Below are 248,145 nucleotides of genomic sequence, written 5' to 3' on the forward strand. Positions count from 1 at the left end.
TTGTCTGTGTTATTACCTCCTCACCTCGGTTGGTCAGTATTCCAAAGGCACAGCAATGCAACACTCTTCCAGTGTACTGATTCATTGTTCCACAAGCAGAGCTCCCAGGGGACATTCATGGTTACTCTATGCAGTAACTTTTATTTAGGACCTAGGATTACTTTTATATGTCCAATGACTAAAGGCCTTTGACTTACTGATTACACAGGTGAGTAAGCAAGTGAAGTATGAAAGCAGTTTTTTTAATTATTTATGGCATCAGGTACAACACTTTCATGCACTGTATCTGTCTTATTTGTATCAATGGCAGCTTGCTTCATCCTCATTTCTTTTCCTCTATGGCTTTGGCACATTTTCGTGAGGGGCCTTTAGCTCTGGAGACCTTTGCCTCCGAAAATGTCACTATTCGAAGATGTCCTACCTTTTCTCTGATTTCAGAATGAGAAAAACAGTCCAGTTCACTTCTGAACTGCAAACCTGTATATAGAGAGAGAACATATGTATAGAAACAACAACAGGAGAAACTGCAGTTGATTTCCTCTAAAGTATGAAGTGTAGTAGTTGCTACAGATAGCTAAAAAATTGAGGATATAATATATGCGTGTAAGTAAAGGGCATCAAATGTCCTTTTTATTCTATCTTTGTACTGTATGAAAACAAATGACAGACAGAGTTATTTAACTATTTTATTTTTCAAAACATTAAATATATGAGAGTATTGAAGATCCTTATGGTCAGACATTTCTCAGACGTGATTATTGCCTGTTTCGAAGACTCCTAAGAGTGAAGAAGAGGGAAAGTGCCAGAGACCTATTATATTACAACAAGAGACTGAAGAAAGGGTTCATGTGAAAGAAAGTTGTATTAAAGTCCAGCAGTGCCTGATGGTTATAAGATGCAGCCAAAAGTAATGGTGCAGTACCCCAAACTGGCATTTGGAACACAGTGGACCTGTGTGTGTCTGATCAGTGGTGCCATAAATACACATACTGTACAGTATACTGCATTCAGAGCACCAATTTATAATGGGCTAACTCTGATTTTGTACTATTAGAAGACACCATAGCCTCCCTGCAGCTCCTAAGACCACTGTGCATAAGGCATTGCCCCCTCTACCCTCTGTCCGCTGTTCCTCACCATCAACAGGTGAAAATCCATTAAACAAAATATTGCCACAAAAGTTGCAACGTATTGTGGGTTGTTCAAAAATACATACACGGTATCTCAGACTGGCGGTTCATCTATCAGAACATAAAGGGAATGTGACCACGCTGAGGAATTTTTTTTTTCACTGACTTGACTGTGCTTGTGGCATTGCAATTCTATTTGCTCAATACAAAAAAAACAGGTACAGATTTTACTCTGATTATTGGCTGACATGAAGCTGCTTTGGTACAGTACTGCTTACTGCAGATGTAATTGACAGCTAGCAGTCCTCATGCCGGCTTCAAGACAATATCTGCAGCGTTACAGAGGAAAACCATCTTGTGTAAAAAAAGCTTGATCGCTGCCTCGTTAGGTTCTCTGCTGAAGCTTTGCGCTGTGGGGAGGCCCTCGGGCTGCTGTCCATGGCTGAAGGTGGCCTCTTACACATCTTCCTCAGGCACTTCTGCGTACAGTGCGGAGACAGTCCCATCCTTCCACGTGATAACCACATCCCCTGACTTCGGGGGCTCAGAGCCGTTGCTGCTCTGGGGGTGTTTCTGGCTGAGCTGGCTTTCCTGTGAAGCAGGGCTGAGGGGCTGTTTCAGCTCTGTCATTCTCTGTAGCTCCTCTGTTTTCCCTGTCTTGGTTGCTGCTTCGTACATAGCTGTCACCTTCCTGTTCCTGTAGGCAGAAAAAGAGAAAGGGGAACCTGAAGCCTTCCAGACCTGCTGCTCTGTGGGAGCTGTGCACCTGTTCACCGTTCCACAGATACAGTTCTCTTGCTTTTCACTTAACGCACGTGTGAGCTGCTTCATGCCATTTGGAAACACTACCTTGGGACATATTTAGTAAGATCTTTGCAAAGAATACCAAACAAACGTTAAAAAGAAACAAAAACAAAAATTAGGAAAGTCCTGGTCAGGTCTTACCGAGACTACTGCAGATGGAAAGGATGTGTTTTCAAAATGGTAACTTATTTCATAGCTCATCTTCAGCCAACATTATGAATTATAAATCTGTTTTGTTTGCTGTAATGTGATTGGCACATAATGTCTTCAGGTAGTCTCTGGCACACACAGACTGGCAGAGATCTTCAGTGATACTGACCTGTTGGCCATTAAGCCCACCACTAACAGCAGAACCCCCAGGAACAAAGCAGTGAAAGATAATGCCAGCATGGAATACTTCCAAGGAGATGCTTTAAGAAAGAAATGGGTTAATTACTGCAGATCCTTGCACATTGTGACCTTTGATTAATAGTGTTGGCAAGAATTTGGAGCAATAAAAAACTTACTGAATCACTAGGATAAGAAATGATTGCTTCATTCTATCTAGGCCAAGACATGGTTTACATTCAGTGGATGAAATGCATTGTGTAACAATTCCATGAAAAATCAGCTGATTTACATAAAATGTCCTTGTGGTCAAGTGTGTTTTACGTAAGGTAAAAGTATGAAAGCTGTTTTTTAATAAGAAATAGTTTTAAAAAGGATTATGTGTACCCAGTATTAGTTTTCATATACTGTGCCTGTTCAGTTACATATATTTATGTTCATTTCACTGTCACATTAAATGTTTGCTTGAAGTGTTTGAAGATGATGAAAGAGTCAGTGTTTCAATGGCTTAAACAAATTAAATTCTACAGACCTATAAATCTGGAATAACTCTAGTTACATTAGACACAAAACCTTTTATGGTATGGTTTGGCTTTCATGCAGAGACTGGAACAACAGACGCACGTTGAAGGAGAGCTGTTAATGAGACGGAATTCATTCTATTGTTACTAATAAGTTTATGATTATTTGAAAGCTGAGGGTGAAAAGCTGCTCTGCTTTGAGGATAATTGTGGGACTATTATTAATCTATTGACTCACTGAAGTAAGGCATTAAACTGTTCAAGGTCATGGGCAATAGAGAAGTAAAAATCAACATAGATTTTAGGTGCTGATAAATCTTAATAAAGAAATAAAATGCACTGAAATAAATTGCTGTCTCCTGAAAAGTGCATGAAATCGGAACTTCTCTTCTGTTAGAATTGTACACACAGCAATTGCGAGTGATATGAAGAAGCAGTCTCGGTACAGATTAAGAAAGAGGGAGCTCTGTATCGAGATATAATAATATATTCCATGAACAGAGCTGATTTTAATGCAAGAGCAGACCAAGTAAATAAGAACTACTTGGCAGGCAAATGAGTTCACACTTTCATCTACTGCACCTGATAGGCTTTGAAATGTCCGAAAACCACGAGAGAAAAGTTTTTAGTCACTTATAATGTTAATTATTTGACCCGAGTCGGAATGTATCTGGAGGTTTAATGCAGTAGGCCCTGGCAGCGTAGCAGCCGGAATACTTACGATCCTCTGTACGGTACAGCCACAGCAGGTATTCTCTCTCGGCCTCTGCCTCTGCCATCGCGTCTGCCTCTGCTTTTTCTGACGGAGGACTGGCAAGGGCCTCTGCCTTCCCAGACCCTGTGGGTTTACTGGAAGCTCTCTTGGACCCTGTCAGACAAAGTCAGAGAGGAAACCCTTCTTTACCTCCCACAGCTCTACAGTTCTGAAGACGCACAGCCACTGCTCTGGAGGGATGAAGGCCAGACTCTGACCCTGACTAGCTAATGGCTTTATGCCAAAAGACAACAAGCTCCTGACCTTCTCGTGAATGAGAACCTTGTCAAATTCTATATATGAAGGACTCCTTTTCAAGACCACTCAGAATAAATGACCACAACACAGAGCTTGCCAGTTAGGAACAGACATTACTTAGTAATGGCTAACATGTATCAGGAGCATGTTTTTGGTTGTAAATTGAAAAAGACAGTAGATAGACCAGATAAGAGGCTGAAAGAAAAGGGGGACAAGGAGCTATGGTAGCCGAGAGAAGAATTCGGACATTTTTAAAGACGACTCTCCTGAATACAGTCCTGCCACACCTACTTAGAATTTCCTTGCAGATGTTGTTTCTCTCAATTGATCTCCACTTGGCAGACTGGGTCTTGTTGTTGGACAGAAATAGCCTGTTCTCATCAGATGCTAGGTCCAGGAAGGTAGCCTGGGCCGTCAGTCTGTGGTTGTGGCACTGCCAATGGAGGGTATAGCTGCTGTCACAGGCAACAGTCTGCACGTGGTCAGCGTGATGGGCGGACAGGCACCTCTTTGTGCCCCTGTTGACCAGAAATCGCCCCTCTCTCCAGAACCACTGCTGCAGGTCAGATGTCAGGTCACACTGCCCCAAGCGCAGGTTGTTGTCTTCCAAGGAGGCTTGTAAACACAGGTTAGACTGCACATTCTGGACAGTAAAACAGTAAGTACCTGCAATGACAGACATATTGCGTTGTGTGATGCTGAACCCACTGTTGCCTTCATTAGGCATTTTAACTGTGGGTTACATACATACATTTGCATAAATACTCTGGTTTCAATGGTAAATCTGAGATTTGCCAAGAAGGTTGGGGGTGTTCTAAAGCTACTGATATTCAAAAGCAAGTAATCAGAGTATTTTTTATGTTTATGTTAATAATTTACTCATCTTAAAGGTTTAGCATACATAGTTGATGTGCAATAAAATCAACTCGGTTACAAACGTGTCTTTGAATTTAAAAGTTATGAGTTCCACACTTTCAACTCTTTCAACTAAATAATGAACTAAAATCATACACAAATCTATGTTAGATCTATGTCAGATATCAAATCTACGTCTGTGTTAGTCCCTGCTATTTTGTTATTGTTTTTAATGATCTCACAGGCTGACCCAATTAATCTTGTTACCTTGTACTAGTAGACATAAGGTTATCCAGGTCTGGGCCATTCTTATCAATTGAAGAAATACTGATTCAGAAGAAAACTGTAGGAATAAACATGAGTATTAGATTTTTTTGTATATAGTCTTATTTTGTATTTGAGCAGGGATTTTTATGTAGTTGTTCTTTAAAAACACATTCAGTGTAATATTTATTACATTAAAACTTTGCAATTAAATTCCAAAATGTTGCCACTGATATTAAATAAATAATAAACAAAAAAGTTTAAGAAAAGTTTTCCCGTTCTCTTGAATAAAGATGTATAAGTGAAAATGGCCTGACATTATTATGATCATTATTATTATTATATTTTCAATTCATTGTTGTTATAATTTTATTGTATTTAAATTATTTGAATATATATATTCTATTCATCAGTGCATCTCCAACAGTTTGGGTCTGCTTAAAAGAAAATGTTTATCTTAAAGAGCTGTTGAGGTGTTGATCTGAAAGGAAAATCGGCCAGCAAACCAGATCCTGCATGTTCACAAGGAATCCAATACGATATGATTGGCCTGGCAAGTTTTTTAATATGGTCTCCACATCTCCCCCGAATTCATATTTTGTCCATTATTTCATCTACTAAACAAATTCCCTAGGTCTGCAATAAATCAAGTGAATTTTGTATTAATGTAGACAAATTCTGCCAATCTGTCTTCAGTCCAAAGCAGTACCTTACTGATGTGACTACAAGTCTAAGAAACAATACAATTAATGTATTTTGCTCAGCGTTGATTCCCCCTCGTTCAAATATGAATTAATTTAATCATTCATAAATCAAAATACTTTACTCTGAACTTTGTTATTTTGTATGAGCTAAGGGACTCTTGTGTAATCTGTTAGTCCCGTTGCAAAAGTTTCTATGCTTTAGTGCCTCTTGAATGTCTCAGATTATAGTTACATTAATACATTTTAGTCTACACATCTGCAATCCAGAAAGATAATATTTTATCTTATTTTAATAAATCTTATTTTTAATAAATATAGCAAATCACATCGGAATAAATGAATATTTAATTAAATAAACATTCACATGCACACTGTAAAAAGACAAAATATTTTTTGTGATTATACATCTTTTTTGATTGTCTTTGAAAATCTGACCCAAAAGCACTGCTTTTATATTTCTTTAAATAATGTTATTTGAGAATTATTGTAGAAATTGATATATGCATTTATACATTTATAATCTACAGTGACATTTTATTACTTACATGGTATATCTGTATCAAAGTTTTATCTTTTTGGAACCCTTTTGAGTACTAAAGTAGTATAACTATTTTTAAAAAATTAATTTATTACTAAGGCATTGCTGCTCCACCAACAAGCCTTAAGTCAGTTTCATGGATAAAAAAAACAACTTGGCATAGGAGACATTCATAGATATTTCATGACATATGTCTTATTGTGAGTGTTAAGTTGTGAGAACAAGAAAAGTTTTGTTATGCCTACCGTAGATTTTGCCATAAATCTCTGCTGTTTCAAAGAAGAAGCAACCTGAATCCTTATCTGAAGAAATTCTGTCAGCTGTCTGTGCAGAGTTACTGTAGAGAAAATGAGGTCTTATTTATGGGCATGATTGTACCTGTAAGCAACATACACTTATAAAGAGGGGACTTTCCAAAGTTCATAGGGGAGGAGATTAAACCATTCAAGGCTTGTCTTTAACTCTGTACTGTAAAATATGACGGGAAAACCCTCCCATTGCAAGCTACAGTATGTATTAGTCATTGTGAAATCAGAAGTACATTTTACTAAATGACTACGCTCATTACTGTTTGTAATTTTAACCTTTACAAGTAGTGGTACCTATTAGCACTCACCTGTTACGGGTTTCCTTTATACTGTATATCTGTGCTATTTCAGTTGCATGTGGATGCTACTGGAACATCCATATTATAAGTAAATTGTATCAAGATCAGAAACTATGAGAACCTCTCTGTTTTCCAAAAGTCCCAGCTTGCTTTTTCACTAAGCACATCTGTTTTATACAGTCTCATTTAAGCTTGAAGTATTCAGAACATTTTCATTACAAGAGTCTGGATCTCGCAAGGTTAGCGTGGGGAACTGCACCAGGGCACAAGCTGCAGAATTGCTACTTGATGTCCATTACATGCTGAAAAGTCAAATGAAAGAAATATTTCAACATTCTAGTTGGGGAGTCTTCTCCAATATGAAGCAAAGGGGTGGGTAAGGGGAACAACAGACGTGAATGTGGGAATGGGTTAGGGGGTGAAAATGGGACAAAAGATATGGAAATCTGGGAGATGAATTCCAGGAAAGGTTTTGTAAGCAGAAATCTGTTAATGGATAGAGAGATTTTGGAAAGGAGATAATGAATTGCAGGTAAAATACTTTTTGATTTAATCATCACTTATAAAAAATGTTTTTTCTAATGAGATCTGTTCTTTTTTCTGTGCCTGTGTCATTTCCACAAGAAAAGTGTGTGCATTTAATAACGTATGCTCCCTACCGTTATATACACTTTCAGTGCTGTTGATTTGCCAAACTTGAAGAGTCAGATCTCCTTGAGCAATCTGCTTTGTACAGTGCACTGTTCAGTTCCTGGAAACTCTTTGACCAGAGCTGGTTACTGTTTAGTCAGACCGATTGTGTTGTCTTCAAATTACTGCCATTCCAAAATTCAGAAGTTGGAAGGCAAACCAAGGACAGCACAATATGTGACACAGCGGTCAAACACCCGACACACAGTATCTGTTGAAATGTTTTTCCAGCGAAACAGCGTTGATTGTGTGTGTGGTGAGTAAGAAGAAGAGGTCAATGACCTGACAGACAAATCTACTTACATATGTAGTAAGGGAGCAGTGATCCATAGGTTGTGACTCTGTTTTATAGGCACTTTCATAATATGCTTGCAATACCAATGGTTTGAACATTTACAGACACATCAGAATGTCACACATAGCATAAAAAGGCAGATATGTACTGTAAATGGACTTCCAGTACTAGGAAGTACTGGAAAGTACTTATAATGTATATCTTGGCTACCCAGGAATATTTAATTTAGTCTGTAGCATTCTTTTAAGAACAAAATTATCCACACTCGACACATGCCTCCAAAGTAATTAATCGTTATTACTTTTTCTCTTAAAAAAATCTATTTAAACTCTAGTTTTTATTTAATGTCTTAGTAAACTTTTAAACAGTTGCAGGGTTGCTATTTCTTTAACATATTTTGCAATTGTCTCAGCTGTCTAATAGGGTGTGCTTTTGACTTCGATTCATTTAGTTTGAGCACCATCTTTCTTCCAATCAAAATACTGAGCTATGACTGGGAATATTTTGACTGTACCGTGTTTGCTGCAATCAGTTGCAATGCCGCATTAAGATATATCTTCAGGCACTTTTAGAGCTGTTTCAACAGAGTGCGGTGCAATCACAGCATTAATGATGGCTTCTGTCTTGGTGCGACCACATGACAATTTTCGGGCCGTGTCGGAATCTGGGAATAGCTTCTGTATCAAGGCAGGTGTACAATCTATTGTTCTGTAACTATTGTGATGCTTAACCGTGTGAAATGCGGTCTCACAAAATAGTCTGTCACTTTTGCTGACGAGCTCTCTTCCTTAACAGCAGTTTTGTGCTTTGTACAGTGAACAAGTCGCTAGCGCCTTTATTTGCTGCTGACACTTACGTGTATCTACAGATAATAATAAATTCGGCTTCCTACTCGTCACGCCACGAAAACACGAGTATTTATTTTTGAACTCGTCTGTAAATTTACACGTTCGCTTGGGCATCTTTTGTACTTATGATCTGGTGTTCAATCGTAGCGCGGCTCTGCCCGTCCTCCTAGCTGTCAGGGGGCTCAAACTGCAATAGGTGCCTTTCTTCAAACAAACCCCTCCGCGTTTCCTAGCAACGTCTGCTACGCAGTACGCACAGTACTACGCTGCGTGTAAATTCAAAACATCTACCGGTAAAGCATTGAACAAACGAAAATATGTCGGCTTATGTTTGTCTACACAGTCCATATAACGAGCAAAACAAAATCCCGGACAATTTTTAGAATTTTATAAATCCCGGTCGGACCGATATTTTATGTCTCAAAAAAGGGGACATCTGGTCACCCTATACAACATATACTTATATAATGAGTTTTAATACATAGCTGCTGAAATTTGCGAAATTGGATGTTCGAGTTCAGTTGTCATTTTCGCGACTGGGCGAACTGTGAAGAAGTGGAGGTGGGAACGCAATACTGAAGGGTTTTGCCCTCCCCTTGCGAGGGGATTTGTACGCATTGGACAGGAAGTAAAAGCGACGAAGTGAGAAAGATGGCGACGCCCTGTGGGAAACGTTAGTTTCTTCCAAAATGTGTCAAATCTACAGTTTAGAAAAGACAGATGAAATTACTTCCCAAGAAAATAATTGTGTTTACGATTTTAGTAGACATTAGCCTTAAAGTGAGACAGAAGAAGTAAACGTTACACGTTTGACATGAATGACCTGTATTACAGCAACTGGCACAAGTACCGACTCCAGATATCTACATATATCTTGTCAGTGTTTACAAAAACGCTATTTAAATGTATGTATAGGTTTATGTATACGTAAATTTCTGTCTCTTCAGAAAGGGTGAGGAGTGAGTATCGTTCTGAAAAATGTTGAACTGCTTCAGATATGTTGGGTCGAACGGGATTGTTTTATCTGTCGGCTATACAAAGCTCTTAGGGGGTAACGGGTGTAGACTGAAGAGCTACTCGAAGGTGCTGGGGGACCTGAGGACTTTTTCCGATTGCTCTGAGAGCTCTCGCTGCGGCTCGTCTGCCCAAGACCTTAGTCAGAGCAAGGCGCGGGCGAGACCGCCCTGGAGGATTGTGTTCTTTGGGACAGATGACTTCGCACTGGAATCTTTGAAAATTCTCACAGAGTCTAGGTACAATATCCGACTTTATTTGGACTTTATTGCCTTGCACACGAAAAAAATGTTGTTTTATAATAACATCACTTTATTAACCCTTTACAATTTCTTGCATTAGGGATTATCTTTTCATATACCCCAGCTTGCTCTCCATGAGACACACAGATAGGGAGAGAGCCAGGGTCTGCCATTGTACAGCACCCCTGAAACAGTTGGGGTTAAGGGCCTTGCTCAGGAGCCCTCTGCCAGCTGTGGGTTTTGAACCAGCAACTTTCTAGCCACAGGTGCAGATCCTTAACCACAGAGCCACCGCTCTGCTCGTTTTGTTGTATTTGATCTACCCTTTTTCTGCGATTCTGATCATGTGTATCTAAAAGCTGCTAGCACATAGAAGTAGCAAGAAACAGGCACTGCTTTCAAAATTCGGATATTTTCAAGGGTTACAAAACTAAAACCCTAACTGGCTCTATGTAGATCATTTAGAACTTTTGTTGAAGACATATTTAATGTTTAATAAATACTTTGTTCTGGCTAATGTTTACCTTTGTGTAACAGACAGAAGCACAGTGAGAGACTTATAGACACCCTTGAAGTGGTTACTTTGCCTAAGGAGCTGCCCGTGAGAAGATTTGCCAGCCAGAATGATCTTCCCATCCATGACTGGCCAGACATGAACCTCCGCGAACAGTTTGACGTGGGTGTGGTAGTGTCTTTTGGCTGCCTTCTCCGAAAGAATCTCATCGAACAGTTTCCATAGTGAGTGATTACCAAATATTCGGATTTGAGCTAAGAAGATGGTTACAAAGGAGGGGAAGCAGTTTGGTCCTTCTAGCCCATTTTGTAGTTAGTACTTCATTAATCCAAAGATCTCATCCAGCCATTATTTGAGAGGCCAGAATTTTGACTTCAACCATGTGGCTGGGCAGATCGTTCCGTACTCCAACAACTCTTTGGGAATAGAATTGCCTCTGTTTATTGGTCTTAAAAAGCACTTGTACCTGGTTGGTATTGAATATGTTCTGTGTATGCAATAATATAATAAACCAAGATCCTTTGTGCAATCAACTTTTACATAATCGTGTATTAAACCTATAGTAGCACAGACCAGTATCACAGTTCTAAAGTGTACTTAAGCTGTTGACAAATTTGTTCTATAGCTATTTACGAAACCTAAAGCAAATGTAACTTCCTTTTATTTAGAGTGTAAGTGTGTGAGATGTGTTCATTTAAAGCAATGAGAAACCTGCTCTCCACTCCATCATGTGTAGTGTTCAGTAACGCAACACTATCTTCTGTTTCAGTGGCATTCTTAATGTCCACCCCAGCCTGCTGCCCCGATGGCGCGGGCCTGCTCCAGTCTTTCACACCATCCTCAATGGGGATACAGTCACTGGGGTCACCATCATGCAGATCAGACCCAAGAGGTGGGAGCGCCTTTTGATCACTGTGCACTGTGCTAAACCATGAGTTAAATGCATAGACTTTAATTACTTAAGGTCTTAAGGTTTGCTCTATGTAAAGTCTTCACTCTATATTGGTTCTTGCTTTGATCCTGTGTCAGGTTTGATGTGGGCCCGGTCTTGAGTCAGGAGTTGTATCCAGTTCCACCAAACTGTACGGCCGAGCAGCTAGGAGCCTCTCTGGCCACCCTGGGAGCTCAGATGGTAAAAAGCTGATAACTGCATGAGCCAGGATAAGACTCTTATTGTTGAGGCAGAAGTCCTGTCTCGGTTCAAAGGGTTTTAGATTAAGTTTACATAAATTTGTAATTGCCTGTGATAGTTGAGGTTTAATATTGTAATAGAAAAAAATCTAAAGACATATCAGTCAGCTTTCCTGCACACTGTTTTCCTTCTTCTGCAGCTAAGCCCTGCTCATTGCCTTTTGCCTTAAATATCCCCAGAATTATTTTCATCTGTTCTGCTACAGGAAGGGCTCACTTTCCTTATTTATGCAGGTTTTGTTAATCCATGTAGCTCAGCTGTCTTCAATACTGAAGAAGCTCTCGTGAGAAATTGATGTAGAAAAAATGCAGGTTATAACTATTGCATACAGTGATTTACAGTACTGTACCCAAAGATGAAGCAAAGAAATGACATTGAGAAAGGATGTGATTTTACAGTGTACATTTTAAATTTGATTTTTTTTTTCAGTTAATCTGCACTCTGAAGAACCTACCAGAAAGAATAGCAAACAGACGAGAACAGTCCAAGGATGGAGCCACTTTAGGTAAGGTGCATGTCATATGGGCACAACAGTCAGACCTCGGGTCCTTAACAGTTAAAACTACAGTCCTGTTGATAGTTGAAATTACACCCACACTGCAGTTCTGCTCAGTTAAACCTAAAGGTGCTATAATAATTACAAGAGTAAAAGAAAAACAAAAAATTATATTAATACTCATTTTCTCTTATTTAGAGTGAATTAATTGTCCACTGTAACTTAGCAAATCTACATCCAGGCTGGCAACACCTGTAGCATAAGAAGAACTGTATTATCTGTAAAGCAAGCAATAATTACTGGTTAAGACTGAAACATACAGTATTCCTTTACTTTTATTTTTTTAGATACGTGTTAATAATAGGAATCCAAACTATAGCACCCCCTTTATTTATTAAATCATATGGGCACAACATTCTCTTCTTGATTTTCCTTTTGATTTTCCAGTGGGATCGCTAGTATGCTTCTTTTTGTTTTCAGCTCCCAAAATCAGCACTGCAATGAGCTGGATTAACTGGGAGGAGCAGACTTGTGATCAGATTAACTGTCTGTTTCGAGCCATCTCATTTCGGGTAAGAGCTTCCTTTATTTAACCACAGGAGTCCATTAATTACAAGAGTGAGCAAGGAATATGAGGAGAACTGTTATTTTTACTGTAAGAGGTCTTAGGATGTTTTTAATCTAAATGCTTTATTTTATCAGCAATACTTGAATCCTACATTCCCAGAGCTCATCATCATTCCTCTGCTTTTCCACTTTGTGCCTGTAAAAAACAGCTCTGTTCAAGTTTGCTATTGTATTTGATTTTGCACTAGATTCCCCTTCGAACTCTGTGGATGGGAGAAACAATAAAGCTGCTGGATTTTGTTGGAAAATTCAAAACTCCAGTTTCTGGTAAATGCGTTTACTCAGACTTGTCATCTTGAATAGTTCAAGTTGTGAGAAAAAAAGTTCAAGTTGTGAGTATCTTTGAGCTTCAAGGATGTTTAATAATGTGGAACCATCTGTGTAAAAGTACAGGTTTGTGCTTGTTTTGTCGTTCACCATTCCCTGAATCTGCAGATATGTTTATTGTCCACAACAGAAAACTTGTAAATTCTACACAATGTAAAGATGTTTTAGACCGTGTGTACCCGTACAGTGCAGAGGTCTCCACTGCACAACAGTAATAAAAGTAATGCCTTTCCACTTGACAGAAATGGAAGGAGCCCAAGCCCCAGCCCCAGGCTCCATACAGTTCAAGAAGGAGACAAATACTCTGCTTGTGCGCTGCAAGGTATGAAAAGTGCAGTTTAGTAACAGGTACATGACCAAACAGGAGAATGGATGAGCTGTTATTTTCTTGGAAGCTGCGATACCTCGCATTTTCCCACTGCTTTTTTGTTGCCTTCTAAATATGGGACCAACAACTTTGGATTTTGTCTTTTTCAGGAGAATAAATCCTGCAGAATCATGTTATTGTGATTTAATAATTGATCACGAGGTCTGGTGGAAAAAAAATGTTTACAAACTATGTCAAATCTCTGTATTTTAGGACGGCTGGGTGGGGTTCAAAGCCGTTAAGTTGAAGAAAAGACTGTCGGCAGCAGATTTCTACAATGGCTATCTTCACCAGTATTTTCTAAAGAAGTCCTCCACGCCACATATTGAGTGCCTGTTTCAGAACCCAAGACCACAACCCAGAGATTCTCATTCAGGAAAAGAAGTTCAATCAGAAATGGTGAAACAAAATGTTATTTAGGTAACCGTGAGAGTAATCATGCACACTACTCTTCAGCTTGATCAATCTGGTGATATTTGTTTTATAATTGTCTACTTTTTGTCTGTTTTAAGACAATATGCTGTTATACCAAGTTGTAAAAAATGATAAGTCTGGTTTAAGAGTCATTTTTCAAATAAAAATATATTTAAAAATAAATAGCAATGTTATTGTCATACACCCAGGACTGAAAAGAAACAGAAATGTCTTCAGGAAATCTGGAAGAGTCTGAGTCACCTTATGATCAACAGCTGAGCAGTAATTTAGTAAGGTGTGGGCCCTTGATCAGAACCCTTGCACAACCCTGCACAAAAAGCTGAAAATTCTGACTATTGCTGATGAGTGATTTTGGCGTCTTTTCCTGTGATTCATGACCTCCTTCCATGGTGCAGATAAAAGAGGAGACTGTTCAGATCATGGCTTATTTCCAGAACCAGTACATACTAAGACTCCTGTTAATCTCTTCGTCTCTTCTGTTAACAGGAAGGCTTGACTAGAGGCAGATACCACTGAAAAAGAAGCAAATATACAGATGAAAAGCAAGGTTTTATCAAATGAAAATAAATGTGATGAAATGCTGGAAGAAAACACCTTTTCCTCATCTAAGTCATGTTAAAATTACATTTAGAGTGCATAGAAGAATACAAGGGTTTCAGTTTATCCTGGATATGTCTGCTATTCAATGCTTACCTCTTCTGTCATCCCAGCAGTTTTTCTTCCTTCAATGTTAAAAGGTGGCTTGAGGTACCCTTGGAAGTGCTGTTTAACCAGCTCATGGAATGTCGACAGGCAGTCCTAGACAAGAGAATATATTGCTTGCCTTAAAGCAGCAGATCCTGGTGCTCATGAACCTGATGATCATGATTAACTATGCAGAGACAAAATGCTAACACGATGAACAGCTCCGATGGACACACTGTAGTAGATCTGGAAGCGATCTCTCTGGCAGGGCTTTTGTTTGAGGCCTACCCGTCTTTCCTTGGTGCAGATGTAGGTGAACCAGCGCAGGCCCGCGGCCACGTGGGTAATTTCATCAGCGTAGATCACCTCCAGTGCCTTCACAGAGCTCTGGTCACCCTGAGCTGCGAAGCGGGATAGAGTCTGAGGGTGCACATCCAGCCCCCTGCGGAGATAAAACCACTGGGACAGATAACTTCACAGTACAGGACACACACGCAATACCTTAACGTTGAGCTGACAGAGCAAATAACCTCTATTTTCGTCTTTCATTTGGTGTGTGACTCACAATCTAGGATGGAAATATTCCATTTTTATTATCTTTGGAACCATCAGTTATGCTGACAGCCTAAACAGGGTAAGTAGAGAGGGTCATATTCAGAGATGTTTTTAAATGTTCACTTACTGTAGTTTTCCACTTTTGTTTGCAAGAATAGATTTAAAAGAGAATACTAAGAAAGTTAGCACCCGATTGCAGGGGGCCAGAAGGGAATCCACCATACCTGGCTTCGTGTACCATGTGCACAATTGCCAGCCTGGCCAACAGATCATGGGCCGTCTCCGAAGCAGACTGCCACAATCCTGAGAACACAGGCACGGCCGAAACATAGATATCATTTCACAGCATGCCACTGCCCACAAGAGAACAGGAACATGAGAATACAGGAGAGGAGGCCATTCGGTCCAATTGCAGTTAGCGGTTCATTGATCCAAGGATCCCATCCAGCCATTTCTTGAAAGAAGCCAACGTATTGGCTTCAAAAACATACCTGCGTACCGTACTCAAGACTTCTACTATCTTACGTAAAGAAAATTTAGAAAATGAATATCTCCCTTTTTGTGCATCAAAGAGAGGACCAACAACCATGCAGTAAGTAATGCTGCACTGCAGCATCTTTTTTTGATGAAATGCAAACAGGATTTACGTAGTTCAAAATGAGACACAACAAGGCACAATGCATTTTGTTAAATGTTCTTACCATTGTGTACGGGCAGAGCACCAAAAAAGCTGCCAAGTTCTGTTATCCTCTGCTCTAAAAGATCATAATGCTGAAAAGCAAAGATGAGGCTCAATAAAGACAAGTCACATAAGACTTCAGAATCTGTACTCTTCAAAAAGTGCTGGGAAATTCCTGAGAAACATATTAGAATTGTAGCACTATTTTAACATACAGAGCACAGTAAGGTTGCACAGATAAACCTGTGGACTGGCAATATTAAAACAGGTCTGTGTGATTGTTGTGTGCCTTCATCAAATCTACTGAAAAATAGTGAAGACTTAAGAGCATCTTCTAAATACGTTAGTGATTAAACCAAGATTGTAATGATCCTAATACAAGAAATTGTATATGGCCAATAAAGTGATCTTATCTCTTATGGTATAAGCCACATGCTAGAAGACACTGACCTTGGCCTCGTCCCCAGCCACCTTGACAAAGTCGCTGAAGAATTGGAGGGGCAGCGGCTCTCCACTGCCCAGCCTGACAGTGGAGAACCTGGCGATGATATCCCAGGACAGGTCTATGGCCCACTGCTCGATGTTGGCCAGGGAATGCAGCAGAGCGATCCTACTGGCCTTTTTAACAAAAACAGTCAAAAACCAGTACATTAATTCTGCGATATACAAGTTAAAGAGACTTGTGCCAAAAAATATGACAGATGTCCCTCTCCCTGTTCCTCCTTCAGTATCTGATGATATAAGATTATTTGTACAGCCGGGCTTCTTGGTCTTGGTGATCACAATGTCAGCTGGTTTACCACTCAGCAGTGCTTTCAGCTACTTATTCAAGCTAACAATGTGATCAGACCTTTATAGTTTCCTAGCTTGCTACTTTGTGAAAGATGCTGGTTCCTAGCTGGGTAGATTTTAAAGTGAATAAAAAAAAATATCAAGTAGTAATGTCTTATCTAACTCTACAATTCAATTACATAATTAACAGCTCAGCTGGAACAAAAAAACAACATTCACGAGAGTCACGAGAATATGATCCGGGACGCCCCGTTCTAGAGACTGTGAATCCAATTAATCTCCTAGCAGTCTGTAAATGTGGCGGCTCAGTGTGCACCACGCCGCAGCAGTGGCGCCCTCCTGCCCTGGCAGTGTGTTCTCACCAGTGTGCCTCCTTTACCACGCTTGATCTTCCCCGGCTGCAGCACTGTCAGGCTCTCCTGCCGGCTCGGCTGCTCTGGTGGCACCGCCTGCCCCACTTCCGTTATCTTCCCAGAGTTCCACCTCCCCTGAACTTCCTGTGTCAGTGCGACCTTGGGCACAGAGGAACATTCAGCATAACCATACGACTGGGGAACCAAGTCTTTTTTTTTTCTTCCTTAAATGTCATTCCATAAGGGCTACAGCTTCAAACTCTTCTGAAGAGCCATGAATTGGTCTGGCTCTAAATAAACACCCCTGAATAAAATTAGAATAAGTAAAAATCTGAAATCTGGTCTGAATCTTTAACATATTATATCCTTTAACAAATAATGCCTAGAGCAACAAATAATTTGGCTTTTGCCCACAGATTGAAATTGAATTAAAACTAAACTAAAACTGCTGTTCTTTTCAATGCGATAGAAGCAAATCTGCACTTCCCTGGGTCATTTGAGGTCAGTAATTATGAAATTACTGTAAAATCAGTTTACTGAAATGTTTTGATTTTGTTAGTGGTAACGCAGCGTGTACATTTAATAACAGTAAACTGTCCTTATTTACTTTCCCCCAGTTTGTTGCATTGCAATGGGGAAAACAACCATGTAAAACCATACCTTTTCCTTGGGGTCAGCAGTACAGAGGATTTTAGCTGCCCAGAAACACAGGGTGTCTTCAGAAGGATCAGGGAGAATCTCTGGAGGCAATCTGCCTGGGAAACATTTACCAAGTTAGTGGCTGTGTCATCAAAGCATGTTCTGCAACCCAATATGATACACAATGTGAGATCATTTATAATCTACAGCTGTTTCATGCATGGAAATACACTGATTTTGTTGATATCACATTATTTAATATTTTTATAATAAAATATACAGCACAATGTAGTATTTACCAGAGGAAGCAGCAGTCTTCTCATGTATGGGACTTAGCGACAGCATGTTCTGCGTGTGGATGTAAATGTTTCCATTGAACACACGAACCTCATAGACTTGGTTCTGAAAAGACAACAGCCCACCGGGGCAGAAGGAACATAGTAGAAGCTTAATAGAAATTAACATCTGTTTGAAGGCGCATATACTCTGCTCAGATGATGGCTGAACTGTCTGTGCTCTGACACCTAGATAAAAGCCTAACCTTTCTAAAATGGCAAGGTCATTATCTCCTAGAATCAGCAATTTAGGGGGTTATACATTTCCAATTTAAGGTTACACAGATTGTTTTACAGCTTAGGAGTGGATAGTAGAAGGTATCTCTGATAATACTGTACAGTAGATTTTAATAGCAAAGTACTTCAGATTCCCTTCCCACTACAGATAGTCCTGTTGCACTGAGACCTTACCTGCAGTCCTGTGGAGGAGATTCCAGTTTCCAGACAGAAGTCAAAATGATGCCAGGGGCAGATCAATGCCAGCTTTCCATTGCCTAAATCTTCAATATCACCAAGATCAAGGGGGCCTCCTGCAGGCATGCAGATATGCATAGGTGTGTTAGATTTGTTTGTTGGTTTGGGGTAACATCATCAGTCATCACAAATAGCAGAGCCGCAGCATTTGCAGAACCGCAGCATTTTTTCTGAGAGTCGGTGCCCATAAAGTTAAATACAAGAAGTATATCAGGAAAGGTTTAGGCTAAAATGATCAGAAACATGAAAAGGTTTCACAATGCATATGGACCTACACAGAAACACGGTGATACAATGTATACCGATACCTTCATGAGGGCAGGCTGAATCCATGGCCCAGAACTGGTCATCTCCTATGTGCACGAGAACTATGTCTTCACCATCCTCAGAATATAGCCTCGAAAACAAAATAAGGCATATAAATAAGGAGCTATACAATTAAAGCACGATTTACTTTAGCAACCTGTATAACCTACAAAAAGATCCGATTAAAATCCAAATATTTTCAATTAAATGTACTACAAAGAACATTTTCATGTAAAGCTATAGTGATCAAACCTTCCTTGAGTAGGCTATGAAAAACGTATAGTTATGTAGTACTGCACATATGTAGCTCAACGACTTAATTCATTGCATATTTACTTTTATCGGAGCGGCTGAAACGTGTGCCAGTCGACCAATCTAAGTCCTTTAGCTGGAAGATGCATGCTAATATTTATAAACTTATTTCTAGAAATACAACAGAAACATGTGAGATACATTGATGCATAATTCATAATTACTTGGTGCACTTGGATTTAAAAAGATATTTTCCTCCCAAACACTGCCAGCTGCTACAGTTGACGACATCTTTCAAGGCGTTTACTAAATCCTCTTCGAAGTGATCCATTGCTGCGTTGACACGAAAGCGCCACTTTTATCATGGTAGATCTTAATGAAACATGGTGAGGATTTCAGCAACAGTACATCCTTAATCCGAAAAGTTGTTTCAATGTAGCGAGTATAGGCACTGTATTAGTACGCTCTCGCCAATCATTGGCCATCTGTCTCACTGGGGTGGAAATGACGCCATCAGATCACGCAGTCTCTTCCGCCTTTGGTGCACAGATAAACTGTACAAACTGTTCCCGGGGATTTAAATACTGCGCTGTAGCAACCACGACAACGAGGAGCACGGGAGCTCATGCGGATGTATAGCTAGATAACGAAATTAGACTTCATACCATTTGTTGCTGAGCTTAGGCAGGGGACTTGCTTAAGAAATTCATACTGTACTAGATAAGACGAAAACCTATTCAGTAATATTGGCATAAATGTTGAGCTGATGTTTATCTGATGTGTTTATACAGTGTATCTACCCATGATAGATGATATGACACTCTTATGATGTACCCTATGCAGTTATGCGTTGCAATTAACGGAGCCCATCTACATTATTCCTCGAATATTCACTCAAAAGCCACAATTCAGTTTTCCTTGGCATTACGTATTGAAAGAAATAGTGATATAATAGTGAAAGTTCGTGATCTGCAATAAAGGAAGGCAGAATTAATTATTGATATTATGCTGCAGCAGCATCACTGTGGATGCCGATCCGGTCACCTCCAAGGAAAACCAGACTACTGCTGTATGGGAGGTTTGGGAATCTGTAAGAGGCACATTTTCCTCTGGACGTTTCCAAGCCAATTATCCCGTATGGTGGCTGGGGCACTATGCTTTGAAATTAAGGTCAATATAAAATCCCATGGCAATATTCCTATATTTGTTGAAAGGGTGTTGACCCTAGTGTCCAGGCTTAATTCCTCCCCTGGTCATTACTAGCTCTCTTCATGCTCCATTTGTATACTGCCACATTAAATAATGAATGGCATTCTAATGAGTAGATCTGGGATTCTGATATCAATCACAATGCATTTGAAAATGTTGTAATTGCAGTGGAAAAAAGAATTTACAGGAACTATAATGCATTGTATTATTTCCTGAGACTCTGTACATTTGACTGATATGTAGCAAACTGATCAATTTTAAGTGCATTCTTTTGATGAGGGATTTTCATTGCATCAATGATGTTCCTATTCCTCAGCTGTATAACAAAGTTCTGAAATTTGTTCAGCCATATTTTAAGAAGAAATTATTAGTTAAAGTGACATCAACTGGAATATAATGAAAAAAACCTTCTCATGTCTTTACTGCAGGGGTGCTGTATTCTACTCAAATAAATTAACTCAAGACAGAAGAAACATTGTATTTATTTCTTATATACAATGTGACTAAGACAGAATTAGACATTTACAATAATATTTCCCTAAAACATTTCTAAATATATTCAATACCCTTGTTACTCTGTTGGGAAATAACACTTTCTTCTGATTGGATCTGCATAAACCCATATTCCAGTACTACTTTAAAGCATAAGTTTCAGGTCTGATGAATATTGTGCTGCCATCAGCAAAGCACATGAAATATAGAAAGAGCATATTTTGATGCTGCTATTACTCCAGACAAATGAACAATCTGAACACTTAACCTCAGATTCTGCAGTAAATCCTTTTCGCTACAGCCACTGTGTATATAACAGTATAAAGCTTATGCTGTGGTTGGACTGTTCATAGTCTTTACTGTATCCCCTAATAAGCAATATGTTGTTTAATCAAGACCAAGCTTTAAACAAAAGGGAAAGGTACAGTATAAAATTACAAATAAATAAATAGTGCCAGAAATGTGCAAAACGCTCATGATTAACATTGGAAAATTGTATATACATAAAGGATGTTCGCTTAAAATCTCCACATTTTACTAATGAATAACCAAGAATGTGAAAAACAGACGTAACCAGCTCAAAAATGCAGTTACGGAGCAAATAGAGTTTACAGAGCTTAAAAACCATCAAACCCATCTTTTTTTTTTTGTTTAAAAAGAGGAATTGTTTCAACAGGCATGCTTCTGTTAGTGTCAAAAAGCCTTGAAATAGTGTTACAGTATAGATAAATGTTTATATAAGGTAACTTGTTTTGCATGCAGAGTTTAGTTTTTGCTGGTTATGCTGCTGTATTCTTCACACCTTTACCTTCATTGAAATTTACAATTGAGTAAAATGACAGTGATCAATCATATTTACATACAACTTCATACATTTGCCCAAGCAGGTACAGGACTGCCTTGTAACTCATCTCCCAGTCAAATACAATTATGAGTGATGGTGGAGTTTAAGATTCCGGTCTTGTAGTTAGATTTTGATGCTTTTGAGAGTTCTCGCTGTAGATACAAAAAAACAAAACAAGAATAAGATCATACACAAAACATCCGCGCTTTGATAATCCAGAAATCACTATAAGATTTGCTAATAGAGTAATTCCTACCACCTAGAGTTACATATTGGTTTAACCAAAAGTAAAGAAAAATCAGACATTTTTCTTTAATCTATTAATGTCCTGCCTAAATTAAATGTCATGAGTTATATAATTTTAATTTGGTTTCATGTAACTGTTAACTTCCATAGCCACAAGACAGTATATCAAAATATTTTAATTCAGCACAAACTAAGGATAGAATCCCACTGCTGGCAGAGGAATCCTACTCCGTTGGGCCCCTAAGCAAGGCCCTTAACCCCAACTGCTCCAGGGGGGCTGTAAAAATGGCTGACCCTGTGCTCTGACCCCACGCGTCTCTCGGCTGTGTGTCTTATGGAGAGCAAGCTGGCGTATGCGAAAAGACAAATTCCTAATGCAAGAAACTGTATATGGCTAATAAAGTGATCTTATCTAATTCTGTTGGGACAAAACCACAGGGAAACTGCTCTGCTACAATCAAATCCTACTTAAACACCAATATAGTATCAGGCTTTAATCATTTTCCCTTATTCTTAACAGGAAAAGCTGAGAGAAAAGTACAAATTTTCCTTTTATATAACAGTCGCAACTTTAAATATATAAATCATAGCTTTGAGAAGACTGAACTGATGTTTCTAAAATTACAAAGCAAATTAAAGTGATAAAAACTATCACTTAAGTCATTCCTTTTAGGTTATTTCTGCATTTGAACCATCTACCAATCCCGACACTTAAGGCATTCTAGTTTGCTGATCAAGTTAGGTGCCAGTTTATATATGATGGGTTTTACCTATCTTGAATAAGTGAAGAGTAAATATAGGAATAAAGGTGGAAATCGGTTAGTAAAGCAAACTATTGCAGTGAACGTGTTTGCAATTGGGTAGTCTAATCACTTAAAGCATACTGATATAACAAAACCATTTTAAATAGTTGGTAAATAAAACTAAGACCTTAAAACTTATGTGGTATATTTTAGCACCATAATTTGTCTCCACACACAACCAGAAGGAAATCTATAAGATGTTAAATAGTAAAAGCAGAGCAGTAATATAGTGAGAACATAAGCAAGAGGGAGAGATATAAAGTGTGATCAACTATATTCAGCAAACGGGGAAAAAAATATAGAAAATTCACAGCAACACACAGCCTAGCTTCCTATATTGAAGAGAGAATCTGTCCCCCAATTTTGTTAAGTAATATACACTCAAAGGCATCAAACAGAAGAACTCTGTAGTTCAGAAAACAAGTTTGTCATAGTTACCGGAAGCTTCGTGAGCATTCTCTAGTGAAGTTAATGGGGGAACATGCAAAAAACAGGCTGGAAAATGATGAGGAATTTTGGTTCAAATTTTTGTTCATACAGACCTTAATAGAAGGGCGATGGAATCAATGTTGACAAATTCCTTCTACAAACAGAAGAAAGAATTAGGCATCTAGCTGAGAGAGCCAAGTAATCTACAGCCAATTAGAAAAGACAATTCTGGAAGATAGAAGGGTTTTATTGCATATCTTGCCATCACAGTAGAGTGATGAGAGGGCTTACTGTCAAGTCCTAAGCTTTACTCACGAAGGAGCAAGCACTTGATGCTGGACAGATCTGGAACAACGATCCCTCTTCATTGTCTCTCTTTAGCTTGACTGTGTGTTGCTTAAGAGATTGGTAGATGTTTTCATAAAATTGAAATTACCGCAAACTCGGAATAGGTGCTGGCAACAGAGTTAATGCTGAAGTTACGCTGTGGACTAGCTGCCGTCCTCAACGCACCACTCAGAGCTGTTCCATTCAGGTGACAGATATTCTCCTTATTGCGCTCCAGCAGGCCCGTGCGGGGAGGCTTGCCGTGTCCTGGAGTTCGAGCCAAGTGGCCCTGCTGTAAAGGAATTGAATGAAGTAAAAACACTTGGGATTGAACCTTAAAATCAACTACAGAGGAGCTGCAACATGTGCAAATGCAGGCACTGCCTGCCCACCCAGCTGCACTGCGCCATCATTACCAGCTGTGCACTGACCTTGCCTCCTGACAGAGGGGGGCGGGAGACTGGGGAGTAGCAGAGCGTCCCTCCGCAGGCAGACCGCATGGTACTGTTGGAGGTGCCACTAGAGATAGAGGTTGCATTGAACTGGGGAGAAAGCAGGGAACGTTAGTGGCAGGAGATTCTATGGCTAGGAAGTTAACACAGGCTTTGAACAGCAAAGATGGGAAGTGTTATATTTTATTTTGCTAAGAAAAAAAATGTCCAGTGACAGATATGCATGCTAGGAAGACATTCACTAACAAATACTGACAGTCTCCTTCCTTTTGGGGCTGATGAACATTTTATTGGCTTATTTACCTGTTTATATAGGTATATATTTATTTATTCAATATACTCAGAAGCATTTCTACAACAATACTTCTAATGGCCATATATCTAATGAAATACTTCAAGCAGGATATGAGGACCTCTACAATGTCCAGACCTATGATTAAGAATTCTTCTCACCTTTCGTGTTTTTCCAGGCGTATTTGTCCCAAGAAGCCTCCGTTTCGATGGTGTTCTAGGAATAGTACCGTAAAGCATATCTTCCTCTGTCTGCTTACTTTTTTTCAATTGCTGTGAAGAAAACAAGCAATAGAAAATCCTCTTAGGTACCTCACATCACATTTGGGGATGTGGTTTTAATGTACGGAAAATCTACTTAACAGAAAATACGGAACTTATTTTACCATGAATAAGTTCATTATTAGAACAAAACAACTATCAGTACTCAGAAAACTCTCCATGGTTACTCACTTTTCAATTTGATTACATCTGTAATGTGATTGACCCATGCCTTAGGCTTTCAGTGTGGATTCAATTAACAATTTCCATCGTGAACACTGAAGCTGGTGAAGTTGAAGTTGGTGGACTGGAGTGGTTTAACAGTAAGTGTAGCTCCCAGATGAGGACATGTTGCCTTTTCTTACCCGATCCTGTTTCTCCCTCTCCTTCTCCAGGCGGTAGAGCTCCCACTGCTCCTCCACGTACTGCAGGAACTTCTGGCCGTTGACCAGGAACTCTCTGCCCTGTTCCTGCTCCCAGACATCAATCTGCGTCTTCAGCTTCCTCTCCAGCTGGGCCACACAAACGCCATGCCATCAGCACAGTGCTACACCCATCGCCTCCACTGCCTCAACCTGACCAATCCGCTTTTACAACCAAACAAGCCCTGTATGACTTCAAGAACTGGCACAGCCTTTAAAGCATTTTGCCCCAGTTCTGTGTGGTAAATTCACACATCTTTATCAAAGGAAACTAAGATAAATCAATTATTTGTTTTATACTGGTGCACTCAAAGTCATTGTACCCTGTTTATATATTGTAGTTCTTCAAAAAAAAGACTCCAAAGGTGGCAACACCAGGAAGGACTAATCTTGCATAAAGATTTAACTCTACAAGAGGCATAATGTTTTCACTGAGGCTAGGTAAACTGTGACATTACACTCCAGTCTGTATTCACTAAATTCAGTGTGGTTTACTACCTTGGGCAGGCTTTTCTGCAGATCAGCTCTCTGTTTCTCTTCTTTTAGAAGGTTCCCTCCCCTGTTTGTAAACCGAGAGGGATCGGTTGCTTTTTTCTAACCAAAGTAGAAAACAAAAGGAACAAAAAAAAATCAGGAACAGTGCTCTGTTGTTAATGATGCCATGCGTTAATGGCTATGCGTGCAGCTTTTATTCAACGAGATCAAAACCGAGGAAAAGCAAAAGTTCATCTAATATGTTTTGTTCTTTTTATCTGTTTTTACCTCAAGCTCCAAGTAGAGACTCCATGTTTCTTGCCATTTGTCCACCCCCTCAAAGAGTTCTTTGTGATCCTCATAGTGTTGTTTGACACGCAGTATCTCAGCATCATGCAGGCTCAGCAGGTCCTCTGTGTAATCATCTGACAAAGAAACATAGGATTCATGTGATTTCCACTCCAGGAATTTCCCTAGAAAAGCACCTCTGTCCCCATTTTATGTAATGTGACATACAGTGATTGGAATACTAACTTACCATCAGAATATGGAGCAAAGGCTCCGCGCTGCTCGGTACTGAAAAAACATTTGTCCCAGTATGAGGCCAGCTCCACTCGGATAGCTTCTATAACATTTTTAATATTCTGTAGTTTTAGCTCTTGTAGGCGCTCTGCTTCTGTTTGTAACTGTTGGAATACAAAACAAGTTTTGAAAAGATTACACCAACATGGTGTGAAGTGCTCAAGCCTGTCTTCGCGAGCGTGATGTTTTCCAGATGTTGAACTACATCCAACAACAAGTTCAGGTGGGCAGCTGCGTCAGCATGCGTAGGCTGCAAAGGAACAAGTAATAGGTTTATTCCAGGCTGAAAACAGAAGAAAGGAAACATTTTGGCTGCGGAGCCTTCTTAGGGTGTAAGAAAGATAGTGCAGTCAGCAAAGATAATGTAGCATGGGAAAACACAAGCCAAACTGGCTGCGTTCTCAAAGTAGAGTTTCTTAACTCCTATAGCTGAAAGACATCAGAAACAAAAATGATCCTGAAACTTGGTTCACACCTTCCCCCTCCTCTCAACGACAGACTTGTTTTCTTCTAATTCTCTCTGTTCACTTGTAGGCTCTCCTTACCTCTCAATCTCGCACCTCTTGATTGGCCACTCTGCCTCCCCCCTACACCTGCCTCCTCCTCTCTCCTGGCTTGTGTTTTCCCACGCTATATTATCTTTGCTGACTGCCCTATCTTTCTCACACCTGAAGGCTCTACAGCCGAGACCTTGTGTTTTCTATCTTCTCTTTTCAGCATGGAATAAACCTATTATTGTTCCTTTACATCTGACAATTGTTGGCTCAGTCTGGATGAACAGCAGTATTTATAAACACTCCAAGAAAAAAAAAAACAACAAGCAATACTTCTGAAGTGCTTTGACACTTTTACAACTTTTATCAATTCCACTTTTAGAAAAAGGAACTGCAGATTATGGGTACGACAATTTTAAACATCATTTTGTTTCAGATACATACTGCTTCCATGTTTCTCTTCCTGGATGAAAGCATATGCTCAGAGAAAACATCTCTTTCCTCCTGTGGAACCTGCAGCCTGTCCCACAGCTCCTGGATCTGGCTGCGGTAGGCGGCACACACAGCTTCATTCTGAGCCTTGCGCTCTTGCAGCTGGAAAGCATAAAACAGGAATCAGTTTAGCCTGGGTGTCATGACACCTGCTACCAGAAGAAAAGCCATGATAACAATTACCCTGCGAGTCCTTACCTGCGTTAGGAGCAATTTAAGGCTGGCAATATTCTCGGTAGACAGACAAAAAGCCTCCTCATCCTCACACACCACATCCCTTTCAAAACTGGTGTCTGGCAAATGATCCAGCTCCTCCATGCACAAGATAATTTGCCTTTTGATGCCAACAAACTCGCTGCGTCTCCGCTCCTTAATATAAGGGACACAAAGATGTTTCACAATTAAGAGATTTGACAATATCTTCACTTCTGTAATAGAGGTGACATTACAATACAAGTGCATCCATGACAGTCTGCAAAGATCATTATCTCTATAACACATCAGTAGCATTTTTTGAGACACAACTGCTATACTATTATTACACAATGACAGGAAGTGTAGGAATGAATTAAGGGAGAGATTAAGACTAACAGACCTTTTCTGCCACGAGGTTGGCAATGTGATGGCGGAAGTGGTCTAGCTGCTCCAGGGTGGGCACGGCGTCGCTGTCGATGCAGTAGGAATCGCTGCACAGAATGTCACACAGGTCCTGGTCCTGCTCTTTCAGTGCCTTTAGCTCCTGCATTCTCTGATTCTTCTGTTTTAACATCACCTCCAGCCGCGTGCGAATATCCTTTTCCAGCTGCAGCACTGTGCTGCCTTCTTCTTCCTGTTAACAAGAGCTTCTTTAACGACTGGAAAGACAGGCATGCGAATAACAGGCCAGGACTCGGGCCAAAACTGCTGCAACTGTTAAGCTAATGCAAGTTCCCCCACTCCCTGGTTACCCAAAACAAAAATTTGAGCTTTTTTTGATTGTATAAGTGATTAAGTAACCTACACCACACAACAAACTTCTAAACTAAACTTCCAAAATGTATCTGACAGAAACAGGACGTATGGCACAAAACACTTCACTTTGGTTTCCTTCATCACTCGTACCAGTATCCGACGCTTGCAATAACTGGATTTTTTTGCAGTTACCTCAAACGATGTCAGGTGAAGCTCCCTGCACAGCACATCCAGCTCTTTGCGGCACATTTCAATACTCTTCAGCAGCCGTTCCTTGAGGTTCTCTTCTTCTGCAATCATCATGTCCAACAGCCCCTGTGGAAATGATCTCTTATTGGTTCTGCGACTACTATCTCACTTATCCACATGCGTGGCACTTAGGCAAGCAGATATAGTTTAAAGCCTCAAAGTACTCACTTTAATGTGCTTTTTTACCACATCCGTCCTCTGCAATCGCTGGTCCTCTGGGATCCCAATCTCCTCCCAGATGTCTTTCAGTCGGCAAAGGGCTTTATTCAGACATGCCACAGACTCTGCAGCCAGAACCTCACTGGCAAAGCAAGAATTCAACCGTCAGCTCCGTGATAATGGTCAAAGCTCACCCAAGAACAACCCTAGTATGAAACTTACAAAGCAGGGATCCCACTCTTGCATACCCCTTTGTGTTTAATATTTAATATCCCAATTATTAAGGTTATAGCAATCAAAAAAGGCATACTGGCTGCATTAAACCAGTTTAACTTCAGGGAAATCTGGTAGTCATGAAGTGCTTGTTCTGCATCTAGGACCTGTTGTTTTATTCCGAATACTTTGATATTGCAGTCTCAGAAAACAACATGAACATTATGCTTTAGACTTACAGTTTATTAGAAATAACTAGGTTTGAAAAAATGTGCCCTCATTTACTTGACTAGCCTGTAACAGAATTTTGTTTCAGAGCTACTGTGAGAGTATTCAGCATACTTGGTTTAGAGTTACTCCACCATATTGGAATGTTAATTATTTGTAACAGCTACTAAAGCTCTAATCTCCCCTGGGTAAGACACACCCAGTCTGTTGTGCCAGTCTCTTCAAAGATTTTAAATGTAAATAAGAAGATTCTGTTTAAAAACGAGTGGATTAAACCACCTTTGTTTGCTGCGACACCAGCTGAATGTGTAGTGGTTTATTTCAAAGCAACATTTGATCAAACAGATTGAATTTTAAAAACTAATGTCTTTGGAATTGATTACTGCTCAGCGACAGTTCTATTGCCTTGCAGAAACTTTTGAAGAGACTTTGCACTTAAAACAGAAAAAGAAAATTTAAGACTTTGGGCCCTTATTCCTTGTACTGTTTATGCAGAACATTATGAACCAATAAGATCTTTAACAGGACAAACACCTGCACATTCAACTTTCAACCTCACGATTATTGTAAGATTATTGTATTGTGCAGCGATAAGATGGATGTCGTAAATATTTAAATTAAAAAAACAATACCTCACAATATTGTATCTGGACTGCATAAGGAGGATTATGTATAAAGATTTGCTTTCTATAAATATACCAGCACTAGCACCATTATCGCTTTCTGAGGTTACACCCACAAAACAGGTGCAATTCCACCCTTAGTGACGCAGTAGGAAAATGTAAAAGATGATTAGGTTCTTCAGTTCATTTTTTGGCACTTGTAGCATTATCGGCTTCAATTAGCTACCATAGCTTTATACATTGGGGCTGTAGTTTGATTAGGGCCCTGGCTTCAAACTCCAGGCGAGACATTGCTGTTGTAACGCTGAGCAAGGCACTGCATCAAGCCTGTTCCAATTACACATACCCAGCTGTAGAAATGGCTGCAAGTATTAGTAGCTTTGAATACAAACTTCAAATAAATTAATAATTAGTAATAACATGGCGTGTTTTTGAGATCATAGCATTCAACGCGTATCTAGGTACACGAAATATTGAATGATGCATTTAATTCAGTATTACATTCTAGAAGAACTCCCGAAGCAGTCGCGGGATGGACATCAATGTTCGCTTCATGAGCATGAATTGGTGCCATTGAAACGAAATCACTGCTGGCCTCGAAGCGACGTGTATTTTTAAAGCGACTTTGTTTCGAGTATTGTAGACTGAGGACGCCTGCGGTCGTATGCGTACGAAGTGCGGTTAATTTTCCTTTTAGGGATCTCAACCAAATGTTTGTTTTGATTCGAGACGCTAATAAACAACTGCAATGCGGGGTTGGACCTTCAAAGCACAGAGGGATATAAAAAGACACGATCAAAACTCGGCTGCCTAGTATTTGACATTTTCTTTATGCCACCTGATTAATTTCGGAAGTTAACTTAACCAAAAAAAACATGTTTAATAAAAAAAAACATTTAATAACTTACCTTTTGCGCATGATGAGACTCCTCGTATTCCTCAAAGATCCCCTTGATTCTCCTATTTACTATGTTTTTGATATACTTTTTTTCACAGCAGTCTTTTGCATGCAGGCTTCGTCGGGAAATTTCTGACCGTTTCTCTTTCAATTCAAATGCTGCGACTGAACAGTCGTCTCTTTCCATTGGCTAGGACAGGCGGGACGTCATCAGGACCATAGCAACAGGAGCATTTCTGGCCGTGGTTGCGTATATCCGGCGTGTTTCCAGGTTGGGTGTTTAGGTAAGGAATGGTGTGGTGGCCTTAAAAAAGACACCGAAATTATATTTGTAGTTGGAAGTATACAGTACACGATTCAGTTGTTTTTGCGTTCATGTGCATTCTCTGCGTCTAATTGTGCTTTTGCTTCTTTTTTTAAACCACCTTTTCGATCTCTTACATTATGTTGCATAAATGTAATAATTGGTGTGTTGAGAAAATGTTTTGCATTTTAAGTTAAATCACATGTAATGAACGGAAACTCTGGACACGTGAAAAAAAATGAATTTTCTAGTTCAATAAAACTGAACAGAGCTCGAATCCGCACTACTTTTTTCGTTGTGTAAAACGTTACTAGATCGTAGAACGAAGCATTTCGTCTTGTATAATTTTACGGTAAAATTATGTTTAATCTATTCATTTGAATTTGTAATTCAATCACAATCCACATGGTAAAAATACCCTTAAATCTTTCATCCTAAAATACAAGTTCCATAGTAGTTGCAGTAGTTCCCTGATGACGTCACGTAAATGCACACTTTAAAAAGAACCAGGCGTGCCCTTACCTTTATAATTAGGAAAATATGATGATTGCGATCAAATTGAGAATTTCAAGTTCTTTGTATTTTGAATGTGTCCAGAGCCACTTTGTAAAGTTTGGCAAAAATGTTAAATAAATGATGCAATCAAAAATATTTACAACTGAAAACTTTATTCATCTTCAAATCTGGTCCTCAACACCCCATGTGTACATTCTCTTCCGCTTCTGTTAAAATCCAGCTTCACCATTTTCAGAAATCCAAGCACAGGGAGGATTCAAACCCAAAGAATATGATCAGAAGTTCGTTATACCAGTCTTTCAACAGGAGCTTGGTGACAAAGACATTCCTAAGCCAGGGCCTAGAACCAGTTTAGGTGATGGTAGCAATTTCTTTTCAACATGCCCTGTTAATGAGAGCGGACTTGTCTATTTCTGTCATACTGAAACAATGACAGAATTTCCCCTTGAAAAATTACAGTAGAAATGTCTTAATTTAGTACGACCACCGAGAATCATCTTTTTATGTAGTGATGAGATATGTTTCATATATTTGTGAAATTAACTCATCTGAAATATCTCAGTGCAACATAGTGTGACCACTTGTTCTTTCTGATGTGATCACATTCCTTGTGGGGGGTTACAGCTGTTGAGGGATATCTGGGCATTCAGTGCAGACATGTTTGCTCCTCCATTAGTAAGGTGCATGAAGAAGACAATCGTTCCTTATATGAGCAGCTCAGCATCTGATCCACTGCTGCATCATGCACAGGCTCCATCAATGGCCGTGCTGCCAAGCCAGGAGACGCAACACCTGCACACGTACAGAGAGATCACTTAATTGGCCATATACAATTTATTGTATATGGAAATTTGTCTTTTGCATACCCCAACTTGCTCTCCATGAGACACACAGAGAAGCTTGGGGTCAGAGCGCAGGGTCATCCATTTATACGGCGCCCCTGGAGCAGCTGGGGTTAAGGGCCTTGCTCAGGGGCCCAACGGAGTAGGATTCCCCCTGCTGGCCGTGGGATACGAACTGGCAACCTTCCAGCCACAGGCGCAGATCCTTGGTCACAGAGCCACCGCACCACACCCAGATGTGATTCTTACATGTTGGCTGCCATCCCTGCAGAATTTTCTAATGCTCTTATCCACGGACAAATGGAAGGTAGAGAATCAAACATATGCCATATTCACAGCACTGACTGTACAAAGTGCTTGTCGGGGAAAAAAAAAAATCTGTTGCTATGAATTTCACACTGAAGCTGCTAGATTTGTTTCCTTGCAGTCTTTTGAGAGAAGGGAAACAAATCCAGACAATTATAAGAAAGTAATACCATGCCAGTTAATGTAGTTTTCTTGTTTTTATACTGAAACTTGTGTGACCAGTGTCTTGTTTACTGGCTTATATCAATGTTGTTCAAATGTAGGACAGTTAAAAATGAAGTGTATTAAACCTGGTCTGCAGTTATTTTTCTGGAATTCACTTGATTTCATGTTGCCCTGAAATGGACTGGTTTGATCTGTCTTGTGCTCAGGCAGACTCAGGGCTGCCTCAGTCCTTAGCAGGAATAAAAGAGAGGTAGATGGATAGTCTGTCTTGTAGAATGGAAAATAAGATTTGCTTGCTCTTTGGTCCTAAAGACTCTAGCATTGCATCATAACTACAAATTTAACATCAGTATCTAATTACACAAGATAAAAATGGATGGCAAGGAGTATTAATCTTATCTTTTTAAGAGATTTAAGTTTTTCTTCTCTCCTCTGATATGAAAAATGCTTAAATATCATAGTTATATATTCTACCAATATATTAACAAGAGAATCAAAGAAGAAATTGTTTTTTTACAGAGAAATGCCTTGTGGAATCTTAATCTGCAGCCTGAGCTCCCAGTTTTCTCTCGTGGAAATCACTGTTCTGTTGTCGTAGCGCCCCTGGTGTCCGTTTATGGAAGTGCTGTAGATGAGTCATTCTCAACTATCCAACAACGCCTCCAGCAGTCGGGCACTGTTAGTGATGGCTGTTGTCACGATGATGAACCTGTATCCTAAAAAAAAATTAAAGGACAGTTTTTTTAAAAACTTTTTTGTTCTATAAAACTGAATTGAGTTTCTGGTTTAATTTAGGTTACATTTAGTCACAAGAAATCATACCAGAAAACGCGTGCTGTACTCAAAGACTTCAGTCTCATCCTAAGGCCCTTCCGGACCACTCTGTCTGAGAACCGTGCAAAAACCAACTCCTCATGTTTTTAATTGACCATCAGGATCAATAAAAGAGTTAAGGACCTGAACTATTATGGAGCTGTAGAAAGGGCCACATGCCAGGTGAGCTTTATGCCTGTACATTATCTCTGCTTAGGTATTTAATGAACGACTATGAAATCATGAAACAGTCATGAAATGCAGTTTGAAATGTAGCTATACCTTACAGGCAAATCCATTCCATATTTTTTTATTTATTCCTGTGCCTGATGTGCACTTGAATCTTCCCAATTGCACACCTCAGCGTGGAGGAGCAGATATTTAACACACGTACCTGCCCTAGCATGCTTGACAGTCACTTCCTGGAAAGGCTATGAAGCTACTGTATTCAAATAGCTTTTTTACAGATTCCCTCCCAGGTTTGCACCACCCAGTTAATGAAAGCAGATGATTGCAATATGGATATTAGAAGAGATGAGAATTGTAACGATTCCACTAAAACTAGAGATTAATGCTATGTCTAGTATGGAGGGCTGTTGCTTGATTTTTTATGAATACATTATATGATCTGGGTTATTTGCACCCCTGGTTATCCCCCATTAACTCTGAGCACCATCTGTGCAGTTAACCATTTCTTTTGTTGCATTTAATTCCACTACAAAGTGGAGTAAAAACAAAGCCATCCTTGTGAATATGAATCTGTATTCCCTACAAACAGAATTAAACAATCACTAACACTGTATTTGTGTTCTTATTAGAAGCCTTCAAGAACGACTTCCTCACCTCTCTCTTTCCCCAGGAAGCGCAGGGCTGAGATCTCTGAGTAGGTACAGCCACCCAGGAACATGACGAGGATGGTGTTCTGGGAGTCACTCCTCGGCTTCACCTCCTCGCTGCTGCCTGCTAGAACACACACAGGGGTGTCTGCTGGGGGCAGGTTTCTCTGGGGCTCCCACATCCAGTGAGAAAACCTAAACTCCGTTGGGCCCCTGAGCAAGGCCCTTAACCCCAGCTGCTCCAGGGGCGCTGTACAATGGCTGACCCTGTGCTCTGACCCCAAGCTTCTCTCCCTGTCTGTGTGTCTCATGGAGAGAAAGCTGGGGTATGTGAAAAGACAAATTCCTAAGGCAAGAAATTGTACATGGCTAATAAAGTGATCTTATCTTATCTGGGCAACATCTTCTTAATAGGAGTTAAAGTGGAACGGCAATGCTATTTTTATTTTGCGGGGTTAGAAAGAATCGTCATTAACGAGTGCATTTCAAACCAGACTAAAAGTGAAATGTACACAGTAACTTGTAAAACCTCCATGAACATCACAAGTTGAAGAAATTTCCAGGTAGGCACAGCACCATATTCTGTAATCAGAACGAGAGAACAAGACTCCGGTGACGTGTTGCGGTCTTAATACATTGTAAACAAGCAGGCTTTGAGGACAAATACTGTTAACTCTACGTGCACATCACATTGGAACATTTCTGCGGTGAAATGTCTGCTGCGCAACCTGTACTTATTTGCTCTTACATCATGTTACATTAGTCATTATAGTCACTAGTGAGCAAGAAGGGCCGCATCACGGCACAATTCGTGGGTTTGTGACAACACGGCGACTTACAGTACTTTCACAAAGTTCACGATTTTGTGCTTAATTCGAAATTGGTAATTTTTTTCTATAACGGCAGTTAATTTTTTATTTGGTTACCAGGATTCAATAACCGGTCTCAGAAATTTGGACTTTAAGATTAAATGAGAGAACAAAATGCCCATCTAGGTTGGCCTTATTTGTAACTGTTCTTATGTTCATGAATGACGCAGGTCAGCAGTGACTACAGATTTCCATGACACTGCAAGCCTCCTTGCTTGCACAAGTACCAGAGGACACAAACCAAAACATATTTCTGAAAACAACAGGCTCTTCTCTAAACACAGCGTCACGTAAGCCAGGAATTCAAGTACCCAGCTGTTTCATCGGAGTTGATATCATCGCTTCTTTCAAGAAGCGTCGAGATGAGGTCCTGGGTGGGACCCTCAGTTAAATTCCCTAGAAAAAGCCACACAAGCTAGATGGACGACTTCCTCTCGTTTGCAGGCTTCATCATGCTCCTTACCTGTTGCCACAAACTCATTCCCATTGAGCAGCCGCGTGACTTCTTCCAGCCCAGTCCAGCCGCCGCGTTCCAGAACCTGCGGATTCCAGACGGTCAGGACTCACGCTAAACAACACGCTAGAACATCTCGCTTCTGCTGCGAATCCCCCTAATGATCAATTCTGTAACTGTTCACACCCCCTCGCCTGGTTACACAGGAGAGGCTACATAGATCCATTAATGAGTTTGCTATTTTAGTTGCCAAGAGTTTGTGTTGGAAAGGGTCAAGAGAAAGCAGTGCAGTGAGATCTTTCCTTCGAACTACACGGCACAAGCGTAATGTGGTCACTGCTAGTATCCACACTTCAGCGTCAGTGTCCTCAGTCCTCATCTCTCTCTCCCCCCGGTGTTTCAGTTCTTTACAGTACAATTTCAAAGTGTACGCTACATTTGGTGCTGATTTTGTCTTGTAGGGAGTTACCATGTTTCTTTTTTCCATTTAGCAAAAATTGTGATTTATACATTTCATGAAAGGTAATTCTCTACATGTGATTATGTAGCTGCTAAGAAAGAGTCACTACTGACTCATGAAAAACCTAAGGTACATAAAGACTTGCTAAAGGGAACCTTTTATACAGGTAGGGAGGGGGTGTAATTGCAGATTCACTCACTCTGTCCTCTTAACACTGCTGTTGCAATCGAACAATGTCTCCTGAGGTGAATATCTCTGCAAATTGAATAGGAACCAAGCATGGCAAGACTCCAACTTTCCCTGGCTCTGCAAGCCCAGTTCCTATTACACACTGGCGCCAGAGCTGACAAAGATTCTCTCTTCCATTTTAGAATTACTAATCTATCCTGCAGTTCAGAATAATGTCTGGAGTTAGGATGGGCACTTGGCTAAATCAGGCTTTCAAAGTAACACAATAATCCCCAGAGCCTTCTAATACTTATTCTTGGCATTAATCTAAACTTTTGAAAGCAAAATACTGGAACATGTAAAATGGTATATACCGTATGTGTCAAGTACATGACAGTTGTTGGGGCTCACCTGCTCGATGAGTTTGCAGCTGAGGGGGATGTAGGCTCCGCTGAAGATGTAGGCCATGTCCCGTGGGGTACGCAGGTCATACTCTTCGCCTGACTTGGGCACCTGTAGACAGACAAGTGCAGTTGCAGCACAGCCAACCTGCCGTCGGTGCTCAGTTTTGATGAAGTGCAGCGCTACTCACCAGAGCCAGCTTCTTGCTCAGTGCTCGGAAATTGCTTTTCTTTGCCAGGGAGGAGAAGGCATCAGTCAGCTTTCCTGAAAACAATGCATCTGTGTTAAAGAACATCAGAATGAATCCTACCTTAAGCCCTGTCTGCAATGTGTGCAGTCTGTCTGAGCCTAGGATTTGTCCCATTCAGGTTACCTACCCAAGCAGTGACATAGCAAACATGCAAAATAAAAAAATGCAAAAGCCCAAAATGCTTCTTTTTAACGACTTTATTCTTACTTTTTAATACTTCCGGGATCTCTTTACTTTAGAGAGCACAAACCGCACTAGGTCTCTGATGACCTGCACCCTTTGCTGTGGCTGTTTGTCTGTGTGAATCCAGAAATGATCCTCCTAACAGTCCCTCTTTTCTCAGCTGCGTTAACATCACCCACAGTGAGTGCTATTACATCCGACTCCTATCTGCATTGCTCCTGATTTCCTCGTCTGCACGCCTGTCTTAGCGTCTCACCGGCGGTCCTGTCGTTGACCAGTTTGCCCACTTTGCTCTCCATGGCAGTGAGAGTCTCCCCAGGGTTCTGCTCCACCAGCAGGCCCAGCTGGCGCAGGTTGGCAAACGTCAGGAGATGCTCTGTGCCGTAACTCTTGGAGGCAGAGAGAAAGAGGGGCTTGAGCAGTTACTGGCACCAGGAAGAATCTCTGTGCACAATCACGTGACAAAACAAACTCTCAATAGCAGTAACAGAACACCAAATGCTCTATCACCATTCTGGTGACTTCGTAAGACATTCCATAGTCAAGGTCAGTGGAAAATGACAGTAAGCTGTTTTAAAACAAACATTTAGTCTTTTATCATAGTAGTTTTTAAATATATTTTAACTTACCTGCAGGTATTGAGCTTTCAAAGATCGATAGTCTTTGGGGAGTAGACCTGGAAACAAAGAACAGGCAGAATCATGGATAACCAGTTGGCTTTCATGAAGCCTAAAGGCTTCTCTCTCGCAAGTCACAGGAGTGCAAAGAGCTCCCAGGGGATGAGACTCACCATTCTCGGTGAGGGAGAGAAGGCACAAGAGTCGCAGGCTGTCGATCATGGAGACCTGAGGGCAGCAGCAGCAGCAAAGGGGTAACTCAGTCACTTACTTAATGAATAGCAAATCATGGGAATGGGATAGTGATTAGGTAGTTGTGAACACTGTTCCCCCATCAAATTAAATACCCAAACACACAGTTAGAACATCTACTGTACACCGGCCTCATGCAAGTAGCTTTCTGATGAGCCTTACTGTTTTAACAGATTACTTTCATGTTTGGTTATACAACTTGATGTCACCTCTGAGATTCTCACCTGCCTGTTGATGTGCTCCTCTATATAGGTGATGCACTCTCGGATTTCAAACCCCTCCAGCAGAGCTGTAGCAGGAAATCAAATCAAAAGAGGTCTTGTTTAACAACACAATGCCCTAGTAATTTAGAATATTGCGTAAAACTGTGGACATCACATTCTATAAAAAATACTGCTAGACTGAAGTAGAATAACTCAGTACATTCCTGAGCTAAAAGGAATCTCCCAAAGCACACATGCAGACATTTTGGGTAAGTAAATTAAAAACCAAGACCAGAAGGCACTTTCTATATAAAGAGCTGTTGCTTGCCAGCCATGTAATTGAAGCTGATACCCTATCTTCTTTCAAGAAATGGCTAGATGAGATTCTCTGATCAATTAGCAACTAGAAACCAAACAAGCTAGATGCACTAGCTTGCCTTCTCTTGATGTTAGCCTTGGTATACAGGAGTTCTTATGTAGTTAAGAATGGAAAAGTTCAGAGTGCATGACACAACTCTCATGTTACTGTGTACATTGCATGACAAAGCTGAATTTGCAAACAAGTGTCAGAATCAAGCAGAGGACAGAAGCTATTAATTTATTTTATATTAAATTGATAAAGCACAAAGATCAACCAATCCCAAATGATGGTGAAAAGGACATTCGGGAACTGCACGAAGAGAAACATGGACTCACAGTGCTCTGTCTTCAGGAGCTCCTGAAAGTCCTGTTTGGTTTTCTTCTTCATGATGGACTCACTGGCACCGATATCTAGGGGAGATAATATATTCTGCATCCACAATTAAATAATATTTGGGCTTCAGAAATAAGGCATTTACTTTAAAACAGCTGTATTTTTATGTTTGTAGCGGGACACTGTTGAAACGACGAGGCCAGGACAGTACAGGGAGCCTGAGAATTAAGCACGGAGTGCTGAGTGCCACAGTACTACACCCCAGTGCTCAAACAGGAGGGACTGGGAAGGCAGTGGGTCTGACTCGGAGGACTGGGAGGGCAAAGCTGACTCAGGACAGAAACTCACGCAAACTCAGAAGGCGGTGCTCCTGTTTTAACCCCTTCAGCTCCTGAGAGACAAAATTCTTCATCTGCTTAATATCCATCCCACACCGCTTCTGCAGAGAGAGGGTGGGTCAGTTATGAGAAAAGCCAGCAACTGAGGCACACAGAACAGAAAGATATTGACCGGGCAGGTTTCGGTCATAAGGGGAGAAGACTGGAAATCCATAGACCACTTTCAGCACTACATTGTCATTTCTACTGAGAATTTCTGAAACCACAGATTAAAGAAATAAGAAGAGTATTTTAAATATATTAGCGATTTCTGAGATAGTTTTTCTAACCAAATGTCGGTGTTTAAAGCAGGCAGACATTGAAAGGCGAGTACTCACATCATATGCAGTTTGCAGGTTCCGGGCTTTTTGACTCAGGAACCCAAAGACATTGGAAAAGTGCTCATTCCTGATTTCACTGAATACCTGCAACACAGCACGCAGGGGTTCAAACTCTATACGGCAGGTGGCAGCCACTCGCACAGCACTGTCTCTCTACACACCTTATCCTGAGAATTCAGCATCACCTTCACACTCTTGTCAGAGGAGCTGACCTCAGGACTGAACTCCACACTGCCTGCAGGCAAAAGAGCATGGACATAATTATTGCTCTGGAGCAATAACCATATGGAACACATGTCAAGAAACAAAGCACAAGGCTAGGTGACAAACCTACTGTATTTCTTGGATTCGCAAAGCTGTTTTGACATCCCTGTACTGTACTGCTTTGAAAACACTGTGCTCACAATTAAATGAAATTATCTCCACAGGAACTAGGAGTTATGAGTGTTTCCAGCAGTAAGATGACGCATGGCATATTTATGACGTTCAGCTGTACAATATCTCCTTTTGATGTATAGCAGAATTCCACATATTATTCAATAATATGTTTTAGGTCAGGCTTCAAAGAGAATACCAGTGATGGACAAAATCTGTATGCGTAAAGGAAGCCAAAGACAGCACTCACCACATTTGATCCTGAATGTATCATCCACTAGTCCTTCATAAACAACCTGGGAGCACAGTGGGGTCACAAAATCCACATCTACGGAACAGAGACAGTGGCTGAACAAGCATAAAACAATGTAAATACCATTGAGACCACTTTCACACCTACCAAAACATGGAGCACAGAAACTTTGGAGAGATACAAAGAACCTTCTTATATTGACATGTACGGTATATTATGGCAAATGCAAAGATGGAGGATTCCTGTGTTTACTGTAATTTTTTTTTTTAATTACTATTTTAATCATTTACTCATCCAGGTCACAGGAGTCCTGTTGTATGGAAAGCCAAGAAGATCATGGCCAACTAATCCCAGCTCAGGCCAAGGCTTTAACAAGCACAAACGGAGTTTATTTAGCTCTACAATTAATAAAGAGGATGTGATCACTTCAGAAGTACTAAATGAAACTTCATCTTGTTCACCCCTCCTTACAGCACTTCACCCTGATGTATTTCAGGGTTCCTTTCCCCTGTCTTTTTCTTCCGGAGTGGCTCCATACCTCGGTCAATAAGGAAGACATTCCCAATCTCAGGCTGCTGGGTCTTCTGCTCCCCGTCCTCCACCAGATCCCTCCACATATCATACGTCATCTAAAACCCAGAGGGACACAGGCCATTCTCAGGACACTGGTGGGACTGGCTGGCGTAGTCAGACTGTAACGGTGATGGCTGGGAGCCTACCTTGGCAGAACGACCAATCCCATACACCTTTAAGAAGGGGCCATAGAGAGAGTTCAGGAGGTGGAGGGATTTGCTTGCAGTTGTGATCCAACGCTGGTTCCCCTCCTGGAAGAAACAAGGGCAAAATGACATATGTCCTATACAACACTGACTTGATCTACAGCTGCAATTATGCAGTATATCACTGTATAAAGAAGGTATTGTTGTCTTAACACTGTTGATCGATGCAGTTGTATTAGTGTTTTCAACTGCACAATTAAGACTATAAAAAGTAACATAATCGTACTAAACTGTGGCTATACACCCTAGATAAGTCAAAACAGGAACAGCTCAGATTAGTCATTGAAGAGATTTCACGATAACACCCATAATCCACTGTCCACTCACGGTTTCTATAGTGACATGCCTTTTCATTATCACAGGTTTAAGTGTCCATACTTAATCATCTTTAACAGGCTAAGCCATCTCTGATTTATCTCTAACGAGGTGAAGAAATTCCTCAACAGCCAAAATTCCACAGCCTCCATAGATCGACGGGAGATTCTGTGGCAAAATGTATTCTGACGGTGAGAATATTTAAAGGCAAGAAATTTTGTCTGTTACACTGTGACAGTCTTGCCTGCTTACCAGGAAATTGTCTCTGAAGATCTCTGGAAGCTCCAGGCTGATGATGTCATCATCCAGCGGCAGGAGGTAGAAAGCCCACTCGTCAGTGCTGACATCTGCAGGAGTGAAAGGGTAGACAGGTACAGTAAGTGTCGTTCCTCCTTTCCCAAGACCTCCTCGCAGACTGGCTGATACCTCCACTGCTGCAGGAACAGCACAGGAACTTCTGGGTGAATTTACAACAGAATTGATTTAGAATGACTAGCATGCTCAATTGCTAATAATTACATAAAGGGAGAAACTATCAATATTGTGAATACTCAGTGACATTTCAAGAACTGTAAATGAAGACATACATTGCAATACATTAAGATGTTTTTTAAAAAAAACATACTCTGCAATTATTTATGTAAACATCAGACAACACACATATCATGATGTAACTCTCTGGGTTGCAGTATGTGTCAGGCGTCTCACTGTGAATGAAGACGTACTATACAGGTGTCCTGTATACCCACCTCCGTAAACTCCCTGTTCTTCCAAAACGATTTCACAGGCATAAAACTGAGCATAAAAATAAGAACATACAGTTAAAACCCAGCCAATCAAAAGCCCTTTTTAATACCTCATCTGTCTTGACCCCAGGTGAAGGAAAAACCTTGAGTTACTGAAGTACTGAATCTGGACAGTTTTTTCTTTGACTAGTCTGAACTCTTAAACACAAAAATCGTTTAAGGAAAAAATCAAAAGGAAATCAATGTTTATTCATTTGAATATATTTCATGCATCTGGACCAAATGTAAAAAAAACATAACTGTTTCTGATTTCTTTTTGAGGGTAATGCTGCCACTCTGTCTGCAGCCAATTAACTTCTCAGTCAGCACAGAAGAAAAGCACTTTGAATGTTTTTTTACCAAAATAGGTTGTTCTATTCTCTACCACATTTACAATATGTTCTAAATAAATAAGGAAGTGTTATGCTCATTTGAGTTGGCCAATCTGAAGTGCAATAATTAATTTCTGTGCTTCAAGCTCCTAAAAAGGAACCAGAAGGTACTCCCCAGATGAGGCCTGGAGAGCTCACCTTCTGTGGGCAGAAGATGATCTTGTATCCCCTGAGTCTTCCAGCTGCCTTGTCTGTGTTCACGATCTCTGGAAAAGAAGGAGGTGGAGATAAATGTTTCTATTCTGGTTTAAAAGCAAAGATGCTCACAAAAATATGTCAAATTTGTCATTTTCTATTCACAACGAATAGACTGCCTATGCCTGAAATTAGTTTTGCCTGAAGTAAATGCACTTTGCTTTATCTCATTGCTGCCTCTTCAAAGACATAGCAAGAGTTACAGAGATCTCTAACTTTCTCCTCCCATCCCCAATCTGTTTTTCGTCACTGAATCTCTCCCCCGATGGCCCTACTCACCAGCAATCCACTTCACTGTTTGTATCCTTGGCCGAATCAGGAAGCACAGCCTACAGGAAGCACAGCAACATTTTGTTTGTTACATTGTATGCTGCAATACATTCTGCAATCTTTGTTCCAGAAATGGCAAAAACATGATTTCACAAAAAGGGGTAAAAGCACAACCAAACATTATGATTAAACATCATGTAACTATCCTTTCCACGAGTTAGGAAACTTCAGTAAAATGTACAGCATACATAAAACAAAGCACACAAGCTGACATTTCAACATCCCTCTAGATTTTTGTGGCACATTGTGAGAGTCTCCCTGGATTTCTTTTCTGTGATTCAAAAAGGTAAAGATTTAAACCAAGTGAAATGTACAGGTCACCTATATTAGGTGCTTTATTGGAGAGTTCAGAAAATACTCACTGATTGCACGTGCTGACGATGGGTTTGTTCTCCAGTTTGTAAAGCTTGTCCACTTCATGTTGCTGGAAAACAGGCAAAATTGAGTGAGACTGCAGGTGAACCTGCCTCACTTCTACTAAACCCCTGATCAGAATCCCCATCAAAGCCAAAGAAACCCAAGCATGCAGACACTGCAGGGCGCTATGCAGGAAATATGTGATCCCTAAATAAGTGCAGAAGTGCTGGATTCTGGAGGTTAAAGGCAACAGAACACTGTGCAACACTGAAGAGGTCAGAGTTAAAAGAGACCTTGAGGGTGGAGACATTGGCAATGCGATCCAATGGGCTCATTAAGTCCGCTTCAATGAACAGGTCCTTCTTTCCCGGTAACTGATGATGAGAAGGGATAGGAGATCATTAATTACGTTTAATTACATTAAGGTTCATACTTGCATTCAGGAGCTTTTACATGCAGCACTGGTATTAATTTGCATGGAGAGGATGAATGAAACAGTAGAACTCAACATATCACAAAGATGATGAGATCATACTGTACAGAACCACAGTCCTGTAACAAACGCTCACAGCCGGACACAGCCATGTTGTACCTGCTCCAGCAGGTAGATGAGCTGGTCCCTGGCCAGCCTCTTGAGGAAGGAGAAGTCCGGTGGCTGGGGGGCATCTCTCCTGCTGCTGAGAGCCATGAGGGCAGAGGGTAGCCAGGGTGGTTCTCACAGCAGCTCGAAGCTGTCCCTGAAAAAGCAATCCATAGGCTCACACAGGCCGCTGAGTCCTGCAGTGCTGCCTTGTCCCACACTGCAGGGTTACTGAGAGTTGTTCCAAGTCTTGAGAGGTGATCACAGCAGGCACAGATCCTGGATTTAAATAAGAGCATTCTGGCATACACGTGCAGATACTGTAAGTCCTATGTTGATATAGGAATTAATCTATACTGTTGCTCCAATTAAAAAACAGAAAAACTGTCCAGTTTTCCAGGTTAAATTTCACACCTGTGATATGAACAGCCTACAGCGTGCGTTTGCAGCTACTGCACAGTGCTCAACAGCAAGATGACAAAGGCAGCTGGGTCTCTGTGTGCCCTGCTGTGTTCCTGGCAGTACACGTGGTGCTTGCTTGTGCCAGAATCCTCATTCTAAAGTTGTAGGTTTCGCTCAGATTCAGAACGATAGACCATTAGTTCAATGAGTTCAGTTCATTGAGTTATTAGTTCACAGTTTAGGTTCAGTCCGGTATTTCTCTGCTGAAGTCCTGAGTTTAGAGCAAAACAAGAACAGATGTGACAGCACAGATGCTCCTTGTAATTTTAACAAATTTAACAAATCACAGAAGCAGGGCAGCACAGTGACACAGGGGTTTAGATTGCTGCCTTGTAGCACTGGGGCACTGGTTTCAGTTTCTGGGTTGGTATCTGTGTGGAGTTTGTATGTTTCCCCATTTTGTGGGTTTTGCTCAGGGTGCTCTGGTTTCCTACCACAGCCCAAAGACATGCTGGCAGGTTAATTGGCCACTGGGAAAACTGGCCCTGGTGTGAGTGAATGTGTCTGTGTGTGTCCTGGGATGGACTGGTGTCCCGTCCAGTATATACCCTGCCTCGTGCCCGTTGCTTGCTGGGTTAGGCTTCGGTTCCCCAGCGACCCTGTACTAGATAAAGTGGTTAGAAAATGGATGGATAGATGGAAATCAAGAAAACTCACTGGTCAATTAGAAATTAACAAAATTGCTTTAAATTCATCTGGTTAATTTTAATTTTAAACAATAGTCCTACTATTATGAAGCAAAGGAACAAGTAATAGGTTTATTCCATGCTGAAAAAAAGAAGAAAGAGAACACAACGTTTCGGCCGTGGAGCCTTCTTCAGGTGTGTGCCTTCTTGACACACCTGAAGAAGGCTCCACGGCCGAAACGTTGTGTTCTCTTTCTTCTTTTTTTCAGCATGGAATAAACCTATTACTTGTTCCTTTGCAGCCTACGCATGCTGACGCAGCTACCCACCTGAACTACTACTATTATGAATGCATCTACTACTATTATATTGTGATGTACAGAAATTATAAACATTGCACCATGGAGATCATTCTATGCAGGACTCTGTGAGAGTTAGCTTACTGTGCTATTTTAATAGCTAATGTGTCCTCCAATACGCTGTAGTTTACAATGTGCCCATTGTCCTCCATGTAAAATTATCTGACGCGAACATGTACGCGGAACGTAATAAAGATCTTACCAACTGGTTTCTGAGACGATAAGATGTGAATAAATGGCCCAACAGATGACTTCCAATATGGTCTGGCTACCACTCAGTTTAAAAGTGCGCCAACACCCAGATATCAGTATATAATAAAATCGCAAATAATGAAACGCCACGTACAGACACAAAAAATACAAAGCGCTACGTACGTAGTGATAATCTATCATATCCCTACAGTCTTGCGTTAATTATTTGATACGTGTCGTCGTCATGTATTCATTTTACTTTGAAACGTATTTAAAATGCTCAGGACAATCTTATACATCTTATATTATTGCTACAGTTATATTTACGGAAATTCTCCTCTCTTCGTGTGGAAATGTACAGTAGATACCCTGAATTTACGTCGGGTTTCAATCGAGCCTTAAGCCAGCCACTATCATTAAATTAAATACACCACTCAAATACAATAACTAGATGACAACAGCAACACTTCGAATATATACTTTAAATGGCTGTAGTATTTACACATGCCCAATTAACAAGAAAGCAAATAATATTACCTGCTCCTCCTTTCCTCCTTGCGGAAGCAATTATTATTGTCGGTTGTTTCAGTCCGGATGACACAAAAGGGACACATCCTGGAAGAAGGGAAAGAAACTGTTTGATAGAACACGACGGGATTTATGTTCGTACTTAAAAATCACTATTATACAATATTTAATGGAGTAATTAAAATTGTATTTGATACTATTTAGAATTGTAACACGGTGATAAACTTAGATTTCACAATATTACTTTGGCAAATTAAAGTATATACTGTTACGTTTTCGTTTTGCGTTCATTAGTTGATCAAAAGCTCTATGTCGAAGGAGATAAAAGAGCAGCGTTTCAAGTTTTCTACCACAGGGAGGCGTCATTTTCAGAGGAGAGAAAAGTGAATCTTTTTTTTTTTAACCTGTATCGCGCTGAAGTTAGATCAAATATGAGTTCGGATTCAGCGTTGCTATTGGAAACCGTGAACTTCGCCGCAGAGAAACACAAGTACCAGCGGCGCAAAGACCCAGAAGGCACCCCTTACATCAACCACCCCATCGGTACGGCCCGCCGTGCGGAAGGATTGCACTGCATTTCTTTGTTGAAAATATTTGCATATTTGCAGTTGAATAGATATTTCTGATGTATAACAGTGGCACACATGACGTACAGTATCATTTGTGTGTTGATTATTAACCTTTTCCCTTTGCAAACTTTTCTCAGAAGAAAATAGTCGAAACAAGCAAGCTGTTCGTCACATGGTGATTTTCAATTGTTGATGTAAAAACGTTGCATATAATTTTGATCATTTTATAATTCTTATCAAGAGAATGTGTTAACAGTCGGGAGATGCTCTTTAAGAATGAATCACTTTTATAAAAGATTTGTAATACTAGTGTGATTGTTCTCTCCTGTTGCTTCCTTTAAAAAAAGGAATCCTATATCCTTGGACTTTAAGATTTTTTTTTTCCATTCTAGGGGTGGCTAGAATTTTAAGTCAGGAAGGTGGAGTTACGGACATTGCAGTTTTACAGGTAAAAGCAATTTGATTCTTGTGTGCACAACATACCCCCCCAGTAACAAACATGCAAGTACCTATGGAAGTATCCTTAGGTACATGTCGGGCTGCTCTCACTGCTGTAATCTGTACCAAATGAGTGACACATTTGGGTATGCATGTGTAGTTTACTTGCAATCTTATTAGAATAAACAATGTGAAAAGATATTTTCTTGTGTAACCCGAATAGTGTGCACTACATCAGTTGCAGTGTTCATTTTTGCATTAACAGATGTTCTAGGAATGGATTTGCTGTGTTTCTGCAGGTATGAAATGGTTAAGTAAATGAGAAGTATATTGATTTGTCTGTAACACTGCCTAATTTATTACCTTGAATCCGTTGATTAAATTTACATCTTGTTAGGATTGTATCACCTCCAGCACTGGAGGAGTTCAAATGTGTGGTCAGCTGTCAGTGAGCACGTTGTTGTGCCCCCCTGCAGGCTGCACTGCTCCATGACACAGTGGAGGACACTGACACCACCCTGCTGGAGCTGGAGGCCATGTTTGGGACGACAGTGGCGCGGATCGTCCAGGAGGTGACCGACGACAGGTCCCTTCCCAAACAGGAGAGGAAACGGCTGCAGGTGGAGCACGCCCCCCACTGCAGCCACCAGGCCAAGCTGGTCAAACTGGCTGACAAACTGTACAACCTGAGGGACTTGAACCGCTGCACTCCCACTGGTGAGTCACCTACAGGGCAGCCACAGAGAGGCTCAGGGAGCTCAGCAGGTGTGAGCCTGGTCAGTACCTGGATGGGAGACCTCCTGGGAAAACCTAAGGTTGCTGCTGGAAGAGGTGTTAGTGGGGCCAGCAGGGGGCGCTCACCCTGCGGTCCATGTGGGTCCTAATGCCCCAGTATAGCGACGGGGACACTATACTGTAAACAGGCGTCGTCCTTCGGATGAGACGTAAAACCGAGGTCCTGACTCTCTGTGGTCATTAAAAATCCCAGGGCGTTTCTCGAAAAGAGTAGGGGTGTAACCCCGGCGTCCTGGCCAAATTTCCCATCGGCCTTTATCAATCATGGCCTCCTAACAATCCCCCTCTATGAATTGGCTTCATTACTCTGCTCCCCACTGAGAGCTGGTGTGTGGTGAGCGTTCTGGCGCACTATGGCTGCCGTCGCATCATCCAGGTGGATGCTGCACACTGGTGGTGGTGGAGGGGAGTCCCCATTACCTGTAAAGCGCTTTGAGTGGAGTGTCCAGAAAAGCCCTATATAAGTGTGAGCAATTATTATTATTATTTGAAAATACGATCTCCTTCACAGCTGTACATATACATTTTTATAGATCACTTTTTTTGTGATGTGAGCCATTATGCAGTGTTTCAGATTTTGTCACAATAAGAAATGATAGCTTTGGGCCACAACAAAAATACGTTTTTGTTGTGTTGTAGCCTGACATTTGTGTGACTGCGACTGAACGTGTAAGATCGTTTGTAGGGTTTTAAAAAAAAACATTATGGCTCGAGTATATGTTTCGCAACAGGAACTCGGAGACATCCTGGTCTTGTAAATATTTGCATACCTTCTTTGTGCATGTTCCCCTTTTACTTTACCGCAAGATAGCTATTCCCTGTTATTGCCCTTTCAGTATAACTTGAACTTCCTTATGTGCGTGCATAGGGTAATTTAATACTTTCCACTACAATGTGGTCAACCCCTTTCAGAGTGAGCAGACTCGAACGTCCTGATGTGTGTGATCTGCTGGGCGTGGAGCCGATGACTCCGACCTTGCGTTGTTTCAGGCTGGACAGCAGAGCGGGTGCAGGAGTATTTCCTGTGGGCAGCCGAGGTGGTGAAGCGTCTGCGGGGCACTAACATAGCACTGGAGGACAAGCTGCAGCAGCTCTTCAGGGAGAGAGGCATCGAGTCCTGACTCCCATCGGCAGAGACACCCCGTCCACAATCTCTACACTACCTCTTCTCCGGTGCGGGGCTCCTTACTCACCTGACGGGAGCAGAACTGGCTCTGCCCTAGATAGCACTGGCCTCGGCACTTACAGCTCGCGTTGTCTTTTGGTTGTTTCTGTATTATTAAAGACGAATGATTGTATTCTGTCCCGGTCTTTTTATAATCGTTTTGTTTTAACAGACTATAGGTTATGCATGCAGTAATTCCACATGTACAAGGTGCACACTTATTCAGTTTGTCTAATAATATAGTTACAACATAATTATCGTAGAACCAATATTATGTATTCTCTGCTTCAGAATACACATAATAAAATGTTCATCTGCAACTTCTTTGTCAAAGACAGTGGTTGTAATACATCATTGTTATTAGAAGATCTGCAGCCATTTGTGGTCAGGTTAGAGACAGAGACAAGATCTCCAAACCTCAATATATAAACCACTCATGCTAAATTAACCATTCTGTTTCCTTATGAGAAAGCAACACAACAAATAGGAAGCAACTACAGTAAATACTGTGCTCATTTCATAGTTACAGAAAGCTTTTATTTACTGTTACTGTAGAACATTTGAAAGAACGTTTGCTTTCTGTAGAGCAATGCAAACTGAAAAGTGTATGTGTGAAACTACCCTGATTTATGTTCAAATGTTGAGCACTGTGAGAGAGACAGCTACAGTGTCATAAAGATAACCATTGTTTTGAACACCATAAGACCCCACACTACTTGAGGTTCACAATCTCATGAAACATTTAAAACTTTAAATAGGCTTAGTGGTATTATAGTAAGCCTATGCCACTGAGGGAACAAATAGAAACCAAATATTTGCCTCAGTCATGTCAGCTTCCTGTCTCTGCAGAATCATCCCACCCTGTAGGTGTTGGGGTGTGTTTTGTTTCTTAAAACGTGTTCACAACAGTTTCCAACTGAAACTACAAGTTTGCCAGCACAAACAGGAAGCTACAGATCTGCATACTGCAGGAACGGAGACAGAAACATGAAGGTTCTCATGCTGTATTGGCTTGCTGTGTTCACTGTTGGAGTCAAAGGTAAAACAGGGCAAGACTAGTAATATATTCCTGAGAAGTGAGTACAATGTGAAAACAATTATTAATTTTAATATAACTCCTAAAACACGATGGGGAAAAGCAGTCTGTGGTATGTAAAAATACCAGATTGGTGGATAGTCTCATCTGCAAAGGTTTGTTTTGCTTTTATTGTCTAATGGTAGCTATGAAACCATAAAAAGACAGGAGAAGTAATTTAAAGAAATATGAAACTATTGCTAATCATATCTTTTATTATCTAAAAGAAATGCAACTTAAACTAAGTTTTACTATTTTTTTTATTTTTAGGTTACCTTGAATATGACAATGAGTTTTACATTGAAATCTTGGGATTACGTAAGTAAGAAATTCTAACTCAACCTGGAACTTCTTAACCTGGAAATCTGTAGTGTGTGTAGTAGGGCTCTAGAGATCTTCCACTTTTACAAGCAAATGCTTAATGCAACAATGAATTAGTGACAAATCATTATTCTGTTATGGAAACTTATGGTTTGCCTCTGCATGGTTTATATAGCAATATCTAGTTTTCAGCAAACACATGTTGCACATCATCATTGCATGCAAATCTTTTAAGACTCTTGATGGGATTTATAGATGTGAAATGCAGTTTTCATATACTTTCCAATGTAATGATGACTGTGTTTATTGGTGTCTACTAATTCTTTCTGTGTGTACTGTATGTGTACCTAGCAATGAACAAGTGTCCTGTTCAGAGTGTAGTCCTGCCCTGCCCCCTATATTTCCTGGATAGTCAACTATGACACCAGAAAAAAGCAATATTCTGATGGTGGGTGATTGCTTAATGGTCTTGGTCTTGTTGCAGGATTTCCTGGACCTTGGTTCTGGTACACATTATATGGTGTCTCAGTTTTTGACGCGGTCTGTGTTCTCATCATCTCTTCCCTACATGTGAATTTCCAGTTGCGCATGAGACAAGTGAGAAAAAGCACTGCCCGAGAACAGAGGAGTCTCATTTCCTCTAATGACTTTGGCCTTGTTTCTGTCGCAAGTGGAAGAACGCAGCTGACCGACCTCTGTGAACTTCAGTGTTAACCCCATAGAAGACAGAATCTTCTTGCAACAATTTTCTACAATATACTATATGTTCACTTTTTCCTCCCAGTCTGAAAACACGAGAATGAAAAAAAAAACCCAGAAACAACTACTTTTATAATAAAATGGCAGTTACAGTGCTCTACTACTAATACTCCCAGATGTAATAGCATTCCTGTAATTTTGTTTTTCTAATGTAAATTAAGTTCTTGAATAAAATAAAGTAATGTGACAAAACAACGACTCTTTTACTGCATGATCCTATTTCTTCCGGAAGGTGGTTGTGTGTTGTGTGTGAGAGAAGAAGGCGAGGAATCTGAGGTGAATAATTCTCGAATAAGAATCGGCACAAAATGATAAAAATTGAAACTCCAAAACTAAACTCACGTTATTCTACTTTTGAAAATATCCTCCATTCATGTTCTCGTCTTTTTAGTTCAAATGTAAAGAAAGATGTTTTTGATGGGACACGGCATAGAGAAATCAATGTAGCGATACATTTTCTTAGCAGTGTTAACTTATATGCAATGTTGACGTACAGTACATTATTTTCTATAAAATATACTAAAACACAAACCAGCTTCAAACCGTAGATTTACACTAGGTTTTCGTGCTTTCAAATTTTATTCCAGTAAATATTTTAATAAAAATAATCATTGCTATTTTAAATAATATTTCTATAGATTATAACATGTTGTTTATAAAACCTACGGAATTAATTTGTTGTTGTTTTTTTTCATTCGCCCACTACGTTAATGAATGTTGGTCCAAAATAAAGATTAAGGAGGAAGCTCTGTAGTTTTTTGTTGCAGTTCGGAATCCAAGCACTGTAACAACATCCGGCGGCTTGGTGTCGTATTTCCTGTTTCTCTGCTACGGAGAGGAAGGAGATAGTTGTTGAGTGTGTTGTGAAGCTGATCTGAGATACATTTGTTTCTTTTGCATTTGTTTTTGTCATTTTTACCGTCCAGTCATGGCGGCACCGAATTCTCTCAACGTGAAGCAGCCGCCGATTCAATCCACGGCCGGAGCCGTGCCGGTGCGCAATGAGAAAGGTGAGTTGTTGGACTGAGGCTCCGCATAAAGCGAGGACTGGTGATCATCGGGCCCTTGTTTTCGGTTTGAAAGTTAGAATACCGAGAGGAATGTGTCCAAAATGATTGACTTTCCTACAGGTTGTCTGTGAAAGTGCACGAAAATATTAGTTGAAGTAAATGTTAAATAATTATACATTTAAGTTAATTTTATATTGTAAGACATGATGAAATACTGGATAAATACTTGTATCGGTATTAATAAATATATGATATAAAGTTAAAGTCAATAATTAATAACAAAGCGGGAGATTATTTGTTTACACTCGATACAAATACACATATAAGCTAATGAAAACGTAGACCCAATATTTTCGATACATATATGGTATTTGATAATACTACTGAATAGAGAAATGTTGGTATTTTTGTGTTGATTTGCGAAGTGTATGAATCCATTTAAGAAATTAAAATGCTACGTTTATGTGTGTTCTATAGATACAGATCATAATTGTTTTGGGTTATAATGAAACTCTTTAGCCCTAGTGTTGATTATTCAAACAGGTCTGATCGCAAGAAACGCAAAGGGTAATAAAAAACACCAGTCGTCATCGTTTCCAGATTTCTGTGACTATTAAGGGAGTTCCATGTAGCGCTTGTGTGTTATTGCAGTCTTCCAGAGGTGCGCTGTCTGGGGGAGCCAGAGAGAAGCAGGGAGTGAGGGACTCTCCCCAGCCCCTCTCTTGGGCAGCGCTGTGTGTGCATGTGTTCATGCGGAGGAGGGAGGTAATGGGGTTGCTGTGTCTTGCTGCAGGTGAGATCTCTATGGAGAAGGTGAAGGTGAAGCGCTATGTGTCGGGAAAGCGCCCGGACTATGCCCCCATGGAGTCCTCGGACGAAGAGGAGGAGGATTTCCAGTTCATGAAGAAGGGCAAGGAGGTGGAGCCGGAGGTGGAGCTGGAGGAGGAGGATGTGTCGGACCCCCGCCTGAGGCGGCTGCTGAACCGCGTCACTGAGGACGTGGAGGAGAGGTACCCTGGGGGGGGAGTGTTCATCCGCTGAGAACATCCCCAAGTGGCTTGACTTGGTGACATCCATCCATTTTCTAACCGCTCCCTCCAGTTCAGGGTCATGGGGGAGCAGGAGCCCATCCGGGCAAACAATGGCACGAGGCAGGGTACACCCTGGGCTTGACGCCAGTCCATGGCAGGGGCAGAGAGGCATAGACGCGTACACACTCGCACCAGGTCCAGTTAACCTACCGGTGTGCTTTTGAACTGAGGGAGGAACTCGGAGCACCCAGGGTTAACCCACATGAACACTGGGGGGACATACAAACTCCATCAGATAGCACACAATGCTAATCACTGCACCATTGTGACATTATCAGTTAAAAATGGAAATTGTGAACAAACAGAAGTTCATTTATTTTATTTTTCAGTAAATTTTGTATTGCAACTTCTTTGTGTTTTTAAGTGGATGTAACTGCATGCAGTATAGCTGTCATTTTTATATAGTTGATCTGTCATTCCAAATAACACTTTGATTGTCGTGATGGTCAAAATGGAAAGCGGCCTGGCAGTGGGACTAATAACATTATTTGTGGGTCATGTCGTTTTGATTCTTTTGCTGTGAGGTCTGATTGCCCTATCCCTGACACAGACCCTGCTTTTCCTCAGGTTGGCGCGACACAGGCAGATCGCAGAGCCGGAGCTGGTGGTGGAGAGTAGCGAGGAGTCGGATGAGGGGGGCTGGCATCCAGACCAAGAGGAGAGCAGTGAAGAGGAAGAGGAGGAGGAGGTTGACGATGAGGTAAACGCAGAGGAATTGGGTGTAATAACTGGATTCTAGTATGAAAGTGCAGATCGGTGTCTTTCCTGGGACAGTAGTTTGCTTATAAATTGACTGTCCTGGGATTATTCAAGAAGTGGTTTGTTGAAATTTTATCAGTTAGCTACTAACAAGCCAAGATGGGTCAGATGGTATTCCCTTGTGTGACTTCTCGTGTTGTAATGTTTTGATGTTTTCCTGACACGTGAGAAGATTATTTCCTGCTGTTCTCAAATCTTTTCATTGCTAGTGCTCTGTTAAGATGCTGTCTGATGGTAAAGAAGAGTCCCCTGTGAGCCCCTCTCCCCCCGGTGTTTGTGTGTAGGAAATCGAGAGGCGGCGTGCCATGATGCGTCAGCGGGCGCAGGAGCGAAAGAACGAGGAAATGGAGCTGATGGAGGTGGAAGAGGAGGGGAAGTCGGGAGAGGAGTCGGAGTCCGAGTCGGAGTATGAAGAGTATACTGACAGCGAGGACGAAACCGAACCACGCCTCAAACCCGTCTTCATTCGCAAGTGGGTAGTGCCATTTTGGGCGGAGGGTCCTAATACAAGATCGGAAGGTTTTGCTCTTTCAGTGACGCAGACCGTTATTGTTCTAATAATTTATCAAAAAGTTTAGTAAGCATCTGACTGCAGACAAGTAAAGAACTGGTACGTTTGGCAGGAACATTATTTCAGTTTCTTTTCGTTCTTTGCTGTAAGAACACGTGGAGTGTGTTAAACGTGTTTCAGAGTCTGAGAAGCTTTCTGATCCACATATTACTGTATTCCAATTCTAAAGTTCAGAATTGGAACAGAATAATGTGAAGTCTGTGCTGGGAAGAAATATGCTGTTACAGCAGTCTCCCCTCGAAGCTAAACGTTCGTTTTACTGAGGACCTGCAGGGCTGCTCAGCAGTGTCTTTACTGGGGCTTTGCCAGTGTAAGAAGCAGTGAGCAGGTCACTGTGAATGCGTACACTGCCAGAGTGGACTGCGGAAGCAGGCCCTCATGATGGAGCTCTGCTGGCTCTTGCAGGAAGGACCGCGTGACGGTGGCGGAGCGGGAGGCCGAGGAGCAGAAGCAGAAGGAGCTGGAGGCCGAGGCCAAGAAGCAGGCGGAGGAGCGTCGGCGCTACACGCTGAAGATTGTGGAGGAGGAAGCCAAGAAGGAGTTTGAGGAGAACCGGCGCACCCTGGCCGCACTGGAAGCCCTCGACACGGATGGGGAGAATGAGGAGGAGGAGTACGAGGCCTGGAAAGTCCGCGAGCTCAAACGCATCAAACGGGACCGTGAGGCCCGCGAAGCGTAAGTTTGGGGGGGCACCACCCAGGTCCGTACGCACTCTGGTATGAGAAGTACCGTACCTGATCGGCAAATTACAGACGTCTGCAGTTTGGGTTCCCTGAAGGGCAGCGTGAATTCAATCAGCAGTGGGCATATGTTTTAATCAAAAAAGAATAATGCTGACTGTGGATTCAGCTTGGCTAGTAATTCGTGATCTGTGAAGACCGGTTTGCCATGGTGGGGTGTGTCTCACTGGGTGTTGTGTTCCCAGGATGGAGAAGGAGAAGTCGGAGATTGAAAGGTTCCACAATCTCACCGAAGAGGAGCGCAGGGCAGAGCTTCGCTCCAACGGCAAACTCATCACCAACAAAGCATCTAAAGGCAAATATAAATTCCTGCAGAAGTACTACCACAGAGGAGCCTTCTTCATGGTGAGTCTTCTCTTTGTTTGGTGGCCATGATGAGTGATAGACTGGGGTTGTTGCAGTACATTCTTAAAGTGATAGGCAAAAACAACTGGGAGCTTGATATGGGAGAAATTATTCTATTGAATTGAAAATCAGAAACAAAACCATCAGATTGACTCAAAGTAGTTCCATTATATTTGTGGTGATTTTGCTCTTACCTCTGTGCAATTTTCTGTGGCACTGGAATTCCTAATTGTGAATCTGACTGTTTAGGATGAGGAGCAAGATGTATATAAGAGGGACTTCAGCGCCCCTACCCTGGAGGACCATTTCAACAAGACCATCTTGCCCAAAGTCATGCAGGTGAGCTGGCTGGAGTCTACTCGTATTGCTGAATTTATTCATTTCTGGGTTCAGCTGAAGATCAAATGCTAACTAACATTCTCTGGATTTTTGTGTTTACCACCATTTCTGTTTTGAAAATTATTGCATAGTTAGTACATCTTCATTATTATGCATGATTTGGAAATAGTCAAGTATTAGAATATTATCATTAATTGCGACATGGAGAAAGGGAGGGATATTAGGTATACCTGGAGAACAGGTACCAGTTTAAAATGAACATTTTGTACTGCTTCAATCAAGGTATATTTTACATATACGTTTGTTTTTCTGATAAGACATTCTGTAATAGAATTTATTAGGAGCTACAGATGAGGGTTTTTAAGCAGTTACATTAGAAATTTCAGGTACTAGGTATACAATGTTAAGTGTTTGTAAAATGTTGATTTTTTTTTCCTAAGAAAAAGTAATGAATATGCATAACAGCCCATCACCTTAATTCTTAAATATATGTTTCAATTCTTGATAGTGGGTCAGTGTCAAGAGTCCATTCCTACATTAATGTTAATACTTAACTGGAAATCTGCTGTTCCTGTTCTATTCAGGTCAAGAACTTCGGCCGTTCTGGGCGTACTAAATACACACACTTGGTGGATCAGGACACCACTTCCTTTGACTCGGCCTGGGCACAGGAGAGTGCACAAAACAGCAAGTTCTTCAAACAGAAGGCAGGGGGTGTAAGAGATGTCTTTGATCGGCCATCGGTAAAGAAGAGGAAGACTTAAGTCCTGCGGACTGAAATGGCAAGGCAGGAATAGGGAGGAGAGACTGAGTAACTAACATTTGTGAGTTCTGCATTCAGTGGGAAGATCCTGTCACAGCCCAAGGATCCTCTGCAGTTGCAAGTGGTGCGCTTGGAAAAGAGGACAAGATGTAATATAGTGTTCCTGTGGACATTCTAAACGGCCTGGAAATTTAACTGTTGTGACTGAGGTGTTAGTTTGAAATGAAAGGACCTTTTATCGTGTAGATTTCTTATATCATTTCCAGTAAGTTTAATTTGTTTTAATAAAATTTTCTAATTGTTAACTGCATTTAGTTTTGTCTGGAAGCAAATGCTGTAAAGTCAGGATATAGAACTGTAAAATATTTCAGTATGCACTGCTCTAAACAATGCAAATTCTCAAACTGTTTTACAGTTACAGTTTATCTCCACTATTGGATGCATTTCTTTCATGTATATAGTATATATAATCTATGCCTTGTTAAACCTTAAAAATAATGCAATTAAAAACGCCTTTTTTCAGTTACATATTTTTTAATATTTAGATTGAGTAGGAGAAGTGATTGTTTTAAATCTAAAGACAGGTAGGCTGAGGCCCATTTTTAAAACTGACTTATGGAAAAGGAGGGCTGACGTAGCGATTGTAATGCAAAAAAAAAAGATACAATTGAAATTTATTTTATTTCCTTTTATAACATTACAAATGAGAGATTTGTCCATATGCCAGGTATGAGGAATGAAATCCCAGTAGTATATAAATGCTGCGCTGGAAAGAAAAAGCAGTCCTTCCTTGGATCCGTGTGGATGTTATGATGCTGACAGGAACGCCAGAACCAGTGCTCTGAAGCATTGATGGCTGGTCTGTATTCACAGCAGTCAGTTTGTCAGAGCAATCAGTGCCTCTACCACATTACCCATGTGCTCCCTCAAGCTGCGCTCAGCCACACTCCTTGGAATCTCCATCTCGCCCATCTGTGGATAAGAGTTGGTTTACTATTAACACACGATCAGGGGTGGCCAACCTGGTCTCGACAGGCCACTGTCCAGCAGGACTCACCCTTATCATCATTTTTGAAAGAGATGGGGAACTTTATTCAAATTACTATATTAATGTGGGTCACATTCAGTAAGGCTGGCTAGCTTTGCTCACTGAAAGCTGCAGAGAGCTGGGTTTTTTCTTTAAGTTACTATAAAGCTTTAGTGAACAAGTCACCTGATGAAGTTATCAAAAACAAGACAACTGACTACCACTGCACAAGAATATTGTCTTTACAAGTAAAAAAAAACAGCTTGTGCCCCCAAGTGTATTACTTTAATCAAAACCAATTTTCTGTTTTAGTCACGTCTCTTTTACATGTTTCAATAACATATCATATCTGATTTTTGTAAGAGTTACAAAATGTTCTGCGATACATTTTTAACTTCACACGGTACTTACAATGAGTTCTACATCCTCCTTCTTGATGGTGACTTTGGCCAGTTCCTTCTCTCTGGAACAGAAATGAGAGCGTCATCGGGAAAAGCGAAATAATTTTCAAAGGATATCATTCTAATCTGTGACGCTTGAACAGTCGTGACAGTCGTGACGTTAGAACTACATTTTTCAGTTCGCAGCAGAATAAAAGAAAAGGAAGATATAATGACGATTCTCTGGTAACAGACCAGAGAAACACATTTAACATTAAACGCAACTTTACCTTTTTTAGATACTCGCCCATTAAACGAATTTTGAAAATATTCTTAAAAACCGCTCACCTCTCTTGCTTTGCTTTCTGCTCCCTTGATCTTCGGTCTCCAATCACTGACATGGCCTAGAAGCCAAAGATTCAAACAAAACGACAAGGTGTCTTTACTGCGCCGCCGTCTCGGGGTATACAAACATGTTTTCGTTATTAAACCACTAGGTTTAGGATTGAGAACACAAATCCGAGGGGACTAAGGTTAGTACGTCAAAATAAATGAACGTTCTACTTGGATATGAAAACATTATACAAAAAAGTTGTTGTATAGCGAACCGTACAGGTTTAAGGTGTGATTTTTTCATTCATTCGGAGCTAGTTAACATAACACAATTCATATAATCCATCTTTCGTCTGTAATTATTACGCGAAATATAAAACACCCCCCCCCATTTCGGTTTATTATATTAAAATGCCACAGAATCAGCACTGTTTAAAAGTGACTGTTTCTGTACTCCTACTAACTACTAGGCCTGCTTCCTCCGGCTCCACATGTGTCTCTGTCCCTAGCCTCACCGTTTCCAAATCGGAGCTGGAGATCTCCTTTTCCTCCGCATAGTCGGTAACCCTTTCCAAGTCGGCGGCTCCACTGTCATGTTTCCGAGGTTTTTCTGCTGGTTTACCCGTGCAGTTCTCTTCGGCTTCAAGATCCAAATCCACATCTCCTTCGGCCGCCATGTTCGCTTCTTCGATACCGGAACGAAAAGAAAAGGCTCGAGTCAGACTGGCAGGAAGATCGGAAGTAAATGCGCCGAGCACCTGGGTCACGTGATTTTTAACCGCCGACTTGCGTAGAGCCGAAGGCGACCTGTGGGAAAAGACACTGTGGAGTAACGATACGTGTTATGTTTTGCTTCGCAATTTTATTGTGATCCCTTCATCAGATTTGATTTGCAAAACAATCATTCGTTCCATTAGAATACATGCAGCTGAGAAGACGTGTATCTTCTTGCTGGCAGGCACAGTAGTCCTGCAACACTAAATAACACATTGCAAGCTTTTTCTAAACTAAAACCTATCAAGACTCCAGTGCTGCACAGAAAGGAAAATTCTGTGAAAGGACAATTTGGGCCCTTCACTGCACTGCGTCAGTTATCGGATAATGAAGATGTTGCAAGGCTTTATGTGCAGCCTGGATTAAAGAGCCCTCCCTGCCCTTCCTATTTCAGTCCTTTAAGAGGGTTACTGTGACTTAGTGGCTGGATTTGAAATATAATCAGGGCAATTTCCTTGTGGTGAGGGAAACAAAGTGTGTTTTACGCCCACCAGCCAACACAAACCAATCTTTTGTCTCTGCAGTAATTGACTTTGCAATGAAATAAAGCCTTTTCCTATATTTATGGTCCCGGTTGCCCCATCAAGACCCTTCCCCTCCCCCAAGCACATCTCATCCCTGTGGAGGCAGTAGCTGGGCAGTAGTACCCAGTAGTACCAGGCAGTAGTAGGAATGGTGATGTTGCTGGGTAAACACTACTGTCCCATAAACAAACCCCTTCATTCTGGTATATGCCTAACCCAAGGAAGTCTGAAGACACTGGAGTTTTGGACCCTATTACCTGGATCCCAGTCTGGGAAGTGATGTTGAGACACTGGGTACTGGCTCAGGTAAGGTGCAGCTCCAATAGAGTTAAACAGCTGTTAACTGCTCTGGAACTTCAAGCCACATCACAGACCTTAACCAAACTATAAACAGCAGAAAGTAAGAGGGTCTGTTGTTCTTTTTTGATGGCGGTTTTAAAATCAAAGCAGGAAGGAATTGCTCTGCATGATTGATGTAGAGAAAAGAGATTCCGCAGAGTGCAGAGGAATTTCATGGTACACTGTCTGAGAGTACTGCAGCTGTAAAAAGCTGTAAAAGTGTCCATTACACCTGTAAGTTTTATCAACAAGTTTTCTGCAATGATATATTATCATGAATTTGAACATAAGAGTATGTTAACCTGTGCACACAGAGTTTTGCAGAAACAATACTAATTGCATAAGACTGTTCCTAAAATAGAAGTTAAAAAATGTGTAGCCTAGTACAGGTAATTTATCATGGTTAGTGGAATGATAGGTGTCACAGGTATGGGTGACATTTACCATTATATTATGTTTTATTATCAAAGTTCTAACTGTAGAAACATGAATAAATAATGAGTTTGTGCTCCAGCCAAGTTCTTAATCACAGGCTAATTGATTTCAGTTTTCTATATGGGGCAAATTTATAAATTTGCATTCAGCTCTTAAAAGAGCAAATTCTATTAGTAATTGGTATCAACTCAGCACCAGTTTCTGAGTTTCAGAATTGTTCTCGTTCATCCTAACCTGAACCTGACAGCTTAGTTACCTGATACAGTGTCAGTCCCATCCGTGTCAGTTCAGCATCAATTGATCAGCCAGTAAGAGCTGTGTAGTCGGAAAAAATGGCAACAAGCTGATTTGAGGCTGTGTGTGAAGTTCTGTATTCTGATGTTGCTGGAAACAGTTCCTTAGATGGATGATATTTCTAATACTCAGGACTCACCAAAGAAACAAGTTAAATTAAAGTCTAAACTGGAATGAAAACCAATAAACACAATGTTCCTCCAGGACACGGAGTTTGAACCACTCTCTAACCTTGTAGAAGACTCGCACTGAGGTTGCATTGAATTGGACACTAACATAAAACGTTTGTACCATGATCACTGAGACTTTAATTTTCCTTTCAGAAATCCAAAGTAGTGGAAATGTAAGGACCATTGGCAAAGCATGGGGATTACAGACAATCGTTAGCTTGAAGGATGATAGTGAGAACAATGTCCTGATCCAATTGCTGAATTGAAACCAAGTGCAGGAGAGCAAAACCAAAAACAACAAAGCTCTAGAAGTGCTTGACAGACAACTTGGGAAGTTGAGATACAGTGCTGTGGGTTGGTTTTGCTCAATCGCACTTTGAAGTTGTTTATCACGGAGCACCAGACGTTATTATCATGGTTAGAGTTCTGGTTCGCCGTAATTGAAACATGAAGGCCATATCTATAAAATAAGTCTCTGCAGTAGTGAACAGTATTTTGACAGGGAAGTGAGTTAAGATTCTTGGTTGTCCCTCTTTAGATGTGCTAATCTTCAGGATGTTTTGGCCTGCCAGTAGTGAGGTTATCTGTAGGTCTGTAGAGAGTACATACAGAACAGCTAGCTGTGGGTTTCTGTATTCTGTTGCTGATGGTGCTATTAGACCATATTCTGATTTTGATAAATAATGGGTTTCTGGCATGCTTATTGCACCTCCATAATAATATTAAAAATATTAGTATTAGTTTGTAAGTTGTCTATACTAGTTGTCTGTAGTTTAGCTCTGTGGAGGTGGATTGTTGAATTCTTGCACTCATTAAAACATGGTCTGTTGATGGCTTACAAACTTACAAACTAGATAAGAGGTATGTCTGTGAAAGAGAAGCTTTTTCAGGCATTGTCCTATTATGCCTTCAACACCAACCAGTTATATAATCCCAAACATTTTCAGAGGAGGGGGAATGGAAGTGAAATCTCCTATGCACTGCTTTCTATGAATAATAATGGTTAAGGGTTATATAAATGGAACATGAAGCATTTTTTCTGTATCATACTACGAGGTCGCTCCTTCCTTTGTCCTGTTTCATTAGTTTGAGAAATATGTAATGAACTCAGTTAGGAACCTTAACCTTACTTTAGTGTCTTTACTGGCAAAAAAAAACGAAATAGTGCTCCCCACTTAACTATACTTAAAGATTGAAAATTGCAGCTGTTGTTACCAGACATTTTGTAGTATTCTTACAAATAGGGAAGATAAAAGGCTGGTCTTTTTTAACAGGATTTTTGTGTTGGTGTTTGTAGTAATTGTAGATGTGTTCTGACAGCTCAAATGGTGTGACACTGACATTGCAAGCAGCCCAGTGATTCCTGCATTAAAATATGACCTATACTGAGGCTAGCTCCTGTATTCAGATATTTTGTATTTACAAAGAGAAACTGCTTCTTATATATTTTCAGTGCAACAGCTGTGTTGGAATACTTAATAGGATAGACATTAATTCCATCCTCATAGTAATAAATTTGCTTTTTTAATATACCAGTTTGTAAAGTTTGACAGGTAAACATCAAAAGGCAATAATTTCTTCTGTGAAGATATTGTTCTTAATTTTGTGATGGAACAGTGAACAAAAAATTAAAAGGTGTTTGGATGATGTTGCACAAATTAATTGCACTTAATGCACTCTGATAATTGCTTTAAATATCTTTGTTTATGAAAGCCTGATGCTAGACGAGATACTATGACTGTTAGAAATGAAATATTCCTTTGGTTACTTCGAACATAGTTCTGATGGAACGTTTTTTTATTTTAATATCCCAACAAGATCCTAATGGGATCTGACTTGCAGTGTAGCAGTCCGAGACAAGACCTGCAGCCAGGACTGCCAGAACGTATTTGGGACTTTTGTGAAGATTAAATTTAAAAAATGGGTCTTTTTGGAATTATCCATTCTAATGTAATCTAAAAGCCACATTGAGAAGGATGATTTTTTAGTTTTAGGTTGTGTCAGATGTTTTCCTTTTTTTACCCACTTTTGATGGAGGCAAGGTGTTGTGGTGAAATATCAGGGATGGCACTGCGTATCAGTGTAGGAATCAGCTCATCGATTTAGTCTACAAATGTTTTTGTATTGTTTGTGAAACTGAAAAGCTAAGACATATTCACATGATTTCTAATTGTCACAGTTGGAGATTCTGCCAAACCTGTAAATCACCATATTACTTTTGAAATTTTATCATTTCCGATTGCTATAAATACATTGTGCATGATTATTTTTCTAATTACTAAATGTTTTTTCTTATGAGACTTGAGTTTCCTTTATTTGTTCTCCCTTATGTCTTTCCTGTTCCATTGCCAAAGAGACGCAGGCATTCTGTTCGGTGGGATAGCATCCTCCACAGTGTGAAAGAGCTTCCTGCCCTTAGTGGGGAGAGGGCTCTCTCTGCTCGACCACACACAGCAATAGTTCATTTACAGCCAGTCCTGTCTGTGAAGGCCAGAAGAGCTCCTAATTGGCTTTAAAAGGTTGTGGTTGTATGATTGAGGTCATGAGGAATTAAGGATCTAAATCAAACAGGCCCACCCTGAACTGGGTGTTCTGGGCAGGCTTCAATCTGTTATAGGATTGCATTTGAAATTGCAAGGCATCTGTGAATGTTATGAGCTGAGAGGGGTCTTAACAATTTGAGGGCAGGTTCGTATATTCGTATTTGGTGACTGAATAAAAAATGTTGGTCAGAACATGAAAAATCCTATTTTATTTCAGGAACAGCATCTAGATAGCCAAATAAATTTAAAGACATTTTCCAGGAGTGAACTGGACTTGACATCTTGTGCAAGTCCAGTTCGTCTTGAGTTAGGAAGTGTTCATATCAACCTGCAATTTCAAACTTTATTCATACTGAATTCTCCTCAGCTATGACTAATTTGGAGGGAAGCAGAGTATAATCATTTACTTGAAGGATAGAAGAAACGTAAAATAAACATTGCAACAAGACACACTGAGTCGATGCTTAGACTGAAGGAATTGCTGGTGTTGATTAACATCCCTCATCACTTTTGTCCTCCAGTGTTAATTCTCAAACATTATCAAAAAAATGTTGTTAAAAAATCACAGCAATTGTTTGCAGAAAAACTCACTCACCATGCAAGTGAGACTCATTCAAGGGTATTTCTCTAAATTATCAGTACTATAGATTTAATATCACATTTGTTTTTCAAAGCAAAATAAACAATTTAATGAAAGACCAGAACATTCAATCTTAGAAGGGAATCCAAGTTCATTGAAAAGTTATTCATCTTGTACTGGAGAATAGGTCTGATCCAATACTGTCAAATGATGTTTGTAGGTCCAGGTACCACTAGGAGGCCAGCTGGTTATACAGATGGTCTACCAAAGTGCTGCAACAGTTAACATGTTAATAGAACATGTGATGGTTCTGGTAGATCACATGTCAAAGCGAGTGTTGACATTCATGCATTTGTTTAGACAAGCAAAGCATTTGGACTATTGTTTTTAAAACGTAAAAACTTATCACTTAGACAGCAAACTTAAATACAGAGCATAGAATGTTGTGGTTACAGGGTATCCGGGTCTTCAAACCCATTGAGTTCTCTTCCTCAAATAACTTGATAATTCTTTCCAAAGGACAGAGTGGAGGCTAAACTAAACCTGTTACGGCCTGTTTTTAGGATGTTGTTTTGTTTTCACGAAGATATAGCAGCTGCAGAGATGAACATCATCATCATTTTTCTTCATCCCTAGTCCCTGCCAAGAGCAGAGAGGTGTGTCTGCCGCCGTACTGTAGTGATGATCAAAAAAGGTTTGAAATCTGAGTTCATCACAGCAGAGAAAGGAGAATCTGAGAGTTTGAATACTGCTGACAGGCTGACAGTCGGCCTGCAGTGAGGTGCAGTACAATTGAACAATAGGAGATGTCCTTCGCACTCCTAGTGTGAGCTTGAACTAACCGAATCTGAAGGGGAGAGCCATCTGCTTGCCTTTTGAGGTTGTAGGTGTCTTGGTTCAGAGGCCCTTGGGAAGTGAGCAGGGGTCACAAGGTGTAGAGCTGTCTGCCATGCTCACAAAAGAGTGACCTTTCGGCTCTCAGGGTCTGCTGACCTGATTGTGGTTGTATACAGCTTTGCAAAGCTGGCAAATTCCCGAGAAATGGCAATCAGACTCCCAGCCATGAACAATCCCCACAAGTGACATTGATGTCACGACTCCACAGCACCTCCGAAGTGTCTGGGTGCAATGAAAAAAAATCAATTTTCAATCTAAAGAAGATCCTGCATGTCCTCAATTTGCCCATTTAAAAGGTCGCTAGAAAACTGCCCAGTTCCTGGAGTATCCAGTAGGTTCTCTGTACTGCCTGGCTGTGTCTAGAAGGACCAGTACCATGGGTGAGATGTAACACAAGTTACTGTCTGTATCTCCTTAGCTGAATAAGCTCAATGTGAGAAGGAAAAGAAGGAAGTCTGTGCAGTATTGGGAACTCTGGAGAGGTAGTTTTGTAGTTTAATCTATTGACCTGTTGTGATCAATAAATCATAAGAAGATATATTACTTTGGTCACTTTCTTTGGAATTTATTGTTTGTAAAAATTAACAATTAAAAATTAAAAATATCATGGACCATGGAAAGCCTTAATATACCTATACCTAGCTGTATATTAAAAGTTACTGGTGCAAAAAAGTTCTGTTTTGTATTTTGTTTGTTGGATTGAAGCCCTTGTGATGATGTTGTGTAGGACACATCTCATTGTGCTGGGATATCTTGCTCTGAAGCCCCAGACATCATGAAGAGAAATGGGAAGAGATATGTGAGTGTTTTAATTTGACCTTTTCTATCTCAAACTGCTTGTGTGTGTATTAACCCTCAGAAAAAAAACAACACTTCCTTTTGTGTTCACCTGCTGGTCTGTTTGATTGCTTGGCATTCAAATGGCAGCTTCACACCAAAGGCTCCGTAGTCAAGCACCATTAACTGGACCTGCGGTTCTTCTCGTACTGAACAGGATTATCATTGCAACAACACATCCTCGGTAGGGTAATCTCACAATGGTTTAAACACAGCACAGATTCTCTATTAGTTGATGAACCATCCAACGGTTGAGAGTTAATCTGATTTACATGATAGAGGTTAGTTGTACTGTGAACCAAGATGTGATAGAAGCAGAATGTGTTTATTTTGTAAACCTGACTCCAAAACAGAGCAGCCAAACCAACATTGACAATTTTCTAAGCTCTCTGATTTTGCTGGTTTAAAAATCATTTCGGATTTCTTCCCTCTCCCAGGGCCCCACCTCCTCCACTGACACAGTTCCAGTATTGCATTATAGCATGATCATAGGATTAGGGATGTAGCCTGTATTGCTGGAAAATTAATGGGAGAGGTAGTAGATCATATTGAAAAATGAGGGTGGGGTAGGAGCAAGAGAGATGTCCTGAAATATTCTGATTGCGGACAGGCAAAATCACTGCATTGCAAGTAATTCCATTATTTTGGCTTAATCGCTTAAGACTCCGGACCAATCCTGTTGTGTTTCCAAGGCCTTGTGTTGCTGTAACTATTGCTGGTGTGTCAGTTGAGACAGATGGGCTGACACATGGTGCCGTTCACTGGCTGGCTAATCTCTCCGATTTGCAACAGGGAGAAGAGAGGTGTAGCCTCTCAGAGGTCCTGCAAACATTCCTGGGAACCCTCTGTTGTGACACAAGCAGCACAGGAGCCAGGAGGAGCCCATTCTGCATAGCTCCTAGGTGTTTATGGACCACCATTTCTTTAATTTGTACAAGTGTGTCTTTATTGCTTAAAAAGCTTTTTGCACAGAAGACAAGCTCTATTCCTGGATGAGGATATAAATAATCCAGCATGAATTAGAGAGGACAAGGCTGAAGGAAACGTGTGGGACAAGAGGCAGTGACAATATGCTTTTCAAGTTGGTTGTGGAATTGTGATAACCAACTTTGGTTGTGGAGTAGAAGCTGAATCAGGGAGCGCTTTACTTATTTTTTATTTTGGTCCTCCAAGATTCAAGATCAGACAGAGGAAGAACGTGTTGTTCTGGAAAAAGCCGTACACAAAACTGGCACATCCTCTACATGTGTTTTGATCTTGGTGTGGTGGAGCGTGATGCACATGCTCTTAGACAGAATGCAGAAGCCTTTCTGTGGACCCTAGAATCCCCTTTTACCATCGGCAAGGATCCAAGATGTCAGTTGGCCAGGCTCTCCGACATAGCAGGCTGTGCTGCTACTTCTTCAACACTGTAGCCTATCAGGTAAGAGAGAGCTCTTTCCAGACAAGCCAGAATGGGGGGAATTGTAGGCTGGGGTATTTGGAGATCATTCTGAGCAGTGAGTTAAAATACTTGGCCTTTGTGGTATAGCAGCTATGGAAAACAGTGCAGGAGGTTCAGTATGTGCTACATGTGTGAGAGATTATGCTTCCACTGGTCTTGGGTGCTGTGTGATTACAAACCTGCCATCAAATTTCCCCCTAAAAAAGTATCTCATTACACAAATGCTCTGCAAATACGACAAAGTGTTATTGAATATAATGAGGATCAAATTCCTAGTTCCTGATTCTTTGGGTTTAAAATCAAGGCCTGTTATTCCATTCATTGTTTCTGCTTTTGGCCATTGATAGTTAACTGGACTTGAAGCTGAACTATAGAAGATTTGTGTCAGTATAGCCTTACATGAACCTCTATCATAAATGTGCTGTTTTTGTAAATCATGACCTATTTACCCAGATGAAAAATGAATTAGAATATATCTCCTTATCCAGTACTGCTCTGTCTATTTTTGAGCTCTTGTGCAGAGAAATGGAATTGCTTTTTGAATTCCGCATCAAGAATGTAGTCTGATATTTTTAACTCATTCTTCATTTTTGTATTATATAAACAATTATTAAGATGAATGTGTTTAGTCCCTCTCTTACTTGATACAGGTTTATGAATATAGGCCATTGTTAAAATCCTGTATGTGCATTATATTAATTTAGCTTTAAGCCGGAAGTTTTCCAATTGATACGGTGGAGCTGAAGGCAGCATGTTTGTTAATCTGTGTATTTTCAGTAATTGGTAGGAGAGTGTTAGTGGGTTTAATGCCCACTGTGGGCTCTGCATTCAGTGTAGGTTAAGAGCTCCCAGCTGGCTCCCTGCCAGTTTGATTCCTTCTCTCACAGTCTTCCTTGTTACAGCAGTAAAGTTTGCAGATGCTGTGTGTTATCTGAAATAATCCGTTGCCCGGGGCACCTTCTGCATTCCAGCCGAAACTACAAGGTGTTTGCACACTCCTGGATATCTGGGGCACAAGCCCTTGCAGACTCTTAGAATGAACTGAGCCACTTGCCTCTAGTGCTTAGGTGCAATTTGCGAATGAAACATTGGCAGTTTGGGTGGCACAATGGCATGGCTGAATTGTAAATGTGGGTGCCTTATGTGTGGAGTTTGTAATTTCTCCTTGTGTCCATTTGTTTTTTTTCTAAATTGTCATAGTGTGCTTGTGAGTGTGTGCTGTGCGACTGATGTTACATTTAGAACATAGTCCTTCCTTGCATTGGATAGGATATGCTGGGCTCTGGATTTCCAAAGCTGTTACCAGGTGTAAGCAGTTTTCTGATAAAGGGTGGGTAGCTAGACATGCTATTGACTTCTTTGTAAATTGTTTAAAAACGAATCAGTGGGGCATCGAAAATCTACAGTTCTTCTCAGTGAAAGATCAATTTTTAGAAGTTCTGCTTGGCTTTATGGATGAGTGAGTGGAATAAACATGATGCTTAGAAGTTGGAACTCTGTTTTATAGAGCAGGGAAATAAGATGAACTGTTTAAGGAGGGGTCATCTGAGTGCAGTGTATGCTTAAACTTCACAGGAGTCCTCCTGCTGAAATGAAAAGAAACTGTCTGTTGGTAGTAGCTTGGACTTTGGTCCTTTTATGGGATTCTCTCTCTGTCCTGCAGGTATGTTGCTGCTGCGGCCCTGCCCCGTGCTCTCTGTGCTGTGCCTGCTGTCCGTCCGTCAAATCCTCCACGAGCACCAGGCTCATGTACGCGCTGTTCCACATCTTGGCCTGCGCAGTTTCTTGCCTCATGCTGTCTAGGACCATCTCTGAAGCAGTGCGAGAGAATGTGAGTGGCTTTCTGAAAGTGATTTTATGTTGTTCTTTCATTTAAAACCTTGATATGTTCTGTATGCTGAATTCATCTAGTGCTCACTCTGTAGGGGACAAATTAGATTATTACATTAATTTACTTACTTTCTATTGTCCCAAATGGGAAATTTCCTTTGTACTGTTTAAATTGACTGGTTCCACACAGGTGTATCCTATTAATTAAAGGTGATGTTTTACCTCCATGTTATGCTTTTATATCTAATTTTTTTGTCATTTACCTTTAAAGACTTAGCTAATAGCGATGTTTACTGTAAAAATATCTTGGTCTATGTAAGAATTAAGCCATTTTAACATTGAGCATCAAAGATCAAATATTATTTGTTTAAGCACTCAAAATCTTGAATCCACTAATATCAAAACTCCCTTTCCCAGGCCTATGTTTGTTGTTTCCAGTCCTGTTCAATAAAGATCCAATTAATCCATCCTTAGGGTAGACAGTAACAAGATTAACCAGTGAACTAGAAAGATGCATTACAAAAACAGGTCCTGGCAGCTGATGTTTTAGTAAAAAAAGTTATTTTTTTACATCTCATTCAAAATAGTGTCACTCTGTGTCAAAACTGGCTAAGCTATCCCACTAGACAGTTAAAAAAGTTAATTAGTAAAAGCTGTCAATCTTCCTGATGTAGAGTCAGGAACATTACCGCCTTGTTAACCTTCGACCTACTAAGTCTCTTCGACAAGACTCTGTGAAGTGAACCCAGAGCTGCTGTGATCACACAGCGGCAAAGGTTTCTGGAATCAGTCCAGAGAAGAGCAACCAGATAAATTCCTGGTCTTAAAGGAATGTCCTAGGCTGACATGCATAATAATCTGGACCTTTATAGCTCTAAGCAGTGAAGATTGTGAGGGGACCTCAAGTATTAAAAATATTGGAGTCAGAATCAACAGTGACGTACGAACCAGAGGGAACAAGTGCATACTGCATTCAGAACTTAGACCAAGCAGCACTTCTTTTGAGATCCTTTTATCAATTAGGTTACAGAAACCATACAGACTATCTGGGCTCCTCTAATTTGTGAACCCACTCATGTTTTTATGTTTGTCCGTAATGGGTGTTTTTGAACTAATGTTATACGAATAGAGAATGTGATCATCACAGTATGTTCGATAAAGTTCCTCTATCACTTTTATGGCCTAAGCTGTAACTTTCAGTTGAAGTGAGTGAAGTTTAAAACCGATGATTTTGTTGCTTGTAAAAGTGAAGGGGGTGAAGAATATTTAAAAATCTCACATACAGTATGTTAGTAATATTAAACATTGAACAAACCAGATACAAAAAAGAAAGAAAAATATTCCTGCTGAAAATGGTCATTTACTTATTATTCTCTATAGGTAATTCTGGTTAACCAAACCCCGGAGGTAGATTTTTGCATTGCATTGCATTGCATTGTACTGGGTGTTATTGTCCTGGGGCTGACTGTGCCAGGTTAAGAGCTTTTGTTTTTGTGTGCTTCTTAGGTGCCTTTTTACACCCTGATCTGTGAGCATGTCCAAGGAGGTGGCGACTGTGAGATACTGGTGGGCTACTCTGCAGTGTACCGCGTGTGTTTCGGCACTGCCTGCTTCTACCTGATGCTGGCCCTCTTCCTTATCAATGTCAAGTCCAGCCAGGACTTCCGTGCCCTCATCCATAACGGGTCAGTGCCACACACAGCAGGTACAGTAGGCAGACTCACATTATCCCAGCTCTACAGTGCATTTGTCTGCCTGCTTCAAGGGCACAACCCAGTGATGGGTTTGTGCCATTCATATTGCTTCAGGTGTTTTCCCAAAACTGGATCATTTTATTGCACTCTTAAGACCCTACTCAACACAACGGGTTCATTTTTTAGTTTAGCCAATTGTGTGATTGAGAGTTTAGTACAGCAGTTATTCTCTTACTGTGGCCCTGAGATCTATAGAGTCTGGCACCTAAAATCTGTACCTGTTTAAATATGGGAATGGATCAGACATAGATTACAGGGTTAAGAGCTGTTGCTGGGCCAAATACGTTTTTCTGCCTTAAGAGTCTTATCGAATCAAGAGAACAAGCGTGGGCAGGAAGTGCTGATTGGTGTCCCCTATTGTAAGTAGAGATGAAAGGTCTGATATTGGCCATCTTCTGCCCACAGCAAGTGTTTAATTGCCTTGCCAGTTCTGCAGTTCAGTCTGCCAGTTCTGCAGTGGAGTCATTGAACAATGTCACTTTCACGTCTCTTCTAAGGAAACTCATCACATGTCCTTGTCCTTCAGACAGTGCTTCACTCATTTTTGGACATTTATCACTGTCTCCCATTATCATTTACTCTCCCTCTACTTCTCTTCCAGGTTCTGGTTTCTGAAGTTAGTCACCCTGATTGGGATGTGTGCTGCTGCCTTCTTCATCCCCACTGAGTCCTTCCTGCACGGTGAGTGAACCAGGGACCCAGTACTATATTGATGGAATACCATTGAAGAGATTAGAGACATTTAATTCTATGTCTTCCAAAACATATATTCAGGAGTTAGATAAAATGATAGAAAATGATTTCAGGACCATATGCTTAAGCAGGCATAAAGAATTCTTACATACTTGATCAAAGACATTGGCAAAGGATTTGAATCACATTGTACCCTGTAGCATCTAGGCCCTAAGATAAAGACCTTCATGGATGTTAGCTTGAAAGAGATGAGTCTGAATTAATACCTCTTAATGTGAGAGCATGCTTAAAGCATGATGATGTTTACAGCATACACAATGACATTGAAGAGACAGAACTCACACAGCCCTCAGTACTTAATTAGGGAATTAAGTATTAATTCAGGGCAAACACTGCTAACAGCAGAGCTTATCAGATGAGCACTGAAAGTTATGTAAGCCTCACTACAGCGTGATTATAAACTTTCCCAGTTGATGGTTGACTAGAAAACTGGGTCTGACTGTGTGACTGAATAGTAAAACACTGACTCTTTCATGGTCTGCTATAACAAGATGGGAAATTAAATTAAATGTAAACGGATGACATGTGAACTAATTCACAGTACTTACAGAGCAAAGTGTATCAGTATGCCACCTCACAGAACTAAAATATACAGCATAAAAAGTCTACAAATTAGTTATGATATACAAATGATATACATGAATTAATACCAGGTGTGAAGAATACTTCTTCACACCTGAAGAAGGCTCCACGGCCGAAACGTTGTGTTCTCTTTCTTCTTTTTTTCAGCATGGAATAAACCTATTACTTGTTCCTTTGCAGCCTACGCATGCTGACGCAGCTACCCACCTGAACTACATGAATTAATATACTAGGCAGCTTAATTAAGGTGCACTTCTGACATTGACCACCAGATGACACTAGGCATCCGTAGCTCTTACTCTGATGCAGCTAAATGATCAATTATGTAAAAATCATTACTCTGTATCCATAAAACAATGGGTTCTTTTGGTTTTAATTGTGTGGGGATTAGTGGCCTTATGAAAAAACAAGTGAAACAACAGCATTGCTGGATCTGTGATTCCATCTGAGAGGAATCAATCCTGACCCTTCTACAGCTCCCGTTTGCACACTCCCTGATGAGCTGCAGTTTAGGGGCGTGAGCAGGTGGTGTGGAAGAGCCCAGTGTTAGAGAGCGACCTGAGGTTCAGTAGTGCTCTGTCAGTGAGCCCTGTCCCGAAAAACAGCTTGAGAGGCTGCTCTAGGGATGTGGTGGTCTTGGTGTGATCTTTATCTGACTTTAAGGTTTCTGTCTCTGCCCCTCTCTTGCTGCAGCCTGGCACTATGTGGGTGTGGTCGGGGGCTTTGCCTTCATCCTGATCCAGCTGGTCCTCATTACTGCCTTCGCTCACACCTGGAACAAGAACTGGTGAGTCCAGGGGGGTGAAGGATGGAGATGGTTTGGGTAACTGTGAAATGTGCCTGATTGCGATTGAATGGACTTTTGGATGAGGGTGGGAAGTGATCAGGAGGTTATGTAGATGGTACAGAATTTTTCACAAGCTGTTCAGCATTAAAAAGGATGAGTGGTTGAAAATATTTCTGAATCATCTAAAAGAGGGATTGAGGTGCTCAAAGCATTTCAACACAGGCTGGCAGCATCAAGACTCAGATGATCCCATCATTCATATTAGCATTAAACATCGGAAACACTGACACAGCCAAATGCTCTCAGTAAATACCAGGTTTTGAAATATATACCAGGAGAACAAGAACTTGGCATGTTGCATGCAGGTGCCTCAGGCCTGTAGGAGTGTTTCTGTGCTTTGTGACACATGTGGAGGCGGGTAGCACTCATCTGCACTCTTCAGAGGCCTGTCCATAACTACAGAAGAGCATAAATCTTTTATATTGTTTTCAACAAAACACTTCCATCATCTGCCTTCTGAAGCCTTCTCGGTTACTTCACTGATTTCCCCCTGTGAGTTTCTCCGTCTCTCTTTGTGCCCATCCCCAGACAGACACCTTGCTTCCAGATGTTGCCCGTAAAATGAAGTGTGGCGCACAGCCTTTCTGTGCTGTGCCAGAACGCTCGGAGATATCAATTAATAACTCACACTCCTTGACAAGTTGAAATGTTTGAGCTTAAGCGGGTTTTGCAGCAGTTTGGAGGCTCTCCAACTAAAACACGTGCTGTGCAAAATCCCTCTCTAGCACCAGCAGGTTCTCCGCCTCAGAGACAAGGGACCTGGCAGACTGCTGGACCGATTGAGCTCTAGGATTCTCGGGACCTGTGCAGCTCGTTCAACAACCCCGTGTATGAGAACACTTACTGCTTTGTCAGATGTAGCTTGAGCTTTGGTCTCTCTCTGTCTTTCTGCTTCTCCAGGTTGACAGGTGCTGCTGAAGACAAACGCTGGTACCTGGCAGTAGTGTGTGCCACCCTGGTCTTTTACACCATTGCCTCCTTGGCCTTCACTTTCATGTACAAATACTACACCCATCCTGCAGGATGCTTGCTCAATAAGGCCCTTCTATGGACCAACCTGGGGCTGTGTGTCCTGATGTCCAGTATCGCCATCACACCCTGCGTACAGCTGAGTGAGTGTACCACATGCGTCCCTTTCCAGACCTACTCGCCTGGCTTCACATGAGAACAGTGCGCCTTCCTGACAGGCACTGCTCAATCACAAGCCATAATTGTGGCACACTGTACGTTCAGCTCTATACTGAAGGCAGCGAATAGAAATCCAGACCGCAGGTCCTAAATGTGGATTTCTGTCTGGAGAGCTGTAAGAGTGGTAAGGCTACCCCGAGATCCTTCAAGAAGTGGCTTATTGAGACCCTGGGGAACACCCACCTGCTAACACTCAAGCAAGACAGATGGATCAAATGGCTCCTTCTTGTCCCTAACCTCTCTTGTTGTGTCCTTATTCCCAACAGTTCTGTCTAAAGTTGTCAGGGTAATATTAGCAACATCAATTAACAAGTTTTAAGCAGTATTTTTTACCATAGTTAAAGATGTTTTGAGTTATACCGTGAAGTCTTCAATATTGCTGGTTACATAGAAACCTCGTAGTGTGGGACAGGATTTGGTGAAGCGCATGTCTGAAACCTCTTTCCTGTGCTATGATTTCAGAGCAGCCGCGCTCAGGACTGCTGCAGGCCTCCATCATCAGCTGTTACGTGATGTACTTGACCTTCTCTGCTCTGTCCAGCCGGCCGCCAGAGAGAGGTACGTGAATGACTCACACCGGGAAACTGTGTCTGCTACTGACAGACCTGCTCCTTCTCCAAGTCTTGCTTGCATGGCCTATATCCCAGAGGGCCAGATCATATAAAAAAAGGGCAATTTAAATTTAAGACACTGATGAATACAAACCAAGCCAAAAAAAGACTGGCCTTTCCTGTCTTGGCGTATAACTGTTGTAGGAAATTCTTCAGCAGAAGAGCAGGAGACAGCCTTGTGCGGATTCAGCCGAGGTTTTCTAACCCTTTCTATGCAGTATAGTCCCATGTAGTACGTGACAGTTTGGTTTCTTTCATGCTTAGGTGGTTTACATCCTGTTCTTTGAAGTTGATCACTCTTTTTCTTGACAACATCATTAGGGGCTGATCAATTACCGTTGTTTTTGCAAGTCAGATCTTATTATACTTTAACAGACCTTGAGGCAGTTTGGTGACTGATAGAGGGCAGTATAGTTAAGTTAACATATTCTAGTAATTATTCCATACATATTAAGCACTAACACTGTAACCTTTAACATGTGCTGATATACAGTATGTGTCACACTTCAGTGACAATAGAAAGGTATTACTCCCAGGGTGGATACTAACTTGGAAAGGCAGAACAAGCCAGCTGGTTAATACAGCACTAGTCGTACAGGTTCCCAAATAAGTATTCCCTTCATACACTGGTGCAACAATCGTATAAATAAGATTGACTGAGGTTTGGCAATGGTTTCTAGCAACACCGCAGGGCTTTCAGAATAGACAACCCCAGCTTCATTTACCCACTGTTGCTTCACACCTAGCCCTCACAAACATATCTCTTTGCCTAGTGCAGCCTCAGAGTAACAAACCTACTCTCGTTTATCTTTGTATTCAGGATGTATGAGGAATTTCCTCAGAAATTCATCCAACCAGCAGAAAGCTACTCTTTCCTGTTTAAAATCACAGGAACCTGGAGCCTATCCTATCATACAGCTCAAGGCAAGGCAGGCCTATACCCTGAAAGGGAGATCAGTCCATTGCAGGAGGCACAGACACACAAAACTAAACACAGAGACAACTTAGAGACACCAAATAACCTAATCAAGTCTCAAGGAGGCGGAATCAAACTGGGACCAAAATCTGCACATCCCTGCACAAGGCTGCACAGTCTGAAATTGAGCCCAGGACTTCAGAGCAGTGAGAAAGCAGTGTAAGCTGCTATGCTATCATGCTGCCCTTCCTCATTCATGCCTTTCTCTGTTTTACTTTAGCAACTCTGCTAATAAAGTAAATCCTTGGAATTACCACACACCAATCACTCATGCCCTTATTCTGTCTCGTGCCTGCCTCCTTTGAAATGACTCCAGGCTTGCGTGTGTGAGGGATAGGCCCTCAGATACTGATGATCCACCTAGCCTGCTGAGGGAATCTGGAGAGAGTTAAGAGTTTAATCCCCACACAAGAGCCACCACTCACGAGCTTTCACAAAGGAAACAGTGTGTGTCATTCAGAACTTCACACACCTCCCTCAAGCGTGCTTTGTCAAGTAGCATTGTCCATTGTCTAGTACCGTTTGGATAATTATCCCTTGTTTTACTTAAGGTTAGTGAAAAATTTGAAAGGTGCAAATAAAACTGGAAACAGTGGAAGTGTAGGGATATTTTATTTTATCCTGTATAAACATACAGCGTGCTTGAGAAAAAAACTAGTGTGGAGTTTATTTGTTATGTCCTTATACTTCAAATGATGAATTATTCAAATAATTATCAGAGGAAAAAAGCATTTAATGTTACCCAGCCATTGGGTTTCCTCCGTAAGCCAGGCATCTGTAAGAAAAAAGGTTTCTATGGAAACGCCTGGCTGAGTGTTGATGGCACCATGATGGCAGGGCCTCCTATTCAAAGCGGGAGGAGGCTGTGGGGCCTAGCTAGGGTCAGTGGCCCCTGGATGGGCAGAGCCTTGACTGGACGCTGGCTGTGTGACAGAGTGTAAGAGAGCCCCTCCTCAGAGAGCTAGCTAGTGCTGTCCCGGGGCTGTGCGGCACCGTGCTCTGACTTGTTGAGCAGCTATGCACCACCAGCCTGCTATTTAAATATTTCTTTCTTTTTTTTTTAACAAGATACAATGTTTTAAAACCAATAAAGCTATTATTTTGCTTTTAATTGAAAAGCTCGTGTTTGTGGGGCACAAGACATAAAGAAACACATCGGAGGACTTGTGCAGTTGTGCAGGTCAGGCAGTAAGGACAGCGCTGATTTCTCAGAGGTGGGGAGAAAGGAACAGTGAAGGGAGGGGTGTCTCGTGGGCAACTTGAGCTGGACAATTAAAAATGTTGAACCGCAATAAAATCAATTTTCTCCTGCAGCGCCCGTGTCACAGAGGTGTGTGGAGGAGAATTCTTGGGTTGCGTGTTAAATTGTGCTGATAAAAACATGTAATTAGCTCGTGTTTATCCCAGCGCTCAGGAATGCTGGGTGTTTGCTGTGGTGTACAAGTTCAGCACAGAGAGCTCTCTGCCATGCAGACAGCAGGCTGTGAAAACACCTCGGGGTCTGGGTGCCGCAGAGAGGACATGTTCTGTCTGGGGCAGCGCAGACGAAACCAGCCCACTGCCATTCACCACACACTGCAGTCAGGGCTTTGGCAGAGAGATCTACTGTGTCAGTCAGCTCCAAAGGCTTTTGCCCCAGCACTGAGAGAGAATAACAATCCTCTATTGTCAGAAGTCATTTCCAAAGCAATTAGACTTGTCAGTTCTGTTTACAAAATAGAAAATTGTCCTGGATTGGAGCTTTATAAATCAAGCTCTAAGTGCTTCTAGCACAAACTGTACATGTTTAGCACACTACTACAATAACTGAGCTTCAATCACGGTGTTCATTCATCATTCTCTGGGTGTTGCAATATTTTGGTAATTTAACAGACTGCCAGTTCTACTGAAGAAGACTATGTCACAAACCCTCTTTCATTGTGCGTCTATGTTTATGTGAGTACATCGTTCAGTTTGGAGAGAAAACAGTTAAGGTTGAATGAAAAAAAAATCGTTGTTTCTTTAAAAAGCAGTCAGGAAAGCTAGGAAAGAGTATAATAGTGGCCTCTGATCCTACAGGACAGTGTTGAAAGAAAGATGGGGTCCGCTTTTAGCCACCTGTGAGTCTGGTTGGTGGATTTCAAAAGCTTTGTTTCGGATGTACAATCTTTAAAGAAATGTGAGGTGCACCTGCACAATTACTGAGGCATCAGCCAAAGTCACAGGGCCCTGACCGCCTCACGGCTGTGTCTGTGTCTTCGCTGCAGTGGAGTATCAGGGACGCAACATGAGCGTGTGCTTCCCCAGTGTGAGCCGGGACGGCCTGCAGACCGAGGACAACGCGGTGGCCATCATAGGAGCGACCATCATGTACGGATGCGTGCTCTTTGCATGGTAAGCATGGGCAGACGGGCAGCTGGGCCTCTCTGGGTCACACACTGATCCCCTCCACCCCTGCATGAAGGCCTCTGGTTCACTTTCCTCCGACAGCAACTTTTAAAGGATTTCAAAGAACTGTCAACTGTTTTTATAAAGAGCAGAACAACAAAATAAAACATGTGCTCAAAACTAAACACTAAGGATGAAAGAAATGTTTTGACACGCTGACCCTCAGCCAAGGTTCAGATTAGACAACAGTTTTTTTGCTTTAGACTCAGCAACTGGCATCCTTAATGCTCTTCAATGTGATCAATATGATTGACAGTTTAAAGATTTTGCTTTGTTTGAAATTTGCAGCATTGTACTCAATAAAAGTAGGGCTTCTCAGGTTTAAAATGTAATTTTAGTTCACTCATAAGAAGAGTGAACTAAATACACTTATCATGCATTGGCTGATATGTACAGTTACCTTGATAAAAATATATACAAAGCCATTTCCCTGTGGATATACAGTATTTGTCTTCCTTAGTAGTAGTATCATTATGGAAGATTGTTTCAGAATGTATCGACTTTCATGCCAAATTCAAATTGTTTTATCCTATGTCTCCTGCTAGCAATGAAGCCTCCTATCTGGCAGAGATGTTTGGCCCCTTCTGGATGATTAAAGTTTACAGATATGAGTTCCAGGTGAGCAGTTCTCCAAGTGCTGTCACAGCAGGTGTATTGGCCCTGTCAAAATCGCTTAGTAGCAGTGAAGACAGACAAAGTTATCAAACCACTTCTGGTTCACTGGAGCATTGTGGGGCAGCTCAGTCCAGTATATCAGCACTATCAATGCTTAAAGTCAGCTCTTGACTTTAGTCCTTCATAGTTTGCAAATAAGGCTTTCAGGTTATGTTTACTGGGGCAACTAGTCATGGTTGTAAACTCTCTTCTTCTCTGCCTTTTCAGAAAGCCAGCTGCTGTTTCTGCTGCCCTGAGGAAGATGAAGGTGAGTGCTAGGACTGCATTACTTTTTTCCTAACAAAATTTAAATACAAAATATTTTTGTGGAATATAATGATAAAGTATGGATAGCACAGTGGAAATGTGGGGTCCTGGGCTCAATTGCTGGGTTGCTTTGTACATGAAGTTTGTAATTTCTCCTTGTGTTCCTCTGGCTCCAGTTTCTGCTTACAGGACCATCATGACCCTGAGTTAGATAAACAGTTATTGAAAGTGATGTGATGACGTTCTGATTATAAAGTCAAATATATTCTTATCCAATACAAGTAGAGTAAAGCTATTTGTAAAATATTACTATCAGGTATATTTTACTTATTTTGTATCTTAGTGACTTTTAAGTGTTATACTGATAAGGTAGCAGCTGAACTAAAATGTATACCTTAATTTCTATAATAAACAGTTTGAATTAAGATATTTATGAACATAGATAATGATTAATAATTCATATATGTTCATAGATCTGCTATTTTATTCATGTCTTTTCCACAGCAATGCAGAGTTTTGTAACGCTGGGTCTGCTGGCCTGTGCCCTGCCTCCTGCAGTGAGTGATACTCTACCTCTCTCCTCTTTCCTCAGACCAGGTGTTTGAAGTTGATGATGACAGCAAGGCTGGTCAGAAGGTGATCCACAATGAGACCCAGCGTGTGGTCTACAGCTACTTCTTCTTTCACTTCGTCTTTTTCCTGGCCTCCTTGTACGTCATGATGACACTCACCAACTGGTTCAGGTAGGGAGGTGCCTCATTGACACATTAGTAGGGGTGTGTGATCTGCAAAGGCTTGGAGAGCTTGATAACTAATCATCTCTGTGAATGGCTTCCCAATTAGTGGGCCTTCCAGGTCACTGTAATGCCATTTCATATCATAATTGATGTTATTGTCATTCACTTAGTCACTGAAAGTGCTGGTTCTGTGCTGTCATCAAGTGGAATGGACAGAAAACTGCTCCATATTTGCATTTGCAAAAGGAAGTTAAAGTGAGGCACAATACTGTCACTGGTGCAAATTCTGTGATAAATACATACAGACTGGTACATGTGTTTTGATATGCCTGTCTTCTAAATAAGAAATGAAATCATTTAATTTCTAGGAATAGTAACCCTTTGAGTGCTCTCTTTTCATCAATCAGAACATTATCGTAGAGATTCACTCATATCACACAAAGCCTGAGGGTCTTCTGCTTAGCTACTAGCCAAGTGCCTGATAGTCAGAGGTGTATCTCGCTAACACCAGCTTCTCTTGACAATATATAAACACTGCGCTAAGCAGGGTGCATCGATCTCTTAGAATTAGTGTGTACCAGTGATGATAGACACAAGATGTTGTTTTACTCTCTTGCAGTCCTGCAATAACCTAATGCAGTGCTTCCCAAAGTATGTTGTGACACACTGGTGTACTATGGAAAGCTCTCAGGTGTACTGTAGAATCAGAAGAGATCATGTTTAACACATGTGAATTAGAAGGTCCCCCTAACTCTTTCCAGGATTTAACTTATTAAACAGTTACATGTACTAGAACAAGCTCTCATTTCACATTTAAATATTTGTCATAAATGTTCAATGAAATTCTTCTCATTAAAATTGTAAACTATGTTTAAGTTCTCTTTCAGTATCGATGTTGATAATTTCCAAATTAATTTCTGTGAAAAGTTTGACTAGTTAAAACCATGCCACAAGCTGAAAAAGTTTGAGAGGCACTGATCTAATGAAATCTAAAAAAGGATGAAATGGAGGTCTCTCTCAAAATGTCTGTGAGAAGGCAGCATCAAGGCTCAAGAGTTCTAACACCTCCATAGATTCAGATTTTGTACTTCTTTGCTTGGTTTCAATGTGAGGATTTGGGGTGAAATGCCTTATGTGGAAGTCCCTTTTATACTTGGAAAAGTTCCTTAATCTAAAAACACAAAAGATTTTAGGGCAGTTCTATTTTATGGCTAAGCATTCTAGGCCAAATGGGAAGGGAAGTAATAGATTAAGCCTTCGCCAGGTCTCCAGAGGAAAGCAGAGAGAGAAAAAGTGCAGTTACCAGAGACTAGGCTGGTAACGAGAAAACTAGGTGGAGAGACATTAGCAGAGTATTGATGGAATGGGAGCATACTCTCAGATTGTTCTCCCAAAAGGTGGTGGTCATGGTTGGCTGACAACCGTGGGGAAACATCAACAAACTAAGAGATGGCCTGAGAAGATACAGGAAGGTACACAGTCATGTGCTCTTCACTATTCTCACTTTCACCATTTTCTAAGTAGATTATCTCACTCCTCAGTATCTTTGTATATAATAGGAGACAGCAGAGCTGTCCCAGGAGCTGCAATTGAACCCATGCAAAAGAAAATGTCTCTCTTGTTCCTTTGTCCAGCTTCTTGGTCACTATCAAAATTGTGTATCCCCTCAGCCCATCTCTCCGCTTCCTCATAATCCCACTACTGCTACCATGTGTAAGAAGGTCTATGGTTCTTGAGCACTGAGTCCTCGATGTAGTTGTGCAGTCTCCCACTCTCCATCTGTCCACTGCAGCTATGAGTCGGCCATGCTGGAGACCACCTTCACCCATGGAAGCTGGTCCACCTTCTGGGTGAAGATGTCATCATGCTGGGCATGTGTGGCCCTCTACTTGGGGATCTTGTTGGCTCCACTGTGTCGCCCGCAGCCTAAGTCAAGGCCCAAACGCTCCCGCATCAAGAGGCGCTCAACCATACAGCAGGATGCCAGCGCGTGACCGTTTATCCAAAGACACAGGGGCAGGAGGACAGGAAGGACAGTACCAGCTAAAGAGCACCAGGACTCCAGACCCTGAACTACAGTTCACTGCTGTGCTTTGAGAACTTTGTTCAGAACGCAGTTTTGAATCAAGATTATCAATCTACTGTTAAAAACAAAAAATGACATGGAACTTGGAATTTCTGACTCTGTATTCACTTTACTGATCTAAACGTGTTCCACAGTTTCTAGGTGACTGTGTATAGGAGCAATATGGAGCTGTTGTCTTACTGCAACAAGTGATTTAAAAAAATTCTGGAACAGAGAATCTGCTAGATAAATGTACACTGCCAAAGCACAAGGCTGCAAAAACATGAACCCAATTCTTAAATCCCAAGGAGTCGTTTTCTATAGCTTTCAGAAATATAAAAAGTAAGTAATCTTATTTTTCTCTTCAGAAGGTGGTCTACAGACTCAGCCTCAGATGTATGCAATAATTATTACATTAATTTTATTTATGTTTTTCTATTTTTAACTTGTAAACTTTTCAAATTTTAGTTGATCTTTTACATTTCTCCAGAGCAGTACAATCTGTTAGCATGACGTCTGCAGGATTTGCACAACATAAGTGCCTCTGCTTTCAGTGATTTGTAGCCACTTTTTCATTTCCCTCTGAATCCCCTACCAGAGGCTCGGAATGCACAGCTTTCATCTTCAACAGAGAACTTACTGCACTTCCCCCATCCCATCGTGCCCATGGGAAGAATAAGCTACTGAATGTTGTGCAATACAGTGAGCTTTCTACACCTGAAGTAAGAGAATATAAATTATTAAAGACGACAAAAGTTCCAAGTACTAGTGAGAATGAAGTGTTTTTAAAATATTTAGTGTGTTGGTGTAGCTCTGTGTGGAAAACTTTCCAAGTACAGTATATTTTACTGTTATTTTTGCACACTTCACTGTTTAAAAACCTATAAACGGTGTAAAATAAGCAGGGTATCAATGCAAAATGTAAAAGTTCCATAAGAGAGCTTTGAAGAATTCCAGATACAGTATGAATCTTAGGTTTTAGAGTTTTCCTTAAAATTAATCATTACAGAAAAAAATGGTGTAGTGTTTCCTGGCAAAAGGAGAAGAGAGAATGATCTGCTAGTTTTATTTTCTTTAACTCCTAACAAAACACCAACACAGTTTAAAAAGGCCCTGGAGTGAGCAAGAAAAACAAAGTAAAATAGTTCTGGTCCATTGTTTTTCATCGAATAAATATTTGAATGCTTTCTAGATACAAATAGCGGTGTCTTGATCCTCTACACATCTTTTCAGTCCTGCTAAACTCTTACCTGCTTGAATGCGTTTAACCAGCTTCAAACGTGATAAAATCCTGGAAAACCTACAGAAACTTACTGGCCCTCCAAGACAAGGATTGGGTAGCTCTGTCCGGGATCCCACTCGCCCCCCCCGTCTGTATCTACAGATAGAGTTAGAAACATACAGGAAATCCCACCTGTAATTCACACAAGGATGGCCTCAGGATGAAATGTGATATTATATTCTCAAAGGATAATAACAACATCACCAGTAATAATTATAATAAAATACACTTTGTTGGGTTAAAAAAGTATTTTAAAAACAATGCACAAATATAAATGCATGTGACTCAAAACATTATAAACTTTATAAAGTGATTTCATTATATTCTGTGGTTTCATAAATATGGTCAGCACTATGCATTGCTCTGTACTTAAACCTATAGGGTTATGATAGGGAAGCAGAAAGCAACCCTGGTAAGACAGACAATATTTTTGCGCTAAAAACAACTGCATTGAAAACACACAAATTGATGTGCTGGTGTCTAGATCGGTACATGAAATACTGTGAGGATCTACAGCATGAGGTGTGTTGTAGGTTGTTTACGTTTCTACGTAGAAAATCACGGCTAGAAATGTAGGCTTTCTGTGCAATAGTACATTTCAGCACGTTCGCTTTTGGACTGTTGCCCAAAGTGAAATAATACTGTGTGCAGCTTGAACATCCCATCTTTGGTATCTGAAATTGTGAAATGGCTGTTGTTTCCAGAAAGAGTTCTCCTTGAAGGTGTTAGCAATGAACTTAGCAAACAGGGTGTCTCTTTCCTTCTGGAGACCATTCATTTCTGTTTGCTTGTCCTAGGGTCTTTGTGTTCTCTGAATTATATTGGCTTCACATGTTGCCAGCTGTGTTCTCTATTCCCATTTCTACATTGCACATGTCTATGTTCCAACATGCCCAACAAGCTTTCTGATGATCTTGGGGCCCCCTGTCCTCCGAGCCCTTTCAGTCTTGCCACTGTTTCTGCACGAACACGCCATATAGTCTCCCAAGTTTGTTGCAATCAGAATGTCGTGTGTACAGCACCCCTGGAGTGTGTGTGCAGACAGGATGTGGAGGCCGATCTGCCTGGACTGCATGTCTGCGGAGTCTAGCTCTTCAGCTCGGCGGGCAGTCTGGAGCGCCGGTTACTACACTGCTGCTCCAGGGGCCGCAGTAGCCTGTCCTCACGGGGATGGTAGACATGAGCGTAACTGTCGGGCTCCAGCAGGATGCGATTGAGCGTCCGCTCGAAGTTGACATGGCGCCGGGCCATCAGCACATACTGGCGGCCCTCCTCCAGCAGGGGGCAGTCACAGACATCAGGCACCCACAGGAACTCCCGATGTTCCAGGCGGAAACGGTTGCGGTAGGTGTGGATGATTTGCACGTCATAGCGTGTCTCCTGGCCTCGATACTGCTTCCCCATGACCTTCGCACGGAACACTGTCAGGACAGAGAGGCAGACAGGCGCACAATGACTGGAGAGGTGGTAGACTGCACGATAGGGCACTCAGGCTAATCTGTCAACCAGCTTTTCCTTGCTTACACACCCTCTCCCTGTATGGCACTCAGGCCTGAAGATCTAGAGGTAGGGCTGTCCCTCAAACCTATAAGCCCCATGAAGCTCCACTCAGCCAACACAGCTCATTGACAGGTCCAGTGCTGGAGACTCACCAAAGTCCTTCTGGCAGTACTGTCTTTGGCGTTCTCCTCTGCCCCGGACCCTCCTGCACTTGCCACAGTGCCCTGCAGCAAGTGGACAGCAAGGACAACAAGATTAAGAACGACAGGCTGAAGAAAGTGGTCAGGTAGCATTCAGATTTCGTAAGAAGTCACAAAAGAAGAGGAGGCCATTTGTTACAGTTCCAATAAATGATCTAAGAACCTTATCCAGTTCCTCTTTTGAAATGTGCCAGGTTGTCAGCTATAAAAATGGGGCTGAGTGACTTATCCATTTACCTGCAACCAATAATATAATATTTCACGTTCTCTCAGAGAATCACAGGATCCTTTAGGAGCTTGTAATTGTTTGGACATCAGCTGTCTGTGAAAGTATTTACATTCAGTCCTGTATGATCCATGGGGGCTGGGCGGGGGGGGGTGACTGATCAGAGTCCACTGTGTGTAAGGATGGCATTTTGTCACGGCTGTGTTACTGGCTTGTCAAAACGATTTCAAATCGGCTCTGTGAAACATGTTAAATAAATAAAACCAGGCAGCCCGAGAGCTGTAGCAGTTCTCACTGGCACGAGGAGGCCGGGGCAGCAGGTTGCTTTGGTTCTCATCTCTCTCCAGCCGGGCCTGGGGTTGATTTGATGGGTGTCCCACTGGCCTGGTTCCTAAGGGGACTGAGAAGGACAACCGGTCAGACCTGTCTGCTGTTCAGGCATCTAAGAATAACAGAAGTATTAATTGTTCCCAGAGCTTTATGCGTCCCTAATACTCCACCCCTCTTCCTTATCTCAGTCACGTAGGGAAGCAGAGCAGAGATCACTGCAGTGACATAAGTGATTTTTTTTTAGATCAAAGCTTTTAAAAAGGCCATCAGAGTAGCATGAGATGGAGAGTAGCATGAGATGCAGTCTTATAAATACTCTGATACACACCTAAGAAATTAGCATTTAATTCAGGTGTCTAACCATTGTTAGGCTGTTTAATCCTGAAAATGCCCAAGTTAAATTCCAGAAAGTAGTTTGATAGGCTGATGTTACTGGGAACAATGTGGTTGCATGCCCCTGGACTTTAGTCTTGGGAAACTTGTATTATAAGCTTGAAGAGGAAGCTCATCCCACAGAGATCATTTACCGAAGTGAGGAGGTCTGGTGGTGGTGGTGGTGGTGGTGGTTGTTGGGGTGGTGGTTGTTGTGATTGGTGGTTGCCAAGGCGTAAAGCTGGCAGCATGATGTGGCTGGCGCAGCTGACTCCTCCCTCCGTGATACAGAGCATACTGGTCAGGGGGCAGCCAGTACTCGTACTCTATCCCAGAATTCCTGTCAGTGAACAGAACCTACAGAAGAACAGAAGTATATAAAGTCATCCATATCAAATACAATATTATGTTAAAGGACAAAGTTGGAATTATGTCTTTGTTGTCCTAGGATCAGTTCTCAGTCAAGGAGCCAGGCGTGTAGCACTTGCATGTTTTGATCATGTTCACACAGGTGCACTGGTATCCTTCCACTTTGTAAAGACATGCTGACTTGCTTAACTGTGCATGATCATGCGCGTCCGCTGCAAAGTCCTGGCAGGGCACAGTCCTGCCCTGCTCTCCAATGCTTCTGGGTTTAGGCCACTGGTTGTACAAACTTTACCAGAATTAAGTGACTTCCTGATAACAGCTGGATACAAGTACTTTTGAAATTGATTACAATAATTTTGCTAAAAGAACACATTAGGAATATTCTCCCCAAGGTGGCTAATGCACGTTTCTGTATAAGTATGAGGTTTCTGAGCCCTGTCCAAATCCTGGAAAAGCTGCAAAGCAAAAAAAAACTGAAAGGGAGCTGCCCCCCCATCCCCCCACCCACCACAGGTACACACACGTGAATTAATCCCACTAATCACCAACTGACCATAATGTGCAGGTCCTCCTGTGTGGGCCCTGGGGCCTCGAAGCTCTCCCACAGGTCTGCAGAGCGCTTGTACACCAGCTTGGTCCCTGCCACGCTGTACTCCCCCGGTACATTGATCTTCCAGTTTCCGTTGATTATGAACTGGGAGCGGCCGTTCTGCAGAGCTGAGGGATGCGACAAGAAGCTACTGACCAGTCTGGCTCAGCCAGGAGCGGTGCTGTTTCTTCAGCACTGCTGCCAGGGAAATCATGCATTGCAAGTGCTGTGAGCACTGCCTGTCTGTGCACTAGAGGAATCACATTCATTGTGTATGGCGCTTTAATTACAAAACCTTCATGGGAAGGCATAAACATTTCAGGATCAATGTTTCTTAACTAGAAAAACAGATACTTGAATTTAGCACTAAAGTTCTATACCTATTCTTTTACTGGCCTAGCAGGCTGTGTCCACTAGAAGATGCCTGTGATCGCAGCCGGGCACTTACTGTGAAAGAGAACAGACTCTTAAGGTATCTTGTTCCCAGTGTTTGTAATGGCAGGCAGAGGCAGCCAATTATTGGCACATTTCTCTGCTCCAGGTTCCCCAGTGTACCCTGGCTAGGAATAGCAAACTAATTTATGATGATTGTGCTGATAAAATGCATGCCAGATGATACAAGGCTCTATTGAGGCCTACTCTTCAACACCACATTATTAAAATCTATTGATGTCTTTTTATAGCATAATGACCTGGTTCGAAGCTATTTTATCTAAAATAATGTTTCAGTCCCCCAACTTATTCCTCCACCCTTGTTATCGCTGGTTTAATTGTCTTTTCCATTTGAACTCACATTATTTTTGTCCCCAGCACAGAGTGGAAAATATGCAGGGCGGTGTGTTTATAGAGACAAACACCCATAACACAGCAGGACCATGGGGATTTAGCAGGAAGAGGCAACAGCTGGGGAATAGCGTTTTCCTAGTTCTGCTGGAGGGTCTCCTTCTCCAGCTATTTGTCCATTATGGGAGAGAATTTATTGTCCCAGCAAGATTGGTTGGATCAATTGACTGCTGAGCCCCATTGGAAACGATGTGAAGGGAGTCCAAAACCTGGTTCTTTTCCATACCTCGTTTGAAGAACAAGAAATGTGGAGAACATTTATCAGGTCTGCGAGAGCGTTGGTTCTTACCCAAGTAGTTCTTGCTGTTGTCAGTCACACGGATGTGTGTGGCTCCTGCAGGAATCATAGTAACTTCATTGTATCCAAAAGGACCTGAGAGGAGATGGAGAGGCTTGGGTCGATGGGCACACATACCAGTACACGCATTCACTTGATTATTGTATATAATGCAGAAATCTCTTTATATCGCTCTCAACTGTGGCATTGTGAAATGATCAGAGCTGTATAATATTCATCTATCCATCCATTTTCACTCCGCTTTTCCTGGTGAGGGTCATGGTATATAATATTCATTTATCCCATCATTTATATGGACCTACTCACTCTTAATAAGTAACTGAGAAAGGTTATATATACAGTATATCGATCTAGGCAGAATATACACTTGCCTTTGTTGACCTGCTTTTATTTGCTCTTTGCATGGCACTTACTCTTGAAAATGAAAGTATTATGAATTTTGCACAAAGCCAGGATAATTTTCAAAGTTTTCAGCTCCCAGGTTAAATTTACTCCTTGTTTTCTGGCTGGTGAGACTTCTGTGGTGTAAAATTGAACGGCAAACATCGGAGGTACGGAAGTGCTTCAAAAATCACTAAGAATCATCCATCCATTTTCTAAGCTCTTCATTCAGTTCAGGGTCAAAGAGGACCTGGGTTGCCTTGAAGCTTGTGCTGTGAAAAAAGGCTTTCTATATTCTCCAGCATCAGTCCTTGAGCCCATCTGCAGTCTTGGCTTTTTTGCAGCAGAGCTGCACAGTGTGGAGATGCAGAGGCCCTGCCCTGCTGGCTGTGGACCTAACTGCACAGCTTTGTACCAGCCACTTCAAATATGTTTTATTTTATTCGGTAAATGGGAGTGGGAGAACTGAAACACGTTTTAGACTCTATAAACAAAGCAAGCATTATCGCCTGTTTTCTGCTCACTTGAATTATGCCAAGTATTTTCACTCTGCCTACACAAGGACTGGCATAAAAGGACTGCTGTTTTACAAGAAAACATGTTGCCGAGTGAAGTGCTGGAGGTGTCCGGGCTGTATGTGTGACTCACTTTTTTATAAAGACTAGGGGTTAGGGATCAGCTGCACCTCAACTTTGATGCTGTCAGTAGGTGCCTTCTTACTTGATTCAGCTGAACACTGTCCCTCTTTTCCTTATGAGCATTTAAAATCCACTTTACTGAAATCTTTGGTGTAACTGGACTACTGTACCATTGGTTGTACTGTATAGTAGGTGAGTAGGACTCATGTCAGATTACTCTTTTCAGACATAGAACAGCAGGACTTGGTCTTAACCCTGCCAAGACTTGGATGTGATCTTGTAACTCCTTGACTTGGTCTCTTGATCATTTCCTTCTCCCAAGATTCAGTCTATATTTGTCTCCCAGGATATGAACTGGAACCATGTTGACTATGTTGACTTGATACAGTATGAGGCCTACTCGACCACAGGCCTGGTCTGATGAATTTTATACCACTCAGGTTACAAGAATGGTTAACCACTGAGAAACTTTTCCACCACGATGCCCTAGAAATATCAATCACAACAAATTTAAATGACAAAAAAGCATTATTGAATCATGTTGATTGCCCTCACAAGGTAAGCTGGCTCTAGGTTTAAATCCAGACTGAGCTGCCTGGAGTGGAATCTTTCTATTTCTATGTGGGTCTTTTTCCAGGTGCTCCAGTTTCCTCACACAGTACAAAGAGACATTATAGAGGGTTGTTGGCATGGCTTAATTGTTTGGATTGTTTGGGTGCCCTGCAAAGGACTGGCATCCTGTTTGAGACACATCCTGCCTCACACCCATTGCTGGGTTTGGCTCCAGTTTACTATAACTCTCCGAGGGACTAAGTGATTGTAGAAAGTAGATGGACTTTATGGATGGAAAGTGATGGACAGATACGTGGTAGCTCTATTAATGAGTGAATGTACCGTTTTTGAACGGTTTTGCTTAGATCAGTGCAGGCACTCACCGGCAGCCTGGCTGTGGCTCTGGTACACATTGTGATGATGCAAGCACGTGGTGTTGTGCCCACCACACACCATACAGGCATCTTCCTTCTGTGCTGAGCCCAAGATCAGGTCACAGCCAGGCTCCTGTGACCAAGAGAAAAGGTAATAATCAAAAAATAGAAATGACAATCTTCCAGTACACAAGTCAGTCACCTCTCCCTTTGCCTTCATTTTCTTAAGCTAACATGAAAGAATGTCTTTTATCAACGTGGTTAGGTGTGCCCAAGTCATGTGGATGCAGAGCATTTTTCATTTTGACACAGTTTCCTTCTACAGAAAAGCGGTCATATTGCACAATATCAGCCCCCTCATTATTTCTGAAAAATACCGTTCAGTCGCACGCCCCGGCCTTATCTCAGCTAGGGCTGAGACTGGGATCTCCTGGGGCGACAAGCGCCGCATAGAGAAGAGGGGCCTTCACGCCATCCCCATCTCACACACATGTCATTCTCCTGCTGGGTGGTGCCAGCAGACTGTATCCGCCCTCCACGTCATGGACCGAAACTGCCCTGACCCTGCAGATATTTACACAGGAATACCACAGGGAAAACAAAGGCAGGAGGGGAGGGACGGAGAAAGATTAGATAGGTGATAAGAGGCTCTCCCTGGACCACGGGAAAGCGAGGGTGAAGGAGGAGAGGGAAAGGGGGAGGCCAGAGGTGGCGGTAATGTTGTTCCACAGCACGGGGGCTGCATATTCCCTGAAAGAAAATGTGGGGAGCCTTAACATTTTGAGCTTCCTGTTCCTGTGGTGTAAGCGCTCTTCTGAGAAATGGAGCAAAAGACGCCAGTGCCTACCACCACCCACTGACTGCAATCTTTAGTGGAGCAACTGTGCTTCAGGATCAGAAGAGCTACTGTACCACACTGACATGAAAAATATTTGAAGGAAGACTGTTCAAGCGTTCCACAGAATTTCGAGAAACATATAGTTAAATACACTTCCTCCCTCGTCCTGCGCTGATTCTATCTATGCATTGGTACAGGATCTGAAACGATGTGATATGAATCAGTATATACTTACCAAGTCAAGCGCTTAAGGGCATGGTTTCACAAGAGTTAAAAAAAACCCACAAGGCTGGGTCTGTGAGCAAAGGTACCCTGAAAAAAGCAGACTGCTAGAGCAGGTATCCTAGACCGATAGTGGGGACTGGGGTCAGAGAGCAGGTCTGGGTTCAATCAAACATAATCAGTGCCTCCCATTCAGCTATAATCTCCGTCTGCCTCTTCTCTGGAGCAGTCACACTCTTGTAATAGCCCTCAGTGCCTGCCCAGGTCAGGAGCACTGCAGACCTTACAGTCCATAAATTATACCTTGACATGAACACAGCCTGTTCTTTTTCCTATTGGCTAAGAACCAATTGTGCTCCTCGCACAAAAAGCACAGCCAACACGTAACTGCTCTCTAGACCTCCAGCATCTTCCTTTCAAAGGCAGCCAAGGGAGAAAGTGTCCCTTCACTAATGATCAGATATACACCTGATAGCTAGTTACAACTCTTTGGCTGGGGCTCTTGGAGAATGCAGAAATTAAAGATTTGGTAACCTTTGTAAGACCATAGAATCACTGCATCTTAGACTAACGCCACCTGGGAGAAGTGCAGAAAACGGAAGCCAAAACATTCAGTCCAGATCACTTTGAGGTTTAGCAGTCTGCATATTCTAAATGCATTTCTGTAAAGGCTGATATGTATGTTGGTTAGTTCCATCTGTATAACTCACCAAACACTGCCCGTTGACGCAGACTCCCTTTGGCTCTGTGTGGCAAGGTGTGCCATCCAGAACACGCCCAAAGTTATAGTAGAAATTGTGCCCTACTGCCAGGCAGCTCAGCTCACAGCGGTTGGAACCTGGAGAGACAAAACCAGGAGAGATATGGGGGACAAACAGGAGAAACAGCTATGTCTAGTAAGGTACTTGAGACTGGGCTGGCCATGATTACAGATGGGAAAACTAGCAAATACACAGGATGACACACAAACAGATGTGCAAGAGAAAGACAGACCTACATGAGATCAGGCACATTCAAAACTTAGAGGTATGCACAAAATGATGCAAGCAGGGAACTGCTATTTGAGATACCTCAGCTTGGAAAGAGGCAACGGTAATGCCACAACCAGCAATGCTGAAGGACTGCTGCAGGAAAGGCCTGGGCTCTCTCACCTCCATGGAAAGTTGTCCACCTGTATGTAGCTCTGCCCATTAGGGGTCGGTCATTGAATGCCGCACACTGGAGTTCCCGAAACTCCACTGACCCCGGCAAGCACTCCTGCATGTGAAAAATGAACTACAGTCACATACTCTGACCATTAGAGAGGAAGACAGCAGAGCAGAGAGCTTGCAGCAACCTGCTCCCCGTACTTGGTCATCTCTGAAGTATGCCTCTATTAAGCACTGCCGCCTTGATCAACACACCCTGTGCTGACTCATTCATGCACACTCCCTGCACCTTTGGCTATATCTGCAGCTTCCTCACACACAGAACTGGAGATTAAAAAGAATAACAGGGTCTAGATGTGGGACCATAAGGGTTCTGGAATAGCTACCTAGTAATGTTGTTAGATTTGATAACTCAGCTTCATTCAAAAAACACGAAAAATAAATTAGCTACCAGCTACCAGCAACCAGCATGTAAAATGGCCCAGGTGACCCCATCTTGTTTGGAACCTTTCTTACAGTCCGATGATTACTTGGTGCTCATGACCTGTTGCAGTTGCTGAAATTTCTCTAGATTACCAGATTCTTCCAAAACAGTTTTTGAATTCAACAGAAGGGTGAAAACATGAGTCAATTTTGATGCCAGAATGGAGGGGCAAGTTATTGTCTACTCTTACTCTATGACCACAAGTTATATCAATGTCTCAGAATAGGCTGTCTGTATACAACCTAACATACCTAACATTAGGTACGGTGTAGCTGGTGCTTCCTAATATTTGCTCATACACTTAGTACATAGTTCCCTGTGTGGAGAGGCAAGCAGGAAATGGTTGTGATATAGTGTAAACACCTTCTAATTCCCAATGTTAAACACATATTACTAGGACTGCCATGTACATAAAGATGAATTATGTTATGTTTTGCTTCTCCATACCCTCAGGTCATCAAAAGCAGCAGTTTTGTCTGAACAGCACTGCAATGGAAAATCCGATCACATAGTAAAAACCCAAAAGTGACCTCTTTAAATCACTCAGAGTGATAACTGAGTAAATCTCAGCCTGCGCATTGGTGCAACAGAATATATCAATCAAAAATAAATGCACACGCTCCATGATTACTGTGCTCAGAGAAATGGCTCAGCACAATTGCTTCTTTTGTGGCAGGTACTTGGACGTCTTAAGTGCTGGAAAGATGTCTGATGACATCATAATCTCAACTGCTCTGCAATATTATCAAAGTTCAAATCTGCATATGCAAACCTGTACCGTCAATATCCAGCTGCTACACACGAGCAAAGAATCAGGAAGTTGGCCCAGTTCTCAGAACATGAGAGCTGAGGAGCTTTGCATAGGGCTGTGTGGAGATCCTCACCTTGGAGTTACAGAGTTTGTACTGCCTGGGCTCTCCAGGACACGGCCCCCCAAGTGGGTTCCTGCAACAGAATGCCCCAAACATTTCAGCAAAGCCTGTGTCCATTGTTTGTGATTTTTTGCAAAGTGCAGATGTAGGAGCCCCACTATTTGTCAGGCATTTCCTTATTGCCAAGGAAGGAGGTGTGGTTTTAATGATTGGAATACTGCTTCCCACTTTATCATCAGAAGTGTTTAGAGCCTATGTAAGAGGAAAGAAGCAAGAAGAGGTTAAATCCACAGAAGAGGTTAAATCCACAGGAGGGCTTTATTACTAAATCATTGTGGTTTGTACTCAAATTTTGTACTTAAGCTCCACTAAGCTCCACTCATTCCTGTTTTGTCATCTGCGATAATAAATAGTCTGGCAACAGACTATTAATATTTCAATAAAAATGTGCATGAATATGGCTTTTTCCAAAAAGAAAACTTATAAAAATGAATATCTTCTTTTTCAGGTATAACACCTGCTGCAGTTTTAAAGGGTAGTGAAGATGTCAGTGTTTCTACCCCCAAGTACAGTACAACAGTACATGTGAAGCCAGGCTCTGCCATGCTTGCATCTTGCCCGGTCCTAACCTGGTGATGCAGGTGCGGGTTCGGACAGAGGCCCCTCCCCCACAGGTGCGCGAGCAGGCTGACCAGCCGCTCCAAGAGCTCCACTCGTTCCCAAATCGCAGCTGGCGACGGACACGGCCAGGAGGCACAGTTTCGTCCCCGGCTGAGCCCAGGAGCACCTGAGGCAGGGAGGCAGAGAGGGAAAATGAGCGAGGAGGAGTGAGACTGAAAGGAAGAAAGAGAGAGAGAGGAGGAAAATTCCCTGAAAGATATGTGCAGAGACGGAAACATGAAAAACAGAAGAGGAGTGCAAGAGAGACAGTGCAATAGTGGCAGAGGAAGAGAACGAGAGAGGCAATGAGGAAATGGGAAAGTGCAGAGGAGGAACAGAAAACGTAGAACAGACCCACCACAAAGAAGAGAACAGGCTGCCTTCAAAGACAAATGCCATGAAATGTGTGGAAAAAAAGCAATCTATGGGCTTCACAGCTTCTACCAGCAGCTCATTCTCAGTCATTCTTGGAAGCATTGTTTTTACTGACCTAGTAAATTCTTCCCCTTTATCTGATTTCAGCTCACTGTCTATCCCCCAAGATAATTTCTCACAGGGTGTCAAGATGCTTGCAATAACTGTTCAATCATTTATCCCCACAGCATTCATCAGCCCAAACAACATTACTACCCCCTGGGACAGAACTACAAGCCATCCGCATAGGTGAAATAAATGCAATGTTTCATAGCTGAGGGCACATTATTCTGCCTTACAACAGTACAGCTGCCTTTTGTTGTTAATCCCCTAGTCTTATTCTGGGAATACGGGTAGAGCAGCGTCATTGTTTGCCTCAGCTATTGGTCATAAATAGCTGGTCTTCCCCTTAGAGGTGGAAGTGTTCTGGGAATGTAGAACGGATATGAGGAGTGGGGCACTCCCTCCTCTCTCCTGTCTCAGTGAATCCATCCTTGGCAGCTATGTAATTTGAAAGCTCTTGGTGTGAAATCACAATAAATGTATAGCAGTTCCATCATAAGATCTATTTCAAGCACTCAGTACGAATTGTTAACTGTAAACATTGCTGAACAACCTCAAACAACTCAACAGTGCAAAAGCCGTTTTAAACACATTCCAATAATTTTCCCTAAAGGTGGATTTCACTGGCACAGCTCCATACAGGGGAGCTGTGTGCATGTTTAACTCAAAAGGTTTAACCCTTTGCATCCTCCACTGGCAGCGAAACCTCCATTGTGAGTATTTGTAATGTAGCACTGTAAGAAGTGGTGCGTTCGATTATATTTCTTACCGGTTTGCATAAATTAGACCTCGGGAAAGATAAAAAAAACTCATGGCCAATAAGAAAATGTCATTATTCCTCTTTAAAAACAGCACTGCCGTTGCTGGCTTTTCACCGCCATCAGCCCACTGTTGTATATGACTTATTATTACTGAGTGCCTGACCACGCTGGGCTCAGGTCATGAAGGGTGAATGATACATGAGTGCACCATACTGGAGCAGTAATGCTTTATGATTAGAGTCTATCATTTCGCAATGCAGACTGACCTGGAACTGCCCTCATTACCGCCAACAGGGAAACTCAAATTAGTGTTGGTAGCAGTTGGAAAGGGGGCTTGTCGATGCTGGGAATTAATGTACCGGCCTTTCACCTTTGAAACCCTGGGCTCCCTCTGGCTATTCTTAGAAAACAGTGATGAAAGGAGGGCCGCAGAGGGAAAGCCTTTGGGGTTCGGGGTTCACACACACTGCTAAGATGCTGGAAAAAAAGATCTGGATCAGGATGGAGAACATTTGCATCTTGTAGAAGGCCACCGCATTATAAAAACCAGAAGCGTTTATTTCCTTTATTTCAGGAAGCGAAGGCACAAACAAATGACATTGAGCCAGGATGATAGCAAAGGCCAGGGGTTGCCTGGAGGCCTTTAAGCAATGATAGAGGCACGAATGAGGCATTAACCTCACATCATTTTTCTGTTGCTGTTTTTAGCAGTTTTTAAACCTGTGCCCTAAGCGGCAAAGGTAACTTGAGAGGCAGTGTCTGTGTGCCTTTGACGTCTCTAGCGAGCTATTTGTGGGGAAAGGAATTTGGAGTTAAAGCCGAGTTAATAAAAAAGATGGCCTCTTTGTCTTTGCAATTCTGCCTCTCTCTCTGGGTGGCGTGGGCAGGGGGGTCTTCCTTTTCTCAAAACAGCCTCACGACCCCCCCCCAACACCACCTCCCTGACCCTTCAGCAGCCCTAGATGGAGCGATGAAAGATGGCAGTAAAAGGAGAAAGAAAGGAGGCCACGGGTACCGGCAGGAGAAGGACAGATGAAGAGATAAATCCTATCAGGTGCCATTAAGGGCCCTTGAGGTGCTGAAAAACAAGCTGCCTTTACCACACAGTACAGCACGCAAGCAATCCCTCCCTCCACTTCCTCCCCCTTTACAGGCCGCTGTAGTCTAACCGTGAAAGCTGTCACGGCAGCTACTGCACGATGTTTTGTCTGAGTTTTGTCTGAGTTTCACGACTGTTATCCTACGTGGGAAAATCGAAGATTGACAGACATTCGTGGTCCAATAGCATAAGCGCAGCACACCTGGGTAAACCTCCACAGCTCTCCCTACACTATACAGATGAGAAACAATCCTGTTCATACTGCTATCTAGAGCTGAGACTCTCAACAGGCTATTTTGTGCCTTTGAATGTACTTCTTGCTTGATTAGACCTTTTAAACCCGTTGCTGCCATTACACTCTGGTTATAAACAAAGGCAGAAATAAGTGAAAAATTAGCAGAGAGAACCTTACTATTTTCTTAATAATTTGCTTTCCCTTTGCCTCCAGTAAAATTTCCACATTAGGAAATAAAAAAAAATATCTGGGGATTAAGATTAAGACTCGCTTGGAGTGAGACACAAAGAGGAATCTGAAGAAGGTGAAACAGACACAATTTTGAATTTTGCATGTTGCCTTGTTTCAATCTACATAGCTCTTCATTAGTGAACAATTTATAATGACCAGACATAGTGGGAATGACTTTATCACACACTCTGGATTTCTTGGATACCGCATACCTGAAAGAAGGCAGGTGAACAATTCAGAATTCTGTGTTGATAGTACTTGCCAATCTCATCTGATTTGGTAAGAGCAGAAACAAAAGATCCTAGTGAACTGCTGTACATATCAATCACCTTCAAGGATTAAAGGCTCAGATGGAACACAAAACACGAAGGGGTTCTTCAGGAGAAGGACTGAGAAGCACTGATGTACAGCCTGGAACACTTTTCTGCCTACGGCTACCCCACTTGCAATTTGGAGAATTTGGGGTTCAGTGCCATGCAAACATACAATATAAAGGTTCACCCCAGTCTAGATGGAGACCCTGGTCATATGCAAAACGTATATGAAACACTAAGAATCAAAATGAACAGAAATAAAACAGTTTTCTGAAGTCTGCTCTTGTGCCGACATCAACACTTAATCGGAAGGCTGATGTTCATCACAAAATGGAGAGGACAGAGAACCGGGTTATTGCATGGTGCTATGGGAGTGCTCGTTTTAGCATGAGGGAGCAAATCATCGGAGCAAAACAAAAGAAACAAAACCTAACTTTTGTCTCCACAGCCTGAACCCAGCAGGCGTCAAGGACTTTGAAACGGCGGCTAAAGAGGTGCAAAGGTTGTGTAAATGAACAAGAGTGCCTTACGGGCTGGGAGGACCAACACATCGAGGAGCCCAGGAGAGTGAGGAAGGTCAGAGCCACGCATTGAGACAGCCTCCTGGAAACACACAGAAGAGAAAACAAACACGGATATTCAATTATACACACACCCCTCTGAGATTTAATCAGGGCAAGAGAGAGCGGGGCAGATACTTAAAGCCCACTTAGCACAAAAGCCCCAGCCTCAGGTCGCAGAGCAGTCATTAATAACAGCAAATAGCCTGGCTAGACCTGCCGTGACAGCCAAACTCCTGCAGAGAGGAACCAAGGTCAGACATTCCCCTTCATGCACTGAGAATCATTAACTCCCACCCCCAGAGAGAGAACTGCTGGGGTTCACCAAGCTCCCAGCACCCCAAAGACAAGCTGCTGCATCAGGCTTCAGGAGAAAAGCTTCAAGCTGAATCGGCCAGCAGCTTTCCAAAAAGACCCATCTTGAAGAGATGCTTGGGCAATATGACAGGGGTGCCATCTTAACTCTTCACCCCTCATCACCCCTCATGTGCCCAATTCCACAGGTGTCCCAGTCAAGTGGCAGCACTGCAGCATGAAAAAACAACACTTACTGAAAACCAACAGGTATGAAAAGAAAAAGGACATAACCCCGATAGGCTCAGAGGTGCCTTAGCTGCACCTCAGCAGTCGACAAATCCTATTATCATGATCTTTGGAATTGGAACAAGAACACTCCGATACAATAATTTGTATACTGTCCCAGAAAAGAACAAGAAGCAGGTTTGATATAGGAATGTAGGTCCTCTTTTTGACCTGGTGGCCTGGTCCTCTTTTGGCTGTGCTGAAAATTCCCCTTACAAAGTCACAGCGCTTAATCGGAAACATTATCAAGCAGTACTAGGGCTCTGTGGATTGTTGCACTGACAAACAGCATGAAGACCTGACAAGGGCTGTGCGGCAAAGGAAGATGAGTCATGACATCCTCAAAACGGCTTCTCGGAAATCTTGGAAATTTTGGAAGCCCCCTTGCTGCTTCCTAACAGCAAACCTCAGCATTCGTGGGCCAAGGATTAAAGTAAGTTCAGGTTTCTCACTCTTATCATGAGGTTCTCCAGGCTGCTTATGACTAATACAGGTTTGTTTCTCTATAGAAAAAAAAAGAAAGTGCAGCCTGTGTTCTTTTACAAAAAAACAAATGCAAAATGTTTTTCATTTTCTTGATGAAAGGACTATTTACTCCTATTCATCTTTTTAGGAGGAGGCTTTTCAAGAGCCTCCATCCAGAACACTGTTTTCGATTTTGACCCCTGTCGACAGCTGCCCTGTCCAATTAAACGATACAGATCTTCCCCCACACCTCTCAGATCAGCCCCAGCCTTTCCTCCCTCCTGCTGAAACTGGAGGAACACAAAGACTTGGCCTTGACCAGCCTGCGTGCCAAGTCCTCTGCCCTGCGCAACATGCTGTTCTGAGAAAAACAGCTAGGAATGGCCGCTTGTTAATTACAAGGACCGTTCATTTGTGTCATTTTTGCCGGGACCCTCATTAAACGTGCAGCATCTCAAAATTACACTCATTAAGGTAATTGCAGCATAGAACAACCAGCGAGTAGCATCAGGGTGTTGTGCTGGAAATGCCGTAGGAAAGGAAATGTTTTTAATCAATATGAGCCAAAATATGTGCCCAAAGAAAAGAAAAATCATCCAGTTTCTGAAAATTTTATTATAGTTGTGCCTGGGGGAAAAAAAAAGTTCTCTGAAAGCTCAAATGTTTGTTTAAAAGCTGTAGCCATTAATCACACCATCAAAACATGTTACTCCCACTTTCAGGTACTGACTGGAAACAGACTGTAAAATTTAAGACGGTAACACAACGCTTTCTGAGCTCAGGATACAGCAGTACCTTCAAACACAGAGCACAGCTTCTATAAGTTGTGGATGTGTCACCAGGTTACAGAAGGGACAACTGTCTACACCTTCAAGTGGGGAGCTGTGTCAGCATGCGTAGGCTGCAAAGGAACAAGTAAAGGTTTATTCCATGCTGAAAAGACACTCAAAACGTTCTGTCTCTTTTCCTTTCAGCAAGGAATAAACCTTTACTTGATCCCTTACTGTCTACACCTGACTAGCTAAAAAAAAAATCACTGCTCCCAGAACTTAATAAAGACTCCAAATGTACATATGCTACTCCTCACTCTCTGCAGGGGTAGATTAGTTAAGAAGGAATCTAACAGGGTTAGAATTGTTTTAATCAAAAAAAGAACAGTACGGAAGAACTGTACTGGAAAAAAATCATTTCCAATGTTCTGCTTGCTAGTTTGCAAAAACCATACCATTTACCTACTGTAGTTCCCTTTCCTCTAAAGGACCTGAGCATTTCAATATTTCAAGTTTTTTGGCGCAGACTGTTAGCTAGTTAAATGGATCCATACTCCGTATGTCATGATTTCAAATGAAAGCTGTGTGATGTCATCTCAGCGCTGATGTTTCCTCCTCAGCTGGAGTACACACCGTGCAGGTGAGAATGTGACCTCTGCCCCTGGACACAGTTCAGCATGTGCCACTAATAAAAGAGGGCTGAGAAAATAGCAGACTGCAGCACAGGTCACCTGGCAGTGGAAACCACAGCTGAAGAGTGGGAACCAACAAGTAGTTCACAGATAATTGCTAATCTCTATGCCTGTAAATCACAGTCTACAAATATACTTTCACTGGCTAGCCTGGGCTTTCCTTTTTACTGTGTCTGTATTTCAAATAAAAAAGCAAGGCACGAAGGTAAAGAGAAGGATATGAAGAGGTGATCATATGATGTTGGTCTGGAATTTTGTTAATGTGATTGTCCAGACTTTTGTGCTGAAACATTGACATTTTGCTAAATAATTAATTTATTTTGGAGGGTTTATAATGTGTGTCCAAATGATCCTATTTTTATATTGCTTTTTCTTTGGACAGAACTTCTGCGACGTTTGGGAATGTGTTCTTTCCTTTTAGCGGTTAGCCTGGGATTTCCAACCCAATGCCCCACTGTGGTGACCCAGGCCACTATGTTGTAGGAGGTGCTGTAATTCAAATGGTCAATGAGGATCCCACAAGCACTTTTTGCAGGAGCAGGGATGTTAACCCCACTATCCCGTCTGGATAGTACTCTGGGTTTGTGCAATGTGGATTTCCTGAAGTTCCCTGTTAATTCAAATGGTAATGCAGGTTCTCTCTTCATCTCCAGGATGAAATGGGTCCTCTCCTACATGTCAAGGTCTTTGTGATCCTTAGGAATGAAATTCCACTATATATGCAAACTATATATATGCAAGGTATTATTACCATTAAACAACATTACTAGTAGAAAAGGAAATGGATTACAATGATGTCACTGGCCTGACTGTCTCAGAAGAATTCACATGTGGCAATTTAGGCTAGTTCAGGATACTTTGGTTCCAAGGTTTTTATAAGCAGCAAATGTTCCTTCATTGAATACCTGCTTTAATTAAGAACTCCCTGGCTGTGTAGCTTTAAATAAGCACTCTATCCACTCATCTGCCCCATTACTTTCTGTGTCTAGACATAGAATAAATCCTATTAATCCATCATACCATTGAGGTTATTGTGTTATCCTTTAACAACTAGAAAACACAAATATCCCTATAGGACACTGCTTTTACTGAAAGACAGGTATGTTTGCAGCCAGATATAATACCTAGAGATTTAAGTGTTTCTACAAGGCTTGTGCAGATACTGAAGAAATTAACTAAACAGAGCATACATTTACAGCAGATCTTTTCTACTGTGTATTTAAGTGTCATTGTTAAATTGGTGAGCTTGGTTAAATTTGAAATAATGCTCTCCAGCCCCTGTATGTAACATACTGCTATGATAATCTGGCATCATTAGCAAGTCATAAGCCACGGATTTCAGACCACAAGATTCCACCATCCCCGATCTCTAGACTGAAAGGCATATAAACACTAATCACTGCGTCTCTGCGATACCCATAGTCAGCTCTGGTCAACTGTGGACAGAGAATCGTGCAAGCTGAAAGATATCTTTAACTCATTGATCACTATAAACACATGGTTTTATTTGATTGTTTAAGCGCAGTAATGAGATCTGTTAAGTGTGTGGATAAAAGAAAAAAACAGAGAACTCTATGGACCTCCAGGGATACGCTCTGATATGCTCTGCTTTCAGTACTTCAAGTACTTTCCTTATTCCCTGTCCCATAATTATTATACAGTACATCTTCAAAACAAGCTGTTTTCTGCAAAACACAGCCTTGCCTTGCCCTAGGAGAACAGGGAGAAACTGGAAACTGTGAAACTGTGCTAATCAGTAGGCCAAGCAGTGCCCATCATAATTCACAGTGCCCACTATTAATCACACTTGACTATTCTACGGCTGCACCTGCTATCTGACTGACACATTCCAGCTGTCATACAGCAAAGCCTTCAAAATGACAAAAGCAGGCAGTCATCAAGGAATAGAGAAGCAAGTTAAATGGGGCTTTTATAATGCTGATAGGTTTTCCATCTCAAAGTAAGCACATCAGACCTACCCATGGGTATTTAACTGGCACACAAATGTGCTCATACACATTCTCTGTGCCAAGAGTTGTTTTTAATCCCCCCTCCCCGCTTTAAGGGATACCTTTTACATTTTATACTGGGAGCTGGGAGAGCTACCATTCAGGATGAATGAATGGATATACCATTGTAGTGACAAAAATCTAACATCAAAGCTTCAGGCATCTTAGGTTATTTTAACAATTTATAGTAATATTTGGCATAAATGATAGAATTGAACAGAATCAACTCCGATGCCATGAACAGGCCATGTTTAAAGCAAAAACCCGTCTTTAATTCCTCGCTGTTCCTCTTTTTCGAGCCACGCTAAGTTTACTAGCTGTGTACTTCAAATACGCAGTCATTCACAACACGTAGTATTACAACACAGGGACAGTGTATAGATAAGGAAAGACAACACATTTGGAAATATTTAAAGAGATATTCAGATGTAGACGCGAATGATGCGGATATCGTCGTTCCACTGACTAAGAAAACTGATATAGAAGAGCTCACATTGCCCCCGTCCAAAATCTGCGGGAGGTTTAAAATGTTTTGTCCTCATCCCGGGAAGGCTTATCGCTTCTGAAGCTGCTCCGCACTCTGGGAAGCTCACCCCAAGCGTTTAACCGAATCTGTGTTAATACCAACATATTCTTCCTGAAAGCAATATAGTACAATAGTACAATATGGTGTTAAAAGTAGTTAATCGCTTTATTCGCTTTTGAGAGATTGTACTGCTTATTAATTTAATGTTATGCATAGATTTAAAGCTTCCAGAAGAAAAAGCGTTAATCAAATTTACTACTGTGTGCACATATAACATTTACCATGAATAGCAATATCATTATGCGAATTCGTTAAATTCTCTTTGAAGCAATGTCTCAGCTCCATGGAACTGTTGGACTGAATGATCATAAAACATTTCTGCCTGTATTGTCCTAGTTCGCAGTAAAAACTCCTTTCAGTCACATTCCAATTCAGCTTTATTCAGCTATATTTTCCAAAACCGGACTGGCTTGTCCATAGAATCGTTCTTGCGCTTTTGTGGTCAATTATTCAACGGAAAGAGGGGAAGAAAAGAAAGAAAAAAACGAAAAAAGTATCGACTCTTGTTTTTAACACAATCTCACGTAAGTTTTTAAAAACATTATATAGAGAGATTATAATGCAAGTTAGCACGACATTAACTTCTGGGTAAATATTTGGAACATCTCCTCAGAAGTCTATTTGACCTCTAGTTAGAAACAAAGACATTTGATATCCCTACCGACTCCATCCACTGTCAGAAAGCTGTTTTTTTGTTGTTGTGAAGGGTCGCAACGCATCAGACAATGCTTACAGACATGAACAGAGCATATAGGCATAATGTTAGTCTGTACAATTTAAAAAGCGGAGAGGTGGGGTTATCTAAATGAACTCTTCCATTGTCTTCTTTCAGAACAATAAACCAGAATTACAGCTTCGAAAACAAACTTACCTGCACGCTAGTGGTGACATACTCCTTGGAGACGAGAGGTTAAAATGCACAGTCCCAATGCACGAGTTATATCTCACGAGTTGTATCTTGGGGCTTATACCATATCGACTACAAACAGAACAAATTAAAGGACTGGGAATATTGATAAACGGTTTTTCAAGGATGGAAGTTCTGAGAGAGTGTGTGCGCGCACTTCAGCTTGATTTTAAGCGCACCTCTACTTCAGGAAAGTTTTAGGATCACCCCATTGTAAATCCCAAGGTATGGGAATCTTTTGTTTGAACAAGGACATCCCTTCTTGAAGATGTTAAATAATGCCGTAACAAATTAAGGTGGAAACAGCGTTTTTGCGGTGTTCTTGAAGATTGGAGAGAAGCCCTGGCGCTTGAGAGCTCTTCCAGGGGCTCTCTCTCAGAGACTGCGCCGGGCGCTTCGTGCCTTCAGAGCGCTCCTCGCGATATAATTACTGTTTAATCGTTTTCCTTCAAATACTGTATTTCTTTTTTTCTTCCCTCGTCGCACGCCACATCACTGTATCGGAGAACGAGCCCAGACAGATCTCTCCTTAACCCTCTTCCCTTTCTTCACAAAACAGTACCAGGTGTGAGATTATAAAAACTTCTACACTGTCTTTTGGAACTTCATCATGCTCCCGATCTCTGCCCTTTGGGAAACGAGAAAAAAAAAACACTCGTGGTGGAAGTTCAATAAAACACTGTATTCCTTTCCCGGTTTTATAGTAACCTTGTTAAAAACAATTTGCACGACAAAAACACAAGAAACACAAAAACAAGTGTACGACACTTGTTATTCTTCCGACTATACAGTAGGTGTGGTGTGAAATAAGGTCGAGCTTTTTTTTCCCAAGTGAATGTGACAGACGTCGTTTGAAGAGGGGAGAAAGATTAATGATTAGATGCGTTAGGGTTGTGTCCTTTTTGGAGGGTGGCTCACTCACAGACTTTTCTAGTGTACGCTGTCCAAAAAGTGAATTCAGAATTAACCTGCTGGCTCCAATAATGTTTTCTGTCGAGCAATTTAAGCAGGTCTTTTGCTGTCGACCTGGGCGGGGACCAGACGGATGACAGCGTAATGTTTTTCCATTTTACCTGTAGATATGTCAGTTCTCGGCGCCGCGGGCAGAGGACTTGCAAACTGAGCGCACCGATAACTGAAACCGGAGCTCCTCGTGTTAACCAGCAGTGGTTTCTTCACCTGCAGTTGACTCTACCCGTTCCTGCAGTGTCAACCTCGTTTCAAGTTCCAGCACAGTGAAAACCTTTAGTTTGCTGTGTCTTGCGGCGCTGAGGTCCATCACGCAGTTCTGTCAGTGCAGGTATGCGGTACACATTGTCCCAATCCTCACCGCCTGTTGGCTGTTTTCAGAGCTTTTTCTTCCTAACAAAAATTGACTATTAAGATGTCCACGTACTTTACATGCCCATCCCTCTCGTTTCCAAGTGAGAGTACTGCAGTTCAAGTAAAAATGAAGCAATCATTCGAATGATAGATGAAAAGCAGACTGAGACTAGTTTTACTTTTAAGAAGTTTTATAACGCTTGTTGTCATTTATTTCCTTTGCGCCTGTAATTAATACTGGAGAGTTGTCCTTCGTACTCTTAAGTCCCCTTGAAAGCGCACCTCCAGTTGAATCCATTCTGAGACTCAGCTCATGTGTTCATGGCCCTTTTCCAGAAGAAAAGTGTACACCTGAGCCCCGCCTCCAATACTTCGACTTTCCAATCAAATAAGTTCCCTTCTCAGATTTCAACCAATCATAGGAGACGTACTTCGAAACCCACCCCCCCAACCCGATAACGCGGAGTTTAATGCCAAGAGCAAATGGAGTGGGGAGTTGGATTGCGTGTTTCAAATAATTGAACATTCAATGTGAAGGGTGATAAAACAGTAGGTAGTTCTCGGAGATCGAATCAGCCTATCCTTGAAAGATCTCACATGTCTCGTGGACATAAAGGTGACCAAGCCTGTAAATAAGAAACATAGATCACTGCTAGACTAAACTGTGAGAATAAAAACATATCTTGGTAATAACACTAAGTAATACAGAGACGTTTGAAGAAAACAAAAGCTGCAAGTAAATGAAGCAACTGTCCCTTTAGACCACTTTAGAAGATCAACATCAAAAGTAGTTCAAGTAGGGAGCTGCGTCAGCATGTGTAGGCTGCAAAGGAACAAGTAAAGGTTTATTTCATGCTGAAAAGAGATAAAAGGAAACAACGTTTCGGCTGTGGAGCCTTCTTCGGGTGTGTAAGTGAAAATGTTTCAAAATTATGTGAAAATGTCATCAAAATCTGTGAAAATGTTTGTCCTGAGATGTGTCTTATTTGCATGGTAATGGTTTATGATTCTCGTTTTCAATTTTCTCATCTTTGATGAGAGCTCAATCCAGGCGTTGGTCATGCAGTATATTTCTGTGCTAAAAAAAGTTTAATGTCCTCCAGCACTGTAAACTTGTATTTATATCACTCATGTGTAATTTGTTATGATTAAGGTGTGGTTACAGTTGTAGAGGGAGCAGAGCTGCTCTCTGTTCTTGATATCACAGGGATGCAGACACCGGATTAGAGCACACCTTGTGGAACTTTGGCCTCAGACCTCCTCTCTCCTTTGATTCGCCTGTGCATTTCAGGGTTTAACCAGAATTCCCCTGCTGTAAGAGTAAACATTGACACACAAACAAGCCATTATCTCTTACTGAGCATTTGCAGCAGTATACTGAAGGAATTGGAGGGAAGACAGATTCAGGATTAAGAACAGGTAGCACTTCTTTAAGCAAAAGACTGTAATGTAAACGTAGCCTAGTCAAGTCTGGGACTAGAACTGATATAGAAAAGATATAGTATAATTAGACCGTGTAATGGCATTTCTTTCACTTATGACCCCAGAAAGAAAACAATATATTCTACATATATAGGCTTTTATAATTGACTTTGAGTGGCATGGTGGCGCATTGCTGCCTCTCAGTGCGGGGCACTAGGGTTCAGGTCTGGGCCTGGGGTGCTATCTGCGTGGAGATGTTGTCACCATGTTTGCATGGGTTTCCTCCAAGGGTTCCAGTTTCCTCCCTTAAACCCAAAGTCCAAAAACATACCATTAGGTTATTGGCTTCTGGGAAAACCGGCCTTGGCGTGAGTGTACAGTATGTGTATGTCTGTCTGTCCTGGGATGGACTGGCGTCTCATCCAGGATGTACCCCGTCTTGTGCCCATTGCTTGCCTGGATAGACACCAGCTCCCCTGTGATCCTGAATTGGAAGAAGTTAGAAAAAGAATGGATGGATCATTTGTCATGGATGTCGGAAAGGATTAGCCAGGCAGGAGAGGCAGTAGAGCGAAAGGACCCTATGCGTAGCGGCGAGACAGGGGTTAGCCCGGGCTTAGCTGTTCAGGAAATGCCGTATAGAAACCTATGCCCTCAGGTAGCGAACGTGGGGCGACCTGGTGCTAGGCGGGTCTCAGGACATCCGAACGTCACTGCTGAGCCTGGCTTAACCTCCATCTCGCTGCTAAGCATAGGGTCTTTTTTGCACTCCTGCCTCTCCACGGCTCGTCCTTTCCGACATCCGTGACAGAATGCTGAGCCTTTTTTGACCCTGCCTAGCACCAGGTCATCCACGTCCGCTACCTGAGGGCATAGGTTTCTATAAGGCATTTTCTGAACAGCTGAGCCCGGGCTTACCCCCGTCTCGCCGCTACACATAGGGTCTTTTCGATCTTCTGCCATTCCACGGTTCGTCCCTTCCGACATCCGTGACATCATCGACTCAGTGGTCTCCAATGTTTCTCCTTGTCCATGGATTGCCATACCTTGTAGTTTATCCAGGATCTCTAGAGAACTCATAAGACTAATAGTAGTTAACCACAGTTAACCAATTTGTTTGTTTTTAGAACACAGATAAATTTCAGATTGGGATCACATGCTGCGGCTGTAAAAATAGAGATTTTCATGTTATCAAAGAAGAAACTGTTTAAGGTGGCAGTAGTGAACATATCTGGGTGGGGTGAAATGACTAACCTCAGTCCATGAAATTAAACAATCAAACGCAATGATAAGCGGTTCATAAAGGTAGTATGAGTAACAGGTTTATGTCAAAACAGCGGTTTTGACAATATAGACTGCAATGTAGCATTAGCTCATTCTGAGTACAGTACTACTATACTTTCAGTCCCATGTCAGAACAGATCCCACATGGAAGTTGATGAAGTTTGGACCTTGCACTGCCTGGGTTCTGTTTTCCTGAAAGCTGGAGTTAGCAGGGACCTACCGCAGCACTAAAGTGATGTATTTTCACAACATGACCTTGCTGTAAATTACATCTCGAGCACCTGATACCAGAAGGAAGACCTCTAATTGGTTTAGCTCTGCTTCTAGGAAATTGTTTGCACATGGGACTTGATTTGACTCTGGGCACTTTATGCACTTTATTATGTGTTTTCAGTCTTCGGAGCAGTGCTGAGTGTTGAATGCTTAAAACGGGAACAGATTTTATGTAGTGAACTGCAAAGTATGCATAACACATGTTGACAGACAACCTTTTTCAAACTAGGTAGGACTGATATTTAACATGGAAGAATGTACATAAAATAGAACACAAAAACAACACTTCTTGTTTTAAATTTTAAAATATAAGCATCTTGTTTTCTTTCACAAAGGCTGCCCATCCTGCCCATCCTGCTGTTCACCTATGGCTTTCCGAGATATGTCCAAGACCACCTAAGACACAGGCTGTCATGCTGCCTCATGCAGGAATGCTTTGGACACAGTGGAATTTCAACTTTCACCTCCTGGCTGTTCCTGAGAGAAGGTTGTTGCTCTCTGTGTCGAGAGCCTGCTAGTCCGCTCCAGTCACAGCCTCACCCGGTGACCTGCCCCGGCCTCCACACGCCGGACCTCAACACCCCGTTAGCGTGAGAATGTGTCAGCGGGGTCAGGCCCTGCTGTCTGTGTGGGCACGGGTCCCAGTGGAGAGTCTCCCCTTTCTTCCCATTCAGCCCTGGGCTCCATTCCCTCTCCTCGCAGGAACCTTTCCCACCACCACCATTACTATTTCTCTTTTTTTAACTTGCGAGTCCATATCCATAGTCATTGATACAAATAGGGAGATTAGGCTAGAATTCTCTTCTCCTTTTAATTTAAAGCAGCAAAACAGACATAGGTGCTGCAACAAAGGCAGTCTGCCTGTAGTTGAACCCTCCATGCTACTATCTGTAATCTTAGAAAAAAAAGCTCAAAGACATTCTGCCTTTAGTGAGTGAATTTTGTGTTCAATGAGTGTAGATGTGGGATGTACTGTGGTTAGCATTACTGCCTCACTGTGCGGGAGCCCTGGGTTCAATTCCTGGGGGGCTATATGGGTGGAGTTTGCATGCTCTGTGTTTCCTGCATTTGCGTGTATTTCCCCCAGGTGCTCTGGGCTCCTCCCACAGACCAAAGACATGCTGGTAGGTTAATTTCTGTAAAATTGGCCTTGGTGAGAGTGTGTGCGTGTTTGTGTCTGTGATCGACTAGCGTCCTGTCCAGGATGTATCCTGCCTTGCGCCCAGCGCTTCCAGGGCTGAGCGCCGGACCACCATGACCCTGAGTTAGATAAGCGGTTCTTGAAAGTGATGTGTTGAATGTAGACTAATGTATGAGATTTAAAAAAGTATATAAAATGTCCCCAGGGAAATAACTACAGAAAAACCAACGACGTGGAGACATCTGTCATTTGAATTTCCTGGGGTTTTTTTCCAAGCAATATATGGTTAAAATAATTTGGCTTCTCCTCTATTACTCACTTGTTGTGGAGTTTCTTTTCAGAGGAGACAGAAAAAGAACAGTTAAGACAGAACAGCATGGCATTCAAAGGGAAGTTCCTACTAATACAGCAACCTCTACTGTGTGTGAGCGTGTTTGCTGTGAGAGAGATTAGTAAACTGGCATGTATGATTCAGCTTCAAGGCAAAGGGCTGTGTGGCTCTGGCCTGTGCTGCAGAGTATGGCCAACACCCAACACAATGGGCCGCTTCAGACGACAACCCAGGACAGCTTTATTGCCTGCAAGAGACAAGGGATGACAGCCCAGAGTGCTGTAACCTTATCAGCAGCACTTTAAACACAAAAGCTGGGGCTCCGTGCCAGGAGGATAAAAAACGGCCAACATACTGTATCTGTCATGTAGGAGAATATTTATGCGAAACCGTTAAGAGTCTTAGTACAAAGGGAAAACGGTACGACTCCAGTGGAATAAGGAAAACATCTGACCTGAATGCAGAGAAGAAACTCTGTGTCTCTGCCTTTTGCATGGATGCTAGTGAGCCTTATCTGTGAACAGAGTTCTGTTTGGTGAAATTCCAGTAAGGCTGTGCCTTGTGTGCCTGAATTTAAAAGGCTAAGTCTGACCCCAGGGGATACAGCCCCTGGCTTCTAGGACAGAGTGAATCCAAGCAACCTACGTGACAAACTTCACAGCATACATGCAGAGAAGTGATCTTTATCAAGGCGAGAATATTCCAGTTACTTCACAGGCCTGTGACATTCAGAATTGAAGTTGTGCGTCTCCAGCACTTTCTGGGTGAAACTCAACTGTATCATCTGTTTTTATTACCTGACGCCGGGAGGAGCCTGTGTGTGTGTTGTGTCGTGTCAGGGTGTATTTCTCAGGGAAAGGCATGTCTCTGTGTGTGATTTCCTGTAAGCATGTCAGTGCCTGTGTGAGAGTGTGTGTGTCTGAGAGGGAAGAGATACAGCTGACATCTCAACCTTGCAAGTCATGATAAGGGCATTTGAACTGAGAAGTACTAATTCGTTGTTAAACAAATAAGCGTATTAATTAAAAATTCTGTTAAAAACTTATTAATTAAGTCTAGTGAGATAATAAAAATAGAAGAAGATCCATTTTTTGAAGCCACTTGGGAAGAAGGGTTTGTTGGCAGGCATTTTGGCCCCCAAATCAATTTAAGATGCCTGTCCCTGAAACCGCCATGAATAGGAAACAATTGTTAAAATCATAATGTTATGCATCTAAACAAACTGTCAAAACAAAAGCTCCCAGGAAACATCATAATAATTTCCATTTGTTTTTCAATATCAGTCGCTTTCCTGCCAGTTACTATTCTAAAATTAGCTTGTGCAGAACAGGGTTTTCGGGGGATAAGTATTCAAAATGGATTCTGCACTAATATGAGATAAATGCATGGGACAGCACACGGTGAACACTCTTACAGGAAAAGGAGCATACGTTTTCTCTTGAGCGTTCAATAAGTCACTGTCAGTTTATTCACAGAGTCTTCTCTGAGTGCTGTGTGCTCTGTTTCAAAAGTCCCTTGATTTAATTCTCAGATTACTAGTTCTAGCTAAAAATACATCTGTTTTTAAACAGAGTGCTGTGACTACATTTCATGGAATGCTTTTCTTTGTGTAGATGTGCTGTTCTTGTTGCTTTTCCATTTAGCCTTTTTTAACACAATTACTCCATACCAGTTCCGGGCAATTTAAAATGTCGGAGTGCTATCCCACCACAAGTGTGCAGGCAGGCCAGGGCTACCTCCCCTTGATGACTAAGGTGCAGCTGGAAAAGGTGAGCCTGCTGCAGGGGGGAAACAGAGATTATTTTGCAAATTAAATAATATCCTGCTCTTGCCAAGCTGTCACTACACAAGGCCCTGGGAAAGTTGGAGCAGTCTGAGCAGTCTGAGAGTGAGATAAAACCTCAGAGACTGTGTGAGACACCGGGAGATTTCAATTGAGCATCACAATTCACAACGGACCATATTTCAGGATCCTGTGTTCCACAATTCTGCCACCCAGTCTAAAGCCAAATTGTCATGTCTAGATGTGTCTAGAAGCGTCACTAAAGAATAACTGAATGGGTGTACTGTGTGCTTGTTTTTTTTAAAAAAAAGGGAAGGATGCAAAAAGATTCTGACTTTGGGAGAAAAACGGCTGGCCTACTTCTGGGGCAGGGTGTCAGTAGATTGTGTCCTGGAAAGTTTGTCTTTTCAGGTCTTGTTAAAATCTACTTTAAATCTTTTATTGGTTATGGTGCATGCTATATTAGAGCTGGTGCATACTGTTACTTTGTACTAATTAGAATACTAGGAATTAACCTGAGGAAAATTCAAGTAAATAGCTGCGTCAGCATGCATAGGCTGTAAAGGAACAGATAAAGGTTTATTCCATGCTGAAAGGAAAAGAAAAGAGACACAATGTGTTGGTTGTGGAGCCTTCTTCAGGTGTGTCAGATGAAGAATTAATTATAATTACAGATTACTATTACTAGATTATTATTATAAGTAATTAAAATGTTCTTCACACACACCTGAAGAAGGCTCCACTGCCGAACCATCGTGTCTTTTCCTCATTAACCTGAGAATGCACTTAACTCTCCTGTGGTGGAATGGCAACATCTCTCTCTTCCAGCTGCAAAACATCTGGCAGGATGAGTGGGTCAAAGCAGCACTTGTGCAATCCTGCCTGCCTTCAATGACTAGTATGAAGATAGCGAAGCAGGAAACCAACAGCAATCTGGACACTGAAAGCAAACAGCAAAATGCACTGCCTTGAGACAGTGAGGCACCACACTGCACCAGCCCCAGAGTAAAACTCTCCTTCACTGGACACACTTGAAACCGGAGTAGCTGTGCGGTCTTTGCTTTGCTGTACATTTGCCTTCTTCCTAAACAGACCTGGGACCAGTAAATGGATTGTGCAGAGTACAGAACGAAGTATTTTTTTGAAATGATGAACTAACCTGTTTTCACCTTCGCAGTGTTGTACAAGTGAAGTTCTTATTGACAGGAGGGAACGTCAGAACTGCAGTCAGTTTGCCCTGTGGAAAGAGACGCCAAAAAAAACATAAAAATGAAAATGTGGCCTAGAAGGAGGAATGATGTTAAGAGGACAAAAAAAAATGGTTAAAAATAAATAAAACTTTAAAAACAAATGTCTGTGAAAAATGCCCCACATGGTCTATATGATATAGTCCTTAGAATATAGCAAAACACTTTCCTTATGGTTTCAACTGGTAGTTGTTCCTCTACAACAGTGGGACGCTGACAGATCTACAGAGCTGAAAATAGCAGGCAGTTTGGCTCGTTTTACTGAAGTGGATCCCAGTGCAGTCGCTGTACTATTTCTGTTCCGGCAGTTCAGGAAGGGAGTAAGGGCCGATTAATTGCCTGTAACTCAAGTCCCTTTGCGCGCCAGTGGGAGACAAACAGAGATACGGGGTGGAAAATCTTTTTTGTTTGTTTATTTGATGTCATACTTTGGATTTTTCCAGGAAGGTTTGCCAGGGCAGTTGTGTTATAGGGGGGCTAATTCAGGAGACGAGAGGCAGAGATAAAAGAGGATTAAAGGGGATTGGCGCAGCGTGACTGGGAAGGATGAGGTCTGTTCTGACAGAGCGGCTACACACGTTCCCTGCACCACTAAGGCTGCTCTCCTAAAGCTGAGAAGAGCCCCCCCTTTCCTCCTCCTGCATGCAGATTCATCTGTCCCTGGCCCCTCTACTCTCTGACAGCAGTTCACTGTCTATGGCAGCTCCATTAAATACACACTATCTTATTCTGTGCTGTATTTCTCCACCAACTGTTGCCATAAACAGGTTTCACACCTGGTTTTTGCTGTCATTTACTTTCTCGGTCGGTCTCAATATCATTTTTGACAGAAACTGTTCTTCAGTCTTGCAGAGAAGGAAGCAGATTGTGTATGGGCTGTTTCACCCCTTCTGAAATACAAAACAGATAATAGTGGTCTTACATAAATGACAGGAGGATGGTCCCATGTTTATAGTATGATAGGAACAGAGTTAGACCTCTTTGATTCTTTTCTCTGCATCAAAAGAACCCACAGGTCTTCTTGGAGGTCAATCTCACTCGTTTTGATCTCATTCCGTTCTGCTGGCTGTGTGGGGCAGAGAACTCCTCCAGCATTCCTGCTCACATATACACAAAGCCGGTCTGCAGACTAACAAACAGTGCAGGCTGGGCAATCAATCTGCTCACACCCCAGCACCTCTAGCTTTCTGTGACCACCACACCACGGCGGTCCCGGTCTTCACAGCACCAGGGGCTGGGAGGGAGAGATATGGAACAGTGTGTTCAAAACACGCATTAGTCAACACAGAAGAGCACAATTCCAAGGTGTTAATCAGCTGGCATAGCTGGAATTCCTCAGCTGTCAAGGCTCATGTTAGCTGCAAAAAAAAAGACAAAAAAAAACAAGTTGTGCTTTGCCATGCTGTTCTCCAAGGGCTCCATGATGCAGGAACCTTTAAATCATCAATTTGTGTGGATTCATCTCAATACATGTGCAGATCTCGGTGTTCAATTACAAATCACCTTCACACGAGCTCCAGATGAAGGACATGGTGCTTGTGCTGCATGTTCCAGGAATAAACAAGTAAGGATTGTCTGCCACTGGACTCTTGAGACCATGGCTTCTGATGTCATATTTAGGTATACCTTTCCGTTGGCTTTGAATAAGAAAACTCTTCCCATCATTCTTGCAACAGCAAGAAATTGGGAAGTGTGGGGGAAGACAGAAAGGCTGGGAACCTCATGGGAATTTTGTAAGTTAAAGAGATAAGGGTTTGAGAAAGCAAAGTAAATGGTCAGTAGATCGTATGGACCCCATGACTGTTGTATGTTTGAGGAATGTAAACAGCCAGATAGGAGGCAGCGGGAGAGGGAGAGAGTCACAGACAGACAGGAGACGGATGGCGATAAAGACAGAAAGACGGCAGAGGAATGAGAGGGAGATGATGGTTAAGTGGGACTTTCCTGAGCACTAATTAAATTAGCCTGCCACTGAACCCGTGCTGAATGCCGGCCAGGGGTTTGATGTGAGTTAACAAGCGCACAGAAGCTGTGAGCAGTGACTGGAACGGCCAGGTTTGTTTTCCGAGAATTAGGAGCGAGAGAGAGCAAGCAGGGGAAGGCAAGAAGGGTTAAATAATCTGCAATTATCTTTTTATTTCACTCCCACCCAATTTGAAATCTCTAATTGTAAAGACTTGGCTTTCCAGCAGGAATTCCTGTGCTCCACTGAGAAAGTGAGGACATGTTAACCTCAGAACCACACTGCAGGTACAACGTCACCGGGAAAAGGATTTAGCCTCGATTGAAAGAGTGGCACATCTCTCAATGACTTCATCACAAGCCTACTGGCATCAGGAAAGTTGCAGGAGTCACTGATTTTGCCCCAAACGAAGAAATCACCCACCTTCCCATCTTCATTTGCAGCCACAGTCGGCTGGTGACATGACCTGTGTTTGCTCCAATGACTATTAAGTTTTTCTTCCCCCCCCCCCTCCCAAAACGTGTCTCTGTGAGCAGAGAGGAGCTGGAAAAGCTCAGCTGTGACTTCATGGTCCATGCCATCAGCCCGAAGGGTTTTCAGAGGTCAGGCTGCTCTGCCAATATTGTCTATGGAGTGGCTTTTTCCTAATTGTTGATGTCCAGGAAAGAAGTAAAGGATCACCATCTAGCCAGGCATCGGTGAATCTCCACAGCAATTGGAGATTGCTGGGAGAAAGGCCATCCTTAATAATGTGGGTGTCACGGCGTGGCGGGGCCATGTGAGATGAAGACCTGCTGGAAGGCCATGCCCCCCTTCCGCAAGGTGGGGAATGTGCTGAAGGAGAAGTTTGACGGGGACACCGAGGTGGAACAGCCCAAGATCAGTACCACCAAGCCTAGGAGCTGGTGCCCAAGATCTCGCAGCTCAAGCCCCACGTTGGCGAGGGCCTGGCCTACCTGGAGTCCAGCTCTGAGACCTGAAGAACAGGGTGCTGGGAACCGTCCAGCGCCGCTGCAACAAGACCTCCAGGGCCGTCGCCGGGTGCGAGCTGATATGCTGTGGCTGGGGCTTCCACACAGAGGACGTGGAGGTGGAGGACAGGCGAAGCTGGGAGTTCCACTGGTGCTGTTATGTCGAGTGTAAACAGTGTTGGAAACAGGTGGAGATGCACGCTTGCCGGTGACCGGGGTTTCAGCAGGCCATGAGCCAGACTGGGCAGGAGAAGACAAGCCGCAGAAAAAATATATGTCCATGGGGATATTTTCTATTTCAAAAGTTCCATAAAAAAACACGTCTCTTTGGAAAATTTCCAAGACGACGATGGGAGAAAGGAAGCAGGACAAACAAGAATAAGAAGGTGAAGGTCTGCACATTGATCAAGAGCAAAAGCTTCAGAGATAGTGCATTGTGAATCATCTCAGACAGCCATAGAGCAGGCAGGTAGAGTCTAGGTAGGAGTCAATTAGTTCCTTTGTGGGCACGTCATTGAACTGAACTCAACTTTCCTGATCAACTTAAGTAAACACCAATCTAGGTGAGTTAAAACCACCATCGTCACAAAACTAGAGTTGTACACTATTGGCACCTCTACAAATACACCTCCTGTCCAGCTTTCCTGCTGCAATCAAAATGCATTGTTCACATTTCCTCACCTGAAGGCTGCCTGACATGTTTGTGCTTCTCCCTTTTCTTTAAGTCTGTAAAATGTAACTTTCTCATGTTACAGTAGATGTTGCTGCCTTCATAATTTGTAGGCAAACACATCTATGATTCTTTGTTGAGCTCCCAAGCCACACCAGCCCTCCCCCATCTTCCTTCTTTGCAAGTGCAGCTATCCTGAACGAAAAATCAGTGAGTCCTGAAATGTAATTATCCCGAACTCATAAAACCCATTAAAAAAATGCTGCCATGTGCAGGGATTACTGGAGAAGCTTGACTGGAGACTTTAATTTGAGATTTATGCGAGCACTGGACTGTCAAGGACTAAAATTCTAATGGTCATAAAGGCCAGGATCTTGGGCTACCCAAAGAAGCATATTGACTGTCTGCCTAATTTTCTGCCCTCAGGCAGCAGATCAGTCTGCAAGCCCCACAGGAAGAGAAGAGGAGCTTCAGTTTTTATCGCGGGAACATGATCACAACACTGCATTCCATCTCTGTACATGCCACCTGATAGTCACGCGCCCTGAGAAACATATGGCCCTACAATATTCACAGTGAAAATTAAAAGATGATTTCTTCATGTTTAGTTGTTGTTCAATAGAAATTGGTACCAAATATTAGTTTGTTATGCTAGAAAAAAAATGTTGAATTTCAGTGAAAACTGACACTGACACGAGGTGACAAGAAGGTTGAGGGCTATTGAACTTAGTCTTGGGTAGACTGTCAGATGACAACAAATTAAATCGCAGGCTTTAGACTGTATTCCTCCTTCAAATAAAACTTAATGAAAGTAATAGTTCAGGTGGGTAGCTGCGTCAGCATGCGTAGGCTGCAAAGGAACAAGTAATAGGTTTATTCCATGCTGAAAAAAAGAAAGAGAACACAACGTTTCGGCCGTGGAGCCTTCTTCAGGTGTGTTCATTACTTAATGAAAGTAATAGCTGCAGACTTAAAAATTGTAAAAGTAGCAAAGACATTCTGACTCCTAACGATTGCTATTCGTGAGAAGACCAGCCGTGCTGAAATTATAGAGTGACGGGTGTTACCACATCCCATCTTTCAACATCCGTGAGTAAAAACAAGGTGCTTCTGACATTCCTCAACTTTGAAAGCACTGAAAAGTCTATTTACCTTTAACTGCTGGACTTATAGTCTATGAAGGCATGAGGCACGCATAAAGAACACAGACCCGTTTTCAGCTCTGAATATTGAATACCTCTTCCAAGTAACGCAGTCACACTGAAAAAATCTGAAAGGATGGCTTGTCAATGGCCACAAATAGTTTTAAATGTTTTGATATTGGAACTGGAAACCCTCCTCATTCTGTGGAAAGTCATGCTACACCTACTAAATTGCCGATATGTTCTCCAGCTTCTTAGTTATAAGTAACCAGTTCACCAACCAAGACTCATGGTCACTTAGATAGTTATTATAGCAGCACTCCTAATGGTTCACTCTACCAATGCAACCTGGATGTTTGATTTGGAGTGTAGGGAGAAAACAGGCACATCTGACAGGACAGAGTAATGAGCTGTGGATACCAATCTCCTCATAGGGGCAAGAGATCAAAACCTGGAAGACAATTTAATGCTGCCAAAAAAACAACACTGCTTGTCTTTTATAAATTGGGAATAACTTTTTGGTGAAACCTGAATCCCAACAATGATCTACTGCTCACCATAGACTCCTAAAGCAATATGATTATTTTCCAGTTTCAACTGCTTCCTCTCAATATGACTATATACTTACCACTGCTGGACGTATACAAAGGCATGAAACATACTCCAGTAAAGAATTTGGTATCGCCAAATTTCAGACACCTCATCTTTCAACCTACTGTGAAAGAACACTGCCATCTACTGGAATGGATAAGCACTGCACAAAATAGCGTAATAGTAATTTCAGCCATGAACCACGAAAAACCTCCTCAAATAAAATGTAAGATTAAAAGCAGAAAATACTAGGTTGCAGAAACTAACATATTCAGGAAATAAACTTTAAAGGTTGAAAATGATAAATTGCTAAGAAAGTGATAAATTATTTATTCCAACTAAGTTCATAAAAGTGATTGTTTGATCAGTTAATTCTTCTCTAAATTCTAGACAAGAATGATACTATTCTGTAATCTTTTCTAGAATAGTGTCATTAAAAATTAAAATGTACATATGTAACAGGAAACCAAACTACAATGCTGAAATACAGGAACATACTGTATAGACACCAAGGTCATACTGGGTGTATTAAAATTTTTAATATCCGAAAGAGATTTTAAATGACATATTACAAAAAAGTAACACTAGTGGACAAGAAACATTTGTATTTAAATAATAGAACTGTACACTGTTTTAAAAGATAACTCAAAAAAATAAAAATAAAACATTGTAAGACACCAAACAAAACAAAGCAAAAAAAAGGTTTCTCAATAACTTCTACAATAAAATTAATAACATTAACAGTTCTAATATTAATAATAAAAGTCTGGTATAACAAAAAAGAAGCTGAAAAGATAAGGAGAAGATGGAGCCTAGCTAAGCAATGGAGCAAAACATCACAGTATGAGCAGGAGGGGTCAGAGGTCAGAGGTCAGCATAGTAAGGCAATAGAAGAGTCGCTCTGTCCCAGAGGGGCGTGAGAGGACAGACCGCTCCACGCCCCCTGCATCACGACTATACCAAGCGTTTTAAAAAGTGCAAGCAGGAAAGGGTGCCAGCGGCATCTGCAAAGTCCTTTCAATTTAAAACAATGACATTTAAATTGATCTCTTGTAAGAAAATGCCATCAGCGAATTAAACATTATTTTTGCTTTAAATTTTGGTCTTTTCCTTGCTTCCTGAAATAGGAAGTTTTTAAGAGCTCCTCAAAGTCTTTCCTGCACCAAGTACGGGTTTCTTTTGTTGTGCTGACCATGGGTAAAAGGGATGTTTCGGTCACAGAGTGGGGAGAATGAGCTCAACAGCGGAGAGGCGTGTATATCCTCATGCTCAGGAAAGCACCATCTCCATCCTCTTCTCACAACTGCAAAAACATCCCCCGTCGGCAGAAATGGATAAAGGGAGGTAAGAGAAAATGCTGCTGTATATGTACAAAAAAAAAGCTTGTTCAGATACACTCAGAAGGAGGGCCTAAGGGAACTTTACTGCAAAGTAAACCCAGATCTCTTTTTGCTTTTACAGGCAGTGCTCAAATGGTCATTTCACAACTGGTCTGTTTGTTCCACCTTTTCCTCCTTCCCCTGCCTTTCAGTGGCGCCTGTACAATAGGCCACACTGCCAGTCCGCACCGCAAAACAGTAAGTCAAGCCGAGGGAGAGAGCCCCTGGAAGAGCCAATGTTATATTGTACTCTGAGTTTGTTCTAAGTTCAGTTGTTTTAAGTGTTCTGACAAGAAGCTTTAGAATATGAATTCCAGACATATAAAAGGAACTTCAGTGACTGGACACCAGGAGGCGTTCTGACCAAGAGAATCACAAATCATTCAGCAAATCTTACTGTATTTACAGCTGACAGCGTTTTGCAGTATGGGTTTGGTTTTGCAGTATCATGAACTCAGCACTGTGTAAACAAAGAAAAACACAAGCAAGATGTTTGCTTACTTGCTATTCAATTAATTGGGGCTTAAGGCACCAGGTAGTTTTTTCTGCTTTACCCTAAATTTCACATTTTTAGGGGCCATATTTCCTTATTTCTGGGATTTCCATAAAAATAAAATGTAGGTAAGCCAATTTCACACTTTCCGAATATTGAGTATTTGATTATTCTAGAGTAGATATATATAACCATACTCTGCTGTTACAGAATTATTTTTTTAAATCCACATCTTTAACCTGTTCTTCTATTCTTTGAGCTTGATTTTTTTTGTCCTGCTGCTCAAGCCTACATCCAACAAATTCACCATTTCTCTTTAAACATATAATAAACAAATTCACTTTTTTTCTTTTAATTTAGTGATCAAATTCTCCTTGAAAAAAAGTCTCAGTAAAAACTTTCCGCAAACAGGCAGTGAGTGATAAGCACAGTGCTAAATGTCCCTTCTTATCTGTTGTTATGTAAAAGTTAAGGACATTTGTATGATAACCTATCCATTGCAGGAACATTTCTCTTTTAAACCCTCAGTTACATTCTTTTCAGTGCTGTATTGTCACTCAAAGGAGCCACATTCACACTGCATGGGCCCGTAGCCTTAATTTAGCTGTCTGTGCCTTTTATTTGGATTTGCTGACAAATTAACATACACAACCGAAACTTTCTACTATCTGCAAAAACATGGAAGTCTGAGGGGATTTCTCCTCTGACGTATACAAACACTGTTTTATTTCTGTAAATCAAGCACCAAAGGCAGAAGTTAGGAATACCCAGCAGAAGGCATGTACAGCTTTTTAGACTTATCACTGACTGGAGACCCTCTTGACCTACAGAGAAGGAGCCCTGATGGTGATGGGATTGATGCTGTACAGTATATAGTAGCTTAATTTCATCACCTCCCTTCACCCGTATTCTGCAGCAGTAGCTTTAAGAATATGCTTCAGTGGTCTTAGTGCATTTCACTCCAGTCTTGTTCATGTAACTGTGGTAGGGAAAGGAAAACAAAGAGGAACTCTCAAAATTTTTATATGACCAGGCAATCTAAACTTTGTTACTCACAGTGATTTGAAGCTTAGAACAAAAAGAGATTTGAGACTGGTATGAGCTGCAATTACATTAATTCAGTATACACATCTCGAGAGAAGAACATAGATCTACTAGAGTAGCAAGTCCTACAGGTCCTCTTTCATCTTCTTTCATTGCTACAGCCTATTTCCAGATCCACTTACCCCTGTAAACCAAAATCAGAGAACAGCTCTCCAAAATCAGTTGAGCACTCTTGAGAAGGATCTAGTGGCGTCTGCGCTGACGATACTTCACTACATACTGTAGGTATGAACTTCTTTCACAAGAATTAAAAAAAAAAAAGAAACCGAGATTTTTCAAACATTGGTGAATTTCAACACACAGTATTGCTTGTGTTGTTTTTTAAACTTTTTTTTAAACTTTTTTCATTGTAAACAGTCTGCCCTTTTTTGTCTTAGCTTTAAAAATACATTCTAAACTGACTGCAAAAATATCTGCGGCAAATAACCTGTTACAAAAAAAAATATGAAAGAACATATTACAAGTAAAAATTCTGTATAAAAAAAAGATAACTCCCTCTTTTGATAAAATTATTTTTGCAGGGACTGGCGCAAAGGGGAACAATTTGGCTAGAGACTAGTGTCTGGCTTCTACAGCATGTAGACACCTAGAAGTACTGCCACTGCCTTTATGGCTTATTACACAGCTCTGGGACGCCAGGGAGGGCTGTGCAATTGGTCAATTTTGCTGGTGTTGGCATGATTTGGGATTCACGATATCGCTGCTGGTGTTTTCAGAACATGGCTTGTGTTATCTCGAGGCGAGCGGACAGTTAAAACCGGAGGAACCCCATCTGCAATGTCAATGTGCATCTATTGGGCCATCCCATCCTTTTCAGTTCTTTCTGATCACTACCCATTTTGCTAAATAAGAGCCTGGCAGGACAAAAAGCCATGCAATGTCTTGCCAAGGGGATGTGCCATGGGCTTTATGTCCCTCTCTAGCTTTTGCATACAGACTCCCACTTGTACTATGACTTTTATTTATGGCAATTTCTGAAAAATATAAGGGTCTGCATGAGGAGTAAGCCATGGACATGTGCATCGTCAGCAGGCCAGGTGTTGATAGGCGGATGGGCAAGGTGAGTACGACTGGTACAGCTCCCAGCGAACAGTTTTCTGTTGTGTGACAGCTTAAAATGGGGCAATGCCCATTCCTTATTCCAATCTGTGTAGGTGTGCTTGAATGTGCATGTTCAGGAGGGGTGTTCACTTTAACAAAGCTATTCTTCTTTTGATTGAGCTGTAAACATGTATATGTCCATACGTTTGTCTTTTTGCCCATTACAGAAGGACTTCCCCTTCTTACTCTTCAGTGGATGACGGGGCATCTACAGCCTAGGGCCCTTGGTGTGTGAGCATGAGGCAGTGTGAATCTGCAGTGTGTGTGCAGGGGGAGCACAGCGCCCTTTCCTCCTCTCCTACAGCCTGTCGCTGCGGAAGGTGTCCTCCACAGAGGGGTCAGGCAGGACCATGTCAGGGTCACTCAGCATACTGAGGCCGTCCAGGCTGAGCGGCTCGATGCGCAGCTCTTCACCGAGAGGGAACCCCCCCTCTGAGTCGAAGCACTCGGGGACCGCCGATAGCGCACTGCTGATGTCCTTGGACAGGCTCGGGTTCGATTCGTCTGCGGGGACAGAGAGAGGAAACCTCACAGCATATTCAGGAGTGCACCTCCTCCACAAGCCTGGCAGAGGTGATCTATAGACAGTGTAGTGTCATTTATCTTCTCAAATGCTTTGATTTTCAAACAAATTAACACAGGGTCACGGCCAGGCCAAACTAATCCATCACAGAAGGCTCAGCTACAACATAAAACGACCAACTGAAGCAAGAGATCTGCTGAGAATTTGTATTTATTGCTATGTTGAAACCTTAAGACATGAACTCACTGGTTACAGGACAGTGTGGAAATACAGCTTCCTTAATGAGTCCATCAGCACTTCCTACTTTACAGCTACGTTCCCCCTGCAGAGGGCTCCTCCTTATTTTGCACTGACAAGCTTTAGAGACAAAGCTGCTCTTTCTGCCTACCAGCCGCTGAGCCATCAGCAAGCTGAAGGCGGGTGAGCCAGGCTGCGCGCACATGTCGCTGGGGCTCCGTACCAGTCAGAATGATGTTGGGGATGCCCCCTCCGCAGTTGGAGAAAAGCATGTTCTGCCTCATCTGCAGCGAGTCCTGCAGGTTGCCATGGCTACCTCCCAGCCCCATCATCGCGGCCTGGGAGTAGGACAGGTTGGAGCCCGGGTCAAAGTAGCTGCCTCCCGGCATGGAGCTCATGGCGCTCTCCAGCATGCTGAACTGGTCAAGCTGGACGGGAGAAAGAAAATACGACTCCAATTCCATTTCAGCTTGCTGTGGAGCTGAACAATGTAGCCGAGCATGACCATTTCCGAGTAGAAACAAACTGACAAACACAAAGAACTACCTGGTAAGACAGGGACTTGGACTGTCGATTGGAGAGCTGGGGGTCCATGAAAGGGTCACTGAAGAATGCCCCCATATTGTTATGCTGTGAGAAAATACAGGGGAGAGAAAGAGATCAGTAAAATCTTTATTTAAGATTAAATGATAAATGCAGTCTGTGGCTTATTTACATATTGTGTCATGCATGATACAGCATATGCTAACACCATACAACGGAATCTGGAAAGTACTAGAGAGACATAACAATTTCTCAGTTTACACTTATAAGCCCAAATTAATTCTGTTTCTTTTTATTCCATTATCAGTACAGGACTGATGGGATACCCCATCACTATGACCCGTGACTATGTGTGACAAGTCCATGCCACTCACACTGGAGGAGTTGAGGTCAAGAGGCAGGTTGTGCAGAGGGGACACTGGCTGTTGGTGCTGCTGGTGCTGTTGTGGCTGGTGGTGGACTCCCTGCTGATGCGGATGTTGATGATGCTGTTGTTGTTGATGTTGATGCTGTTGTTGACGTTGTTGTTGTTGTTGTTGATGTTGATGTTGTTGTTGTTGTTGATGTTGTTGATGTTGCTGCTGCTGCTGCTGCTGCCCTGGATGATGCTGAGAACTGTTCTGCAGTGGCTGATGGGACTGCTGTTGCATTGGCTGCTGGGATTGTTGGTAGAGAGGGTAAGGAGGGGGTGGCTCCATTGGCAGGTTGCTGGTATCCAAGGCAACCCCCTAACAACAGCAAAACAAGATCACAGGTGTCAGAAAAACTGCATGGGGTCAACCTAACAAAAGAGGCAGTGCTATTCATACATTGTAAGGTAGAGTTTACTTCAGAAGGGATTCTGTAGCTACAACTACTTCTTGTGCTTCTTGATCTTGCGTGATAGCCAGAAGCACTGCCTGAGCAACAGAGAGAAGTAACAGTGCCTACCTGAGTGATAGGGGACAGGGAGGGCGACATGGTGGGCGACAGCTGCTTGACCAGACCTCTGCGCTGCTCTGTCCCAGGGGACAGAGTGAGGGGGCTAACGGGCGTGGGGCGCCTCCTTGGGGAGCTGCCTATGCTGCCCGAAGGGGGGCTGGACAGCGAGGAGAGGCGCAGGGACGAGTGGATGGAGGGGTTACTGAGAGACGAGTGCAGCTGGGAGTTGTTGAGGGAGGCCTGGATGGAAGGATTGCTCAGTGACGAAGAGAGACCTGTGGCAGAAACAGACAAACACAGTACAGGAGAGAGAAAGAAAAAAAAGGAGGGAAGGGTGACTAAAAAGACATGATAATTTAGGCACAGCCCTCCTAGGCCAAACAACAGAGAAGAACATTTTTATAATTATGTGGAGAATTAGTTTTGTTTGAGTGCGAGTACACTGGGTATAACACGAAAGCACTCTTTCGGGTTACCAGGCCATTATTAGCCTTCATGGGCCAATTTTGTTTCACTAATTTTTCTGCATTCCTCTACCCCGAAAACAACCCACTCCTGACCCCTGTGACACAGATCATTTGCACTTTAAGTGCATCTCCCATCCCCTCTAGCTGGAGAGCACAGCTGTTGGCGTGTCACCAACACTGGGGTCAGGGGTCAGGTGTACACTTTCCCTTTGAGCTAGTGCCAAGCACCACCACTTTCAGCTTATACAGGGCTCAGACATGCTGCCCTGCAGAGGGAGGAAACTGGGAAAGGGCTGTGACAGAGGAAGCCTTCGATTCTGATTTCATGACACATGCACAACTTGTTTTGGTTTATTACAGATGACTCAATGAAGTCTGTGGAGGGGTGAAAAATGATTAAAAAGACGCTATTTAATACGTCTGAACTGCCTTTATCCTTCCTGATGATGACGAAACTCACAACACAACCAGAGGTAAAATGCTGTAGAGGGAAAGGGGATGGTTATGCCTTTATGATCATTTTGCTGTAACCAGCTGACAACATTTGCAATTGTTCTATTGATGCTATTTGGTTTGTGAGACCAATAAGTCATGTTAGATGGACAGAGGTTACTTAATATGAAATGTTAAGATTGAAATCATTCAAATTAAGTGCTAAAGCAGATGATCATTCTAAGAGCCTCTAAGCCCTGTGCTCAGTACCACAGTTAACCTTCTCTCTCTGTACCTTGTGAGTTTCCAATGCCCAAATGCATCATGGCAGCAGGCAGGTTGCCAGTGCTGTTCCCCCCACTCAGGTTGGGGTACCCCCCATCCTCAGGGTCCAGAGGCGTGGGCAGGGGCGAGGGGAAGTGCAGGTTGCTGAGGTCTGGCAGTGATCCTCCTGTGTTTAATGTCCCCTGGAAATGGGAGAGACCAGCATTCTGTTCCGGGGACGGGAATATACTGTGAGGAAAAAAAAAGATAGTGGGCCTTAGATTTGTAATTCAAAAATGAAAAGAAATGTCCTTGCATATTTGACAACATGATTCTTCCTTGGGACACTAAAACTTGTTTAAACATACAAGATGGTAAAATAACCAGTGGGCAGTGTCAGACATTCAGACTAACCAGGGCGGAGCAGTGGCTCTGTGGCTAAGGATCTGCGCCTGTGGCTGGAAGGTTGCCAGTTCGTATCCCACGGCTGGCAGAGGAATCCTACTCTGTGGGGCCCCTGAGCAAGGCCCTTAACCCCAACTATAGGGGTGCCGTATAAATGGCTGACCCTGCGCTCTGACCCCAAGCTTCTCTCCCTCTCTGTGTGTCTCATGGGTATGCGAAAAGACAAATTCCTAATACAAGAAATTGTATATGGCTCATAAAGTGATCTTATCTTATCTAACCAGTAGAAAATCCCATGTGCATGTTTTGGATATTACTGCTAGGATATGTTGATGGAAAACATAGGTATACAGGCAATAATAAAACCACAGAAATCACAATAAGCATTGCACAGGGTATACAATTTGTAACAGTAAGAGTGAAAGGAATAAGCTGAAGGTCAATTTGCTTATGAATTTGCAAAAACAAAATAATTTAAGGTAATCAACCTAAGAACACACAGATACATAGCACCACAATTACATTTGATTGTTTTTATTTCAAGATAATACTTCTTTCTCAGGTTATTTTTTTCTTACTTTTTTCCATGTTATTCACTGATGTTATCCTCGTACAATACAATCCTGGAGTGACATCTAGTTCTCAACAGTAGTTTTGTCTTTGAATCCATTAAATATTGAAGTGACATAATTATGCTTTTAAAATACTCAATGCCACCAGTATAAGTAATGACATCAAAAGGCCTGGCTACATTCTTTGCACATTACAAATCAAACTGAATATAAGAACAATATGAAAGCAGTATACTTTTACCTTATCAGTTAACTTCTCATAGCAAGAGATATGAGTCTTTAGCTCGAAACACTAAACTTCTGAAGCTGATCTCCATAGCTGCGGTTAATACAGTTAAGCCCAATATTGCCATTTTTGTCACTCATTCTTTTAGAATTCCTTGAGTATGTCTTTTACATTGTAAAACAATGTAATATTATTTCCGTATAATGCAACACGTTTAGAAATAATCAAGCAACTATTGTGAAATGACATGACGTTAACTCAGAATAATGTAATATATTTTTCTTAGTACAGAGAGCTCCCTTAAGCTTGCTTCAAAGACTTCATAAAAGAAAAAAAATATTTTGTTGTTTTCTGAATCTTGAGTCACAACTATGCTGCTAAGTGATAAGAAACACAGAGGCTATGGTAATCATTTGCTCTGCCTGAGGCTCTTGTCAGGCAGCAGGTAACTTGCACCTTTCCTCCTGTTGAAAAATATGTCCAGAGTTCAACTCACTTGATTCCAGGCACTTCACAGGACTTGGGGCGTGAAGACAGAGACTGAACCTAACACGATGAAACAAAGAGATTCAGTTAAGGAGTGAAGTGGGAACATCATCAAGATGGAGAGGGGAAATGAGATCCTAGGGCCAAATGATCTATGTTTTCACTTCAATAAAAAGACAGCAGTGCTTCATTTAATGTGGAAAAACAACCAATTCATTGGGAAACCCAAGATGGAACAGCAACAGAACCATTACTCTATAAGGCAAGATATAACTCCAGTCTAGCTTAATATCTTACAACATACAATGAAAAGCAGCTTTAAAGCAGAAAAAGAAAATTTATTGACCTCAACTGTGGCTTCATCCGGACTGAACAAACATAGCTATGCCTTTATACTTAAAGCAGGCTTCTAAAAAAACTTGTTGAGGACCATCTTCTAACTCTAGCCAGCAGCTATAGCACACTGCAACTCACTGGCAAACCCCTGAAGTGCGACCAAGTGTGAGCCTGGTCAGCACCTGGATGGGAGACCACCTGGGAAAGGTAAAGTGACTTCTGGAAGAGGTGTTAGTGTGATCAGTAGGGAGAGCTCACCCTGCGGTCTGTGTGGGTCCTAATGCCCCAGTATAATGACAGGGACTCTATACTATAATAACAAATTGTGCTGTCCTACAAATGAGATGCACAACTGAGGTCCTGACTCTCTGTGGTCATTAAAAATCCCAAGGCGTTTTTCCAAAAAGAATAGGGGTATTAACCTGGTGTCCTGGCCAAATTTTCCCCTGTCCTTTACCAATATTGACCTTGTAATAATCCCCATCTATCAAGTTCAAGTTTATTGTCATATGTACCAGAGTACAATGAAATGCTTACTTGCATGTTTTCCTCACATTACAAATGACATAACAGATGACATAGCATTGATATAGAAAATGACATCACTTGGTGTCATCACTCTGATCTCCTCCCCACTGACAGTTGGTGTGGAGTGAGTGTTCTGGCGCACTTTGGCTGTCAACGTATCATCCAGGTGGGGGCTACACATTGGTGCTGGTGGAGAGGAGTCCCATTACCTGTAAAGCGCTTTAAGAGCAGTGTCCAGAAAAGTGCAATGTAAGTGTGAGGAATTATTTATACATTATAACTTTCTTCCACCTGTATCTCTCACTCACCTTCTTGGCCTCCCACAGCTGTTTGGGCAGGGGCTTACTCACCCCCATTAGGCTCTCTTCGTTGGGCAAGGCTGGGAAGGAGAACACTGGAGAGAGAGATGATGAGTCACGTGATGAGATGTAGGGCCAAGTGTAAGAACAAGTACTCTTAGCACAAAACTGAGTGGCTCTGAGTCTTTAGAGGACAGAGGACTCAAGGCACTCTCCAGTGTATCAGAATGTAACTGCTTGAATAAATCACTGTCTGCGAGTGAATGAGTGAACAAAAGACGCCCCAGAGAATTGTGTAATCCGCTGGCTGTCTCACAGGACACCATATGACCTTTTCTAAGGGAACAGAGATGTAGGCGGAGTCAACAGGAAACAGAGAGGGGCTGCCAACCACAGGAAGAGCACTTTCAACTTAGGCTCAGGGTCAGGGAGAGTGAAAGAGCACTGACAGACTGGTTACACTGACAGCAACAGGCAGGATCTCTGAAGCAGAACACACCCAGAGGCAGCTGAATTGAGCAACTACCTCAGATTTAATTTCCTTTAATAAACAAGTCAGTCTGCATTTCAAAGAAGTCACTACCATGCTAGGCAAGGCAAGTGTCACGATGACAACAGCAAGAAAAATGTCACTCACCTTCTCCTGAGCCATCCACATCAGCTTCATTGACGCTGGCTGCAGGAGAACCACCAGCAAAACCAGAGATAACAAAAAACAAAACCAACAAAAATAATAAAGGCATCAAAAAGATTCCATGATGAAAGTTTAAAAATATCTACTACCACTCCCTTGTACACATCATTGGAGATGACTGAGATAACACATCCATACCCTCAACAAACTCAATCTACCTCACTGAACAATAGTCTAAAAATAAAACTGTCACAAAGAATTCATGTCTTCTTCCTTAACGTAAACAGGCCAATTTAAATATATATATAATTGTAAAGTTTGTCAAGCCATTTTTATACTTCATTGTCACTAAACCGGTCGGTCTGCCAGTTAGCGGCTGAATCATCTTGTCTTGTTGCTGTTGGTTCTGAAACGGTGTGGTGTGGGAAAACACTCAGAGCTGTGTGCAATGTAAAACCTGGCTCTGCTGGTTGTCTGCCATGAATGAGAGAGTAGAAATGAGTGAAAATAAGCTCTGTGACCACAAGGCCCAGCGGGAGAAATAGAGAGAGGCATTGTTTTCACTGCTCGGCGAGAACCCAGAAGACAACAGGGCTCTATTCTCCTACCTTTTAGTTTTTCTCTATTGCTACAGGCTGGAAGCCAGCTTTCTGACAAAGGGTTTGTCTTCTGTTTTTTTTAAACCTCTGCAGAACTATGTCATTTTTTAGAAAGCAGGACTATGTTTTACAATGAAAAGTCTGCTAACAGACTTTACTGGACCCAGTGAAGAGCCAGTTAAACTCAACTTAAAACTCAATACTACGATATATATCTTGGTTCTGCCATCACAGACACAATAATGAATGTACTCCATCACAGGGCCCTGTTGCACCAGACAAAGAGGAGAGGATATTCTGTTAATCCCTTAATTGTCAATTACACCTCATCTATTACGTAAGGAATACTTTTTACATTAAAATCCGACTAGCCCAAATCCCATCTGAAGTCAATTATTCTCCACCGTGATCTGTGGGAGAGGACAAATGCCCTGACATGCCCCGCTAAGATGGCCCCTCCTCCAGTCCGAGCTCATTAGCACAGACAGTAAATTAGCTACCGGCCTCCGAAGAGATTTCTTATTAGTAGGAGAGGCCACACGGCATGGGACTCTGAACTGCAATGTCACATCAGGCAGGGACAGGCCTGCACGTGCCGCACAAATCAATGGCATTTAATCCAGCGTCATTTTTATGTGGCGCCATAACATCAGACGTACTGCGAGGGAGGAAAAAAAATCAATAGAAATCTGAACAAAACTCATGAAAAGTGATTCCAGCTGACAATCATTTCAACGGGTGCCTTATTATGTTTCTCTCCTCCAGGCACTGTGTGAAGACACCTGCTGAAAAGACTGTGCTCTGCCCATCTGAGGTTTCTTCAGTTGCTTTCTGTTTTGATCTTACCCCATGTGCCCCAGATCTTTACCAAATATCCTGTTTAAACTCGTCAGGTTATCAAACTACAGCCTGATCTTCTCTTTTATGGCTGGAATCTGATAGCTCCTCACTGCAAAGCTATGCGCCAGGCTTGTCAAGAACATCAGCTGAAGTGCAGTGCTAAGTGTTAAGAGTCTTGTATGCCTGTGAGGTCAGGAGGAGCAAACATTGTCCACTACTTCATGTGCTCAGACCTCAAACCTGTATGAAGGGAAGTCATCTCACCAAAACCTACCCTGACTTTATATGCCCAGTTTAGATCAGTTTAGATTCTGATGAACATTTTCAAGCATTTTGTTTTGCAAGTAACCAGAAACAGAAGGCTACAAATACTTTCATGTGTTAAAAGCTTGAAATGCTTTCTTGTGTTAAAAGCTTCCTGTGGGACCTGGCTAATGCCTTGATAGCACTGCCCTAACGAGCTCCTTTGAACGAACTATCAAATTTGGACTAGCACTGTGTTCCAAGGCAGACATATTCTAGCTGCAGAGATGCATCTTGTGTCATACAGGATGTACTTTATGCTCTCTGTTAATCAGTGACCCAGTGGTTTAAACACAAATATCAAAACAAGCAAGATCACCTTGACATAAACGCTTCAGTGCAGTTCAAGTGACAGCAACAGCTGGTGGTCAGTTCCCTGTATGAGCTACACTCCCTTCTGAAATGCTGTTTTTACCTCTTATGAAAGATTACCTTGGCTACTCTACTGCAGTATTCTTTGACTTTTGTTGTGGCCCCCATACTGTGGGAAACCAAAGGAAAAAAGAGAAAGACCACAGCTGTAGTGTGAAAGCACAATTCTTAATTTGTTTCTCTGCATTTTTTTAAGTGGCAAGAACAGTGGACTGTGCTCTCCACAATAAATGCAGGGGAAAATGTAGAAAAGGAAAAACTCATAAGTAAATTTTCTTCTGTATTTTTGGGCTTCTTTACACTATGAATTCAAAACCCCAAATCTTTTTTCCTGAAATTAATAAATGAACAAACAGCCCACAACAATCCCACAGTGCTGTGGTACCTTTAATCTTGAAATAGGCTCTGGGTGGCACCCTCCCCTCCGCCTCAACCCACCCCCACAGTAATCCCTTTGAAGGTGGAGATTAAAAAGGATGAGTGGGCCTTGTCTCACCATTGCGCTGTGGGGGCCCTCTGCCCATCTGCTGGTTCATCCCTCCAAAAGAGTCCTGAGGATTGGGGTTCAAGGCGCTCGTGTGCAGGGCAGAGTCTGAATTCGTCCTTTTGGGGTTGGTGGGGTGTGTTGTGGAGAAAAGGAAAGACAGACACATTAGACCCTTGACAGCAGCTGCTTCTTCTTCACTGTACAGAAACACTCATTCAACTCTGCTGCGATGAATCAGGTTTAGGTATAAGGGTCACTGCCGCCTTCCGCTTGCACACTCACTCTCAGCTTCCTTCCAGGTAAAACCCTTAAAGTGCTCTTTACTGGTCACCAGAGCCTGCATTTCAGCTTGGCATCCTCTTTCAGGATGGATTTTTTTCTCAAGGAAGATAAAGGGGGTTCTTTCTGTGCTCAGTATGGGAGATCACAGAGATATAAAGTAAAAGGGCTCAATTCTGGTACAGAAAAAAAAAGAGTTCCCTCCAGGCAGCCAGTTAACACAAAGGATTGGGTCTACAAACACATTATAGTGATTCAGGAACTACATCAAACATCCAACAAGATGTTCAGAATGTGATGGGGAGAAAAAAACATTTGGCACAATACTTAAAGGCAATTCATAACTCGTGAAATTGATATGGTGTCGCACTTACCAAGTAATTAACCCCTTACATTAACAGGATTAGAAACAAGTGTGTTATACTGCGCAAGTCATACAACATAGAGAAAATGACACATGTTCCAAAGCGAAGAACCCCCACAAGGATGTTTGTCAGACTAAGTAACCCCCAAATTAAAACCTTGTCAGGATTCAGAACAAAAAACAAACTGGGAAAGGAATGGGGAAACATGGAATAAAGGACGATAAAAATAAAGGGTAGAAAAAAAGGTGGAGGGTGACAGAAGGAAAATGAAGATCAATCCAGATGTAGCGGGTCTGTGTGAGCAAAGGTCAGAGTTCACCTGTTGAGCTGGGACATTAATCTAAATCCGGGCCTTTTCTCTTCGCTCCAGGACTGCTGCTCCCTTCAGAGATGGAAACATCACAGTTTACAATCCCAGGCCTCGCCTGCACTGCCCTGGTCGTGGTTAGTAGGGGTTGGGTTAAGAGCGAGAGGACAGGCTAGAAAGGGTCAGTTAAGTTCTGAGCTTAACTGCAGTGAGAGGGAAAGACAAAGAGGCCCAGAGGACTGAAAAAGTATTAAGAATGTCATAAACCATGCTGCCACCTGAAAACAGCACACTGCACTTCCATTAAGAAAGTGATGCTCAGCTTTCAAAACTCTACATTTGAGACCATAAAGAAGAGATATAAGCAAACCTCTAATTAAATATCCAAAGAAGACCATTTTATTTGTATCTTATTAACTTGCCAATCAATACTTCTTCTTTTTACAACAGCATTCAACATTACAATTCCAGAGTTATATCATAATGTCTAATGGATATAAAATCAAACAGAAACTGAAGGGCAGCAACAATAATATGTTCTGCCTGTCTGGTCTCCTTTTCCTCAGCATTGAAGTCTTTCAGACGATTGACTGGAATTTCAGTAGTTTGCTATTCCCCATTTCACCGGCAGGGGGAGATACGTCTCTGGGAGATCAAGACATGGTGTTTTGCTTTCCCTTAGAGGTGAATATAAAATGAAAGTGCAACTCCGAACTACAGAGCCAGGAGGAGTCGAATGATGCTTTATGGTGCTTGCAACTGCAGAAAAACTGCAGTTGGATCCTTGAGATTTCTTAAGGAAAGCAAGCAATATATACTTCAATTAACAGAAAGGGTTTATTTGCATGATATAAACTGCTATTAACTAGTGTTTCTACACAAGGTCAGCTTTTCTTATACTTCTTGGCATTTTTTCTCCTCCTACCTCCAACATGATAACATGAAGGTATATGCTGGGGTACTGTGCGTACAATGCTCTGTTTCTAAGGATTTCTGTAAATGAAAATCTACAGTTTTAAATAGATGGCAACAGATAAAAAGGTACGTATACACAATGGAAGACAAACTCGATGAAGATATACAGTATGTACACTGGTTATCAAATGTATCCCCCCCCCCCCCTCGGACGTTTTCCACATCCTACCGTGTTACAATATAGAATCACAAGGCATTCATTTGTGATTTTTTGCCATTGATCAACATAAAACACTATAATGTCAAATCGAAAAAAAAAATCCACAGATCCTCCTAAATTAATTAAAAATATAAAACAGAAAATAAGTGATTGCATCATTATTCACCCTCTTTTACTATGACACACCCAAATATGTTCTGGTGCAACTAAGTGCCTTTTGAAGGCACATAATTTGTTGACTGGAGTCCACCTGTGTGCAATTAGGGTATTTCACCTGAGTTCAGGATAAATATAGCTATCTCTGGGAGGTCCCACAGTTGATTAGTGGGAGAGTGACAAACAAAAACTACATCACAAAGACAAGGGAAATTTCAAAGTAAATCTGGGATACAGTTACTGAATGTGCCAATCAGGGGAAGGATATAAGAACATTTCCAAAATATTACATATCCCCAAAGCACAGTAGAGTCCGTTTGAAAGAAATGTAGAAAATATGGCTCTATATGAAAATATAAAACTGTGAAGAATAGGGGGTCTTCAAAAAATGTATATCCAGGAGAGAAGAGCACTAGTCAGGGAGGCCACCCAGAGACCTGTGACAACTCCGAAGAAATACAGTCTTTCATGGCTGAGATAAGAGAAACTGCACATGACAATTGCCTGGGTGCTTCACAAACTTGAGCTTCAAGGGAAAGTTACAAAAAAAAACCTACATCAAATATCAATTATACTTTGCCAGAAGGCATGCAGAAGATTCTATGGTCTGATGAGACCAAAATTGACCTTTATGGCCAAAATGTTAAGCATTATGCTTGGTAAAAACGTAACAACAAACATCATTCTTTGAACACCAACACTATTGTGAAGCATGGTGATGGCAGTATTGTGCTACGGGTATGAGTCGCTGTATGATGGCCTGGAAGACTTGTGAAGATTGAAGGAAAAAGCCCAGACCTAAATCCAATCCAGAATCTGCGTCAGGAGTTGAAAATTGCTGTTTACCAACTTTGCTACCAAATATTGACTCAAAGGGCATAAATACTTCTACAATTAGTTTTTTTCCATTTTATAATTTATTTAGGAGGATTTGTAGAATTTTGTTTTCACACTGACACTTTATAGAATGTTTTCCATCAATCGAAAACTCCCAGTTAAATTCTGATTCCATATTGAAAATATAAAATGTAAAAAAGTCCGGGGGGGGGGGGGGATACTTTTCATAGCTACTGTGAATGTCCTATATAAGTCACTGGTGAAAATGTTTTACACACATATAGATTTAAATAAGAAACACTTACATTCATGTGCTTCAGTTCCATGCAGAAAAGGGATGTGAAATGTTTATCACTCATTTTTTAATGAGCTTACCATCCTCACCACATATTAATGATTTTTATTGGAAAGAGAGGCAACCTCTAGTAATTTCTGAGCAGGTCCTGTGAAAGAGGTATACTTAGTATTCCTCATGGCTCATTTCCATAAGGCGCGAGTCCCTTGCTGATCAGTAGGCAGCAGTTCACAAGCTCCCTCCTTCAGGGGTTCAATCCTCAGCAGGGCTGGGCCGAGAGAGGGCTCCGTCTGGGAAGAGCTGGTCGAGGCGGTGGGAGAGCGTGGGACAGGCAGAGCAGCAGTGACCTGCACTGCTGACCCGGCCCAGCTGTGCGGAGCGGAACTCCGCGGGGACGGACTGCCGTCTCTGACCGAGCCCGCTCCTCTCTGGGGACTGCCACTGCCCCGCCCAGAAAATCTGCTTTCCCTTTTCTGCCTTTCCTCTGGGAGATGGTGCTCTTTGGAAAAAGAAAAGGCCCTCACTAGGCCTCTCCATCCTATCCCTTCCTTTCCCTCTCTGGCATCGTCTTCAATTTAACAGACTTTATCCTTGAGTGCAACAGAACCTTGCAATGTCATTTGTAGATGACATTATGCCTGATTCTGTCTCATGTCTGAGTCTGAAGAGGTTTGCTACTATTGAACTTACACAGAAAAAACAGAGAATTTCTGACTAACTGGATAACTCCGCATTACAACATCAAAACATTTTAATGCAGTCACTAAAAACTGCAAGATGGGTATCCGCCAGTGATCTAGGACTCAAAGCTTCCATTATGAAATTATCCGTTTATAAAGGGAGTCAAAATTCAAATCCTAAATTCAAGTCCTTTTATTAAAAAATGATGAAAATGACCATATAGTCTCTGCTACAACTTTAATTATAAGATGGAAGAAGCTGACTCAAATTTAGATTGTACACAATGCATATGCAGGGCCGTATTTGCTGGGGATGGGTGTTTGTGTTGTGCACAGATGGGCTGCAAGATGCAGATGGTGTGTTGAGAAGTCTGGGAGATTCAGAAACAGAAACTGAAATACAGTAGATGGCTTTCATTATTCAGCCTGATGCAATGCCATGTGTCAGGAATCTCCAGTTAGTTATGCTGGCCTGTTTTAACCTATGGCAAAACTTAGGATATACTAGTGTTTCTGCTTTCTGACATGCCTGTCATAGCTACTGCTCACTGTACCAGCCACCTGACTTTTCACTCTCCTAGGAGAAGGGTTTAAATTACTCTATTCAGAGCTAGCAGGTGTGTAACCCAGCTCCAGTTTCAATTAATGCCTGCGGTGTTACCAGTACTTAAAGGAAAAACGAAAAAGCAATCACACCACGATTCACTGTGGCGCTATTATGAAACACAGCTTGAGAGCTTTTTGAGCACTTTGATCATTTGGAGTAAAACTTAACTTGCAGTGTCTTACAACATATTGTGAACTCCTAAGTGGAAACAGTCTTGGGGAGGTTTGTACAAATTAGATTATTGAATAATTTACTTTTTGAATGTACAAGATGTCTGGAACTATTTAACTAATGTAGTAAACAAGAATAGCATTTCATCATGACACATCTATATATACTGCACTGCTTTACAGGCTGAGTATCCACTTTTTGACAGAGGATTACAGCACAATAAAAATCCACCTGAGAAATCTGCCACACATTAGGAAACCAAGGTGAAGTTGCACTCTCCCAGCTGCAGAAACCAGCTGTGTTGTCTGAGGCTCTGGTCACGTAAGGGTTAACAGGCTTAATGGATCCTCTCCAATGTGGCCTGCAGTAATGCGCCACAGATGTTGTGTTAGCTGTAAACATTTCCCGCTCCCCTCTCCCAGGGGGCTTCCAGCAGTATCTGTCTCCCAATCCCTTCAAATTCAGCCTCGTAACAGCCGAAAATCCTCTGAAACCCGTGCTCTGCCCAGCCAGACTGTCATGAAATCCAGACCTGAGCACGTTCCCCTCTTCCCCACACTGTCCAGAATCTGTCCTCTTCCTCACTGTATCTCCTCCACCCAACACAGTCCAGACTGCTACTGCTGAATCACATGGCTAACACAGGCAAAACCTGGATAAAGGAGTCTGCTTAGCAAATAAACAAGGATGATCTGTTCAACCTCAAGTGAAAATATGAATAAGAGTTTCAAATTGGGGACAATATAATTCATAACTAGCACTATGCCTGATTTGTTTTTACACAGAAATCATGACCATAAACTCTGTTGGTCACAGTCTTGGGAAACAAGTCACTTCCTGATTTATTAACTTTATTTGTGCTTAAGTGAACACTACAGTGCCTTTTGACGACCAAAATCAGGCTGAAATTCCCTCGGACACTTTTTAAGTATTCAACAGAAAGGTAATGATGAGTCTCTTGGCTTCTGTGCAACATACTTTCCTTCATATTCAAAGATTTCAAAAGGCTGTGGCCCTCTACACACACACACATTTCATCATGACCTCTCACACTGACTATTCCCAGTTTTGGCAACCCTGAGAGGCAGCTGCTGAAAGTACTGGAAGCCAACCCAGAACATCCAGCCTGCACAAAATGAAGGGGTAACCTGGGGTAACAGGAGGAGGAAGGCTGCCTTTGGAGAGCTGCTGTGGTTAGTAGTACATATGCTTTGGAAAAAGAACAGAGAAGCAGCTACAGCGATCTGTGCTAAAAACGGCAGGTTAGAATCAGAGAGAAATATTGCTGGTTAGTACTGGGATCTCACCAGGACTGGAAACACTTGAAGAAAATTGATAATCAAAACATCAACAAATAAAAACAATTTTTAACCCCTTACTTAGGGCAGGTCTTAAAAAAACACAGCTCCCATTTCACAAAGCATAACCTACACGCACATTTCCTTAATGATATGTTATTTTACACGGCCTCAGTGTTTGGCAAGTGTTTGAAGCACCTACAGCAGTTATTCTTGCTAAAATTGTCTTTGACAAAGAAGTGTATGTTCACGACAAACTGGTGCATTTGGAACTGGACTAAACATAATCATTAGGTTTGGCAACAGGGCTCCTTGATGGAAAAAGCCATTTGTTACTCAACAGCATTGAAGCATTTAAAAGGGGAAATCGTGTTGTGGAATTTTATTTAAAGGTGCCTAGTTCTTTATGTCTTAATACCCTTCAGTCCAGTTGTGTGTGTATGATGACCCACCAATAAGCACAGGAACGCAAATGTTTACAACACAAATGACTACTGTTCCTACATTCTATAAATCATTCACCCTCAATACATATTATTCAATACATGAATTATAATATTTATCATTACACTGCATTCATAGTATTAGTGCACACATTCCCTTTGGCACATTGCAGTTCTCCGAGAACTCAGAAGAGCACTGTGCGTGGGTGCAGACCAGTAATGTCGTTCTTCTTGGTTAACATACCCTGATGTTTTCAAATACACATATTTTACAAGTGGTAAATAATAAAGTCCTTTACTGAACTTTGAAAATTCCAAATGTACCTTTACAAAGGGCTTTGCAAGACTGGCAGTAAAAAGATAACCTTTTAACTTAATCTTTAAAAAAAATCTAAAATGGACATGCACAGTGTCTAGCAGAATAAAATAATAAAGAGGAAGAATCAGCTAAACTCTCCATATAGAAAGCAGACCACTACAATAATGACCCCATTTAATGCATAGATAGTATCATTTCTACTTCTTAAGACATATGTTAATATTGATTTATCTACCAGTGGAAATCAGACCTGTGTGAAGGTGGAACAATGGAGCAGGGGCGTGGACCCATTTTGCTTTACTAGCTGTATTGTACACAGTAGGGAACTGATGCTCCCTCAATATAACAGTGCAATGAGAAGCCAGGCTTCATTGTGTCCCTCCCTATGCTGAAAAGAGCCACACTAGATAGAACTTTTTATTACAGGCCATAATTCACTTACTCATAAAAACAGGAAAAATAAAACCAGTCCAACCAGCCTGCTTCGAGAAAGAAAGCTTATAGCCAATTGAACCGAACTGCAGAGAGATGTGGTTTGCATGTTGTTGTTTTTTTAATATAGCTAATTGGTATTCCATTTGGTGCAGTGCAGAGTGAAGAGAGAGTATTAGGTATTCCCCACAGACGACACACAAGCACGACCAACAGATTCCTTCAATGTGTCATCTGACCTTTAGCCAAAATGCTAATCTGTTAGAAATACCTCTGTAGGTGTAGCTCTCCCCAGGCAAAAATACCAGCCTGGCTAGTAGCTCACTGAATGCTGGGGGCACACAATGCTGATGAAACCGAAGTGCAGTATAATTAAGATAAGCTTATTTTGGAAGAAAAAAATCCTTTTGCTTTTCATTAATAAACAGTATAATGTATATAATTATATCGAAAATTATTTGTAATGCACTGCTTCTGAGGACATTGAAGGAATACAGTAAAAAAAGGCTTGATTTTTCAAAGATATATACAGTATTTAGCATATGGTGTGGCAGGACAAAAATTATTTTCCAATCTAATCAATCTGTACTTTTTTTGTTTCCCTATTCTCAGTATTGGCTAAAGGTCTGAGTCCTAGCCAGGGTCTGCTCCAACCAATCTGTCTGGGGTTTATTATTGATGGGTCTAACAAACCGTCACACCCAGCTCTATGTAGATGTGGCTCGGATTCTACAATATGTACCCATGCTTTTCGCAAGGCTTATGGACTGAACCCAGGTTTGGATAGTCAGTGAAAATGCAGCACTCACCTTCTCCAGCTGTTATCAGGGGGTGGAGACAGGTACACCGATCCGTATGGAGAGCTCTCAACGTTTCACAGTCAAGGAAAACTCATCTCAAAGGCAACTCACACGAGGACATTCAAACCTTCAAGTACTTATTAAATCAAAAACCACAATAACATTAAAACAACTTAAGCACTGTTTTACCTGTACAGCACCAGAGACTGATAGCAAGGCAACACAACACAGCCAAGTGCCAAGAGATCTAGTAAGAGACAAGGGACGGGGAAGGCATTGTTCTAGAAGCTAGAACCCAGAGGCCACTGTGGTATAATTGCAGAGCTGAGAGACTGAGAGGCATTAAAGTCCATTTATTAAAACTGAAGGGCAGGGACACAATATAATACAACTGCTTAGGATGACAGCCTGGAGAGGCAGCGAGCTCAAGAGATTTGCGTAAAAGGTCTGGGGGAAGTGTGGACCAGTGGTTAAATAAACTTTAAACCGATTTAAAAGAAACAGATAAATAGGCACAATTAAAACTAAAGAAAAACAAACAAAAAAACCCACTGTACTAAAGACAAAACATATGACTTTCAATAAAGTCCTGGAACAGCCAGACTTGAACAATAATACAGGCTTGATCAAAGGTCAGTGAAACAATGGCAACATTATCGACCCCTTGCAACTGTCAGTGTGTAGTTCCTTGCATTGTCCAAGAGAGAAGCACTTCAGACAAAGAGCAGGAAAAAAAGTCCTGGCACTTTCACCATCAAACATCTGCTCCATCTTGGAAGACGCAGTCATTTCTTTAAAGCAATGAGGAACTTGCCAGTAACAAAGTCCCTTGTTCATCAAGAGATGGAAAACACAATGAGATAAGCACTGCCTACAGTAACTGTCTAAACCCTCAAAAAGTCAGATTAGTATTTGAATTACCAAATACAGTGAGCAGATGCAGAAATTTAAATAACTTGAAAACATCTGAAAACATCACATAGAACAATTACAGAGAATTGCATAGATATTTAAATATTTGATAACAGATCAAATATCTAAATATACTGCCAACAGGTCCACAAAACGTGTCAAGACACATACACACAGGATGCTTATGTACTAATCAAAGAGAGATGCTGACACACGTTTTCGTTATTCTTATACCCAAAGCCGGAAGACATGGATTAAGAGAGAGATTTCCTCAGTTTTAATTAGCCTTTAGTTGTTGTAGCCATGGGAAGAGCCAGTAAGCAACAGGTATTATATGACCACAAAGCCACTTGCACTCATCTTACTGAGGGGATCCCTCTATGGTTCAATGCACCTTTTTAACAAATCAGAAGATTGTTTGGTGGCTTGTAGAAATCCACTTCATTAGATACATGAATTAATGGGGAAATACTAGCTTCTATGGAAAATCTCTAGATAACTTGATTTTTTTAAAACACAAAATCTGGAGATCAATCAGTGAAACAGATGAACTAAATCAAAGACACAGCTGGTAATACATAGTACTCTGCTTATTTATCCCACCTAATGTAAATGCAGTTAAACTGATTTGTTGAAAACTGGACTTGGCTGTAGGAGACATCTGGTGCTTAAAGGAGAAAATAAAATCAGATATAATAAAATGCTAGCCTCAATTCAATGAAAAATGAATGGAAAAATCCTAACCACAGCACTGTGGACAGTGCATTAGTATTTGTACGTTATTTCACTGCTCACTAAATGTGAATAAGCTGTTCAACATTATGCACAGACACCTGCAACAAATTCAATAAACAATAAAGAACTTGAAAAGTCTAGATACACACAATACTTTTACGTCAAAAATAATAACACTCTTTTATTTTATTATGTGCAGATTTAACCAGAAGGTTTAACCATTCATGTAAGCAAATGCTGGCAATATTTTTAAACCATCTAAGCTTCACACTTAGGACCCTATGGGATGGTGTTCATGCCAGAGCAGTCAGAGCTGACTGCTAGCAGAACCGTTTACTTTCTTAAGCACATTCCTCAATGATCCTCAGAATCTAGGATTAATTCTTGGAAAGCTGACGGAGAAATGGAACGGCATCCCCCCGAAATCACAGTGGGCCAGGGAAAGAAAAGGAAAAGGAGGAGGAGGAGGAGTTATAGGCTGGCATCACAAGAGTGGAAGAAATCAATTCAGTTTCCTTTCTTTCAGCTTTGAACTCCATCTGACCTTTCCATATTCAGAACAGCTCCTGAAATAAAACAGTTAACTACACAAAAGACACAATCTGTGCGTTGGGCACGTATTTAGTCTGGTCGCCTCTAATTGTTCCCAAATATACTGAACCTGAAGGCAATACCTGAGTGTCCAAAGATTAAAATGCAGCTAAACTAAATCTTGAATAAGGACTATAGTGTCTAACTGCAAATTAAAGCAGTGGGAGAAGGACACTGCAAACAGGCAATAACAATTCTCTGAGGTAGGAGGAGATGGGAGTGGTTATTCCTGCATTTCTGGCTCGGGCTGCCGGGAGTCAGAGGGTCATGAGCGTCTTTCCCTGTAAGTGAATCAAGGCAGAAGCTTTTCACGGAGCAGAATTACTCAGATCCAAGGAGTGTGACGTCAGGCAGTGAAGTGCTTACATAACACTGCTGCCTCCAAACAGCATCACGCACTTGCACATCTGTGAACCTACAGGGATTAACCCCAATGGGACCCAGCTGTTTGAACTCTCATCGCTGTGCATGAATCAAAGCTTTCTTTGAGGATTCATATCTCCTCCTCAGCCTCTGACAGTTTCTATAGAAACCCTAGAGCGGCAGTGTGCAGCCCTAGAGACATACAAAAAGACATAAAGACATAAAAAACACATGTGGTTTCCACCACTCAGTTGTTGCCTTGCAAGGGGGTCAGATCCCCTCCATGATCATGCGAAGACACATGGGAAAGAACTGTAGGACCTGATTTCTAGCAGTCCTCTTTTGTGAAATAGCTTGCAAATTTATCTCTGCAAATCTCATGGCTTAGCAAAATGTTGCATGTCTGTTTCCTGACAAAGTTGCTGGGCCAGGGACTGTGCTGACTCTAATGGGATCAGCCCCAGCAACACCCAGAAGCAGAGGCTGGGTTTGCCTTAATGTTCCCCAACATGGGATAAAGATACACTCCTTCCATTTCTCCAGACAGAGCTTCAGTACGTTTTGTACAATACCTCTAGATGGCTTTGCTGTACACCTAAGAGCCCTTTTGATGGTGTGGTCAAAATGTGCTAGTGAACAACAGACTTGGAGTAAAAAGTCCATGTGACTTTTCAGAAAAAAAACACCAACGATTCAGACCTTCCTTTAAGATCATCAGCTTTAAACGCAAAACAATGCTGCTGCTATTATAACGGTTTAGTACTGAACCAACTTGGAAGACTGTACAATTTTTCCTGCTGAAGCCAAACTCCCTTGGTGAAATGGTAAAAACTGTTTAGATTAATGTGCTTTGAACAAATTCCTTGATACTTTGTAAATCTACCCATAATAAATCTTAATGACACACTCATGCCAGGTCCTGTAGTTTCTCAAAATACGTCACCCACCATCTCCCAAAGTAACTCAGGCCATGAATGATATTTAATACCTGAAAGCGGTGCTCTGAAAGGCCATTGAAGGCAAAAAGCAGGCAGTGTGCTCATAGAGAGGAGGCAGACAGAGGAAAGCAGAAAAAAAGAGAAGGAGAGAGAGAGGAGAAGAAAGGCAAAGTGAGGAGTACGAAACAGAAGGTGGGATTGGCTGTGACCGCCCTCCCGTCATGAGCCCATTCCCTTGGAAGGTGAAACCAGATCCAAACACAAAACCCCTTCTGTCTCCTCGGGCCTGGTAATCCCTGGAGATCACAACACAAACAAACCAGCCAGCCAGCCTCCAGGTAACCTCCCTGCCTTTCACACTTTGGGACTCACGGGCCTTAACGTATGCAAACACACCACAGATATTAGATACCCTGCGCAAAAACACATCTGATCTACAACCGTCCTCAACGGCCCCCTTCACACCCCCACAATTGTGCCGTGGAACTGCCTTGGCTATACACTGACCAGCTCCAGAGCCCCAGGCCTGTACACACAGATGCACCCACATGTACAGAGTTCACTCCAAGCATACTAATCCTCATGCACCCTGCATAAATAACACTCTAAACATCTTCTTCCCATCACCCCAAAGGCACCGCACTGCAGGAAGGACTGCTGTATTACATTATGCATTCCTTGTTTTGATATCTTGCAGTTAAACTGCTATTAATCTCTTCCTGGTATGACCAATACATTTGGTATAGATCTCTGTTACACCAAATTCTCAGGGTGCCCTTCACGACCCCATTTATACAATAACAGTCACACATCCTCACACACTTTATCTGCACATTAACAGTCCACTTGACAGCCAAGGGGAAGTATTCAGGCAGCTCTCTGAAGGTCAGAGCTGGGATCAGTTCCCTCTGCTGATCAGCTCTGTGTGCCCTCAGGAGCCTATCTACACCTCTGTGGCAAGGAGTCCCGATTATTATTATTGGCAACTGACAGGAAATTGGAACTGATGGGAAAGCTGAAAGAAGGGAGAGCAGTTTTGTCTCTGTTCTTGCTGCTGCACTATAACACACAAAACACTTCTCTTGCTTGAGTACTGATGATGAGACCCCGTTTGAAGACAAAGCTTTGGTTGCCCTGGGACCGACCACTAGCGCTCTAACCCTGGTGGGCAGTGGGCGGGCTGGGGAAAGGATATCTGCCGTCCATGCTTGTCAGCTAGTCTCCGGTGAGGGGAGTTGAGGCGGCTGCGCTCTCTGTGGACCCTCTCCACCAGGCCATGGTGTCGGGTCCCTCGCACGCTGTCCAGACCGGAGGGGAAGCCGCCCTGCGGGGAGACGTGTACAGCACAGACTGCGATCACTCGCATTTCCGAAACGCACAAACCTCCACACAACCCTTCAGGGATAAAGTTTGTGTCCAATTCAAAAGGTGGAAAAAAAAAAGTGTCCCAGTCCCAACAGAAATATTTGGGTGTTTCCAGTCTGGTTTTCCAAAATTTCCAAGAAAACATGGAAATGTGTTGCCTGTTGTGTGATCTGTGGATGGATTTTCCATAAGTGAAGGTGGAGAAGTAAACCTTTTTTCCATTTCTGTGCTGTTAAGGAATTTGGAACTTAATGCAATATGCACTTAGCATTTAAACAAATCATTGTGGATTGTGAGGCTGAGCTCCTATTCCTTAATTGTCTCTCTCATATTCACCTAAACTCTGCACACAGACCTTACATCCTTCTTATGTAGTCACATGCCATAAGATAAATTAATAATGTAAATTAACAATGGGCTGACAGGCTATTTAAGAATATGCAACCAAGTTTAGAATGACATAGTAAGATCACTTTAAAATACTAACATTAAAGACAACATTATCTGGGGTCCTGGCATTGGCATCTTGATTCTCCATGCTTCAGACTAACATGGAATGAAGCCAGTTCTTTGTTCACTTCATATACACTGTAACTTCATTTTCAAACTTGATTAGAATACTGTACTTTCTATATAAAATGTGAAGCTCGTCTGCCCTACCTGTAATGTATCCTTCCTTACCTTTGCATACTGAAACGAGCTGGTGCTAGCTCACAAAAAATGAAGACTAAAATCACAACGCCACAATTAGTAAAAATGTCAGGTACCATTTTGAGTTAATGGCGCTCTTTTTGTCCCTATTACAAATGAGAGTCTACTAGCCAGTAACTGAATCCTTCTGACCAGGAATTCAGACAGTCAGTTCATTAGACTATAGTCCTTCCAGGTTTCTGTACCAAAACTGAACTTAGTTTGCCCCTGTATAACATATTATTACTCACACTTACTAAGGAATGTTGGCTCCTAGATGAAAACTTCTTGACTCAGCAGTAAATTACAAAAATACTGTTACTTCTTTGGCATCACTAGTGCTTTTTGTGAAATCAGCTTTACTAGTGAGGTGCACATGTTCTGCGCTATATCATAATGTTGTCTGACATACTTCAATGGAGTTGAAATCAAGCCACAAACTGTCTGGTCTGTCTTTCGGAATGGCACAGACTTATCAACTGCTGGACTGATGACAAGACTCAATAATTAATTCGTTACTAGGGAATGCCCCTCCTCAGTACATTCAGCATTATGAATTAATTGACAGAATCAATTAATCCTGGAAACAAAAGGAATTCTTATATTTTCTTGGGCCATCTGGCTTTTCCAAGAAAAGGATTTTCAGTGCCTTAGGTTGACATGGGAGTTAGAAAAATCTTGAGAGAAAAATCATTTGGACATTCGCTGAGTACTCAATTTTCAAACTCGAGGAAAAATAAGCAAAATGGGAAATGGGCCACCTTCTACAATTACAATAGTAATAATATTCCACAGCGATATGAAAAGAAGACAAAGAGCAAGATAAAAATGAGTTCACTGCTTTACAATAATCATCCAAAAGAGACAGCTTGGCACATTTCTTCCAAAGGACACCAGTTAAATACCATAGTGATGCAGCACTGGAATCTACTTGCACCCACTCCAATTCCAGAAGCAGGCTTTAAATCCAGTGTATTGTGTATATTGTATTATGTATTTGCCTTAGTAAGTGTATCTGCACTTTGCACTATGTGTATCCTGTCTACAACGTCAGTGTCCTGTCTGTATTTGCACCGTGGACCAGGAGGAACAATATTTTGCCCCACTGTATACTTGTACATGGCTGGAATGACAAATAAAATGTGAACTTGATCTTGAACTTTACCAGGAGTCTCATTAGTCAGGTCTTTTATCCCTGGCTGCTCCTGCTCTTCAGGCAAAGCTTTTGAACTCTAATTCACAGAACCAACAGCAGCTTCTTCCTACATAGTTAAACAGATCATAGCAGGGATGTGACACACTTAAACTTGTAATCCTTGATTGATTCCGAATTACAGGTCCTCGTTTTCAAGGTGTTTTAATTACATACAGTCGGGCACCGAGTACAATTTCTCCTGATCCTAAAAACACTGCTCAGCTTACGCAGAACCGAGACCTATTATCGCAGAGACAAGTAAGGCTCTAATGAGCCTACCCTTTGGCTACACACAGTCATATCATTTGTGATTATTGTGAGTGTGGTGGAGGGGGAGACAGGTCAAGGATTAGAGCAGAGATGGGTTTCAACAGCAGTGCCGCAAGGGCTGCTCACCTGGAAGTCAGCATTGGCATTGCCGATCTGGTTGACGTTGGGCAGGGAGCCGCCGTAGTACTGCACCCGGCTCTGCGACAAGCGCAGCTGCTGGATCTTCTGGAACTGCACCTTTCCCAAGGAAAACAGAGTTGTCAGGACCTGGGACACAATCTGAGCAGCGGGAGGGCAGGAACAGGTAAGGCACTGTAGACAGATGAAAGACAAGACAGCACCACCCACCCTGTATGTCATAGCCTGGCTGTCTTCTAAATATTTTTTAATTATTTCATTGATTTCCAGCATCAGGGTCAACTAAGAAATTAAGCTTGCTTTGTCTTGGTAGTGGTAGTGGGCTTGTGGCCGAAGATTTTACTGTGCCTTTTTACATCAGTGGTGAAGGATTCATAAAATCATTTTTAGAGACTCCTTTATAACACATGACTCCAGTTTTGAGATAGACACAAAGCAGCACTTGAAACGGCTCTAGTACTTGTCATTTAGAGCAAAAGAAGTTTCTCCTGTTTTACTATAGCCTGAGAAGCTACGGGATAAATAAGCGCTGTTTTTCTTCTTCCTGAATGTAAGGTAAACAGTCTCAATTATCAATTCTGATCAGGGATAGGCAAATTCTGGAGTCAATTCTTCTTCATACTAACCAAAGGGCAGAATTTGAATCTCAAAGACCGACCTCATTCTATTTTCTCAATGTGTTTATTCACACTGCGGCCCAGCAACCTAACCAGCCGAGCTGCTGAACACACTGAACACACTGTGGCCCGGAACCCTAACCAGCTGAGCTGCTGAACACATTGAACACACTGCCGCCCGGCACCCTAACCAGCCGAGCTGCTTAACACACTGAACACACTGCCGCCCGGCACCCTAACCAGCCGAGCTGCTTAACACACTGAACACACTGCCACCCGGCACCCTAACCAGCCAAGCTGCTGAACACACTGCCGCCCGGCACCCTAACCAGCCGAGCTGCTGAACACGCTGAACACACTGCCGCCCGGCACCCTAACCAGCCGAGCTGCTGAACACGCTGAACACACTGCCCCCCGGCACCCTAACCAGCCGAGCTGCTGAACACGCTGAACACACTGAACACACTGCCACCCGGCACCCTAACCAGCCGAGCTGCTGAACACGCTGAACACACTGCCACCCGGCACCCTAACCAGCCGAGCTGCTGAACACGCTGAACAAACTGCAGCCTGGCACCCTAACCAGCCGAGCTGCTGAACACGCTGAACACACTGCCACCCGGCACCCTAACCAGCCGAGCTGCTGAACACGCTGAACACACTGCCACCCGGCACCCTAACCAGCCGAGCTGCTGAACACGCTGAACAAACTACAGCCTGGCACTCTAACCAGCCGAGCTGCTGAATATTTTAATTTACACTTTATTTCACAGAACACCAAAATATACAATACAAAACAACAAATTCAAAGAATGGAGGTTTACACATTAAAAAAAGGAAAATGGCTGTAGTCAGGTTTATAATATGTGAAAAGGCAACTGACCATGAAAAGGACTATTTTTAATGTCTCTTTCAAGCTTTCCTGTCTCTCTCAAGCCCAATATGAAAGTTGCAATAACTATGCTTTATGAGAACCTCCCTGCTGGAACTACTCTGCTCCACTTCTTCCACAACAAAAACTACGACTTTCTTCTTCCAAACACAGGCCTCTATGTTACCTGATACAGCACTGAACTATTAAGCTATTCAGTCACTCTTATTTATAATAACCTCCGCCCTTTTACAGTGGACTTCTCAAAGAATCCAGCACCCTATTGCAGTGATATCCAAACCTGCTGCTCCTGAATCACATCACAGCCTTTTATTTTTAGTATACTGTGCTCACAGGTTTCACAGGTCCTTACACTCCTAGATTAAATATCGCAGATTTTAGGCTCAGCTCCAGAGTAGCAATAAGAGGATTTCCCTTAATGTCGATCCCCTTGTCTAATATCTGTCCCATGAATTTCTTACCAGCCTTGCTAATCACGTCTAGTAACCAAACAATGATTCTGCAAGACACAGGACCGGGACCTGAATGGACTGGTGAGGTAACCTGCAATACAACACACATGCGAGCTAGTGAAACTACTAATCCACCCCCCACCTGCTGAATATGTCCTTCAAAAACACAGGGCAAGTCCCCTCTGACTGGAGTGGTGTTTTAAACTGGCACAGGCAATAAGACATCTGGGACACCACTATGACGACATGGCAGGCCTGGCTAGGGATAGCTGCCTTGGCATTCCCAAGGGCAAGAGAGGAAAAACTGGCTAAGACTGGCTCATCTCACTGATCCTTGCCTTGCTGGCTTATTACAACTGCCGCAAATGAGCACACAAGTAACTTACCCAGAAAATTCAGAAGGCGTCGTTCTTTACACAGAAACAGCACAAGAAGTTACAGCAGATGAGATCATCGTGTGCTCAACTGATCTGGTTTACTGCATGTTTAAACTGGGATCTGAACACCAAACAGAAAAACCATGAATGTTACTGCTTTCTATCAAATATTGTTTTAGCTACAGATGGCAAACTAAAACATACCTAACATCTGCAGATCTTGTTGCCTGAGAGTGCAGACAGGGTTTTAGTCTGGGCTCCTACCCAAAAGGTGAGAGCAGCCCCCCAGGGAGGCACAGCACTGGGGGACCAGTGGTGTACCGGGAGGCTTCAAGATTTTCTGCTCTCAAACACCTGACCCCCATGAAGAAGCCCGCAAGCTTTGCACCTTCACAGGAGAGCACACAAAGAAGCTCTCTCTCCAATCCTGCACCCATTCACTCAACCCGTTATGAGAGCAGCCTCATTTCTATAAGGAACTAAGCCTCGAGCATCTGTACCGTAAAGAAAAGCCTTTCTCAGTTGACCCAAGTACAGCAACTTGTTTCATTCTAAGCAGCTACTTTTCAAACACTTTGCAAAACCTTTTTCCAGCCCTAAATTCCTTTCAAGATTTCTTCAAGTGCTTTGCTTGAGCATCTTAAAACAGACATAATCCCAAATTCTGACACATTTGCCTAGTGCCTGAAATCTTTTTGCTAAACAGCAGAACTTTTAAGCTGTTTTTCATTAAGGCTGCTTCAAACCTAGTGGAACTTTTTTCACAGCATCCGAGCTGCTACTGTATATTTACTAGGCTTTATTTACTGCTATATCATATGTTGAAACAGTAGAGTCTAAATTCATAGCATCCTTAATTGTATCCTGGGCAAAAAGTATAAATACATACTTCACTTTCTCACTACTTCTGTTGGAAGGAGGTCACTGACAGTTCACACCTTAAGAGACATGTGGAGTGATTGGAGTCAGTTCAGCTCCAAAACCACAAGTCTTTTTTTATTGAGCACTGTGGAAAAGCCCTTACAAAAGCACCCATTGTGACTCCATGGCATGAACACGTTATGAATGAGAATCTTGTATATTTTCATGGTTGTTCCAATTTTAAACATTTTAATCTCTCCGTTCTGATGTTACGTGAAAACAAAAGATGACTGAAAGTGTTATTTTAAAAGGTAACTAACACTTTCAAATGTCTTTTCCCAGAAAAGTTCTCTCCTTTATTGAAGTGTTGAACTTGCTCAGTTTAAGCTGAGGCACCATACCACACAGACACTTTTCAAAAGGTGTTATGTATCTCCTACAGAACAAACAAACTACAAATGACCTGTTTCACTATTACACATTTGAGTATTGATGCTTACAGAATAAAAACCTTGCTGTGGCTTTCATTGTTGCAGTATACAGTATACTGCTGAATCCCTATGACCTCTTTACCAAAAAATGTATTACTATGTAAGTGCAGTGTTATTTTAAGGTAGAAAAATTGTCAGGAGAAAAGCCAGTTACCAGCCTTACAAGCAAATTCCCTGGCCTGACAGACTGCTCAGGGTAATATAACTCAATACCTGCCCTCCTTGACTCAGGATGTCTAATGCATCCAAAAATGAAGGAGGTCCTCATATGAATTGATCAACCCAGGGAGTGACATCAAAGGAAACACAGCCTCAGCTGCGGGACAAGTGTGGGACTTAACATCAGGATATTGATAATATCCGTGTTTTTAGGACCAAAAGCAAAGAAAATGCCAATACATTAAAAAAAAAACAACCACAGACCTAAAAACAGAGAAGGGCTGATTCCACTCGTTGTAAAGAAAGGCCACCGACCATTCCTTTCAGGGCAGCAAAAGTTTTATACCTTTGGACTTTTGTCTTCAATGTTTAACATGCTGTAAAAAACAAAGATGGGCTCCCAAAGTTCTGGCTGTTGTTCAGGTATCAGTTTTTAAGAGACAAAACAAAGCTGCACACAATGATCACATAAATGGTTTTGTTAAATCCTGCTGAAATCTGCCTGGACCTAAATCAGAAAGCCATTCCTGGGAAGGACTGCAGCAGCCTGAACCTATCCCTGACACACCTGGATGGGATATCACACAAATTCACAGGCACATGAGGATAATTTAGAGCAGGGGTCTCAGATGTCACTCCTGGAGGGCTTGATGTCTTCTGGTTATTGTTCCAACTGCGTTCTCAGTTCCAACTGTTGTTGTGGTCTAATTTTTTCATTAGTGGCTTAAAGGTAACATTTCGAACCAGTCTCTGAGGTGATTAATAGGAAATGAATGACTTGGATAATCAACTGTAAAAGATGGCAAGGAAAATCCTATATATGTCTAGTTTAGAAAACAATTGGGTTAAATGTTTGACTACTCTAATTAAACAATAAAGACACTTTGAGACACTGTAAGAAATGAATCACAACATACAGTAGTATAATAAGTTCCACATGTATGTTCTCTCAAGACCCAGTTTTTAAATATAAATGTCAAACCATACACTAAAAACTGTATTTTTGGAGTACTGTGTAAGCTATTATTGATTATTTTTCCTGACTGCAAAGCCCTTCAAAACAAGTTGAACTCAGGTCTATGTCATGGGCTTTACAGCCACATTGAAATTAATTCATATTTGCATAACAAACTTTTAGCTGGAGGAGGAAAGGAGCATTTTTTAGACACAGTGCTGTGTGATTTTGTTATCTTCAGTGAACTAATTTCTGCCTGGTAGTTTTCTCGCTGGTGAATATTTAAGGCTAGGAAGTTTGTATAGTTCACAGAAATCTTAGTACAACCTAAATCATTCTGGGCTACAAATTCATTGTAGGTTCTGGGAGTGGTAAAACAGAGCGCAGTGGAGGGAAAGGGTAAATGGGACATTCAGGAACCAGGAAAAAAACATCAGTTGCTCAAAAATGCTGGAGACACTACTAAATGATGACTAAAATCAGGACAGTCCCAGTAGCATTAAGATAGAGAATCCCTCCATTAATCTGTTCCCTGGTTATATCCAAAAACGCAGAGCACAATTGAAAATGCAGATTAAAGACCTCTTTTGATGTCATCCATTTATGAAGAACCTAGTCAGGCGTGAACATCGTTTCTCATTCTCCACAAGCATCTTTTCACACGTTGGTCATCAATGTGCCCCCTACTACCACAGCCCTATATTACTGAAGTAGTAAAATCAGCCTACCCTGAGAACAGTGCAAGTTCACAATAAGACTGTGACGCACTGCACAGCAGTGGCAACATAAAAAAATGACCACTATACAACAAAAAAAGGCTACACATTCTGCTTAAAATAAATTGAAATATTCAAAATATTATCCTTTTATTTTTTCTCCTTTATCTCTTTTCATTTAACCTAACCCTTGTGAAGCTACTGTAGAACACATGAATAATCAAGACAAGTTCTCATGGCTACACTGCTTGGAAGTTGGCAAACATCACTGCTTTCTATTAAATGTAAACTTGAAGATTGGACTTGCAATCCTAAACCTTATTAATCTCACAGGCCACATCTTAATTGACAGTGTCATTTCCTGAGAGCTTCCTTGCAGAAACACTGCGGAGGCCAAGATGTCATATTCATTAAATATAACGTGTCAGTCACTGACAGAAAAAGAGTTGGCCAAGACGGATGCAGTACACTGGCAGGTCGTGTGCTCATTAAACTCGGTAAAACAACTGAGTTTCACTGCTTACAGTTGAAATAGTGAATGCAGAAACAAACCTGTAAAATATGCTTGCACAAACTCATCGCCAGGTATCTTCGGCACCGAAATCAGATGTTATTTTAAAGCCTACTTCATGTAAACCTGAACTACCATTCAAATCAAAATTTCCTTAGTATCCACTGACTAAATTTTTGCTTCTATTCAAAGCATAAGCACGTATCGATACCATTCAACGCAACATTGTACGTAGGTGTCAGGTTTTCCTTGGGAAAATCATCTTGTTTCAAAGCCAAACAGTTCTTGTCATGCTTTCACGACTCCCCAAGTCCCCAGGCGCTGCTGTTCACACGAACTCAGACCTGTGGATTTGACAGGTGCCGTACTCGCCCTCCCACACCGCCCCCCGCCTCAGTAATGGGGTTCATATTCTCCCCCCTTCCTGCCTGTTTCTTTCCGTCTCAGGTGGGCAGGGCTGTAGGAAAGTTAACACTATTTACTCCTCTTCCTCTATCAGAACAGTTCCAATTTCCTTTCTTTTCTCCATTGAGGAGCAGATATATAAACACACTATAAAGTGTCATTCGTTAATTCGGTATTATAAGATTACAGATGCGGATCTGCTTACCCTGGAGAGAGTGAGGTCTGTCATAAGCTGTTCGAAGGCCCGAGTCTCCTCGGCCTGTTTCTGGTTGTGCAGCGCAATCTTTTCGCTGAATTTCCGCGGGTTAGAGCCACCCGAGCCCGGGGATCCGGACATGGTGTGGGCCGCACAGTTCCACAAGTTAAACTCAGTTGTTTTTTAAAAAAAAATAGATAATAGACTTTAAGAAAAAAAAAATGCACAGCAGGTGTCACAAGTCCTTATTTCAATCCATCTTCCCTGTTCGTAAACTCCGTATCCGAAATGATGACAACAGTATAATAATTTGCAAACAAAAGTGTAGCTAGATATGCATTCAGAAGCTATTCTGTACAGTTTAGAGAATATTTAGCGCCAGTCCTAAATTTTCTCAGCATTATGTACTGTCAAAATTTGTTTTGAAAGCTGACAAGTCAGAAATGTCTTAAAACTGAAAATGCCAAGCATCTAAACTTTTTATTTAGCCAAGCTTTTTAGAAAATATAATTTCTTCTTTAAAAAAAATCTCAGAAACTTTTGAACAATGGGAGTTAACGCGATGGAAAGGTAAAAAAAATGCAATGAACTTTTTAAATTGTATTTAGGAAGTATTTTAGATTGCTCGTAACGCTAAAAACGCTATGAAATAATTTGTATTTTGCGTATATATATATACATTTATACGGTCATAAATGTCACTAAAGCGGCATTTATAAGAACTTTAAAAAAGTGCTTACGGCGAAAGTAAGCATCTCGTTACAAAATCACAATAACCTAACACCGAATCCACTGTTACAGAATCCTTTCCATCCTCTGTACAAAAGACTCCATATTACAGCACCCGCGGCCACAAATCAATATCAAATGCTGGAAAGTACATATAATGTCCAGAAAATAATCTTCAATTAGTTTAAAAAACAAGGCTGTAAAATTTCATATATTTGGTCCAACAATATTGCGACTGTATGTCCGTATACTGTAACGTACGCCTGAATTTACAATGCCACTGAGCGAAGACTCTGAAATTTCAACAAGTGTCCCAAGATTTTCCACAAGCAAAAAAAGAACCACAGCACGGTGATAAAAAAGAAGAAAAAGGTCGTTATCTCCGTTGACAAAAAACGGCGAGTAGACCTGTGTACAACGAATGATCTCCAAACAAATCCCACGCTGGTTTGATTAAGGGAAAAAAAAGTCTTTCTTTAATGTTTTACAATTAAATGCAAGCTATTCGCTGTCTTGTCAGATCTGTAGGGGGTATGCAGACTCCTTTTCAACAGCTCTTGCGGCGCCTTCATCACTTCTTGTTCTTCAATAATACCGGATTTCAGGCATTGACCCCTCTCCGCTCGCCTATTTAGTTTTGCAAACCCCCCTCACCCCTAAAAGGATCCCGAGTAACAACATGAAAAACACCACTCGGTCTCCAACTGCGAAGCGACTTTCCAGTCGCTAGTGTCCGCAAGAGGGAGACAGTGAGCACTTAAAGAGGTAACAGCCCCTTTCTTTAACGCTCATCCCGAAGTTACCGCGGCACAGACAATAAGATGAAAAATTACTGTATATTTAACCCCTTGAATTCTGAAGGGAGCAAAGTGAGACTTCACCCAGTTCATAAATATTAGTTTCAAACGATGATGCAAAAACAGTAACGTGCAGGAATTGCACACGCTTTTATGTTAATCTGTAATCCACTTTATATACTGTATATAGAAAAAAATGTTTAGGATTATTACCAAATGAAAGAGACGGAATTAGTTTAAATTATTTTGTTTACTGTACTTTTCATAAAGAAGTATTGCAGACATGGAAAACTTTTCGCCTGTAAGGTATAGCACGTGATATAAAATTGACAGCACCTCTGTTGATGCTGTGTGCGCTATGTGTCCTGCCTTTGTCTAGACTCTGTTGATACGCTGTTCCACTCTGTTAAAGCAGGTTGAGCCTCCAGTAAATTATGTGTTGCATTTCCTTAATTACTTTTTTAACCCAGTTGCTGGTAATCTTTTTGATAGTCAAGTACGAGGTGGAGCATAGACTTGCAAATTTAGTGGAATGGAGTAGCCGAGACTGACCATTCCTGCTGTGTAGGCACCTGTTCTCCATGGTCTTGTGAACCATTCCAGGATGCAGTTTTCATAATAGTTATTTGAATAGGCCAACTGACTTTATAAGCACCTTGTATTATATACAGTACATATACTGTACAGTTTGTATGTGTTTATATTCATCTGTGGGTACACACAATATATCTTTATATGGACACATTCTCTTGTAACTTTAACACAGCCTATTAATTGAAATCTGAGCATGAAGACAGCTGAATGTCCCCTCAGCTATGATGTAATAATGTGCAGTGTTAAAACTGTAAGCGCAGTATTTAAAGGCCAAGACAGTACTGTTGTCTGTTTGAATGGAGCTGGGACCCTGCACTAAAGAATGACCTGGCCCAGATCTTCTATTTTCCTGTCTTATCTGAAAGCCCATGCTGCACTCATTTCTATGGAAACCGACAGTCCTGGCAGCACCTTACTTCACGATGACATCATCATAGGAGTCACAGCCTGGAGGGCTGTCAAGAGTAAAGGTCAAACGCCAGACATCATCAGCACACCACATGCAGAGCTACAGTAGCTTTACCCACTACAAGCAACAAATCAATCAGTTCTGTCCATCACACACACACGTGCACATCCATTCATGTGCAGAGGCAGTGACACATTCCTGGCAGATATGTGTACCAGCATCAGTCCAGGTCAGTGACCTTTGACTTTATAGCTACATACCTGTATTTTTCTGCTATTTTCTCTGCCCTTGGGCTTGGGTGTGACTTTCTAATTGTACAATTGTCCTTATTGAAAATTTATTTTAATTCCTTGCATTTTTGGGACACTTTTCTTAACTAAGGATTTCAAAGCATCTTGTATTTAAGAGAGGATCCATTTTATCCACTGCTGAAGTGCCCACCCCACTACAGGGCACATCAGGTAGAGGAGAAGGTTTTATTGAATTAAGGGGAAATGTTCGGGAGGCCAGATTGTATAGGTCCAAAATGGAATGTAGCCAGGACACTAGGGTTAACATCCCTATTCTTTCAAAAAGTTCCCCAAGATATTTACTGACCACATAGTGAGGACCTTGTTGTAATAACTCTGTCAAAGGACTTTTTTTGTAAAATCTCGTCCGGGGGGAGGTATGCCACTTACTGGCCCACCAACACGCCTTACAACCGTGACCTGGTTTTTCCTTAGTAGTCTCTGCTATGGCAGCATGAATCAGAACCAGTCTTGCTTAGCTTCTGAGGTCTAAAGAGATCTGGCTACATGGTGGTAACACTATTTCCACAGTGCCCAGTGAATTATACCTGGAGCTGACTGTGCACTGTATTCCTCACTCCTGTTTTTCTGCACTGCCAAGTTTGCCAAAGCTCTGCTTTTAGGATTGATGAAAAATCCAGTTCAGTCTGGCTCAGCACTGTTGGTTTCTTTTACACTGTTGTGCTCTGGTCTCATTTGCATTTCTGTATTTTACCAAATGTATGCAAATATTAGGAAGGAGTTCCTTAACATAGTGCTTTTCACTCTGTTACAGGGTTTCACTCTGTTCCCACTGAAGAAACAAACCACACTGTACTGATAAGGATGAACAAATGTTTCCATTGAAATACATGTTGTAGCCATGTCTTTAGTCACTCTTCCTGTGTTTAGAAAAATACTCATGATGCCGAGCGTCCATATTTTGCATTTTTTTGTTTATATCTAAGCTTGACAGAGGCTTTCAAATTCCGATCAGGGGCAGACTGCAAACAAATGGTGACTTTAAAAACAGTACTCTTCATTATCACAACCTATGCAGTTTGAGGAGGTGGGAAAATGACTTCCCTCTCAGCTTGAAGGACTGGCTGAAGTGGCACTTGGAAAGGAAAGTCACATACACAGCTACAAAAAGGATTCCTGGTTGTATAGTATGTTGGCACTAGAGAACTCCAAAGAGTACAGGTAGCAAAACAGACCACCTTCAGCTGATGAGCCTTTCAACAAACTCCAATGTAACTTTTAGGCAATGCTAGGTACCTGTCCCCATCATTTAACTAGTGGGTCATTAGAGGAGTTACCTAACTCCACTGTTTTCTGTATTAACTCCCCATTGTAAATAGCAGACGCAAAAGACATTTAGCTTCTGACAAAAAAGGGAGACCATAGTCGAAAGAAATGCACAATGAAAGAGGAGACACAAAAGCTCTTTTAGGACAGCACTTTATTAGGTACTGTTAAAAGCTTTGTTTTTATATTTGAAGGCACACCAGGTAATATCAAAACAGTGCAACGGAACAAAAGATTTCTTACAAATATAAGTACATCCACTGGGGCCTTTTCCTGCAGAGTGCAAGCCTGTGGTACACTGGACAAACTCAACACATCCTGAATCTCTCTCAAGAGTGGCTTATGCAGTAATGAGCATTACTGCCTGGACATGCAGGGAGGCCAGGCTACTCACATCTGCAAACACCTGGAAACAGTATACTTTCCACCCTAACACCACACATGGGGACATCTGGTGGCCTACAGCTGTTACTGCAAAACAACATTTGAAATAATACTGTATTTCTATTGAAAGCGGTGAGGAGTTCATGAATGACTATGTAACATTGGCAGGACACGGATACAATAATTATCTGCTTAAATCCAGGCAGTAATGCATCATAGATAAAAAAGGGTACTAGCAACAGAAGATTGGAAATTCTGTACAATTTAGTGGAGTCAAAATCCCAGTTCCCCTACTCTGCACCAACCCACAGGCTAGAGCAAGGAAGTCTGCTTCCACTGAGGCAAAATCCATCTCTACTTTCTGCTGTCTTTTCATAAATTATAAGATCTGCACTTATGTTTTCCAAAATTATAGATTTTGTTTTTCATTTAGCAATACATTATATATGAAGAAATGTGAAGAAAAGACATGTGTTGGCCAGGCTCTGTCCATTTTACTCTTCAGAAGTGGAGCACCTGTGGCTGAAACTAGCCATTCTGGCTGGAGTGTCTGGGGGACTTTTTAGTCATGGCACATCCGTTTGTATGGAATAAGCTTGATTTATACTGATTGTCTAATAGCATGGTACAGCAGAGCTTAACTGATTGGCAGAGATTGTCTGTGTTTTAAACGTGTTCTGTTCCACATTAATCTCAGGAATAAATATAACACTTCACAGAGCCCATCATAAGTGTTTTTTTTTAAGAAAAGCACGCACTGGTCTGTATACACTCTAAAAATCCTGAACACAGAAAATGGTGTCGAGTCAAAGATATGCTTGGAGAGAAGTAGTTTCCTTTTCCTATGGACATTCATCCCCAGACAATTCAACTTTTTCCATTTAATGAAGGAAATTAATTAAATTTAATTTAGGGAGGGGGATGTACGAGGATGAGACAGGCGAACAGAGGGGAACAGAATCCGCCAGTGCTGTTCCCTGGACACGCAGGCCAGGCTGATGTTAACACATTACAGTTTATTACTTTTAAATACCGTACACTGGTGTCCTGTGCATAAAAAGAGTTCAAGCGGAAATAAACACTTTCCACAAATTAAAAAGCATCCGAAAATATGGATTCAAGCCACAGATTGTTAATGGCTTAACATGCATAGCTGAAAGGGAGGAACCTGCCTGCAGAAATAACCCCTCCACCCCTTTTCCACCTGGACAAGCTGCTCCCCTCTTAAAATCCGTGTCTCCCAGGGCCCAGAGGATAATCTGAGAGGGATTCACTGACGGGTGAAGGGTGAGTTGCCATTATACACAATTAAAAGAGTCTGGAGATTCTAGGCTGCTGCGCTGCAGTACAGAAGTATTAAGTGTTTATTGGGGGACATATCTGCAGCCACCCCCACAAGGCCTGGTGCTCCCACCTTGTCTGAACCACAGCAAGGCTCTGAGGATGATTCCTATGGCTGGGAGTGGGGAGGGGTTGGGGGGAGACACCTCTAGTGAAGTGCTGCGTGTGAATATTCAGGTTTGTGTGTTTGTGCAGGGGGCATCTTCGAACAGAGTCTGCATCCTATCTCGTTCACATTCTTTTTATTTGCCGTAGAATTTCTTATTCAGGAGGAAGATGAGCAGGTTGACGTTGATGGTGGCTTTGTCGAACAGCTTCATCACGGCCACCCCCTCGTACTGGAGCTGCAGTAGGTCCTGCGGAGGGGAGACGGACAGAGTGAGCAGCTCAGTAGGTCTTCCATGGTCCTTATCAACAACTACAACCATTAAAATTTCTTAAGATCTGTGGGAAAGGGATAAATTAGCTGAAGTAGGAAAATACTGTCCCTATTAGGTCATGAAAAAGTCATATGAAATAAGAGAAGTTGAAATTCAATTTAGTCCATGAAAAATGACTGTAGTCCTGATTTCAGAAGGGGAACTAGAATTATATGGTCTTAATATGATTTCATTTTGATTCTCTCATACTGTATAAAACTTCAGATCTCTACAGATTTCCCTCCTTTTCTAGTCATGTCTCCTCAGTCCTTTTCTGCTTCACGGCCCCTGCGAGGCCCTGTTGGTTACACAGGTGGCATGAAGATGGATAGTTATCTTCTCAACATCAGAGAATCAGTGACCTTCCCTTGGCTCGTTCTCACAATCTGGTGGCGCTGTTAAGAGCTGGCAGAGGGAGGCACAGACAGTCCTGGGATGCCTTACCTGGTAATGTAATACTACAGTCTCTATTTGAACGCCCATAAACTTGGCCTTCACATCAAAGTCTCCAACTTCCTCGGATGGGGAGATCTCAAAGATGACATTCTTGAACCTGTGGCAGGCAGACGAAGCAAAAACGTTAGTGCCAGAGAGAGAGAGAGGGAGGCAGGTAAAGAAGAAAGTGGGAGAGGTGCAGAGAGGATAGGAGGGAAAGGAGAAAGCTCACTGGTTAGCCTGCAGTTCTTCGATGGCTATCAGCACCCCTTTCTCATGTAGTCGGGCAGCTGTGTACTTCTGAGACACCTGCTTGCTTTTCTTGGCTTTCACCTCGCCTGGTTTCTTCGACACCCTGGAGGGAAGATGGGGGAGTGAGAAACAGAGAGACATTACATAGCTGCCTGGTCTCTCGTCTGCAGGTCTGATGTTTGTCAAGTGCGAAAGGCATTTCTGAGAGTTGCCGAGCTGTGGGCATCACACAGGCGGGCTGGTCACTCACTTGCCCTTGCTGGCCAGGTTGTCCATGCAGGTCTTGATATACTGGTTGTAGTAGTCGATCTGCTCGTTGAAGAAGCTGGTCTTGGAGTTGAGGGCTGCATTGGTCTGCTGCAGTTTCACCAGCTCCGCCTTTCGCCTCTGACGGTACCGGCGCTGATTCCTGATGTCCTGGGGAAGGAAATCAGGGAGACCAGATTGAGAAAAAGCAAGAATATGAAAGTGAAAAAGAGGGCAAGACGAGCTCAGTCTGTAAAGAACATGTTTGAACTACCAATAACAGAAACCAGAGCGGCAACAATTTTGTGAACTAAGAAGAAAGAAAACTACACCACAGGAATTTCAGTAAATGGTTCTTGAACAGCCACTTAAAGAAAAAGGGATTTATCTCCCCAATTTTCTAAATAAAAAAGCGAGTGCTAATTACCGGGTGCCTGTTTCAACCTGCCTGCCTACCCTGCAACTTACAGGACCAAACAGGTTGGATTGTAGAAATAAATCTTCATGATACAGCTTTAATCAAAACCCACTGCCCCTCAGTGATATTCTTGTGTCAGTCTCAAAGAACAGATCAAGTGATTTTCCACAACTCCAACAGCACGAGGCCTTTCATTTTTGTCAACCTGCCATTTTATGCTGTAAACTGAGGCAAACATTAGCAGCGTTGACACCTAATATCTTTTTTTTTTTAGTCTCAGCCATTTCATTAAGACCAGTGTTGGCCACTGTCGTCTCCCTGTTCCTGCCTCCCTCCTGTCATGCCCTGCCCAGTGGCTGGTAGCGCTGGTACCTTGGCGATGTCGTTGATGAGGTCTTGGTAGCGCTTCTCGGGGCTGATTTTGCCCAGCTCGCCCAGGCGCTTCAGGTTGCCCTGGATCTTCTCCTTCTTGCCCTCCAGGGTGAGAGTGTCATCCTGCACCGGCTTCTTCTGCTTCATCTTCTCAGGCGTCTTGGCATCCCGGATGGCTCGGCGCTGCATGGCACGCTGGTACTCTGCTTCCTGGGGTGCGGAACAAACAACAGTCAAGATCGGCCTGGACACATGACATTTCCCCTCCCCGTTTCATGTTCCATGAGGCGTCCAGACACGTAAATGAGACCTGAAGTTTTCCCCAGGGGTGGCCACTCACTTGCTCTGCAGCAGCAGGAGTCTCCAAGATCTCAGTAAGAGTCTCTCCAGGTTGGAAGCGGATCACATCCACTATGAGCCTCTTGGTACTACGGAGAGAAGTAGGGAGAGGGAAAAGTGTCTCTCACTTTCATGGCTTCAGAGAAAGCATTGGTCAGTCTGGGGCAAGGAAGCCATGCTCGAAGAGGCTCTGTCCTCAGTTCTGTTAAGCCCATCCTGCTTCAGCACATCATTATATTTTGAAAGATAAGGAAGAGGATAAAGGTTATTCTAGGCTAAAAACAGGAAGAATTTTAAACTTGATAATATTTGGCAGGTGAATCAGAACATTTAAGAGATTTTACTTCTTCTAATGAAGATATGGATGATCAAATCACTGCACTTGCACACCAAAGAAGAGAAGCACTATACTAAATCAGTTCTTTTCAATGCCCGGTGTGCGCTGGTGCCCTACTTTAGCAAGAGCGTCTTGGCATCCATCTCAGCATTCTCACTGTCCGGAACATCAAACTTGTTGGTGAGTGTGAGGGACACCTCCGTCTTGCCCAGCATTTCCTTGTTGGGGTCACTGGCAGGCAGTGTACCTTCACCTAGGCCATGAAGAACAGGGCAAGGTCAGATCATCTTCTCACACTAATGTGCAGCAGAGACTGCATCTTATTGACAATGGCAGATACTCTGTAGTCCTCACCAATGAGTGACTCTATGGTAGGCACCTCGCCCAGGTCCTCCAACAGCTCATGGATGGGATCGTTATGTTCGGGGGCGATGGCATCCTGATGATCCAGCAAGAGCTGAAAGTAAAGAGACAAAGAGATGCTTGCATGTGACTGAGATGGACACGAAGATAGGAATTCTTAATCAGTCCCATTGACTGCTAATAGCTGTGAGCACGAGGCACGTGTGAACATGGCTGGCACTGACCGTGTGTGTGTTGATGATTTCTCCGATGGAAATGTAGATGACAGGCTTGGTCAGCGTGACCAGGTCCGAGTACTCATCCACATTGAACTTGTCTTCCAGCGAAGGGACGTCACAGGCTGCCAGCAGGAAACGCCTGTAGTGGGCGACAAGAAGGACAAGGGACTGAGAGAGGGCAAGACGAAGAGAAACACAGATGCCATATCAAGGTGGTAGGGCTGAGCAAGCAGAGGATGGGAGAAGGAGAACAGTGAGAAGAAGGGCAAAGACAGCAGTTGAGATTAAAGGATAAAAATTAACAAGCAAATGAGGTTCATACAAAGGCTTGGGCAAAAGAAGATTACACAGAGACCATCCTGCTGGAAAAAAAAAACTCTAATGGAAAATAAAAACTACCATAAGTATCCAAAAAATATGTCTCCTTCAATCTATAAACATTATTAGGATTAAGTGTGTGGACTTAGGCTGTGTGCAGGTACAGATACTGCAGAAACTGAATGGGGGTTGTGTTAGACAAGCAGCCTGTCAGGTGGGCACGAAGGAACGGAGGACACACCTAAATTTCTGGTAGGAGTTGCTGAGGTATTCATTGATGGGGTTGAGGTGTGCGTTGTCTCCTAGAAACATCTTGTTAGATGCCGCGTGCTGCAGCATTTTGGCGATGGAGCCCAGGTTACGGCGCTGGTCAGTGGTCAGCTGTCCTCCCGCAGACAGGTCAATGATGTCAAAAGCATCTGGTGCCACAATAGCAGGGTTCATGTAGCGGTAATACAGCAGGTTCCCCACGATCTGAAATACACAGTGAATCAGTGACTAAGTTGGACGTTTACAATCACAGGTCTTCTGATTGCAGCCAAAGCAATTAACTGGCAATGCACACAACCAATCTCTGATCATATTCTCTGGCTAACTCATTGCTCATTGCCTGTTAGCGATACAGGTCCATTTGCCGATATCCTGACGTGTGATTCAAAATAAGACAATCTATAAACAACCTAACACCTGATATTGACATTTCTTCACTTCAAATAGGCTTACCATTAGCAACATGGACAACTTTTAGGTTGTCACAGACTTCACTTCAGTCACACAAATGATTACAGTTTGCTCAACAATTACTGTGGGAAACAAATGCCAAGAAGAATATTTGCCTGAGGTAGTGGTGAACAGCAGCACTGTGTTCTGACTGAAGTGCCTTTTATTAGTACACGTCTGTAGAGTCTTTTTTCTTTTACCATGCCTGTGATGTGTTTCCTAGATGTCTGTGTGTGGCTGCAGAGACTGACAGATCTCACTGGTCTTGTAGGAGCAAGGGTGAAGGGACAAGAGACATGGGCAGCTGCTCACCTTTCCTGTGCCAGGGCACTGGAGTACAACACATCCCCAGAGGCAAGCACAGGCAAGTGCAGAGAGGACAGCTGGAGCCGAGAAGAGAGAGAGAGGGAGGGAGAGGGAGAGGGGAGAGGGGGAGGTGGAGATAAAAAGAAACAGCTCACAATACAAAAAGAAGGGAAAGGTGTAGACTGTGAGGGAAGCACAGTGTGGGGGAGATGGAACAGTGCCTTCTCCCCACAGATGCTGGGGTGAAAGTGCAGGTAGGGACAAGCAAGAAACTAAGGTTGAGGGTGCAGTCAAGCCTGAGAGAACCTCTGGTTTGCCTCCACTGACATTTTAGGCACAGCCCAGGCAACATAGATCGTGTTGTACAGCAAACAGTGGGTTTCAGGAGTCCCATGATAAAAGACAGTCAAAGCAACGCCCCCCCCTCTCCTCTAGCATATAAACTACAGAAACTTCTTTGAAGAAAAGCATCGGCCTGCACATTAAGAGGGAGTGAGTAGTTTTTATAGCCAAGAGAACTAAATGCAACACATGATATACGTATTTATACATTTTAAAAAATGGTCATGATCTGAGCTTGCCTCCTTACACATTACACTACTGACAACTCTTAATCCCTGCTTGGAAGGGAAACTCCCTGAACTAAATGAAGTTTGTACCTGGAGGGAATCTTCAGAGTAAGTTTATTTTAACCTTTATTAAGCACAATAGTTAAAATTAAGTTGATTTAACTTCTCACGTCTCTATACATTTATATCCAGATGCATAATTAACACATTCATTACACACATATTTGCAGACAGCTGAATGGCACCTTTTGCTTTAGTTGCATAGATAATGGAAAATCTAACTACAGAGCTGATTTCCTAAGCTGTGGAAAGTACTGGCATTATGTTCCTCAGTCCTGTGTGGTCTGGTGAGAACTGCGCCCACTCACTGCTGGGCTTGCTACAGTGTTTAACAGACCTTCAGCAGCTCATCTTCGGTGGCATCTGGGAACTTCTCATGTAGCGTGTCCTTCAGCACCTTGGCAATGAACCGCATCCCGTATCTGTAACAGAGCAGAAATATGCAGGGTTCATGTATAGACAACATTTTTTCCAATGATTCTTCCCCATTACTCCACCTGGGGATGTATACGTACGGTATTTTGTCCACTGAGACAATAATTGCAGACAGGAACTTGTCCGTGACGGTCCTCATGTTCTTGATTGACGCGTCCAGCCTGGTACGCACCTCTTCATGAGCCATGGCCTGCTCCGGAGTCACGTCGTAGGGCAGCTTACTGTCAACACGCCAGGTCAAGTCAGAACAACACGTAAAACCTCCTTCTTCCAGTCTAACGTTAATCCTTAACCCCAGACCTAGTCTTAACCCTAACGCTAGTATTAATCTAGCTCTACCCCTAGCTCCAACCTGTGGCCTACCCTTCGCACTAACTTTAATTCTAAACTTAATCTTAGACCTTTATTGTTTTTCCAAGTATTTGCCTGGAACTGACCAGTTTTTGAGACCTGATTAAAGACTTCCATGAAATAGAAGATTAAAAATCCATGATGCGATTCCAAAAATTCCAAAATGTGAACTATTCTGACAGAACCAGGGCTGATCATGCAAGAGCTGGAGCAAAGAGCACCTCTCACCTGGCCTCGCCAGTCTGAGACTCCATTTGGTTAACCCAGCTCTTATAGATGTCCACAGGGTCGGTTTTGATGTTCAGCGTCTTGTCGTCCATGATCTCCTTAACCACAGGGGACAAGATCTGGCGCAGAGCGTTCTGGCCGCGCGCCCCACGGTTGAAGCTCACCACCATCTTAATTACCGTGGGGTTCCCGGTCACGATCTCCTGGATCTGGTCCACTTTTGACCTGCACACAAACCCCAAAGAAGTTCATTACTGGACCTCTACACAGACACGTGCATCACAAAATCAGATACAGGTATTTCTCATTGAACTTTGTGGCTTGTAGTACATGTTGAACTTAATACGCAACAAGCTATATGTAATATAGGAACAAGTAATAGGTTTATTCCATGATGAAAAGAGAAGAAAGAAAACAGCCTTCCTTGGAGCCTATGTATGATGATGCAGCTAGACACCTATACAGAATATATATATATATGTCCATGATTACATTCAAGTGACAATATTGTTGATGAAGCTAAAATGCTACAGCTGAACTGAGAATTAAAAAAAAAGACCCATCAGTTGAAAGCAATGTACATCAATGTCAATGTTTTAAAAGAGACTGTGTACTCCACAGGAGAACTAGAAAATAGTTGGAAGTGTGTCTCCTAGTTTAGAAATCATCTCCACTATAAAAGCAAAATTTATTTTTTGGAAACCTTTTGCAAATTTATTTTTTGCAATTCATAAATCACAAGGACAAAGGCAGCAGTGCTGCTTGGCATAGAAATCTCTTGCTGCGCTGTCTTGCACCATTCTTTGATGGGAGCTGATGCAGGAAGAGGCATACAGTAGACCCTTGCTCTCTTACTTGATTTCCTCCTGAAGAGCAGTCTTGAAGAGCTTGAGAAGCAGGTACTCCTCCCGCTGATTGGAGGCGTAATTATAGAGCGTGAAAATCACAGAGTCCATGAACTTGGTAGACTTGTTCTGGGGCATCTGGAAGATCAGCTTGGCCAGGTAGGTGGGGTTTGTCTAAGGGAAGCATGGAGAGGGGCATACTATGAACCTCCTTTGTCATACCACAACACGCTAAAACATGCCAGACAAGGAGAGTGCTCTTAGGTACCCCTTATTTCAGAAGTGTGTGACTAATTGAAACCGAAAAGGGTTGCAGAAGTTAACCGAATTCTATTCATTTGACACTGCAGAGCTTTTAAGGACAATCAGATATGACAAAGTGATTAAGCGTCAGTTGTTTTTCAGAGGTATTTGGTGTGCAGAATACTTAGGCCAGAGGCCCAGGGGTACAGTTATAAAGCACTTCCCTACACATTCTACAGTGTAGGTTTTGAGAAAAGGAAAAATAAATTCTTAATTTCACAAAACTCAAAATAAATGTTTAAAATGTACCCTGTGTGTGCAAAGGTCTAAAATTAGCTAAACGCAAGGATATGTCTGATATATAATAGCTTTATAGTTTTTTTACCTTCATAGGTAAATAAACAGGACTCAACAGGAAATTATAGTCAATGTCTGCAGTCAGTGATGTATACCTGAAGCAGGTAGAAAAGATACTGGTAGGCTTCCAGCTTGACTCTCTTCTCCTTGCTAAGAGCCTTCAACCCTCCCTTCTGCTTGTTCATCATCAACATGTCAGACAGTTGGTCCTTATTCTTCTTTGACAGTTTCTTGCTGTGAGACACCACTTCCTGCACAGGAACAGAACACAAACACACAAGAGTCACTGCTGGCTCTTGCCACTAGGGGGAGACACCTACAATACCGTGTGAGTAAGGAACTGTACTGAAGATGTGGCAGTGGATAAACACACGAAGAGCTATAGGAATAAAAACTATCTTTATGGCATGAAGACCGATATTAAAATTAGCCTCTCACTAACTTCAAGAAGAACACATTACAGACAATGCAGTTTTATTTTATTGAAAATACAGTTTTTCTGGGCATTTTCACATTATAAACAGTCCAGGTTTGGTGCCAATTTTGTAGTCCCAATGTTAAGTATTAAACAACTGTTAAGTGTTTGCAGTCAAGTGGCCCTGAGTACTGCAAAGTAACTGATAAGACACTACGCCCAGGCAGCCTAAGCAATGGATCTGTACCTGCAGGGTGATTTTGTTTTTCACCAGCAGGCCGATCTTGATGTCCATGAGGTTCAGGTCGTTCTCCAGCTGCTGGTTGGAGCGGATGTTGGTGACCACCTCCTCGCGCAGCCTCATCAGCTCCAGCTCCTCCTGGAAATCCTGGTCGCTGTGGTCCAGCAAGTGGACAAACTTCCGCACCACCGCCATCGGGGGGTCCTCGGCGCTGACTGGACAAGAGGGCGAAGAAGAGGAAGGAGGTCACGGACGGATACGACATGGAATACTATCAAACGGAACAGGAGATGGGGGGAAGAGACCAAGAAGGGAAAAGCAGGCATGTGAGAGAGACAGCAACAGTGAAGAGAGCAGCATAGACCTTCAGGAATAGAGGGAATGACTTCAGAAAAAAATGCATAAAAACAGTAATTCTAAAACACCGTGTTGCTACATCTGTATTTAGCAGAATCATACATACATTGAAATACAAGTGCAAATGAAGACTAAATAACTGTAGCGAGAGCAGACAGAGGTTGGATGCAGAGTGCTGGCTCTTGCTCCTTTCCCATATGGATACTCACTTAGAGTCTTGTAGTCATCCCTAGCTTTGTTGGCTCGGATGAATGCCTGAATCTTCACAATTTCAGCCATCTGGAACAAACATAAACGGTCAATATATGCAAGTATTCATACTGAGCCAGTGCGGCACAATAATGATATGGCATCATGGCATACTCACATGGTCTCTGAAATATTTGAGGCGGTCCTGGTACTTCTTCCGGGCTTGATACATCCTCACCTTTGACTGGATCTGAGGGGAGAACCACCATCACTCACAGGCACAGACCGACTGCAGATCTGGCTGCAGACATTCCTACAAACACACCCACATACCCAGGGACACGAGACTGAGACAAAACCATGCAGCACCACCCAAATGGCGTTTAAGCAAAAAATACTGACTTTTAACTCAACAAAAGCATGAACAGGCAGACAAAAAAAAGGACATGCCACAAAAACTGAGTGAGCTACCTTGACAGCCTCCTCACTGTGGTCCTTAAGGTACTGCTTCCTGTCCTGGAACTTCTTCCTCTGCTTGTGTCCTCTCCAATGGGCCTGTTAGAAAGAGTCAACACATCAGTACTGTCTAAATTTGGTTTCTTTTGCAGCTATGAACCTGCACCCAGATAAAAAGACTAGTGCATAATTTCCTGTGCACTATGTCAGAGGGACCTAAGCCTTTGTGCACGTACTGTACTGTACAAACAGCTGAGAAAGGTCAATGTGGCCCCTCGCCATACTAAGATGGTAGCACGCACAGATGCAGCGGCTGATTCTTGTCTGGAAAAAACAGCGCCTCCTCAGCACCCTGGAATCTACTTGCACCCACTCCAATTCCAGAAACTGTGTTTATATCCTCCCGGTGTGTTGTATATATTGTCTTATGTATTTGCCTTGTAATTTGCACTACCTGCACTTGGCACTATGTGTATCCTGTCTACAATGTCAGTGTCCTGTCTGTATTTGCACTGTGGACCAGGAGGAACGATATTCTGTTCCACTGTATACTTGTATATGGCTGGAATGACAAATAAACATGAACTTGATCTTGTGTGTCTCACCGTGTTTACAGCAGAGACCTGTAGGTTAGAGGGCTGTACCTGGATGCGGGTGATGGCCGGGTCCTGGGACTTCAGGTAGCTGAGCCGTTTCTTCAGGCCGTCCCTCACCAGGAAGCCCCGACAGCGGGCCTGCAGCTTGCTGATGAGGCTCTCGTTGGCCAGCCACAGCTGCTCCCGATTATAGGCGCTGGTCACTCCAGACACCACCGACTGAGAGCAGCGATTGTGGGAGCGAGACAGAAAGAGTAACAGTACGTCAACTCACTAGTGGTATCATTTGATCCAAACGTGGTTTTAATAATGATCCCCACGTAAGGCTGCGTCTGCTGGACACGCTAAAAAGAATACAGACAGATGTTTGTTTTGAAACAAAGTGTTCTCCTCGTCACTACCAGAAAAAATGAAATAAACTCCTGATACCGGCTTCACTTTACTCTTTATCACCTTCTTACTTCTTACTCTGCCCCTACCCTCCTTCTTGCCAGATGCCCACCTGGATCTCCTCCTTGCTCAGCTGGGTGTTGTTCTGAATGAAGTTGGGGGGCTCATCCCAGCTGCCCTCTCTCGTTTTCAAGTTGAAGTAGTAATTGTGTCCCCCCTTCACCCAGTTCTTCATCCACTCACTGCCGTTGTCACCTACAGGCAAGGGAATGGGACAGGACTGGCTTTTCACCAAACCTCGGCTAGAAACAGATTTAGCCTTAACACTCTGCATTGTTTAATAAAGAGCTGACATTAACTGTGAAGCAAAAGTACCCAACTATAAAGGCATTTTTAATGACCACATTAGGAGCTTGTACCATAAAGAGACTAACAAAAAGACATTGACTTTAACCATGCAACCCAGACTCAGGTGAAACAAAATGAGCACTTCTGTAAAAATACTTGGACAACCAACTGCCACTTCCTACGTTCTTCAGACAACTCTCACCTTCTGTCTTCTTGTCCTGCTTGGCATTGGCGAGGTCGTTTTGGTAGGTCTGGGCACACTCAGGGGTAATGCCATACAGCCCCGAACTGGGGCAGCGGAGGGCTGCCAGGGTCTGGGGGGCATCTCCTTGTTCCACTGCCTCATTGATGGCCAAGATTGCCTGGGAGACTAATGGAGCATGAGCAAGAGAGAGAGAAGAGGAGGTGAGGAGAGAGCTGCAGAGATCTTATCCACACACGGCCCCCCAGAAACACGTCTCTGAAACAGCCCCGCTCCCTCAGTTTTACTGGGTGGTTCAGATCAGAGTAAGTTAGTTAACAGTTCTCTGTGTATACTGAGAGACCTATGTGAGACTGGATAGAGAACCACAATGTATCACGCAATTTCACAACTTTTTCACAAGGATTGATATTGAACTGTTGCATCCCACTCAAAAACATAAAAAGCCTTCTAGTCTGTCATGTGAACAGATCTTGGGTGTAATAGAGACAACAACCACTCCCTTTACCAGTGCGGGCCCAGAGAGAATAACAGTGTTGAATGGACAGGCGGTCAGTCTGAGTCGGAGGGTATGGTCTTACACAGCAGGGCATCCTGGGTATCTTTATTGGAGGTGTGCACAGTGTCCTGGATCTCATCCAGCCACAGCACAGCTGAAGGGTCCTGGGTCTCCTGCAGAGAGAGATGCACACAGTCAAGGGGGACTGCAGTCCCAATTTCTCAGCCTGGCTACAAAATCTCCATAACAAAATAAATTAATTGAAATTCTAGAAAAAAAATACAAATTTTGAATTAAGCACAAAACGTTGAACTTTGTCGAAGTACTGTAAGTCGCAGTGTTGTCGCAAACCCCTAGTCTCGCCATGGGCAAGAGTGAGAGTTTGCGTGAATCGTGATATGGAGCAGCCCTTCTTGCTCACTAGTCACTGTAATGCAATGTACGAGCGAGTAAGTAATGCAGATGGCATTTAACATTTCATTGTTTCAACGTGATCTGCAGGCAGAGTTAACATACACAGTTGTCAGCAAAACTGTCTTGAAGTCAAGAGCAATATTTCGAGTAGATTAAAAGAAATGTATTTACAAGCCTGCTTGTTTATAGTGCCATATGGCTGCAACACCTGACCAGAAGTTTTATTTCCTCGTTCTGAATAGCAGAATATGGCGCTGCGCAGACCTGGAAATTTCAGCTTTTTTGTGATATAAATTGGAGGTTTCACAAGTTACTGTGTACATTTAACTTTTATTGTGGTTTGAAATGCATTCTTTAATGCTGATTCCTTCTAACCCCGAAATTTTAAATCAGAATTGCAGTTCCCCTTTAGTAAAGGACACAGAAGCTTTACAACCATCTAATCCATACCGAACCAGAAGTGCTCCGTTCATCCATCAGTGAGCAGTGAACACACAAGTAAAAATGAACTGGGCACTCTACAGGTTTGCTGATAATGACAAGCATGAGATCAGTCAGCATCAAAAAAGACGATGTTACTGTGGTTGTAAAAAGATGCGACAACCTTACGAGACTGTTGAGACTCAACAGTATGAGACTTCTGTGTTACCTTCAATGGCACTTCTTTACTACATACAGAAATATACACCCCCAGGATTTTTTTTAGCGTAGCGTGAATTACAGTAAACCCACCCCCAATGCAGGATCGTCTGACATGGATTAGATTTTACTAAAAAAAAAAACAGAAAAGAGTAGAAACAAGAATGTGCTGAACATGAAAATTCAGACTAGATGTGGTCATATGCGGTCCACCAAAAGTAGTATTTAACAAGTTGTTGCCCTTTTGACCCAAGTTCTGAAAACGGCTTATGACTGGGAGGTCACGCAAACAGTATCATGATGTTCAGTTACCAACTTTCACTATTTGTTCTCGTCTCTCTTGATGCAACAAGTTTAAACCAGAGCAATGTATTCCAGACAGCTGTACCAGGCTTGAACTACACCTCTGTTTCGACTGATCTGAATCGAGAGATCAATAACTCGGATTCTCCCAGCAGGGCTAACAGGTGGCACTTGCTCTTCTTAAATGCAGTAAAGTATTTTTCGTATAATGAGAATGTTTTAGTAATGAATCTACACGAGTAGCTGAATTTTTTAAAATCCTGTACAATAAGGATAACAAAACATTTGCATCCCCCTCAAATTAACTCCGAATCCCACTTTAGCACAGACATGAGGTTAGGTAAGTATGAGATGAAGCCAAATCCTTTTTTGATGTTTCCAGGTACTGTGTTGATGTCACCTTAAAAAAAGACTGTCCATTAAAGTTAATTCCTTCTATTGTAAATATCTGCTGTTACTGTTAGTCGAGGAAAACTGACAACTTTAGAAATTAAAATCCAGTGTGTGTTCCTTGAGGAATCAGAAGAGTTGTCAAGATTTAAGTTGGGAGAAGAGCTGTTAAGATGGATGTTGATCACATTAACTGAGCGTCCATGGTCAGCTTAAATATTTACTGGTTCAGCAGTAGTTCAGAGATCTATTGGTTACAGAGCTTCTGCAGTGAGCACAAATGTCATTTCAGCCTGGGAAGGGATGCTGTAATTTTCCACTGGCCAGCTGACCACAGGGACTGAATCACGGTCTCCTTCAAGTGGCTTCTTAAGCTCTAAATCTTCCTAATTACCCATTCATTGAGTATCTCATGACACCAATACACAAAATACTATTGGTGATAAAATACTACCAACAAATATTACAGGATGTTTACTTTGTAACTTGCCCAAGGTCAAAGGTTCTACACTTCAGAGTTGGATGATGTGGGCCAGCTGCTACTCTGGGATGGATTAAGAATAAGCAAGACAAGCATGAAAAAATTATTTTAAGAAACTCTTGTCGAACTGGCTCTCAACTATCACTAAGCCGCAGTTACAAACATTTGCCACCAGATGGCGCCTGCAGCGTGTGTAAATGTCAAGCGCTGCCTGCTGAGCTTGGTTTCCGGAATGAAAACAACTGCCTGCTGATTGGATGAAACACAGAGCCCTCTTTGTGCAACCCCCCCACCCTCCAACCTCCTCTCTTCTGAGAAAATATGGCCTGTAGTGGACACAACACACTCATACTCACTTAGTAGAAGTGAAAGACAATCTGTTGGTGCAGACAACAGGCTCAAGTCTCCAGCTGGTGATTAAAGCTGATTAGATATCAGGGACAGTGGATGGTACATGCACTAGAAACATTATGTATTTCTAAGAGTTCACAAATGCACACTGATTGCTTTCTTCTAGTTAGCACACTGTTGTTACAGTAAACAAAATGTGATTCTAAATATAGACCCAGAGTTAACTGGTGATTACTAGAGAGGAATACAGTTCCAGAGATGGGGTTAAGATTTCTCTAATTACAGTTAAGTATTTTGTCACAAATACCCCTTCGATGCCGAATTGAGGAAGTGAGAATATGGGTGTGGTACACCAGATTTCACCCTGCCGTCTTCTCTTTTCTAATTTCAACCCAAAATTCCAGTAAAGACAGAATGATGCTGACACTAAAACCTGTGTCATGTCATTCTGGTGGTGATGTGTGTTCAGATTTAGATTTGCTTGTGATGGAGGGGGAGGTTGGGGTTTAAAAAACAAAATAGGAGCAAGGCTGTGAGAAGCACCTCGCTCAGTTCACAACTGCATGAGAGCTCTCAGAGGGCCACGCTACACAGGTGCCGGAGAGCCTGCAGAGCTTGGACACACTCCGACTCTCGCCTCATGCTCGCCACAAACACCACAGGCCTGCAGCCTGTGGGCTGCACATTCAAGGTGCCAGGAATAACACTGCCGACGTAGACCTCCATCTCCGCCTCTCAAACAAAGCAGAACACTTCCATTTTATCACAGTGACTCCTTTTCATCCTTTCAGTCTTGCTGATCACGCCTTACACAGAGTTAGCCGATCAATCTCCCGCGCCCTCTACACTCCCTGCCTCCTTTCTCCCTTCGTGTGGGCTCCTTCCCCGTCTCCCTCTGCTCTCGGCTCCGGCAGCATGTGCATCGCGTTGCAATACTTCGCCGTCCAAGGACTTCCTCTCTGTAAGCCACTTCCTGTGTCATTAAAGAACAGAGCTGAGTTTGAGAGCTCCTGAGCACAGTCCCGCTGCTGGGGGGGGGGGACTGCATTCTGCTGATCAGCTTCCAGGAGCTCCGAGGAACATGTGCGTCGTCTCGTGATGTGACCGTCATTCACGCACAACAGATCCCCTTTCTGTATCTCTGTATCAGTGAGAGACTGTCGGAATCACAGTAAAAATGAACATTAAACGAGGACGTTGTGGTGAAAAAGAGGAACTCCTTCACTAAGAGGCGAGATTAATTTCTCCCCAGGAGGTGTTATCTATTCTATTATTATCTATCTAAGAGCTGCACAGAGTCACTCCCTGCAGGGTCCACCACCCAGACTTGAGGTTTCATGAAGGCAAAGATTCCATTGGACAGCGGGAGTTTTAGGAGCTGGCTTGCTTGCCCATATAAGGAAGCAATATCGATGACTGGCCCTTAGTCTCCACCCCCTTCCAGCCACCGATAGGGTTTTGTTATTTGCTTTTTTGGGAACATGTGGTAAGGAAATGGTCTTGGCAACTAACACAAATCCAATTCCCACAGCACTGAAGTTCCAGACAGGATGCTGATAAGGGTGAAACATTAAAAAAAAACAAACAATAAAAAGGGGGTGTCCCAAAAACTCATGAACTCCGGCCATTCCAGTTCAGTGCAGTATTTCAGTCAGTAACACATAACAGAAGGAAGTCAGTTTGCCTCCTAATAATGGACAGCCTGACTTAGCCAATTACCCAAAAGGACACTTGAGACGAGCATAACTTTGACATCCATATGTTACCTCCTCTCACTTTGTCCAGTGTTCCAGATTGGCATTAACTCTGGAAGATGAGGGAGGAATCCAGAAAGCATAATACATTTTTCCCTAAAAAACTTTCCGATTAAAAAAAACCCAAACTCGTTCAGTTCCACAAGCTGTGCCGAGCTAAAATTTCCATTGCAGCATTTCAATCAAACTGAAAACGAAGGAAACCATATTCCAAATGCTTGGTGCAAGGTTCTGCGATTTAGTCACTCTGACCTCGGAACAGAAAATAAATTCAGACTCAACACATTGCCCAAATAAAAGACACCTATGTCTATGAATGGAAAGAACAGCTCACCACACGACTACAGATACACTGCCCACTTGGAAATGTTAGCGCTTCAGCATGAACTTGATGGCCCCCAATCCCTTTAGCTAACCCTTCCCTAACAGACTATCAACAGAAACACCCTTCCCAGTTCTGAAAACAGAATCTCTGCAATGACACCCTGAAACATAACTTTGAGCTTCAAACCAGCAGGAAACCTCTGAAATATACTACACATATGGCCGTCATCTTCACCTTTCACCAGAAAAAACCCTGCACATTAATTTCTGTCGACACTCAGGCTATCAGACGCCTCACACCCTGTCACAGAGGAGAGCTTGAGATTCAAAACAGCAAACCAGCACCCTCTATCTTTACAGCCAACTCCCCTATCACTGAAACCTGTTCGCTACTTGCAATTTTTTCAATGGCAACCATGACGTGATGCCATCTCCGTGGCAACTTGCGCACCCAAATCACCATGGCAACCAGACGAGTCTACACTCAGTCTGCCAATTCACCAGTTGCCGTGATGACAAGATTGGGATAATCATCAATACCATTGGTGCACAATTAAGGTGGTATTTACCTTTTTTCAGCGGGTATCTAAGTCCTGCATAGACAATACTCCTCGTTCAGTCATATGGTTTACCGTCGTATCTCTTGTTGTGTAATCCCTCGGCTTTGAATAACCTTTGTTTCGATCACGACTTTGGACTTCCCCACTGTTTGGCCTGCTTTCTCCATGCTTTGGCCCTGCCTGTTTGACCTCATCTTGGACTGAGCCCAGTGCTTTGGGCTCTGTCTGTAAATCAACTCTGCGACGGATTCCCCTTCAATAGGATCCTCTCAGTTTGACCCCTGCCTGCCTGACTACATCTCTGGATTGTGTCTGCCTTTTCAGTTTTACTTTTGCCTGCCTGCCCTTCCTGCTTTCAGCAGAGCCAGCTCTTGGATTCAATCTTCTGTCTCCTGACCGCAGCTTCTGTCGGGTCAGTGCAGCAGATCTCACACATCAGACTTGATCCTCCAACAGCCTGTCACTAACACATCCATCCATTTTCTCACCACTGTATGCAATACAGTGTCGCAGGAGAGCTGGAGTCTATTCTGGCAAGCACTAGGCTCATGGCAGGGTGCACCCTGGATTGGACACAAGTCCATTGCAGGTCACAAACAAACACACACACACCAGAATACCAATTAACAGATCTTTCTGTATTTGCTGTGTGGAAGGAATCCGGAGCACCTGGAGGAAACCCACTTGAGCACAGGAAGAAAATACAAACTCCACACAAGTCCAACCCTAGGAATTGAACCCAGAGCTGCAGCACTGCGCAGTAGCAACACGATGCCGCCCCACTTTCACTAATCTTGTCACATTAAATGTTTGTAACTGTGCTTCAACATTTTTGTAAAAATTGCTTTTCTAACTTTGAAACAAACAGTGCAATTTTGTTTTATACTGCAGGGTGTCAGAGAGAAACACCATAATCCTGTGGTATTGTTGGTTTTGCTGAAGAGTTTAGCTACATGCGCGTCTCAGGGATTAGTGTTGGTCTAATTAAGTTCAAGCCTCGCTGATTAGTCTCTGGTGACTGTCCTGCTATGCAACATTTCTGCTTCCCTGAGTTTGCTTTGATGGCTTATAAGTGCATTCTTGCTGTTTGTTAAAGCAGCCTGAAGTCTTGAACCCTAGGCACCACCAGCTTCTCAAACTAAGTTAATGACCAGGACTGTCAGAATGCACTCCTGAGAAATTCAATGGAGAACTAAGCGAGGAAGGAGGTTGCCAACTAGTGTCCTTTCAAACTGCACACAAAGCACTCATGAAGTTGGGCTCGGCAGAGCGGGTGGCTGGCCTTACGTGTGCCTTCTCCCTGCGGGCCTCCAGCAGCTTGTCGTAGTAGTGTTGTGCCACCGGAGGGTCCACATCCGACAGCTTGGCAGCTGGGTGCTGCAGAGCCGCCAGCGTCTTCTGTACGTCGCCTTCCTCCAGCGCCTCATTGATCTGCCCGATTGCCATGATCCCTGGTGTTAAGAGGGGCAGAAGGGAGTCAGAGTCGCATTCAGTCGTATCTTGTTCGCGCCACCTTCTCTTCTGCTCAACCGCATCCCGTCTGCCCTTTGATCAATTCGCTGCTGCGAGGAACTGATCATTGAGCTGTTCACAACCATCATGCCAAACAGTCTTCTCAAAGGGAGTTTTCTGAACTATTCAATGCTTAGCTGAGAATACCTCCCACTAGTTTAGACAACTGACCCCAATCTTTCCTTCACATGTGAGCCCTCCTCCAATAATTTTGTACACTAGTTTCCTGTCTCACATCAGTGTTTATGAAAGCCGCTCTCGGTCTTCCTGTTCAATGGGAGCCTTCTGCACAGTCTCTCTGTCCAGTAGTCGACTTACTTTCATGTTCCTCCTGGACAGCGGTGTTGACTTGGTCTATGCAGGCTTGGATGTCGTTCCAAGAGAGAAACTCATTGGTCTCAGCCCGTACCGCCATCTTCATCCGCATCAACTCATCGATGTACCTGAAAGTAGCATAGGGTTTAAACTTCCTGTGACTTCCACGCATTAAATTAACATGTGGTTGCTGCACGCTCCTTACTCTTAGGTCCACAATGCAGCAATTCCCCTTTAATACATCGCTGTACTGTGGTTTTAAACCTCACTAAGCCATTTTTCCTGCACCGCACAGATTTTTCTTTCCATGGATCACTCAACTTATACTATGACAACACTTAAGTCAGTCTAAGTGACTTCAGTGAACTGACCCCAAACTATTCTGCTTCAGGTCCTTTTGTCCACATTTTCTCTGCACATGGCCCCTTTGTGTCCAGCTCCTCCACTCCAAAAGCACCTTCGCCCAACCTTGCCCGGCCTCTAAGCAGTGCTCCGCTGCTCCTCACCTCTGGGCACACTCGTCTTCCACGTTGCTGAGCCCAGTCACGGGGCTCTCTAGCTGCCTCCACACTGCCGCCCTGTCACCTGCATCCAGACTGCGGTTAATCAGCACCACGGATGACAGCATCTCCACAGCCACCATCAGCTCCGGGTGTGTCAGGGAACCCTGCATGACCAATCACAGAGTCTCAGAACACTGGGCAGAATGCAGCATGCTAGCACCTGGTAAGGCTCATAGATCTCTGTATATATTACTTTCTGTCCAAGCCTTTATCTTCATCTGTGCTGTCTGAACCCTGTTTTAGTGAGTTCTCAGAGAGGCATTGCTTGCACTTTAAGGAAAACTTGGGTAATATATACTACCAAAATGGTACTTCATGTTTTATTTTAATATTTTATCAATGGAAATGAAGAGAATAGAAAGAAAAAAATCAATAAAATAAGGTAGAGACCCCCCATGCTTTTTGGATCACTGTGATGAGGTGGGGTGTAACTGAATATGTGAACTGTTAAAGGTAACGGCCACATGTAACTGGTAACGGCGAGTGCAGTGCCGACCCCCGACCTCTGAACTCTGCTGCTGCAGGGTGGCGAGCTCTCGCTGGTACAGGTCTGCAGCTGTGGGGTACACCTGGGGCAGCTGGGCATCAGGTTTCATCAGCTCTGAGACTGTGTCCTCCGCCACGCCGGCACGAATGGCAGTGTTGATCCGCTGTACAGCCACCAGCACTGGGGGAAGAAAAGGCAGAGGAGCCAATGCAGACACATAGACTCGCTCTACAGGATAGAGCATGCACTAGTGCCCTAACAATGCGCTTTATATCCAGAATCTTTCTTTGACTCCACTCTGCAACTCCAGGCAACAGGTTTCACAAAAGTTTTATGCAAATTTAAGATTTGTATAAACTGTTTAAATTAAAATGGGAAGAGATCCCACTTATAGGCCACAAAACGTCAGCTTCTTCACTGGTAGACTGGTAGACTGTTGGCCTTAGTTTGTAAAACCACATATTATAACACATTTAGCTACAACGTGTGTAGCATATCGCTCTGCAGCAAGCTGATCTTCAAAAATGAAGGACTGGACTTTGTCATATTAGTATGGATTAAAAGGCTTCCGCAGGGTGTTTGAGAATGGGCTTGTGAATGAGGGACGTCAAAGAAGGAAAGGGAATTACGTCTCTGGTAGCTGGCTGCATCCTCGTTTGCCAGGTCCACTCCGCTCTGCAACTCTTCCTTAGTAAGCAGCTCCCCCGGGTAGCTCTGGGAATGAGAGATTGATGTTATAAAATCACACGCGTGGGCCAAACCGGCCTGCTTTCACATCCGCCACTGGCCGAGCTGCTAACTCATGACGAGGGAGAGAAAGCCCGCGGGAGGCAGGGGGCTGATACCTGCTCTTTGTTCTTGCGATCGGAGTCGAGCTGCTTGAGGTACCACTCCTTGTTCTGGGGCTGCAGGCCGCGCAGGCCCAGGGCCTGGGAGCGGAGCGCGTCGTACAACCTGTCCTCGTCGCCGCTGAGGATGGCCTGCTCCGTTGAGCTCAGGGCATTGCCCACTGAGAGGGAGAGAGAAGTAAGTGTGTGGGGAGGAGACAGAGAACAGGGAAATAATAGAGGAAGAAGAATAAAGACAGCCAAGGACTCAAAATAGACAATAGCAGACCAGAAAAAGGAGTGGAGAGTGAAAACCGACTGTCAGAGTCAGTGAAAGTGAAAGTGAAAGCTATAGGTTGAGAGATTCACTGAGTCAAGGCCTTGTCCATAACATGCATTTATAGTATAGTTGCCAATTTAAAAATGTAAAATATATTTCCTTTCACTGTGCAGAGCACTTAAGAATTAACAATTGCTGTTTACAGATATTGTCAATGCAGTCTTTGTCTAGAAACTACACTGTGGTCTACAGTGTGATATAATTAGGTCATGTTGTAGGTTATGATATAAGTAGTACAGTTTTTCAAAACCCCTGATGATTGAACTACATTTTATACAGTATACTAAGAATTAGTACTACAGTGCAGAAGTGATGCAATAAGATGTTTTCAAATACTTCTATGTGGGGAAAACATGTATGGTGTCATGTAAATAAAGGGATTTCTGTATGTGAATGCGAGAGTCCTGTAGGGGGCTGGCATGCCAGGCTGGCAGGATTACTCACGGTTGACTTTTTTTATGTTGCCCTGTATCTCGGCCTGGGTGAGCAACTCCTCATACACATCTCGCTCCTCCTCTGAGTTCTCCCCTGCCATCTAGAACACAACAACAGTCAGGGCCGGAACTGGACAGATAATCCCACATTAACTCATATCGAGACTACCAATCACTTTATATCTGATGTCATGTATTGTGAGATTAATAAAATATGCAGATCACCAAAACAAGAAAATGACATCAACATAATCAAAACGTAACAATAAGAAAAACCTTATCCTTTAAAGCTGCTTTTTTATAGCATGTGTACTGATATCCTGTTGCGCAGACATGAGGAAGGTCAAGTCATTAGACTGATTAAAATATGTCATTAACAGGATTGATCAACAGGGTGTCTACCATGAAAGTCACAGGTTAGTAGCATGTGACCACCTACGGAAGCAATGCAAGCTGTGCATCTGCAACAGGTGCTTTGTACCAGATTACAAGTGTCTTACATAGCCTGGAGAAGCATGAGACTGTTCACTGATCTCTGAGCGCTAAATGCCACATATCATCCCAGTTCATCCCACAAATGCTCAACGGAGTTTGTATCTGGTGCATTTGGCATCCATAGCATAAGTGTCACATTCTCATCTTGCAAGAAAGCTGTTGCTACATGAGCAGCATGAAGATGTGTTGTCCTGCAGGATGAGCCTGCAGGAAGAGCAGAGGGTGAGGTCCCAGGACTTGATCACTGTAGTGCTGTGCAGTCAGGCTGCCATTCATCATTCTAAGTGGAGTTCTACAGCAACTACACACCCCAGCCCAGACCTTCACACGTGTATGTCCCCACTGATCTGTGCCACATGCGCTCAATGACAACCCTCAGGATGGTCTAGACAAAACCTTAATTCATCACCAAATAGGACTTGTTCCACTGCTAGAGAATTTACTTGAAGTGACTTAGTGCAGCCTCCAACATACACAACCAATGGCACTGTTCTCTTGAAAACGGGTGGAATGGATACTTTTGTTTTTTCTTTCATGATTTCTAATAGCCTAAACGTTCAACAGGTTAAATGACCTTATCATCCATGCTTAACCAACACGCTCACTAACAAGGCAATGTAATACTTATGCAGAAGTCAAAATTTACTTGAGTGCATAATGTTCAGTCATAAATGATCAAGTAACAAAAATGACACAAACTATGCCATTTGTTTTTGATCGAAACTTGTATTCTTCAGCCATGTGAAATTTATTTACTTCATAACATGGAATTTCTTTTGATTCTTGAATGTATTTAATACTTACAATAGCTGTTTTTCTTTTGCACGGCACTAATGGCTGTTTATGTAACATTTGCAAGGGCACTTTTTTGCAGTAAGGACTTTTGTGAAGTGCTTGCAAACTTAATTAGAATTCACTCATGTTTTTGAACGGAGATACCGTTTTCCCTAATTCAGTCTCAGTATGCACTTCCCAGAATTCAGCTATAACTCAGTACAGTCCTGTACTTGTACAGATGTATCTTATAATTTCAAAAGATAAAAAAAACATTTACAAAAGTAGAAGAATCTAAAAATAATCCTTTTTTATTACACAGAGATGTGATAGAATGCTCGAAGATGAAGAAAAAAGTCAACACTTGCTTCTTTCATCTATAGTTCTCTTATGATCTAGCTAGTCTACCGATGTAATAACGCCAACTAGGCAGCACTAGAATACAAAGCACAGAGTCAAGTGAGCAAAATGGTACCCGTTTTCTGGCACTGGCCACTTTCTCCTGCTTGGCCAGGTAGAGCCTGTCTTGGTAGTCCTGGGCAGAGCCCTCGTCTATGTTGACCAGCATGGCATTGGGGTTGCGCATTGCTGCCATAGTGCCCTCTGGTACGCCGTGGTCAATGGCATCATTGATGGCAATCACTGCAGCATGCACTAGAGGGTGAAAGATGGAGGCCACACGTGAATGTGAAATCTTCACTCAGAAAAGCGCTGCTATATAATGCTCGGGCTACAGATGTCTCCACTGTGATCATCAAGGGTTGATAGATAGAAAGCCCATAAGAAATTAAATACCGTAAACATTCCATATACATTGCAGTGAAATCATTACCGCTCTAACTTGATTTTTGCACTTTATCTCTTTCAGGTCAGGTCTTTGTGCCTTATGTGGACAGCTGTTTTAAACATAACAAATTTTAAAATTTTGTGCCTTTGTTTTTTTTTGCTGTTGTTGTAGATGGGTATATGGAAAGCATCTACTGTTTTTAAAGCATATTTGATAAGGAGGTACCTCTTCAGGCATAAAATGAACCATCTTCGTAACAGGTATTTAGGAACTGAAATTCCTCCCACCAAATCTCTGACCAGACCACCTCCCCTTTGCCCCATTCCCAGGAAATTGAACTCACAGGCAGCTTCATCCACTGACAGCTCATTGGCCAAGATCCCACCAATCTTACTGAAAGCAGGCATCTGAATCCCGTACTTCTCCAGCTCACTTTTCATATTGTTGATTTCCTCCTCTGCATGTTGGAGAGGGAACAGAGGAACATCAGACAGTAGACGAGATGTGTCTATCTGGCCCATCTAACCTATTTGATTTTTAGTAGCTACATAAGTGATCTGAGGACACTGTACAGCTATTTCTTGAAAGAAACAAAATGACTGGCTTAAACATCATGGAGGATGAGTAGCTTATTCCTATCTCCCACAATCCGAGAGAGACGGAGAGTTTGAAACTGAGTTTGGTACAAACCCCACAGGTACTACACTGTGGAAGCAGGACAAGCAGGCTGGCTCTTCAGGAATAAGTAGGACGTGTATTTGAACACACTGGAGCCAGGTTTGCATCCGCTGCCCTGGGCTGATGTGCTGAATCCCAACAAATTCACCAGCCCTTACTGCCAACTCCCCCTTCTAGACCTGCCCGACACAATCTCTACATTAGGAGGCTCTGTGGGAAACGGGCCACGGTCCCTGTGCAGCACATGCTCTTCCCTTTGGAACAGCATCATTTTAACAGCAGAAGCCATAAGGGAAGCACGCTGCTCTTGGTTGTGTTGACCCTCACCGTGGGGAGGATTCAGAAGTGGAAAATGCTTGTTTTCTGTACAGCTATGATAAACAACTCCCCAGCCCTGAGCTTGGCAGGCAGAGAGAGATGGAAGCACAAATAACAGGAAACACAAGCACAATCGCTAATGTGTTTCACATCATCGGCAGTGAGTCACCCCATCTCCTGCCTACCGTTGCCTTAACCCCTCACGTTGGGCATTGAGTCTCAGGACTATACCTCCCACTGCAAGCCAGGCTTCTCACAGGATGCTTCAATGTCACTTACCTGTGAAATCCACCTTGCCATAGAGATCTTGGATTTGAGGGGCCAAGCCCAGCTTGAACAGGTACAAACTGGAGGAACAGGAAGAGAGAGACAGGGTTTCCATTCAGTCCTGCAGTGAAATCTGCCTAAATGTTATTTAAAGTGGTAACACGATCAGGACACGGCAGGCATTTTCCACAGGAGGCCCTACCCATCTAACAGGTGTAGGTTTATGATAGAGGTCACGACGGGCTATACAAGAATAATATGCACATACAGTACTGGCATGCACATGGATACAGGAGTTCTGATTCCTTTAATTATGTTTTTAATGACATTTCCCCCCCCCCCCCAATGTATTGGCTGTAGGTGTTATTTTCCTATATAGTCTCTCTGCACTATTTAACATTTCGAGAACATACAGACACTCCCCTACCAGCTTTCCTGATCTCCCTTGCCTGGGCCTCCCCTTTTCCCTGCTCTGAAATGAGCTGCACTGTGGCCTCTCAGCTCTAAAGCCAGTTTGCCTCCTTTATTAATTTTCATTCAATACTGTAGTGATACCTACCTAAATGTTATTTAAGAGAATTTAATAAGTTCTAAATATATTAAGCAATATGCAATGGAATTTCCCTAACAATACACCCAGGAGTCAAGAAAAGACTATCAAATATGACAGTTCAGTACAGAACATGTGAGTGTGGTTTTAATTTTTAATCCAAGTAAATTTTAATACTCTCCCCACTACTTGAATCCTCTGAACTAAGGAGTCTGCTAGGAGATATCTCTAAAGAGATATCTCTGAGATGCCCCAACACTCAGTAAATACAGATGAACTGAAGACCACACTGAAGATACTAAATGTGGACGTTCACATAAATGAGGTGTCAATGCCAAATCTTATTTTAAAGAATAACTGGTGAAATTTAACTTAGTGACCAGCGATTTACATACTGGAAGGTAATGCAGATGCAGATAAAAAACACAATAAGTTTATTGTTTTAGGATTTAGATAACTTTCACTAAAGGAATCATGCCCTGATATTTGATCATGACTGCACCAAAGGAAATCTGATACAGCAAAATCAGAAATTAAAAAGATATTAATGTCACTTTATAATGTAGTAATGTGGTGTGCTCAACTAATACCCCTGGCAGTGTGTGAGAGATACGTCTAAATTAAACAAGGCTATCCATCAAGTGCCAATAGCAGAAAATAATAATACAAACTGAACAAAACGATGACACAAAAAGCCCTTGGCTATGGTGTTTGACTAGAACAAAGCTCAGTTGACTACGACAGCTACAAAATGAATGGAAGACGACATCCACTTCTTTCACTAGTTACCCAAGTGTAACTTCAGGGCTTTCCAATACTGCATTTTCTGTGTGACTCATGAATACTTCAAACACATCATCTGTGCTTGTCCCTGTGATCAGGTTTAGATTACAAGATGGCTGGAGCTGAGGTCAAAAAAGTGCCAAAGTTCCTATGTAATCTACCACAGGAAGTGACTGGCAGATTAGTGGCACCGACTGTTTGGAATGGCTGATGTAGATTCTTCTTGCAGCTCTCTTCAATACACAAGCTTCTGCCAGTCGGACACACATGTGGGTTTAACTTGTTTTCTCAACCTGGCTGGTAAGACTGCAAAACCCCTCGGGGAGAAGAAGAGGAATTTGCTCAGGGTGATGGGGGTTATCTGATAACACATGTTGATTTGGAAACACCAGAGGCTGTCCGCTTAGGACAGCAACCCACAACCGTTGCTCTCCAATGCCACTGGCCGACGGAAGCAAGTGGCAGCTGCCTTGTCCAATGAGTAAGCAGGAGCTGGAAGGTACCTGAGCGCGTGGATGCAGTAGATACAGCGGGGCATGTTCTTCCTGTCGTAGATGTCTGTTGTTTCTGGGTAGAAAATCTGAAAAGAAGCAGATAACCCACCCTCAGGTTCAGTGCTTTGGTGGTATTGTTAAAGAGACTCGTGTTTTTATAAACACGTCCCAGCACGTCAAAGACTAAGCACTCGGCTCTGCTGCAATCATAACATGCTAACCTGGTGCACAGAGGAAATTGCCTAATCTCTACAAGGGTAGGCGGTCTCTTACTACACACACTGGAGCACATTCACAGCTGCTCAAATCGAAAACGCTGTTAAACAGCCTTTTGGAAACCATGATTAAAGTGGTATGAGGCCCTGTCCTCTCCGTGTCCCTGAGCTCTGTATGCACGCCTCCAACCCCAGAGTCCACTCACCTTAGGCAGCCCAATCTCTGTCATAGCATTCAGCCACTGGATCACATTGTCTGTATGTCTGAAATGAAGCCCTGTGGCCTGCAAGAGAGATATAAATAGTTATCAAAATATTTCCCTAGAACTTTCAAGGAGCTCTAGCAGTACAAAGCTTTTGCTGAGACCAGTTGTAGGGCCGTGTGGTCCAGACTTCACCACAATGTGTGCTCTAGTTGAGCGTCTACGGATCATCACTCACGTCATGAGGTACAGGAGCTGTATGGCCAGTCTTAGAAGTGGCATTTATTAATTCAGCAGGAAGTTAATAAAACTAAAAAACCTGGTCAGGACAACAGATCTAGGCACCCTTGTCCAACCAGCCTTCCTGATGCAGAAAGACAAGTCGGCATTCTGCTCCACACCCCCAACCGCCACGCCCATCCTCTCACCCTGTAGCGCGTCTGCTCTCGGTCGTAGATCTTCTTGACGGAGACAACTCGGGGTGCAAAGAAGTTGCCCAGCTTGGCCAGGTACACCCCATTTCGCAGGCCCTCCTCCAGTTCGGTGGTGGGTGGCAGCTCCTCATCCAGGCAGGCCTCCATCCATCTGAAACGGAGAAAAAGAGAAATAAACCACAGGAACACAAGACAAAGGAGAGACCATTTGGAAATGGGAGGAAAAATGCGAGGAAGCAGTGTGGAAAAGGTGAGGGAAGGTGCTTCCAGAATACCTGGGGGCATGTTGGCCAGTGCTGCATCAGAGAGCACAACAGTGTAAAATGCTTCTCTGAAGGAAACAAGAGCCCCTACCCCTGACCTGGGGTTTTTAAATATCATCTCCACATGTCCTTTTCATGTTGTATAGAGTGGAAATACTTCTGCAAGATTCCACAGTACTGATTTGAACACACTTCTACTGTCTGATGAATCACCCCCAATTTCAAAATCTGAAACAAATGCAAAAACCTCAAAGTGACAGAATAGAATACCACTATCTGCACCATCACATATCAAGCACATGGGTGCACTTTCAACACGAGTGTGCAGAGCATTCCAAGAGCAAGTACTGTTCACTGCCACGCAGTTCCTTGCATTCCTGACATACCATCTAGGCATTGCTTTCTGACCAATCCATCACATTCCATCTGTATCTCTGTTCGTACCATTGCACATGAGGTATACCGTGTGGTCTTATGACATTCGCAAACAGCAGTCTGAGACAGAGCCATCTTGGAATTTTTCATTTTCAAAAGCATACACAGTTACTACAATTTTCCTACCCTTTTTTTTTTCTTTAACCAATTGGCCGGGAATTAACAGATACGCTGCCTATAATTACAATTATGCATCTGTAGACGTCTTCTCCAATCCAAAGCAGAAAGCTTTTTGACCGAACTGCAGCATTATCTGTCCAAATTGTTTCAGTTTTGTCTAGGGTTTCCTCTGCATTATCTGAAAGGTAAAAAACTTCATCTATAAAGGCTGGGCTTCATTCCATACGAGGTCAAGCATCTGGTAACACCTTGATGCACTCAGGGTCTGTGGCTGCAGGGCACATTCTTCAGTCTCCGTCCTTACAATGCGTGTTATATTAGGCCTCTGAGTTTGAACCGTATCCTCTTCCCTGGCTACTGTACAGCATTGCCACTTAAAAAAAACACAGCTGGGGTGAAGGGATCATTCACAGAAAACCAGGGACAAAAGAGCACACGCAGACACATCTGGGTGTGGCAGCTTGACATTGTGCATCGGCATAGAAAAACAGACCTCAGGCACCCACGTTCTGTGCAAATAGTGGATTGTTCCACTGGTTTCGAGAGCAATTCAACATCACTGCTAAAGATCTCTACCACATTGACACAGTTCTATTCTCAGTAACGTTCTAACAGAAAGGCTATAGGAAGGGACTTTAACACTACCGAGCAAAAGCAGAGGAACAAAAAAGATTTTAATAAGCAACCTTCCTTAATTTCCTTCGCATTGGAAGCAGTTTTGAGGAATGATTTGCATGCCTTTGCTCGCTCTCTTGCTAGGAAAAGCTCCAGTTTTCCTCTACGGGAAATGGAGAGTCCTGGAAAAGCCGGTTTGGGAGGGACCTGTCAGAGCCATGGATGAGCACAGCCATTCCCACACTGGCTGTCCGAGCTCTCAGCCTACACTGCACACTGATTGGGCCCTCTCCGCCTCACTGCATAGACAGAAGCTGTTTTCCCAGCCAGAGTTATCCACCCACCTATATTTAAATTCTCGAAATAAAGACACCTTGCTCCCCCAACCATGAAGCAAACCATAGTACAATAAGCTAATTGGCTTCCTTATATGAGACACTCCCCTAGTGTGAAATACAGCTCTGTAGGAGCCTGCTGAGAAACGTACCTGTCTAACTGCCTGTGTGCTGATCATAACATGCTTGACTTAGCTCAGGGTAGCTAGGGATTTACCAGCAGCACTGACACACCTGTTCTCTCACACCCAAAACAACCTTCTGCACAGTCACAATGATCTCAGAGGGATCTGAGAAAGCTGCCAGCCAAATACCACAGGTTCAATAAAATCACTGAAAGGATACTGGACAAAATGTCATCAATGGGCAACATTCATTTCTATACTGCAAGTAATAAGCAGCATCTCGTCTACAGCACCCTGCAGCTCCATAAGCAGCCCCGCGTCAGAGGGAGTGGGCAGACTTGACATTCCTCAAACTTCCTGCCATGGGAAGCTGGGTTTGCAGACGGCTCAGGGGTCCTCCAATAGGAAGACAGTGTTGATAGAGAACTGTCTCTCCAGGAAGAAATAAAGAGGCCTCTCTCCTCCTCCCAGACTTGAGGGCTTTCCTGAGTTCACACCAGCCCTGTGCACAGCCTTCTGTTCTCTGTGCACATGGCAGGAATCCCAGCATTCTTCTCTAGGAAGAACAGATGGTGACCCCTCTAGAGCCCTGGCTCCCGTTCACACTTCCGGCAAAATCCATCTTCAGCAATCCTCTGGGGTCCACAGACAGCAAGACCTGGTCTCCTCCTGTGCTCATCCAGGGGAAAGCATCAATTTCTCCTTGTGAAAAGAATGAACTGCTCACATCACGAAGAACAAAAAAAAAAATACAGATTTCCTCTATGATGTTACTTGTTCCTTTGACGCAGAATATTAGATCTTGAACCCAAAGAGATCTACTACTAGTTTGCACTGTGTGCATGGCTTCAAAATACTTTACATCAGGCTCATACGAAGTCACACCCATTGGGATGAATGGAAAATGAACGTCCAGAAAGGTATAAAGGAGAATTTATGAAGTATTAAGTAGTACTCTTTAGTCCACAGATAAATGGTTTGCACAATAGATTAGGGTAAAGGATCTGCCAGTTATTTCAAAACATGATGTTTGCAGAGTCCTGATTGAAGCCTTGTAAAGAGCCCAGTTATTCAATTAGATGCAGAGTCTGTTTTTAGGTCTAGAAGCACACCAACACAAAATCTTCCATTTCCCTTTAATAGAACAAAATGTAGTACAACAACAACAACAACAAAAAAAACACTTCCTTGAATGAACAGACAAAAATTAAACTGTCCCGGGTCAGGGATTTTCAGGAATGTGCAACAGAATTCCTAGATGTCGCCACATTTGTAGAGCCTGGAAAGTAACAACTTCTCTCTGGTAGCATCTGTCCTCCAGTCACTTCCTCTCTGGGGGAGATGGCTTCTTGCACAGCACTCTTTCATTCCGCGCAGTCTGTGTCAAGAGTCTGTGCCACTACAGCAGGCACCCAGACAAATACAGAGTGTACATTACTCACTCTTACATAGCTGGTGCTTGGCCATAAAAGCTGGGAATAGCCAAACCATTTGAGATGGGAGTCCCGACCTACAACAAGTTTCCCCATTCACTAGAGCTTCCCAAGGCCGACAGGCAAAGCCTGAGGTCAGCAGATTTGGTTACTGTGCTACCTGGAGGTAAATCACAGCATCACAGCATATACATCCTCTCTACTTTGCACACAGGAAATAATTGAGTGCTAAGCTAGAGCCTCATTACAAGTCCACTGGGTGGAAGGATCCTGTTCTCAGAAGGCATTCAGGCAGAAATGACTGAAAAAGACTATTGTGCAGTAGTCTCTGCGCAAATTAAACATCTGTTTCTATATTTTGTGTGCTAAGACGGAGTGTTTCCACTAATCCAATTACTGTGTTATGTCATGGTAGATGCTCAACTCATTCCCAGGTGTTCTATTGTTAAGTTTCCAAATATAAATTTATTGGTTATATGGTTTTCTACTATGGCATTCATTTGAAATGAACAAATTAAATAATGAATGCATAGAAGAGGTAGAAATGTTGCAGGTACTAGAAGCAATTAAATCTCAAGTATCTGATGGAATTCTACCAACTGTATTTAAGAAAAATGTGGCATGTTATTCATAGACTGTTAAAAAAAACTCAAGACAAAGACAAACCAGCTGAAAGGAAAACTGCTAAAATAACACCCGCAGATAAAAAAAGGCTTCAAAAAGGAACCAAGTATAGACCTGTAACTGTTGTACCAGTTACATTTACAGTTATAGAAATGATAACGAACTGGAGGATCATCTCTAAAGGCAATAAGATACAAAAGTACAGTCAACAAGAATTTAGAATAGGGAGGTCTTGCTTATTAGAATTCTCTGAACAAGCAGTAGCAGCCAAGGATATGGAAGACACAATTTGTTACATTTTGATTTGATAAGATTTCTTATAAAATATTTGGTTCTCACATTATAGATGTTAAGCATATGAATAACATGCATAATGTATTGCATAAGGCATGAAAAATGAACTAAATATTAATTTATATGCAAGATGAGAAATACTGAGATTGACACTACTCATGAAAGACACGAGATGACTGACATGTTTATTTTAAGTAAAGGGTGGGAAAGAAAGTTAGTACTGTACATATATTTAGATGTGTAGAATTTATAAAGCAAGGGGTTTCATGTAAACTGTACATAATGCAAGTCTTACTGATGCAATGTATAGTTCTGGTGACCACGTAACAGAAAAGATCTTGCAGCTCTCTAACAGATCAAGGGAAGTGTGACCAGATACATTCTTGGGATTAAAGGAATGTTCTGCTCCAACCACCTAAAACAACTAAATCCTTTTAATCTTTAACAGAATACCATGAGAGGACATGATTCAAAGCTACAAAAATCCTGAAAAGCTCTGACAATATCAACCTCATGGATGTCAGAATAAACAGAGAAAGACAAACAAGGGGACACAAATGAAAACTAACAAGAAGGATACTCAACACTGAGAGCAGGAGGCACTGTATTTATACAGAGTGCTGAGTTGGTCTAGAAAAAGCTTATACTGCCACACCGATGAGATTCTTTGGGTAACAATCAGGAGGAAGCCTTCTTATGGTCTCATGATCTCAACTGAGATTCTAACTGAACACACTAGAAAATGAGGTCTGTTGAAAATGTTCTTCGTTAGGCAAACCTGACTGTCCAGAGATGTCATGCTCAGTAATATAAAACTAGACATATAGACATAGAAACTGGACACAGGGCGCCCTGATTGTCCAAGAATGTGAGGCTCGGTTACCACAGTTTAGATAAAGAAACTGGACACAGGCAGAACTGGCGGAATCGTCTGCTCCTGCGAGCTCAAGGAATGAGAGCACTTCAATTACTCACCAACGAGACATGGATCACTGCACTTCACAGAACAAGGAGGTTTCCGAACTCCTGGTGTACTGTATGTGCCCTGTCATGGCAAACCCACTTAAGCACACTTTTAACAGCAGGTCTCCTGGGCTCCCACAGACTCTTCATCCATCAGAGGACCAGGGGGCCATGCTACACAGGCAGAGGGCAAAGCGAGGGTCAACCTGTACTGCCGCGCAGGCATGGAGTCCCATGTCAGGCAACCTCAACCCCCAAGGTCCCCAAGCACGGGATGCTCTGGAGGAAAGAAACCTTAGACAGGAACAGCACACATCTGGGAAATAAATCTGTCCTCAGTGAAAGGAATTCCAGATGTTGCTCAGGAGCTACACTCTTCTGCGGGGAATCCTACCACATTGTCTCAGGCCCGAGCAGGAGCTGGGTCTGTCGTGCGCCGATGTCAAATGTGGTTTGTAGTGTCCCTTCAAAAGGACACTGTTGACTTTCCCGACGAACCCAGACCTCTTGCCAACGGCCAAATGAAAAGCTCTGCTCATCCTGGGGGAACTGTAGGACAGGAAAGGGACGGAGCAGTGTAGAGGGCTGCCCGAACAGGAGTTTGGCTCAGCGCTGAGCCAGCTGCAGACAGCCTCTCCTCACACACAAATCAGCACAGATGGCATTCCCTCTGCGTGTTTGGCTTCTTCATCTTTGTATGCTGGTGTTTCTTTTTTTGGGGAGTCATTTTCCCCTACGCTTATTGATATTCATTCCTACTTTTTCTGAAATGACGGAGTTCTCCAGATAAATCCTATTGGGGAAGTACTTGAAAATGAAAAAGAGGCTAGAAATACTGCATGTTCTATAACATACTAAGCACCATAAGCACCAAAATATTTATGCATGTGATTGAAAAATATATATAAATTGTGTATTTTAACCAAACACCTTTAGCGTCATTTGAATTAACAGATTATTTATGATACAGTACATTCAAAAGACCAACCACTGCACTAGATTACCTTATTTATTACTATTCATTGATTATTAGAGCATTAATTAGACATGACTGATATATTATTTATCCTCTTAAATGTCATGTCCATTGAAAATCAATTAAGAAAAACACAAAGAAACCGATATGCCAAGAGAACAATCTCTTTGTGCCTCTGGTTTGTTAGAATCACACCATTGCTCATTATCCGAGATGTCAACAGCCAGCAAGTCCAGAGCCGGCATGTTGTTACGATTCAACACAATACAATACAACACAATACATCCTTGATATTACTTGTGGTCTCTCAGATCATGACCTAACATCTCACTAGGGGTTTTCTAGACACTGTAGAACTCCGCTTGTAATGATGGATGGCAACTTGACTGCAAGGTGCTACACTGATCAAGATCGTGTCCTTTCTGTGCACTCACCCAGACCTATAAACCATGTGGCAGTACTGCTGCAGTTGCCTAACTTCCCAGACTTGAGACTCACCGAACATTCGTAGAATGAGCTGGTATGAGGTGTGCCTCATGTTTATAAAGACTCTACGAGAGGAATGAGACAGAATCCCAGATGAAAGAACCTTCAACTTGATGTAAAGCAGAGATCCCACATACACAGCATGTATTGCTTCCAATGGTGGCCACATGCTACTAGCTTAAGAATTTTAGTCATCAGCCATTACTAATGTTAATCATCATCATAAGTTTAAGGATGTCATGTTTGTTCAATAAAGTGTTCTGCTAAAAGGTACACTGATGTTTTCTTGATAACTTTGCTTATAATTTGCTAATAAGAATTTTCTTTTCATGCTCCTTCACCTCCTATAGATACAGTTGAGTACACATAAGAAGTTAGCGTGAGTATTGTTAGGACTGTCACCATTAGCTTCAGTTTAACAAAACCAATACTGTGTTCTTTTTTAGGCCTGCAGCAGTTTTATGAGGTTCATGGCCATGAAAAAGTCTTCTGTTGTTCACTGCCTGGCCACTTAATGAAACAGTCTGGGCCTGTGTCTGTATATGTCACAGTTAACAGCAGGGCTCGAACTGTGGTTGCCTGGTAACACTTATTTCAGTGATAAACAGAAGCTGTTATTTCCTGATGAGTCAGTGTTAGTACTCTGACAGGTAAGCTACTGCCTCTTTGATCTGAAAATGCAGAAGCTAAACTGGGACCAGAAACAACATTTTGAACAGCACTAAACGGACATAATTTAAAGACGAAAATAATAACAGTTCTCTTACATCTAAACAAATGGACAACAATCTACACAGGAACAAGCAGAGTTCCCTAATCGCTGCACCGACGGACCAGGGCAACCTCCTGGGCTGTAGCAGCATATGTCACTCAAGAAGAAGTTCATTTTGTATAACTCAGTCCTAAATTCCATTGTATTACAGGTAAAGTAATTCAAGGAAATTACATCATATACTGTAGATTTACATAATTTCTGCAACTGGAGGAGCCTATTCTTAAAGAAAAAAAAATTCAAAGATTATTTACATCTACATAAACAATGGCTTCTGTGTGGCTAGGAAACTCAGTCTGCAAGGAGGGCCATTACAGAAGTATGAATGGTGCCTTTTAATGCACCCTGCCTGGTTTTCTTCAAATTGCCTGCTATGAGTACAGTACACAGCCTTCAGTCTTTACCAGCTCCATCTTTAACATGAGGGCCCATGGATCTAGTAAGAACTCTTTCTCTCTGCACACTTACTCAACATAGTGGCTCTGCATGTACAGTATGACGTTGACCAGCATAACACTTTCATGAAACATTTGAACGAAAAGTGAAACAATGCCCAATCCTAAAAATGTATTCCAATGACATCTCTTCTTCAGCAATTCCACTTTGAAACAAGAAGAACATATCTGAAGAAATGATATTCAGGCTAGCAGAGGCATACTGACTGCTAAAGTGAGAGCCAGATGATTTACAGTGTTAATTACATGGCGTTCTGCTTCTGTGGAGCCATTCAAACCCATCTCTGTTATTATTGACTGCCACTAAGTCCTCTGTTATCATCCAGTTCTGCTTGGCTTGTCGGTATAAAATTAACTGTGCTCTCGGATTGCTGTTTAGCATGTAGCTCTTGTTGACAGCTCAAATGGCATGAACGCACGCTAGCCAGTGACTTCTGAGGTTTCAAAGAGAAATTCGACAGCTTCCATTCTCAACACTCTCCAGGTGAACACACAGCCACTGGAGACCTCAGTCACCTCTTCCTGCCGAGTTAATTCTCTGCCACTGTATCCAGCTTCAAAGCTCCGTAAAGAGACACGCCTTCATCGAGATGATCAGAAGAGCCATTACACAACGCACAGGTTTTTTTAAACTTATCAATGTGTGACCTAGAAACTCCTTGGGCCTCACCATTTTGAAAGCCCAGTTTTGTGAAAGTCATTCTGCAATCCTGCCACTGGTAGCTGCAGAAGATTGTGCTGGTAAAGACCCTGTCACCTGGTGTGTGCTGATGTTCCTATTCCATCTGTGGAACACTTCAGCACAAAAAAAAAAGTTCAAACCCCCACCTTCTCTACTGCGTTTTTAAAGATGCTTCAGTACACGCAAACGGTACGTTTTCATTCCAGACATTCCGACTGATGAGCGCGGTGAGAAAGAGCTTTAAAAAAAAAAGTTAAGTCATTTTAGGAAATGAAATTTGTCCTCTACTGGATTAAGTGCAAAGCACCCCTTTAAAGGCGAGGCTGCCGTGAACTGCTGTGCACAATGTGCGAGACCATCTGCGAAGATACGGCAGAAAAAAACTGACTTGCCAGTGTAACAGCTGCTGTCACAGTTTCCTCTTCCGCTGTATGTCTGTAGGGTCCTGCCAGTGTCACCCTTCCAGGAACAGAGAATGCTTGACACTAAAGCTGTCAGTATGCCAGCATTCTGGTAAAGGAGAGCTCTTATTACTCTAACTGCTTTCCAGTACAGTGCTTACAGACCACACATCCTAAAATCTGGAGTCTATCAGAGCTGAGGATGAATGCTACTACAGCCTGTCATTAACATCTTCAATATAAACACACTTCAAATACACAAAACATTGGAGTATCTCGCATACACACTCGGCAGCCATAACTGAACACCTACTGCCCTCAAACACAAACAGCATTTGGCTGTGGGCTGAAGGGAACTCTGAGCTGGTGGCAGCAGGGGGAACTAGGGATATTTGGAGGTAGTGTTTTGTGAGGCTACTGCCAAGGGACTGACAAAAAAAAGTGAGGGGGGCAGTGTGGTTGAGGTAAGATCTGAAACAGGGGGCAGAAGGAGGTGAAGAGTGTGTGCTTAACGCTGAAGGACAAGCAGGTTAGATCTGAGGGACCGGGGGAGGGTGAGGGGGAGGGCGGCAGTGTGGTTTGAGGTCTGGGCTGAGGAACTTGGAGAGACCACCACTTGGCTGAATGAATAGTGGGGTGAAACCAAACTTCACAGTACGGTGCAGCCAGAGTATGGATCCGTTTCTCAGTGGGGAATGGAGCCCTAGCTGTGGCTGTTGACCACTTGCACAGACGTCCCCTTACATGGGGCAAGCGTGCAGTAACAATATCGAGGTGTAGCTCCTGTAGGATGGGTAGAAGAGGAACTTGCGTGCTATTCTGCTGAACAAGCTGAAACACATTCCCAAGCAGACAATTATCTGAGAGTTATGGACTCAAACACCATAATTGCTTCCAATCCCAACAGTTTAGATCAAGAGGTAACAAAGGAGTCATGTGAGACAAAGAGAAATCAAGCAGTGTTCGCTTTTATACGGGTTTGGGAGGCTCTAAAAACCATGTCATGGAGAAAGCTTGAGCTTAGAATTTCCTCTCCAGCTCACTGGTTTAGCACTGCATAAAAGCTGATCTAGAAAAATATATATGCATTTTTACTTATCTACCAGCATAGCAACTATGTATTGTGTAACTTTGTCAAAAAAACATGGGACTGTGTTTCTAGGGCCTGAGACAACAGTAGCAGCAATTAAAATCCACTACGTGGCAGAGAACTTGCAATATGAAAGAGAGGGAACTGAAGAGAGGAGCTATTCAAATGATTTTTTTGCCTTTCCTGAGACCATGAAACTCCAGTGCAAACAAGAAAGGAACAAAGATACCTGAGAGACTGTCAAAAATGGAAATCGTTCCTGATAATACAGTTGCCATATTTGCATTCCCAGTAAGAGCCGGGATATGCCGTCATGGTTAACAGAAACACTAAGTGAGAATTATCAGAGCTTACAGTAAAATGGCATGTGCTATTTTATATATCTGATTGTAATCTGTTCTACAATGAGCAAAATGCACTGCTAATTGGAATTTAAGTTCTACTGTGCATTATAAAATAATGAACCATCTACAATCAGAATGAAAATATCTAAAACATGCAGACTGAACTAAATACCATTACGACATGTCCCAAAATACTGCTGTCCACCAGGTCTCTTTAAGCTCTTGTTACATCTTCCTCAGCCAACTACCAGCAGGTAAGAGTTAAAATAGTCCCAACAAGAGTTAGTTACTGTATAGCAGTGTTTGGAAGATGTAAAAGAAAACCGGAAAGCTAGGCTGCTGCCCTGAAGGACTGGTAATGTTTCCCTGTATTGTAAAGTTCTGAGTTTATTCAAAAGCACAAAAGTATTTTTCAGGACAGTTGTTTTCTGCAGCTGGAAGGGGAACCTCAAGTGTTTTACCTTCACCACCACTCACGCTTTGTGGTTTGAGCCATAACACTGCTCTCCCTGTGCTCGACAGTTCATACTTTATTTCTCTAGAAAATCCTGAAATCCATTTTCTCATTGAGGGTCTGAGAATAGCCTAAGTGAGTGACCTTCCACTAAACCTGCTGAATCTGCAGATACCGACAGCACATTCTGTAATCCAGGACAGAAAGGAAAAAGAGCTTCAGTAGGTGCACAGCTGCATAGTGTCTCACTGCAGCTGCTCAGTGTCAGAACGAGAGGATCAAGGGAAAGCAGCTGTTTTAGGAGCAGAGGAGTACTGCACAGCATGACCCTGTAACAGCTCTTCTGCTGCACCTTCCTGACAACTGTGTTTTATCAGCACCTCGGCTGTAACCCCCACTACCTCCCACCATTTCTCTCTTATACACACACATGTATACCGGAACCCGTCTCCATGACGACTCTGAGATATTGAGATCTGCAGAGACTGACTCACTTCCTGTTGCATTCACTCTGTCCTCTTGCTTGTGTCTGGGCCATCAGAATGACAAGGATGAGTGTGCAGAAACCGCTCTATTGCTCATTAATACTTTAATTTAGAGCACTCCAACAGTCCAAGATGTACATTCCAACTTTACAGAGCAGCCATCACTATTGACACCTGCTTAACAAAAGCCCTGTCAAATAGACTGGTCCAATAGCCTTTATATACCTGATGCCAGAGGGTCTTGATCAGAGGTTTTTAAATGTTTTGTATGAGAAACAATATGATGTCATGACATCTAAGGCCAGCAATCTTCTCTCATCTTGTTTGACATGCAGAGGCAATTGAATTTGTCAAAAGCAAGACAACAGTTCTAGCTGTCCTCTGCGGGACTGGTGAGAGTGCAGGGCAAGGGAGTTATTAGCAGACTGTGATCTGAGCTGAGTTTACCGTCAGGGGTGAAGGTATGGCCATTACCACTCAATCGCCTCCATCCCAGCAGTCTCCCCCTTTCCACTGCCTATAAAAAAATCCCTTCCAGCAGTTCAAGCTCAGTTTAGACCACGAAACATACTTCTAGCAATCCCAGCATTAATTAATCCCACAAGGCCTCTCTCTGAGCACAACTGCAGGCAGGGGGCTGTTTCAAACACACGATAACTGACATACCCTCAAATTGGTTTCAGTGGCCAGGTAGTGGTTAGAGGTTTTTGACATTGCACAAAACAAAATGCAATATCCCTAAGGGACACATAAAAGTTTTATTCCACGCTGAAAAGGGTGAAAAGAAACACAACGTGGAGCCTTCTTCAGGTGCGTGCACTATCCCTACCCTCGGCTAAAAGCCTTTACACGTATGACTGCTGGTCAGTACCAGGCAGGCAATGACCACATCAGCTCTATTACACTCTGCCACCCACAGGCAGGTCCTCCACACTTTCCTCTTACACTGAACCTCGACAGGCCCTTGGAACAGCAGTTACCCAAGCAAAAGAAAGGGCATTGCTTCACAGCACACCATTAAGAAACAGCGACAGCTTGCACAACAGCGTTTCATATCACATCGGGGGAGAAGAAAAGGAAAATGAACCAAGCCAGTCCGAGGACTGGCGCAAATACAGAGAAGAATTCTGACACAAAATGCATGCCTTTCCCAGCAGGGAAACTTCAGTCAACATCCGGGTCCTCCCCAGCAGCCAGGCTGTGACAATGTGACAAACGATTAGTGACAAAATGGCAACAAGTCAGTCTTATAATGGTGAGGTTGCAAGTTACATCACCCTGTCTGTTAGCATGTCCCCTCCTGTGGGCTCAGCATTGACAGAACTAAAACACTACAGCTCGTGACACTGCAGTTTGTCTACAAACAGCTGCTCATAGACATAAACGCACAACAGGGGCAAGCAAAGCTAATAAGACACCCTTAACAACAGTCTTAAGCTATTTCAACACTGCCAGGCAGGCTGAGAATACGCAGCCTTTTCTCACACCAGCAATCTCTCACAAAAGAAACCAGAAGAAAAAAAATCTTCTCTTTAAAACATTGGAACCAATTTCATCTGCAGCACCTGTATTAACAACAAGCATTCATGCTTCAGACGTTAAATTCGCAAGCTTTGTGTAACCTAAGGCAAAATTAAGTTAAAGAAGATCAAAAAAGGAGACATGCAAACTATGTATTTGTGCTAAAAGCAGCATCATGGATTTCTGCACGAATAGTGTGTAAGAGTTCAAGAGAATCGTGGAGTTCATGTGAAGTCATAGTGCTACTACAGTTGGCTGCACTCAGATCTCAAAGTACAAAAGCAAAATGAGGAAGTCCTGCAAATAAAGGCAGACACACTATGAGACAATGGTGGTGTTCTTCAGAAACAAACTCTCTGGCCATTCCCCAGATATTCCGTATCTCTTCTGGTGTCGGCTTCATGTGTTCCTCCAAGACTGGAAGTGGATTAATTTCACTGGCTGCAAGAACTAAGATTTAAGACCTGGATGGTCAGATGGTACGTCTCCAAAGTCCATATATCATCCATCACATTTTTCTTATAAAAAAATCTTATTTTTTCTAATAGAAGGACTAACGCAAATTAACAAAAGCATTTTTGGAGGCGCCCACTTGGGCTGTTTTTAGCGTGCGCCCCGTTGGCACTGACATTTCCCAGACTGGCCACCATGTCCCCCCTCGACCCACAAGGCCCTTACTGCTTGGCCTCCTCCAGGTGGCACAGGTACTCGTATGCCATGTTCTGCTGGCGCCTCTCGTCCATCTCCTCCGCCGTGAGGCGCTCCACGCCGTCCAGGACCGCTGGCAAACACAAGAAGAGCTGAGATTAGAGCCCCGTATGCTGGCACTCCGGCACATTCAATCATTTCAAACTGCCAGCACGAACACAAGGAGTGGCAGCACCAGTGATCACCATCTAATACCTGCCAGACAAGCCTTTTCACTTCCAGGTTCGCTGATTCCCACTTAATTCGACATATACTGACAATATGTTCACACTTAATTTATGTCAATATTATTTCTGAGCCAGTCAGCACAATTCTCGGGCCTAGGTCTTGTAACAGCAGTAGGGCAACTGTAAAACCCTACGGAGGTTTCTGTGCAACAACCTGCCACTTATTTTACATCAGCCACTGGCACCTTGCCTACCCAGGTCTATGCCATCTGTCCCATTCTATGGCATTTAATTCTGCTTACATTTTGCCTCTGCCTCTGGCATAACGCCTCCCAAAAAGCATTTTATGGGTCTGTGTGAGGAAATCGCCCAGGGGAACTTTATCAGTATTGCACGAAGCCTTGATGGTGCCACAGTGATTTCCTTCCCTCACATACTGCCTACCCAGACGTCATGGGAAACCTGAACTGAACGAAGCGGCTCACAGGCAAAAGCAACCACCAAGGCAAAAACACTACAGGTAGGTAGAGATATCACCAGCTGCTCTTTTAAATGAAGGTCCTACCGCGCACAGAGCGAACGACGCCATCGCCTTCATCTTTAATTACATCTCCCAGTCACTCTTTAATTACTTTATTTCACACTTTCATAATCAACACGATTTTTAGCGACCGCAAAATTAAATTTAATTTCATGGTGAGTTACATCAAAGGGCTGCTGTTTGGAGACAATTTAGGTATAACAGTCTCCCCCATTTACAAGTTAACTTCTCACTGCTGTTTTTTTACCAGTATTGGCACTTTTCAATATCTTTTCATACTACATAACTCGGCTCGTCCTAGCCCTCTGGGTTTCTTTGTACTTTTGAAAGAGCTGCAGTGCTTCATGTGTTGAGCCGATGTTGAAAGAGGTACTGAACTCATCTGGCTCCTGGGCTATGCGTTAGTAAGTTCAGGCTCAGAAGATGGAGTTTTGAGGTACTGTAAGTGGAGCTGAAATGCAGTACAGATGCAGGTATCAGCCACCTTTCAGAAGAATATGAAAAGCATTCGACCAATGAGTCAAAAGCCCTATAAACACCTCTACACATACTGAAAGCATAAGCTCTCAGGTGTTCTTTCCAGGTGAATGCCTACTGACGCTGGAACAATACTCCACACTGGCTAAATATGAGTGGCATTAATACCACTCTCGGCCTTATGCAAAAAAAAAGTTTTTATTTTAATTGCAATGCTCTGGATCACTGATGCTAACTTCTTGAATTGCATCCCATTTCTTTAAGAGCATCTAGACAAGGGAATGGACTGGGTATGGTTAGCAAAAATCAATTCATTATTGTTCGAAAGTATAATTTCAGCAAAGGTTTCAACCCCCTTTTACTGGTACGGCAAAAACTTGAGCTGGCATTTTCTTGAAGAAAAAGAAGTCGGTGAGATTTTCTTGTTGGCAGTCTGGGATATGTGCCATCTTCTGCTCTGGAAATCTGACCAAGACCGCCCAGCGCAGGGAATAGCTACACAGGGACACATAATGAGCCCACATGCCTCTGCTGCTTCTTCGCACACGAACCAGCCATGAGCCCGCACAGTCGGCCTGTCCGTGTCCCAAGGTGGAAGGGAGAAACCGGCAGTTTTGGTTTTATGCCATTAGAAAGTCAAAATAAACATCCTGGTTTGTGCAGATAAGATTATTTTAAAACACTTAACATTGTATCTGCCGGTTTAAAAATGAATGTGACCTCTCTCGGCTTGTTTTGTAAATGAGTAGGTACTGGTATGAAAGCTATCGATACTGTTGATATTCTGTTCGCTTTGTTACGGGAAGACCTGCAATGTAAACGGATTGACCGTGGGCAACATGGCGTTAAGGTGAAATACAACTACAAAAAGCAAGGTGTCAGCTGGCGCGCTTTAAACCAAAAAATGCCTTTTACAGTACGTCTGAAGCAGTTAAGACCGGAAATAACTTCCCGCGTTGAGAGAAAAGCGTCCCAAAATAGACTTTGCAGCAGCAGGGCGTAGCACAGACGCGGCGAGAGCTTCACAGAGGCGGATTGTTTCCACCCGGCTGAGCCGCCCGGCCACGCCGACACGCGCACGGAACAGCCAGGCTCGCGCCGAGGGCTCGGCTCGCTGCGATTGGATCGACAGATCCGCGGCACCAGTGCGCTCATGAGAGAGGGGCCCCTTATTTCACACTCAAAATACACCTCTTACCGGTAACCCCTTACTAAACACATTGATTAAACCGATTACGCTTGACCTTTTAGGTGACACACCTGTTTAAACGGAAATCAAAAAAGGGACGAACCAATGTATGTCGCGGACAACTACCTTGTTGATTGTTATAACATGTGCTGATTAGGATTATTTTTTTATATGAAAGTAAATGAATGAACACTGGATGCATATACTGTACCATGAGGGGCTTTGTACGCTAAACATCGTCATTCAGTTGTTCGCCTCTGATTCGAAGTACACGAGTTTACCCTTATAAATAACAGATCAGTATCTCGTCTGAGACAAGTTTAAACTTCTCGTACACGTGGAGTAATTCAGATGGGAGGGGGATAGAAATGGTCGTGATTAACAGCACCTTCTACTTTTGAAAAGCTTGAATGTGATGTTTTGACTTTGAAACGTTAAGGTCACGCCTATCGCGTCTTTTGCAGCTCCATTCGCCGCGAAGGAAACGGTAAAATACAGGTTTCGACTCGGAGTGAGTCTATTGAAATGACAGAGGCTCACACGTTGACAGGGAGAGGGAGGGAGAGTTGAAATCGGAAAGTAGAAGTAAACCCTCACATAACCTGAAAAAAAAGTTTATTATAAGTCAAGCAAAATGCGGAAGACAGGGAGTTTGCACATTGCGTCTTATTTTCCAAGAAAAAAGGTTGAAACCATCTCTTAAGACAACGTTAAAAAAGCTGTTTAGTATATATGGGTTAAAGCAACCCCACTTTTTTCTTGCGCCACTACCTCGGGATAGCTCCCTCCAGCGAACAATTCTTCCCAATTCGGTAAGTCGTATTTGACGAAGCAAAAAAAAAAAAGTTTCGAGACTTTATACTTACACCCATACCGCGGCCGAAGCCCGTCTGCTTCGTCAGAAGTTGACATTTTGCTGAAGATCCTCACTGTCCGACGACTGTATTTGAAGGAGTTTTAAAGTTTTCTATTTTTAATAATAAAATGTAAAAAGCCGAGGCTTAGGAAGGCGCCCTTGGCCCCCTTGGTCCACTGCAGTAACCGTGTTAAAAGATTTTTTTTCTTCAAACCTCACTGATGTCACTGGGTGTGTTCCTAAATCCTAAACTATGCGTAGCCTAACCAGGAAACACCCATCAACATCGGGCGAACTGACTATCAGAGCAGCGCCCTCTGCTGTTCCATCAATTGAAAGCCTGCGTCACAATGGTTGTTCCCTGTTTTAATCCAAACGATCAGTAAAGACCTGACTAAAAACGTGTGAGGTAAATGGCGAGTTCTTTTCGTATATATAAACTGGGGGGGGTGCTTTATAAAACATTATTTAAATCAAGGATAAGTTTTACACTTCGAAAAAATCTCTTAAACCAACTCTTTTCAAATTGCCTTCAGGACACATATTTAAAGAAAAAACAAGCAAAGACTTACGGGATTAGTTTGTGTGAAAAGGCGACATCTGTGTACTTGTAACTAATAAAATATTGGTTGAGTAACCAGTGTATTTACTGGTTTGAGTAACCTGCACCGCTGTAGTTTGCAGCCGCTCTGTAACGAGGCTGCTGTTGCAGTTACTGTGCACTAGGCGGAAGTAGAGCTTTGGCAGATAATGGATCTGTGATTTATTAAGATGAACCTGTCACAGCTACTGTAGCTAGTGAACACCATGTAGTTGTGGACAAAAGATATGTATTAATAGAACTGTTGATGTTATTTTTATAATATTAATGTATGATGGCAATCATTTTTTCCAAGTGAGGAACAGTCGACTCGATTTCAATTGTGACAGCACTTTAAGGTCTAATGTGACAAAGAATGTAAATCCTAGACCCATCACCTCAGCTTTGATGGTCCTATCCATCCATTTTCTAATAGCTTTATCCAATACAGGTTTGTGGGGGAGCCTGAGCCTATCCCAGCAAGAAAAGGATGCAAGTTGCAAGTCAGGGTACACCATGGACAGGATGCCAGTCCATTGCAGGGCGCACACTGATACAAGCACGCACACTTACACCATGGCCAGTTTTCCCAGAAATCAGTTATCCTATCAGCATGCCTTCCGTCTGTGTGAGGAAAGTGGCGCACCAGGAGGAAACCCATGCAAACATGGGGAGAACATACAAATTCCATGCAGATAGCACCCCAGGAATTGAACCCGGGGCCCCAGCAAGGCAGCAGTTCTAACCACTGTGCCACCATGTCTCCCTGAAGGTAATATTACTCAGTCTGCACCCTTATCGTTCTTCACTTATCTGTGAAACTGAGATCACCACTTAAATCATGACCTTTTGTGTATAACACACCCAGTAACCAAGGGGTTGCCAGGCTGCTTGCAATTTAAGAAACAGATTGAAGCAGCCAGGAGCAGACACACTGTGGGAAGGAAGGGATATGAATTTACTCATTGTCTTATTCCTGATGTTAACCCAATCCCATCCTGCACTCTTCAGGTATGGTGGAGCTCTGACCCAGCAAGACCTTACCCTGCAGTGCAATAACAAAGCATCTACATAAAAGAGCCCTATCTGTTATTTATTACCCAGTTAATGCAGCAATAGATCTTTATTGCCAAGCCAAATTACCGGATGGAGACAATGTGCTATGTTATTATAAGCCTTGAGCACAGTGGCCTTAATTGTATTAGAAAGATGCCTATATAACAGAATTGCTATTGAATTATACTGAACAGAATATTACTATTGGTTTTTTTTGTTTATGGTTTCTTCATAAGAGGCCTTATACAGAGGAAAATCTGTGCTGAGTTTTGTTTGTCTATGTGTGGCTTATCCAACACTTTCCAGATTACACAAGAGAGAAGAGGACTGTTATTTTGATGGAAGGGAGCAGCTTTGGATAATACTTGCCTTGGAGCGTGAGCACATCAAACCCCCCTAGGGAAGGGTGATGGGGAATTAATCAATTTTGAATTAAGAATGGCGCAGTAACACAAACCAAATGACAGCCCCACAGGTCCCATACGTTTCCAGTGCTTTATCTGAAAGAGAATGGCATGTTAACCCTGCAGAAGACCAGAGCTGATTCCAGACGCGCTCTCAGTCAGACACTTGTTGCATGTGACTGCACCTGCATGAGGGCCGTTTCAGGGAACAGGAATGTAAAGCCATCTGACATGTCAAACGATATAGTCCCTGCTGTCACACCAGAGGAGTTGGCTGTCATAAATAATTCCAGCTGCAGCAGGTGCCTGTTAATGATCTGGAGGGATAGGTGGCTTTTGATGTGATATTCCTGGTAGAAAAAAGCCCAGCATGCATATGCTCTGGAAATAGCAGGGCAAAGAGAGAAGCCAGATGTTGTGGCCTCACTAACAAGCACAGCTTGATTGCATGGAGGGTTTATAATGGACAGGGAGGTGGGCTTTATGCTTTTGGAACAACATTCACAAAGCTCACACCTGGCTCACACCTGAAGAAGGCATCATAGCCAAAAACGTTGTGTTTTCTCTCTTGTCTTTTCAGCATGGAATAAACCTATTACTTGTTCCTTAACATTCACAAGAACCAGGTTGAATGGACTCAAGGAACAAATTTCCAACAGTGGCATCAAAGCAATCTGAAACTGACACCATTCCTCTCCAAGTTGTGAGGAGTCTTACAGAGTAACTTTAGAGTCACACTGGGTTGAAATGATGTTGACTTCAATCATTAGAAGGGGGAGATTCTAATCTGCCTTCTTTCTGTTGGATTCTGGTTTTAAAGAAACAATGCTAATTGCATCCTCTGTAAATAAAGTGCTCTGACTTCTCTTGTTAATTTGACAGGGCATGACAGATTCACAGCTTGCTTACAGAAGGAAAAAACGTCAGAGAAAATTGGACCCAGTCTTTAACTAATCCTTTACCGAAGATATTTAATTATACACAGTGATTGAAAGTGATGGCACTCTTGTTGCTGCCATGCTGTGTTTTAGTCGGGGCAAATAATAGCATGAATAAATAAAATAAAAGATGGCAATTAACATCCATTCATTGCTCTGCAGCCGTGTGGATGTTGTAGGCTGGCTGTGAGGAGCAGTCATGTGGACTGCAGGATGGTAATTACTGGACTCTCTCTGACAGTGAATCTGCTTATTTGTGATTCTCATTATCATTGGATCCTGCAGCCCTGAGACAGCAGCTAATTGGGGTCAAGATCAAGAGTCACTGTCCTGTCAAAATAAAAAGGTAGCTTTTATTTTCTGTATGCCTGCAGAACTCTGTGTTCCTACTGGGGAAAAATGCCTTTCATATACAACTTGAACAACTCTGCTCTGTTAGAAAAAGTAGAAATCACACCTGGCTCCATATTTGTGGACATAATCGCTTGAGAGAGAACACAATTTTAAAGTTGCTCTGCTACACATGAACTAAGGTGTAAGCTGAGCATTAAATTTTCAATAAATTGATATTTCTGCTAAATTATCACATGGGGATTTTCTGTCATTACTCACCCAACTCACAACCCATCATCATTGGTGTCTTTATGTCTTGGCTTGCAGAGACAGCTGCTGTGCCAGCACAGGTTAAAAAGGGAGTTGCAGACAGGCTCCTCCAACATTGGTGCCAGCAAGCCATTTTGGCACGGTAGTAGCTCTCCAGTGCCACAGAGGAGGCTGGGTGTCAAATGTGCATCCCACACTGACATCACTAAGAAGCTACAGGAGCTGCTGTTTCCTGGAGCCAAGAAATTATTATCAACATTTATCCACGGCAAAGCTGAGTCAATTGCACACTATCCTTTGGGGAATCCCAGTCACAGATACTGTAGCTAGTGGCATGATCCAGGCCCAAACCAAGGATGCCTTGATCATTAAGTCCTACCTCTGCGTGATCCTTTGCTTGTTTTAACAGGTTTTTGAAAGAGGAGGGATGACTGTCCCACAGTTTATTAGAAGTTCACATTGAATTTCTGCAGTTTTTTCTCCATAACATGAAAATCCCAAAATCCACTCGTAAGCATTCACTATCATAAACAGCCATATACCAGCTCTGCTTCTTCACAAAGGTCTTAAAGTTCCCATTAACCCAAGATGAAGCAATAAAAACACATTTGTTACACGTGACTTAAATGAGCCATTGATAGTGCTGCTTGCTTCAAGCGTGAGTCAGTGAGATACCATTGATTTCACAGTTGTTTCTAGATGAGAAACAGAGGAAAGACTTCAGATCAATCAGTGAAGCCATTAGTTAGTGCAGTCTGATTACCAGCCATGTACGATAATGGTTGTACAGTCTGTCAGTAGGGTCCACTGAAGCACTTTTCTTCAGCACTGCTAGGTGGAATCAGAGCAGATGTCCTGACCAAGAAGAGCTCCTTAGTATACTGTATCTGTAAATTCTGTTGCTGTGTGTCCTCTCATCTTCACTCCACCAGAAGCTTTTAATAAGCCTCAAATTTAGTAATTATATTGCAATGAATTAATAACTTCTGTATGTCATGTGTGAAGGACTTTTTTTAAACATTAATACACACTTATTTAGAGACCCTGAAAGATATCACTGCTTATTTACTCTTGTAAAATTTTAATTAGAAAACAGTAACAGTAACCCTGAATAAAATGCTAAATCACTGGCCTAATGAGAAATGTCTTTTCTGTTTATCCAGATTGTTCAAGCTTGAGTTGGTGAAGAATTCTCTCTCTCTCCCTCTCCCCCTTTGTTCTCTGACCTTCAGTAAGTGTCACCAGAGGTTCTCCTATTCCCAGCTCTGGCAAGTGTGAGCAGTGCAGCTCTGCTCTGGCCCTGCTGGACCTGGATCACGGTTGCTCAGGGGCTCAGAGTGTACGGCGTGCCAGTCCATGGAGAGCAGAGAGCTCCACTCCACTGCCCAACCCAGTCCACTGCCACAGGAGGACACTGCACAGTCTAGGCCTCAAAAGTGTGACATCACTTCTGTAGTATGCCTGGTGCCAGTGAGTCCTGTTACACAAGACTTTATTAGACCCAAAACGCCTAATCAATCCACTGAAGCAAATGTGTCTACCAGCAACTTGTACTTCAGTAACCCCTGCACTGGAGAAATGCCTGGCTTAATACTGGGTGAGATACCTAAGAAAGCAATATGTTTGCATTCTAGAGGAAATCTGTAATCTCCATTGCCCACATGACCACTACAAACCTTGATATACCAGGTCCATTAAGTATAACATGGTGATTGTCAAGGACAACTGTCAGGGTGCCCTTCTCCATATGTTTTAAATTACCCACTGTAATAATGTTAACCACAAGCAAAATATGGAATGGTATTTGTTGCAGAATATACGTTTTTGTAAATGTACAAGGTTTAAATTGAGTGCACTGTGTTTATTTGTTCCCCAGCCTGGCCATTACATCACTTCTGGAGAGTGAATGCATTTAAAATAGTAATATGATGACTTTATGATATGTCAGAAGAAAAAAAAAACAACAACAAGGATTCCACTCAGTGGAATATCTGCACAATAATACGGATTAATCTCATAATAACGCAAACCTGCCCATTTCTGTAGTGTTTCTGGAAAGTCAGTTAAACTTTGCGAAAGAACCACAAGGGGGGGCTATTTCACTTGGCCAAGTGATAACTTCTGATCGTAACGCCGAAAGAAAATCATTCTGTTCTGAACATCCCCCCAGGGAATTGTGGAGGCAGTAGATGAAAGATCCTATTGAAGACAGAAGCGTCTCTTCGCTGCCCCTGTTGTCTAACTCCAGTCTTAATAGGGTAGTAATAACCTTAAAAAAGTAAGGGTTGTGTAACATGTCTCATGGGGTGAGATTGAACATTGCAAGGAAACGAATTTGCAATATTTTAACAAAGCCTCAGAGAATTCTCACAGTATGAGTTTTATTTTCTTATTCTTGTCTCTGGGAATCTGAAAATGTGGATTTGGGATCAGTGGGCAGTTTGGGATGGTGGGGAAAATAACATTCATAAGGTATATACTGCAAATGAGAGGAACTTCAAACTTTAGATCAGCACAGGTTGCCTTCATCAAAATTGCTCTAGCTAGTGATATTTAATTTACTGAACCCACTGGTAGGCATTAACATCTTTAATCCTAAGGATCAGAGAGCTCCCAGAGACACTGCTGCTTAATTATCCCAACTGCATATGGAGTTAGGGCTCTTTTGAAAATGAGCAGTCATAACAAAGGTGAACAATGAATGTGATTAATTAAAAACAAAGTATAAACTGTTTAGCTCAGTAAGGCAAATGTCTTTTCTATGTGCTTAGTCAAGTCTGAAGTGCAGAGCTGTGAGTTAAACAATTGAAGTTCTCACACATTAGCTGTACATCTGGATGTGTATATAATGAGGCCTGTGTAGCAATATTTTCATGTTGAAATTTTAATTAAAACATCAGTAAAAGTCTACACAATAAAGAGAAATGATGCTACAATATTTAACTGCTGGGGGTAAACTTTTCTTTTGCCAGACTGAAAAACTAAGCAAGACATTTTCTCTTTGAATGAGGAAACTGAAGATGTTAGAAAAAAAGCGAAAGATATTTTAATATAAAGAAGCACAGAAACAAATGTAAAGTTCAGAATCCACCAGGGTAACTGGACTAAATCAGAGACTGTACTCTTATTCACAAGAGTGATCTGCAACAAGGGAAACCAAAAGTCATAAAGCAGCACATGAAATTCATTTGTCACCAGCTGTGGCCTGGGTATGTGTCTAGTGTATTTTAACACGACTTGACCAGAGCTTTAAATTGGTCTCATAATTTAACATCTGGCAGACACTGCATTTGCGACAGAAATATGGGCCAACTTGCCATCTCATCTCTTCGTGTTCCCCTTTATTCAACCAGACAACCTGCCACGTGTGAAAATTAATTTAGTAACATTCTGTTCCCAGGTTTTTTACCATTCTGGTCCTAGGAGGAGAAGAAGAAAAACTGTTTGCAATGAAATAATATTTTTATTGCAAATGAGATAATGTTGGTTCCATACCAGCTGATCAATGTGTGGTTGCCTGTTGTCTGGTTGTCTGTTTGATAAAATATAGTAATAAAAACAAATTTACACTAACAGTTAAATTGCAAATCACACTGATACATGTATAAACCATTGTACATACAGTAAAACATTAAAATACAGGCGTGCTTTCAAAGCTTTTATTTGTTAATAATGACACACTATGGTATAAACATTTGTCAGGGTGTTTTTCACGAGTGAGTTTAAGGTAATTCTCAAGTTATGCGTGTTGTGTCATATCTGCATATTCACTTGTAACCTGGGGAATAACACAGATAAAATTGCAAATTGAAGATTTTAATATACACATTTTCCAATGCAACAATAAACTGTTAAATTTTTTTTAAAAAGTATTTTCATGTTGCTGCCATTCCAGAGTCCACAAAAGACTTGTTACAGTAATAAAGTGCGCTTTCTAATTAACAGATAATTTTTTTTCAAGAAAAACAAGTGTGATGATGGGTAAATGTGACCTTTTACCTTATATCACCTTACTCTCGTTAAACGACACCCTCCCCACCATCACCCAACACACACACAAACACATACTCCCTGACACTTAGGAGTCACCTCGCAGGCGGGGCTAGACGTTTAATAAAAGGGGATTCGGTTTTTCAGAGACCAGCAGATAACCCGAGAGTGTCTGGGGCGTAGGCACACTGACCCAACCAAACTCTGGGCTTCTCTACGTTCTGTTTCAGCACCGACAAGAGTACTTCGGTGCCTCAAGTGCGCCTCGTTTCAGCACTATGGAGAGCTCTAGCCTTATGATGAGTTTGCTGTGTGCCAGCCTCGTGTTGGTCCTTTGCTATGGACAGTCCTCTAGAGAACTATCCACGGAGGAATTCGCAGCCAAGAAATCTCCGTCTTCTACAGAGAAGGAACTGGTAAGAACGTTGTTTAAATGGTTTCTCATTACTTTGAAAAGTTCTGTTTGTGCACTGCTTACATAAACTCCATATCATTCAACGTATATAGTTGCTAAAGTATATAGTTCTAAAGGAGATTCTTTGTTTTTGGAAGATTTGTTTGAAATCTTTGTTTAACGTTCATGGTTGGCGTTCACCATTTCAAACGTATAAGAGTATACTTGTTATTGTCCAATAAACGGACGGCTTTGTCTCTGTATTGCTGACTGTCATGAACTTTCTTGTTTAAAGTGCCGCAAAGGGTTTCGCTGTAAATTAAAGTTTTTATAACAACTCCAGGTGTTTTAACTTCAATAACGTTTTTAATTGTTGATTAACTGGAAAATGGACACATTTTAATCGTCAGAATGTTAAATCAGCTTAATTTTCCATGTATCTATGCGATCGTAAATCTGGTAGAATTAAAGTCGTTCTTTGCTAACACTGATGAGCTCTTACAACAAAGAAAAACGGTATATTGGGGTTATGATATTAACTGGTGATTCAGAGGTGTGAATCGCAGTTTAGCAGACCCGTATGTTCTTTACTCTCACAGGTGGAGGCGATGGAGGAACTTCTGGGGAAAGTCCAGAGCAGATTTCCTTCCTACGAGAAGAAAGCGGCCACCATTCCTATGGTATTTTAATCATTGCCTTTGACTGCATATATTACAACAATTCAAGACTTACCTGCGCTTGTTAATTTCTGCTTCCTCGTATTCTTAATTTTCAGCGACGATAACTACAGTATATGTATGTATGTTTATCATTATTATTGGTAGAAGTAACATCAGTAATACCAAATTTAGAGAAATTAACTCTAATTTGTTAAAGACAATTCCTCTGTCTTTTTCCTTTCAGATTTTTTCCCTGTAAATTAGAACCCATGACCTCACTGATAATGCCCATTATGCTCTTTACATACGCTAATTGGAGAAGCTTATTTTACAATAGGAGTTTTTCATTCAAGACTGGGTTTAATTTCACCAAAGCTGAAGTTACTGAGACAGAACTGACAACCAATTAGTAAAGTCAACAGGGAAGCAGGCAGAGGGAGTACGTGTACAGTACTAACCCTTGGAAAAGCTGTGACCCACAGGCATGAAGACTATAAAAAACAGAACAGATAAAGGAGACAATGTTTAATTAGCTGCAAAGGTCTGGTAAACACCCTTCGCTTCAAATGTCACTTTAATTAAGTGGTCTTGGGGATAGCATTACATATTATTCACTATTTGGCTTTTAACCTTCAATGCAAAAATATTTTTTTACACAGTGTCCTAGTTAAAGTGTATGTACTCATTAAATACATTCTTTAACGACAGTATTCATCATGAGCAAATAATTTAAAGTCTGGTACTCTTAAATTTAATTTGATGGTGTTTATTCAATTCTGGGAATTCAGGAACTTTTTTTAATTGTCCAATGCAGTAGCCTCCTGTGTCCTTTGAGGAGGACCATTATAGGAATCATCCATATTTCTTAAAACAGGATGAAAAAGGATCATGCAGCCATGGAAGAGACCCACCTTCACTTCAAACCTGCCATGATAACACCCCAAATTTGATTTGATCTCATCTTGTTTTATTAAAGAAATAAAAATAACATAAAAATTAAACATCCTGAAGGCTGGTTTAGAACCCAGATAAGGTTAACGGGAAGTACTGTTTCACTGCTACTGAACACTGTGATACTAGCAGGTTTGCCCTGACATTGGACCCCTTATACTTTTCTCTGCCTGGGACACCAATTGTTGTATTTTTCTGTAAGAGGCCAAAACATGGGAAAAACCCAAATATGAAGATTAAACTTCAGACAGTCTGACATGTCCACAGACAATATCAGCTTCCTGTTATTGTGCCACTGACCAATTATGCCGACAGAAGCAGTTTGAGAATGCTAACCAGCGCCCAGCGTGGGAGATACATATCGAGTCTTCTTTCTCTGTCTGTTTCTGTACAGTGTGATGTCGGAGATCGCTGTGCACTGAGGCAAGGTCCCAGGATTGGGAAGCTGTGCGACTGTGCCAGAGGGAGCATCTGCAACTCTTTCCTCCTCAAGTGCATCTAGATACCCTCTTCTCCAGCACCCCTAGAGGAAAATGCCAGAACTGCATCTGAAACACAGCCAGCCTGCCTGATATCCATTCGCCATCACCTGCAGTGCTAAACACTGTAGGATCCATTCATACAGTGATCATAACACAAGTGCTATGTGCTAATGACTGTGTCCTCTGTCTATGTGCTAATGACTGTGTGCATTTTTTGTCTGATTTTCTAAAGCTGAAACATGCTATTACTGTATATTCATTTTAAATTTATTAGATGTATGCTTTAAAAAAACAGGTAGCATTAAATTGATATAATACAATGTATGAAATTATTGTATGTGTGGAACTGAAATTCCTTGGCTAAAAATAAAAATGCATTGCTAATCTCAACTGAGCTTGATGTCCAGAAGTGTTTGTTTTTTTTAAAGAATAAAACACATGTATTTAAGAGATCACTTATTGGCCATATACAACTTCTTGTGTTGGGAATGTCTCTTCACATACCCCAGCTTGCTCTCCATGAGACACAGAGACAGGGAGAGAAGCTTGGGGTCAGAGTGCAGGGTCAGCCATTTATACAGCATCCCTGGACCAGTTGGGATTAAGGGCCTTGCTCAGGGTTCCAACGGAGCAGGATTCTCTGCTGGCTACGGGATACAAACCGGCAACCTTCCAGCCACAGGCGCAGATCCTTAGCCACAGAGCCACCACACTGCCCCAGCCACTGCACCACCCCATATATTATTATAACCTGAATGAGGATTTGTTCTCAAATAAGCATCTTAGTTATACTTTTTACCAGACTGCTGTATTTCCTATCAGGGGTTTTGAAGTCTAGGGGTTATTCTGCGTCCAAAGTCAAGACATTTACAGATCAGTCACAGCAAAGCTTTGAGATAAATAAAGTACAATAGCCAAAGCAGATATTATTAATACACAAAGCCAGTGTCCATCCTAGTAATCTTGACAGTCAGCGCATATCTTAGAATTATTTCATTTTGACTGGACATTATGACAGCCTCAAATTCCTTATGAATTTAATAGATTGAGAATATTTACAAAAAAAGACGTAGAGAAGCTATAATGATTCTGGGTCATTTTTTCTTGTAAAAGACATGTGAAGAGAGACATTCACCCAAGCAAACATAGAGTGGAGTTTTAAACAAATGAGCACAGTGTGCATATGAACACTTTGCATTAAGGCAAAAGAGTGCCATGCTTTTCAACACTTTCACACAGCTGTGGTGAACAGAACTGTTTTAGAGTTTAATTAGATCAAGCAAGTGGAAAGGGAAGGTTCTGCAGCTCTCAAGGAATCCAGATACAACCATGATGAATAAAGACTCCTGCACATCTCACATACAAATGCTTATGAAAAGCAAACAGTCACTATGTACAGTAATTCAGATAAAGAATCAAGGGAGTTACATTTCCAAATAAAAAAGAATCTCTTGAATATTTTATAACGAGGACTCTAATCTATGAGGTAGGTAGAAATCAGCAGGTTTCAAAAGACTACAGGCATCTTATATATATTTAATTGTGAGATTTAATGTGATGGTTTAATTAGATCTCTTCGTGCCTCATGACTCTCCAAGCTTTTTTCTACCAATGTTTTTAACCCAAATTACATAATATTAAAGGAAACCTTTAGAGATTATACTCAGCAATACTTTCAACTGTATTAAGTTGAAGAGAGAGAGGGATTAAACAGCAACCATGTTTTTTCTCACTATGTAAAATGCAATGCCTTGGCTAGTCTGATGGAGTAAATCACCATTCCCTATATATCCCTTCCAAGGTCAAAGAAGAAGAATCAGCAGAGAATGCAGGTTATGTCAGGAACGTACAGTATGTATGTTTGTGTATTAATGCCTACTGTATGTAGTCATGGAAGGCAGAATCAGATGATATTCCACTGTTTTCCTGTCACCTGTCTGATCAGTTGTTGTAGTTGTCAGCACTCAGTCTGCCTCCTCTGTCTAGCATTACTAGGCTGACATGTACTGACAATGCATCTCCTCAGGTGACAAGACAGTAAGGCTGAGTGCAGACTGACAGGAGTCCTTGAACTCTCCAGTGTGCAGCAACAAACCCAAACAGGAATGTCAGGCCTCCTGTGTGAACGACATAATGATTTGCATTGTATTCCCCAAAGGTTGTGATTTGATAGTCTTTTCTGTTTCAAAAGGTTTTGTTGAGGCTAACATTTGTTTTCAATTTTCCATGCTTTAAAAAGCTGTGGTTGCGAATTCAATAGAATCCATTCCTTTTATTATCTACAATTCAGTAGTTTGGTAAAACTTTAATTAATGTGGAGAAGAGGCGTAATTCAAAGAGTGAGCTTTATTGGGATTATCTCACCTGGCTGAGGAGAACAACAACTCTTCTGTAAGGACTGAACTGTTGGAACCCCCATTTAATGAGGAATGAGCCAGAGAGCCGCTGCAAGAGAGAAGATTGGATGGAGAGAGGGAAGAAAAAAACAAATGTGCAAATGAGAAAGCAAGAAGAGGTGTATTTATACATAGGTAGATAAAAGTAGGCAAAGTTAGATTTGGACCACACCCAAAAATTTTGTTTAAAGTTTTGTTGAATACATAATTGAAGGCAAACAGGCTGGACCTGACATGTATGTTTCTGCAGATCGGCAAACAGCAGTTAACAGTGTTGTGAGGTCAAATACATTGGGAATTTAGGATTGCTCTTCATCAGTAAGATAGCATCTATGGCAGTAGTTTTGAATGAAAACTACTGAATTTAATCATATGCAGTAGATCTCAGTTCAGTTCTGCTCAGCACTCAAGGACTTGATTTGGAAATTATTGAATATTTCATTGATCTGGAAACACAATACAGGAATCAAAGTTTTCTTAAACCTTTTCATCTGACCTACTGTGAAGTTAGATCTTATGTAAAATCTATTGCTGTTGTAGCGGCAATGCTTATCACTTAGCCAGAATTAAGTGTTGCTGTGCTTTCCTAAATGAGGCTTCATCTCTCTTCCTCATCTCTGTGGTGCAGCCTGATAATCTATTGCTCTGTATCCAGGCAGACTGTTATATGTTTTATATGCACAATTTATATATTTATAAATGTATCACGTGTATTGAATCTGTGTGTGTGTGTCGCTGATCGATTGATTTTCTAATAGCCATAAAGAATCACCTCCCGGTTACTGCTACAATTAATAAATTGTCCCAGTAAATTCACAAACCTCCTACACTGTTTTTATACAGAACTTCTTTATCTTTTTTTGTTTTCCCAATGTGATATATTGAAACGTCAGAAAAGTTACAGTACAAATGAGAAGATGGGCATTTTGACCTAGCTTGCTTGTTTGGTTGCTATTACATTTCATGATGAAATGTACTGAAATTCCCTTCAGACCAGACTTCGGACCAAGAGTGTGGTTACTATTCTTTGTACTGCCTCTAAAGCAGTAATATCATGGTTATTAAAAAATGTACTCTATATTCCAGACTTGATCTAACTAATGTATTGCTAATCTTAATATAGTGTTAATTGATTTGAATTCATAATCAATTAACAACTTGTTAGACATGTAACTTGTTACCATGATACCACCCATGTGATATTTCAAACGGAAGTTTTTCCCTCCTGTATGTAATATCTTGTTGATAATCACGTTAAAGATGACAGTTGTCTTCCAGTACTGAATGTTATCTCATTTTAAGTGAGTGTTATTTACTATTTCTTGTGCTGTCACTAAACCCTTTGCAACTCTATTTGTGTTTCATCGACAAATATGTACTCACTAAAAGAGTACTCACTTTAGTAGAGTCCAGATCATTGATCGTTAAGTCCAGATCACATGGATTAAGGGGTGTTGGTCCTATAACTGATTCTGGAAGAGAAACCTGCCCTTTATCCCTGAAAGTTACTTTTCAAAGACATATTTCAAAAGGGCTAAAGAAATACAGACCAGCTCAGGTAATTAAATAGTAAATAGAACCTGCATGTGTAATTGACATCTATTTTTGGCATCAAAATACAGTAAGTACTGACACAGAGATGTGTAGATATTTTAGCCACAATTTCCAAAAGAGAAAAGCAGAACCTCAAAGGCTAAATTAAAATATTTAACACGAAAAGATCAATAAGCTTCTGTGAACTTTAATCAGTTGTTTTTTATAGACTGAAGTTGAAAATGAGGCAATTACAAGATGTTGAATGGTAAGTTGTGCAGCCCCAAGTCTCCGGCAGACAAATACCTGCTTTCACTAAGTGAGTAATTGCTTGTCACTCTTTGACATCTGGTGCTCATTTATATCTATCTGAGTACAGCCCACACAAGGCCAGGATCTGTGGGCTGGATAGAGCAGATTGGAATCCTCTGTCTTCACATTAGTCCCACACAAAGCATGAACCAGACTTCCTGATCTCTCACAGCATCGTGTCACAAAACCACAAGCTGCAGTACTTACACAGGATGTCTCAGGTCCCGGAAACACGACTAGCCCTAGTGCTCTCCCACTGCGGGAAAACGCGAGAGGGGAAGGAAAGCTGCACCAGTAAATCTAAAATCTGTCCTGGACTTTACAGAAGAAGCTGATTTTACTGATGATGCATCTTCATTTCTGCCATCCAGTAATGGCATGGAAAGTACAGTGTTGAATGAATACATTACCATTTCAGTTTTCAGTCAAACAATAATAAATAAAAACCCATTCGAATAATTATAAAAATCCTCCTCCAAGTTGGGGAGGTTGAAGTAAAGTGAAGTCAGGTAAGAGGTCTATTTTAAAAACAGGCCATTAATTCTTTAGTGTTCAGGATAATTCCTTGCATTTATATCGTACATTTCATCCCAGAAGGTCTCAAAGTACTTCACACATAGGAGACAACCCACTTCTCTCACCACTGAAATGCAGAAATTCTGGTTTTACACATGACAGCCATTATGTGCCTGTAGCCCCAGTACACAGATTGTCCTGTACACTGTGTATACACTACACAGACAAAAAGTAGCACGGCATCTTTAATGAACAGGTAGAGAGGATTTCAGTGCAATATTTCATCCAAAGGATGGCACTTGCTACAACACAGTGTCCACAGTCACCTTGCATGGGTTTGTAAATTATGGTCTAGAGCAAAGAGGGCCACCTACATGTCCAGTAGCACCACTTACAAAAAGAACATGGCTTTCATTAGAAGTCTCCCATCCTAGCATTAACCAAGCTCTTGATCTTCTTACTTTCTGGAATATGACAACATCGGGCTACATGGCAGTATTGCTACTGTCAAAGAAAGTAAAGAACTGTCCACTGCAGCACAATCTGAAGACTCACATGACCTCAGAACTAATATCGAAAATCTACACAGCCATAAAAACCTTTACACAGGAATAAATCTGGCTATCTTTCATTTCAAGGTCTGTCTTTGTCTTACCCCAGTAACACATATTAAGCACCTCATGTTCTGCTGGTGTAACAGAAAATCATTTCAATTCATAATGCAAGCGCTCAATCAATAGTACTATATCTTTATTGCCTAATTTCACAGTGATTACATTTTTATTGGCCTAGAGCAGTGCAGAGGACCAAAAGAATGTTTAGATTTCTAAGGACTGTCAATCGTACGTATATCAACAGAAGACATTCCAGGATGCATTAACATAATACTTTATTCCATAATAAAAAATTAAGTCCATAATGATTGAAATCCTTAGTTCATTATGTAGGCCTGACCCTGTTCAGTCATGTGATAGAACATCCTAGGGGTACAATGTCACCCTAGCAGAGATGCCATACACCCGTATTACAGTACATCACTACTTTTGCGTTGAGCTGAACTGGGGACTTAACAAACCCAAGCAGGAATGTCAGGCCTCCTGTGTGAACGACATAATGATTTGCATTGTCACAGTATGTTTCTCTTCCATATCTTTCATAAAAATCTGATGCTACTGTACTCGATCGGAGCTTGGAAGGACAAAGCACTGTCATTGTCTTGACTACCATTTATGTGTCTGTTGTATATTCCTTGAGATGCCTCATTTGAATTGATATTTCCTTATTTGGTTAACATCAACATTCTGAGAAGGAAATTCTTCCTTGATAAATTCAGCTCCTGACAGAGAGCAGCATAAGCAACCTGCTGAGGAGGAGAAGAAAAATAAGATGATGAAGATGATGAAGAAGAAGCTGTAGTCAAAGTTCAAATTGAAGAAGGTGAAAAACTGAGCTTGGAAAAGTCAAAGTCAAAGAAGATGTGGTGAACTCAATTTTATCGTATACCATACCCTTTCCAAAGTAAAGCCATGGGACAGGTATGCAAACTGAACAATTAACTGTCGTAAATGAGCAAACATTTGTACTGTATACACAAACAGCTCTCTACTTGCCACAAAAGTTATCCTTCTGATGATCCTGTATGCAGAGAGACAGGGGAGCCGTGTACAACTGTTTGTCTTCCTCTTCCTTGGCATGTGAAGCATACTGTACCTTGGGACTCATACACACCATTCCACTTCTTACTATATATAATGCTATTCCTTCGGCCCTGTCAATATCAGGGACTAGGAAAACATGCACTTTATTTAAATAACTATTTAACTAATTAATTAAATGTACACATATTCTCACTCCATTTATATCACAGAACCCAGCACACTAGGACAGTAGGGACCATACCGTGGCACCAAAAGACAATAACACAGTACAGCCCTCCCAGTTTACATTTCAGTGTGCACTACAGACTCCACAGAGTCTCAGACAGGTGGTGAAACTGGTGATGCGCAGTTTCATCTAGCCACAAAATGAGAAGGGACAACTGTACTTTGTGCAAAAGTGCCCAAGGTGGTGGTGGTGTGATATCTTAATGCATCATTTTACATATATTTTTATACAGTATATTTAATTTTGATTGGTGGGTAATCATGATTATTGTTTAACTTTTTATTTTGGAAGTATATTTAAATAAAACTAATGCATAATATATGAAATTTTAAAAAATCACACAGAAAGGGAAACAATTTGAAAGACAAGGAAATGTATCTGACCGTCGTCCCTGTTGCACTGGGAAAATATGCTCTAGCTGTCTGTCTTTCTGTAAGAACAATTCCTGAGAATGAAGACTACCCAATGTGATTTTAAAGAGATCTCAGTCACTTGTAAAGTATATTTTTGAATACAGTTAAACTCATGAACAGAGATGTTATGTATGAAGGGTGACAGTAGCATTGAATTGTCATTGAGAAGGTGTATGGATGGTTATTTTGACAAACCTTAAAGCACGGATCCTAAAGGCTTCTGGATGGATAAGATGTGAGTAAGTTCTGTGTGGGCGTTTTATTACTTGATATGTTCTATAAAACCTAAATATGGGCCAGAAGTAATATTACCAGGGGAGAAAAGAAGACTTTGAGCTGATTTGACAATTTTAAACCCCTGAAGGTTATTCTGTTCCTTATATATAACAGAACCATTTTTTTGGTAATTCCAGTGAATTACTTAATTGAACCGCAAATTAAGTCCACGACCAGTTACCTCAAGGTACTCTGTATAAAGCAGTTGTTAATAATGCAGACATCAATTAGAGGCAAAGTCAATAAACTACACAGTACTTATTCTTTAGAAATATGGTTCAGGAACTGGAGCTTAATTAACTCCTGAAGTGTGGTTCTTTATTAACAGTACACATTCAAACAGCAATGTAAACCCACTTCTGTATTATATTAAAAATACATGTAAATAAAATGCCAGATATATCATTTTAATTTAATACAGTAGTAATATCAAAATTAAAAATGTTAATGGATATCATTAATCACTGAACTTCTTTGAACTGTTTTATGATGGCTCTAAATCTTTATCTCACAGCCCTAACAAAGGTTTATCTTAGTAAATTGTCCGTTGGACTTTTTCCATGATTTTATAGGAGTTTTACAGCAATTTCCTATATTTTCAAAGTGTTTTCACCATGGTTTCCTGCACTGGATCACATATATACCAGTGATTATAAAAAATAACAGTAATTATTACCACTGTAACAAAATATTCCTTTACTAAACATTTAAGTTGGCATGTCATGGTATTCCAGAGGTCCATTATAGCAAACTAAGGTGAAAAACATGGTCAAAACACAGTAAAAGCAATGAAACAGGTTTGAAGATACAATGGCACATCTATGAAGTCTCTTATAAAGGCACTTTAATATGAACCTGCACTGGTTGTAAAGTAGAAGGGAAGGGGTAAAGTGTGGTGACACGTCTCCCCAGCTTCTTTAAAACACTCCCTTGGTGCGTCTGCCTCTAAATCAGACCAATACATTATAGGCCATAGCAAAGCTGTTCTTAAAGCACTTGGCTTTGGATTTCAAGAGCTGTTATCACACTATAAAGCTATTCCCTGAGAAACAGAACACAACCTTTTTCTTTTAAAGATTCACAGTACATTTTCAAAAATTAGAAACAAATCTTTGTTGTATATACTCTACACAATATAGCATATACAGTCCAGTCTTACAATGTAAAGAGTACTTAAACAAAACAACATCTATAAGACAACAATTTGGGAGTTTTATCAAATCCCTTCATGGTTTTTCAGGGTGTGAATGTCTTAATATTGTAAACAGCATGCAGAATACAGTGGTTTTAAGCAAGATTTGATACCAACTTGATATGTTTAGTCTTACAATTGGTGCAGTCTGTCTTTTAACTTTCAGTCTTTTAAGCAGTTTCCTAGTCAATGAGCAAAAGAGACACATTGCCATCCTTCTCTGTGACCTGTCTTGAGGCACTGGCGTCTGTATGAAATCAATACTCGCCTCCACTTTCCTGGGTGAACATTCTCTGTCCATTAAGACTCTGACAAATCTTCCTCTGTGACAACAGATTTGCTCTCGGTTAAAATCTTGTTTTGTGTTGGGTGAGTGGTAAGGTCTCTCCGTTTAGGACTGAGAGCAGTGGAAACTGAGATTGCTGGTCACCTGTGCTAGAAATGAACTCAGACTAGGGTTATAATTTCCACTCGGATGTTTCCCATCTAACCAATGCCCCTGACACATTGCTGTCTGTTGTGTGATTCTTATTTATGTCTTTCATCTTTGTGCTTTGGCAGAATGTACTGATCCAACAATGTATAAGGTGGTGGAGCTCCTGTTAAACTGAAAATTGGGGCCGGCTTTTTTAAATCATAGACATCCTGGAAATAAAATCAAGTTTTTCGTGAAAACTACAACTTTGAGATCAACAAATGTCCTATAAAGATTGATTTACAGGTATTGCTCTTACCAACACAACATCACCATTCTGAAAATAAGATTTATGAAGAACAGCTCTTACTCTTGTTTTCTGATTAACTATGATAAAAATGAGCAGCATGTTATTTTGCCAGTAGAGGCTTTTCTTTTTAAATTTTCAAACTATAACTAAAACTCTAAAAGAATTCAGAATTTATATGAATTTTTCAGAATTCATATGAAACATACAGGACAGTGATTTACTCTAATGTCTTGACACTGAACTTTTCATCTTGGTCATACAGTAAGTCTATGACAAATAAACAAATCCTAGAATGTTACTTGAGGTTTTTATAATTTTAAATAATACACTCTATGCAGACTGCAGTAATTAAAAATTGAAACTATCTCTAATAATGATTCATTAAGCATACTAAAGTAACACAAGTTTATTAATTATGATGTACAAGCGTTTCTTATAATGAAAGTAATTTACAAGAATGCTATTACTTTGTTAATTAAGGCAGAATGCAGATGAATTTCTAATGCATATGGGGTGTGCGTGATTTTCCTTGGTCTTATTTCCCATTACCAACAGAGGTTTTAACTCTTAGCAGCCTGGATATTGCCAGGACAAAGCACTATTCTCAAAACAAAGAGCTCTTAGAGGATGGTTTATGGAATATTTCTGGACTGAAGAATGTAACTCAGCTCAAGTATTAAAGGCTAAGACGTCGAGCACCAAATTAACAGGTGTGCACATTAACTCACCTGCTCTTAGACACCTCTGTGTGAGGTGTGTGAAGGGAAAGTGAAGGTAATCAGATCACAAGGTGTTAATTTATATCTTGACACTAAAGGGACTGTAGACAGAAGCTGTGAATACTATTCTACAGCATTAATTTCCAGTTCTCAATAGTCCACAAGCATGATTAAAAGTAGGGATTAAGAGCTAAAGGTATATTAAACCTCAGCTGATATTATGTGTTGTCAGAGTCTGAAATGTTGAGTAATAATGCACTGAAAGGTGTGGGTGTACCTCTTTTAGCAGCAGGTTGATAGGGATGTTCACATCATTCAGAATGCCTGCCACTTACGGTGCATTAACACAAATGGGCATTATCAATTGGTAAAGTGGAAGGGCATTTCATAATCTATTGTACAATTTCAGGGAGCCTTTTATGAGATTAATCTATACAAAAATAAAAGCAAGCCAAATACAAAAAGCTTTATTTTTTTAAATCTTGGTGTAGTGAAAAATAATTTGTCTGGTTGGTGCTTCTGTCTTCATGCAAGAGAGCAGGATTAAGCTCAACACTTCCAAAGACATTCGAGTGTTGTTTTAAAAATTCTCTGCACTCTCCAGTGCATAAAAGCTGAGGGCTTATTTTGGTTATCATGAGACATGGATTGTACAGCAAAAGAAACAATATTGCTAAATGGATCATAATCTCTTCCTTTAAAGTAAAAGCTGTACTTAATGTGCAGGTTCAAAACTTTCTAATACAGTGTTACTATCTTGTTTGGTTTTTAGTAGCTAATTGATTCAAGGATCAATTTCTTGAAAGAAGAGACAGTATCGACTTTGAAAAGTTTCCATTTGTTGACCCCTGGATCAAGTCCATTGCTGATCCTGAATGATTCAATAGGGTTTACTTTATTGATGCCTTGGAAGATTTTGAATACTTCAAGATGGTCTCCTCTTTTTATTGCTCCTTTATGTTGCCTATAAGACAAAAATAATATCTCAAAATAAACACATACGACATATTCATGGGCAATTTCTTCATGCTCAGTGTTTTCCAGTTTGTATTTCTAGTTTACATTTTTGTTACTTGCTTGTTATACTCAGCGCTTGTCTACGATGTCATCTGCCAGGTTGTTGCTAGTCCTGAATTTTGTCTAACCTTTTTTAAAACTTCTTTTGCATCTTCTACACCGTTTTTCTAATTCTGATATTTTGGTATCATCTGTGAATTTATGGAGTTAACTATATATACACACCAGAATTTAGATAACTTAAATTTAAATTTAAATTAGGAAGAACAGAGCTCCTAATACAGATCCCTGTGCTTTCCTGATAATTCCATCACTCCAATAAATTCACATATTACCTAAATTCTCCTTTTCCTATTCACCAACAAGTGTATTAATAGAGATGTAATCTTTTTTGAGAAACCTCATTATAGGTATATCATGTCATACTCTGTTTAGATCCACTACTGCTATTATTTGTTCGAAGAACTCTAAGAACTTATTTTTCTAAATCCTTGCTGATACCCCCTGGAAACCTATCACCTCACAGTTTGGAGTTTAGAGATTTGACCACTATTCTACACCATACACTTCACCCAGTCAAATGGCATTATCAGAACTCTGAAACAAGGTAGAAATTGCCCCTTTTACCACAGCCAGAAGACTAATGACATCTGTGTAGTCTCTCACAGCCTTACAGTGAACAGAATTTAGTGCAGCTATCTGCAATGTCAAGAGCAACATGTCTCTCCTATTTTCATCTGTCCTAACCTCCCTGCCATGAGTTCCTCTCGCTGTTGGAAAGATGATTATGCATGACCTGCTCATGAAGATGACACTGCAGGGTGTTGGAAAGAACATGCAGCTGTTGCATCAGCATGATACTAGTGATACTAGCTCCACATCCCACTTCGCCTTGGCCTGCCTTATTGCATTTGCACTCTTTCTCATGTTTGCAAAATGCCCTCCATCTCCAAAAAAATCAATAGCTCATTTTCTTAGAAAACAGCTTAGGGGCATCACTATAAGTGCATGCCTGTGATTTCTTATCTGTTTTCAATTGCCTGTCTCGTATTGTAACATAATGTCAAGTTAAAATAATAGCATTGTGCTAGTTCTACTGAGCCTATAAAGCTCAGGTTAGTCATCTTTCAGTATATCAGAGTAAGGTCTTAAAGTGGCTTTAAGAACATAATGAGAAACCTGCTGTGTTTCCTTATAGCAGCCCAGAGTTCTACCCCCTTCAACTGACGCACACACCAGGGGTCAGAAGTCACACAATGAGTTACTATAGCCCAGTACACTTAACACTTTGCAACTGACCACACTGCAGCCCAATACTGTAATACTAAATTTTGGAAAACATCGCAGCCCAGTAACTGAAGCCAATGGGCACCTGCACACAGTCCTGTCCATCATTACATTGATCTAAAAAAAAAACAATAGTCCAGTTTCAACTGGGAAAGTCACTGGGCTGTTGAGCACACTGCAGTCCTGCAGTTTGATAATAAAACACTGAACACTGCTACTTAGCACTGTAGCCACTGTGCAGCTGTTCATACTTAAGCCTGGCATTTAACACTAAGCTAATGAACACACTGCTGTCCAACATTCAACCATCTAGCTATTGAGCTCACTGCTGCCCAGAACTCAACTATAAAGCTAATGAACACACTACAACAGCAAAAGAAATAATACTGCTAATGGATCATAATCTTTTCAACAAAAAGATCAGAGTCCAACAATGTACTCTAATATTAAGCTACCCAAAACACTCTAACATTGAATTGTTGAACACGTTGCAGCCAGCTCTCTAATACTCTGAACACACTCTGTGAGCCAGAACTGAACACTGAACTGCTGAACACTGAACATTACTTCACTTTGGGGTTTCAAGACCATGATGGTGATTGCCTAACATTTTTCACATTCTAACAGCATGTTAGTAGAAATAAATGCATCGCCTTAAAAAAACAACAAAAAGCAAACACCTACAGTATATACAGTAAATGTGGAAAAATAGGATTGTACTGCCACGTTGTGGTCAACTCTGGGTGTACAGGAAAAAGTTGTATGGATCCTCTTTAACTGTGCATCTACTGGCCAGTTCTAGTCTAAAACGAATTGATTAAAGAAGTCTAACCTAAACTAACAAATAATGCTTCCTCACAATCTTAGTACAATAACACTGATCAAAATGAATACCCCATCTAGTATTTTTTGAGTATCTTAAATCCCAAGTAAATGTTATTAGGGTTTCCTTCAGTGATATACTGTACATATATATATATAAAACTTTCAAATGTATTAAAACAGATTTGAAATATCATCTACACCACCAATTGAAAGAAGACCAGTTTGACTTAAAGAAAAAATATTTCAAAACGAATTTACACTTCCATAAGATTGGGTCATGTGATCATACTGGGCAGATGGCAAAGGTTACAGAGACAATAATACGCGTCTCATGTTTCTACTCAACTCCTGGGATGAAATCTTGGAAAATGTGCAGATGTTGGACATTTGTGTTTGCAAACAGAACAAACCATCAAACACAAACATCAGAGTGAAACATCAGTAAAAACATTCTCAGCATAAACCTACCGTCTGTGTAAGATCAGAGAATGTCATCTGGATTTGACAAACCTGACAAAATCAAGCAGACTCAAAGTTACTGTAAACTCCATTGTTCTGGAATCAGAATGTGAGATGGATGGAATGGCTGAAGGACACCCATCAATCTCCAGCCTCCCTCCCCTAATTTTGTTTAACAGGTGGGATGAAAAAAGGCACTCAAACATTTGAGAAGAAAATAAGTTAAATGGAATCACATGTCAAATACTAAAAACTGAAGTTTCAAAGCTTTTATAGCTTGCTGTTGAGTCAGGGAGCTATTTCTGTTTACTGTGGCAGGTTCTATTTAAAAGATAAGTGTATTTTACAGCTCACTTGGCTGATGCACTATAAGGTGCTCTCTGCTTACTCACCAAACTTTGGGATTCTTGTCCGCCCCACTGTAGTTTCAGTTTTTGGAAAGGCTTACTATTTTTAACCAGCAATAGCGGATAGTGCTTTAAGCAGTTTAACACCTACTGAAAAGAAGATGCTGAATCACAGTCTATTACTTTTTTGGAAGAGTTTGAAATGAACAGCTGCGGTAAAGTGAAGAGATTTCAGTAATCAGGCGCTGAGAGTAGTGTCAGAAAGAGGTTTAGTGCCAAAGTACGATTTGCCGAGCAGCTACATTTTTGCCCAATTAATTGCATTTATAATGTGAAATCCTTGAAATGTATCCTGTTCTTTGAAGTATCAAAAACACAATAAGTGGTTTGCTGTAAGTTATTTTCCTTCATCCAGTTAAGTTTGGGGCTATTATTTTATATCTCTGCTGTAAGAGCTATTATACTTATGATAAGCCCTTCATACAGTATCTTTAAAAAGAAAAAATACAAGATGTCATGCTATTGAAGGGCAAGTTGGAGCTTCCACTTTTATTTATACAGTACCTGTTTCTGAAAGGAGACATACTGTACTGTTTCTTCAGTGATTTATTAGCAAATACAAGCTCTTCCAAACCATACATGGATACAAGCAAAGGGACAACACTAACGTCAGGTTTCTATTCACTTCCATGGGACGTCAATATACTCCTTTGATGTTACATTGCACACATTAATGCAGTTCACTGCTTTAAAACAAAATGATCAAACACAGCCATAATAACAATAACGGTTGGTTGGGCGTGGATCCGATTAGGAAGGCATGGGACTTGGATTGAAAGTCAGCAATGAGCTTGTCAAGATGTCTTGCTTGTAAGAAGGCAAGATATCCTTTTCTCTATAAGTGATCCCTTTAAAGGCATTTACAGCTTGGTATTTGCTGCAGTCTCAGATTGTACAGACAAGCTGTTTTCTTATTACAATAACACAATATAAAAATGTAATTACCATCCTTTGGTCTTCAGTACAAATAACTTCCCTTCAGTGGACGACTGGTAACTATATTTCAAAGCTCTAAGTGAAAGTTGACACTTTGTGCCTTGCATGTGCATATACAGGCAGGACATCTGTGCCACAGAATTACAATGTTACATGGACAGAGAAAACAGCTGTCCTGTCACCCTCTGAGAGCACAAAATGACCTTATTAATCTTGCTTTGGGGAATTGATAGAAGAATGAACATGTTTAACATAATTATGCACTCCTACAACAAGTTTACAGAGGGCTTCACGAAAGGGGTATTTCCTCATATATCCCAGATAGCTGGTAGTGACCTCTGGGGACAGCCACCCCACATTAACACAAGCATAATAACCTCCGTACATCGACTGGCATGGCACTGCGCAGGGGTAGTAAAACCATATCAGCCCTCAGAGGAAGAATTCGACCGGTGAAGAATGACAGTCATTAAAGTGGTTTTAATGAGAATCATTTACTACATCTCAATAATTTATTAGTTATTATACGGTATATAGGGTTTTCTGAACAAAACATAAAAAGTGATCATATTCCCAAGAGAAGCTATTAGACATGTTTAGCAGGACTGAAATTCCTTTTGTCTGGAAAAAAAGCATACTTTTTAGTCTTTGAAAAAACTGAGTATTTACAGAACACCATGGGCAGAATACATAATATTTCAATAGTTCTGTAAGAGAGTCTTAAACTAACATTTTATGATGGATTCTCCAGGATGTTTTCCCTCCTGTCTGAATACATTTAACTGTCCAGCATTGTTTACAGCAGATACAAACAAACTCCAACTTCCTCATTTTCCTGAGGGGCTGTAATCTTTAGAATGCTTTTTTTCCACCACCAGGAGTTGGTTTTTTTCAGTTGATTGTTTAGATGAATATTTTTTTCATCCTTAGATATTGGTATTGGGGACCAGTAAAAAGTGTTTGAAGCATCTGTTTACCTGACAAGAAGCTTTCATGTGTTCAATGGTAAGAATGAAATCAGAATACAGACACTCATTATAAAACTGGACCTCTGCCCGTTAGGGGGAGTATGTTCTATTCATACGTCTATGAAAGACAATCTACAGCTCAATACAATTATTCTGAGGTATTCATTCAGCAAGGAGTGGCCATTATATGAAAACACATGTATCAGAACTGAAGCCACAAATGTCACTAATTATTGTGACTGTCAGTGGCGTACAACCTTAGCACATGGCTCAGCCTTTTAGCAGGCAAAGGTAAATAGCACAGCCCAAAATAACTCTTATTAGGCAGACCTGACAAATACGTCATATCTGCTTGTTGGCTTTTTTGTCTAATGCACTTGCAATATTCTTTTGGTTCTCCTCCAGCTCAGTCACAACACATCTCTAAAGTCGGTGGATGACATTTCAATAATTAAATCCCACCTCTCTGGTGGGTAGCATCGAAGACAATCAGAATCTGAAACTGTTTGTTTTTAATAATCCTGCAAATATGCTGTTCTCAATGCTCATTAAGTTCATTTTCCTGTTTCCCCGAATAAAGACAATAAGCAGAGTTTATGGAAATGTCAGCATAATTTCCTTTCTTATTAAATTCATGACGATGTACCATCTGCACAGAGTTCCAGCGAGGCAGAAACTGCCCAATTCACTTTTAGTCTAGCACTACTTTACAGGCTTTTGCTCAAGCCACAAGATGGAAGTTTAACTGTTTGGTTACATTGTTATATTGAGAATCTAGTTAATGTAGCTGTCATAAGGGTGAACGTGCCACAGTTAAATGTCGAGTGACAATGAAGATGACAGTGGCAAATGGGTGCAGGTGAGGAAACCACCAGAGTGGTCTACAGTAAGCTAAGGCTCTGGGGACTTACAGCAAACACAGCAGAAATTAAAAGACTTAATGTTTAAGACTTCTGTTTGTCACAGTGGCTTAAGATGAGAATCTGTGCAGATCTGGAGCCCAACAACATTTTTAGAGCTAAAACAGATAGGAAATGCATATTTGTATAGGCAGGACAAAGCTTATACTTTAAGATATGCACTGAAAATGTATTTTTTTCACAATGAAAGGAATTCAAAAGCTGCAGCTGTCTGTCTCGGTCACGGATGTTTTGTCTTTATTTACCTTTCTTTACTTATTGCGAAAAGCTCTTCTTGTGTTTTGGTTTTGTTTTTGAGCAGCTGCAGAACAAAGGCTGTAAACAATCCTTCTCGTCGCATTAACTCAGCATAGCCTGTCTGGAGAGCCCTGAACTTTGGAATAAAGCGTAACGTGATATTAAAATAACCTAACAGCAAACAGAGGGAAAGGGGGTGGAGGAGGGTGGAGGGGCTGTGGCAGGAGGCAATGGGTTGGGGTGATCATTTTTAGCAATATGACAAAGGTTATTGTTGAACTGACATGATATCCATGCAGTGCAATTAAAGCAATAACCATGTGCTGCATCAGAACAAATAAAACTGTGTAGGATAGCAGAGCAGAAGGTTGGCAGTGGTGGCAGAGATGGTTTTTAGAGACCTCTAATTACCTCACTATGACGCACATAGGGCACCTCGAGAGTCAACCAAGGCTAAAAAACCTAAAGGACACATTGTACAGTGCTCTACCTCTGGGTTGGTTGCCTCAAGGCATACAGATGCAGGGGTGGTCTTAGCTTTGCCATCTTTCAGCGGATTGAATTCTGGCTCTCACGGGGAGACACAGACAGTGGAGAGGGGTTTAGCTCAGTGCCAATAATGTTCTATTGAACTGAATTGACACAATTATACTTTGAAATAATCTATCTAAATATAGTAGGGGAAGGAACTTAAGGTAAATGTGAACCCCGACGACCGCATTGTAGCAGTCTTCTGCATCTTTGTACCATTTTCTGATTACCAACGTGTAAATGGCAGCTCATGCTTTAACCTAATGTTGCCCCAGAATGGGACTGTGTAATGTAAATTCAAACAATCAGGTCCTGACACCACCCTGTCTTAAGAACATTAAAGTTAAATCATAAAACACCCCACTAGTCTGAAAATGCTTGGTCATAGTGCAAGCATCTACTGTATTTATCTTACAAAAAAATAAAGGACAAAACAAGACAGTTATTGTTTAAAAATTTACAGTGACATCAGTACCTATGCCTAGCCTTTAACAGAATCAAGCATTTGTCACCTGGGTCTCTGGGTGACAAACAGATACCAACCACATCCAAATCAGACACAAATTTGCCAGCTGAAAGGCAGATCCTTTTATCTTTTATGATATTCAGGAAACATCTGTTCAATAAAAATTGGTGAAAAACCTTTCTCTCTATAACCAATAAATGGAATAAATGCATCAACAAGGAAAGGTTGGAGATCTGGTCACTCTAAGATCGCACTCACTCCGGGTGATGATAATTTTATCAGAAGAGAGTAAAGAAAGAGTATAAGATGACCAAAGCTCTGACGTATCAAGTGGCCTGTCGTTTTCCTTGTAGCTCATGATTTCATTACATTAACATTAGGTTAGGACACCATTAATACAACTCTCAGCCTGTTCATAACTCTAACTCCAAGAAAGGTTCAGTGTCTATAGTCAGCCTAACAGCTACCCCCAGTTCCCCTTTGTCCAGGCCAGGACAAAAAAAACACACCTGCAATGATCAGAATGTTCAGCAGCCATAAAATGACCAATATGAGTATCTTTACCATGATTGTGTATAACATAACAGTATTAACATTATTGACTCATTAAGCTCATGAATGTAACCAAGGTGATTTCAGTCAAAACAACCAAATCATTTTACAAAATGAAAAAAAAAACAGAGTATATATAAAATATAATGCAGTACTTTAACATAATAAAATAATAAAGAACAGGGCATAGGTTATTAAATTGTAGTGTAAATCAAAAGCTCCAGTTTCAGCAATAGAGTACAAGACACAAACATTGCAGTGGTGAATAAATCTCACAATCACTGATCAAAATAGAAGGAATCCTCACTGAATAAATAATGATTGAATGGGATATTGTAACGAACAGTTCTTTCCGGACCCTATGCGGACGACACAATCCGACGAAGTGGGGGAACACTGGGGAAACGTCATGCAGGAAAACGGGGCTGAAGACAGGGGGGCGTGTCCAAGGTGCGCTGGTGCACGGGGGAGGTGTGGCCGAGGCGAACAATCCCAAAGAATAATCCATAGAGTATCCAAAACACGAAGGTAAGTCCAAAACCAGGAGATCCATCAGAACTCGGAATTAAAACCACGAAGGCCGGGTCGGAACCGGCGGACGGGGAACAGGAACGGGAACGGAGGTTAAAACCTTAACGGGACCAGGCGCTTCCTGGTCCCGGACTCGCACGATATGGAAATCAGATGCAGAGCCCGGAAGAGCGTCAGCGCCTGGCTTTTAAGGTGGGCAGGGAATGGGAAACAGGTGCAGAGAATGAAGTCTTTAGTGAAAGGGCTGGAGCACCCTTAAGGAGGGGGGACTATAGTCGTGACAGATATGGAGTGTATTCCACAAGGTTCTGAAATTTTTGCTCGCCAATCCCATCCTTAAGACCCTCAGTGGTGATTGTGGCTATGGTTGAAAACACCTAGCATATCCCATTACTGCAAAGACTGAAATTTTACTACAAGCCTGGACATCCGAGCAATCCGAACTAATACAACCATGGGTTATTTTGGGGCTCAAAAAGAAAAATGTCTGCGATTACAGCCAGATTCCCCTTCCTAACCTTAAGTGTAAAGAATGTGAAATTCTGTCCAGGGCAGAGTGAGCAGTCTGCTGTGTCAGCATCACCTCCAGCCTGAAAGCAGGTGGAAAATCTATATGGAAGCCGCTTCCTCCTTGGGCCTCCAGCCCACACGGAAGTGCAGCAGCTTAGCAATGTGCAGACTTTTCATGCCCATAACGTCGCTCATCATGTCTGGCTCCAGCATGTACAGGAAGCTCCCATCCACCTGTTCATGCTGGAAGGCCTCGGCATACTGGCCCAGGTTTAACAGCTGGAGACAGTCACAGACCTCTGCCACGCTTAGCCCGTGCAGGTCTGTGGGCACCTCTGCCAGGGTCTGAAAAGTAGTGGGAAGTGGGACTTGGACCTCTGTATCTTTCTGAGGAAGAGGGGGTGGGAGGCCAGGCCCAGAGGGGAGAGGAGGGGGTTTCTCCTTTATGCTGCTGTTCTCTGGGGTTGAATCCCCCAGGCATTGGTAGAGAGCGATCTCAGCTCCCTCCTTCTGGATACTCATGTAGATAGGCTCCAGCTCTGCATACACACTGCCATGATTGCTCAGTGCACTCTTATCCAGTAGGGTAATATCTGCAGAAAGACATGTGATAAACAAATAAAACAAATCAAAAGGGATTTCTAGGTAACAAAACGTTCACTGGCTGTGCATTCAATAACGCAAACATTTCTACTCTATTTTAAATCTTAAGGTGTCAGCAGCACACTAATGTATAATGTTTATTCTTTGTAGTCCCTCATTTCATATTAACTTACATACTTGAAAAAGTACAGTCTGCCTTGGATTAATAGTGTCATTTGTGAAATGTACTCCATGACAAATTAAATAATTGTTACACATAGTTCACAAACACTAAAGACATGGCAAAGATAAAACCTGGATTGGCGTTGCAGAGTGGTTAGGGTTCTGGACTAATATTATTTCATTATTAATATAATATTAATAATAACAACAATAGGTTAAAAATAAAATCATGTTGATTATGTAGTGGAACTATGGACAGCGGCATAATCTCAAGCAATACCATAGTGAGTAGAAAGTTTGCACTAAAATTACTTTTTATAGACAACCTTTTCATTTTTGTTTATGGACTAATGTAAGAGCTCCAGATAAGGGTGGCTAAGATGTGCTGAAGGAGGATGGCTCTGAATAGGCCCTGGTACCTTGGAAGATGAAGTGATCCATGTGACCCAGCTCTTTGATAAGGTTGCTGTGTGCTGTGCAGATGGTATCCCACTGCTCCTGGCTCTGCCCTTCCAGCCCCTCTGCCAGGGCAAGCCTCACATCCTTCATGTACATGGGCAACACCATTGGCACCTGTACCATCAGAGTCCCTGAACAACACACAGATCCTTAACACCGCACAGAGTCTCCAATCTCCAGGGCCGAAAATCATTTTCTGTTCCCCTTTTAAGCTAAATTGCATTTAACTGTGAAAGAATCATTAAAGTCATTGGAGTTCTCCACCTCAACCATTCTCTTGGTTTAAACTTACTGTCACACCCTCTGTGTCATGCCCTCTGCAGCCAGAGGGTGCTCCTACTCTGTCCTGTCCCTAGTTTCCTATGCTTTCCTCTCCTTCCGGTGTTTCTCTCTCTCTGGGGCTATATATTTCTGGCTCTTTCACTTGTCTTGGCTCAGCATTGACGTTCGGGTGTCCTGAGACCTGCCTAGCACCAGGTCGCCCCACGTCCGCTACCTGAGGGCATAGGTTTCTATACGGCATTTCCTGAACAGCTGAGCCCGGGCTAACCCCTGTCTTGTCACTTCGCATAGGGTCTTTTTGATCTCCTGCCATTCCACGGTTCGTCCCTTCCGACATCCGTGACACTTACATAGTGATAGAATGAAACATGGGCGATACCTTAAATCTTAGGGCATTATATACTTTAAATCAAAGCTTGAAGTAAACAGGCTGTTAAGTGGTTAATTATTAATAAACAATCAACTACGCTGTTGCTTTGCTGTAGAATTTGATACATTCACCCAGTCACATCAAAAAACTACTTTTTTCTCATGAGATGTACCAAGCCAGAACCTATCCTGACAGCATAAGGCTTAAGATGTACAGTAACTACATCCTGGACAGGACACCAGTCCAAGACATGGCAAACACACAGGGACTATTTAGAGACACCAGTTTATCCAGCCAGAATGTCTGTGGGAAGTGGAAAGAAGCTGGAGAAAACTCACACAGATTTGGAGAAAATCCACACAAATGACACACCGGGACAGAATTGTACTCAGAAACTTAAAGCTACCACCACTGTACCACCTCTGTAGATTTGAATACTTTTGTATTAAAAACAGCGTTTTTTTTGATTAGCACCAAAGTAACCTACACGGACAGACACAACCAGGATGTTAAAGCTCTACAAAATGCATGGGATTTCTTTAGTATATTTGTTTCAGACGTTGACCGCTTTGGTGAGCTGGGAGACAAAAGTCAGAAGGCTAATTTCGACAGGTGGTGGGGTTACTGACCTGTGCTACTGATGGAGTACCCCAGTAAGAACATCTCCTGGTAGGTCTGAGTAATAGTCAGGCTGTCCAGCTTCTGGTCAGAGGACTGCAGGTTTTTGGTGTTCAAGCTGAGCACTGTTGTGGGCTGGACACTGACAGGCAAAGGAAATGTCTCCAGGATTGCCTGAAGAGTGTAGGGACCATCTGCAGCAAAAAATAACTGTTTAATAGTGCAGGAAGCCAGGGAAGACACGACATGACAGATACCTGGGAACTGCACACAGAGCGGGTGTCATGCCCTCTGCAGCCAGAGGGTGCTCCTACGCTGTCCTGTCCCAAGTTTCCTGTGCTTTGCTGTCCTTCCGGTGTCTCTCTCTCTGGGTCTATATATTTCCGGGTCTCGGATTCACCTTCACTCAGCATTGACGTTAGGATGTCCTGAGACCCGCCTAGCATCCAGGTCGCCCCATGTCCGCTGCCTGAGGGCATTGGTTTCTACATGGCTCCTGAGCCCGGGCAAATCCCCCGTTCAGCCGCTACGCACATGGGTCTTTTTCTGCTCTCCTCCCACCTCACGGTTCGTCCCTTTTGACATCCGTGACAGCAGGGATGTGTTAGTTGACAAAATGCTGAGCAGTCTCACAGAAAAAAAGAGAAACTCTTAAAGTGTAAATAGGTAAAGCAGATCAAGCTGAGAGGTGAATAGAAAAGTTCAATGAAAAGCAAGTGTGCTTCATCCTTTCAAGTAGGAAACACCTAAGCATGCCGGCTTGTTTTCAAAATGGATTTTTAGCAGCTTGACAGGTAGAGTGACTCTACAGGTATCTGAACGCTGTATAAAGAGAGAAGGAATTAGCTGAAGAATACAAACTGAGATAAGAATAAGACCTAAGAGCAAAACCAAACCCTGTGCTGGAGGGAAACAGAAATAGCTAATGATGTCTGGACAGCCTTACCATCTGTTGCTACCGCTTTTCTATTTTGCTCACCAGGCTTGCCTCCACTCTTGATGTAGAATGTCACAGTGTTGAAGGTGGTTGGCATAGACAAAATCTTGCCAGACTTGTACTCTGCCACGGCTCTCATCTGGGAGTACAGCGAGTGGACATGAATAAGCTACAAAGTGTGAACAGACAAAATGACAAAAGAAAGTCTGAGTTAATGGCCTCCGCAGCACATTCTGAAACAGAAAATTGCAGCTCTTTTCTCAGCATCTGTCTTCTCTGTCCTTTATAATACATATACCCTACTGCAGACCTCACACATCTAGTCACTAGACAGCACTGTCTGCCAAACATCAATGCCAAGATCCACTCACCGTGCTTGAGCTAATACTGTCCAGCTCTTGTCTCCCCAGGAAGCCTTGTGTCACTTTAATGATTTTGGGAAAAGAGTCCTTGAATTTGGTTGCAAACTCTTTAATGGTGTATTCTTTGGTACACCAGAGAATCCTGGACACATCCATGTCTGTAGAAAAACCATAGACCCTGAAAGCCAGCACCTGCACACAGCAGTGCCGGGAGGGAAAATCCCAGCTCTGCACACAACAAGGAAGTATGACATCTTAAAAATTAACTTCAGCCTGATATGCAAATAGTCACTCTGACACATTTGCTGCATGAAATGCTAAGCCACTATAAATGAACAAAGCCAAAGGGAAATACTTGATAGAATCAATCTAACTTAGCTGTAATAGAGATTGACAATATTTCATCAGTTAAAGGCTCTTTTGCCATAACAGACTGCCTTGGTTAAAACAAGTTGTGAATGTTTTTTTAAAGTTTTGCATGACTTGGCTTCTCTGTTTTGCGTTTCTTCAATACAGGTAGCTGTTGGCTCTACATGCCTTTGTGCAGAGTTTCATGATCAAAGTTCAGAATTTTCTCTAAACTATAAATTGCAAAGGCAAACCCCAGAAATCTTTTTCTAGCATAATATCAGTCTCCAGAAAATCCTGGCACTAGGCTTGAAAACTAGCTTTTTTGGAAAACAGAAACATGGTTTTGTGATTCAGTTGTATTAAAGAACACAGTGAGCTGGCACAGAGAGAAAACACTTGGGTTTGGGCTTTTTTCATTGAAAGGTAAATCAAATAGGCTTAATCATTTTTCATTATAAAAGAACCAGTACTGGACAGAGTGTGTATGACTGTCCAGGGGAGGGGTTCCCAAGCCATTGTTAAGTGAAGTCATACCTGGACTGAGAAGTTGTTTGATTGGATGAATTGAAAGTTATCATTTTCTACTCAGTCTTTTCGTATTTTTGGTATTTGTTTGGTATTTGGTTATAAAATGCAGTAATTAAAAGGCAACCTCCAATGTGTTTAAGGGCTGAAAACAGCCAAACAGCCTGAATTTATACTATTATTAAGGCAAAGAACGTTGTAACTGTGAGAGCTGCAGGTGTGCGGAGCAGCGGATTTAAGACAGACAACCCTGCTAGGGAGGAGCACTTCAGTCCCTCCCATTCTCAGAACACACTGGGCCTCATCCACAAAGATTAGGCAAATAACAAAAAAGACAAGTGCGGGCATGAAATGTGGGCAAGAACCACGAAGAAATTTGCATTTACAAAGATAAGTGCCCATGATGTATACTCATGCATTGGAAATCGTTAAAGCACTGAAGCAGAAGCCTAATGAGAAGATGCTCCCTATCAGACGACACACCTGAAGATACATGTCTACATGGAATAATGCCCTTCCTTAGGAAACTGACTATGCAGCACAGGGTAGAGATTGTGAATCTGCAGGGAATCAACTGGAGGTTTGAAAACTGAACAGGAATAAAGTCAGAAAGCTGTGAGCTGACACGGGTTAAAAGCATGTGAAGATGTGGAAATGACAAAGACACAGACATGGATCTAGTAGTGTTAGCCCATATAGCCGATTATACACTATAGTACACGGTGCTCAATCTATACCTGGATTTCTCAGATTCAGAGTTCAGTTTTCCCTATGAATTCTGGGCTTTGGTGTCCTTTGAGGACTGGACCTTTCTTCCTCTGTCCTTTGAAAAGGAAGCATTTCCCTGTCAGTGAGGGGCATCATATGTTCCAATAAACTACTCATGCTCTCCATTGGCTTTTTTAAAGAAGGAACTCCGCTTGTTGCACCTGCTTGTGGTTGCAAACAACCGTGAAAGTGAAAAATGAAATAATTTCAGGACCTGTTACATAGAATTACTTCCTATTTTTATAAACCTTCTTTTGAATATAAAGAGCTAACTTTATCTTAGAGCTCCAAGCTTGGCAACGTCACAGAGAAGATGAAACCCTTTTCTGTGCCATACTGCCCTCACTACACCTGAAATTATATTAAAAATATATGAAAGATTCTACAAGAAAAGTATGTACATTTTCAAATCTAGGCTTAGAACTGACTTCTACTTTCATACTCGCAGTATGCATGAGCTTACTTTAATTGCCTAAATTCCTGGGCTGTGTTTTATCTTGTATTAGTTGCATGATTTCACTTTTACTTCTACAAAGTGCACTTAAAGGTTATTTGCTTGTTTTTAATATAGCTTTGTGTTGTGCAAACGTCTAAAGTTGTCACCCAGACATGATGAATCTGACACCCGGGCTGATGAGGTTTTAAGGGCTTAAAGTTAAACTCCCACTTGAAGCACAAATCTGAATGGCACAAAGAACCTGATAGGTAAGACAGATCACAAAAATTATGTCAATAAATGTAGTGTGAAAGCCAATAATGTATGTAGGTGTCTATTTTCACATCCAAAGCGCCAGAGGTACTGTAAATAAAAAACAAGATCTTCAGGATTCAGTAAAGGCAGAACAGAGCAAGGTCGTTTCTTTTGTGAGTCATATTCATTGAAAAAAACTTTGCTGAAAAATAAATACAAATAGAAAGCCAGCACAGATTTACAATTGGACTAACAAAAGACTAACAAACAGCCCACTGCATCAAAGAGAGACAGATTAATTACGGTATCAGCCTGTGCTATAATCAGACTCCTAACACATCAAAAGGTGCAATTTGGGGAAATTGAGTTAAGAGTAAATTAGGAAACTGTTATTGCACCCCTGAGGCTGATGCCACTTAAACTGAGTTATATAACTCTAAAACACATAACACATGAATGTGTTTTTTATGCAATTGTGTGTGTGGTTAGCATTTGTCCTTCTGCATTGTTTTTTTAGATAAGTCGAGACAGTGGGCTGGGACCTTGTGTGAACTGATCCATGTTACATGCAAATACGAACTCTTTATCTTCGCCTCACTCTTCCAACTCACTGTCAGGAAACTTAGAGGCACCTCCTGGACTGCACTACTTACACTGCTGTCTTACATTCATCAAACATTTGGATCTTCAGCCAACAACCCCCCTCCAGCACACACACACCCACAACCAGGAGAGACTTGAATGAAATGGCAGTGTGCTGAGCCAGACTGCCAGTGTGCTTGTGTTCAGAGCCCAAGACTCCGCCATCTTTCCTCCCCTTCTGATGACTAAAGGCCTGGAGCTATGCCCCACAGACTCCTTGGGCTCTACTTCAGTTCGTCCTCCTTGACATTTTAATTACAGCTCCACTCTGCTGCATAGCTTCTCTGCACTTGCAACCTCACAAATAAAACATTTAAAGATAAAAAGAGGTAGGGATTGGTAAGGGTGGTGGTGGAGGGGCTAGGGGTAGACTTGCCACTTTGCAGTCTATATATGGATTCAATCTACGGTACGTACATTTGCATGCTGGTATGAAATTGCTGAAAAAAACTCCAACACACATTCACACCGTCCATAGCAAAATGACATGATATTCATTTTGAAATTAAGATTTTTTTCTCCTTATTCCATCAGTAGAACTTGAATAAACAAATAAAGGCAGATTATACGTACAGTATGCCTTATTCTGAAACAAAGTGGCTGAGGCAAGTTGATGCATTTATACACAACAGATCCAGAGGGATTCTGCTCATCTGGAGAGCATGAAGACCTAATGTGACGCAAAAAGATGTGCTCAGTTTATAAAGGCACACACAAGCCTCTCACTGGTAGACGTCCCTACACTGCACACTCCAAGGATGTAGCACCCAGTTAACTTTCAATACTTGCTTCTCAGTATTTTATCACTGTGGCTCTTAGGTGCCTTGGTTTTAGGTTAGTAAGCATGCAGAAATGAGGGAAAAGTGACTTTTTCCCTCATCCTATCAGAGTGGCTCCTCTCATTGTGAATGAAATAAGACACTTCATGCAGACACTACCGACTTGGATTACGTCCTGAATGTTGACACAGAGATCTAAATGGGCTTAACTGGCCCCCAGGTCTGAGAGTTGACCGGTACTGGTAATTATTTTCCAGCAGTGGAAACCTTCGAAATAAGGACCATACTGCCAGCTCGTTTCCAATGAATCACTCGATGAATCACTCTACATTGTTTGCTGGAGTTTGTACTTGATATGGAAATTACAACTTTCAAGGAAAAATAGAAGTACCACTACTACTTGTGCAACATGCATCTTCTAAAATGTGTTTTTTTTAATTATTTTTTTATAAGGCAATGGAATGAAATTGTCTCAGAAGTCATCATTTTTAAGAGTCTGGTTACAGCAATACACATACTGTACAGTACCAATGAGCTGTACCTATGAGCAATACAAATACTGTACAGTACTTATGAGCTGCAAGGGCTATGCAATTATCTGCTTGATGATGTCAATGAGAAGAAGTGAAATTAATGGCATTTTAAAGAGATCTGCAGGCACATTAAGATTCATATGGTTTTAGATTTTTTTTTGTCTTCCTGATATACAGTACTGTGTGTCTGACAACTACCTGCTGTTTTGCATATGCTTTTTGGCCCTATCTTGCTGTCTGCCAGATAACTGAAAACAACATTTAAATATCATACGTAAGGGGAATTTAACCAAATACCTGCTCAGAAACAGTATCAACACAAATTCAGTACAAGTAAATGAGCCCCCTTGAAATCTTACATAGAGTAGAAAGATGGGAGGTTGAGGGTGACAGGAGAAAATTCTTTGACATGCAGGAAACAGAGGAGAAAGGCAGTTTTGTTTTGCCCTGGGGGGCAGAAGGATTAAATGGCGTAAATAAATACAAAAAGGTTGCTCTCCCACACAACAGCATTGTCTTTCTACTGGGGAATCAGATCAAAGCTAACCAGCCACACACAACCAGCTCCCCTCTCCTTTCTCTAGGCCTCTCTGCTCCTTCATCCTTCTCATTTCTTTTCCTTTGATACTTAAAAAAAACATGCTTCTAAAATTAGAAGCATCCCCAGGGCCATGGCACAGCAGTGGGCAAAACCCATGTCTGTGCAAAAAGTTAACTGAGCCAAGATATTAAAGTCGTGCTGCTGCTATGACTGTATTCGAGCTTGTGGGGGAGCTGTAGTACGGACTGCTGTGTCTTGTGTCAATGTAGGACTGCTTTAACTCAGATAAAATGCAGAACCAAGACTCGCTACCACATCCATCTCTGTGGAATGAGCAAGTATGCTAAGGCTGATGAATAAACTAAGAGGATCAATGGATTGCAGCTTGTTCTGGACAAGTGGATACCAGTCCATTGAAGGGCTGGTCTTTGTTGGTTTTGGAACTCAGCATAGCTGGTACACAAATGAGTAGAATGAAAAGATCAAGGCAAAACACCCTAATGCAATCAGCTGTGTCTGCAGAGGAGACCTGACCCCACAGTCTTGCACTGAGAAGCCACCAACCACAGATCAGATCACTTTTTACTGTATCTGAAACTCAGGCCTTTTAGGGAGTTATAAAGAGTTTGTGTATTAAAAGCTGAAATTGAATTGTATGTATTTGTTGTCATATGTGAGTCTGCATCATGCAGCTTCCTAGCTCTAGCATTTACTGAAGAGCGGGCACGTGCCATCACTAGAGGTCAGTGCAATGTTCCCACATGTGAGGATTCCAAAGTTCTGTGTGAGGGGGAGAGGATCCTCACAGCAGGAAGATGTAAAAATTACTTCCTGTACTGCTTATAGCTTGAGGTGCATGTCTACCTACATTGAAAACACTTATTAATCACAATACCTAGACTTAAAATGACTGATCAGATCCATTGATTAACAGCCCTGATTCAGGAGAGAATTTTATTTCATCACACTGTGTTTTGAAGATTTTCACTTGGGAACCTGAAGCTGAATATGTGAATGATTGCAGAGGTATCTCATCTCACTATCTTGAACATTGCCTTTAAATTAAAAGCCTTGGTAATACGGGAGGTTGTTCTGCACTCCCCTGGGAGCACTGTGGTCAGATAGGACTTTCCCATCACTTGTACATGTGAATCAATTCATCAAAGTTTAATTAACACCAGAAGGAGTGGGGGAAACTGAACAGGAGTCAATAGTAATCACTAAGCCCAGATCCTGACTGCAGAGCCCTTATGGGAGGGATGAGCTCTTTCTCATGATGACTCATACTGTGGAAACTGAAGGGTTGTGCATGCTGACGGAGTGGATGAACAAGATTCCCATGCAGTCCCACTTTATGTTTCTTTAGCTTTTCCAAAGACTACTTCTACCTCTCCTGTATTTCTTTGCCTTTTTTTCCTTGTGGCTTCCCATTGCATTTTCTTCAACATAAGCTCAGCTCTAAACTCTGTACCTCACATTTACCCAGTCACTCTGCTCCAGAAAACAGGCTATGCGGCTTTCCAGCCTTCAGGTATATCTACCAAACAACGTAGCACCTTATGTGTCACAACTCCTAGCCACATTACCAACTCTCGTTAGTCTACACTAACAAATTATAACGAAAAATCTGTGGATGTCTGGTTAAAATGAACTCTGTATGTGCTAATAGCTGCAATCACCACCAGGTAATAGTGAATCTAAAATGAATGGCAATATCTGAGTTTCTGAACATTTTTAAACTAGTTTAGCCTTTTGTTTTCTCAAAGCAGATTGTTTTTAAAAAATCCCATTGCATTGATAGTGCTATTCTCCCTGAGGCTCCTGAGCTTATTTATTATAGAGATTGTCTATGAAGACAACACTGCCTAAAATACATAGTGTATTTCACTTCATCTTAAAAAGGGCTCTAAAGTTTGTTTTCAAACACAGGTGAGATACAACATACAAAACTAAATTCATTTAAAAAGCTGACAGAAAGTAATTAAGCATGAAGCTATTTCAGGAAGGAATGCCTGTTACTTGATAGAGTGGCTGCTTAATTTAAAAACATTGTGATCGATCAATACAGAGAGTCAATACCATTGATCTCTTCACTGAGGTTAAACTGTGAAAAATGAGGGTGAATTGGAGGTTTTCACTATCATCTCCCTGTGTCTTGACGTATCCCTCAGGCACTGGGATAAAGGGGATTGTAGAGACCCCTAAACTGATATTCCTGAGGTGGGGTGAGGTGAGATTGTGTGTCATGGTTTCCATGGAAAAAAAGAGAAGTAATATATTGTAAACTCGTTTTTGCTCAGACAAAAGAGTCCTTTGTTACTCTGTTGCATAGAAACAGAAATCTTTATTATCTGAGTGGTAAAAAATGAAAGAACAAAGCTTGTCAAGTTGTCCTTTCCCTAGACATGTCTATGCCAACAGAAATACCTTCTGAGATGTAACAGTTCACGAAAGCGGGCCCTACATTACTTGCTGCTCAATCGAAAAAACATGTTTGTTACGATTGTGTCATGAAAAATTAGAATCTGGATTTTTTTTTGCACCTCAGTAGCACAGTGGTCAGCATTGCTGCCTTGCAGCACTGGAGCCCTGAATTTAATTCTGGACCTGGGCTGTTATCTGACTGGAGTTTCTTTCTTCTTCACTAGTTCGCATCAGTTTCTTCTGGGTGTTCTAGTTTCCTCTCACAGTCCAGAAACATACTGGTAGGTTAATTGAGATCTGGGAAACTTGGCTGTGTTGAATGTTTGCATGCCAGTGTTTTTGTCTGTCTGCCCTGAGATGGACTGGCATCCTGTCTAGGGTGTACATGCCTTGTTCCCTGCTTGCTGGGATAGGCTCCAGCTCCCCTGTGACCCTAAATTGGAAGAGGAGATTTGAAAGTGCATGAAAGGATTATTTTTTCCCCCAAAATTGTTTCAGGTTAATAATAATCACACAGTGAAGGCTGAAGCTTGGACTGTTTTTGTAGTTTTTGCTGTAATGGAAGACAAATATTTGATTTTTAGGGCAGCAACTTAGAGTGAGTTGTAGTCCTTAACTAAGTTGTTGTTAACGTTCAATTCTTCCCTGTTTAACTTTTAATATGACGAGAAGACACTGCATATCTTTTTTTTTAATTGCCAGAACAAAGCTGTGTGACTGATTCTTTATTAGTGTACCAGACATTCATGTTTCCATAACAACCTACATTAGACTAAATAATTATTAACAACAGGCCTGGCAGCTAAAGATGAAGAAGAAACTGAGTTTTGTATACTTGGGGTCCGATATTTAGTTCAATGGCCAGCTGTCTTAGAAATGGCTGCTTTCCGGACTCTCAAAGAGAAGAAGGCAAGAGATAAGAGGGGGAAATGAAGACAGATCACATCCATTTCACAAATTCTGCGTAGGGGGAGTTAAGAGGATCCCGAAGAGCTAAACAAATCATGAAAGGGAATAAAACAAACCTGTGAGCATGACTGCAAGCTCTGCAGGAACAAGGAGGAATTTAAAACCCTTTTGTGAGTTGTTTATGTTAGAGGCTATTTATAATTTAGGATTTGAGAAACCTCAATGTATTGTACAATTACCATTTCCAAGAGCCTCAGGACTGGGCTTCCATCAGAAGGTGATTTGGTGCCTATAATTCTCATCACGTCCCAGTTTCTGGAAGGAGTCAGAGGATTTTGGTTCTGATAAATAGCTTTGTTCCTTCTTAGCTGGACACTGGGCCATGTGACAGTACACATCAGCACTCTCCGGTGAGGTGGTCTCGTGTTTCCAGGTTAAAGATTTCCTTAAGCAACAGCCACCTCTCTATCCATTACCTGGAAATCAGACTCGAAGCACAGAGGGAGTGGAAAACCCCAAATGAGAAAGAAGTCATGTGTATTTGAATGATTTTGCTGTCAAGAACAAGTTTTTCATTATGTCACAATGCAAATAGTGTTCCCTGCTCCTCTGTATTTGCATTGCTCGCCAAAACAAAAATTTTAAATACCACAGGAACAGCACATGATTTGCCACATAATTCTAAATATCATGGATTACTTAATGAAATGCAGTAAAGATCCTCATGCCACAGAGAGACAGTTTCAGTAGAGAGACAGCAAACTTTTTTACAAAAGTGTTTATTTGATGCATATCTTAGTTTATGAGGAAGCAGTCTCTTTCTGCAGAATGCGTCCTATTTTTGACGTAGGAAATTTTGAGGTGACCCTGTACAAATGATTGCTTTCTTATCCAAAACAATGATAAAATGGCACAGGGTGGAAAGGCACTGTGAGGAAATGGCCACTGTGAGGAAAGTAGCTTATCACAGGTGAATTGTGGCTTGAGATTTGACGAGTGAACTGCAGCATGAAGCACCCACAGAGGAAATTATATGCCTAACAAACATATTCTCCAAATTAGAAAAGGGCATTTATGAGGCATTCAGTAACACGTGAATATCCACTTTTCTACAATATGTTTATTCACAGCATTTTTGAGGTAACAAGAGGTCTTGCTTTCCTTATTTCATTAAAGTGAATCTGAGTAAAACCTGCTGTGGCAGGACTTTCCACTTTCAACTCTCTGAAACCCACCCTCTCCTAGTTTATGATTCACCAGTTGTTTCATCTGCTTAACAGAACCCTTGAATGCTTAGTGAATCATTTATAAATGGCTCACAGCTCTTCAGACTGTCTTGAATTTTCCTGTTACAGTACTTTTCATAAGCAAGTTGCAATCTGTTGCTTTTTATAGGGGCTGAAAAAGGCTAAAAAAGCTTGGTTTTAGTGAATTATTCATTTAATTAATCATTCAAGTATGAAGAGCTCAGCAGAAATGATAAACAAAGAACACTTAGGTCCAATGGATTTTTCAAAGCTCTGTGTCAGACACTTTATTGTAAGAATGTTAAGGTATGCCTATAGCTTCAATGCTAATACCACACAAAAAACGGAATGGAAAAAGGTCAAAAGGCTCACTGACTACCTTAGCAACAGTATCTTATAAATTTGTACTTTTGGTAATGGGAAAAGAAACTACTCATCAAACAGCTGTTGCTAGTTTGAGAGTCTGTGGCTTTGGCTTGTTTCTTTGCCTTTTCTTCAAATTTCCAAATTTAAGAATCCATCTGTTGTTTCCATCAGGAGTTCCCTGGGTCAGTCTGTGATACAGAGGACGTGTTGAGCCCTCACTCTTTGCATATCTACACTGCTGGCTTGCTCAAGCATGCATCTGTGCTTAAAATAAAACACCTGCTCTTACCAAAAGCGGAGCAATTACCTCACAGGAAGTGCTGCATACAGTACGTACGCCTGACTAACATCTGCAAACATTCGCTAAAATGTTCCAGCGCTGAAAGAAACTGCATGGTCAATGACTGGTGCTCTCACTATCCCCTTAAACATTTGCCTGGTCTCCTCTGTGATATTTGTAGAGGATACTGAGATTACACAAAAGGGTTCCTGGGCTGTAAAATGAAGGAAGTAAGGAGAAAAGCAGTGCGTTGTAGCAGTTAGAGGTGAGTGACATGTACCACAGTGCAGACTGCAATTTAATACCGCTGAGCTTGATGCCACATGCTCTTGAATTTGAACTCTCAAGACAGGGATAGTGCGATACCAGTCCAAGGAAATTCAGATCAGGGAAGATGATGTTAGACATAGTTCTCACTGGACTTTCCTCTAAAGTTTTCCTAACATCTCAAAATACAAAATCTCCTGTTGAGGAGGACTGCTATACTGGCTGAGAAATGACCTGGAGACACTTAAGAAGGTTGCAAGTCCAAGCTTACTCAATTTCACAGCTTTGCTAAAGGGATACAAGCTGTAAATTGAAAAACAAAAATGCTTTTCCATCTTACTAACGTTATGGAAATTTTTCACTATATCCCCATCACCTACTGTATTTGAAACAAATTGCACATTCTGCACTGCGGAATAATCTTGTTTGTTTTCAATGAATTGGCACCATGTGTCATGTCTGAAAACAATATTTAAAATATTAATTTCAGAAGTGTTTTAATAAACTGGGTGAAAAAATTCAAGTAATAAAATACTGCCTCGAATACAATGACACCTCCAGACAGAGTGACAAATCTACTAAATTATTTTTTCAGAAATGTGCAGCTACCTTTATATGTGTAATTTTTCTTGTGGAAACAACTGTCAGTTTCGATGTGAGGCTATATAATGAACTTGTGTAGGCTTGTTATTATTGTGAGCTACAGTACAAGACCTGCTGCAGTGTGAGGCTTTTTCTTTTTGGGTGTGAAGAAAATCTCGCTCATAAGAAAACAGGTTCACCTCAGCAACCTTTAACTGCTGGAGTCTTTCTTTTACAAAGTTCACCTCCAACCCCTGGGTCACTTAGCCTTCAAATCCAATGTATTATGATGTACAGTATATCTCATCATGTAGAAAGGCTCTGCTTAAACAACACACACAAACAAAACACCTGGCACTAGCAAATAATAGCACTGATTTTCTACTTTGGCTCTCAGAAACAAGTCTCATCAAGTTCCATTGCCAGTAGTGACATATAGGAGTTTCCTAAACCTTCTCAGATAAACTCCCATTTCAGTGCACAACATTACTTCACTACTTCAGTCAGGGTTGTGGGAGAGGTATATACTGTAGGGATGCAGTAAGTGAGTCATTCACTCTGCCAAAGTACCAAATTCCAAACACCCAATCACACTCATTCCATGACTTCTAATTATAAAACTTACAAAGTTTATAGCACCTGAATAACAACTCTCACCTGACAGATATTGGGTACAGTCTGAATGGATATACTGAACATATCTAAAGAGAGGTGAAATTCCTTGCTCGTCTGATAAATAAGGTCATTGAATTTGTGGACCACTGAATTTGTCTGGGTTTGTGTCTATCCCTGCCTCTCCATTAC

At 41.8% G+C, this 248,145-nt stretch overlaps 14 protein-coding genes, 1 long non-coding RNA gene and 1 pseudogene across 29 annotated transcripts; 7 read left to right on the forward strand and 9 right to left on the reverse strand.

Annotated features, from left to right (window-relative positions):
* Positions 1-672: 672 nt before the first annotated feature.
* On the reverse strand, positions 673-6,539 carry LOC107076909 (uncharacterized). Its single transcript, XM_015343294.2, has 6 exons — positions 6,401-6,539; positions 4,917-4,992; positions 4,086-4,460; positions 3,504-3,650; positions 2,254-2,344; positions 673-1,827 (listed from the first exon to the last, which is right to left on the reverse strand). Exons 1-6 carry the CDS (start codon positions 6,413-6,415, stop codon positions 1,587-1,589), a joined length of 945 nt encoding a protein of 314 aa, XP_015198780.1. The 5' UTR covers positions 6,416-6,539; the 3' UTR covers positions 673-1,586.
* Positions 6,540-8,269: 1,730 nt separating this feature from the next.
* Positions 8,270-14,392, forward strand: mtfmt (mitochondrial methionyl-tRNA formyltransferase). Of its 2 annotated transcripts, XM_069190602.1 has the most exons (10): positions 8,270-9,848; positions 10,389-10,589; positions 11,135-11,257; positions 11,395-11,497; positions 11,987-12,062; positions 12,534-12,625; positions 12,869-12,947; positions 13,250-13,329; positions 13,588-13,794; positions 14,296-14,392. In XM_069190602.1, the coding sequence occupies exons 1-9, from the start codon at positions 9,574-9,576 to the stop codon at positions 13,792-13,794; spliced, it is 1,236 nt and encodes a 411-aa protein (XP_069046703.1). In that variant the 5' UTR covers positions 8,270-9,573; the 3' UTR covers positions 14,296-14,392. The 2 variants fall into 2 exon arrangements, with proteins under 2 accessions (XP_069046703.1, XP_069046702.1); XM_069190601.1 differs by lacking the exon at positions 14,296-14,392 and having other exon boundaries at positions 8,271-9,848; positions 13,588-13,971.
* LOC102693880 (uncharacterized protein HI_0077) lies at positions 13,938-19,435 on the reverse strand. 2 transcript variants are annotated; one of them, XM_006628834.3, is made up of 12 exons: positions 19,103-19,429; positions 18,629-18,717; positions 18,258-18,376; positions 17,811-17,913; positions 17,533-17,627; positions 16,882-17,031; positions 16,178-16,345; positions 15,750-15,819; positions 15,273-15,351; positions 14,782-14,935; positions 14,503-14,607; positions 13,938-14,321 (listed from the first exon to the last, which is right to left on the reverse strand). In XM_006628834.3, exons 1-12 carry the CDS (start codon positions 19,207-19,209, stop codon positions 14,289-14,291), a joined length of 1,272 nt encoding a protein of 423 aa, XP_006628897.2. In that variant the 5' UTR covers positions 19,210-19,429; the 3' UTR covers positions 13,938-14,288. The 2 variants fall into 2 exon arrangements, with proteins under 2 accessions (XP_006628897.2, XP_015198777.1); XM_015343291.2 differs by lacking the exons at positions 13,938-14,321; positions 14,503-14,607 and having other exon boundaries at positions 14,788-14,952; positions 19,103-19,435.
* A 1,116-nt stretch (positions 19,436-20,551) lies between these two features.
* On the reverse strand, positions 20,552-30,276 carry prc1b (protein regulator of cytokinesis 1b). 6 transcript variants are annotated; one of them, XM_015343285.2, is made up of 15 exons: positions 30,028-30,276; positions 28,065-28,197; positions 27,840-27,962; positions 27,292-27,525; positions 26,895-27,065; positions 26,649-26,798; positions 25,667-25,814; positions 25,417-25,553; positions 25,153-25,248; positions 24,598-24,744; positions 24,134-24,244; positions 23,660-23,770; positions 23,338-23,517; positions 23,015-23,055; positions 20,552-21,575 (listed from the first exon to the last, which is right to left on the reverse strand). In XM_015343285.2, the coding sequence occupies exons 1-15, from the start codon at positions 30,036-30,038 to the stop codon at positions 21,527-21,529; spliced, it is 1,842 nt and encodes a 613-aa protein (XP_015198771.1). In that variant the 5' UTR covers positions 30,039-30,276; the 3' UTR covers positions 20,552-21,526. The 6 variants fall into 6 exon arrangements, with proteins under 6 accessions (XP_015198771.1, XP_015198770.1, XP_015198772.1 ...); XM_015343284.2 differs by having other exon boundaries at positions 23,338-23,520; positions 30,028-30,275; XM_015343288.2 differs by having other exon boundaries at positions 21,490-21,575; positions 23,415-23,520; positions 30,028-30,274.
* Positions 30,217-34,190, forward strand: LOC107076908 (uncharacterized). Its single transcript, XR_011189713.1, has 3 exons — positions 30,217-30,301; positions 32,946-33,146; positions 33,782-34,190. It is a non-coding gene; the product is annotated as an uncharacterized lncRNA (long non-coding RNA).
* Positions 30,973-45,692, reverse strand: vps33b (VPS33B late endosome and lysosome associated). Of its 3 annotated transcripts, none has more exons than XM_006628768.3 (24): positions 45,607-45,692; positions 43,443-43,587; positions 43,144-43,224; positions 42,856-42,917; positions 42,443-42,492; positions 42,107-42,174; positions 41,541-41,586; positions 41,044-41,138; positions 40,417-40,521; positions 40,236-40,326; positions 39,695-39,772; positions 39,231-39,304; positions 39,067-39,153; positions 38,700-38,790; positions 38,354-38,428; positions 37,679-37,743; positions 37,376-37,430; positions 37,215-37,261; positions 36,842-36,974; positions 36,343-36,416; positions 36,162-36,263; positions 35,132-35,207; positions 33,807-33,923; positions 30,973-32,866 (listed from the first exon to the last, which is right to left on the reverse strand). In XM_006628768.3, exons 2-24 carry the CDS (start codon positions 43,536-43,538, stop codon positions 32,793-32,795), a joined length of 1,842 nt encoding a protein of 613 aa, XP_006628831.1. In that variant the 5' UTR covers positions 43,539-43,587; positions 45,607-45,692; the 3' UTR covers positions 30,973-32,792. The 3 variants fall into 3 exon arrangements, with proteins under 3 accessions (XP_006628831.1, XP_015198768.1, XP_015198769.1); XM_015343282.2 differs by having other exon boundaries at positions 33,807-33,926; XM_015343283.2 differs by lacking the exon at positions 45,607-45,692 and adding an exon at positions 45,080-45,537 and having other exon boundaries at positions 33,807-33,926.
* An 8-nt stretch (positions 45,693-45,700) lies between these two features.
* On the forward strand, positions 45,701-48,702 carry hddc3 (HD domain containing 3). Its single transcript, XM_006628836.3, has 4 exons — positions 45,701-46,140; positions 46,559-46,614; positions 47,081-47,321; positions 48,390-48,702. The coding sequence occupies exons 1-4, from the start codon at positions 46,029-46,031 to the stop codon at positions 48,518-48,520; spliced, it is 540 nt and encodes a 179-aa protein (XP_006628899.1). The 5' UTR covers positions 45,701-46,028; the 3' UTR covers positions 48,521-48,702.
* A 2,829-nt stretch (positions 48,703-51,531) lies between these two features.
* On the forward strand, positions 51,532-56,647 carry mfap1 (microfibril associated protein 1). The gene is made up of 8 exons (XM_006628769.3): positions 51,532-51,729; positions 52,523-52,739; positions 53,388-53,520; positions 53,864-54,051; positions 54,556-54,825; positions 55,076-55,235; positions 55,485-55,574; positions 56,159-56,647. Exons 1-8 carry the CDS (start codon positions 51,648-51,650, stop codon positions 56,336-56,338), a joined length of 1,320 nt encoding a protein of 439 aa, XP_006628832.1. The 5' UTR covers positions 51,532-51,647; the 3' UTR covers positions 56,339-56,647.
* A 352-nt stretch (positions 56,648-56,999) lies between these two features.
* Positions 57,000-58,789, reverse strand: hypk (huntingtin interacting protein K). Its single transcript, XM_006628770.3, has 4 exons — positions 58,593-58,789; positions 58,093-58,148; positions 57,776-57,827; positions 57,000-57,309 (listed from the first exon to the last, which is right to left on the reverse strand). The coding sequence occupies exons 1-4, from the start codon at positions 58,752-58,754 to the stop codon at positions 57,214-57,216; spliced, it is 366 nt and encodes a 121-aa protein (XP_006628833.1). The 5' UTR covers positions 58,755-58,789; the 3' UTR covers positions 57,000-57,213.
* A 676-nt stretch (positions 58,790-59,465) lies between these two features.
* On the forward strand, positions 59,466-82,939 carry serinc4 (serine incorporator 4). Of its 2 annotated transcripts, none has more exons than XM_015343243.2 (12): positions 59,466-59,681; positions 68,578-68,745; positions 70,251-70,429; positions 71,100-71,179; positions 72,527-72,620; positions 73,581-73,792; positions 74,331-74,426; positions 77,702-77,828; positions 78,428-78,500; positions 78,765-78,804; positions 79,396-79,546; positions 81,333-82,939. In XM_015343243.2, exons 1-12 carry the CDS (start codon positions 59,583-59,585, stop codon positions 81,532-81,534), a joined length of 1,521 nt encoding a protein of 506 aa, XP_015198729.1. In that variant the 5' UTR covers positions 59,466-59,582; the 3' UTR covers positions 81,535-82,939. The 2 variants fall into 2 exon arrangements, with proteins under 2 accessions (XP_015198729.1, XP_006628900.1); XM_006628837.3 differs by lacking the exon at positions 59,466-59,681 and adding an exon at positions 65,955-66,893 and having other exon boundaries at positions 81,333-82,938.
* Positions 82,940-83,116: 177 nt separating this feature from the next.
* On the reverse strand, positions 83,117-106,758 carry adamtsl5 (ADAMTS like 5). The gene is made up of 15 exons (XM_015343241.2): positions 106,548-106,758; positions 106,029-106,106; positions 103,436-105,420; positions 97,431-97,503; positions 93,753-93,910; positions 93,136-93,196; positions 91,771-91,876; positions 91,330-91,457; positions 89,569-89,692; positions 87,606-87,689; positions 86,438-86,601; positions 85,671-85,872; positions 85,109-85,213; positions 84,540-84,611; positions 83,117-84,308 (listed from the first exon to the last, which is right to left on the reverse strand). The coding sequence occupies exons 3-15, from the start codon at positions 103,453-103,455 to the stop codon at positions 83,974-83,976; spliced, it is 1,632 nt and encodes a 543-aa protein (XP_015198727.1). The 5' UTR covers positions 103,456-105,420; positions 106,029-106,106; positions 106,548-106,758; the 3' UTR covers positions 83,117-83,973.
* Positions 106,759-114,718: 7,960 nt separating this feature from the next.
* On the forward strand, positions 114,719-115,421 carry LOC102694867 (protein Wnt-4-like; annotated as a pseudogene).
* Positions 115,422-118,132: 2,711 nt separating this feature from the next.
* Positions 118,133-154,569, reverse strand: crtc3 (CREB regulated transcription coactivator 3). 4 transcript variants are annotated; one of them, XM_015343271.2, is made up of 15 exons: positions 153,126-154,569; positions 146,473-146,583; positions 144,022-144,150; positions 139,297-139,358; positions 132,127-132,189; positions 131,173-131,279; positions 128,566-128,604; positions 127,980-128,023; positions 126,776-126,825; positions 125,108-125,325; positions 123,923-124,188; positions 123,367-123,720; positions 122,996-123,079; positions 122,673-122,877; positions 118,133-122,193 (listed from the first exon to the last, which is right to left on the reverse strand). In XM_015343271.2, exons 1-15 carry the CDS (start codon positions 153,255-153,257, stop codon positions 121,988-121,990), a joined length of 2,070 nt encoding a protein of 689 aa, XP_015198757.2. In that variant the 5' UTR covers positions 153,258-154,569; the 3' UTR covers positions 118,133-121,987. The 4 variants fall into 4 exon arrangements, with proteins under 4 accessions (XP_015198757.2, XP_015198755.2, XP_015198759.2 ...); XM_015343269.2 differs by having other exon boundaries at positions 127,938-128,023; XM_015343273.2 differs by lacking the exon at positions 132,127-132,189 and having other exon boundaries at positions 127,938-128,023.
* Positions 154,570-157,359: 2,790 nt separating this feature from the next.
* Positions 157,360-203,248, reverse strand: iqgap1 (IQ motif containing GTPase activating protein 1). Its single transcript, XM_006628772.3, has 38 exons — positions 202,985-203,248; positions 199,715-199,817; positions 186,158-186,314; positions 185,733-185,810; positions 185,321-185,397; positions 183,497-183,564; positions 182,565-182,678; positions 181,910-182,088; positions 180,176-180,266; positions 179,410-179,573; positions 179,194-179,278; positions 178,581-178,744; positions 178,021-178,181; positions 177,518-177,642; positions 176,975-177,138; positions 170,554-170,644; positions 169,973-170,140; positions 169,535-169,677; positions 169,081-169,251; positions 168,452-168,535; positions 168,159-168,230; positions 168,001-168,070; positions 167,441-167,649; positions 166,874-167,029; positions 166,189-166,352; positions 165,334-165,558; positions 164,835-164,975; positions 164,657-164,741; positions 162,906-163,138; positions 162,353-162,485; positions 162,120-162,222; positions 161,883-162,018; positions 161,430-161,517; positions 161,090-161,299; positions 160,304-160,470; positions 160,034-160,156; positions 159,811-159,919; positions 157,360-159,303 (listed from the first exon to the last, which is right to left on the reverse strand). Exons 1-38 carry the CDS (start codon positions 203,028-203,030, stop codon positions 159,190-159,192), a joined length of 4,971 nt encoding a protein of 1,656 aa, XP_006628835.1. The 5' UTR covers positions 203,031-203,248; the 3' UTR covers positions 157,360-159,189.
* A 7,438-nt stretch (positions 203,249-210,686) lies between these two features.
* Positions 210,687-213,425, forward strand: cartl (cocaine- and amphetamine-regulated transcript-like). The gene is made up of 3 exons (XM_015343094.2): positions 210,687-210,961; positions 211,539-211,619; positions 212,944-213,425. Exons 1-3 carry the CDS (start codon positions 210,824-210,826, stop codon positions 213,049-213,051), a joined length of 327 nt encoding a protein of 108 aa, XP_015198580.1. The 5' UTR covers positions 210,687-210,823; the 3' UTR covers positions 213,052-213,425.
* A 14,095-nt stretch (positions 213,426-227,520) lies between these two features.
* Positions 227,521-236,662, reverse strand: LOC107076889 (uncharacterized). 2 transcript variants are annotated; one of them, XM_015343075.2, is made up of 5 exons: positions 236,446-236,662; positions 236,117-236,243; positions 235,149-235,331; positions 233,828-233,998; positions 227,521-233,236 (listed from the first exon to the last, which is right to left on the reverse strand). In XM_015343075.2, exons 1-5 carry the CDS (start codon positions 236,590-236,592, stop codon positions 232,743-232,745), a joined length of 1,122 nt encoding a protein of 373 aa, XP_015198561.1. In that variant the 5' UTR covers positions 236,593-236,662; the 3' UTR covers positions 227,521-232,742. The 2 variants fall into 2 exon arrangements, with proteins under 2 accessions (XP_015198561.1, XP_015198560.1); XM_015343074.2 differs by having other exon boundaries at positions 236,084-236,243.
* Positions 236,663-248,145: the final 11,483 nt, after the last annotated feature.

The sequence above is a fragment of the Lepisosteus oculatus genome, chromosome 5 (assembly GCF_040954835.1).
Source record: "Lepisosteus oculatus isolate fLepOcu1 chromosome 5, fLepOcu1.hap2, whole genome shotgun sequence".
In the NCBI taxonomy this organism is placed as follows: domain Eukaryota; kingdom Metazoa; phylum Chordata; class Actinopteri; order Semionotiformes; family Lepisosteidae; genus Lepisosteus; species Lepisosteus oculatus.

What these genes read in the sequence shown, in the direction of transcription:
- hddc3 (XM_006628836.3), top strand. Translation starts at nt 46,029, where the DNA reads ATGAGTTCGGATTCAGCGTTGCTATTGGAAACCGTGAACTTCGCCGCA. An exon ending in TTACATCAACCACCCCATCG is followed by an intron (nt 46,141 to 46,558) that starts GTACGGCCCGCC and finishes TTTCCATTCTAG; the next exon opens with GGGTGGCTAGAATTTTAAGT. An exon ending in GAACCGCTGCACTCCCACTG is followed by an intron (nt 47,322 to 48,389) that starts GTGAGTCACCTA and finishes GCGTTGTTTCAG; the next exon opens with GCTGGACAGCAGAGCGGGTG.
- cartl (XM_015343094.2), top strand. Translation starts at nt 210,824, where the DNA reads ATGGAGAGCTCTAGCCTTATGATGAGTTTGCTGTGTGCCAGCCTCGTG. An exon ending in CTTCTACAGAGAAGGAACTG is followed by an intron (nt 210,962 to 211,538) that starts GTAAGAACGTTG and finishes TTACTCTCACAG; the next exon opens with GTGGAGGCGATGGAGGAACT. An exon ending in AAGCGGCCACCATTCCTATG is followed by an intron (nt 211,620 to 212,943) that starts GTATTTTAATCA and finishes GTTTCTGTACAG; the next exon opens with TGTGATGTCGGAGATCGCTG.
- crtc3 (XM_015343269.2), bottom strand. Translation starts at nt 153,257, where the DNA reads ATGTCCGGATCCCCGGGCTCGGGTGGCTCTAACCCGCGGAAATTCAGC. An exon ending in CAGACCTCACTCTCTCCAGG is followed by an intron (nt 146,584 to 153,125) that starts GTAAGCAGATCC and finishes TCCTTGGGAAAG; the next exon opens with GTGCAGTTCCAGAAGATCCA. An exon ending in CCCCAACATCATTCTGACTG is followed by an intron (nt 122,194 to 122,672) that starts GTACGGAGCCCC and finishes CTGTCCCCGCAG; the next exon opens with ACGAATCGAACCCGAGCCTG.
- mfap1 (XM_006628769.3), top strand. Translation starts at nt 51,648, where the DNA reads ATGGCGGCACCGAATTCTCTCAACGTGAAGCAGCCGCCGATTCAATCC. An exon ending in GCCGGTGCGCAATGAGAAAG is followed by an intron (nt 51,730 to 52,522) that starts GTGAGTTGTTGG and finishes GTCTTGCTGCAG; the next exon opens with GTGAGATCTCTATGGAGAAG. An exon ending in GACCGTGAGGCCCGCGAAGC is followed by an intron (nt 54,826 to 55,075) that starts GTAAGTTTGGGG and finishes TTGTGTTCCCAG; the next exon opens with GATGGAGAAGGAGAAGTCGG.
- iqgap1 (XM_006628772.3), bottom strand. Translation starts at nt 203,030, where the DNA reads ATGTCAACTTCTGACGAAGCAGACGGGCTTCGGCCGCGGTATGGGT. An exon ending in GGATGACTACAAGACTCTAA is followed by an intron (nt 167,650 to 168,000) that starts GTGAGTATCCAT and finishes CCTCTTGTCCAG; the next exon opens with TCAGCGCCGAGGACCCCCCG. An exon ending in CTGTAGTATTACATTACCAG is followed by an intron (nt 159,304 to 159,810) that starts GTAAGGCATCCC and finishes TCCCCTCCGCAG; the next exon opens with GACCTACTGCAGCTCCAGTA.
- mtfmt (XM_069190602.1), top strand. Translation starts at nt 9,574, where the DNA reads ATGTTGAACTGCTTCAGATATGTTGGGTCGAACGGGATTGTTTTATCT. An exon ending in CTCATCGAACAGTTTCCATA is followed by an intron (nt 10,590 to 11,134) that starts GTGAGTGATTAC and finishes CTTCTGTTTCAG; the next exon opens with TGGCATTCTTAATGTCCACC. An exon ending in CTCTGCTTGTGCGCTGCAAG is followed by an intron (nt 13,330 to 13,587) that starts GTATGAAAAGTG and finishes TCTGTATTTTAG; the next exon opens with GACGGCTGGGTGGGGTTCAA.
- adamtsl5 (XM_015343241.2), bottom strand. Translation starts at nt 103,455, where the DNA reads ATGTCACCACTAGCGTGCAG. An exon ending in TGTGTTGGTCCTCCCAGCCC is followed by an intron (nt 93,911 to 97,430) that starts GTAAGGCACTCT and finishes TCCCTGCCTCAG; the next exon opens with GTGCTCCTGGGCTCAGCCGG. An exon ending in GAGCCACAGCCAGGCTGCCG is followed by an intron (nt 87,690 to 89,568) that starts GTGAGTGCCTGC and finishes ATCTCCTCTCAG; the next exon opens with GTCCTTTTGGATACAATGAA.
- LOC107076889 (XM_015343074.2), bottom strand. Translation starts at nt 236,592, where the DNA reads ATGGATGTGTCCAGGATTCTCTGGTGTACCAAAGAATACACCATTAAA. An exon ending in GTACTCCATCAGTAGCACAG is followed by an intron (nt 233,999 to 235,148) that starts GTCAGTAACCCC and finishes TGTGTTGTTCAG; the next exon opens with GGACTCTGATGGTACAGGTG. An exon ending in GGATCACTTCATCTTCCAAG is followed by an intron (nt 233,237 to 233,827) that starts GTACCAGGGCCT and finishes GTCTTTCTGCAG; the next exon opens with ATATTACCCTACTGGATAAG.
- hypk (XM_006628770.3), bottom strand. Translation starts at nt 58,754, where the DNA reads ATGGCGGCCGAAGGAGATGTGGATTTGGATCTTGAAGCCGAAGAGAAC. An exon ending in CCAGCTCCGATTTGGAAACG is followed by an intron (nt 58,149 to 58,592) that starts GTGAGGCTAGGG and finishes TTTGGCTTCTAG; the next exon opens with GCCATGTCAGTGATTGGAGA. An exon ending in CAGAAAGCAAAGCAAGAGAG is followed by an intron (nt 57,828 to 58,092) that starts GTGAGCGGTTTT and finishes TTTCTGTTCCAG; the next exon opens with AGAGAAGGAACTGGCCAAAG.
- LOC107076909 (XM_015343294.2), bottom strand. An exon ending in CTTATGTCTACTAGTACAAG is followed by an intron (nt 4,461 to 4,916) that starts GTAACAAGATTA and finishes CTGTCATTGCAG; the next exon opens with GTACTTACTGTTTTACTGTC. An exon ending in GTGGGCTTAATGGCCAACAG is followed by an intron (nt 1,828 to 2,253) that starts GTCAGTATCACT and finishes TTCTGCCTACAG; the next exon opens with GAACAGGAAGGTGACAGCTA.
- LOC102693880 (XM_006628834.3), bottom strand. Translation starts at nt 19,209, where the DNA reads ATGGATCACTTCGAAGAGGATTTAGTAAACGCCTTGAAAGATGTCGTC. An exon ending in TTTAAATCCAAGTGCACCAA is followed by an intron (nt 18,718 to 19,102) that starts GTAATTATGAAT and finishes TTTGTTTTCGAG; the next exon opens with GCTATATTCTGAGGATGGTG. An exon ending in TCTCCTCCACAGGACTGCAG is followed by an intron (nt 17,914 to 18,257) that starts GTAAGGTCTCAG and finishes TTGTCTTTTCAG; the next exon opens with AACCAAGTCTATGAGGTTCG.
- vps33b (XM_015343282.2), bottom strand. Translation starts at nt 43,538, where the DNA reads ATGGCTCTCAGCAGCAGGAGAGATGCCCCCCAGCCACCGGACTTCTCC. An exon ending in ATCGTCAGCACGTGCAATCA is followed by an intron (nt 42,493 to 42,855) that starts GTGAGTATTTTC and finishes TGCTTCCTGTAG; the next exon opens with GCTGTGCTTCCTGATTCGGC. An exon ending in GGTCAACGACAGGACCGCCG is followed by an intron (nt 36,417 to 36,841) that starts GTGAGACGCTAA and finishes CATTGTTTTCAG; the next exon opens with GAAAGCTGACTGATGCCTTC.
- serinc4 (XM_015343243.2), top strand. Translation starts at nt 59,583, where the DNA reads ATGCCTAACCCAAGGAAGTCTGAAGACACTGGAGTTTTGGACCCTATT. An exon ending in CACTGAGTCCTTCCTGCACG is followed by an intron (nt 71,180 to 72,526) that starts GTGAGTGAACCA and finishes CTCTTGCTGCAG; the next exon opens with CCTGGCACTATGTGGGTGTG. An exon ending in CTGCCCTGAGGAAGATGAAG is followed by an intron (nt 78,805 to 79,395) that starts GTGAGTGCTAGG and finishes CTCTTTCCTCAG; the next exon opens with ACCAGGTGTTTGAAGTTGAT.
- prc1b (XM_015343284.2), bottom strand. An exon ending in TTAAATTGCTCCTAACGCAG is followed by an intron (nt 26,799 to 26,894) that starts GTAAGGACTCGC and finishes TATGCTTTCCAG; the next exon opens with CTGCAAGAGCGCAAGGCTCA. An exon ending in CGCCTGGAAAAACACGAAAG is followed by an intron (nt 23,771 to 24,133) that starts GTGAGAAGAATT and finishes CTTTCTCCCCAG; the next exon opens with TTCAATGCAACCTCTATCTC.